Source organism: Tachysurus vachellii, chromosome 3, assembly GCF_030014155.1.
Source record: "Tachysurus vachellii isolate PV-2020 chromosome 3, HZAU_Pvac_v1, whole genome shotgun sequence".
Classification (NCBI taxonomy): Eukaryota; Metazoa; Chordata; class Actinopteri; order Siluriformes; family Bagridae; genus Tachysurus; species Tachysurus vachellii.
Genome location: NC_083462.1, coordinates 14,572,738 through 14,826,361, shown reverse-complemented (window position 1 = coordinate 14,826,361; position 253,624 = coordinate 14,572,738). Strand labels below are relative to the sequence as shown.

Here is a 253,624-nt window from a genome sequence, read left to right as displayed (position 1 = left end):
CCCGGATCCCCACACCGTGATCTCCCCGTACAGCAACAGTTAAATAAACCTCTAACTGCTTCCTTTTGTGTTGATTATAAAGCTATAAGATGTTCTGCGGTCCGCACGACGACGCCGTCTCTCCCTCTCCCACTAACACCCCTTGCATACACACAAAGAGATCAGGGGGCAGACATCCCATAATAACCCCCTACACACATATACACACAGACTCACCCCTCCCCCCACTCTGCATAGTTACCTTGCAACATACAGACCATAATAATCCACCCCCCCACACACACATATACGCTCTCTTCCCCATTCCACCATGGCCCTTAGCAACCGTTACTATAGGGACAATCACCCCTCCCATACCCTTGAACATCCCATAATAATAATGAGCACAGTCACTGACATCCCACAATAAGCATAACTCCAAAAAAGAGAGAGCTGGCAGGAGAGAGAAAAAAGCAAGTCACATGGCAACTCAACGCCACATGACTACATCCTTTCAGTCCAGATCATTGATTTGCTCTTCATGTGTCTTTAGCCACTGTAGGTACAGTAGGTACAGACATAGCAGAGGAATTTACATAAATGATATAAATAAAGTAAACAAGTCACATAACTGACCACACCATTGTTAAATCCACATAACTGTACCTCACATAGGTTCCAAAGGTCTAATACACACTGTTACACTACTGCATCTCTGCTGCATCTGGTCTTTACAACACAGAAACATATATTTCCTTGCTTATGTTCCTCACATTTACTAGTTTACCAATTTTGTGTAAATAAAAATCAACCTATTAAAATGATATATGCTTATGAAGGTAAAGAAACACTTTACGCACCTGATGCTTATAAGACTGCTGGTACTGTGAACTGAACAGGAAGCATGTTATTGTTTATGTCCATTACTCAGCTATTCCATTCAGTTAGCAGTCAACACAATGCTCAAGTGCTCGTGCCTGTGCTCATGTACAGTATAGAGAAGCCTGTGCTCATGTACAGTACAGTGAAGCCTGTGCTCATGTACAGTATAGAGAAGCCTGTGCTCATGTACAGTACAGTAAAGCCTGTGCTCATGTACAGTATAGAGAAGCGTGTGCTCATGTACAGTACAGTAAAGCCTGTGCTCATGTACAGTATAGAGAAGCCTGTGCTCATGTACAGTATAGAGAAGCCTGTGCTCATGTACAGTACAGTGAAGCCTGTGCTCATGTACAGTATAGAGAAGCCTGTGCTCATGTACAGTATAGAGAAGCCTGTGCTCATGTACAGTACAGTGAAGCCTGTGCTCATGTACAGTACAGTGAAGCCTGTGCTCATGGCAGTGCTACAGACTTTAGTAGCTTCTAATGCTTTTACTTGAGCTGCCATAAGGCAGGCACACTGTAAGGCTGATAGCATGATTTTTATGTAGTAATTTACCACAATACATATCATCTAGTATTTCCTCTTCAGGGATCTAGTTCATGGTATCATTAACTGTCACCTCTAAAGGCCACACATACCTCACTGTATGACTTTTAATGTAGATGTCGGCCATTTAGGCTTTGAGATTCTGTAGCCTTTTGTACACCCGGCAAATCTCACTGAATCTGTGATACCCAGAAAACTATCCATCTCTCTCTCTCTCTCTCTCTCTCTCTCTCTCTCTGTATCCATCTCTCTCTCTCTCTCTGTCTCTCTCTCTGTCTCTCTCTCGAATTCTTTCTTTCCTTTACCTCTTTCACACCATGTAAAATATCCTGACTCAGCAAACTCCTTCTTTGTTGGTACTATATTTTGTTCCATTTTGTATCATTTTCTTTGTACCATTTTCTATTTTTTTCTATACTTACTAGGTTTTACAGGCTCTTCCCCAAAAGAGGTAAAGCACCGGCACAAAGAGCAGCGGAAATGAGGCATTTGAAAGTTCCTTCAACCCTCTCCACCCCCGACACTCAATACCAAACATTAACACCAACATCCCATAATTCTAGATATAGAGGTGGTTGCTCAGACGCACCCATCCCCCATGCCATGCTCAACTAGCACCAAACATCCCATAATATAATTTTTGAGTCAAAATAAAGTACAGACCATAATATCCTTCCTGTCGTGCCGACAGTTGCCATGGAGATAAGCAGACGAGATGGGTGGGGGTTGGGGGGGTCAGATTACTGCATATGCCAAAATGCAGACCATAATATTCTTTATGCTAGCACCCCACCACACGCAAACACACACACACACACACACACAGACACACACATTTCTCTAATCTACAATCACTTAACGTTACTGAGTCTCTAAGCTAAAAACTACATATGGATTTCATTGTTGAGCTTTACTGATAGTCAGACAGAAAAACACAAAGGACGATGGAGAGAAATGAGGATGAGGACTCATTGATAAATGATTAGACAGATAAATGGGCCAATAGTCCACAGAACAGACAAGTATGCCACACTCAGAGCATAAAATAAAAGGAAAAACCCCAAGAGGTCAACATTTCCTGTTGCTGTCACCATTTGTAAACGCATGCAGACTCTTTCATTGCTCCTCCTATTAATTCTTAATTTAATTTGTAAGTTAACACTAGCTTTTCTCTTGGCATTTTGGCATGCACTTGACAAAAGCTGAAATGTATAAACAGTATTGATGTTACTGAGTAAATATCAGAGCTTCTGATGTTGTTCTCACTGGCGAACAGTGAAAAAAATCTTATAAGAGAGAACTTTGGACGTCAACTTCATGTCCCTCAGCACATGACTTCTGTGTCCATTTAAACACTGCACCTGAAAACAAATGCCGTAGAACATAGGAAAGCGCATAAGAACAGACGAGATTCAACATAATATTCACCCCTCCACCCTTTACTCACCAGTTTCACCCCTCCCCCAAACAACAACGCTCACATCCCATAATATGCTGGGTGACAAGCACACCCTGTCCCTCCCCCATCTCACTGCCACCCCATAATAATCAAAGAACTGGAGTACTAATTCACTGCATGGATTCTGCTGTACTCTCACAGCATGTTGAAACCAGGCTAGCTGTGGTGTCTGCAGTAGATTTTCTCTCACACTAGCACCTTTTTTTGGTAACCAGCATGTTAGCATGCTGTATAACCCCAAATAACCCGAGGCATATACGTTTACATAAATTCTAGGCAAACATTTTGAGTGTAAATAAAAAAAAACACTGTGCTAGTTTGGTGTAAATCTCCTACCTGAATTAAGCCTGTCCCTTTGTGAGTACTAGAACCTGCATTGTGAACAATGGCAGCATTATGTGAATCTTCCACCGAGTAGTGGGTTAGACTCAAGGCCATGAAAGAAATATATGTATAATTTTCAATGTTTATATCTATACTTTTTATATCTTCACCCCTCCCAAAAGAAACAAAAACAATACCTATGCACATTTTAGTGGCCGCCTCCTCCCTCTCCTATGACGAAACAAAGAACATCCCATAATATCAATATCAGCTTCACCAGTGCATGGCAACTGACTATAGTGTAGATCCTCAAACATGTCGGAAAAATGTTAATGTCGGGGACACACAAGAAACTATGAAATGAGATCTAATGTTACTATACATTAGCATACTCAACACCATTTACACATGTGATCTACTATGTCAGATAGTCATTTTTAATTCTGAGATAACATCTTGCATAATGCGAACTGTCAAAGGTTGGGAACAACTCCAATCCACAAACAAAGTGCCAACAGGGACGCTCTTGTAATGAGGTGAAATAGGCTTCCAATAATCTAGCATTCAGTGATGTGAAGCGTTTCTATCTTCAAATAATGCTTCAGGTTCTTATGCTTCGGCCCAGGCTCAGATTGACCAGATATCCAGGTGACCTGTTAATTTTTGTTTCAGCTTACAGTGCTGCCAAGTAACTAGCAAATTTTGATCTATATAGTCAAACCTGCTAGTCTTGCAATGCTATTGGTCATAGTCTCTGGAATATAACTATCTAGCAAGTAAAACTGCAGCTGGCTGAATAACTTTCATTATTATACTGTACAGCTTGTCAGCCTAGTTATTAGAAACTCCAGTCTAAAACTAGACGCTTTTCTGCTTACAGCTGCTGTACATAATGGTAATTTTGTATATCTGTAGCTAACCTTTGACCTTTCTCATTAACAGTGTATTGCCACTCACAAAACTACTGCCCGCTTGAGCAATTCAGTGTAAACTATTATTTGTTAAAATGTCAGATCAGCAGTTTCTGAAACAGTTTCTGAAATACTGAAAAACAGCCTTAGGTCCCATTGTTTCTCTATTGTAAACTAATGTTTGATTTGAAAATTAACTGAAGCTCTTGACTTTCATGTGCTTTCATGATTTTTTTCATTGAGCTGCTGAGTCCTGATAGTCTGGTTAAATATTTGAATGGATGAGCAGATAGTACCATATAGTAGGTGGCCAGCTATGTCTCCGAATGTTGTGGTGTATAGGATGGGTACAGATCCCATCAGGCAGGTCCATACAGTTGCCAGCAGAAGTCACGAAATTAGCTGAATAAATTCAATCGAAGTCTCATGTTATCTCAGTATATATCAATTCAAAACACCACTGTTGTTTGTTAGAGAACATATCAAAATAAACAACCAAAGAACTATTAAAAAGTTGTAGTATTAATCAGGGTTTGCTTTGATGAGCTATAGAGATCCACAGTTCAGCTGGAAGAAGCTGTTCAAAAACAATGAAAAGGAAAACATAGACCAGGCACTCCAGAAAGCTGAGAGGAGCAAGTTAATAGCAAAAAGAACGTTCACTTTGAAAACATGAACATGAAATCATATGCTGGAGACACAGAAAACATGCAGAAAATGGTTCTATGGTCTAATAAGACCAGAATAAAGTGCTATATTTGGCTGAATCCTACCAGCACTCATGAACCTTAGAACACAATGTCCATATAGAAACAGGGTGGTTGTAGCCTACTTGTAAGCCTTTAGGTGGCCAGCATTTTGGCAACCGTTTGTCGAACTTTTCCTGTTCCAACATGACAACACTCCTGTGCAACAACGTCCATAAAGACATGCTTTGCTTTGATAGGTACAGAATCACACACACACTCCAAAATCTTATAGAAAATTTATCCCAGGAAAATGAAGCCTGTTGTAGCCACCAGAAAGGGAGCATGGATTTTTGGAGTTGGGGCAGGTTGGTCAAGTCTGTAATGTTGCCCATGGTTTTTGTAGTGGATGCTGAACAAGCTCATATAGTTGCGTCTACATACCTTTTCCATATACATTCCTAAACAAAATCTTAAGACCAGGGAAACCAGGTTGCAAGAACTTCTTCAAAATGGAAAAAGAAGAAACAAGTGCAAAAGACAAAAAATAGAAAGTACGCAATTTATTGAAAACTGCATTTAAAAACTCAAACAGGCTGGTCATCAGCTGATCAAAAGTTTAAGACCATAGCCTTTAAAAGTTAAAATCTGTGCAAAAATATGGCTTTAATGCCATTGTCCTTCAGTCAATCACACTGATGGCAAAAGCAAAAAGGCTTTCTGTTTTTGAACGTGGCAGAATGTTAAGCTGCACAAGCAAGAGCTCTCACAACGTGTCATTGCTGCCGAGGTTGGACACAGTAAGACAGTCATTTTAAATTTCTTAAATTATCCTGAGAGATACGGGACAAAAAAAATCAAGTGATAGACCCAAAAAAATTTCACCTGCACTGAGCCGGAGGATCCGACGGGCTGTCTGTGAAGACACAGGACGATCCACGACCCAAGGCCATTACTAATGCTTTATATCCATAAAGACGGCATCTGCAAGAGAAGAGCTTAAAGAATAAATAACATCTTCAAAGCCACGTCTCCTCCCACATCACAAAGTTGTCCGTTTGGTATGTGCGAATGAGCAAAAAAAAAAAAGGGACACTGAAAGATGGAAGAACGTTTTATTCCCGGACGGAGATCGCACAAGGAGATCGCACTGGAGATGTTTTCTACCCAGCACAGTGAAGGAGGCTCCATCATGATCTGGGGTGTTTTTTTCAATGGGAAAATGGAGCTTCAGATTGTGCAGGGTGTCAAACGGTGGCTGGTTATGTGGACATGTTACAGTGGACATCCCTCTTGACCGAGGGCCCTCGTCTGTATGGTAATGACTGGGTCTTTCAACAGGACAACGCTGCAGTTCACAACGCCCATCTGATGAAGGACTTCTTCCAAGACAATAACGTTACACTTCTGGACCATCCTGCATGTTCCCCTGTTCTAAATCCCATTCTTGGTGCTCTATTGACAGTAAGATATTTTCTTTAGTTGTATCACTCTCTTTCCACACAATTTGGAAGACTATCAGTTTTGTTTAATGCCATTAACTTCTGAGTGATCTGTTTTACAGTCACAGTGAAGTCATTGTATTGGGTTTCTTCATTTCTCCATAATTATTTTATCATACTTATTTCAGTTTATTATTTTGATAATAATATGATATGATATGAATAAATAAATTCCAGAATTCCCAGAATTTAGTGCCAATACACAAAGTCTAGTATTCAGATGCCACTGAAGGTTTTAATGGACTGCTTTAGGTTTGTTACATTAGGCCTTGAAATAAACTTTGCAGGCTGCTTTTCCAGTATACAGATACAGAATGCTGAGCAGCTTGTGGTCTACCTATTAATTTTTAGACTTTACAGGAACAGTTCTCACAATGACAGAAAAGGCACATTTTATTCTCCAGCACATTTGTAAACAATTGATTTATGAGACAAAAAACAGGTGTAACAAATCTTGCTTGTAATGATTGTTATGTTTATGTATATGTAAATGAATATATATGGAAAAGTTTAGTAATCAATTATTCATTATTGATTGTATGTTTTAAATTGAGCAACAGATACCACAATGCAGGTCCAAACAAGTTCCAAAGGTTCCAGGCCTAGTCCTGCACATTTTAATGTTTTGCCAGCTCTAACAATTTATTCCACTTATTCAGATGATTAACATCCTTTCTTTATTATGCTGAAGTAGGTAGTATGAGTAGGGAAAACACTAACCTACAAAAAAATCTATACAATGGTTATTCCAGTCCAGGTAAGGCATTGTAGCTCCCCCACAGGACAGTTCAAAATAAATTACTTGTTTACTCACTCACTCACTCACTCATTCACTCATCTTCTACCGCTTATCCGAACTACCTCGGGTCACGGGGAGCCTGTGCCTATCTCAGGCGTCATTGGGCATCAAGGCAGGATACACCCTGGACGGAATGCCAACCCATCGCAGGGCACACATACACCCTCATTCACTCACGCAATCACACACTACGGACAATTTTCCAGAGATGCCAATCAACCTACCATACATGTCTTTGGACCGTGGGAGGAAACCGGAGTACCCGGAGGAAACCCCCGAGGCACGGGGAGAACATGCAAACTCCACACACACAAGGCGGAGGCGGGAATCGAACCCCCACCCTGGAGGTGTGAGGCGAACGTGCTAACCACTAAGCCACCGTGCCCCCCCTAAATTACTTGTTTATTTATTTTTAATTAGGTCATAATATCCTGTTGTACTATTATTCAAAATGTGGTCACAGTAATTTTGTCTAGATGTATTTTATCCCACCAAGACAGATTATCATGTTTCTTTCGATGATAAAGTTGCTATAAAATAACACAGAAAACTCAGACTGTCAAGAATCTTTTTTGCACTCAAACATAGGGTGCGCTCTAGATTTACACCTCATTCAAACACTGTGTTGAAACAATTACTTTGTATTATTTATTTAAAAAAAAAATCACCTGACTTCTGTCTATATACCTAACAGCTGAATGTTAGAGCAAAAAACAACATAAAATCACAGAGAAGAGTGCTGCAACAGAGATCTGGGGAAGGGTCAAAAAAAGTTCTTTTTGTAAAAATTGTTGTGAAACACGCTGACTTCCATCAGAATTTCGGAATGTCCTAAACAAACTGGAGAAGAAGGACTTTAATCAAGGAGGTAACCACAAATTTAAAGGTCACTCCGATAGAACACTCTGCAGTAGTTATGACAGTTTATGAGTAGCAGCTAATCCAGGAAGCCTTAATAAATGTAAGATTCTATATTTTACTGAAACCAAGACTAAGCTCAAGCATTATCTTGTTATCCAGATAATTTAAGCTTGTGGCTTCATCACAGCATAACATTTAAGCCTGTAATCATTGCCATGGTGCTTAAATTAATTTCTGTGTCTAAAAGCAGTTTTTTAGATTAATGAGAAAAAATGAATCTAGTATATAAAATACTTCCTGAATGCACTGTATATACATCCATAAATAAATTTTCTGTACCACTTATCCTGTACAGGAGTGCAGAGTCTATCGCAGGGGAGTCGGAGCACAAGGTGGGAGAAAGCCTTTATGCCAAACCATTGTAGGGTGTACACACACACACACAGAGATGGGAAATGGTGGGAATTGACCCCCAAACCTGCTTTTTTCAAAGACAAATTCTTTCAGAACTGGAGCAAAAATCTGAGGCCTCAGCATACACAGGATCACCAAAACCAGACAGTTTCTCTAAGTGTCCAGTTTTAATGAGCTTGTATTCACCATAAACTCAGATTCCTGTTCTTGGGGTGAACTGGGTCCTTAAGACAGTTTCTGCTCACCGCAGTTGTAGACTGCTTGAAGCTGTCTCATGATGCATTTTTGGCTGCAGAACTGATGTTCTGTTGTTAAATCACAGGAGATGAACACTGTCTACAATACTCAAACCAGCCCATTTGCCACCACCAACTATGCTTAGGACAAAGTCTCTGATCACATTTTTCCCCATTCACTATCTGTTCATTTGGATGAACCTGAAGTAACTGACCTATATCTGCATTACACTGTGTACTGTGCTTCTGCTAGATCAGTTGTTGATTATAAAAATTGCTTAATATATAATTGCATGAATAAGCAGGAGTACAGTATCATTATTCTATTAAAGTGGCCAGTGAGTGTATGTTTTTTTTTTTTTACACCACATTAATTATTATTAGTCAATTCAGCATGTTTTACAAGGTTTGAGTTTTTATATTTTAATTGAAAGAAATGCCAGACTGGATGTGATTGTTCCTCCTCAGAACTACAGGGCATTTACAGGGGTAAATAATGTGGGGGTGTATAATTAACAATAGTGGACTTAGATCTGAAAATTTGGAATAAATAGCACTTGGTTACATGTATGTGGTGGCAGGAAAATTTTGGGGAGAATTTATCTAACATAGAAACACAGTATATACGGTGATTGAGTGAATGAAATTTCGCAATTGCTAGTATATTGACTTGCACCTGTGTCCACAACGTTTTCCTGACAGAGAGCATGAACTATAATATGGATGCAGTAGACTTCTGGTATTGCATGTGGGGCCAAGAGGAGCAGATGTTGGAGAACCAGAGGTAGCTGGACTGTTTTAAGTTCATGCTGGATCAACTCAGGGCTCAGCTGGAGGCCAGATTCCCCCTGCTGGCCTTTGTGTGTAGTTGGCTAGATTAATAATCCGGTCTGGGAGCTCATCGACTCTGGCTGTCATCAGATTCCAACTTTCAGCTGGATATTTTACAGGATTACCACTCAGCACCATCACCAAACAATTTATCTATGACCTTTTCCTCTATTAAGTCTTTTACACAGTGTGGCGGGTTCTTCTTCTGATTATTATTGTGGCTGTTGTTGCGAGAACAATAATATATAGCCAGCACATAGTGGTCACTTTTAAAAAAGGAAAATAGTCAAAATTTGATCTTTTTATATATATTGAATTTATTTTAGCTGTGCTACAGCTGCCAAGGTGTAAGGCTCAAAATCTTGCTGCATAGAGAAGACAGGTTCATAGCAGCTCATTCCAGACTGTTTCAGTACATGAAGCAAATGCTCAATCACTTTCAGATTAAATCAGACGGAAAGCAATTTCACATTATGTTCCTGAAAGTGGACTTTAATTCCATGTCCATGCACAATGTCTGTCACATTCAGTCTCTCTCACAAGCTGCTATGCACAAGTCATCTTAGATGCTTAAGATTACTAACCATCTACTTACTAAGATCACATCATCTGATGATGAGACCATTTATATGTCCCGCTCTTTATTTTATCTCATCCTCAGCCCAGGTCAACATTGGTAATGTGTGAACAAATAAATAAACCTCTGATCAGTTGTACCATACAAAGAGGGACTGTTGCTTTTTGATTATTGTATTTTTCAATAGAATTATTATTGAATGAGAAGTGTTCTTGCCCTATCCATTTATACAATATACAAATTCCATTGTCTTGTTTTTCACCCTACAAATAGATACTATGCTGCCTAATTGTAGCCAAGAAGACAGAACAATGTGAATAAAATGGTTTGAATCACATCTTTAATGTAGATCACTCAATGCAAATGCCTCTCGAAGTTTTTGACACCAAATAAACATTTGCATGTTGGTGATAAATATCTGAAACTATTGAGTTTTCAGAATCAGAGACAAGCAGTGAAGAGTCACACAGTCTATGTGTGTTCATTTCTGTGACCTGTTTGTGTGATTGAGAACAAACTACTATTTCTCAAAGAAGGGCTTGAAGGCTAGTTGCAATAAACTGTAGCTTCTGAACCACATCATTTTTAACCAAATCTTCTTCATAAATTGATGATGTTTAAGTGTGTGCTGTGAGTGAAATAAGCCAAGTAAGTGACATTAAAATAAATTCCCTGAGAAATAAAGACCATTTCTATATTTGGTTTGGAAGAAAGTATGTAAATGTAAAAAATACAACAAGTTTACAGTTCATGTTATTTTTTAAATTAGTTACCCATGAGATCTACTCCCACATTAGTTAGACATCCTGTATTTTTATTACTTGTAAATATTATTGCTTTAAATACCATCGCTAACAATGTAGAGACCAGCTAATGTAATAGATTGTAATGCATTTAATATTTCTTAAAAGGCAAAAAACACCAACCAAGATGAAAAGTGGCACCTAAAATTCAGCACAAAATAAATTCAAACAATATTAAAAAAATTGCACTAAAATCTCAAAGTCCTAACAGTTAAACACCCACTCACCAAAAATTAAACAAAATAATCATACAATACTTGTCTCATTATTAATACGCCACAATCATTTTGGGAAGAAATAAATGATCAGTTTAAGTCCTGCAGAGGTGATAAGAAAAAAAAAACTGGAGTTCCAGTCACTTCAATGCAAAGGAATGAAAGAAGAAAAACAACGTATCACATTGTCTTTTTAAGACTGCTGAGAGTAAACAAAGTCAAAGTGAAGGATGTGAAAAACACATTTAAATGGTTATATGTTTAAGTAATGACAGAGTTGTAAAACCAAATAACACAAGAAAGAAAGAATTCATCCATTTCCATGTTTTGAAGGCATTTTTTTGTGTACATGTAGGTCTTGTATAGAAAGACTGATCATTAGTCTGAAAGTGAGATGTCAGCATATTAGCACACAAACCACTTAATTGTGTAAAACTAAAGGCACTGTCTGAATGCCTCACATTTTTCTCCCCATCAACTAATTCCCAAATTTCTTTTATAAGAGAATGCAGCGTTTCTTGGGTTTGGTCTCAGGAGGCTCCAAGGCAGCCAGGATGGCTTCATCAAAGACGTTCTTTAAGCCTCTCTGTAGAGAGAAACAGAAAGGATGGAACATGTATGATATTCTGAAAATGAGGAATCACGGTTACTAAAAGACCAGAATAATAAAGATCCAGAATGATCCAGTTTACAGTTCACACACTGTTATCTGTACCTGCTTTCTCACAGGACAATGCACAAACTTATTAGAATGTAAAGTGAAACAGGACGAGTATTCTTCTATTCACATATTATTAAAATATTTTCCTGCACTGGCCCATCAGTATTTTATTCCCATGTGGGTCTGGACATGGATCAAGCTACATGTTTGCTATAGACCTTTAAAAGGTTAAGTGGCAAGGAGAGGCATCATCATGTCTTAACTGATTTCTGACTAAACTGTATAAAGAACAACAGGACAAATTAGAAGGTCGTTGTTTTTCTAAATTTTTGTACCTGTGTGAGGGCAGAACATTCCACATATTTCACTGCTCTGAGGTCTCTGGCCAGTTTGTCTCCACTCTCAGGTGACAGCGGACGCTGTTTGTTCTTAGCGAGTTTCTCCACTGTGTTAGAGTCATCTCTCAGATCCACCTGAGTCCCAACCAGCAGGAATGGAGTCCGAGGACAGTGATGGGAGATCTCTGGTACCCACTGAAGGAGAGGAGAGAGAGAAATGACATGTGAGAGAGAGAGAGAAAGAGAGAGAGAAAGAGAGAGAGAAATGACATGTGAGAGGAGAGAGAAATGATGTGTGTGAGAGAGAGAGAGATAGAAAGAGAGAGAGAGAGAAATAATGTAATAAATGAGAAAGTGAGGAAATCTATATGAAAAATGAGTGTTGAAGAACATAGAGAAGTAAAAACCTTTACAATCTCTCATAACCACAACAAAACCATTTCCAGTTGCCACATGCACAAGAAAGAGCTCCAGAAATATTACACTTACTGCACAGACATTTTAAAGCAGATACATGTCATATAAATGGCCAAACTAAGGTAATAATCTAAAACCTTATTAGATATCTACAGTCTCTCTGTGGCCTTGAAAATATACATAAACTTCTAATTTGCACATCATACACTAACCTTTTCTCTGACGTTCTCGAAGGAGGACGGCGAGACAACGGAGAAGCACACAAGAAAGACGTCTGTCTGAGGGTAACTCAGGGGCCGGAGCCTGTCATAGTCCTCTTGACCTAAAAGGCAAAAAGGTGAAGGTCAAAGCAGTAGGTAATACATTCTGAAGGTCTGTAGCTGACCGTAACTACCTTAGCCATTGAGGTCTGTAATTAAACAGAGTCGAGGCTCAGGTTTAATACTAACATGAGACTTAGTGATGGTAAACAACCAGAAAAGCAGCAGTCAAGTATAAGATGGGACCAGATTACACAAACAGAAGCAGATACACTGAACCTGGATGTGAACTTTATTTAAAGCTCTTCAGCCATATCTGAGTGATTTTACACTTTGTGCTGCTGCTAAATGATTGGATGACTGGGTAACTACATGAATGATCAGGGGCAGATGTGTTGCTATTAAAGTGTAATACTTAAATTAGGGCATAATTAATAGCTGAATAATTAGGTTTAACTTAAACACAATGCTATGGCCTTGGAACAATTCCTCTGGGCAGAAAGTTTGCAGTGATTTATGATGTATTTACAGAGAGAAGGAATGACCACAGAGCTCAGTCAACTAACTCCAACTAAGTCAACTGGCTGTGGAAATTTCTGAGGAAACTAATGAGGCCTGCAGACACATCCACCTTTGCTACAACTTAGTTACATTGAAAAGGGGCAGTTATTTATAACCTGATTCATTGTACCTGCTGTGTCAAAAAGTCCAAGTGTGTACGGCTCTCCTCCAATCATCACAGTGACTGCATAGTTATCAAATACCTAGAAGAAGAAACAGAGAACACACAGACACACACACAGACAGACAGACACAAACACAGAGTTTTTAGATTTAACATAAGTGGGACATGTTATGCAGAATCTTAAATAAAGTCTGGTTACTTTTATTGTTTGGTTTGCATTCTAGACTAAACATTTTTTAAAATTAAATACTAACCAGTTCTCTCCCCAAGGTTAATCATCTAATCCCTACTTCCAGTCACTATATATTGGTGAGATTAGTTAGTTTCCCAGTAAAACACAGAAGTGAGAGGAAGAGACAGGATATCCCCCAGAAATCTTACGTGTTCCACTGTAATCCTTGTTTTAGTCCCTCAACACACAGTATTGCATGTTTAAAGCTGGATTACATGACGATTGGCAAAAACACCATAATCCCCCATCCACCAAACTAAACTTGACACAATGCATTCAGGCTGTGTCAGAGAACTACTGTTCTCTTGGCAACCACCAAATCCAGACTTGTCTATTATATTGCCAGACAGAGATCTGAACAGAGTCTCCACTGCTCTCGAGTCCAGTGGCTGTGTGCTTTGCATTGCACTTGGTGATGTAAGGCTTGGGTGCAGCTGCTTGACCATGGAAACCCATTCCATGAAGCTCCCTTAGCACTGTTCTTAAGCTAATCTGAAGGCCACACGGAGTTTGGACGTCTGTAGCTATTGACTCTGCAGAAAGTTGGTGACTTCTGCACTTACGTGGCCTACCACTTCATGGCTGAGTTGCTGTTGTTCTCAATTGCTTCCACTTTGTTATAATAACACTAATAGTTGACCCTGGAATATTTAGTAGTGAGGAAATTTCACGAATGGACTTATTGCACAGGTGGCAACCTATTACAGTAAAATGCTTGAAGGTTTGTAGAAGCAGTCTGCATGCGTAGGTGCTTGGTTTTATACACCTGTGGCCATGGAAGTGACTGGAACACCTGAGTTCATTGATTTGGAGGGGTGTCCTAAAACGTTTGGCTATATTGTATACTTGGAGCTTATGGTATAAGTGAATGAACACCAAGGCACATAACTGAGTATTACATGAGCTACTCTAGGGTTTTGTAGCCATTAATTAGCTGCAGAGGCAACGAAGGCCAACCTCTATCTATCTATCTATCTATCTATCTATCTATCTATCTATCTATCTATCTATCTATCTATCTATCTATCTATCTATCTATCTATCTATCTATCTATCTATCTATCTATCTATCTATCTATCTATCTATCACCATTTCTATCCATCTATCTGTCTGTCTATCTATCTATCTATGGCCAGCTTACAAATTAATGGTCATGAGACCTTTACATTTAAACCAACTATTTTAACTAGAAAGAATTGTTTTTAAAAGAACCATCAATTTTTCTGTGACTTTGACCTCCATGTTTGTCTTTTGTTACCAACAAGCTAACTGTTATGAGTAATGGACATTTAGCTACACAAAACAGTGGACCGTGTAATCGGTGTTATAGATAGAACACGTGAATATGTCTGTGTTGATTGATAAGAGTTAAAGTGGAGAAAGGCTGCTACTGTGTTGACTGTTCATGCTGTGAGCTTCCACTCACTGATTTCTACATCACTTGCTGAACTCTCAGAGCTGAAGAGACTATCTAGTTCCGGAGCAGGAATTATGAGCTACGAGATCTAGTCGAATGCAGCATTACTGTATCTGCCCTTATAAGAACTTAATCTGTAAAAATACAAATAATATACAATCACCATTCAGAAAGCCAGGAAATTATTTTTTACCAGGGAATTAATTCACTGTAATGAGCTTCCAGCTGCCTGAAGATATATTACAGATCTGTTACAATGATCTAAACAGTAATAGCCATTAACAAACTCATTTTAAACATATACTTATATATAGACTTTCCCAAAACTCTACATAAGCATAAATCTGCACATTTAATTAAAGATGTATATTGTATATATACTAAATATAGATGAAGCCAAAAATATTTTAGGTGCTCTATGAGCATATGTTAACAGTTGCTTAGAAAATTTAATACATATTTGAGTGACTTTTAAGTTGTAACAAGAACAATGTTTTAGTGTTTCCTGTCTTTATGAGGCATAATAAAAGGAAACAAGGTTTGTTGGTCAAAAAGGTACTGAAGGAGCTCCTAAAGTAAAAAGGAGCTTCATGAGTGAAGACCAAATGACATCACAATTAGAGCTGGGCGATAAAACGATAACGATATGTATCGCGATAAACACGTGATTGATATCAATAAAAAATGTGTTCGATAAAACGTTCGATGTTTTTTATTCTTCGTCGGAAGAAAACAGAGGGGGCAAAGCAAGTTGGGTTGCATTAACAAATGCTCTCACTCTCTGGTAACCTAGCAACGTAGGGAGCGACACGCTAAGAGCCAATCATGTAACAGTATCATGTTTGGTTGCACCATATCGTTGTCTCGTGCTGGTCTGCTGGATTCCTCTTCAGTAACCGGCGACTGATAAGCAGAAAATGAGTGCAATAAAAAAGTGAATAGTTCATCTTCAAGTATGATTAGAGTAAGAATAACTTGGAGTTACTTTTTCATATTTCTGCAGGTTTTATATTTCAAACTATGCTACTGTACTGTATCAGGTTTGTTTTTTATATTACAGATGTATCTCAGTCTACCTCAGTTTTATTTATGTTTACAAAACACTGCACATATTTTAAAACACTTTATTCACCAGAAGGTGAACAGCTAGTGAACTTCCTAGCACTAAACTTGCACTAAATTCTCAGGTTTCTCTATGTTTATATTTAACACTTTGCACTATTTTATTACACTTTATTAAGCATTTCTTACATCTTCTTTGATTTTGTACCTAAAATGTTAAGAGATAATTGTTAAGTGTTCATTGTGACTTTAGACTTATGTTTGATTATTTTAATTACTTGAGTTTTCCTGGTTGTTGACATTTCTGTCTTAAAAACTGAGTGTATTATGATCAGAGGAAGGTTAAGTTTAAAATAAAAATGTTTACATTATAAACATTATATATATGTTTACATTATATTTTTCTCCTGGTCCTTATTTTAAATGGGCCATAAAAAGTTCAATAATTATCGACCGATATGAAACATTGATATTGTGATACAGTTTCCAGCCATATCACCCAGCCCTAATCACAATAGTTTAAAATTTCTTTTCTCCCCCATTTGCTCTTTTTCTTTTTTCTACCAAAATGTTCAACTGCTCATCCCACATTTTACAGGCATTCTGAATCTTTCTCTGTATGCAGAAATGTCTACACCTTTAAATACAGGAAGAATGGGATTACAGGGAATACTGTGGATATTCGCATCCATACAGTTTGCTCTGACACAAAGTAGGTGTTGGACGTGCACACTAATACCACAATGTGCCAGGACATGACAAAAGACAGGCGAGCTCAGTCACACCATGAACATGTGGAAACCCATCTCCTTGTCATAACAGCTGGAACCTACTGTTAATAACACCACCGGTGGCTCTGCTGTTGTGTTAGGAAGAAAACTTACAGTACTCATTTCAGCTCCAGATTTTAAGGTCTGCTTCCTCTCTTCAATTCCTCTCTTCCTTTTCACATCTTAATGCTTTGCATGTTTCATTGTAGGTTTTTGTCTGCAAAGTTAAACTGATTCATTTCATACACTCACCGTAGGAACATATTCTGAAGGAAACTTGTTGGTTGTGTAGGAGATCAATAAACAGGTCTTTCCCACCGCACCATCTCCCACCACCACACATTTTATGGTCTGCATCTGAGGGAAAAGGAAAAAGTAGATCCAGGACAGAAAGTGGAGTAAAAGGAATCAGTTAATAAAACTTTTGTTCATGTGGATTGAGTATTGTGCAAGTTAATAGCTGAAGAATGTAGAATGAATTAAAGGGGTAAAGAGTGTCACAGTGTGTGTCCTGTGACCAGTGAGGACACAAGACATGAGACATGCTGAAGAACCCTGTATACAAATGGACCTACTGTTGACCTGCATCTCTGCCACAAATCCTGGGATTTAGAAATGTGAAATTCTAATATGTTAATGCAAAGTTAGTCTGAAACATTAATGTCTGTCTGACTGCACCCCATTTCTCTTTTTCAGTTGTATATGTATACAGTCACATCTTAAATAAAGCTCTCTCTCTCACATGAGGCAACAGAAATAAAGTAATGTCCCAGTTCTGTTGGTATCTGATGAGACACACAAACCCTCCTGCACTTCTGCATAGCCAGTGAAGCTCCTGCAGTCAATATGAAAGAACCAACCTAATGATTTACAGAACATTTAAAATACAAACCTCCAGAATCACAAACTAAACACCAGCAAAGGATCACAAACTAAACACCAGCACAGGATCACACACTAAACACCAGCAAAGGATCACAAACTAAACACCAGCACGGGATCACAAACTAAACACCAGCACGGGATCACAAACTAAACACCAACACGGGATCACACACTAAACACTAACACAGGATCACACACTAAACACTAACACAGGATCACACACTAAACACTAACACAGGATCACAAACTAAACACTAACACAGGATCACACACTAAACACTAACACAGGATCACAAACTAAACACTAACACAGGATCACACACTAAACACTAACACAGGATCACAAACTAAACACTAACACAGGATCACACACTAAACACTAACACAGGATCACACACTAAACACTAACACAGGATCACACACTAAACACTAACACAGGATCACACACTAAACACTAACACAGGATCACAAACTAAACACTAACACAGTTTTCCGGGAGTAAGAGCTTTAGTTTTATGAGCAGAGTTGCGACAGGAAGTGAAGAAGGCCAACACATAACTTATAATTAGCTAAGCGACAAATTCCAGCTAATCATCTTAGCAAAACTTATTTAACATTTTCCAGAGCGGCCCTATAACGTGTGTGTTGTTGTTCAACCCCATAATCAATGAGTCTCTTTAACTTATTAGACTTTACAGTCTTTCAGGTAAGTTGTCAAATTCAACAAGAGCGAGTTAGCAAGCTAGCGAGAAAAAGGAAACAAGCTAAATAAAGCAACTAATCGGACCTAATAAATGTAGTACAACGTTAGACTAAGCCAAAAGAATGACTACGAAACAACACTCTTACTTTTCCCAATACAAAGTAAGTAGGCTAGTAATAAAACAAATAAATAAACGAATCGATTTAAATCTCAGCTCACCTTTGATTCTTGGCTGCTATCGAGCGTAAGCTTACATCCGGGTCCTGAGTATGGAGCTCACTGGGCGTGTGAAAGCCCCGCCCTCTTTACTGTTGTACACTACAGCACAGGAAAGTAGTGCAGAGTGAGCAAGAATGGTGCAGAGTGAGCAGGAGTGGTGCAGAGTGAGCAAGAGTAGTACTGAGTGAGCAGGAGTGGTGCAGAGTGAGCAAGAATAGTGCAGAGTGAGCAGGAGTTGTACAGAGTGAGCAGGAGTGGTGCAGAGTGAGCAAGAATAGTGCAGAGTGAGCAAGAATGGTGCAGAGTGAGCAAGAATGGTGCAGAGTGAGCAGGAGTTGTACAGAGTGAGCAGGAGTTGTTCAGAGTGAGCAAGAATAGTGCAGAGTGAGCAAGAATAGTGCAGAGTGAGCAAGAATGGTGCAGAGTGAGCAGGAGTTGTTCAGAGTGAGCAGGAGTGGTGCAGAGTGAGCAAGAATAGTGCAGAGTGAGCAAGAATGGTGCAGAGTGAGCAAGAATGGTGCAGAGTGAGCAGGAGTTGTTCAGAGTGAGCAGGAGTGGTGCAGAGTGAGCAAGAATAGTGCAGAGTGAGCAGGAATAGTACAGAGTGAGCAGGAGTGGTGCAGAGTGAGCAAGAATAGTGCAGAGTGAGCAGGAATAGTACAGAGTGAGCAGGAGTGGTGCAGAGTGAGCAGGAGTGGTGCAGAGTAGTGTGACAGACTCACTGATGGTTTTATATTGTTGTTGTAAAAAATACATTTATGTATTCATATAAATCCTTCATACATCCTTCATATTTTAATGTTTATTTGCGACTGGATCCTATTGCTCTGTTTTGTCAAGTTTTCCTTACTTAATTATATTTTTGTCATTTATTTTTATATCAGCTAAGTTTCTTTTTATCGTATATTTTTGTTTTGTTTGTGAAATACTATATGTTTTATATCTTGACCTATCAGATGAATGAGATTTTCACAAATTTAAAAATACAACTAAAATACTCAAATAACTGCAAGCAGCTCTTACAGGGCCAACTGGAGGAGCAAAAAGCACTGGGAGCACTGGGACTCCATACCAAGAAGATAAACTATATTTAAAACAGATACGTGAATCGGTTACTGAGATATTGACACATTTCCTGTTTTCAATGCCCCTCCAAAACTGCACATACAATGGCTTGTTTGTTAACATCAGGTTATATTACTAAACATTTGTGTAAGTGAACAGTTTTACTCATCTCTAACCTCAATTACTAAGTCTGCAATTAGTTATTTATTAAGTTACTAAGTTCATACAAAGTGGTAGACCAGTGGTTACGGTGTCCAGAGGTTATGGTGGTTAAGTTGTTGGACTACTGATTGAAAGGTTGTGAATCCCAGGCCAATCACACTGACACTGCTTGGCCCTTGAACAACATTTACATTTACATTTACAGCATTTGGCAGACGCCCTTATCCAGAGCGACGTACATAAGTGCTTAAATCTCTAACATTGAATACATTAATGCTGGATCACTAAGTTACATACTTAAGATACCATGAGTTTAAAACATTTGTTCAAAGTTACAATGAAAGTGTCAAAGGTGTGTTTTTTTTTTTTTTTTTTTTTTTTTTTTTTTATTTAAATGCAAAAGATAATGAAAGAAGTGCTAGTTGAAGTGTTTCCTGAATAAGTAGGTCTTCAACCGCCGCTTGAAAATAGCCAGTGACTCAGCTGTCCGGACCTCTAGGGGAAGTTCGTTCCACCACCTTGGTGCCAGTACAGAGAAGAGTCTTGTAGTATACTTGCCTCTTACCCTGAGAGATGGTGGAACCAGTCGAGCAGTGCTGGTAGATCGGAGGGTGCGGGGTGCAGTGCGAGGAGTGATGAGGGCTTTGAGGTAAGAGGGAGCTGGTCCATTTTTGGCTTTGTAGGCCAGCATCAGTGTTTTGAATCTGATGCGTGCAGCTACCGGAAGCCAGTGGAGGGATCGCAGCAGCGGGGTGGTATGTGAGAACTTTGGCAGGTTGAAAACAAGCCGGGCAGCTGCATTTTGGATCATTTGCAGAGGACGGATTGCGTTCATAGGTAGACCTGCCAGCAGTGCATTGCAGTAATCCAGTCTAGAAATGACAAGAGACTGAACAAGTACCTGAGCAGCCTGTGTGGACAGAAATGGTCGAATCCTTCTAATGTTGTAGAGAAGAAACCGACATGAGCGAGTCACATTAGCAACATGAGAGGAAAAGGACAGTTGATTGTCCATGGTTACCCCAAGGTTGCGAGCTGTGGCTGAAGGGGAGATCAGATCGTTGTGCAAGGATATAGCAAGATCATGACCTGGGGATGAATCACCTGGGATGAAGAGCAGCTCAGTTTTGCTAGGATTAAGCTTTAACTGATGAGCAGTCATCCATGATGAAATTTCTGCCAGACATGCAGAGATCCGGTCAGAAGCTGTGGCATCTGCGGGTGGGAAAGAGAAGATAAGTTGTGTATCATCAGCATAACAGTGGTAAGAGAACCCATGTGAGGAAATAACTTCACCAAGAGAGTGAGTATACAGGGAGAAAAGAAGAGGACCAAGTACTGAGCCTTGTGGGACGCCAGTGGAGAATCTGCGTGGAGCAGATGTCACTCCCCTCCATGTTACCTGATATGAGCGTCCTTCCAGGTAGGAAGCGAACCATTCCCAAGCTGATCCGCATATCCCAAGACTCCTGAGGGTGGCTAAGAGAGTCTTAAGGTTAACCGTATCAAACGCTGCTGAAAGGTCGAACAAGGCTCCTAAATTTCACTTGCTCAGATATATAAATGAGAAAATGTCAGTTGCTCTGACATACAAACTTATGAATTATAGCAACACCTAGAGATGAATTTAGACAAACTTGGAGTCTTGGCGATTCTTATGTCATGGTCCTTCAGCGCTGCTGAAATATGACCTCTCTTCCTGTTTGGTGTCTTCATTGTCAAATTCATTTTTTCATTGATGAAAGGTTCCAAAAGAAATGTTTTTAACTGGTTACATGATGATCAGACAAAATTCCAATATCAAAGCAAAACAAAAACAACAACAACAACAACAACAACAACAATAATAATAATACTTGGTAGAAATCTTCAGTTACAGCTCCACGTGTGCTGGGTATATTTCAGTGCATACAGTTTTAGTCTGATCAAACCAGTGAATCCTGTTTCCACACAGTTGCTTGAGACTCCATTATGCCCTTTGGCTAACACCAGTGGTTTAATAGCTTTCTTCTCCATGTGCCATTGTTATCCTCTGACCAGTTTCTCCCATATGAGCTGTTGATCTCCAGCTACTCCCAAAAGACTATTGCCATCTTGGTTGTACTAATTTCAGCTCAGACCATCGGTGTACAGCCTCAGTACAGTAATGGGGTTTTACTATTGCGCCCCCTGCTGAGGTGTAATGTAGTATCATTACGTGAGTTTTTCTTGTGGATGCTGGTTAAATAAAATAAATCAATATAATAAAAACAATTAATAAAACATTAATTTGTTCTGAATTTAAATATATTATTACCATATGTAACACCTTTTTGGAATCATTTGTCCAGTATCTATTGTGCTGTAATTGGAGCATGATTCAGTGCTTTAACCCACTGAAGGAAAGATTCCCTGACAATAAGTTCTAGTTTACTTCATCAAATACATTTTCTGTATCCAGTTATATTATTGTTACATCCTTTTTTTGATATTGAGCGAGATTCATTAACTTACTAAAGTATCATTTGAAGTTATTTGAATATCTGCTTTATTATTTAATAAAACCTGTTTAATCTGGATGAATGAGAGAAGAAACAACATTTCAGTTCTGGAGGCCAAGTGCTTTCCTGATTAGTTTCATCTCTGTGCTAATTTTTGAGATGGGACAGTAGCTTGTGCATATTGTATTGTATTAACCTTTTTCTGCTTAAGCAGAACTGAGATTTAAGGTTCAAGAGGTTTATTGTCATGTGCACAGTGAAAACAATGGTTTAGACCAGGGGTCGGCAACCTTAAACACTCAAAGAGCCATTTGGGAAAAAAAAACACAGGGAGCCACAAAACCCTTTTGACATCTAAAATCAAGAGAATACTGCATATATCGTTTTTTACCTTTATGGAAAGTATAGAAAAAACTGTTTAGTGTGTTCATTTATGAAATCAATGAACTGCTACGGAGTAAACAAAATTTTATTTCTGCAAGCAAACAAAAATATTTTGAACAGTTGGAACTAACCTTAACAAAAAAGACGCTGGATTGGATAGGTTACTTTCAAATAAAATGTTCAATGTCTAATTGAGTTCTCTTCGTATTCATGACCAGGGCTCTCAAGTTTTGAAGACAGGCAAGCGTGACATCTCCAACCCCCCCGTTTTTCATTGGTTGTTGCGTTAAATCGTTCCCACATAGTGCTATTTTCTGATTGGCTATTGTGTAGCCTCTTTTTGATTGGCTGATAAGTGTCAGGCTCGACTAAGAGCTCCAGGGGAGACGCGCTTGATTCCTGCCCGGTTCCATGGAGACAGCGGTGCGGACTGATACATTTTGGGCGCTGCGGTATATTAAATATATGATAAATAATACGTTTTTCTGCGTGAGAAATACAATGTGTGGCGGGAGAGCGTGACAAAAGACCTAAATGCGTGACTGTCACTCTCAATGCGTGACACTTGACGGCCCTGCATGACATCAAAATTTTAACTTGCTGGCTGCAGCAAACCAATACTGTGTGTCGGATTTCGCAAGTCGGCAGTTATGACGCATATTTTGAGCGACAAAAAAATTAAACACGAATTTGTTACCAGAGCATCATAATCTTAGAATTTAGAATTACATTTAAAAAAAAAAACTAACTAACTAAAATAAAATACATTTAAATTAAATTTATTTTCCAAATCTACAGCAGAGGGATGAAAGAGCCACTTGCGGCTCCGGAGCCGCGGGTTACCGACCCCTGCTTTAGACCATACAATGAAATAATTACTTACAATAAGAATAAAAATAAATAATAGAATGTAAGCAGAAATAATAGAATATAAGCAGTTGATTATCTTTTTTCCTTTGCTGTATATTCGAACATTGTTTATTTTTCTGGATAAAATTCCAGGTTTATAATTTATTATCACTCTCTTTCTTTATTGTGTTTAATTTGGTTTGCCAAAGTTTTTCCTTAATTATTGTTGTGTTTAATTTGATTAAAACAGTTAAACATTAATGTAAATAAATTTGAAATTATTTCATTCGTGGTCTGTGCTGTGGGGTTTATCGTTTATTTCTGTAGGTGTTCTAGTTTTTGTTTAGTTTTTTTTGTTCACCTTACCTTCCTGCCTGACCCTACCCATTCGTGGTGGAGGTGGATGCTTCTGAACTTGCCATTGTCGCCGTCCTCTCCCTGAGTGACCTTAAAAACACTTGACTGTGCCTATGCCTCTCGTTGCCTCAGTCCTTCTGAACAGAACTACATGGTCAGGGAATATGAGCTGCTGGCCATCAAGCTCATGTTGGAGGAGTGGTACCACTGGCTGGAAGGCACCGAGCATCCCATCCTGGTATGGACCATAAGATCTTGGAGTATCTCTGGCAGGCCAAGAGACTCAATTCCAAGCAGGCCCCCTGGGAACTTTTCTTTGATCTCAGAACTTTGTCCTGTCCTATCATCTGGGAACCAAGAACAGGAAACCAGATGCCATCTCCTGGCAGTTCACTTAGTTTCACGAAAGGACCCTGCTCCTTGAGCGTATCCACCTGCCTTCCATCACTGTCTGAGCACTCTACCTGAGACTGAATGGAAGCTGTGAAACAAGCCTCTGCATTCTGTGCACTGAAGAACCCTCCTCCTGGATGTCCAAATTGGTATGGGTTCAGTATGCCAATAACTCTCTTCTGCCTGCTGCCACTGGTCTCTCCTCATTTCACGCTGCTTATGGAACTGGAGGCCATGGTTCCCTCTGCCATAGCGTTTGCCAGGTGTTGCCGGTGGGTTTGGAGGAGAGCTTTATATTTAAAGTATGTTCCTTTGAACTCTTTTCCTTTTAATTTATACTTTGTATTTATAACATTCAACTTAATGGCTGGATCTGTTTCCTTTGTGCTATAAGCTGTAGATGCAGTTAAAACATACCTCTTGATGGGACTTGATGGGAACTTCCTTGTTTGTGTTTGGGAAAAAAAAGCAAATCCATTTAAAATAAAAGATAGAATTTCTTGAAATGTGTAAAAATAAATAAACCTACAGTATAGTATGAGCTATATTTAATGGAATTATTTAAATGTGTTGGTATATTATCTCACCAGACTGTTTACATTTCTTTATACATAACTGTAAATTATCATTATTCCTAGAGTGAAAGGACAAACTCTGTTAGTTGTCTTTAATGAAAAATTTCAGATTTCACCAGACTTTGCAAAAGAAAAGTGTTTTGCAGCCAGGAAAGGAGTTAATTTGGTCAGTGGAAAGCAGAGGGATAGAAGGTCAGTTAAGCCAGTGATCTAATAAAGCAGAAAATGAATTCATTATAAAGTCATCTCTTTGTGTGTAATTATGAATGTGTGTGTGTGTTTGTGTGTGTGTGTGTGTGTGTGTAAGTGTGCATGCAGCTGCCTGTCTAGTGTCAAGGGCATTGTAGCCTCTGCTTCTTCAAATGGTAATGCCATTATTGCATACAGTTTAATCGCAGATTCTCCCACTGTCATTGTCATGTGCTGTCTTATTTCTGAGAGTGTGCACAAACAATAATCAGTTAACTTAAATGCTGGTATTTTTGTAGCATCTGGTTGTTTAATACTAAAAATAGACCTTAACAGAATTGGCAGAATAAATAAAATGTATTTGTTTCATACACATATAGTAAAGTAAAAATAATGTGATGCTTTATAAATCTATTTATAAATTTAATTTGTGATTATACAATATTGATAAAATATTAAGTCAAGTACACATTTTTAATTATTCAGTTATGTGGGCAGCAGAGTTGTGTAAAAATTTGATGCTAGAGCTCTCTGTGGCTGTGTATCATGTTTTATTAGTCTATAATGATACTCCAGTGAATTGCTAGTCACACCTGCGCACTGCATGTCCTCCATCTATTTTTACTTTTAATCCCCAGGTTATATTGCAGCATTCTATCTCCCCCCATCTTCCTTTCCTGTATCCCTTATTTCATCTCTTTATTTCCTCCTCTCCTCTGTTTTTCAACAGCTTCTTCTGACTCATCCTTTCATCCCCTCCCTACTGTATCACACGTTGTCTCCCCTTTTTGTCTCTCTCTCTCTCTCTCTCTCTCTCTCTCTCTCTCTCTCTCACTCATTGGCTCATTCTTTCTCTATCCATTTTTTCTCAGCCTATCTCTTTGCTTAGGGTTTTCCGGCTTGCCTTTGGTGAGGTTGCAAACGCACAGACGGCAGGTAATGACACGACTGATTCATTTTCTTTCTTCATTTCTGCCTGGCTTGTCATCTTTTGCTTCATTTGCTACGGTCGGTATTGCATGTGTAAAGTGAGTAAGTAAGCAGGCAGTTGTGTGGAGGCTGAATGATGCACTATGCAGTCTATGGAAACTGAAATTGTCATTTTTGATCCTGTGTGTTTAAGACTCTTGGGCTTTTGCATTGACTTGTCTGGAAGCCTGTGCATGCACATATGGAAATGAGAGAGAGAGAGTGATGCAGAACTAAGAGAATTAAGAAAAACAGGAGCGTATGTGTGCGCGCGCGCGTGAACTGGACAAGCAGTGCGTCCGTGTTGTAAAGACATGCCAATGTATGCGGACATCATGTGGGGCTTGGGGTGTGGGGTGGATGGATGTTCAGTCAAATTCTGTTCTCATTTCCTGTGAAAAATCTTTATTCTCACCAACTGGTTGTCAGATGAAATTGTCTACTCCCTGCTTTTCTCCCGCACCACCTCAACCTCTTCTTGCCCCGTATATCAGAGTTCCTGAAGCGGAATCACCCCATTGCGCACTCCGCCCTAAGCATTAGGGCTGTGCTGCAGTACACACAAATGTCGTCCATCATCTCTATTACGTAACTCACGACTCAACGCCAAATCTGCAAACAAGTCTTTCTGATTAGAGAATTGGTTCCAGTTCAGTCCGACTGGGTCTCTGTTCATATATGTTGTGTACAGCCGTCCTCATGTCGTCCCCTATGCAGTGCACGTAAACAGGGACAAGGCGCCATTTGGGGTTCAGCCACTCGGGTTGCTCAAACTAAAGCACAAGGCTGTTTGATCTGAAGCAGTGTGTTTGTGATATATAGAATGTTAAGGTCAGCCATTTTGGTTGCAGCATGAAGCTCATATAACCTCATCACATGTATTCAGCTGTTGGACATTCTGAATACTGGTGGAGATATCTGATTATCTTTATTGAACAGAGATGTATTGCACTTTCGCGGTTCATGTCATGATTCCAAAGCTGTGGAACCCCATCCCAAAGCTGTTTGTGGCTCAGTGCTGCAGTTCCTCTCTGCTCTATGAGTCAGTCACCAGCCTGTGACATATGTTCTGCATTACTGTGAGAAGATAACACATTTAACACTCAACCACTCATTATGTTACACTGATCTGAGATTATAACCATAATTATATATTCACTGTTAAAAAGCTGCTCTGTTTTAAAGTCTGAGAATCTTCTACAATTAAAACCTGCAGCGTTCTCCACATAATCTTCATGATACACCAGTCTAAAGTTTTTAAACTCCAGAGTTTCTTATGCATTATTTCAGTTTAATCACTTTTATTGCAACAGACCAAACAAAATGATACTTTATGATGTGGTGTGATAGAAATATTCTGGCCTTTTGGCCTAGATTAGATCTAAATAGTACCAATACAGTTATACTGCTACTGATGTATTCAGTAGTATCCAAAAGTCTGAGACCAGTCTAAAAATCTGGGATTTGTTAGGGATCTTTTGGGCAATACAGTGGGTTATAACAAAGAAAGTAAATAATGTTCAACATCTTAACTATTTTAAATTAAAAATACTGCACAATATCTAGATCCCTATTTAAATATGATATTGATGATATTAACTGCTTTGTCTGAAAGGTCAGATTTTTCTCATGTCTAATCTCTTCTGTTAAAGCTGTTAAAGCAGGTGATCAGACAACAATGATGGTTTTTCACAAACTTGTGGAGTTCATCTCAGCTGGAGTGAACACCGTCATTAAAGCAAAAAACCTAATGAATAATAATAAACATACTGAATAATAAGAAAATCCGAGATTCATCTAAATGTTTCAACAATTCTACTTTTCACTCAAGTTGATGCTAATAATATAATTTGTAATGAAATTTGTATTAAATTAGAAAAAAAATGCACAGTACATTTATGCACTTGGACACATTTTCTGGTGCTCATGGGGTGTTTCAGTGCTTGCTGTCCATGGGTTGTATTTAGAATTTTCCAATATTAAATGACACCCTCTTCACCTTGCCCCAGTCTCACAGTAGACATTTACTTCTGATTTTGTGATGCTTCCTCACTTTCTGTCAGGAAAATGTTTCAAACAGAAGTTAAAAGCAGTGGCACCCCCAGAAACTTTTAATAGGGGTGGCCAGAGGAGGCCACAGCAAATCTTGGGGTGGCACCAAAAAAAAAAAAAATCAGTGTAGTGTGTTATGCTTGTTTAGTTTTGTTTCTGGTTAATGTAACAATATGACATTAAAGTTGTAGTCCATAACTTTTTTGGTTAAAATTTATCCAAAATCAGTTCTTTTTCTTTCTTTCTTTCTTTCTTTCTTTCTTTCTTTCTTTCTTTCTTTCTTATGACTTACTTTCTATCTCTGACCATTTCTATCTATCTATCTATCTATCTATCTATCTATCTATCTATCTATCTATCTATCTATCTATCTCTGACCATTTCTATCTATCTATCTATCTATCTATCTATCTATCTATCTATCTATCTATCTATCTATCTATCTATCTATCTATCTATCTATCTATCTTCTTGCACTGACAAGAAGAGGGGCAGTGAAACAGCTACTCTGGTGGCGCCAATCAATCTACAATCTTTTTTGGTGGCTGCAGCATGTGCATCATTTATTTATTTATTTATTTATTTATTTTTCACTTCATGAATTATTGTGAATTTTCTTTATGCATTCAAATTCAAATTCCTACTAGGAGTGGCCACAGGGGTGGCCAGAGTTTATACAGGGGTGGCCGTGACCACCACTGGCCACCCCTTGGGGGAGCCCCTGGTTAAAAGGGTTAAAAGACAGCACTATTTGACCATGACAAAAATTCTGACTGAAAATGAAGTAACAGCGAAGTGTAACATTTTACAAATAACATTTGCAAATGATAATTGGACAGTAATTATATATGCTGTCTGTTTGTTTTTAAGCATACCAACCCTGGACTGGATGGACTCAGTATGACATGAAAATGCTGGGTATTAACCAGCCAGCGCTGAAAGCATGTGATCTTGTTCTTAAAACATTGCATGCTGCTGCCACATTTTTTTCTATCCTGCAGCATAGTCCTCCTCCAGCCCTTCTTGCACATTCTCCTGGATGAGCTTGCTCCTTTTCTTGCCTTGTGCTTTATTATAAAATAAAGGTGGTACTCAGGCAAGCTGTGACTGATGCAACTGATCCAACTAACGCCATATGTGTCTTCTGTGACTCCTGCCAACTCACTTGCGTCCCTTGTTTTCCACGTTTTTTCACTTTAATGTCCCAGAGAGATCTTCAGGTCATTGGACATCATGTAATGCATTTTTTTTTTTTTTTTTTTTTTTTTTTTTACAATGGTAGCTATGATCTTATTTGACAGAAGTAAGAGCTTGTTGTTATGACCATACGGAGCTATGCTGCTCAAGCTACATAGGAGGCCTAACCCACTGTAGCTTATCTTTTATCTCACAGCTCTCAGGATGTAGGATGCCATGTTGGTAAATCCATATGTTAAAGTTTCCTGGTAGACTCCAGCTCCTGGCGTGTTGAAAAGATGCACTGAGTTGTTCTGTCTTCCCCAGACCTGAGGTGGTAACCGAATTTCCTCCCAAATTTCCTCCCCAATGTCTTGAAACACATTTTACGCCCAGGCACTGCTCTCATGTCTCCTGGCACTGCTGTAGTTGTTTTATTCAAGTCATCCATGTAGGTTCTGATGGTGGAATTGTTGAATGCCAGACTTGGTCATGGGTCGTCTACACTCTGCACTCTCAACACATTGGCTGATGTGACTAACATGATAATGGCCAGTGTGAAAACAGCACTGAAGTGGTGCATCCAGTGATAATCCCATTCTCAGTGTTTTTTTGATCAGACCCCAATGCTCAGTGACCTTTCCCTTTCTTCAGACAGATCTTGGTTTTGAGCAACTCTTAGAGAGATTGTAGTGTTTGATTCTTGATGCTGAGGCAGAGCCAGACTATATCCTTCTCTATAAAAATAAATAAATAAATAAAACAATTGGTAACAAGTTATCTAAAGATTTGATAATAAACATTTCTGAATTTAACTTATTACCTACTTAACACCTATTCATTTGTTAGATTAATAAACTCAGTCTGTCTGTGTGTCCATATAATCTGTCTTTCTGTAGGATGTCCATTGTAAGCATCTTTGCCAGGGAGATCCTGGACTCTCGGGGAAACCCCACAGTTGAGGTGGACCTGAGGACTGAAAAAGGTGACTGTTAGTACTTCATAATATAATCTCAAATTCAAATTTCAACAAAGTGCTTTTCTCAGCATATTGGTGCTGTGGCATAAAAACTCATCATCCATTTAGTCACTAATCCTTCCCCTTTCTCTCTATGTATATTTTCCTCTTCCTTTTTATCACTTAAGGATTGTTCAGGGCTGCTGTGCCTAGTGGAGCATCTACTGGCATTTATGAAGCTCTAGAACTCAGAGATGGAGACAAGAATCGCTTCAAGGGCAAAGGTAAGTTCAAGAAAAAGACCAAGCACACCAACTAAAGTACTGGAAATGATTTCATTTATTGTATTTTTTACATCCATCATTGGTTATTTATATTTTTATTAGGTGTACTGAAAGCTGTTGGCCACATCAATGACACTCTCGGACCTGCTCTCATTGAATCTGTGAGTGCATATTCATTCTGGGTCGGGGAATTAGATGACCTTGAAGAACAGTCATCATGGACGGAGAGAGTCTGTGTTTTATAGCTGGAATAAACACAAGTGTTAAGTGTTTTAAATCTGGTTGTGCTATGAAGTGATCTAGAGCAGAGATACACAGTGTAGAAGAAGAAGCTAACAGTTACAGGGGGTATGTCAAATGGGAACTGAACCAAGACCTCCTGAGAGCAAGCTATTAAAGCTATTAATATAATAATAAGAGTTGTAATTTATATTAATGTATGTTGCAAATATATGAACCAAAACAGATATTCTGTTAAATATGATTTGGGGCTTATTGCTACACATATCTGAAAGTATAGTTATACTGAAACTTAAAGCCAATGATTTATATTTACAATGATATTTAGTTAGATTTTTGGTGCGTTTCCAGAAGTACATGAAACATAAATTGTGTTTTTAATATTCTTAAAAATACGATTCATTTTCACAAGGGAGATCATCAAAGCTACAACAGTATTGCTGCAGAATAAAGACATTACAAATGAAATTTAATTTGGAATATTACTTTTTACGGTGTGATCTTCAGGGGATCAGTGTGGCGGAACAGGAGAAACTGGACAGCATGATGATTGAGATGGATGGGACGGAGAATAAATGTGAGTCACTACCTCATGAACATGACAAGAAAAGAAAAATACAAAAGCTTTAAATGCTTTTTGGAGGGAGTCTAGTATCAGTGCTAGTTACCATACTTATTAAATCCCCTGAGGTTTTGTGACACAGGAAATTGTTGGTGCTTTTTCATAACATATTTTTTTGTCTTAATGCCTCCATCTAACTTCAAAAATAGAAAAAGAGATGACTGTTTATAGCTGCTATAATGTGATAATATGTTTAGTGGATGTGCAATGTTTAGTGCAATAAAAGGATATTGTCCTGATGAAACAGGTTTGAGCATCTTATTTACAGTGAAGCAAAATCTTAATACTACAGTAACACAGATTACAAAGATTTTAGACAAAAAGATTACAACAATTTTAGACAATTGTGTGCATCAAGCTTTGTGGCAACATTTTGGGGGGAAAACACACCTGAGTCCATATACAGTACTTTCTGCCATACAATTTATGATGTTCTTTAATAAATAATATTTTGTCATTCATGGCATAATGCTGTAGTAAAAGAGGAAAAAATACTTTGGAATATGTTGTGATTTACTGTAAAGAATCCACTTCCAAGTTGATGACCTTTACATCATGTTGGGTTATATCACACCACTCATCACTTTGTGATTTTTCTGTAAGCTCATGTTTAGAGAAAACACACTGCACACTATGACTGTGTACATAGCAAGTTGCTCAGATTTATATTACGCTATATGTTATTTATATTTACATAATTACATCATGTGGAGTCGTGGAGTCATTCATTATCTGTGTAAAATAAGAGCAGAAGTTCTGTATCTCCACAGCTCAATTTGGTGCCAATGCAATTTTGGGGGTGTCCCTGGCTATTTGTAAAGCTGGAGCAGCAGAAAAAGAAACTCCTTTGTATCGCCATATTGCCGACCTGGCTGGAAACACAGAACTAGTGCTGCCAGTTCCTGTAAGATTTTACTTTACCTCATTATTCAGTTAAATCAATTATTCATTAAATCTGTTTATTTATACGAGTAGGTAACTGTTTTCACTAAATAGATTGATGTCTGTAATCAATGTTGGACACATAGCACATTATTACACTTGTTCACACCTCTGCTACTTTTTATCAATATTTGTGTGCTTTTTTATTTAATTTCAGGCCTTTAATGTGATAAATGGTGGATCCCATGCTGGAAATAAGCTGGCCATGCAGGAGTTTATGGTGCTTCCTGTTGGAGCAGAGTCATTTCGTGATGCTCTGCGCATTGGGGCTGAGCTCTATCAGACTCTGAGGGGCGTGATCAAGGAGAAGTACGGACAAGATGCCACTAATGTGGGTGATGAAGGTGGTTTTGCTCCAAATATCCTAGAGAACAGTGAAGGTTTGTTTTTATGTTGCTTTAACAAGCTATAAGAAACATCACGTGAGTTTTAGCTGAATTTCTCTTTCGTCCTTTGTTCTCAGCTCTTGAATTGATTAAAACCGCCATAGACAAGGCAGGTTTCACAGACAAGGTTGTGATAGGGATGGATGTAGCTGCCTCAGAGTTCTACCGTGATGGGAAGTATGACCTTGACTTTAAATCACCTCCAGATCCTGAAAGAAACATCACTAGTGAGAAGCTCCTAGAGATCTATCAGAGTTTTGTCAATGACTTTCCAGGTACTGAAGAATTAACAAATGGAGTTTTAATATTTCATCATTTCTTTGCCACATACAGTAGATTATCAGTTTGAATGGCATCAACATGTTTCTATTATTTTTAAACTTCTAGTATGTTAAATATCATGCTATTTAGTAGGTTTAAACTAGTGAAAACTATTATATAACTATTTTGCACATTTTTGTTTTCTAATGAATTAATTCTCTACTACTTAAGTGTGCTACACCTGGAATTTGAATTTTTTGCATTTAGGAGCATGTTAAAACCACTCTTTTTTTTATTTTCATTTATTTTATTGTCAGTAATATTTCTTAATATAACATTATTTTTTTCCTCCAAAAGTGGTATCTATTGAGGACCCCTTTGATCAGGATGACTGGGCAGCATGGACTCGGATGACTGGTTCAGTGGGGATCCAGATTGTGGGCGACGACTTAACGGTGACAAACCCAAAGAGGATAGAGAAAGCAGCAGAGGAACGTGCTTGCAACTGCTTGCTACTGAAGGTCAACCAAATCGGCACAGTCACAGAAGCCATCCATGCGTAAGTCACAGCTTCCTGTCACATGATAGGACAGCTTCACAGCTTCACATCATAGACCAGACTGTAGGTTTGCTTAAGTGAAAATAAATTCTCACTATGGTGTGAGGTTGAGTCAGCTTTCTGTATTCTCTTCACTGAATAACCAGATAGGTTGGCTACTTACATTTATTTTAAATAGACTAAATGCCATGGGATTGACTGAGTGATTGATTGATTGATTGATTGATTCATTCATTCATTCATTCATTTATTCATTCATTCATTCTGCTTCATAAACTATTTTATTTTACATTATTTTACATTCATATGAGTTCATAGGCATCTCTAATACTCTACTTACATCATTTTGTTTCTCTGTTTTTGTTTTTCTTTCTCAGGTGTAAGCTGGCCCAGGCCAATGGCTGGGGTGTGATGGTCAGCCATCGCTCTGGAGAGACAGAGGACACATTCATTGCAGATCTGGTTGTTGGGCTCTGCACTGGACAGGTACTGTCCTTCTCTATGACAATTCTATGACTTTTTAAATCTGACACCAGACTGTGTAGAACTACAATGTGAGATTTACACAGGAAATAACAGATAACAAACAGTAGTTTTAAAACTCTATGATATATCTGTCAAAGAAATATTTGATATTGGGGCTCCTGAGTAGTGCAACAAAATAGAATTTTCCCATCTATTGCTGGAATTTATAGAAAACAATACTGGAATTAGATTTCAAGGATGTTTTAAGCTTTTTATGCTTTTTTTCCTGCAAGCTTTTTTCTGTTTGAGTTTTGCCCTGTTATGTAACACGAGAAGCAGTCTGAAAAGATGTCATCGTATGATAACATTTAAAGAATGCACTTGTTTGCCATCATCCTCATTGGTTATGTGGTATGATGGGGCAAGCTGGCTAGTGGATGGGATATGCCGGCTCATCAACCTGAAGATAAAATGGAGTAAAATGGTGCAGTCTCCTGCCTGGTTTATGGCACATGCCACTGGCTCAGTGTGCTGGTGAGCACACCTCAGCAGTACCTGGTATAAAGACATACCAGACTGTTAATTCAGTTTGGAATGTCCAGGATTGGGCATATGGTGTATATGATAATCATAGTGCAAGCTGAAGCTCTGCGACACCTAGCTGCAATAATGTACAGAAAAAGGGAGACCCAGATGGCAGTAGTTATAACGTCACCCTGACGTCATTAACAGAAGAACCAACCACCACCAACCACACGCTCTCTCAATTTAAGTAGGTGTTTAAAGGTCATAAATGGCTCATGTATTCAGTGTGATACAGTAAATATATCCCAGGAGATTAGCTGTTGAGTCAGTCGCTGTTTCATGTTGTAAGTATACAAAATTAGGAAAACATCAAATGGGTGAATGTTTCTGCAAAACACTGTATTTTGTGTTAAGATCATTTAGAACTTAACAGCTCAGCAGCATTTTCTTTATAAATCAATGGAGTATTCTTTAGTAGACACTGAAGTGTTGATAAAATAGAAGTAATAATCTCAGTTTATTGGTTTAACTCTCAGTTTAACTGGTTGATTCTGCTATTGTGTCTCATTAATTTTATTGAAATTCTTTTTTTAAAGGTTTTGGATTATTTAAATATTTTAAACAAAGACGTACATCAGTATATTAGTGGCTTGAAAATTTAATATTCATGATTCTGTTCTCTTTCTGGGTCTCTGTTTAAAAGCACAAAATACTAAGAGACTCTGAATTCAAGTAGATATATAATTTGTTTAAAATCTTTTATTACATTTGAAATTATGCCATTATTTTTATGCAGTTTGGACCCCATTTTACATACAAGCCATTTTACATACATGAAAGAAAGATTAAACTAGTGATGTTGCCTAGATGTGCAGCAGAAGACAAACTATAATCAATGGTGATGCCCCTGTTAATTACTCCTGCTTGTTGAGCACTTGAACAGCCAGCAGGATTTAACATATAATCGGGCAATTAGTGTGCAGCAGCTTTGTGACCAAGTAAGAAAACTTCTGGACATACAGGAGAAAGAGACTTTAGAAAGACGGAGACAGATAGATAGACACACAGACAGACAGGCCGGCAGGCAGGCAGGCAGGCAGGCAGGCAGGCAGACAGACAGACAGACAGACAGACAGACAGATAGATAGATAGATAGACAGATAGACAGATAGATAGATAGACAGACAGATAGATCGATAGATAGATAGATAGACTACAATGTGCCTGTGAAGAAAAAGCTCCAAGAAAACATAATGTGTTAAGAGAAATGTCTGCATTTTACTTCACCCAAGTTGTTTCATTGTGGTTGTGGTCAGAGCTCACGTTCTTCCGCTCCAACGGTAACACACCATGTCACTTTGCTTCATAGGCGTTATTTTCTGCACAGTGTTCACTTACACATGAAGGATACATGCACATTCTATACAGCTGTGTGCAACACATGGAACATGTGGAAGAACATAAGGGTGTAATGGTCAGGGGTGCACATACTTTTTGGCACATATATGTATGTTGTTCTTTTAGCTGCTCCCTGCCTGAGGTCACCACAGCAGATCATCTGTTACACAACCCTCCCATTTTTATCTGGGTTTGAGAAGAGCGGTCTGCTGTGGGTACCAGACCCACAGCAGACCACAACACACTGATGGAACAATAGTATTGTCTGCTCTTCATACCTTTGATGTCTTTCATGTATAGTGCACTGGTCTGTCTGGTCCTGTACCTGTAGGACTTCACCATGGATACTCGTCCTACAGGCACTTCAACACACTGAAAATCCTACACCTGTTCTTTTTTCTTACGGATATTTAGCTGCAGGTTATTTTCCCTTGCACCATGAGACAGAGATTCTGCAAGACAATCCTCTCCCACAATCCTCTGTTCTCTCACACTGGCCAAGGAATTGTTGTGTAGGAAACTCGATCTGTAAAGAGTGAAGAGCAACAGGACCATTCCCTGAGGTGTCTCAATGATGCTCACTATACTGACACACATTACTACAGACTCACAATCTATGTCCTGTTGGCCAGGTAGTCCATGACCCAGTTCACTGTACAGACATCAGCTTCCAGAAGTTTTTTCCCAGTCAGTGTGTGGACTATAGTCTCAGACTTGTCCAGGTGTGAGTGAGATCATCTAAGTTCTCATTTACACAATCCACAATCATATATGATTGGTGTATAAGGTTGATGTTTTGTTAGTGTCTTGTCTGGTTTGTGCAGTAAATACTGTGTATCACTGTGTGTAACAATCAAAGGTAATGACTAGCAATGCACCTAAATGAATCAATCTGATGTAATTAATAATGCTATGTAAAGCTAAGAAATAATTTAACCAATGTATAATGGTAGCATTGTCTTATATATCAACTTTATATAAAAATAAAATGAACACTTTTTCCCTCTTCTTCTCAGATCAAGACTGGAGCTCCTTGTAGATCTGAACGTCTGGCCAAATACAATCAGTTGATGAGGTGAGAGCTCTGTGATATTATTGCCAAGTCTGGTACTCAAGTACTTTTTCTTTAATAAGTATTAATAATGTGCCAATGTAGCCTCCTGGTGATCCAGAGGCAGGATCCCACGATCTCATTGCCATGGCTCAGATTCCCGGGCAGGGTGCTAACCCAGCCACCGAAGAGTTAACTCTCAGTGCCGGGCTCAAGCTCGGATAAAATGGGAGGATTGTGTCAGGGAGGGCATCAGGCATAAAACCTGTGTCAAATCTAATATGTGGACCATGTGATCCGTGCTGTCAACCCTGCACAGGGAAAAAAAGAAAGAAATGAAAATAAAAAAACAATCAAGGTAAAGCCAAATGCGGTTCTACATAAAGGTTTTACAGCAGAAGCTGCACAAAAGGAAACACAGTATGTCCATGATAAATCATACACAGCTTTCACTGACCAATCAGTGTAATCAGGAAGTACCACCTTGCTGCTTAATATATACTCTTCCTTGTTTGAGTTTAAATATTAAGCTTGTAGTGTTAAGGCTGCTTTTTAAGTGATATGTTGAAGTTCACAGAGTTTGTACCCCAGTCAAAAAATGATCACAATTGGTCAGGAAAGAGACATGAAAACATTATCTATCTCGGCTGATCACCAACAAGAGCTGCAAAGCAACAGCGTAACGACAAACACCGCTGCTGCGATCCCTCCACTGGCGTCCGGTAGCTGCACGCATCAGATTCAAAACAGCTGATGCTGGCCTACAAAGCCAAACATGGACCAGCTCCCTCTTACTTCAAAACCCTCATCACTTCTCACACTGCACACTACACCCTCCGATCTACCAGCACTGCTCGACTGGTTCCACCATCTCAAGTATACTACAAGACTCTTCTCTGTTCTGGCACCGAGGTGGTAGAATGAACATCCCCTAGAGGTCCGGACAGCTGAGTCACTGGCTATTTTCAAGCGGCAGTTGAAGACCTACTTATTCAGGAAACACTTCAACTAGCACTTCTTTCCTTATCTTTTGAATAAAACAAAACAAAAAACAAAACACAACCTTTGACACTTTTTCATTGTAACTCTGAACAAATGTTTTAAACTCATGGTATCTTAAGTATGTAACCAAGTGAGCCAGCATTAATGTATTCAATGTTAGAGATTTAAGCACTTATGTACGTCGCTTAGGATAAGGGCGTCTGCCAAATGCTGTATATGTAAATGTAAATTATTAATACTTTTTAGACTGATGTTAGGAGTATAGATTGACGTGAGAATATAGTTGTGGAGACTCTTTTGTAGTTTGTCCATAGTTTTAAATGAGATGACTATAAGTGGGTGAAGCTAAAGGATTTTCCTGTGCACTTGCACAAAATACTTTTAAATACTCACATCTGAACTGATTAAACATTAACTCATTACAGCAAAAAGACCGTTATATGAAAATATATTCAGTGGCAGCACTTGAACAGAATGCTGATGTTAACAGTATCAGAAACACTGACCAGCGACTACAGACAACTCAACAAAATTCTTTAGGAATCTAACACTAAATGGAATAAGTAAACCAAACCTTATAGTATACAAGCATTAAACTTGGTCAGTAGCCCACTACTCGCCCTGCCTGGCTGATGGTAGCTTTATGTGTAAACAATATGGCCACCACATGCTAATAAACACTTGCTGTGATTGGATGCATGAATTTGCAAGAAACCTGAAAGGTATGTTCAATATTCTGAGGACTTGTGCAAATAATGGGTGTGGTTTCCATAGGGGGAGGAGTTAAATTTAAATAACCGCTTAAGTCCTAAATCTTATATTGCATCTGGGAGCTAATGGGTGAGCGGATTTCTGTTAACTCAGCCTCTGCTAAGCATTTCACAGTGTTCAAACTTTCAGCATTATTTTAATTTATGAACTTTTTATGGTTCTGTATAATATGTAACTAAGAAATGGCCTCTTGGAGAAGCTACTGCTGAAGGGTTCTTCAATCCCAGACATTTATTTACTGAGTTTATTTTATGATTAAATAGAGGCATTATTGGCCTCATGTATTACTGCCATCTATTGTAGAATAAACTTTTTCTCAATCATAATTTCATTTTAATACATTTATCTCATATTATAATGTGGTCCAACAAACATATTGCTCATTATATTTCCCCATATTGTGTAAGCTGAGTAGGAGATCTGCTCCTACACTTTCCATTGAAAGTGAATTCAGTAATTAACAAACAGAATTCTCTACTGAGTTTCCAGCTGTGTTGTGATCGTTCAGAGAACCAATATATTATGTTGGTGTTAGGTTTTTATTAGGAAATCAGTGGTATGGATATGAAGTGTATTAGGCACAGTAATGTTTCCTGGGGTTTTTAAGAAGTGTGTACATTTACTGACTGCATTATTAGAGATGCTTTTCTCAAATGCTACTTTAAATTACAGCACTGTCATTTTAGTATGACTATTTCATTTCTTTATAAAATATTTAATAGATCTACTCTCTGTCTCACATTTTCTGCTCCACAGGATTGAGGAAGAATTGGGTGATCAAGCTCGATTTGCTGGCCACAACTTCAGAAATCCCAGCGCTCTGTAAGATGTTCTGTGGCTCTAATCTCCACACATCAACCACCACCAGACAATATGCACTGACTAAGACAGACAGAGTACAGACAGAACAACAGACAGACGAGACATCACACACTGTAAGAACACACAAGGATAATTTTGCACTTGAACACCTACTGACAACAAAAATCTTATCTCACAGAAGCCCATGCACTGAACCAAGGGGACGACATGCACTTCATTTGAACTGACCACAAACAACTGAGCTAATAATATGCATGTCTGAATGGCAGAACAATACAGACAAGTTTACACACAAGACAGGGGGACAGACACTGACAAAAATTACTAGAGACGATTTACTGCGATGGAGTAAAAGGGAACTCTGTAATATTAAGTATAGAGTAAAATATTTTAATTTATCTTGTTGCAACAGTTTAATGGTATTTAATGATCTTGTTTCTAATAACATAAATATTTACCTTGGGTATTGCTGAATGACCTTGTCTGAAGTGCAGTAAACTTAATAAATATAAAGATGGACAGAAGCTGTAGGTGCATGAAGAGAAAGAAAAAAAAGAGACGAGCAAGAAAGAGACAAGCATGAAATAAAAAAACAATTCAGACTGCACTCTCCTGTCAAAGAGGTGGGCCGATGGGCATAAATACACAAATAAACACACACACACACACACACACACACACACACACACACACACACACACACACACACACACACACACACATAATCTCTCTCTCACCCACTGCACACACACTCACACAGATACACACACACGCTCACATTTGTGGTGGTCTCTCAGCCTCTCACTCTAACACTTTACTCTTCATCTCTTTCTGTGCTGTTCCCTTTATCATCCTTCTCCTGCATTCCCTAATCCTTTACTTTGTCAATGTTTCATTGTCACCCCAGTGTCCTTTCCTTCCACCTTTGCTATTATTGCAGACTTTGTCCACTATGCTTGAATTTCTTCTCTGTTTCTTGATGTGAAATCACTGTGGTCAAAGTAAAGAAGAAAAAGAGGGAATAAATAACATGCTTGCCATTAAATACTGTTATGGATTAAAAATTATAATTTACTCCCACCGTGTGTTATTTGTGTTGAACAACAGCAGACTGGTGTGTGGGTGTGTGTGTGTAAGAGAGAGAGAGAGAGAGAGAGAGAGAGAGAGAGAGAGAGAGAGCAGGATTTTCTATTCTAGTAAAAACAAGGTTTTTTTCAAAAAATTAAAAATATTTGACAATTATCCAAAAAGAAAAATCCTTGTATCATGTTATTTAAATATTTAAATCAAACTACAAATATGCATGCAGGAACCCTAAACATACCGTGCATTTCCACTCGCTGTCCATGTCTCTGCTCACCACAGTTGCACAGAAGGATTATTTGATGTATTATATTATTCCTGGCAGTTTTTCCTCTCATTGAAGAGGCTTTTTCACCCACAGAACTGTTCTCATTTTTTACTCATCATTCTGTTAAACTTGAGACTGAAAATCCCAGGAGATCAGCAGTTTCTGAAAAACTCAAACCAGCCCACCTGACAGTCTGCGAGGCATGAGACAAATCGGTTCACAAAGATCAGACTTTTCCTTGTACTGATGTTTAATTTGAACAGTATCTATGCTCTTGACCTGGATTTACATGACTATATTCTGCTACATGATTGGATGATCCTATTAAAATGGACAGTTACTGAATATTTACTATTATACTATTTTGGATTATGGTGTCAGTAAAAAATCTTTAGGTTTTAAATTTCCAAAAATTGTTTTACTAACAAAATTGAAAGAAAAATGTTTGTATGTGAGAGTTTAGATGAAAAAAACTCTCAAATCTCCACAAGAACTGTGACAACTATGACAAGAACTGCAAGTTTGCTTCGTCCTTGTTAAATTGATGCAGTGAACCAAATGATTTTTAAATGCAAGGTAAAAGTATAAACTTTCAAAAATATCATTATTTTTGAAGACTTTTATTTAGTATCATATATCTGATCATTGCAGAGAATCCACTTTATCCAGTTTATATTATCAAAGTAAAGAAAAAATCATCTGAATAATCACTCTGTGTTTCAGATGAATTTGCCTGAAAAAGTTTTGTAATTTCTGTCCTCCTTCTCACATCTAACATTCCCTGATGGACAAACCAGCTGCATTTACATCACAGAAGAATTACTGCAATTATGTGCTTCTGTCTGCCAAACAAGCTTAAGTGTCTGCTGTAATGATCAGTTAGAAAACCCAAACTGGGAAATGGAACAAATAAATGGCAGACTTCTGAGGTTTAATCATTAGCTCACAGAGATCCATGTTGGATTTCAGACAATTCCACTTCCAATTTAGAGAAAGAAGCAATTATGTCAAAAGGTTTGGAAGTGTTTTGATCTGATGATATTTCTGTGCTGCTTTTAATCTTGTGGTAAATAATCACTTCCCCTGGTGAGTGGACTATGAAGAAAAGAGAATGGTGAGAACACACTTCTGGTGTCAGGATCAGTTTAAATACACACTTAAATACATTTAAATTCACTGTTTCCCACCCTATATTCTATGGATAAAAATGAATAAAATGGCAACTTTTTTTTGCTTAGTAGTGCAGATTTGTAGTAAATGCAGTACTCATAACCTTGCAACCCGGTTAACATGAATATTATTATGAGATACACTGTTCATGTGTTTGCTTCAGTAGACTGACACTTTCTTACTGATCTCAAAATAAACTCATATTTACACCATATTTTACAAACAAGTAGAATTAGACACCAACACTGTCGACATGAATGCCACTGCTAGGTTTCACAGACATGGGGGTGTACAGGGCACTTGTGGTGGTCAGATTTATACTGTAGCTGCATGGCTGAATGATGGACACAGTTTGGGTTGTACTCAGCCCAGGGCCGGAATTGGGACCATTTTTTTTACATTACATTGACAGCTGGGTATGTGTGTGCAATTACTGTAGGGCACAAAGATTCACTGTCTTGAGCTGGGAAAAACGAACAAACAAACAAATAATCCTTTGATCCATTTTTCAAAAAAATTTATTTTTGTTTTGAAAAAGCAGTATTTGGTGTTAATCATTATAAACCTCTAACATAAACTACAATACCAACTAATATTTCAGATTTGCCTATAGAAGGAGAAGTTATGCCTTATTCTGTACACACATTCTGTACACACTCATTTGGTTGCACTGAAGTTTTTCTGTCTTCACTGCACATCCTATAGTCATTTTGTTTTATTATTACAGAGAGGAAGAAAATCTAACTTGTTTTTTGTCCCACTGATGTAATATCAGACTAATATTATTAGCTTGAGACAGTCCACATGGGAAACCCCAACAAATATAGCCCTTTGCTATGCAGACGTGTCAGTTCAGAGCTGGAGGACGTGTCCCAATCCCTGTGTATATATAGGACACACACACACATGTTGTGATGCCACTTTCTAGTGTGCGATAGACCAGAAGAGCTCATACACTGTCTCTCACCTGTAACTGTCCATCAACAGGAGCACCAGGCTGTATAAACGACCTGATTGGCTGATTCCTTCTGACGTCACTGGACACTATGCGGCTGTATGCGGAACGGAACTCGGAATTCCCGAAGTTCCCAACTTTGGACACATAAACGCATCAAAATCATTGAAGCAAAGAGAAACTAAGAGAGAAGGATTCGGCATTTGCATTTTATAAATACGGTATGATCATTTAAGGACTGGAATGAGCTACAGTCCACAACGAGCCGCCCAGAAGCCTTCATTTTGTGTGTCGTGTCTGTATAGTGAGACAGTATAGCGTTGGGATACAGATGTATAGTGAGACAGTATAGTGTTGGGATACAGATGTATAGTGAGACAGTATAGTGTTGGGATACAGATGTATAGTGAGACAGTATAGTGTTGGGATACAGATCTATAGTGAGACAGTATAGTGTTGGGATACAGATGTATAGTGAGACAGTATAGTGTTGGGATACAGATGTATAGTGAGACAGTATAGTGTTGGGATACAGATCTATAGTGATACTGTATAGTGTTGGGATACAGATGTATAGTGAGACAGTATAGTGTTGGGATACAGATGTATAGTGAGACAGTATAGTGTTGGGATACAGATCTATAGTGATACTGTATAGTGTTGGGATACAGATGTATAGTGAGACAGTATAGTGTTGGGATACAGATCTATAGTGATACTGTATAGTGTTGGGGTACAGATGTATAGTGAGACAGTATAGTGCTGGGATACAGATCTATAGTGAGACTGTATAGTGTTGGGATACAGATGTATAGTGAGACTGTATAGTTTTGGAATACAGATTTATAGTGAGACTGTAGTGTTGGGATACAGATGTATAGTGATACAGTATAGTGTTGGTATACAGATGTATAGTGAGACAGTATAGTGTTGGGATACAGATCTATAGTGAGACAGTATAGTGTTGGGGTACAGATGTATAGTGAGACAGTATAGTGTTGGGATACAGATCTATAGTGATACAGTATAGTGTTGGGATACAGATGTATAGTGAGACAGTATAGTGTTGGGATACAGATGTATAGTGAGACCGTATAGTGTTGGGATACAGATCTATAGTGATACAGTATAGTGTTGTGATACAGATGTATAGTGTTGGGGTACAGATGTATAGTGAGACAGTATAGTGTTGGGATACAGATCTATAGTGATACAGTATAGTGTTGTGATACAGATGTATAGTGAGACAGTATAGTGTTGGGATACAGATGTATAGTGAGACAGTATAGTGTTGGGATACAGATGTATAGTGAGACAGTATAGTGTTGGGATACAGATCTATAGTGATACAGTATAGTGTTGGGGTGCAGATGTATAGTGAGACAGTATAGTGTTGGGATACAGATCTATAGTGAGACAGTATAGTGTAGGGATACAGATCTATAGTGAGACTGTATAGTGTTGGGATACAGATGTATAGTGAGACATTGGGATACAGATCTATAGTGAGACAGTATAGTGTTGGGATACAGATGTATAGTGAGACAGTATAGTGTTGGGATACAGATCTATAGTGAGACGGTATAGTGTTGGGATACAGATGTATAGTGAGACAGTACAGTGTTGGGATACAGATCTATAGTGAGACAGTATAGTGTTGGGATACAGATCTCTAGTGAGACAGTATAGTGTTGGGATACAGATCTATAGTGAGACAGTATATTGTTGGGATTCAGATCTATAGTGAGACAGTATAGTGTTGGGATACAGATGTATAGTGAGACAGTATAGTGTTGGGATACAGATCTATAGTGAGTATAGTGTTGGGATACAGATGTATAGTGAGACAGTATAGTGTTGGGATACAGATCTATAGTGAGACAGTATAGTGTTCGGATACAGATCTGTAGTGAGACTGTATAGTGTTGGGATACAGTGAGACAGTATAGTGTTGGGATACAGATGTATAGTGAGACAGTATAGTGTTGGGGTACAGATGTATAGTGAGACTGTATAGTGTTGGGACACAGATCTATAGTGAGACAGTATAGTGTTGGGATACAGATGTATAGTGAGACTGTATAGTGTTGGGATACAGTGAGACAGTATAGTGTTAGGATACAGATGTATAGTGAGACAGTATAGTGTTGGGGTACAGATGTATAGTGAGACAGTATAGTGTTGGGATACAGTGAGACAGTATAGTGTTAGGATACAGATGTATAGTGAGACAGTATAGTGTTGGGGTACAGATGTATAGTGAGACTGTATAGTGTTGGGATACAGATCTATAGTGAGACAGTATAGTGTTGGGATACAGATCTATAGTGAGACAGTATAGTGTTGGGATACAGATGTACAGTGAGACAGTATAGTGTAGGGATACAGATCTATAGTGAGACTGTATAGTGTTGGGATACAGATCTATAGTGAGACAGTATAGTGTTGGGGTACAGATGTATAGTGAGACTGTATAGTGTTGGGATACAGTGAGACAGTATAGTGTTAGGATACAGATGTATAGTGAGACAGTATAGTGTTGGGGTACAGATGTATAGTGAGACTGTATAGTGTTGGGATACAGATCTATAGTGAGACAGTATAGTGTTGGGATACAGATGTACAGTGAGACAGTATAGTGTTGGTATACAGATGTATAGTGAGACAGTATAGTTTTGGGATACAGATCTATAGTGAGACAGTATAGTGTTGGGATACAGATCTATAGTGAGACTGTATAGTGTTGGGATACAGATCTATAGTGAGACAGTATAGTGTTGGGATACAGATGTACAGTGAGACAGTATAGTGTTGGTATACAGATGTATAGTGAGACAGTATAGTTTTGGGATACAGATCTATAGTGAGACAGTATAGTGTTGGGATACAGATGTATAGTGAGACAGTATAGTGTTGGGATACAGATCTATAGTGAGACAGTAGTGTTGGGATACAGATCTATAGTGAGACAGTATAGTGTTGGGATACAGATCTATAGTGAGACAGTATAGTGTTGGGATACAGATCTATAGTGAGACAGTATAGTGTTGGTATACAGATCTATAGTGAGACTGTATAGTGTTGGGGTACAGATGTATAGTGAGACTGTATAGTGTTGGGATACAGATGTATAGTGAGACAGTATAGTGTTGGGATACAGATCTATAGTGAGACAGTATAGTGTAGGGATACAGATCTATAGTGAGACAGTATAGTGTAGGGATACAGATCTATAGTGAGACAGTATAGTGTTGGGGTACAGATCTATAGTGAGACATTGGGATACACAAGTGAAACTGTCTGAATGTTTCTTTTTTCATAACGCTGCTTTTATTATTATGCTAATCTGCGTGTCATTGTATCCCAGAATGCTAAACTCGTTTCCTCGGTAAGTGACGTCGTGTTCATGTGCAGTACTATTGCTGCATTCGACTTTTGTGGAAAGTGGGAAGTAGGAACATCCTTATAGGATTTTCTGTGCTCGTGTGTTTACATGCGTCAGCTGGTCTGACGTCACCGCTGAACTCGGAGGTTGAGGAGAAATGCTTGTTTTTTTTTTCTTTCCGAAATTTAGAATTTTTATCTGTGTGCAGCGTTTAAGTCCATGTTAATGTTGATATTTTGCAGCTGCTGAGTCAGTCACACTGAAGTGATGTCAGATAACAGCAGCAGCAGCAGTGGGTCATCCAGTAACAGCTGGACCCTCCTCTCTCCTGAGGCAAGGACACAACACACATCATTACTTTTATTAAGGAAGATATTATATAAAAGAATGGGACACATTTGGTTAAAAAATTTCTTCTTCTTACACTTTTAGACCTTTAGATGCTTGTTTTAGTTAAACATGTTCTAACTAATCACTTATTATCAAACTGCACTTTCTTCATTTGATCCTGTTTATTTGATCTAATCGCAATTAAATATTAGATAAAAACAATTAAAGGACATAATCAAATCATACAGCAACATATTTTAATCGTTATTTGTGCACAGAACATCTTATAGATGTTGATTCATGGTTGTTGTTATAGGGTGTGGAAATTATTACATTACTTTCATTCTTATGTCATCAGACCACAACAAAAATACAGTTAAATCAGTAATTGCAGTTAAATATTTGTTAATATTCAGTTAAAATCTAAAAGGCAGCCAGAACAAGACATGAATGGGGATGTTTGGTGCCCCAGGACTGAGCCTATAAATGAGTTATGAATGTTAAAGAATACCATGTTCTTAAAGAACAACATGGTTTCTTTCACTGTCAAGATTTACAATTAGTAATTCGAGCTGTTAGGAATCACAATACAACTTTAGGCTCAAAACAATGTATTTGATTAAAAATATTTTGAAGCCAGCGCTGAGCTCGAAACATCCTCAGCGGTGTCGAGGCCAAAGAGCTGGAATGTTTAATTGTAAAAAATTGGAATTATTTTTCTGTAATCTTGTAATAGACAATTTTCACTAGTTGCAAAATGGAGAAATATGAATCTATTTCCCACTCTGTGTTCCAGTTCTAAGTTGTATATTAGTTCTTTACAGCTGAATAAGTTTAGACTTGTACAGATGATTTTAGCTATGTCCATATAACACCCTCACTCATACAGTTAACTAATCAGCCAATCATGTAGCCGTACAATGAATAAAATCATGCAAATACAGGTGAAGAGCTGCAGTTAGTGTTCACAGTAATCATCTTTTTTCTTAAAGCATGGACTGGTTGTTGGTTTCAGACACTCTGGTTTGAGTATTTCAGAAACTTCTGATCTTGTGGGATTTTCACATGCAGCAGTCAGTTTACACAAAATGATACAAAAACAAATAAACAAAAAAACATCCTTAGATTACCTCCGTCTTTAACTACAATCTATAACATTTATGTCTTCATATTTTTATGTGTAGTGCATTGGTTTAGGACTAATGTAGAAACTGAGAGAGGCTAACATGCTGTATTGTGAAAATTCAGAGAAGCATTTATTTATTTCAGGAAGCTGCCATTGACACTGCTGGACCAGTAGATGATGGAACAGAGAGTATTGGTGATGTACCAAGCCTTTCAGAGGAAGTTGCAGGTTATCTTATCAATCCAGCACCTGCATGTCATCTTATTAAACACAGTTAGATTAAATGAATAGACGTATGAATATAATCTGTGTTTTACACCTCTATTTATCACAGGAAGTGCCTTTGAGGTGAAACAGAGTGATAGTGAAGCTGCACTGGAGACCATCTTGTCAGAAGAGGGCCACCAGGTTATTTCTAGCGATCATATTAAACCTTGCAATGTATCCATTATCTGTGAACCTACACTTAAAAACCTATAGTAATCATTTACATATTGTGATTTGAGTCAAATTTCGTTTCTTATCTCTGTTAATTTTCTGTTCTGTTCACATCTCTGTCCTGAATCAAAGGGAACTTGTTGTATCTACATGTAGATGTAGAGCTGAGGTCTGATTAGTGCAAAATAACATCAGATAAAATTCATATTTTACAACAAAGCACAGAACTTATACAGAAGTAAACAACACAGCAAATAACTGCTTAAGATATGAATGCTGATATTATTATAAAAGAATTAAAAAGTCTTTTATGTATTTAAACCCAAATAGTACATTTGTAAAGCAGATAACAGACATTTGAAATCATGTGAAATTTATTTGCAGGTTTGCCAAGAAACATCCCCAGAGTTATTTGAAGAGGGAGCAGAGTCTGGTCTAAGCATTGAGGCTGATTCTGAGATTTGTGCACCAGTCATCCATGCTACGATAACAACCTCTCCACCAGACAATGATCTGCTTGGAGCAGTTCCCTTTAGCTTAGCTACTGAGTCATCCCTCTTTCTTTCACAGGAACCTTTCCTTGAAACATCCTATGAAGAGTCTTTATCTGATGTGCATCCTACCTTTGATTTCTTAGCCAAACACTGTCCACTCCCTGAAGTTGGAGCTGAAGCAGTACCTGAATTTGTGGATAAAATTAGTCCTGTGTCAGAACCTACAGCTGAAATTGGTCCTGTGTCAGAACCTACAGCTGAAGTTGGTCCTGTGTCAGAACCTAATGCTGAAATTGGTCCTGTGTCAGAACCTACAGCTGAAATTAGCCCCTCCCCTGTTCTCCCCGAGTCTTCTTTCTCTGATAATACTGCAGATGTAAGCCCTTTATCTGGTGTTGGTCATGGCTCTGCAGTCCCTGTGTTAGATGTCCACACTGGGGTTAGCTCCTGCCCTGAAATTTTATCATCTAGTTTGTCTTCAAAAATGAATGTTAGCATTGCAGCTGAGAGTCCTTACCCAGAATCCCCTGCTTCCTCTGTCTTGGAAGAGAAAGAGCTTCAAACTGACAGAGAGGAACATAAATCCATACATGTTGCAAGGGAGGCAGGTACTGTGCTTTTAGTCTGACTTTCTTCTTCCTCACTACCACATTCCCATCACTGTCATTTTTAGGCTCTTATTTCATCCTGTTTTGTTAAGAATCCCTTGGTGCCGATTTGCCGATTGAGCATCGAGAAGAGGACAGAGGACTACGACAGAGACGTCTACGCTCTCTTGAGGAACTGAGACAGAGCTCAGATGAGGAAGATGTGGAGGAAACCGAATTTAAGCTTCCAGACAGGAAAGAGGAGAAACTTGGCTTTTCGCTGAGCCACCTGATCATTGGAGCTCTGGCACTGTTGTGTCTCGGCTCCTTTTTTTTCTCTTGTGAGTTCTGCAGTTATGTTATGAATATTTTCAAATACCAGTCAAGACCATGTACATCTTTTTCCAGATTCTATGATTTTAGAAATAATCTGTAAATTTCCGGGTGTTGCTTTATCTTGTGTTGCGTCTCCAGGTATCACATTTGACCGAGCCGGTGGTAGGTACAGCTAGATGGCAGTGTAAGCTTGTGCACTGTGTGCAGGTAGAGGTCTCCCTTTAGAGCTGATTTAGGACCACTTTAACACATCTAACCATTCCTATGACCTCTGCTGAAGGAAAATACAAACTTGGACCTAGTTCAGAGACAGAGGGACACTTCTACCAAAAACCTGTATGCTTAGTCTGACTGAATAACATCGGGTGCTCACATTGCGTCTCTCCTAACCGTCATTATAACCATGATGCTGTGTTTTGTGAACTGTGTAACTGATATACATGACGCTGTACACAATTGTATGGTGTCATTGCCTTGTGTGAGAGCATGTTGAACCAACTTTTGGAAAACAGTTGTATGCACTTACATAATTGTTGTTTAAACAACTGTTAGCTGTGTCAGTTAGGATTAATGATGAGTATCAGTGCTACAAACCTTTTTATTTGATGAAGCAAAGCACTGGAATTCTGTGGCACTTTACTTACATTCAACTTTTTATGCAACTTGATTCTAATTAATTTCTCTGTTCTTACCCTCTCTCTCTCTCTCTCTCTCTCTCTCTCTCTCTCTCTCTCTCTCTCTCTCTCTCTTTCTCTCTCTCCACCCAGATGACTTTGATGGGTCAGAGTTAAGTGACCAGGTTGAATTTTTTCTACGTACTACTTCATCTGTTCTACCTTCCTATGTTTGTCACATTATCAAAAAGGAGCCACATTTCTTAGATGATTTGTCTTATTGTTGGCTCTTTGTGTGGAAAATGCATCTTTTGCAGGTTTTTCTAATCAGTCTACCAATCTGTTCCACCCCAGGAAGTTCTTGAAAAACTTGTTGAAGAAAACAAGCAGATTTCCATACTGGAGGCCCAGATACAGGTTGGAATAACAGACTTGTTGTGTTAAGGTTCATTCTCATCTGGATCAGTTTTTTATGTAGCTTCAATGCGTAGGTTATTTCAACATCATTTTATATAATGATACTTTTATACGTATGTAATAATAAACTATCTGCAACTTCCCAGAAACAAAAAGAGGAATTGGACAGGGCGATGATGGCAGCTGCAGAGAGAGGAATCACAGATGAAGAACACGCTAGGATGATGGAAGAGTTGACTGCATTGCCAAGCCTGAAAGAAGAGTTAGAGGCACTTAAAGCTAGGGTTTCTGAGCTCAGCCAGCTCACAGGTACAACACAGCTGTTCTCAAATTTCATCTTTTTAACTAGTTTGTTTTAAAGATAATGACATTTCTTTAATAAGGCTTTGCATTTTGTAAACGGAAGCTAAAAGCAAGCAGCAATCACTTTAAAATTGTTTACTCAAGGTCAGGATATACAGTCAATCCTGAGCTTGAGTTTCTGATGAAGAATGAAGAATTTCTGTCTTCACATGGTTTCATTTGGGATTATACGAGCTCTTAAAAGTTAAATACATTGGCTACATTAAATTGCTCTGAGATGTGACCAGGGATTCGACTGACTGTCTGCATGGTGCCTTACAACAGTCTGGCAGCCCATGCAGTGCTGTCTCACACCCAGTGTTCCAGGAAACTCATCCCTCACCAGGATTATGTGTTTACTGAAGAAGGAATTCCTCGACCTCCACCTTGTCTTTTCCCATACATATTTGGCCAATGACCATTGTTTCGGTTTTAGATTTTAAACAGAAACTTTCTCTGGATCTGGTCCAATATTTACATCTGTTACTAGCTTCTCCACATCCACCAGGAATAAATTGGTATAAGCCAGGGAATAAACAGATCCTTTTGTTCTATATAAATTAAAATCAGTAACTAAACCTGTTACAATATTCAGCCATAACATTAAAGCCTGGTGAAGTGAATAACATTCCTTATGTTGTTACAGTGTCTTGTGTCATGGGGGATATTTTATATGTATTATATAGTCAGACCACACAGAGTATCACAGCTTGTGCAGCACGATCAGAGTGACCATGCTGACTCCTGTACACCACCAAAGACAATGACATGAGTGTCAGAACTGGACCATGGAGCAATGGAAGAGGGAGGCCTGGTTACAACAACACAATATTACATAGGTGGATTTAATGGTGTTGCTGATCCAAACACCTTTGGAAGAGGGTTGTGTAGATTTTTATATCCACTGTGCATTCAGTTAAAAATAAAAACTCAGGAAGAAAACATTCTGACAGTGTTAGGGTTGTAATGTTGGTGTATATATAATAAAAGAGCTTTTAGGTCTATTTTACACCCTGAATTACATTAACTGAATGAACAAAATAAAAATTTTATTGATTTTAAATTTGAAAAGGTAGCCATTATTTGGTTTATCTAGATTATCTAGATTTATCTATCTTTAGATAGCTCTAAAGTCCACTTCATTCAGTTAAATTTTAATTAATATCTTTAATAAATGGACTGAATATATGGATGTGTTTTAATGGATTGAGAGTTCATTTAAATAATCATTGTGTAGGAAGGAATGAAATATATATACTGATAATAATATATACTGGTGTGTGCTTGTATTATTTTATTGACTCTATGTTATGTCATAAGCATTGCATTTTTACATATTTTGACCTGTCTCTTAGGTGAGGAACCTTCTCCTGGTTTTGAAGGTCAAAGTCTAGCAGGGCCTGGTAGACAGTGGGGAAAAAAAGAAGAGCTCAAGAGACAGAAGATTCTCTTGGAACAGAGTAAAACACGGTTGGAAGGAATGAAAAAACAGGTCTGGCCCAAGACAAGGTTACGAGAAAGACTGGCTGAGATGCAGCAGAGGTTATCAGAACAGGTGGACCGCATAGGCAAGAAAGATGAGTGGAGGAGGAAGCACAAAGGAGGAGAAAATAGGAAAAATGAGTGGGGTGACGGTATCCAAAAGCACAAAGAGGTCTTAAAGAAGTACCATGACGAGTGGGCGCATAAGAAGACTGAGAGGAAGCTAGAGAGGGAAAGGAGGAAGCAAGAGAGGTCTTGGCAAGCCAAGCCTGGCCACAGGTATAAGCAGGATCATAAACTGCCCCAGAACCATGAATCTTCAAAAGACTTCTGGAAAGTTCAAGAGAAGAAGCTCAGGAGAAAACAAAATCCTCCTGAACACTGCCATGATGTGTCAGGCTGCACTGAAGAAGAAGGCCTTGTTCAGGTTAAGCTCTCTGATTTTCAGGGCCTTCTGGATATCTACCTGAACAAACTGCAAGGGCTCAGTGTGGAGAATAAGGAAGCTTTCCATCATCTTGTTGCCCAGTTTTTCCATGGTGATGTCTTCAGCCATGACAGAATGGTCTTCAGTGAGTTTGCAGAAAATGTGGCTGACATCCTGGAGGACCTGGCAGATGTTCTTGTGGATGATGATGTGCTGGAGGAGGAGATGGAAGAGTTCGAGAGGGAGGCGCTATGGCAGTTTGCTGCATAGAGCATCAAGTCCCAGACGTGCTGAGTCCCCCCCCCCCCCCCCCCAAAAAAAAAAAAAAAAAAAAAAAGCTACAAGTCCTAACTGCAGTGTGCTTGTAGTGTTAGTGTTAGTAAGAGGTTTGTTTCTGAAGTCTTTCAGGTCACACTCTACCTCTGTTCTTCAACACTTACACACCTGGTTCTTGCTTACTGTGTAAAACAGTAGTTACTTTAATGGTAACATTGCATTTTGCTGTAAAATCAAATCATCTTCAGGACACAACGATTCTGTTGCTCCTCATTAGTGACTGTGTTCATCTGCCCAGGAACATGAAGTAATGTGTGTGTGTGTGTGTGTGTGTGTGTGTGTGGGTGTGTGTGTGTTCATTTACTTTGGGCAACTTCTCTGTACCTGTTCACACTCATTCTAACTGCTCGATTGTCAGACTGGTTTCTGTCCTGTGTATATATGACCTTGTCATCAGATGCGTTGGAACTTTCTGAACGTTGTTGTTAAACTTTAATTATTACTTTGCATGCCAGCACTTTTAACTGATGCCCATTATTATGTTTAAATCTGAACAATTTTAAGAAGTCAGTTATCTGTGCTTCATCTTACTTACGTACATCACCAGCTTTGTGTATTGTAAGGTACAGAAGATTGTTGGGAGATTGTTGGGATGATTTCAATTAAACAATGGAGTTAAAGATACCTTGATAATTAGTTTTTCAATTTAATTGGAGTCTAGTTAGGTGAAGAAAATACCCACTGTATTAAATTTGTTCTCCAGTCTTTTAATAAATGATTATTTATTAAAGTTGGACTTTTTAAAGCCAGATTTGGTTAAGAATCAGACCGTGTTAGTACACTACAGTTGAGCACTCATTTCATCAGTAACCTCCTTCATGTCTGAAATTCATTTATGATCATCCAGTGGCTGGCCTCGACAATAAATTAATAAAAAATCTAATACATTATAGTTTATAGAGTGCTTTTAAATAACAATACAAAAAAAATTATATTTCAATAAATTATTAAAAATATACTTCTTTAGATTAGATTTTTTTTCATCATTGCATCTAAGCCAATATTTTATTGTATTCAATGCTTATAATCTGCTTCTGGTCTAAATGTGTTTATAATCTGCACATTAAAAGAGTGTCACCATGGAAACCAATTGTGTGTTTTTATTTGCAATGGAAAGATCTGTACAGCAGATTAAAGCAGCTTCACCGTTTGTGGAATCTGAGTTTTGTTTGGGGGAAAAAGCTTGTTTTCCGCTGAGCTGTGCTTTAGGATGAAGGGAATAAAAGTGGAGCTGAAAATGGACTTAAACAGTAATTTGCTTGCTTCTGCTACAATACACAGCTGCCCAGGTAAAAAAAAAAAACTCTTTTTACTTCTTACTTCTCTCTCACTTTTCCAACTCTTTAAGGATATTTTCTGCTGATGTTATTTAATGAAACTGAAATGAAGATTCTTTTTTATTCCTTGTTTACTAATTGATCATACTGAATCTGTGTTGTTAAGAACGTGCCTATAGCTAACTGATTTTTTTCTGCAAACCAATTCGAACATTTTTTTTAAATGAACAGCAACTGATTTATTTTTTTGCATTGGCTTTGGGTATTAATTGTGACAGTAACTCTTATTAACTCTTGTGTTTGTATTATCGTTGCTTTGTGTAGTGTAAAACCCCTATTCCAGTTAGACATGGAGTCTGCCATTAATATCCTCGTGGCCCAGTTCAAGACGTTTGCTGCTAAAGATGGCAGCTCACACACCCTGAGCAAAGAGGAATTCCAGACCCTTGTGGCATCTCAACTACCGAACCTTGTCAAGGTCAGATGTAGTTCTTCTTTTAGTACTAATCATTTATTCCACAAGCTCCAGTATATAACAGGCGGTGCTTAATAGCCAGAGGAAGCCCAACATTAGTGAGTTTTGTGTTTTAAACCGTAGCTCGGTGCATCAGCTTAGTGGAGGAAGGTAAAAAGCCTTCATGTTGACTTCAACATAGCAATTAACATCAATGCACAGGCAGGAAAATGATACAGTGTCTTTATAAATGCAGGAATCTACAGCATTGCATAATTATAACCCTCTTGTTGATTAACTTTCCAAAAATGCCTCTTTTCTTTCTGAAACTTGCAGAATGCCGGTGATCCTGCAGTTATCGACCGTCTCATGAGCTCACTGGACGAGAACAATGACGGGGAACTGACATTTCAGGAATTCTGGCAGCTGATTGGCAAACTGGCAAGCACACACGGTGGCTTCAGCCAATAACTTTACGGGAAAACAATTTGAAATATCTCATTGACGCACGCAAGCAATTCAGGACAAGTGGAACCATGAGAGCTTCCCATCTAGCTCAAAAGAGTGTAAGTTAACCATTGACACCAACAAGAGATGTGAAATATTACGCTTTTGTTGTCTGAAGATTATCTTGGTTTTATTGACCTTATGGAGCTTGTAATAAAAGATTACATACTTATGGTATATTCAGCTCTTTCTTCTGTCTCTGTCTTGAAAATACTTTATATCACGACTACAATTTTATGGACTTACAGCCAAACCACATTCTGCCATCTGTGTGAATTACTGGAGAGGATTTCTATACCTGTATATACTGAAGTTTAAACTGTAAAGTTAAAGCAAGTTTGCTTACCTAATATTCTATTCACTCCTAACATGTACATTTATTAAATTATTAAAAAAACAACACCACCACTTATACATATGTATGGTGCCATAACAACCAGCATTCTGTGAAACTCGAGCAGCTGTAAGAAAGATTGTGACAAAAACCTCCCTGTTACAGTATTATACTTAATCTGTTTTTTTTTTTTTTTACTATTATCAAAAAATCTAAGTTATTTTGAATTTTAATATCTGAGTAATCTTTGATTTTTATTATTTAATCAGATGTTATTCTCAACACAGTGGCCACAATTTTGTGTGTTTATATTTGCCACTAAAATTATTTAGTAATAGTAAAACTCATTGTTTCACAACACAGAGGCTTAGTAACAGTTTATGAACATTATGGGCTTAGACACTGCGCATGTGCTAAAGTAATACAAGGCTGTAACTAAACCTACCTTCATTGCCCAACCTGCTTAAAAATTAACTACTGATTTGACCTAATAAACATAGCCATATTTTTTCATGTGCTATGTGCAACTTCTGTGCCCTGGGGCTTGACCAGGAAGCTCTTTTGTTCACCTAACCTAACCTACTCAAACAAAATAAGAGGTAGGTCTGAACAAAGGCATGACTGTTGTTTACACACACCGACACAGACAGGTACAGCCACACCCTCAGGTATGGTAACACACACGCACACACACAGACACACACACACAAACACCAGGAACCGTGCAGATAGTGTAGTACAGTAAGTAGGATCAAGAGATGCATTTCTACCTTTGAATGAAATGCTACTGCAGTGTGAGACACTTTTCTCCAACCTGAAAGTAGGATTATTTTCAGGTAAAGTGACACTGAACACAGAGTGGTTGAGGGTCTTAACTGCTGAGCCTCAAGTTCCTCTTAAACAGCAAATACTTCTGCAGAGGGGAACCAACAAAAATGCCTGTCCTGATAATGTGTAATGATCAGATAAATCTGGCATCTAAAGAATCTGTCCTGTTCCTCAATGAGAAACTGCTGTGACTCCAGAAGAACATCTACATGTTTATTGTGCAACTGTAACACACACACACACACACACTCTCTCCCTTCTGGATTGTATATCATAGCAGCTGTAAACGGTAATGTTACTAAACCACAATAACAACAAAAGTGTCCTGTGTTGAGAATCTAAAAGCTTTTCCCTGTCAGTCTTCCAGTTTCCCCCCCCACATTAACACTCCAGTCCTTCACTCCCATGTTCACGCCCTCTGACTTGTCAGCGAGGGAGGAAAAAAGTTCAGAGAGAAGAAAAAAAAAAACCAAATCGCGGAAGAGATTGTCTCCAGTCCTTCTAGTTTGACAAGTTTTTTCTCCTAGTTGCTAAAGAGGAGACTGGAAGGAAAAAGAGGTGTAAATACACGGTAAAGTCAGTGCCCTGTGTGCCGGAGTGTTTGATGGTAAGTGCCCCTCTGTGCGTTTTTCTCTTTGCGGTACTTTGTGCCCAGATTTGTGCGGCTTTTCCAAAGCGCAGTTTGATGGCGGTTTTAAAGCGCCACGTTTTCGATCCGCCCTTTTCTCCAGTGCAGAACTGACCTGAGACCTGAGAGTCAGGATCAGCCTTAAATATCACACTTTAACTGTACTTATGCTTTATTAATGACTAAAGGGTTTACACTAAAGTGTGATCTGCTTTGTTGTGGAGTTTAATATGGCGAACAGAAGAGAAAGTGTTTGTTCAGGAATTTCCTCAACATGGAACTTTCATCAAGCAGAATGTGATCTACAGCATTAAAGGCTTCATTTACTGCCGTATTAACCTGCTGAAGACAGTTGTACTAATAGACTATTAATAAGAAATGACTATTACTTATTATTATTATTATTATTTGTATTATTATTATTATTATTATTATTATTATTATTATTATTATTATTATTATCTCATGAAAGTCTTTTCCCAGCAGAAGATGATGTTATTCTGTCTCACAAATGACACAAATCCTCTTAAATCCACTGTGTGTTCCTCCTACACACTTCTCTCCATAACAGACATGTCAGAGAAAAACACATGGATTTGAGTTTAGAAAAGAAGTCTGTTGGATGTTATATGCTGAAGACAGGACCATGCTGGCAGATCTACAGGCTGAAGAGTGTTAATCCTGAACACTTTTCTGAAACACTATTTTAGACACCACACTGTCTCCTGTCTGAAAAACACCACATGTCCGTCTTGGCCTGTGACCGGAGCGTTGAAGTGACAGCGCGCCGCCGCCGCTTATTTGTGCACCGCTTCAACTTGTTCTTGCGTAAATGTTTAATGGCGTGGCGGCTTTATTATCGTCCTTCAGCTCCTACAGTGTATCGCATTCGCCTCGGAGGAAAAGTAAATCTCCTTCAGTCCCCTTCATTGCAAAGAAACGAGAGCCCGCAAGGCTTAAAGTATATATTTAATGATGTGCCACACTGTGTGTGTGTGTGTGTGTGTGTGTGTGTCTGTGTGTGTCTGTGTGTGTGTATATGTGTGTGTTTTAATGCGATCTATAACGCTGATTAATAAGATCTGAAGCAGAAGAAAGATTAAACTGACTAAAAAAAATTGTGGTTGATTAGTGGCCTGATTGGTCATCAGGGGGAATTAGTGATAAACCGTTGGGGGTAAAAAGCAGAACTTTGGGATCATTTGCATATGATTGACCGGGTGTGTCCTTAATTATTTAACTGACCCCAGGACTGAAATAGCAGAGGTCACCAGCGGTCATTCTGAGACACCCAGAACAAACGAAGTGGGCAGAACAACTGTCGGTGACAGACCAGTCTTATGCCTTATCTCAGAAACATGAGACAGTCCCACGGCTGAGTTCAGAAAACTGTCATAAGATCACATTAAATAAAGCTATACAAATTGTCTTGTGTAAGGATCCTGGATCTCTTGTAAGGGTGTATCGCTGACTGTGAAGTCTGTTGGCTATCCAGTGAAGTTAGAACACCTAGAGAAAGAACTGGTGAAATGACTTCGTAGGATTTTAATTTCAAACAGATGAAAATCATACAGCTACAATAACATGGTTGGCTTGCTGACTGCTGTACTCAATCACAAATGGTTGGGTTTCATTGTGTAATCTTGAAGATGGTTTCCATTTCCTGTGCTATACGCCAGAGATTCACACGGTAGTGGCATGGGTCCTCTGGCAACCACTCTATGAAACCAAATACTTTAATAAGCAACTACGGTGGCATGTTCTCCCTTTGCTAATTAGTCTAATAGCTAAGTTTCCTGATTGGTTACCGTACATGTGCATATTGTTTCAGCCTGCAGGATGTACACTATTCCAAACTTTGACTCATCTATGTATACGACTTTATCTAGCAACCTCAAAGATAGCATTAAGTTTCATCTAACACGTCATGTTTGACAAACTCGGAGGAAGCCATGCGGAGAATTCCTGCTACTAACAAATGAATGATTTCTTTTCTTTTGTCCTTAACTGCCTGTATCACTTTCTGTTTCATTGTTTGTCTGAATTTCTGGCATGTGTCTTACTTGTTGAACTGACACTGAGTGGATTGAAGCATTCACATGCTCACAGCTACATAGTGGAAAGGGATGGTGTGATGAGATATGAATAATAGTATGTCAGAGAGTGACAGGAAAGAACAGCTAAATGAGCAACTGACCAAGAAGGAGAATTATATATAGGTAAACAGAGAACATGTTCAGAGCATCTGGCTTGCAAGCTAGAGAATGAGTAAAAACGGTGTGGGTTCAGGTAATCCCTCAGGTAACACAAAGCGGCTGTGCAGTCAGGCCTTCAGGAGATCAGATGACCTATCACAGATCAGGAGAGTCATTGAGGCGACTCCCTTCTCTCATCCCTTATCTGCAATCAACTGTCAGCCCTTAGATCTCCATACATACAACTCACTTCACTTTTCTATTTAAACCAGCTGAAGTATCTAATGTTCATCGCTTACCAAGCAGCTAAAGACCTTGAGGTTATACTGTACAAAATACTATACGGAAGAGCAAGCCTAAAGCGAGAAATGGTTGAAGTTCTTTGCTTAGCATTACATCAGTATATCAGTACATGTGTTAGAAATAATAATAGTTAAGTCACTTCAGCCTGTGAGCAAACATTTCTCCTCCAGGGAAGTTCGAGGGTCAGTTCCAGCCATTGGTGTAATAAACAATAAATAATCAATAAATGTTATTTTAGAGACAGAAGAACCTATTTTCAGGTTCTAGATTTTAAATCTTACAGATGTCTATTTCTAGCCTTATATAAATAACTATGTATCATTCATACAGACTAATCTTCTCTTCATGCTTGTGCCAAGGTAAGAGAAAACATGGAAGGAGCTATCAAGACAGTTGTGACAGTCTTCTTGAAGTCAGCAAAAGGCAAGGAGAACCTTGGAGGAAAAGACTTCCAAAACCTAGTGAAGAACCAGCTGAAGAACATACTGACGGTTAGAAACTGTTGGCTTCTTCTACAAATTCCAGACCTATTATTCAATCCCATTATTTACTATTCCGTCAACTCATGAAAATTGTGCAAATCTAGAGCAAGTGTAAACGTATACAAACTCATGTAGCAGCAGTTTGATGAGGTATTGTGAGGTACATATTAAGATTCTAAACCATTCCTTGTAGTGTTTTAAATGTTCTTGTCTAGTTTAACTTCAGGAGTGTAAAAACATGTCATTGTGTTACAGGATACAGATAGCTCTGAGGCTATCAAAAACATGCGCCAAGGCCTTGATTCCAACCAAGATGGAAAAGTCAGCTTCCAGGAGTACATGACGCTGATCGGATTTTTGGCACAGTCAGTCAGTCAGCAGTCTTGCACCAAGGAGACCCAGGTTGCGAGTTCAGGCCCAGAAACACAGGCAGGAGCTCCTGTAGCCTCCAAGGCTGAGCCTGAGCCTGAGATAGAAGCCAAGCCTGTGAAAGAGGAAGAGCCAGCCAAGGAGCAGGATGAGGCAGTTGAAGTGGTGGAATTGGTCGAGGAGGAAGAAAATGTAGAAGAGGTGGTAGAAATAGTGGAGCGCACATAGGCTCTTGAGACAATTGAAAACATCTCAAGACGTTATATATCCTTGTTTTTATTTCAGTGTATTTTTTATTATTTCACAGCTAACCAGATTTGACCAACACTACGATTTGTACCACTAGATTAAGTATAAACCACTTAATATTATTTGGAAGTCTACGTTGACCTTTTGTCTATGGTCTAACACAGTGCTTTTCAAACCGGTCCTCAGACATCTCCAGGTCTCCACACCATTTAGATTTCGGCCTACACCAACTCACACAACACTATGTGGAGCTTCTGAACTGTCATGTGAGGACAGTTTTGACAATCACTGGACTAAATAGACAAAGCTAACAAAATGTATATGTACATGTATTGTATTTTATCCATTTAAAGATTTACATTAACACGACATTACAACACGGATCATTAATGTGTCTTAAATGTGTTACACAGTACCTCTACCAATATGTTTACAATGCTTGTTTAATAACATGACCCTGGTGTTCTGGGATAACGGTACGCCCATAAATGACCCACTCACACAGTTTAGTTTTTATGAATATCTTTAAATTGTTTAGTCCTGGTACACTTTGCCTTGTTTAGCATGTGTGCTAACATCGTTTCACTGTTTAAGCTGACTAAATTGAGCTGAATTTTCATACCACTGCCATTTTATATGGACTCATTTGCATGACAATAAACAAAATTTTTTTGAGCATTTATCTCGTAGCCTGTGTGTTTACACTCTGCTCTTTTCTGCTCTGCCTAATCTAATTCACATCCTCATTATGTGCCATAGGCTCATTATCATGTGTATATTGTGTTCCTCTCACATTTAACTATCTTTGTTATAATGTGCTTGGTGTCTTAACAATAATGAATTCACAATTAAGAAGGTGTGCATTTCAACACTAACCACTTTACACCAAGGGATCCTGAAGTTATAGACAACTGACTTTGGGAGGTCCTTAAAGTAAATTAAGGTACTTGTTAAATGTTAACCATTGTTTAGACACCAAGCTTCTCATGTATTAGTTTTGTAGCAAACAAATGAGACAGGAATACATAATGCATGTTGGATAATGAGTTGTCTATCAGCTGGGTGTTTTTCGTGTGTCTAAAAGAACTGTCTCAACTAAGTTATTTTACATTTTTGTGAGTGTTATTTGTTAAAATAAGCTGTAGCTCACCAATCATCAATCCCCAGAGTAAAAAAGTAATAGAGACTCAATTAGACTTCAATCATATGTTAGAGGCTTTCAATCAGCTGTGTGAAATGGGAATTAATGAGACAGAATCGCTAATCCACCTGCTAGCTTATTTCACTTTCTGCTGTGTGTTTTTTTCACAGTGTCTGTGCCATGGCTGTGCTTCACACAAATGAATGCAGTCTATCTGTCTTATTCACTAACCACAGTTCCGGCTCTTCTTAACTGGGGCTTTAATTTAGTATACGAATAATAAAGAAGCATCTCAATAACCACTAAAATGTTCAATGTATCATTTGTATGTATGTATATGTATTTCTGATCAGTTACTGCAATTATCCATCTTTTACTTAACCATGTATGCTACTATACTACATATAAATATATAAAAGTCACCTTATCTGCTTTTGACAATGTCTCATAGGCTTGAAACTGGAAATATTGCTTAATTTAGAGTGATATATTGTTCATTCATTATTTTCATCTACTTTAAAGCAGTTTTTTGTAATGTCTGGAAAAATTGCTAACAGAATAGCTGTCTGCTCAAAGATCAGAGTCTTTCAGTGTATGTTAGAAAGTTTGTTTTTACAAAGACAGAAACAGTCGCTCGGTTTGAGATTTACTCTTCTTTAAAGTTAGCAACCAATAAAAACATGGTATATATAAACTCCAAAAGGCTATGTTTAATTAACACAAACAAATCCACAAATTATCACGAAACACATGTAGAACTGTTTTCTCCTTAGCTGTAATCCGTCATTTCAACTTCTAAAAAGTTTAGCTAGCACAAATAATCAGATAATGCTAAGTCAAACATATGTAAGTAGACACTATGGTGTGTTTGCTCTTGGTGTGGCTGAAGCTGTGACGTTGGGCTCCATGACGTTAGCATTATCAATGCACCACCACTCTGGAAAGCGATACGGGACACCACTGTGCCAACCTCCTCAGGTTAGCACTACAGTTGCTAACATCTTTTATTATGCAGCACTTGATGTGGATATACAGCAGGCATTGTGTAGAGCTCTTGGCTTGTATATACTCTACTTACATATATAAAATAGATTTGCTTTGTTCTCTGGGTTCTTCTAATGCCTGGTTCCTCTCACCAAACTCTGAGAAAAGATGTTTATTAAATAAAAATCTTAATAGCAAACACTCACATACCTGGCTGAGCATGCTCACTGCACGCCCCATTCCTGTTCAGATTATATTTTATCTTGATGATCAGAGTGTTATTTCGGACTTAACAGATCCTGAACTTGAGAATATTACACCAGAAATCTTCCTAGAAAGTCTACTAAAAAACTGCAGATCTTAATCAGATTATTGTTTATTTGTAATATCTCTCTAGTTAAGTTGTTTACACTTTTGCCATGCAGCTCGTTGGTTAAACATCTCTGTTGAAGCACATCTACACTGGTCATGATGTACAGCTTTAAAACTGAGATGTGCCATGTTGATTTAACAAACAATAAAGCACTCTAAAGCCATCGGTGTGTGTTGAGTTTCCTTGCATGATCAAGTAGGTGAACACAAGACAGCATGAAGGGCAGGAGGAGGGGATGATAGAGGAATGGAGAAACATAAGCTGGTGGAGATGTGCTAGAGGAGGGAGGGAATGGGGTGAAGGATATTTAAGACCTGGAGATGCTCTCTCCTCATCCGTTTCTTTGCTTCTTTCTATCAGTCTACATCTCTGGCTCTTTGTCACAGACGAAGGAGGCTCTTGAGGAACACTCAGGTAAGACAGATGACTGAAGGCTTTTTCTTTTCCAGCTCTTATCTGATGACTGCTCGTTTACATCATATGGGTAATGGGATATTACTAGCATTAATTATAATTTTGCAATTGTTAAGAACTTTGTTTTTTTTAATACCATTGTTAAAATGATCATGATTTGAGATGTTTACCATTCTGGAATCAGCTAAATACATTTCTCTTTTTAGATCAATATTCATCTCTGAGAATTACTTACTAAGTCTTCTTCACCTCATATCAGTTTGATCCCTAAAGATTTACAAACAGAAATAATAATTTAATATGATGTTTTCACTAAGAAACTATATCATTTCTATCCATGTCATGGTTGCTGTGGATTCTCATTGTGACTCTTCATCCTACAGATTTCAACCTTGCTAATTAAGATATCAGCAAAACGCCTGTATTAGTAAAAGTGCCATATTTCACGTTCTTGCTTGCTTCCTTGCCTAGTGGATGCACCAAGTTGCTTGTGCTGCTCCAACTTGAAATTGTGCCATTTATATATGTATATGTGTGTATGTGTGTGTGTGTGTGTGTGTGTGTGTATGTGTGTGTGTGTGTGAAATATTTTCATAGTCTTGGTGACATCATGAAGTACTCTAGACAGCAGCCAGCATTAAATTATAGTGGTGTGTTTTCAGTTCACACTGCCTGTAGGTGTTAGTTCCTCATCAGCATCCCAGCCTCCTGTAATGTATTAATGAGCAAAATTAGAGGGTGCAGTTTTTAACATGAGTTCTGGAGACACAGTCCTGAGCACATTGGTGTTATTTCTTAACCTTAATGAAATTCCTTCACATGCTCTACATACATGAAGAAAACAAATGTTCCAGCAGCTCGTCTTTACCCCAGCTAGTCTTTCACATTAGTTAATTGTTTATGATTAGGAGTCATTATCAGGAAACTGAATAAAATATTAAAACAGAATGAAGCACAATGGAGAAACCTTTTAACTTGAATAAATCTATTAACATTAAACCAGTCTAGCAGAACTTTGGGTTTCCTTTCATTGGAATATGTGTTAGTTTTTACTGAATGCTTCAGGTTATTTGGCCAGATTATATGAATGACATCTTCACGACTTATCTTCGACTGACAGTTATTGTTGGATCTCCTCTTGTGTAATATGGCCTCAGGTATGAAATTTCACAAGTCAGAATATTTGTCTGTCTCTGCAGTAACTCAGGTGACATGCTTGTGATTTCCAGGTGTTTCTTACTGTTTCCTTTTTCTTGTTTCTTTACTTGTTAATGAATATGTTTGTGTCTGTTATAATCCCAGTAGCTTGACAAGCCTGGAGACAGAAGAACCAAGATGCCACGCTCAAAATGTGATGTGTAAGAATGTTGTGAACCATTTTTAAATCTCTACCCAAATCTCATCTCTCTCTCTCTCTCTCTCTCTCTCTCTCTCTCTCCCTCCCTCTCTCTCTCTCTCTCTCTCTCTCTCTCTCTCTCTCTCTCTCTTTTTCTCTCAGTTTAGTTAAGAAAACTTGTAAAACTGTGAAGAATTATGGAGAAAATGTGATGCTTGGTCCATTTTAAGGGATCTATGACTGTGGTTTGTACCTTAATTTTACTAATTGGATATTGTGTTTTTGTCCCACCATCCACTTTTGTGCTTGTGCCATTTATACTGAGCTAAAGCTCCACCCATGCCAGTCATGTGACCTCACATGAGGCTGGGACAAGTGTACACCTCACTACTCTGTATTTAACCCTTGACCTTTTGAATGCCTTGCAGCATGGCTAAAGAACCGAGCACTAACCTGGAGAGCGCCATGCAGATGCTCATCAAGACCTTCCATAAGTACTCAGGGAAAGAAGGGGACAAATACACGCTTAGCCGAGGGGAGTTAAGAGAACTACTGACAGAGGAACTGGGAAACTATCTAGGGGTGAGAGGACACACGCATTATGTCTTACACATATAACAAACACAGCTGGTTTACTGGAAAATACATCAGACCAATTGTCAAAAATAAATAATTAACATATTTTTTGATATTCATTTCCTCAGAAACAATATCAGACCATCTACAGTCGAGCTATGTGTCATGTTACAACATGCCAAACATGCTCAAGGCATTTAAAGATACATACTTCAACTGCTTTATTTAACACTTCACCTAAATATCTCTCACATTAATGCTCATCCATTTTAAACCTATTTAAAATGGAGGTGCAAGGACATGGAGGTACAATAGCATGAGGTGATAAGTGTAGTCAAACTCTTCAAATTATGACAGGAATCATGTCACATCATGTCTCTTAAAAATACCAAAAATGGTGCCAGAAATCATACATCCAGTGTGTTCATAGTGGAAGCAATCAAATCGAGTCCCAATCGAACTATTTAATACTTTGCCAGTTTGTCATCCTCCTCAATGCCCTAAATAGATACAACAATGTCCCCTAAACCTGTTCCACTGGTTTATTTAATTATGGTTCCTGGTTTTTCACTTTCCTCCAGTTTTCACATCTGTAAAAAGACACGTTACATTCATTCCCATATTTCCTTTTCTCCAAACTCACACCCCCATCATCACTGAACAGAATCAACACTAACTCTGCTTCTTCCCATTCAAACATTTAACAGAATGCACAGGACAAGGATGCAGTGGAGCGAGTGATGAATGACCTGGACTCCAATAATGATGGTGAGGTGGACTTCACTGAGTTCATCATACTGATGGGGGCGCTCACTGTGGCCTGCAATGACTTCTTCCTTGACAGTCCAGCACCCAAGAACAAGCCTGAGTCAAAGGAAGGAGAGAAGAAAGAGTGATGAGGGGATGAGAATAGGAGGAGGAGGAGGAGAGAGAAATGTTTCAGGTGGTTTCTGTAACCAGGAGTGATGCTCTGAGAAGAAAACCGTCTGTTTTGAGCTATTAATTACTTGAAGTTTCTAATTATTATGCTTGTCATTACTCTGTGCTCTAAATACATGAAGACTTTCAGTAATTTTGCCCAAACCCAAATCCAATTCCCACAGAAGCAGAACAGCACCATGCAGCTGTAGAGACTTTTGTTTAAAGGAAATCCATCTGAAGGTACTAAGAAACATTTCTTCCATTTTGATGACTATTTTGGGACTTGATTTTATTGAAGTTCTGCATTAAGTCTAAATACATGAAAAAACACAGCTCTAGTACTCTGAAAACTTATTTCTTAAACATTCCTGAAATTAAACATCCCGAAATGGTTTGGGTTCAGAAAGGGGGAGGGGAGTAAACTGGAAGGACGATGAAGAGGGAGGGTGAAGGTGAGGTAATGGTGAGGATGAGGAAGGAGTGATGTGGAGGATGAGGTAAGGGTGATGGGGAGGATGAGGTGAGGGTGATGGGGAGGATGAGGGGAAGGGGAGGGTTCACTGTTTCACACCATTGATTAACAATGTCACCAGTGAACATTTCAATGTGTTTCACTTCTTTTCAAGGCCTATTTTGTAGCCTGTTTTGTTAAGTGTTGATATTTATCTTTATCATTATAATAAATGTCTAATGGATCTTCAACAGAATGAATTTATTGTGTATTTCTCATTAGGAATCAGTGACACTGTCTGACAACATAAAGACTTTTTTGTTGACTTAATCCATAAAAAATATAAAATTAACAAAATATAAAATCGTATTCTTTATATAACTATTAACTATTTATATTATATGAACTATTAATAATAATAAATAATAAAAAACATACTTTACATTTAAGTCCAGACTCCTGCTCAGCCATAAACACTGGTGCCTAATCACACACACACCCACACACACCCACACACACACACACACACACACACACACATAACCCGGTCACGGCCAAGAGTATTTTTTTAGCTGATTTTATTAATTTGGACTGCACCAAAATCCATCAGCTTGACCAGCAGAAGTTAATAAATACAACACATTGGGGTTTTATAAACACAGAGGCTCAGAGATTAAGTGAAATTTGCTGTACAGAGTTACAGAAACTAAACTGATCACAGTTCAGTCACTAATATGATACTGTGACTCATAATGAGAAAAAACTTCGATTAAAGTGTAGTATAGATGATGAGAATAATCAGAATCATTTAACGATTAAAAGAAAATGTGTGTGTGTGTAAGTGTGTGTGTGGGGGTGTGTGTGTGGGTGCCAGGAACTTTAAGCCACTTTCTAAAACACATCCTGGACTTTCCTCACTTCCTGCCTGGCCTGTTAGACCTGTTCTATTCACACACACTTCAATGTCTCTTAATATCAAAAAGGCAAAACTTCAAAAACAGTGAAACTCTTGTGTTTGGCCCCCGGATTGTCTGTCTGCTGTGGCTGTGTGACACATGTGTTATCGTTTAAATCTGAGTGCTCATTCCTAATCAGACCTTAAGAATGTGCTTAGTCATTTTTACTCACTCTTAGTCACTTGCTTTACCTTTACTTTATCCTTAGGCCAATTCCAAAGTCTTACACAAATTCCTGAAACCTGATGTAACATCTAATCAGTTTCTCTGCAAAACAAAACTAGGAAATGGAATGTCCATGTACGTGTCTATATCTGTGTAAATACAAACTACACTGAATGTCCGTAGACATTTTTAGCTTTATGTATGTACCAGATTCTAAATCTTAAGCTAATTTACAGTGCTAGCATTAGTTTTGTAACATTAATGTTATTGTACTGTTACAAATACATGTGCACATGCTAACAGAGTGAAGTCTGTGTTGTGTTGGTGCTACATGATTTGTGGTTCCACATAGAGGCTGAACATACTAGAGATTACTGTGGAGGGAACCAGTTATATACAGTACAATGGAGTAGTGAACACTTGAGAACTTCAACCAGACAGGCTTTATCTAATAACTAATCTGGATCTCCTGGTTACACATTGTACCTTTTGATCATATAGTATACAGTTATAGAGGATAAGCGGTGTATAATCACACACTCTGGTGTCTGGTGGAGGCTGAGTTCCCTTTTGAGTATTGTTCCTCTCAAGGATTCTTCCACACCACCATTATCTTTGGCTTACACATTAGAGATACATTTATAATTTAGAATGTATATATTTTTGTAAATCTCCTTGTAACAATGCCCATTGAAGAATTATTATTATTGCCACACGTACATTACAGTACATTACAGCTATGAGGCAGTGCCCCAGGAGCAGCGAGGGCTCAGGGCCTTGCTCAGGGACCTAATGGTGGCAGCTTTATGGTGATGGGGCTTGAGCCCTGACCTTCCAATTACCAACCCAGATCCTGTACCACCTGAGCCACATCTGCCCTTGTTATAAGCAATAAAGAAATAAAATCCGACTTTGTTAGTGTGATCTTGTGCACTGCTACATCATGCTGCACTGAGGTCTTTCGGTGTCTTGGCACAGGCTGGATCTGTGGCTGTGGCTCTGACGTGGTGGTCGTGTCGTCTGACTCTGATGGTAACTGTAGTGTGTCCTGTCACTCTTATCAGGACACACGGTCTCTAAAAGGCCTGACAGACAGACAGACACTCCAGCTCACATCACACACACACACGCCACTTCTCCACTACCAAACGTCTATCTTACTCCTGACATTACATCGGCTCAGATGACTTACACACACGCTCACACACACACATGCTCACACACACTTTTTGCCTCTCTCACCCAGTCACACACACACACACAACTGCAGCATGCTGGAAAATATGAACCCTTTTTATGTTCTTTGGTATGATTTTTAGTTTTATGAGATTACAAAAATTTATATTTACTGTAACTTTTTTTGGTTCAGTAAATAGTTCAGTAAAATTTAACTACAGACACATGCAGGTTGTCAGTATAAAATGGGTAGAAATTAAATATTGACACTTTATCATTTTAAGCTCTTATACTGTTGCTTTTGCTGATATTCTTTGTGTTCTACTGATTCTTTGGACCCTTTGGTAGCGTTCTGGTCAAATTGACATTGTTTGGGTTTCAAAAACATTACAGAAATAAAACAAAAACAACATTAAAATCCTTTCCATATTGTCTTTATCTCAATCCCAAACAATTTAGATAAGATTTGTGATTATTTTTGATTAATGTTTATAATTTTTAGATTAAAAGTGTCAGATTTTGGGAAAACATTATAATTTCTGATATTGTTTATACTATCATAAAGACCTTAGTGGTGTAAATCTAAAAAAATGTAAATGTTTCAATTCAGGACAGGTCTCAGAGATACATCTTTAAAGCTGATGATTTAAAATAAATGCAAAAGACTTTTTAACTTTGACCTCACAAACCTGAGATTAAAACACAATTTTCATATTGCTGTTTACCTCTGAATAAAGCTTTAATCTTTTGTGTGGTTCTTAAAGTCAAAGATCATCAGCATGAGACAGACTTCATTTTCCAATGTTTTCAGACAGCTCAAGTAAATTACAGTTTATTTGCATAGTGAATTTAACATTATCTCAAAACAGCTTTATAAATCATTACTAATGAACAAATCTCTGGTGACTGTTGTGAGGAAAAACTCCATTAGATGATATGAAGAAGAACCCTTCATAGGAACCAGACACCGAAGGGAACCTCATAATCATTTGGGTTGACGGTGAGATTATAAATCATTATAGAGAGTAAGATTATAAATTATTATAAACACTGAGAGTGGGATTATAAATCATCATAAACCCTGAGAGCGGGATTATAAATCATTATAAACACTGACGGTAAGATTATAAATCATTATAGACACTGAGTGTGGGATTATAAATCATTATAAACACTGAGTGTGGGATTATAAATCATTATAAACACTGAGTGTGGGATTATAAATCATTATCATTATCATGAATCATTATCATGAATGTCAGGGAAAGGGGTGTCTTAACAGATAAAAAGACCCAAATGCAGGTATAACGAAAAAAGAGGGTTTATTTGGGGGGTAAAAATGACAAAGGGCTAGAAACACTAGGAACAGGAACACAAACACAAATACAACAAACGAAGAGAGGAGGACAAATATCAAACAAAGAAAACCGGTATAAATCATTGAAACACAAGGAACAGGTGTGCAGAGGTGGGAAAGGATAAGGAAAGGGATGGGCAAACACACGTGATACAAAAAACAAAGGAACATGACACAGACACAAAAACAGCCAGAATGTCCCCCTAGTGTCCAGGTAGGGAATAGTACCAGCCATTCCTGACAGTAGAATTATTAATTATTATAAACACTGAGAGTGGGATTATAAATTATTATAAACACTGAGAATGGGATTATAAAATATTATAAACACAGTGGGATTATTCATTATTATAAACACTGAGACTGGGATTATAACATATAAACACTGAGACTGGGATTATAAATTATTATAAACACTGAGACTGGGATTCTAAAATATTATAAACACAGAGTGGGATTATTAATTATTATAAACACTGAGAGTGGGATTATAAATTATTTTAAACACTGAGAATGGGATTATAAATTATTATAAATTATTAGAAACTTCTATTTGAATGACTGAATTCTTAATAGAGCGGAATCCAACTGGAGCTGGTACATCTGTAGACAGTGAGAAACAACTAAACATCAGACCATGTGACCTGATCAGTGATATCACACACATCCCATATGATGCACCGCAGCTCAACTTGCCGTTCACCTAAACCACTGGTGGTGGAACTCGGCCCCTCTGTGCTAACACTCTGAAAAAGATTTTATCAGCAGAATACCTGAGATCTTACATGCTGCTTTATTAGAAACACCATGTTGATGTTAAAATTGAATTCTATTTTATTTATATAGTGCTTTTAACAAAGTAACTTAACAGAAATCTGTATAAAAAATTTACATTGAAAGTTCATTGTTTCATGCACATTGTGTATTATCCTCTGGTGCTTCATCAGTGCTCAGGTATTCATGGTCTGTGGTCATGCCAGCAATCAATTATAGCTGCCATGTCAGTGCCAGAGCTGCACTGAAAATCATCTGCAACCCAAACAGTGGTCCTAAGACGGTCCATTTCCATTGATGACAGAGGAAGAGCCGATATCTCAGATGTAAAGATGGGTTTGTTAATTACAGGTAAGTATCATCTGCAGCAGACTGAACTGTGGGTAGAAATTGTATCAAGTCAGCAGTTATTGTTCATGTACTTAATTTGTACTTTATTAGCTCATAGACTTAAACCTCTTCTACTCTTTTTGCTTCTCTCAGCTGAAGCAGGCCACAGTAATTGAGTCACTATGGACCACTCATATTACCGAGCTATGAGCACAGTGATGGAGTGTGAAAGGTAAAAAGAGATGGCACATGGAACAGCGGTGTCAGTTTCTCCTTAAATGTGTCTAATACCTGTGAAATGATCCCACGTTGGTGCGTTGTTCTAATAACGTCTTGCTCATCGTCTAGATATCACATATTGCTGCATATCTAACCTTCACTTTGACTTTGGCATCTGTAGTTTTGGTGTACATCTGATCTGACAACAGTCATTAATCTCATCATCTCCTTCATTCATTCCCCTAACCTTTAACTGTGACCTTAACCTGACCATTACAGCATCACCAGGTTCACATTTAATCTGACTCCAAGATTACCAGGAGCTACTCAACACCAGGTCTTACATTAACCCTAATGAGGGTTTAAGTGGTCAGAAACGGTTAATTATGACTAACTGAGACGGACACCAGAGTAACGTCATCAGGATTATTCATAACTAATGATTAGGGTTGACTGCAGACTCACAGGTGGACTGACAGACTGGCGTGTGTGATACATTAATGATATAAAAATCTACTAAAGTTCATTATTTTATTAGAATAGTTTCTTCAGTTCAGCATAATGGGTCTTCAGATTATATTCTCCACAATTTTAGCAAAATGTTTCTTTTTAATCCAGACGAACACCCATCCTATTCTGGCACAACATCCAGTAAACAATGTGAGTTTGATTTAAATGTATGTACAAATGACACAGTCCCAATAAAGTGGACGTAACTATTGGGAAGTGAATAGAGAAAGAGGAAACATATTGAGGAAAATAAGAAGCAGGACTGTGGTAGAGGATGATCATTATGAATAAACAAATTCCACAAACAGGTTTAGAGAAATTTCTATGCAGTTTAGACCAAAATGTTGTTGAGATTAATAGCTGCAATTCATTATTTTGCTGGAGTATACCATCATAAAATAAAAGATCAAATCAGAATCAGAATCTCTTTAATCATCTGATATACATGTACAGTACAAATGTGTCTGGTGAAGAAAGGCTCTCTGTCATAGACTGAAATGAATGACAGAACCGAATGAGAGAAACTTAAAGGTTTAAACATTAGAGGAAGTTAGGGAGGTATATGCTACACCTCCACGAGCTGATGTCTCGTAATACTTTACCTGTAATCACCTTACAATTCTGCTTCACCTCCATACACTCTTTCACGTCTTCACTACTTAATCATAAAAATATATAACTGTAAATGCATTGTGACTCTAATTTACATCCATTTATGTATATTATCTTTACATACACTATATATCATCTCAGTTACTGTTGTACATAATTCACACACATTGCACAGACATATATAATTATTTTTTAGACATATTGTGCTGTATGTTCAACTAGCACATACTATTCTTCTGCACACCATATCTATCTATCTATCTATCTATCTATCTATCTATCTATCTATCTATCTATCTATCTATCTATCTATCTATCTATCTATCCATGTAGAAGATTAGCAAATTACTTCAATGTAATTTTATTTTTTTTTTTCAGTGAGACTAATGTGTGAATGTACACAGATATGATGTTGTCGTGTTGCAGTTGAGTAAACCTGCATGGTGACAAGAGCTCCTATGAACACACTGTAACCATAGCAACCTGTCTGTCCACAGCACAAGAAAAACCAAATCAAGCATGCAGGGTCAACGTCCAAACACAACATGAAGCAGCCGTGACGAGTCGGCCAATAGATTGGGTTATTTTTAACCCAACATTATTTAGAATGTAGAAAGTCTTCTGTAGAGGCTTCTGGACTGCATCTAGTAGGTTTTATTCACAATGTCATATAATAATTTAATAATAATTTATTTGTGAAGGCTCTAAAATTTGCAAGAAATGCAATTTCTTTTCAAGAAATACTGTATATAGGAAGCAAATATGATGAAGATGGAATGAAGCACAGGTTATTTTTCTCACATGTGAAAAGGTTTAATCACTGACATCAGCAAAACCTTCTGATTGATAGAGAAAAGTCGAAACTCCTTCCTTTCTCATAGTGATATTAAAATATCAGTCTTCACCTTGCAGACCATATGTAGGGAAATTCTCTATATTCACCAGATACACAAAAACTCAAGAGTCTAGGGTCATTTTCAAGAAGAGAAAAAAACAGTTCAAAAACTTGCAAGCTCTTCATTTATCAGGCTATGATTTAAGCAGGAAACCTGTGAGATTTATATCTGCTTCTGAAGATCTTGATCTTAGAAAGAGCCTTCGAGTTTCTGGGTTGTCATGTTGCAGTAGCAGATTACAGCCACCAGGGGGAACCTGAGTGTTTCTGTTCAGCTTCACATCAAACTCCACACAGCCCCACTGATTAATATACTCTCAATAATTATATTAAAATTCTTATAATATCAAGATTATTAAATTATAATCATTTATTTCTACTTATTTAATTTCTAAATATTTCAAGCTTTGTTATCTTATTCCATTTTCAGGTAGATTTTCTACTCTTAACTATATAATAATAATAATAATGATGATGGTGATGATGATGATGATGATGATGATGATGATGATGATAATAATAATAATAATAATAATAATAATAATAGTGTTCATTCTATGCTCAACTGTTTGAATTAGATTTTAAAAGTTAGAGGACAAAATTGATCTTAGTTGTTATACTACACTGTGCTCAGTTCACAAGGACTTCAGGGAGGACTTCACAAGGACTTCATGTACAATAAATCAAATAAACACAACCTGAAAAACACCCTGCAGTTCCCCTAGCACTGGGACTGAGAAGCACTAAAGTAACAGATGACCTCAATTGCTATGAATTTTACTAACCAGCTACTTTGCATTGATGAAGCCACAGTAGTCGACCTCGCTCTCTACTCAGCTTCATGTCTCATAATTACAGCAGGGGAGCTGCCTTTTTTAATACAGAGCACCTCTAACCATGTGTCAGGAATAGTCTATATTCAATTTTGAGGACAAATGAAATGATTACACTTTATTATTTTATAATGATGTTGTTTAATAGATATTTTCTTTTGCAGTTTAGAGAAACAGAGGAGTCTGATGTTGTCTTAAACTTAAACATATTGAGCAACAGGTAAAAATAGCACATTATACAAAATGATCAGGACTGATTTGAGTGTGTTATAAATGACAAAACCATAATTTATAATCTTTTTGTAAGCACAAGAAGAGTAAAAAGAGTTAAAAGAATAAAACTATTTGTGAGCACTTTAAAGCCACTCATTATCAAGTATTTCCAACTCAAGACTTCAACTTGACTCAGTAGCAGTGGCTCAGATATTAGTGTGAGATTACCACAAAAGCCATGAGAGTAATTTGTGTGTTTCTGTGTCACAGACACTTACTCAGCACTCAGGTCTGCAGAAGAACAACTACAAAAAACAAAGAGAAAGAATGACAGAGTGTGTGAAACGTCTCATGAACAAGAAGTAATAATAGAATAATGCACAAAAAACCTCCAGGCAAGTCAACTCTGTTTGACATGCAAAACAGCTTGGCATTATTTACATGAAGAGCTGCAAGCAGTGTGCATGAGGTTGGAGAAGTGCAACAGTAATGTTGTCTACAGCCGTCAGCTTAAGTGTTAAAGAAAGTGCAGGAAATCTCAAGAGATCTCATTTTGTAGAAACAAACTAACATTTTAAATGCATACAGCTGGTACAACGTCCCAGTTTTCAGCACATATCTATCCAATAATGCAGACACAGCTCTTTAATAACCACTCCGTGTACATTTACCAAAATAGCTGAACATGTAAACCTTCGATGAATGCATGTTCATTCATAAAGTATTCAGCCCCCTTTACTTGTCACTTTATGGTGTTGTGGAGATGATTTTCAATGGGAATAATAAGCATTGAATAACCTTCACTATACACTTAATCAGCCATAACAACAAAGAGAAAAGATGTTTTTAGAGATTGAGTTATTTTATGTTGTGTTGAGTTATGTTATGTTGTTTTATGTTGAGTTGTGTTGAGTTATGTTGTGTTGTGTTAACAAGAGAAAAGCACAAATAACGTAACATTCACATCCACGTGAAACAAGAGCGCCTGAAGCCCACATGCTGCATCGTGACTCGTTCTGGACGAGTCCATGTTGTAAAATTAGGAGGGGGTGCCGTCAAACGATTAAATCACACGTCTAAGCTACGCGTTTAAACCCCATCATGTATATAGCCTTGAGTAAATAAGATAATGGATTAATGAACGGAGACTGAGATATAAACCTCGTACAGAGTTTGTGTTTAATAAAGAGAAATAAACAACAGAACCCACCCCCCTACCCTCCCGTGCTCAGTGTGCCCGTCTCCCCCGGCTGTCCCTTTGTCCGGCACCGACTGTAGGCCATAATAGTTATGGCCGAATTCGCGTTTCAGGATAAATTTTAATTGTAAGTCTATTTGACGTTGACTGTTTGCTTTATGAGGATTGATAAATATGTAATAATGTAAGTGTTTATTTTGTTTGAACGCTTAGCGTGAGCCACATACAGCTTGCAGTCAAAGCCTGAGCTATGCTAGCTACTCGGCTGCTAACAGCTAACGTAGCTAAGCTAGCTAGCAATCTGGCGCGCGCTTCCACAGAATCCGCATCAAGTTAATCATGGAGCGCGCGCGCGTGGGGCGTCGTGTCGCGTGCGTGTAGCGTGCAGCTCGTGCGCGTCGCATTACGTTGAGGACAAAGCTGAGCTGTTATTATTGTAAGTTACAGTAGCGGTGTGTAGCGCTGCAGCTAACCGCTAACGCATTAGCAGCACATCTGTAAGTGATCACCGGAGGGAGGGTCGTTCACTAACATTGTTGGTTCGGGTTTTCTTCGTGTTCACTGTTTAATCCTCAGACGTCTGTAATAGACTCCGTGTGTAACACAAACCCGGACCCGCTGTATGCTCAGGAGGGATTTTAGCTGTCAGGTTGTAGCTGTGACTCGGACCTGAGGAGCCGCTCGTCACTTCTTCTTCTTTCTGTATGTGAGCGGTGACATGGCAGCGCGCCGACAAGCGTTTTAATGGCTGCCGAATCGGGGAGACTGCAGGCGGGACAAGGTCAAGGGAAGCGAGGCAAAGGTAGGCAAACGGCCATGTCTGTGTCCGAACGGAGTCCACAACTCAAATCTGCCCTGTCCACACCTGTCCCTGTGTTACACTGGCCCTGTTTTTCCCTCATGGACTCTGTGTCTCTCTCTGTGGGGAGCTGGTTGTATGTCAGCTTGTCTGTCCACTGGACTCTACCTGCGTCCTGTGTCCACTCAAGTCTCACACGCTCTGTACTCCAGTCTTTCTCCTTCCTGCCCCAAGCTCTCTCACCCAGCTCACATGTTGGCCATGAGCACGCAGTGTGGTGCGGAAGTCGGTTTGCATTTGCTTTCCTGCATTGTAAACGTTATCTGTCATGTACACGACATGTCGCGCAGAGATGTGTGTAGTATCAGTACTGTATTGGGTTCAGCCAAGAGATACATGCTATTTCACCTGGATCCAGGCTGGATGCATATATCTATACAGCTTAATGAAAAGGACATGCCATTGTAAATTACAGTAAACAAATAAAAATAATGCACACAGGTCCATATATATATATATATATATATATATATATATATATATATATATATATATATATATGCGCTGCTGGGAGCAAAAACCTGCTTTTCAAAAAAAAAAAAAAAAACATTTAAGAATCTTCCATTAACAGTTTTTTTTTTGTTTGTTTGTTTGTTTTTTCTATTTCTCTCTCTACCTTATCTCCATGTTTGCTTGTGTTTAGGTTCCCAGATGAAAAGCCCGGAGAAAAAGAAGAGGAAGTCTAGCACTCAGGTGAAATAAGTTCCTTGAACCTTCAACTTTTTAAGATGTAAAGATAGATTTAAATTATTTGCATAATTTGCATAGCTACCGGGTCTCCGGTTTGATCCTGAGCACAGTGTCTGAGTATCTCAGTTTCCCAGTTCTTCATCCTACCTCCCAAATTCCAAAGAAATGTGAGGATTGGCTACTCTAAATTGCCCCCTGGGTGTGTGGGCATATGTGTAAACACACATGCATCTGGGGTGTATGGTGCTCACATCAAGTCTTCTCAAGGAAGGCTCCAGATTCACCAGGGCCATGACTAGAAAAAAATATTACTTCAAATGATTTAATTGTTTCAGGTTAATTCAGAGCATTTTTGTTTATATTTTAAGTCATAGTTTCCTGTCACTTGAGCATTCAGTCTCCCTGTCTTTTTCTGTTGTGCGCAGGGGGCAAGTTTCTCCCACCTCTCTGAGTTTGCACCTCCTCCAACCCCTATGGTAGACCATCTTGTGGCCTCAAATCCATTCGATGATGACTTTGGCCCACCATCACGTCCTGCTGGAGCAGGGGTTCCAGGAAGTGCACCTTTTCTGTCAAGCCCAGGGGCCGGTGGGGGAGGTGGAGGTTATGGAGCACCAGGTAGAATGGGAGGGGGTATGGCCTACATGGGTGGCCCTGGAGGTCCAGGTGGTGGACAGCCTGGACGAAGACCTCCTTTTGGACCTCCACCACCCAACACAGGACCACATCACCCAATTGGATTTGGAGGAATGCCTGGATTTGGCGGTGGGGGAGGAGGAGGGGGTGGTGGGGGAGGAGGGGGTTTTCCTCCAGGGGGACCATCACAATTTAACATGCCACCTAATTTCAGCCCTCCTATGCACCCTGGGCAAGGTTTTAACCCTATACTCTCACCTAGTGGAATGGGTGGTGGTCCTGGAAGTGGTGGTCCTCCTCACCCACGCTTTGGGATGCAGCAACCCCAGCATGGACAGGGTGGTCATCCTTTCAACAGTCCTCCAATGCCTGGGGGCCCACGTGGTCCTCCACACGGCCCATTGAATCCAATGGGTGGAATGCCAACTGGAATGAATATGATGGGTGGTATGGGGGGTGGAATGGGTGGAGGTAACATGGTGGGTGGCCACACAGGGATCCCGCCACAGGGATCATTTCCTCCATCACAAGACGGCCCCTATCCTGGGCCGGGCACTCCTGGTAGTGAAGAGGGCAAAAACTTTGTTGGTGGACCAGGCGGTGGTCCACCAGGTCCGCCTCAGCAACCGCCAAATCTCAACCCCTCTGGTCCTCCATCCAACAATGCTACTCCAGGTCCATCCCCAGCTTCTGGACCACCACAGGCTGGAGGTGGGTTTCCTGGTCACCCTGATGTTCAACAATCAACACCCAATACACCTGGGCAACCCTCATCAGTGCCTCCTCCACCCAATCCTAATTCCTCCCCTACTGGTCCACTAAACGGTCCACAATCTCAGGGCCCTCCAAATCAGCACACTCCAGTTAACTCTGCAAGTGGCCCTGCTCCCAACACTCCATCCAATCAGCAGCAACCAACACCACCCAACTCCAACCCAGGCTCTGCACCATACAATCAGCAGAACAGCGTTCCTGGTGGAGGACCTATGGCCAGTCAGCCCCCCAATTCCAATCAAAACAACTTAAACAGCACCGTTGGCAATAACCCTAACCCACCATCTAACTCAGCCTCCACACCTAACACACAGTCTCCGCTTCCCACTGGCCAAGCGCCACCTTCGGTTGGTCCAGCTTCTGGACCTCCAAAGCTGGGAAGTGGAATGGTGTTCCATTGTGGCTTCTGCATGTTAGAGGTACATGATGACCAGGAGGCCATTCTTTGTGAGGCATCATGCCAGCGCTGGTTCCACAGAGACTGCACAGGCCTTACTGAACCTGCATATGGCCTGTTAACCAGAGAGAGCGCTGCGGTATGGGCTTGTGATTTTTGCCTCAAGACTAAGGAGATTCAGGCAGTATATGTACGCCAGAGCCTGGGACAGTTGGTGGCTGCCAATGAAGGCTAAGTGATCATCAATGCGAGAGAGGAAATTAAGCATAAATGACATGGAACTGATTGCTTTATGCCATTCAGCCAACAACACAGAGGCAGGCAGGCTAAAGAAAGTTGACAGAGTAGGAATTGTAGGGAAACCAATGTATAGAGCGCAACTGGAAAATGTGGACTCTACTTCCTGTATTGAGTGCTCTTGCAAACCACAGAAGCACTTTTAGGGCTTACATTTCTTGAAGATATGAGGAAGTTTGACCAAGGTTTTTCATTAACAGCGAAGACAAGTAATGAATACGCCATTTCATATTACCGGTATGATTTGGCTCATGTTTAAGGAAAAGAAAATATTTCTGTCATTGCTTAAATTGAACACATTGTTGTAAAGTGCTGATGAATTTTCTAACATGGTCGTATTTTAAAGTAATGAACCAGTAAAGTTTCCAGTCAGAGTAATATTTCCCTCCAAAAGCAGCTTGTCTACCAGCAAAGCACTGACAACAACTCACTACCTCACAGATTTAACAGTTGTACACATGCTTTGGCACAGCTCGACTGCTATGTAAATCTAGAGTGAGGTCTCCCTACACCACCTCTTCTAGTCCATCCTTTCCATTTCAGTGTGTCCAAAGGAAATGAGTAACTTCCTTCACCTTGGAGAGGAATGGTGTATACACCTGTATATAATTAATATTACTCACATTTTCTTTCAGTTCCTAATGGCAAGAGCTGTCCTGTAAACAGAAAGATCCATGAAATTTTAATCACTCAGTTGCCAAGATTTTGTCTTAATATACATTCATTCACCACTTTTATTTAAAACTGAGAGGTCGGTGTGAACGGTTGGCTATATAGGGAGTAGTGCTACGTAACCATATCCGATGAGTATAGTCTTTGGATTGCATGTGAACCAAATGCAGTAATTTGTCTGCTGTTTGTAATGTATTGTTTTTTTAGGCCTCAGTGAGGGGTGTGAAGTAGACCAAATAACAGAATGAATGAAATCAAATATCGGCTCATGTTTCTGTTGCTGATAAAGATGTTATTTTATTTTTCTTTTCACATTTCTGTCCAGGTTGCCTTTTTTCTTAGCAAATATCCTTTTTTTTTTGTACTGATGTCTGGTGTGCTTACTTTAGTGCCCTCTGTTGTCCAGGATTGTGCAGTACTGTTTGAGGTGGGCAGAAGTAAGGTATTGTAAAAGAAGTAAAGGAAAATGTATTTGTATTTTTACTTGCCATTTTTGTAGACTATTGTTGCATTAAATTTGGGTATGACTACCCAGTAAACCACCATAAAGTATATGTAATATACTTCTTTTATTTCTAATGCATGCCTCATGTTATTTAATATCTTTCCATCTGCTATTTTACTTCATTCCACTCTTCTTGCAAATGATAGAAATCTCAAATAACAGTGCTGTTTGAATCACGATGACATAACACCACAGGTTATTTTCTTATTGCATTCGTATTTCAGAAATTTCCAACATTTTACAATGAAGTATTTTGTTAGTATGTGCTGTCTGAAAACAGTTGCCATATCTTTAGAAGTAATTTCTTAAATGTTTATTCCAACTATTAATAATGATAATTCTTTAGTATTTTCTGTTTTTTTTAAAAATTATTTTTATAAACCTTTTATATAAAGGTTGTTTATATACTATGAAACAGTCTTACTAGTGTTTTGAATAAAAACTTAGTCGTGCATTTTATCTTAAGGATATAATAAAGCTCTGATATCATGCCTAAATAACTGATATCTGAATGCAAGGCCACAACATGACCCTGTTCAAAAGCACTCTTAACATTTCAAGGCTTAGGAATATAAGAAAATGTCCATGTAATGTTCAGTTTATTGAGTGAACCTATAATGTAACTAGACTCGGCCATTTTATCAGGTAAAGAGATCATTCAGTTAGATGAATGTTGTAGGTCTACAATTGCTAACTGTAGGTTGTGAGCTCCCTTTACATTGTTCATCACTGGTAAGAGACCATCAGGAGAGCACTGATGATCCAAACCAGCACTTGGAGTGACCTTAATGCCTGAATGTAGCTCACATACAGTTCGTGGTACTGATCCAACTAAGCAGTCACATGCTGCAAGAAACAATCTAGCATTTCTGAAAAGGAAGAAAGTCCAGGCTGCTGACATGGGTGTGGGAAGTGGTAATTGAAAACCCTTTCACACAAAGGGACTACATTATCATACAATGACACCAAAATGAGATGGACATCTGAATAGTAAGTAAGAGACGCACAGGGAACTGGCCCTGCAGCTGTTATATAATTTATTCAAAGACAAGGAACATGATTCTACATATTTTATATTTAAAAAAAAAAAAAAAAAACAGCTGAAATTATTCAATGTGCAACAAAAGCCTTTATCCACATTCTTTTTTTTTTGATTACCAGTCTGACATGTTCGGTTTTGGACATTATAGATCAGATGCTGGTCAGGATAAGACTGGATACAAAGAATAAATGTGATAATTCTCCCCTACTGGTTGGTGCTGTGGGTTGGGTTATGCATGAGCAAAACGTTACTGCGTCTTTAGATGAATTGCATTCAGTTTAAGGTCTGATTAATGTGTTAATACTTTCACTGGATGGATTTAAATTAAAATTAGCTCAACTCTCTAAATATTTGCAGGTTAAAGTGTTTTGCCTTTTCAGATACACAATATCTTGAAGTATTAAGTTTGACTAAAATACAGTAATGACCAACTACTGAAAACATCTGATATTATGTGCGCATCCCAATATGTGTATTCTTATAAATATACATTACAAACTACAAGCTATTATAATTGGTACTGTGATCATGTTCATAATGCAGTGATGTACAGTGACTTAATAACCTTCATGAAATGAAACGTTCACAATATGACCACGTTATCACATGTATTACTAATTGTAAAGGAAGTGGGTGTGAGGATGTGTTGAAATTCCATCCTTGATATTACATGTTATCACAAATTATCATAATGCACATATTATCATAATGCACTAGAAGGTATAAAATTGTATAACTCATACTCATTCTTCGCCTCTCATTTAACCCTGATGTGCCTAGCACTCTGGAACAGTGTAAATCTGGACTAGTCAGACCACACAACCTTTTGCCATTGCTCCAGAGTCCAATCTTTATGTTTCCTAGCATACAAGTCTTTTTCCCCAGCCCTTTTGTGTCATTCTGGAAAAGGGCGTCTGCCAAATGCTGTAAATGTAAATGTTTCTGATTAGCCTCACTGATAAGTGGTTGTTATAAGGTTACACAGCCATTTAGTCCCATTCCCTTGAGTTCACTTTGCATTGTACATGTGGAAATGCTCTTACTTTTACTTACACTTTGCAATAATTTCTACTGTTGTTTTTTTATGATTTAATTTCACTAAATGTTTGTGATCTCAGATTAATGATCATTCAAGAATTTTTTCCAACCACATTTCTCCCTCAAAGATGATGGTTCACTATCACTATACTTCCAGGTGTTAATAATGTGTTGGACAATTTTACTAGTTTCAGCAAAACCCTTCATGAAGGCCAATCATTTGACCGGAACATCTTTGAACATGATTGTTTAAGAAATGAGAAATGGAGTACATACAAAGAATAGTTTTACAACTTTGAAAACACTAACAGGGAAATTAACTAACTACAGCTTGACTAGTTTTTGCACCATGGATGCTGAGCTGATTAGACGTTTCACCCAAGCTTCGATGATAATGTAATTTATAATTAAATTAAATTTATAATGAAATCCTGTGTGTGAAAGACAGACGTGAAATTGAAGAGTTTTCATTAGTCAATTGAAATGTACATATTGTAGTTAGACATTCAGGATGAACCAATTTTAGTCCATTTCATGCCTAAAAAGATGCCTCTGATTTTAACATTATTGTCTGTATACAAAGGTGTTTTTTATGGTTTAATAGCCATAAAACTCGTCACCTGTTTATAATGCTGTGGTCCCTGTACATTACAGCTGATCAGTAAGATATATATCTTTGCTAACATTAAGTGTTTATGGTTGTTTTTGTGTTCACACCACTGCAGATGTTCACTATAATTCAGGAGACTACTTACAACGCAAATATTACATTTGATTGACATGAGCTCCCAGCCAATAGCTTGCGTCTGAGGGCAGGCCACGAGACATTTCTGACTAATTGGAGGCGTCGAGGGGGCGGGGCCATGGTGAGGGTGAGAGAGACAGAGCAACAGGTTGTCGAAAGGGTTTTGTTTTAATTCCCGTCGGTGAGCAGCGTGAACACTCCATCATCATCATCATCATCATCATTATTATTATACAGTGCTACAATCCCATGCTTAACTCACCGTAAAACGGACCTGCTGACTGCTGAACACCAGGACTGCTGTATATTGTCTGGTAGGAACACAGGACACTAATGTTTACTTAGTGCGGCTTGGTCACTTCTACAGGGCAAATACATTCATTATTGTGTTCAGTTACAGCTGGGGTTTAATCTCGGTTTACTGTGTGACAGCTGGGGTTAAACCTCAGTTTACTGTGTGACAGCTGGGGTTTAACCTCAGTTTACTGTGTGACAGCTGGGGTTTAACCTCAGTTTACTGTGTGTCAGCTGGGGTTTAACCTCAGTTTACTGTGTGACAGCTGGGGTTTAACCTCGATTTAATGTGTGACAGCTGGGGTTTAACCTCAGTTTACTGTGTGTCAGCTGGGGTTTAACCTCGATTTAATGTGTGACAGCTGGGGTTTAACCTCAGTTTACTGTGTGACAGCTGGGGTTTAACCTCAGTTTACTGTGTGACAGCTGGGGTTTAACCTCGATTTAATGTGTGACAGCTGGGGTTTAACCTCAGTTTACTGTGTGAAATCTGGGGTTTAACCTCAGTTTACTGTGTGACAGCTGGGGTTTAACCTCAGTTTACTGTGTGTCAGCTGGGGTTTAACCTCGATTTAATGTGTGACAGCTGGGGTTTAACCTCAGTTTACTGTGTGACAGCTGGGGTTTAACCTCAGTTTACTGTGTGACAGCTGGGGTTTAACCTCGATTTACTGTGTGACAGCTGGGGTTTAACCTCAGTTTACTGTGTGAAATCTGGGGTTTAACCTCAGTTTACTGTGTGACAGCTGGGGTTTAACCTCAGTTTACTGTGTGACAGCTGGGGTTTAACCTCGATTTACTGTGTGACAGCTGGGGTTTAACCTCAGTGTAATCTCAGTGTTGGGCTTTAGTTTAACGTCAGTCTCATCTCAGTGTTGGGCTTTAGTTTAACCTCAGTTTCATCTCAGTGTTGGGCTTTAGTTTAACGTCAGTCTCATCTCAGTGTTGGGCTTTAGTTTAACCTCAGTCTCATCTCAGTGTTGGGCTTTAGTTTAAGCACAGTTTCATCTCATTGTTGGGCTTTGTTCTGTCAGTGTCTGTGTGAGATACGATGAGATGAGATGAGAGATCACCTGCTATTTCCAGGTTGCTTCTGTTTCTGTTTCTTGTTTTCTAATAGCATGGGGAATTTCTCTCTCTCTCTCTCTCTCTCTCTCTCTCTCTCTCTCACTCACTCACTCACTCACTCACTCACTCTCTCTCTCGCTCTCTCTCTCTCTCTCTCTCTCTCTCTCTCTCTTACTCTCTCACTCACTCACTCTCCCTTTGTTTCCTACATAGTCAGGAGACACAGCCTATAACCAAATCTTTTTAAACATGGATACATGACCTCAACAGGTGGCTCCTGCACTGATCTCATTTACTCCAGTGTTGTATTGAATTAACAAATAAATGAGAAAGCTGCTATTAATGAAGTGACACTGACCACCTGTCACAGGTATCAGCTGCAGAGTCCAGTCACTGAAACCTGCTTACATTCACACTGACTGCACCACATCACGTTCTGCCTGTTAATAAGAAGAAGGTTAATTACTATTACTAATTACTAAGCTACTTTCATTCAGTTATGTACATTTAAGTGTCTAATCTGATCTGGTTATTTATGCGTATGCACTGAGGTGCACACGTACAGAATGCACACTTTCTGTACATTATACAGATAAAGATCATCCACGATTACAGCAGTAATAAGGAGAAGTGTGAAGTGAAGCAGTGTGATGAACTTTCAGCAAGTGGGACGACAGACAGATTTAACTTTTACAGGTTTCAGTCTGAGTTTCCGTGTTGGTCACGGCTCATGCTCCAGCCCTAATGTTGGGTTGACTGATACTCACCAACCTGCTGGATTAGTGTAAGGCAATTAATGTTTGGAGAATGTGTGAGAGAGGGGGAGGGAGAGAGAGAGAGTGAGAGAGAGAGAGAGAGAGAGAGAGAGAGAGAGACAGAGAGAGAGAGAGAGAGAATAATAGTACTTCTGTAGTACTGTACAGAGTGTGTCACAGGTCAAATGGTTTATTAGTGGAAGTTTCTTTGGCTCAGATATTTTCACTCATTTCCTCTTCACTCTAGCGATCTACAGTACGTTCATAATACAGATGACTAAATTATGTGAATATTATCTGAACATTTCATCATTGTTGTGCTCATTCACACCCAGTGTTTTGAGGTTAAGTTACATTTTAGAAATGAAAGTTTCTTCCAATTATTTTAATGTCAGCTCAGATCAGATGAGATGACCGTGCACATGACCACCTAAGGGTGCCAATACTTTTCATTTTGGTAAAAGTTAAAACTTTCTTTAAGTTGATGTAGATGAGAGCAAGAATGCTGTGATCTGAGAGTGGTGAGTCTACAGCTGAGATCGATTCATCTGTCAGTGGTGTATATGAAATTCTAAATACAGACTGTAGTGGAGTTGGAGACATTCTGGAGAAATAAGAATTACCTGAATATCGTCCTTACAGTTCAGTTTTCGATTAATGTAAGTTGTTTAACCTTAGAAAAGAATGGTAATAAAACTAAATAATGATATCATTAGTGTGATTTATTCAGACAATATATCATTAAAGCTCTGCATTAAAATATGACCAAATGAAATACCACTGAGCTTTTACTGGGGTGACTGGTGAGGGTCTGAAGCTCTGACCATTAACTGTTCTGATGTTTGGTAAACTTTTGTTCTGTCTATCAAACATGAGCTTCACAATGTCTGAAGAGGTTTCTTTAAACTGGATACACAGAGGCTGAGTTAAAGCTGAAGTGCTCCTTTACACCAGATCTTAAAGATTTAGGGGAATGTTTCAGCTACTGTATTTAATTTAATTTAATAACAATTTATTATTTAACAATTGCCATTGTCTCAAAGGAGCTTTAAGACAATGTTTTTGTTCTGTCCTTATCATTCTGTAAAGTTTAAATTAAGTTACTATTTATCTCTAACATCTGTCTTTAATAAACAAGGTGATATGAGGAAGAAACCTTGTGAGGAACCAAATTCTGAAGGGAATCTCATCCTCAGCTACGAACCATAAGCATTTGTTTGTTTGTTTGTTTGTTTGTTTGTTTGTTTATTTCTTAATTATTTGTTGGTTTGTTTTTCTTTTACCAAAGCTACTGTAACCTGCTAGTACATTCTTTGAAAAACAGTGTGTGGGTTTAACGACGTTTTTAGGTTTATTACATGTTATGAAATTGATGTTTTATATAAAACAGAAGAACGGTCTGCTGCATCACACAGGCAGTTTGAATAAATTGTTTGATATGCAGATGGATTGAATTCAGCACCTTTTATCGAACAATATGAGTCAATGTCCCATGTCATCACAGCCATAACACATTATAATAGTTGGCCTGAAAGGCTTTGAATGTGAAAATGAAACAGTAATAAAATCAAAATACTCAAGAATAGTGAAGGGAAATAAAAGGGCAAGAGGAACATCACAAAAATGTGTGTGTGTGTGTGTGTGTGTGTGTGTGTGTGTGTGTGTGTGTGTGTGTGTGTGTGTGTGTGTGTGTGTGTGTGTGTGTGTGTGTGTGTGTGTGTGTGTGTGTGTGTGTGTGTGAATAGAGACCAGATATTCCTGTCTGGACACATTCTGTCAATGAGATGGCGGTTTCGGGGTCAGGTGAGGTCAAAGCTGATCGAAGTTGCAGTGCCAGATGATTCGTTTTAAATGTTAGTAAGGAAGTAAAACACATGGCCAAAAGTTTACAAAGCTTCATATAAATAAATGTACAGGAACTAGTGACATGTTTCTATACACCAGGAATATGAGACAGTGAGCAAATTCACAAAAGGAAATAATGATATAATGTAATTCCACATACTGTAGCAGGACTTCTGAGTAGTGAGACGTGGGAAATGATGTTTCTTGTGTTTGTTGAGGCGACTCACGTGGTGCAGAATGTGTATAGTGAGAATGTGTGGAATTTTGACTATGTGCACATGACAATGGCTGATCAGCAGTTGGGCCTCACAGAGGTGCTGTGTATTACAGTGTAACCCAGTCCTCCATAACGGTTAGTTACTTATTAATATCCAGGAGGTTACTGATTAGTGAAACACATCAGGTCTTTTAGTGAATTCTGGTAGTTTTTAAAATAAGGGAAGCCTGGGTGTCGCTTATTAAAGTGTTTAATTCCCACAACATCAGCTTGACCAAATAAGTGTCTGCCAGTAAGCTGCTAATACTCGGTCGGACATCTCACATCACACACACGTACTTCTTCACCAAACTATTTTGTGCTGTAACTTTACATTTTCTCTTCACCGGAGCTCAGAGACTCGAACCCTGTTTCATCATGACAAGGTCCCTGTACACAAAGCACAGAGCTCCATGAAGACATGTGAAGGTTGGAGTGAAGAACTCGAGTGTCCTGCACTGAGCTCTGACTCTGACTCAACACCACTGAACACTTTTGGGATGAACTGGAACCCCACTAAAAAATCCTGTGAACATTACTAGTGTTCCACATGATAAAGTAGGTCTGCTAAAATACACATCAGGAATAACTGGCCTGCTAAGATGCTCACAAAGTGTTTATGTAGGCTTTAAATCTTCCCTTTGCTGTCTGCCTGCATCATCTAATCTGTAAATGCATTTTCAGTGTCACTTGTATACTTCTTATTCATACACATCATTAGATTAATAATGAAATATAAACTACTTTTTTAATATAGTTCCTGGTTCTGGTACTTACATAGTGTAACTTTATTTAAATCTACTGGCCACTGGATTAAGAGGGAAGGAAGTTTTTATGTCTCAGTGCTCGCAGACCTGAAGTCTCTCACATGGGACAGCGGTTCTCGATGTGCTCAGGTCAATACAAGTAACCTTTATTTTTATAGGACTTTAACAATGGACCACTGTCACAAAGCAGTTTTACGGGAATATATAAATCCAGGATACAAGTATATTAATTTTAATTTATATTTAGCTTTAATGAGCAAGCCAGAGGTGACGCTACCCCAAACTCATAAGAGAACCTCACTCATATCTGGGTGACACCAAAGAGTAAGATTATAAATCTTTTTTTTTGTCTTGTTGAAGCTATCAGCTGTTCACATCATGACAAATATCTTTGTGTTGTACATTGTGCATTTTTAATACATGTTTAATGACCATGCTTATGGATACTGCTCTGTGTGCTCAGGCCCGCTGCCTTACGCCTGCTCTGTGTATACGGCTGTTTTTATATTTTCATTTTAGATTCTACTTTTAAAACCCTGAAACAAACACAGACAGAACATAAAAATATGGTTCTGATAATTCACAGATTCAATAAACACTGATATTTAGTAATAAATGTTAAGCTTAGGGGGGCACGGTGGCTTAGTGGTTAGCACGTTCGCCTCACACCTCCAGGGTCGTTGTTCGATTCGGGTACTCTGGTTTCATCCCCCGGTCCAAAGACATGCATGGTAGGTTGATTGGCATCTCTGGAAAAATTGTCCCTAGTGTGTGATTGCGTGAGTGAATGAGTGTGTGTGTGCCCTGCGATGGTTTGGCATTCCGTCCAGGGTGTATCCTGCCTTGATGCCCAATGACGCCTGAGATAGGCACAGGCTGCCCGTGACCCGAGGTAGTTCGGATAAGCGGTAGAAGATGAATGAATGAGTGAATGAATGTTAAGCTTATCAGTGTCACAGTTTTATATGTCTAATTAACTGAGTATGTCAAAAATCACAATAATTAAAATTGATCAGGGGAAAACACAGCACTTTGTTTCATCCCTAAAGTGCATCTGCACACATTTTTGCTTTGCATCAATTAACAATTCAACAAGTTCTCAAAAAAACAGCGGAGACTTCTGACTTTATAACCCTACATTAGGGGTAGCTTTGTTTTCAGTGCGCATTTACACAGAGGGGTGTGTTTTATGTAAATCCCTGCTGGTGCACTGACGTACAAAAGCTGTCACAGCCCTGCTGCATGGTGCTGCAAATACTCACCACTAAATGTAGATTCTTTATGGAGAGACCTGAAGACTTTCCTGTGCTGAGAAGCTTTACAAAGCACCATGAATATTACAAAGCGCTGACACTTGAGACTCCTTCCATTAATGTTTAATGAATGTCTTTTAAAAATCATCACATTGACAGTTTTATAAGCAATGCAATTTGTGTGTTTTTCAGCTTTTGTGTGTGGCTTTGCATACTGTAATCAGGGCTCCTTTGTTATATCTATTATGAAGGTAGTCATACTGAGCGTTTCCAAGTCAGGGCAAGATTTTGGTAATTTTAGGTTCAGGACAGAGATTATTTACTGTAAGAAGTTGCCATAGTTTAGAAGAGAAGTGAATATGTGGAAAAATAAGAATAAAAAAATATATTTTACAGCATCTGAAAAACACAAGTTGATGATTGTTAAAAATCACCTTTAAATATTTATTGCAACATACACACAAGAGGAGTCTGTTCTTTCACATTCAAAGAGACAGACCAGTTTGTCTTTCTGGCATGTTGACTCACATAAACATATAAAACACATTATCACTGCTGAATTTAAACAGAATTGTGAGTGTTGATTATTGCATGTCAGGCAAGGAGGTCTGTAGTGTGTGGTTAAGGATATAGTAGTCAGGAGCTTGAGCTGGGACAGTTATCAGGGACAAGAAGATTGAGAGGAAATGAAGATAAAGGTCTTGACCCTGAGCAAGTGTGTAACTTGCTATGCTCGAGGGGATAAGAACATGCTGTATCCACAATATTAAGGAGGTGGTAGTGCACATCAGGCACATCAGGTCACTGTCTGATACAGCTAATTCTCACATACAAGCCTGTTGTTAGGAGACAACATATAACAAAGAGAAATTAGCCTTTTGAGAGCAGGCCCTGATTTAGTGGTTCAGGAAAACTGACTTGAGGCTGTTTTCGCTGTTTTGTGTGTAACTGATTATATCAGGTTTTGTAAGGAGACTGCTGTCCCTATTAAGAAGTGTCACTGCTTCTCTAACAATCAGACTTGGATCATTTAAACCCTGCTCAACAGGAAGAAGAGAGCTTTCAATGTAGGGGATACTGAACATGCTTGGAAAGGAATACAGCAGGCGCTAAGGAGAGAGCTGAGGATGGCCAAAGACTGCTGTAAAAACAAAAAATGAAGGGAAGCTGCAACAGAACCTGGTTAAAGGATGCCATCATCTACCTTCTTCACAGAAATTACAAACATCTTTAGAGGCCACAACGCATTATAAGCATCATGTTCTCTACTCTGACTGGCTGAAAAGTTTTCTGTCATGCAGGAAGACCCGGGTTTTGTAAGGTACCAACAGGCAACAGTATGTAAGGCTGCAGGGCTGCTTGTCAGAGTTGATCACAAGCGACAGTGGTGCATACCAGGAAACTAACTATATTGTCACCATTGACAACATGACACAGACAGAAATTATTAGATGACTGTGTCTTTGTTGGCTGTATCTCAGACAATAAGTAGGAGGAGTGCAGAGATCTTGTTTGGTTGCTTCATAAAATGATGCAACAACCAATACCTTCGGCTCAACAACAGGAAACCAAGGAGTTGGTGGTGGACCACCGATGCAGCAATGAAATTAAATTGGGGCATAGAAGCCTTTATTATCACCACATATACATTCTTACATAAAAACCACAGATGCACTACTCGCTTCAAAATTAAATTTGCATGTTGGCTATATTGTTTTTACCAAAGCTATACCTCAGAAGTGCCACAGGGTCAACATTTATGGTCAGGCTATTGTAGCCAAACCTTTGGCCACTGGTGCCATTGCCAATTGTCAATTTGAATAATGCCAACCTGTAGGTGCTATGTATTGTTCTCTGTTGAGTCCATGTTCACTGTCTTTCCCACATCTGAGAGAGATACATTGTGGAGAAGCCCCAAGGAAGCTCTTAATCCCTCTGGCAAAGACAGGACAAATTAATGTTGTATTGTCCACAAAAAGAGGCCCTACACCAGAGTAATAATTTATTGTGGTCTAAAACAAGGTGTTTGTTCATTATTCAACCATGTATGTATATTACATTTACAGCATTTACATTGGTTGTGTGCAGGACACTTTTTTTTCCACTTCACACCATTTGTCTTCATGAAGCTCCCTTTATGTTGGAACAGATTTGGGCATATTAGTTCCGGTGAAGGGAAATTGTAATGCTACAGAATTCAGAGAGCTCTTGTAAAATTGTCTTCAGACTTTGAGTCAATAGTTTGTGGGAGGAACCACATATGACTGTAATGGTCAAGTCTCTGTGTACTTTTGGCCAAAATGTGTAGTTCATATTTTTACTACATGCTTTCAATACAGTAATACCCAAAATATGTTTGATGGGTTAGGGGTTTAGTTAAATTTACGACTGGGTCATAAGTATTTTGTGCAGAACAGAAAAGAAAGTGATACAATTATTAACAGTTTCTTAACTAAGAAATTCACACATGCATAAAAGGGCCCAAAACGTTTGCGCCTGCTTCAAAATTGTAGTGTTTCTAATTGTGGGCTTTCTCCAAGCCTGTAAAGCTGTGATGAAGAGAATGCTTGTAATAATTTACATGCATTATTTATTGTATTTACTTTCAGAGATCACCTGCAGCACCTGTTAATCATTGCTTCTTGCTACTAAGATCTGCCTCACAAAACAGATTACTAATTATTTTTCAACCTTGCTTTCACAGTGAGTCACAATGAATTCCCTCACAGCAGACCGAAAGACTCCAGTGGACTATGGTGTTCAGATCCGCTTTATCAAAGACCTAGAAGACATGGGTGGAGGCTATGCTGAGAGAAGTCGTGGTGTTGGAGGGGCCGGAGCTGCTGGTGGAAGTGGGACTTCTCCATCCTCTTCATATGGGGTTGCAGTAAGGGTTCAGGGCATTTCTGGACAGCCCTATGTGGTGCTAAAGGATGGAGAGAAGGGTGACTCATATGGAGTGCAGCTCAAGACCCAGCCACAGACCCCGATTCTTGGACATTCGTCCCCATTCAACAGCCTTTCTTCAAGACCACATGATATTGCACAGACTCCTAAAGTCCCATACAGTGCACTTGGGCCACCAGGTTCGCCAGAGCAAGAGACAGTCAAATTTGGGAGCCCTTTGAAGAGGCCACCAGGTGATGGGCAAGCAGGAAGTCAGGGTGATGGAGAAAGAGGGACTACAGAAAAATCTGGATCTGCTCCTTCATTCAAGGACTCTGAGAAGAAAGACCTCAAAGAGCTGAATGAAGCTGGTCTTAGACCAGTGCGGCAGAATGGAATTGGTGGAACTGTAAATGGGACAAGTACGGCTGGGGAAGAGCTGGTGGAAGCCATTGACACAAAATCTTTAGCACCCATTAATAAACTTATCAGTAAATTTAACAGCAGTGCCACCTCTACCATGCCAAGCCGATTCAGAGGTCGCTCTAAAGCTCGAGCATCTCTGCAGTTCGATGAGCGAAAGCGTTCTCACAGCTTGGATGCTCGCGATGACAAGGAAGAAGAGCCTCCTGCCTCACAAACCATAAATCCCTATGCTCCTGCAGTAAACTCCACATCAGTCTCCAGTCTTACATCACCCAAACCTACAAAATACAACAGTCTTGGCCAGAGCTCTCCTACCATAGCAAAGGTGCCAGCTGTTCCTGCCTCAAAGGCACCTACCGTAAATAAAACTCCAAGGATGTTTGTTGCAAATGAAGTGCCACCTGCTCTATTACAGAAACAGGTAAGCATTTATGAAGATATGTAGAAGGAAGTCTCATGCCATCATTATCAACAGGTGTCACATGGTCCATGGGATGACCTTTCTCTTCCTTTAGCAGACATTAAACTAGCGCTGATAAGCAAATTCTGCTAATGTGATTTAAATTCATGAAAAAAGCGACAAACCTGCATAACACCCATACAGAAAATGTTAGAAATTCATTGAACATTGTTTAAATTCTTAAGACAGTTATTATGTATATTCCACAATACCAGCGTTTACAAATCTAAACATAAACATAAATATAAAACCTCTTGAGAAATTAACATCAGCCAGTTAATAGCTGTAACCGAGTAAAGATAAAGTTCTGATATGCTGTTTATTTTCTGCCATGTCATGATGCTATTCTTCTGTGTTTAATTCTTAAATCCTACCTTTCTTTTAGGTAACTCCTGAAATTCTGAGCTGCCAAAGTCAAAGTACTGATTCCATTAATAGAGGTGAAGCTCAAGAAAAACAGGCAATCTACGAAGTGCTCAGAGAAGGGTAAACATCCTTTACATTAAAATGGTAGATTTACCAGGTAGGTCTGGGCAATCAGACCAAACCATCATAGAATTTCAATCAACATATTTTAATATAAACAAAATATGCTGGGAAACTGATTGGAGAGTTAAGTTTAAATCCAAGAACCACCAAGCTACTGTTGCTGGGCCCTTGAGCAAGGCCCTTAACATCGAACTGCTCAGTATAAATGAGATGAATAATTTGATCTGAATAAGGACATCTGCCAAATGCCTTAAAAATGTAAATATATACAGGGAGGAAAATAATGTGTTAAATTATGTTTTTCTTTAATGTCTCAAAAAATGATTTTAACTCAAAAGAGAAAAAATAGTAATTATAATTAGAAATAAAAATGAATTCTGAACAAAACACTAACGTGAAATTTCAGCCCTCTATCCTGGGTCCTGTAAAGGGCTGTAGATGTGGATACTGCACAAACAAAATGAAGAATTTACCTGCTAGTCTATATTTAACTGATACATCATTTGTTTTGTTTTTTTTGTGGGTTTGTTTTACTACATCAGGTCTGTCGAGAGCGAGACATCACTGAGACGAAAAGCGAATGTCATTCATGAGCTGTACAGAGGGATGAAGGTGAGAATGTTCACCTTCACCAGAACCATTTGCATTTCCTGGAACAGTGCTGCTGTGTGTATGTCTGTGTGTGTGTCTGTGTGTGAGTGTGTCTGTGTGTGTGTCTGTGTGTGTGTGTACTTGAGCATTGTAGTTCAGTGTTTGTGTAAATCCACCTGTATGTGAAACATCTTCCTTTGGTCTCTTGGCAACCGTTGTTTTAATGAAGACATCTGATTAGAGTCACACATGTCTGTGATGCATTAATAATTGATGAAGGCCAGAAGCTAATACTCTTGATGGGAGGTTCCCTTTCAGTGTCGGGTGTCTCACAGTTCCCTGTGTTACAGTATTCATGACTCTGAAACCAGACTCTATTTTCTAGTCACTTAATACTCAGGGTTTGTTCAGCTGGAGTAAAGCTCTGTTGTGAGCCTAGGCAGCAGATATTTAAGATATATATATACATACATACATACATATATATATATATATATATATATATATATATATATATATACATACATACATACATATATACATACATACATACATATATATATATATATATCATAAGACATCAGTGTGAGGAGACTGTGAATAAGAGAACATCTATGTGAAAACAGGACCGTCGATCTGTTAAGATGTTAATATATGTACGTATTCACGCTAATCTAGAATTAAAAAAATCTATAATTATTTTTACTTTTATTTAAAAGCAAGTGTTTTCTTAATATGGGGAAGTTTCTGAATATATGACTTCTTGTCAACTCACAATTGAATTTGAATCATTACTGTGAATAAATTAAATATCATTAATATGATATTATTTGTTAGTTAACATTACTAACAGGTGTTAGAGTGTTAATTTGAGGTATATTGTGTAAACATTATTACTGCAGCAGCATTATGATGACCTGTGGAGTGAGTAGGAAGTATTAGATTTGGTTTCTGTGTGATCCTGCATCTAACCATCAGACAGGACAGTTTTATAAATGCGACGGCTTTTATCTGTACACAAGGGCTTTATAAGATGCTGTTTCCCGTGGCAACAGCCAAAGCACGTGATGTCCACACCACAAAGCTGTGAATAAGAAATAAGCACCACTCGGTCGTCAGAGTTCACCGTTACCTGTAGTCACTTTTCTCTTGGCCCAATCTTTACTGAAGGTGTGGCTTTATTGTAGGAAGATAATCTTCATGTTCAAAACCAGGTGCATTTCTTCTCTTAGAGCAAAGGCTGGTTTTTCCATATTTACTTTGTTTTGTTTGAATATTTTATATTGCTGTTTGTTCAGCTATTTTTGGAGACAGTTTGCAGTAATATATTTGATTATACCATACATACTAATCTTTCTGGGCTACATTTGATCCCATTTTAGCTGTTAAAATGAGCTTAACATTTTATTTGAATGAAAATCAGTTTTATATATTTGATCCATTTTCCTTGACTACTCTACCGTTCTACTCTACCGTGGCCTAATGGTTAGAGAATTTGACTCCTAACCCTAAGGTTGTGGGTTTGAGTCTCGGGTGCCGACCATGACTGAGGTGCCCACCAGGTGTTGTCATTTCCACCAGCTGTCTCCCCTGAAACCCTACAGATGATGAACTTTTTACTCTCTGTGGTGTCACTCAGATGAAGATAACTGTGATGACGTTGTTGATGATGATTAGATTAGATTAGATTCTACTTTATTGTCGTTAAACACGTACAAGTACAAGGCAACGAAATGCAGTTTGGCATCTAACCAGAACTGCAATGAGCAGCAAGTGCAAGATATTTACAGTACAGTACAGTATTTACAGTATGAACAGGATAATATACAGGAGAATATACTATGGATATACAGGTATGGATATACAATATATACAGACTGGGTGCTATAGACATGAAATATACAGTGTCATATAATATATATTGCCAAATATAAAGGTGTTATTGACATAATATTGACATTATATTAATATTAATATTGAGCTGTTGACATAGCTCTTCCTCAGTCTACTGGTTTTTGTCCAGAGGCTCCTGAAGCGAATCAGGAAGAACAGGCACTGGTGAGCTTTCTTGACCAGGCTGGAGGTGTTGGTGTTCCATGACAGGTTCTCTGAGACAGATTCCCAGGAACCGACCAGCTGGAGAAACATCCAACTGGCAACTCGTTGATCTGGATGGGGGCCATCCTGAAGTCCATGATGATAATGACTCATGTGTTGTCACTCAGATGAAGATAACTGTCTGTGACGATGATGATGATGATGATGATGACTAGATAGCGAGTGTTTGGATATATTGCGTGTATATAACATCAGACCAGGATGAACAATTTGGCCAAATTTGGTGCATGTAGCTTGAAATCTCTAGGAGGAGCATTTAGAAAAAAATGTCTACGAAGAATAATGAAGCCAACATGATAAAAATGTTTGTGTGTGTTTGTGTGTGTGTGTGTCAGTGGTTTGTTTTCTGTTAAATCTGTTGATGGGTCTAATTGTTTATATGTTGTACAGGAGGAGAACGAGGCACCAAACAGCTGCTTACAAGAGCAGCTTGATCAGACCAAGAGAGAACTGCAGCATGCTCAGGACCGGTAAAGAGAGAGAGTGTCAGTGTGTATTTGTGTGAGTGTGCCAGTGCGTATTTGTGTGTGTATGTGTGTGTGTGTCTCTGTGTGTGTATTTGAGTGTGTCAGTGTGTGTATTTGAGTGTTTCAGTGTGTGGGTGTCTGTGTGTCTGTTGTCCGTGTGTGCATCTGTGTGTGTGTATCTGTGTGTCTGTGTGTGTCTGTGTGTGTATTGTCAGTGTGTGTGTGTCTGTGTGTCTTTGAGTGTGTCAGTGTGTGTATCTGTGTGTGTTAGTGTGTGTATTTGAGTGTGTCAGTGTGTGGGTGTCTGTGTGTCTGTTGTCAGTGTGTGCATCTGTGTGTGTATCTGTGTGTCAGTGTGTGTCTGTGTGTGTCTGTTGTCAGTGTGTGTGTGTTTGTCTGTTTTCAGTGTGTGTGTGTCTGTTGCTAGTGTGTGTGTCTGTGTGTATTTGAGTGTGTCAGTGTGTGGGTATCTGTGTGTCTGTGTGTCAGTGTGTGTCTGTGTGTCTGTCTGTGTGTCTGTCTGTTGTCAGTGTGTGTGTGTGTGTCTGTTGCTAGTGTGTGTGTCAGTTTGTGTGTCAATGTTTCTGTGTTTAGTGCTGTGTTGTGTTTTATTGTCTGAGGATGAACATTGTTGTGTTGTTGTTGTGTTCAGCTTTGTGGAGCTGCACTTGGAGAAGGAGCGGTTGGATTCTCGATGTCATCAACAAGAGGATCAGCTGGCTCAGCTACAGGAGGAGCTGAGGAGAGTGGCGGAGAGCGCACCTCACACACACTCGCTGCACATGGTATACACATCCTCCACACACAGGGAATATTTTTCTAAACATCTAGTATGCTAAAATTGATTCAGTATGAGTTTACGGCTTCTGGTTGGGCAGCAGCTCTTTTAGTGCCATGATGTTGATGTTGAAATCATAAACAGTTTCTGTGAATTGTCTGTGCCTGTGTGCATGCCTGTGTGCGTGCGTCTGTGTATCAGTGCCTCTGTGTGTTTGTGACTGTGTGTGCTTGTGTGTGTGTGCACATGTGTGTGTGGGCTGGGGGGTGTTTATGTGGGGCGGCGGAGTGGAACCCACATCCGGTGAGCCAGTTTGTGGCCCCGAGGTGGCAGTGTGAGCTCCGGCTCAGTTCGCATGGGCTTGTCGGTTGGTCCTGGGACGGAGTGGCTCTCCTAGCTCAAATGCCTGTTGCGGTTGGGGCTGGGGTGGCGGGGGCTAGGCCGGAAGTCCCACCAGGCATCGCAGCCAATCTCTAGGGTGGCTGTGGTGCATTCAAGGGCATTTAGGAACTTTTTAGAATTAACCGGCCCTTTCAATTTGATGGCTTTTTGCTCCTCAGTTGGCAGCACCCACAGGAACTGGTCCAGGGATGGATTGGTTAGATGGATGGTTAGATGGATGGATGGAGGGATGGATGGACAGGATGGTTGGCGGGATGGATGGTTAGATGGATGGACGGATGGGATGGATGGACGGGAGGACAGATGGATGGAGGGATGGATGGATGCATGGACGGATGGGTGGACAGATGGTTGAACGGATGGTTGTACAGATGGTTGGAGGGATGGATGGTTAGATGCATGGAAGTGCGTATGTAGCACCATGCTTTCTATGTAGCACCATGATCCTGGAGAAACGTTGTCTCATTTCACTGTGTACTGCAACAGCTATATATGGATGAAATGACAATAAAAGCTTCTTGACTTCTTGACTCTTGACTAGGATGGATGGATGGATAGATGGATGGAGGGATGGATGTATGTATGTATGTATATTGAGTCTTTTTGCAACCAGGTTGTACCCAGATTTTTATTTGTTTTCCTAGAAGCGAATTTAACACTTCCACATGATTTAATTCACTGTGTTTAATAGTTGAGTCTACATTATATATGAATATTTATATCACAGACCCCAGACACAATAAACAGTATATGTATCTAATCACATGTAGCTCAAACAGAGCTGAACAACTCAGCTATTCATTTTGCTGATGTCTCATCAGGACCTACTGACGCTTCAGACTGAGCTGGCTGAGGTGGAGATGCTGAGGCAGAAGCAGGAGGAGACGCTGCACATGAGAGAGAGGGAGCTCACTGCTCTGAAGGGGGCACTAAAGGACGAGGTGGCAGCACATGACAGGGAGATGGAGGCACTCCGAGAACATTACAGCCAAAATATGGCGGCACTTCAAAAAAGCATGGAGCATGTATCAGAGGTGTGTGTGCGTGTCTGACTGTGGGAGCATGTGTGGGAGCATGTGTGTGTGTGTGAGTGTGTGCCTGAACCTGAGGAGTATGTGTGTGTTTGACTGTGACATTATGTGTGTGTTTGACTGTGACATTGTGTGTGTGTCTGTGTGTGTCTTACTGTGAAAGTGTGTGTGTGCCTAGATATATGGATGTGTGGGTGTGTGTGTGTGTGTGTGTGTGTGTGTGTGTTGTCATTTTAACCATATACACTCCAGGACAAGTCTTGTCGCCTATCCAAGTTGTAGAAACAACAAATAATAACTTGACTTCTAGTTGATCATTTGGAATCAGAAGTGGCTTATATGAAAGGCAAAGGCCTCTAGATTAGAGGCTGATATTTTTTCGGGATTCCCGCGGGTGGGAAACAAAATCACTATTAATCAAGTGACTGGAACGGGACAGGAAAAAATGTCAGCGGGAGTGGGCGGGACCAGGAATACACAAATATACCTTTGATATGAATAAAAATATAATCTGTTTGCTTTGGTATGGCTGGTTAAATGAATAAAAAAAAGAAAAAAAAAACAAAAACACGGGAGTGGGAGGGAATGGGAAGTCATTCTTCTGGGATTGGGACGGGATGGGATTTCCCCCAGTTTTTTTTTGCGGGACTGGGATGGGACGGGAATTTTTTTTGGGAGTGGGACGGGAGAGGTTTGAAAATCCGCTCCCGTGTCACCCTCTACTCTAGATTACACTTATTTTACCCAAATAAAATCTTATCATGCCTTGGTTTTTAATTATTTAATTAGGACAGAAAGGTCAGACTTTGCTTAGACAAAAGTCTTGTCACTTAACATAAATAATGTACAGTACAGAACATAAAGTCATGGTGCAGTGGAAAAAGAATTAATATTGTGTATGACTCCCATGAGCTTGGAGGACTGCATCCATACGTCTCAGCAATGACTCAAATAACTTATTAATAAAGTCACCTGGAATGGCAAAGAAAGCATTCTTGCAGGACTCCCAGAGTTCATCAAGATTCTTTCCTTTCATCTTCAATGCCTCCTCCTTCATCTTACCCCAGACATGCTCAATAATGTTCATGTCTGGTGACTGAGCTGGCCAATCCTGGAGCACCTTGACCTTGTTTGCTTTCAGGAACTTTGATGTGGAGGCTGAAGTATGAGAAGGAGCGCCATCCTGCTGAAGAATTTTCCCTCTCCTGTGGTTTGGAATGTAATGGGCAGCAAGAATGTCTTGATACCTCAGGCTGTTGATGTTGCCATGTACTCTGCAGATCTCTTGTATGCCCCCATACTGAATGTAACCCCAAACCATGATTTTTCCTCCACCGAAATTGACTGTTTTCTGTGTGAATCTTGGGTCCATGCGGGTTCCAATAGGTCTTCTGCAGTATTTGCGACAATTGGAATGCAGTTCAATAGACGATTCATCGGAAAAATCAGCCTTCTGCCACTTTTCCATAGTCTATCCTTCCTGCAAGCTGTGGGCCTTGGCAAATGCAACACAATTTTTTAGTTGTCTTCTGTTTAATGCTGGTTTCTGAGCACTAATTCGACCATTGAGACCACTGCTTGAGAGAATTCGACAAACTGTTCTTGTAGATTCAGGGGTTTCTGGTGACCAGTTGTTATGTAGCTTTGCTGCAGGTGAAAAAGGGCTGGCCCTGGACTGTCGAACCAACAAACGGTCTTCTCGAACAGTTGTCTTACAGGGTCTATATGACCCGGGACTGTCATCAACTTCACCGATTTCTTCAAATCTTTTTCTTATTCTCTCCACTTGATGCTTAGATACATTAAAGATGTCTGCCACCTCAGCAGGAGACTTGGTCTTTAGGCTCTTGGTGATCAGCACTTTGGTCTGTGGTTGAATCTTTGACATGCTGTCAGAGGTCAGGATGCATTTCAAATGAAGTTTGGGTGTGCTGGGGTTCTTCTTACAGTATACACACCTGGGTATGTGTTAATCACAGTATTTCTCACAGGTGACTCTCTAATCTGTGATTGGTTGAATCCTTTAAAGATGTGACAAGACTTTTTTCTAAGCAAAGTCTGACCTTTCTGTCCTAATTAAATAATTAAAAATCAAGGCATGATAACATTTTATTTTGGTAAAATAAGTGCAATATAGAGGCCTTTGTCTTTCATATAAGCCACTTCTGATTCCAAATGATCAACTAGAAGTCAAGTTATTATTTGTTGTTCCTACAACTTGGATAGGCGACAAGACTTTTGTCAGGGAGTGTATAGATGATGCAGTACTCCGTGAAATAAAACCAGAAGGCAGGAGAGTAAAGAGTGTGTTTGAGGGGTGTGTGGGGTAGAGAGAGGGAGAAGAGAGACTCCAATGATCTTCTCAGCTGTTCTCACTATCTACTGTAGGGTCTTAATAACAGAGATTCACACCTTCAAAAGAGCAACCCGTAACCTCGAGCGAAAGTGTAGAAAACGTAGACTAGAGTGTGACATTTCAGAACAAGCAATTTAAAGGATTTAAATCTGGATCCTGTTCTCTGAGTAACAGTAAGAAAATTGCTAAAGATAGTGGCGACATCAACTCGTGACCAGTGAGAGGAGGCTCATGCTTAAAGATATATCCTGACAGGGTAGACTCATTTAGATGTAATCGGTCTAAAATTTTGTTTAAGCCAAGTTTCAGTAAGGCAGAGTGCAGTAAGGGTATTTTCTGAGATCATTTCATTTACAAAAAGTGCTTTGGGTGTAAGTGATCTAATGTTCAGAAGACCAAACTTTAGGAACTGTAAGACTGTGGAGTGGTCGCTCTGTGCTCTCCTAAAGTCAACGATCTCTTTGGTTTTATCAGACTGACTGAGGTTTCCCAGACAGGAAGTCCAGGATCCAGTTGCAGATGGATTCAGTGTTCAGGCCCAGCCGGCTCAACCTCTCAGTCAGGTGCTGAGGGATGATTGTGCTGAATGCTTAACTGAAGTCTGTGTACAGCATTTCGTACATAAGTGTCTTTATTGTCCAGGTGGGTGAGGGCCAGATAAAGTGTCATGGCAATGGCAAACTTGCAGGGGTTCCAGTAAAGGTGGTAGTTGAGTCTTGATGTGCCTCAGGACGAGCCTCTCGAAGCACTTCATCATGATGGGTGTGAGTGCGACGGGACGATAGACATTGTGGCAGGACACTGTAGACTTCTTTAGCACAGGCACGTAGGAACAATGGCACTACTCAGGGAAATGTTGACGGTGTCAGTGAAGACATCCGCTACCTGTTCTGCACATTCCCTGTCTGGTCCAGCAGACTTCTTGGGTTAACTCTGCGTAGGGTTCCCCTCACAAGAAAATTGTAATGACAAATGCTGTAAACATAAATGTAAACGTTGGAGGGAGGGATGTTCTTCCTTACTGCTACATTGTTCTGCACCTCAAACCGAGCATAGGCGTCTATCTGGGAGGGAGGTGAAGCTATCACATTCAGGCGAAGTTGTCACGTAGTTCGTGATCACCTTGCCACATGCATCGGGTGTCTCTACTGTCCTGGACGTGGCTGTGGATTCTCTGGGCATTAAGTTCTGTTCCTGTTCTTAAGGCCGTTCTGTCCTCTGCTCTGAAGTCTAATAATCCAGACTTCAGCAGTGCACGCAACTTTGCAGTCATCTTCTGGTTAGAGTGTGTGGTGATGGTCTTGGAGACAGTCACATCATAAATGCACTTGCCGAGGTAACTGGTCACTGGTCAGTGCACTCAAAACAGCCCTGAAGAGCAGAGGTGGGTCCTTCTGACCAGGTTTTCACCTGCTTTAGAACCAGTTTAGAGCGTCTGATGAGCGGCCTGTATGCTGGAATTAGCAAAACAGGGATGTGGTCTGAGTAGCCGATGTGGGGGCGGGTCTTTTGTTAACAAATGAGCGAGTGAGCTAACTGTAATGACCTCAAATTAGTAAAACTCATGTAAGGTAGGAATTGCTGCTGTCATTACTCTGCATGCCATGAGCCAACATGTTGACCATGTTACTTGCTGAATTCAGGCTTGATGGAAACCATCCCAAGGTCCTGTGTTTCTAAGTTTTGGGGGCTTTTGTTTTGTTTTTTCTTCATAGTCAGAGTTTAGAAACGATGAGTTACAAACACTGTGGTGCACTTTCTGTCTCATGCCCGTGTTAATAGATCCTGTGGATATTGAATTGATTTAATAAACCATGAATTGAATTTACAAATTTAAACTATAAACTACTGAATTTATTTAATTGTTCCATGGGGATTCGAGATTATGTCTGTCTGTACAGTAGAAGTGAGAGACCGTAAATTACCACTGATTATTTAATTGATCAATAGTTTCCCATTTGGGGATGACTATAGATGTTCCTACAGTTTATTATATATTAATGTGGATTATTCATTCCTCTGTTATATTTAAAGATCCTGTTTTAAAACCACACACATCTCTCATAGTCACAGCAGGAGATCGAGGAAGAGCGGCAAAAAGTCAACGCCTCGATTGTGGCTCTGGAAGAGGAGCTGGACGGTTACAGGGAGCAAAGCGAGCACTGGAAAGAGCAGATGACCTCCGTCCAACAGGAGTGAGCACAACTATTGCACTAACATTCAGACACGATTCCTTTATTTTCTTGTCCATTTTGTCAGCGAGGAAACTCTTCACTCTTTGTTCATTTTAATTTAATTTAACTTTAATATGAGAGTATTTTTAGGAAAATGTCTGTAGGTCTCATCAAAGTGTTTTTATTATTATTATTATTGTTATTATTATTAGCTTTTTTTATTAACATACTAAAGCAGAGTACATGAAATATCTAATATGTTGAGAAAAATTTGGCATCCCTAAGACTTTAAGACAACTTTTTTATAGTATAGTATTTTTATGTTTAGAGACAAATTTTTGAATTATTTTGCCTTTAAGTTCCCGAGACTTTTGCACAGGGAAAACATCAGAGTCAGTTCGCTTAATGCTTAATCTTCAGCTTAATGTTTATTATGTACTTTAGATTGCTGACATGTTTCTAAGTGGAGAATTTCCTCCTGCGTTCTACAGGAAGCACTTACACACTGGTAGTTTTTGTTCTTAGTGAATAAGGAGCTTAATGATCTAATTCTGAGAGTTTCAAGTGTCTAACAGCTGTCTAGCTGACGAATGTTTCTCTTCTTTCTCCAAACTCTCTCTCAGTAGGGCTGCATCCTCACCATTGTTAGTGTAAATGTAGAGAATTTATTTGCATCTTGTTATATTTCGTGGCTTTGTTGTTATGGTTACAGTGTTCATGTTCATACCTGGTGATTAGATCCGGCAGCCACAGTGTTCCCAAAGTTCAACCTAATATTTATCAAAGGAGTCCCAGTTTTTTACACATAAGTTATCAGATGTAAACATGCCGATGGGTTGGGCTCTGAGAACCTGAGAAAACAACGTCCCATCGTCTGAAAGGATAAAGAGTTTAAACAAAAAGAGACGAATTAATATTTATAATCAGATTCTTCTCATCAGCCTGTCAGTCATGTGTGGGAGGATATTAAAGGAAAATGTACTCCCTTTATTTTTCCCCTCATACACAAGCCAGCAGTCTTCAGTTAAAATCCCTTAAGGAATGTCGTCAGTTTATAGGTTCAATTATATTCAACCTGCTGTGATAAATTTATTCAACTCAATAGAGAAGATACAATTACTCTGAACTTTAATGCTTTAATGCTTTGTTTTTGTGTTGTTTTTTTTGTGTGTGTTCTTTTTCTTATGAATGACTTCACCTCTGGTTTCTGTTTGCCAGATGCAGGCAGCGCAGCTTGTTTCAAACGTGAGAGATTTTAAGAGTTACAGAGGGGCCTCAGACCCACTTAAAGGAGCAATATGTAACATTTCCATAATGTGTATTTTGACTTAGAAAATCAATTCTGGGCATTATTATTATTATTATTATTATTATTATTATTATTATTATTATTATTATTATTATTATTATTATTTTGTAATTATCCTGATTAAAATAATGCTTTATGTTAAGTTCCTTTTAACAAAGATTATGTACTGCATTAGTGAACATTAACAAACACTAAACTTGTTTTTTATATATATAATTAAATTAAATTAAATAAGAGACATACATGAGCAGTTTACACCATTCACAAGTAAAACATTTACAATAATAATTTTGAATAAATATCTTAATTTGTATTTGTTCAGCTTTTACAAACAAGTCCAATGAGTATCTGCATGATTTAACATGCTCTCATTTTATTTGTTTATTTTTGGTTTACATTTAGAGAAACCTCAGTGTTTATGTACTAGTAATGGTTTATAAATGGAGAAGATTACATCTGATGTTAATGTCAGCTAATGCAGTAAATAATAAAGAAACCTTAATGTAAAGCGTTACCTGAAATGTTGTGTATTGCTTCTTTAACCAAAAAGAACAACTGTAACTCATAATACATCCTTGGGCTTGAAAGTTTAAAATCTGACCCTTTAAGAAATTGCTACTTCTGTGAAAGTACTGATACATGAGCAAAAGCAAACAAATCCTAATAAGTCAGCAATAAGAATCATGTCATGGATGAAATCAAGGGATATTAAATTGAACTAACCACATCAATCAATATTTCTATCAGCTGTTTTCTAACATGATGGTCACTTACTACATATGTCGCAGATGTATGTGTGTGTGAGTGCGTGTGTGTGAGTGTGTGTGTGTGAGTGCGTGCGTATGTGTGAGTGCGTGTGTGTGAGTGCGTGTGTGTGTATGTGTGTGAGTGTGTGTGTACGTATGCATGAATATTTAATGGATGATTTTGACTTTATTTAGGCCATGTAAAGGTGAATACTTGTTCAACTGATGACTTCAACAGATCTGTAGTGATGCTACTGAAAACTTCCCTGTATTCCTTTTAAAGGAACTCCGTATTCACATTAAAACATATTCATGTATTTAAATATCTATAAAGAGGTGAATTTGTTAAACAAGTATCAGCGATTTCATGGCCTGTAATTTATCCAGTGCAGACATGATCTTTATTTGATTGATTGATTATGTGAAGGTGCAGAAAGTTCAGTTTATCAGAACTAACTTGATGTGTGTGTGTGTGTGTGTGTGTGTGTGTGTGTGTGTGTGTGTGTGTGTGTGTGTGTGTGTGTGTGATCTTAAATCGTCTGCTTGTCTTGTCTAGACTGCTGCATGCTCAGCAGGAAAAGAAGGAGCTTGAGGAGAAGCTGCTCAGTCTGAAGAAGCAGACGTGTGAAACAGACTCTCACTCCTTCACTCAGGTAACACTCTCACTGCTATTGATTTGCTAATAAAAAGACATCCCCTTTATTAGGTAGACAGTTTTCCAAAAACCTGGATCAGTTTTCCATACAAGTGTCATCTGAAGGTCTGCAGGCTTCCATCAGGGCCTTTAAGAACAGATTTACTGGACTATTTATGAGGAACATTTAGCTTCACTGTACAGCCAGATGTTTGCTGGTGTCTGTGTGGATTTGTGTTCATTCAGCTACAAGAGCATCAGTGAGATCAGACACTGATGATGTAAGAGTGAGGAGGTCTGGGGTTCAGTCTGTGTTCCAGTTCATCACAAAGGTGTTCAGTGTTGTTGAGTCAGAGTCAGGGCTCAGTGCAGGTCACTCAAGCCTTCACACACCCTGATGTCTTCATGGAGCTCTGTGCTTTGTGTACAGGGACGCGGTCGTGTTGGAACAGGGTTCCAGTGAATGAAAAATGTAACACTACAACACAGAGACTATACAATTGTGTGCTTCAGACATTGGGGTAAATGTTTGGGGCAGAAACACACATGGGTGTGATGATCAAGGGTGTACATACTTTTGTTTATATTGCATGGTTCAATATTTGTGATAAAGAGAGAGAAAGTCAGAGCGCATAACTGTAGGTTCAGTCATATTTCTGTAGCATTTAAGATGAACCACAGAAACCTTGTTATGATGTTTAAAGCTCTTTTCTTGCTGATTTTCTTGCTGAGCGCTCTAAAGTCATCCGGCTTCTGAGTCCCTGCTGCACACACAGTCATAATCAGTGCTGAAGCTGTCTGTGTTAAGATTCACTCTGCTGCACACACACACACACACACACACACCTCAGAGCAACCAAACATGCTGAGTTTGACTGAAGCTGCTAACTCATCACCTCCGACTGTTCGACCCTGAGTGACGTCAAATCACTGTGACACTTCACAGCATGAGCCCTTCTTACTGTACAGTAGTTATACTGTATAATATATATATAGTGTATATAATATACACGTATTAGCTTTAGCTCAATCAACACAATCTACAACACTGACTCTACACTTCACAAATATTCATCACTTTTCACAGTTGGTTGCTAACAAAAGATAAATATGGAGATATTTTTTCTGCACTTTGTAGCTTGAACGAGTGAAGATTGGATTCAACTGAACACTATATTTGATCAGTTTCAGGAGCTGCAGCACTGTGTGGACGATCTAACACAGGCACATCTAAAAATTGATGAGCAGAACGCTGAGTTGGTGAAGAAGGAGGAGGAGCTACGTGCCCTGAAAAGAACCAGTCGAGACAAAGAAAAGGAGCTTGAGGCTGAAGTTGAAAAACTGAAGGATCAGGCAAAAAAGGACAAAGAGGAGCTTTCCAAAGAGCTGCAGAAGACACAACAAGTTAGACTTTTTTATGTTCTTTTTTTTTGCCCCAAACACGTGTGACTGCTTCAGTTCATCTTATCTCTGATCTCCATTCTCATAAACAGAATGATGTACGTCATGTACACAGACTGGACCGATAAAACCTTAGAAAAAGCATTTAGAAAAAAATATATTTTAATTTTAGCTTGAAATCTGAATAAACAATACTGTATGTGTAACACAGTTATACAATTCTGAATATCTTCCAGCTCCACCAACCAAAATATCTGTGTTATGATTCCATTAGTAAAGACATGTTGGGTTTTTGTAGTAATAAAACACTGAATGATGTAGAAACACTAACCTGAGCTGGAAAACCTTTCCTAACACCATCAATGTAACGCAGTGCCATAATTTTTACCTTAAGAAAAGTGAACATTAGATCATTAGATAGATTTCTGTTTGTAAAAAGACCCACTGGTGTGATAGCAGAATTAAAGAGGCATCGGGTAAATAACACAAAACATATATTATTTTTATGAATTTATCAGTGGCAGAGGGGATGGATGATGATAAATGACACTTGATTAATTTGCCTGCATTTTCTCTTCATGTCTAACACTATAACTGTTCAGTTATCAGATGTCCTTACTGCTCTGCACTCTCCCCAGTCTTATCCTAATAAAGACCGTGCTCTGGACCTTCAAGAGACCAACACTCGCCTCAGAGAGAGAATCGCCCACATGCTACAGTGTTCACATTTACAGAGAAATTCAATAGAACTCTGTATAATATTTACAATCTCTCTCTTCCTTTCACAAAGTCCCTGTTGCAGTCCAGTCGGCCCGATAGTGACGCTTCAGATGCTCTGGAGGATGAGAACCGCTCTCTGAAGATGCAGCTGGAGGAAGTGAGGCATGATGCGTCTCGCCTCAGCCACGAGAAAGAGAAGCTCAGCCGCCAGCTGGAGGAAAGAGAAAGAGAGAGAGAAAGCTTGCGGCGAGGAAAACAGGAGCTGGAGGAGCAAAAGAGACTGCTGGACCGAGCACTGGAGAAGATGAACAAAGATGTGTGTGTGTTTGTGTGTGTCTATGTCTGTGTTTGTGTCTGTGTTTGCGTGTGTGTGTATCTGTGTTTGTGTCTGTGTTTGTGTGTGCGTCTGTGTTTGTGTCTGTGTTTGTGTGTGTGAGTGAATGTGTGGGTGTGTGTGTGTATGTGTGCGTGTGTGTGAGAATTATTTTTTTACTCATCACTTGGAAATTTTTAATTTGTTGGATCAGAAGATTGTGATCCACATGATCCTCCAGGTTGATAAAATAAAAGGTGATCTGAAGACCTTTTTGTATTACTGTCTCACAGGTGGACATGCTGATGGGTGACTCTCGTCAGTCTGTGCAGAGCCTGCAGCTTCAGCTGGATGAGTTCAGAGATCGCTCTCGTAAAGAGCTTCAGGAATCTCAGAGACTCAACAAGGAGCGACTGCTTGAGCTGCAGAGAACACAGACCAACCTCAAAGCAGCACAGGACGAGGTGAGGGAGACATGCACTGGCTCCTGGACTTAATTAGTGTCTGTTAATTATAACATGATCTTTAAAAGTGCTGTTGCTTTTTTTACTTTTATCACTAACCTGGAAAATTTATGAGACTTGATAGAAATGAAGGTTTAAGGAAGAGACCAGTACAACCACTTAGAGTAAATTAACTTCACTTAAAGCATCGTCCTGCATGTCTGATCCTTCCTGACATTAACTAGTCCAGAGCGTTAACTGAAACTTTCACTCCACTAATGAGATGTGGGCTAAAGAATATATCCAGGATTCAGACAGAACAACGCCAGCTGTAGATCTGCTCTTCTGTTATTGAAGTGTTTTGAGTCACCTACCTGCTGAACATCACTGCTTGGATTTTCTGATACGGAGCTGCATCTGTTGGTGTGTATCAGGTGGTGCGTCTAAAGAAGGACCTGCTGGTGTGTTCTGAGGAGAGGGACAGCGCTCAGCTAGATAAGGAGCTGCTGAGCAGCCGACTGAAACACATGGAGAGAGAACTGGACAGTGAGAGGAGCTCACAGACTGACCGCAGCAGAGAGATTCGACTTTTGGAGGTGTGTGAGAGTGCGTGAGAGTACGAGAGTGCGTGAGTGTGCTTGGGATGTAGTAGCCTAGTGGTTAAGGTGTTGGACTACTGATCAGAAGGCCACTGCTCAGTTGTGTAAATAGAAATAAAATAGTAAAATTATAATGTAAACGTGTGCTTGTGTGTGGGAGCGTGTGTGTGTGTGGGAGAGTGTGTTTGGGTGTGTGTGGGAGCGTGTGTGTGTGTGTGTGGGAGAGTGTGTTTGGGTGTGTGTGGGAGGGTGTTTGGGTATGTGTGGGAGGGTGATAGGGTGTGGGTGTTCATTTGGTTCTCTGTAGACCTTTTTCTGCTTGAACAGAGGCAGTAAATTTGACAGTCAAACACAAAACACCACATGATGATGAATCCTGCATCTAATCACACTGACCAGACCTGTGTTTCCTGTTAAACAACAATCTAAAAATCACTGCATTATAGTTAATATATAGTTTATAGTGTGTGTGTGTGTGTGTTTGTCTGTGTGTGTTTGTCTGCATGTTGTAGGATAAAGTAAAGACGTTGGAAATCGAACTGGATGAGGAAAAGACAGGAGCAGAGCTTCTGAACGAGCGAATCACACGCAACCGTGAGCAGGTACCCCCTATACCCAACACACACACACGTCTACTGTTCAAGTTTCCCAGTAACAGCCCCAACATCTTTTTGCTTTTAAGGTGGATCAGCTGCGCTCTGAACTGATGCAGGAGCGATCTGCCAGACATGACCTGGAGATGGATAAGAGTTCCCTGGAGAGACAGGTACACTGTTCCACTGAGTAACTGTTACTGTGACAGAACATCAATAACTCATCACTGAGAGTTTCAACAAAAATTAATCCTCAACTTCTTTACTTTATGTTACTGTACATGTAAATCATCCAGTTCAGGGCTTTTAAATAGTAAATAAATCCTCATTGTTCAGTAGAGCAGGAGGAAGACCAGCAGCTTCCTGTTCTACAGAAACCTTATAAAGCCCGAGCGTTTAGTGCCCTCTAGTGTTCAATAGTGTGTACAACAGAGTCAGATTCATGAAAGAGTTTCAGTGTTTTATCAGCTTGATTTTATCTCAGTAATATATTTGTGGATAAATCGTGATTTTGGTTCCTGAGTCACGCAACGCAAAACACGTTCACCTGTCCATCAGGATGTCGTGAGGTCAAAATTCCGCAGAGAGGGTGGGGCATACAGTCTCTTACCTGTCAATTAAAGAAACACTGGCTAACTGTGGCATCTGTGAGAGTAAGAGGGCGCCTGGTGTTGTTTTCTCAGCATGTTACGCTGCTCTGTGATGCACTGGTTTGGCTTTACCCTTTTTACATATAATTTACACATCATCACAATAACCTTCAGCCAAGTGTTAATTTTTTTAGCGTCCCATGTGGCTGCACAGTCAAGGTGTTATGTGAAGGATTGATAGTGTTCATTGTAAAAACTGTTCGTTTAGGCAATTTTGAATTTGATTTATTTGCACAAACTGAAGCCCTATACTGTACAAACTGAGACAAGAACAAACACAAGACCGTGAAGTAGGAGCTATGTAGCAAACAGAATATTCCACAGAGCAGATCACTTCTATCCTGTTCCTCTGTGTCTCAGCTAAAAGAGCTGAAGTCTCGGTTAGCTGATGTGGAAGTTCAGCCGAGGTCTACTGCAGGACTCACTATACTGGAGAGCAAAATACAGGAGCTGGAAGATCGGTTACGCAGCGAGGAAAGGTACACACACACACACACACACACACACACAGACACACACACAGACACACACACAGACACACACACAGACACACACACAGACACACACACACAGACACACACACAGACACACACACAGACACACACACAGACACACACACAGACACACACACAGACACACACACACACACACACACACACACACAGACACACACACAGACACACACACAGACACACACACAGACACACACACACACGCACACACAGACACACACACAGACACACACACAGACACACACACAGACACACACAGACACACACACACACAGACACACACACAGACACACACACAGACACACACACAGACACACACACAGACACACACACACACACACACACAGACACACACACAGACACACACACAGACACACACACAGACACACACACAGACACACACACACACACACACACAGACACACACACAGACACACACACAGACACACACACAGACACACACACAGACACACACACACACACACACAGACACACACACAGACACACACACAGACACACACACAGACACACACAGACACACACACACACACACACACAGACACACACACAGACACACACACAGACACACACACAGACACACACACAGACACACACACAGACACACACACACACACACACACAGAGACACACACAGACACACACACACACACACACACACACAGACACAGACACACACACAGACACACACACAGACACACACACACACACAGACACACACACACACACACACACACACACAGACACACACACAGACACACACACAGACACAGACACACACACAGACACACACACACACACACACACACACAGACACACACACAGACACACACACAGACACACACACATACACACACACACACACACACACACACACAGACACACACAGACACACACACACACACACACACAGACACACACACAGACACACACACATACACACACACACACACGCACAGACACACACACAGACACACACACAGACACACACACAGACACACACACAGACACACACACATACACACACACATACACACACACAGACACGCACAGACACACGCACAGACACACACACAGACACACACACAGACACACACACAGACACACACACAGACACACACACAGACACACACACATACACACACACAGACACACACAGACACACACACATACACACACACAGACACGCACAGACACACACGCACAGACACACACACAGACACACACAGACACACACACAGACACGCACAGACACACACACATACACACATACACACGCACAGACACACGCACAGACACACACGCACAGACACACGCACAGACACACACACACATACACACACAGACACACACACACAAACACAGCCACACACACAGACACAAACACACACATACACACACATACACACACATACACACACATACACACAGACACACACACATACACACACACCTATGTATATTCATACTTGTCATGTGTAGCATTTGTGTATTAAATGACATGTGTGTGTAATTATGGATGATCAGAGAGAAAAGCAGCATCCAAGGAGCCCAGAGGAGGATAGAGAGAAAATTTAAGGAGGTGAATGCCACACTGGACCAGGAGAGAAAACAGCACGCAGAACAGCGAGACCAGGTACACACACACACACACACACACACACACAAATCTCTCATTTTTATCTGCATTGCACTAATTTTTATTATTTGTAAGTCTGAAAGCATCTGATGCACAATAACAGTTTAAGCAGCATTTCTGGTCTTTATGATAAAAGGGCAGATGTTTAGTACAATGTTCATCTAACCATCTGAGAGCATCAAGGAGGAGGTGCAATATTATTACGCTGCATTTTACAGAAGGTCACACCTTGTAATTTACAATCTCTGAAATTTACTGTTGCACAAGTACGTATAACACTAACCTACACTGTGTGTTTTTTTCTAATGAAACTATTGAAATGTTTGTGTGCAGCTCTCTTTGCGTGTGAAGGCACTGAAGAGGCAGCTGGATGATAGCGAGGAAGAGGTGGAGAGATTAGAAGGAGTAAGGCGGAAGATTCTGAGGGATCTGGAGGAGCAGCAAGAGCTGAAGGATGTGTTGCAGGCCAAAGTCAGCACGCTGGAAAATGAACTGAGGTCTGTCTGAATCCTGCAGACTCATAAAGACCAACAAACATACATATAGATTTAACACACACAATATACAATGTATGTATATAGTTCCTTCTTGTGCCACAAAAAAAGCTCTGATTCATTGAGACACAGACTCCACAAGTCCTCTGATTGTGCTTTGAAATCTGGAACCATGATGTTAGCAGCAGAACCTTTAGTAGTGTAGGTTGTGAGGTGAAGCCACCATGGATTGAACTTGTTTGTGCAGCAAATCCTACAGACGTTTTATCTGATTGAGATTTAGAGGCGAATACAACGCTTTGAGCTCTTCATGTTCCTCAAATCATTCCTGAACAGTTTTTATGGTGCAGCAGGAAGCATCAGGACACTGAACATTAGGGAATAGTGTTGCCGTGAGGAGGTGAACTTAGTCTGCAGCATGTTTTGGTAGAATACACACATCTATCAACCCTAACAGTGCAACCATTTACGGGTGAATAACATTGATTATCTTGTCACACTGGCCAATTGAAGGACAACCGGTGAACCAGCTAACAGGGTCATGGATCCCAAGACAAGCCGATCCCACAGAAGAGCTTCTGTAGGACAGATTAGTGTAAAAGTGAATGCTGGGTCTGATAGAAAAGAGAAACACACAGAGCATCACAGCTTGCTGTTTATGGAGATGCAGATTTGTCTGAGTGACCTGGCTGACACCTGTACACCACTGACAGCTCCTACACCACACAAGTGATCAGAACATCACCATGGAGCACTGGAACATGGAGTCATGGTCTGGTGAATTACCTTTTACTCCAGGTTTGTGTGTGTCATTTACCTGGGGCAGAGAAGACACCAGGATACACTATGAGAAGAAGTTGAGCCAGTTGAGGTGGTGCGATGCTCTGGGCAATGTTCTGCTGGTGAACGTGGAGTCCTGGGGTTCATGTGGAAGTTTCTTTGATTAAACAGATTAAGTATATAACCAAGTATGATAATGTCAGTGTCAGGTTTCAGCAGGATAATGCCACACAGTTTGTTCAGGAATGATTTAAGCAACATGACAAAGATCTGATGGATCATCTGTGGGATGTGCTGTAAAAACAAATCCCATCCATGAAGGCCACAATTCACAACTTACAGGAACTGCAACTAATGTCTTTGTGCCCGACACCACAGCACACCTTCAGATGTCACATGGAGGTCTGGTGAACATCTGTTTTGATGGCACATAAAAGACCTAGACAATATTAGGCAGCTGGTTTTTATATTATAGCTGATCAGTGTACATTTGTAAAGACTGCAGGTTGTGTTGCAGAAGTGCAACATTTAAAGATCCTGTACATCCATTCAGACTCCACTGAAAAACACCAACACAATGATTGTCTAAATGCTAAACTATCTGTTCATTTCATTTTATTTGCATTTATCACATATGATTTTTGACAGTCTGGAAAAAAGAGGTTTGTGTGGCAGCTAAAGATAACCCAAGGATTTGCCCAAAGTTTTTCTGTGGATAACACTGAGTCATCTCTAATTATATAATCACATAAATACTATATACTCCTCTGTATGAACATGTCTTATTTTCCACACGGAGGGCAGAACAGAGCAGATCCAGTGTGTGAGGATTCAGACAAATGTGAAAAACTCAATCAGCAGTTTATCAGCGTCATGATGACTTCACATGGACACCGATGCTGTTTTCTACAGAATCACTGAATTTTAAAGACACAATCGCAATCACAGATGAAACGTAGATCATGGATCAACATGAAACTCACACAAAAAGTATAGATTTGATTTTGTAATATCTCTTGGTTTCTTAATAGATCCTTACATTAATTGTGTTGTGGATGTTAAAGTATAATTCAGTAAAATAGGAGTGAACATTAAAAAAAAAAAAAATCACCGCTTTAATTTTCCTCAAACTTCAGACCCATCATTAGTGTCCACATTAGTGCTTGACACTGTGACCTGTTCATCTTTACTCAGTGTGACTGCTCGCTTCTGTGCATTCAGTTAAAGCCCTGATCTCCATCTCCAAAGTTTCTGTAGGTTCACAGCTCTGGGATTGTGTTGAAAACAAAGCCAGATTAACTGCAGTTGTTGTCTGTCAGTCTAAAATGTATAAATCCCTGTTGGCAAAAAGTTGATCACATCCTGATGGATTTTAGGACAGTTACATCACAAAGAATCATCTCACTCTTCTCAAAGGCCCTCCTGTGACACACGATGTGAAGCATGACGTACTGATTAACTCACAAACTGCCAGCAATGCAGAAAAGTAGTGGTTAAGGTTTAAAAAAGGCACAAATTTGTTTATTTTTATATACATATAAACAAACATATAAAATAATTTGTTATACATTTATTTTTGCTTTTTTATATAAAAAAATATAAAAAATGTAAACATTTAAAAACATGAATCAATAATTGTAATTTTTCAAGTTAAAAATAAGTGCAAAATGAACAAATTCACATCAGCTGTTTTCAGCTGGTTTGTTATTAAAAAACTTTATCTTTATATCCATATTATATTATAGGCCTAGTGAAATATAAAAGCCATAAGCCTTCAAATGACCAGAACAGGGAAGCGCACACACACACACACACACACACACACACACACACGCACACACACACGCACACACACACGCACACATATATAAATTGGATAATTTACTTATTTTCTTTTACAAGTGGTTTGAATTAAAAACACGACATGGCTAAACAAAAAGTTTAGGATCCTACAAAGAAGATGTAGAATGATCATTTAAAACGTACTGTCTGCTGTAGAGGCCATGACACACTGATACTGATATGCCTGGAGTCAGGATGTCAACGCTTTAGATAAATCTGAAGGTTTGTTACAGCACTGTAGTGGAGTTCATCTTCTGACACTGTCAGTTTTATTTGAGGTTAAATGTGCACTTCATTTCCTTTGTTGCTTGATTTTCTGTGTATTTTGCTCTTCACTGAATGCGCTTTGATTTTTAAACTAATTCTCATAATAAAGTTTGGATTTGTGTGGAGACGACAGAGTGCCAGTGTGACTCTGGTCTTGATATCTTTCAGTCAGGTGACCGAGTGTGTGACTGTTATGTGTTTGTTAGGAGAAAGACCCAACAGACACGACGTCCCACACTGGGATCTGCTCTCAGCTCAGAGGAAGAGGATGGAAGCTTTGACTCTAAAAGCATCACGTCCATCTTGACCGAGTCACAGCTCCAGACCACCACCTGCTAGAGAGAGAGAGAGAGAGATGTACAACCTCAGACCAGTGTTTATCTCCTTCTGCTGAAAGATAATGAGTGATTCATATAAACAATGCCTTAATTCTGTAGAGAACATAAAGTGCCTGAAAGTGATGAAGAAAAAACTCTTAGAACTGAAATCCTTCTTAAATGAAGAGCTGAAATAGATTTACTTTAATTCAAACATGTCTTCTGTCCTTTTTACTGTATTATGGCTGAATGTTTATTATTGATCAGTTATATAAAGATTCTCTCTTTCCAATTCGTCTTTGTGTTTCCTTTATATTCATTTAAAACTGCTTTATTACTCTCTTTTATTCTTTAATTGCTAACATTATACACAGGTTTATCTGTAAGTTCTGTGTTTTAATCCCTGCACAGCTCAGGTATTATGTTAAGCTGGATGATCGTGGATCTGAATAGTGGAAGTGAGTTGGGGTTCCTTTTGAGGGTCGAGGAGGTTTCAGTGTTTATGTCAAAAAAGAAAAACATGTTGTCACTGTTGTGGGGGTTAGCGGTCAGCCTGGCCTTCCAGAGGGCTCTCAGAACCTCCCCAGATGGAACAAGTGGTCGGCCCACGTGGCAGAGTGGATTAGGACCCCATGTAGGCCACCCCATGTAGTGTCCCTGCCGGCTTTACTGTAGGAGGGAGGATGGTTGGCAATTCTTGAGTAACTGTGCTCCCCGAGACAGGATGCCCCACTACCTGCTTGTGGGGCCGAGGTGGCAGCATGAGTTGTGCACAGCTATCCATAGTAATATCACACCAGAGCTATAGGTAATGTGAAACCAGGCATGGATTTTATTCATGAGTGATTGATTGATTGAACGAATATTGAGTGAATATTCAACCATGTATTTTTGCATCTTGGATACCAGCAAGAAAACTTTGCCCGTCGGCGGGTCCCAGGGCAGGACAATGCTCCGTTTTCCTTCTCTCCCCAACCAGTGCTGGCTCCGGCTGTTGCTGTGGCGGGGACTGGGCAAGAACCCCTTCCTGGCTGATCTCCAGGGTGGCCATAAAGGACTCCAGCGCATTCAGGAATTCTTTGGGGTCGGCGGGCCCTCCGACTACTTCCTTCGGACCCCTGTGTGGGGTGAAGAGTGTGTTTGAGGGGTGTGTTGGGGTGAAGAGTGTGTGAGAGGGGTGTGTGTGAGGTCCACAATGCTGTTGGCTTTGCGGATGCAGCGTGTGGTGTAAATGTCCGTGACAGAGGGAAGAGAGACTCCAATGATCTTCTCAGCTGTCTTCACTATCTGCTGTAGGGTCTTTATATCAGAGATGGTGCAGTTCTCAAACCAGTCAGTGATGCAGCTGCTCAGGATGATCTCAATGGTTCCTCTGTAGAACATGATCAGGATAGATGGAGGGAGATGGACTTTCCTCAGCGTTCATAGGAAGTAGAGACACTGCTGTGCTTCCATGGTGATGGAGCTGATGTTGAGTGACCAGGTGAAGTTCTCCGCCAGATGAAATTAGATGAAATGAGACAGATTTTACTACATTCTGATTCAGCACTACACCAAACTGAATGTGTTCATGGGGAAAAAATGTCAACTGCACACACAAACACAACTGCACACACAAACACCACCACACAACACCACAACAAATTCAAACACAAACACGACTGCACAACAAACACAAACACATCTGCACAACACAACAAATTCAAACACAAACACGACTGCACAACAAACACAAACACATCTGCACAACACAACAAATTCAAACACACACGACTGCACAACAAACACAAATTCAAATGCACAACAAATACAAACACAACTGCACCACAAACACAACAAACACAAACACAACTGCACATCAAACAAAACAAACAAACAACTGCACATCAAACAGAACTGCACACACAAACAACAAACACAAATACAAACACAACCACAGATTGTTAAAGTCTTTCTGTTGCCCTCAACTTTCCTCTGTCACTCCACTGAATCATCGTGAGTCCCCTGACACACACACACACACACACACACACACACACACACACACAATTCTTAACTGCGTGTTCTTTCTGTGTTGTTATGATGTTTGTCACATGTAGCAGAAGAATTTCACTGTTCTTGTCAAACAACTAAATACCAAACAATCTGTAGTGTTTTTGTGGTTATTTTTGTAAAACTTACAAAGATAAGCAGCCAGTCGATGTACATTAAGTTACACATCAGATTTTCTGTGGTTTGTTTTCCTCATGTTCTTTAAACAGCATTAGTCACTGATCTGAGGGCTGAGGGATATTTAGGAGGGTGTTTTCAAAGACTGCCATCATTTTGTGTGCCTGTCTGACCGGATTCCTCATTCTGTAAGCATTTACTTTGTTTTAGCAGAGAACTGAGAAAATCCCTCAAAATCCCCCCCTTGTGTGTGTTTGTGTGTATGTGTGTTAACAACATGAGCATTATGTCTGTTATATTAAATGTCTTTAATGGCAGTTATGCTGTAAGACAGGAGTGTAAACAATAACACACCACATAATACTGATAAAGGAAGTTTTTAAGAGAACTTCTCCAACATTTCACTCAATAATCCTCAATAATCCTCTTTTAGATCTTATAAAGCACACTGAGAGCTGGATTATTGTGCATATTGTGCATAGAACATGACAGGACCTTTAGTTGTGTAATAGAGAACCTTCAACTTCACCATGTTTCACTGCACCACATTACAGCTACAGTATAATCCAGAATCATTTGTAAAGGGCAAAACATTAGATATTATCTTCCCAGTTTGGTTAAAACCAGCTCCCTGCTCATTAGAGCTCATTACTTCCATGTAAGCTGCAAGCTGCATAAACCACACTGCTGATTATTCCGCCTGCTCCTACAGGATGGTTAGAGAACAGATGAAGCATGTTTTTGAGCTTTTCCCCTGGGTGTGACTCAGATGATTGTATTCTTCTTCTCACTGTATTCTTTTAAGAGTTATACCACTATTATCTTGAAAGATCTTCAATCATCTCTATATATCTCATGGGAGATGTTTCAGGTTCCTTTAAGATTAAGTGACATTATGAAATAGATTTTCTTCAGTAACATCCAGTGAGGGCGGAGTGTGTTGGTGTGGAGAGCACTGCGCTCCTGCTGCTACAGCAATACAGCTTCAGCCGCAGCAATAAACACACACAGAGAGAGAGAGAGAGAGAGAGAGAGTGAGCACAGTAGCCCAAGTGAGTAGTATTTCCACTACACTGTACAGATGGAGGATTCACACAGAGCTGAACAGGAAACTGTAAGTATTGTGCCAGTATCTTGTCCTTTCAACAGGAGATTTTCAACAGAATCCTAAAGACCTAAAGACAGACTTGAACAGAAAATCTTTTATTGTGGCTGTGTGAGGAGGACAGGTCATTAAAATTAAAACTAGTTTCAGTTCATTCCCTTATTAGGAATCAGGAATACTGATACTTTATTATTATTATTATTATTATTATTATTATTATTATTATTATTATTATTATTATTATTATTATTATTTAAAGTGTGTTGTGATATGAATACAGTGTTTTGAAGACTGAATCTGTCCACAAGGCTCTTTACTCAGCCCTCTACTTATATTTCACTTAATAAGTGTAAAAGAAGCTTTTTAACACCACTCGTGAATAGCTGATAAATGAGAGCTGGCATCGCTTCAGCTTTCAGCGAAACGTGATATTCTCCTGTATGTTTCTGTATGGACTTAAAAATCCCCCTTCAGCACTTTCTCAGGGATTATTTAGATAGTTATGTGGTATTAGATTCCTAACACAGGGCTGTTAGCAGCTCTCTCTTATATTGAAACAGTTGTAAATGTTTGGGGGGGTTATTTATATATTTAGATCCTTTGAGGGTTTTCCACAAAGACACGAGGTTCATGCAGAGAAGTGTGAATGTGCTCCAAGTTCAGAGTAACACATGGATTTAGATTATAAAAGACTTTAGCTTAACTGCTGAAGTCTATCATCTGATATTACAGAAGATAATAAACCACACTATATTATATGATCAAACCTGAATCAGAAAATTAATTGTAAATAGACTGAATAATGGAAGTTATTTGACATCTCTGACTTTGGTTACATCTAGAATGAATTCAGAAATTACAGAAATATTTATAAGCTGCTCATAAGCTCCTGTTTACACAACTCCACAATTATAGAAGGAAAATTTATAATCTCACTCTCTGGTGTTTAGAATAATCTATAATCTCACTCTCTGCTGTCACCCAGAGCAGGATGAGGTTCCCTTTTGAGTCTGGTTCCTCTCAGGGTTCCTCATGTTGTCTAATGGACTTTTCCTCAGCACCTTCACCCCACACCTGCTCATTAGGGATAAATATAAATTTAGAACTTTCTTTATTTCTTTATTTATTTATTTATTTATTTATTTATTGTTTTAAAAGCAAGTCGAAATTTAAAGCAAACTAAACACAACCTAGCTAGGACACCATTTTATTGATAAATAAATTCACAATAGAAAAAGCAGCCTTCTGACACATGAAACAGCACCCCTGGATTAAGGGCCCAACACTGGCATCTTGGCAGTGCTGGGGCTGGAATCTCAATCAACAACCCAGAACCTTAACCGCTTGAGCCACGACTATGCATCCAAACTAGCAGTACATTAAAGACGGATGTATTTAGCCTGCGCTGACTTTCCCTGAATTCACACCAGGCTCACAGAAACATGTCAGCATGCGGACTGGCAATAAATTGCTTGTAGGTGTGAATGTGTGTTTTCGTGGTGACCTGCTATATAACAGCATCTCATTCTGGGTTCACAGTGAACAGAAAAGGTTTTAACAGTTTAATGGATTAGGTATCATCCTGGGGGCACGGTGGCTTAGTGGTTAGCACGTTCACCTCACACCTCCAGGGTTGGGGGTTCGATTCCTGGCTCCGCCTTGTGTGTGTGGAGTTTGCATGTTCTCCCCGTGCCTCGGGGGTTTCCTCTGGGTACTCCGGTTTCCTCCCCCGGTCCAAAGACATGCATGGTAGGTTGATTGGCATCTCTGGAAAATTGTCCGTAGTGTGTGAGTGAATGAGAGTGTGTGTCTGTGCCCTGCAATGGGTTGGCACTCCGTCCAGGGTGTATCCTGCCTTGATGCCCGATGACGTCTGAGATAGGCACAGGCTCCCCGTGACCCAAGGTAGTTCGGATAAGCGGTAGAAAATGAGTGAGGTATCATCGTACATTTAACTGTTACAAGCCTCTTGCTGCTGGCTGAAAAGAAAGGAACCTGGTGTAAGAGATCCACACTCCAGCCCACCAGAGGGAGTCATCACCTGAACACTTCCTCATTAGGGGACATTTAATCCAGCTCACCATGCTGCTATGATGTCAAGTGTTGTTAGTGTTTGTTGATAAACCAAGCCGTTTGTTGTTTTATTGTCTGTGTACCTTGTGTCTGACCCTTTGCTGTGTTTTCTGGCCTTCTCTTTTGTGTGTTGTGATTTGGATTTGTTGCATCTTGGACTGTCTTTAGCTGGTTATTGAACTGTGCCGGTTTTCTCTACCTCTGCTCTCTGTCTTGGATTGATCTTCATTAGTGTGTGTGCGTGTGTGTGTGTGTGTGTGTGCGTGTGGCAGGCAGTCTGCCAGAATGTAAAAGTGTACAGCAGCTTAAGGTGGCAGAAGTTAGTGTTTTGATGACAGCGGGCCTGCGCTGATGATCAGGTCTATCAGGTTTTTCATAAATCCCAGACTTGAAACAGCTTTTAATCAAATCAAACAGCAGAGCCTGTAAATGAGTTTTGTAACTCAACTCTGCAGTTACTACAGTACAGTAAAGAGAATAAAACATGGTCTAATTAGAGAAATCTGTGAGAAATAACATCTAACAGTTCCTCACACGGCCCTGCTTGTCTGTGTCATATGTTTTGACCACGTTTCTGCACATTAGTCCTTTACACGTGATGACATTTAGGAAAGGATTTGTTCTGCTATTTAGGGTGGAATGGTAATTCTGTCTAATTGTTAGACACATATTTTCCTCCCTGTGAGGAATGAAAGCCATTTAGTGATTACTTCTAATGACCTAATCGCATGCCGCAGTGTGATGCTGCCTGAATACATCACACATTACACCTATTACACATTTTCAATGACTGCAGTGCATCTGACCAGTGACATAACAGAAAAACTGTCAATTTGATTTATAAAATAAATAAATCAATAAACATGATATGAAATGGTGATCTGCAGTGTACATTGTTCTGGTAGCAGCAGTTTTTTGTTCCTATTTAACCGTACGGTGTGCTGAGAGATCATCTAAAAGCACGCTGTGAGATGATCAGTACGTCATGTTTCCATGTTTATCTTGGCATTAGAGAATTAATAATGTGATTATGAGGAATGAGTTTGCTTCAGGTTAAAGACACATACGAAGCATTCTGTAAATGAATGTTGATGAAAGCTGGAGGTCCAGTAGCATAGAACATTTAGTGTATTATATATTATACTCATATACTTTATTATATGCTTTAGTTTCTTAGTGATTATTTAGTTTATATAATATTATATGATGATGATGATCACATCCTGTCACTCCACAGACTGGCCTCACGCTCCTGTCACCCCGTCGCCATCCTGCTGGTTGTGTTTAATTAGTATGTTTCGTTAGCGCTGTTTAAAATCAGCTTTGTTTCACTTGATTATTAGTGAAGATCAGTTCTCTGCTCTCTGGTACTCAAGACAAATTCCTAATATTTCAAACGGTTTTCTAAATTTTTTTAAACTACTGGGACAATTCGGGTGTATTGCTACAGCTTGTTGAATGTCACATGTTTTGTTTCCTGTTTCCCATTACACCTAACGTGTCATCCTCTTTAAACCTGCTCTTTTGTGTCTGTCGTGTCATTGTTTGTTGTGTTCCTTATTTAGTCTTTTTTACGTTCGTCCCTGTTGTGCCTTTTGTTTCGTTGGCGCTTTCATGTCTTGACTTTGTGTTTTGTTCATTTTGTGTCGTGTCCATGTTATGTTGTTAAATGTTGTTTTAAGGTTTAAAACCCAAGTACACAAGGACCAATCAGTGCCTTCTCTTCGAAATCATATCAGTAAAATAATAATAAAGAACCTCTAAAGATTCTAAAGAGAACCATCTGGGTTCTTTTCAATAAACCCAAAGATCCAGGTTTTCACACTCATCCTTTCTTTTTTATCTGTCCTTTCTGTACACATCCTCTACAGTGAAACACCATAGCAGAATGTCCAGAAACCTTTCCTGAACCTCTGACACTGCGGGAAGCTCCACTGTGGCCTACAGCAGTTTATAATCATGCACTAGATGTGGGTTTCATCTCAGATTCTTTGTGTACCGTAATGTCCCTTGTGCAGGAACAGACAGAAAGAGAACGAGGTTTAAATCTGAACTGACATGGTTGTGTTTATGGAGCCGGCTCACTACGTCCGGCTCACTACATAAAAACACTCAAAACAAACCATAAAGAACAAAGTAATCTGTGTAAGTAGTTTTTAGCCCGACTTTTCATAGTACACGGACACCAGAGGAAGCGGTGATCATGTATACGACCACCAGACACTAAGACAATACAGAAATCATACAGCAGCCAATGCAAGATGATGTGCTGGAGAAGCTTCACTTAAATTTAACTCAGTTCTGCCCTTATAAAAGATGAAAAAACTGAATGAAACATGAGTTTGTAATGAAAATCTCCAGTGCGCATTAGAATACAGTTTCACAACAAGAAATGATTGAAATTGGGGTATAGAAGCCTTTATTATCACATATACATTACAGCACAGTAAATTTCTTTCTTCACATTTCCCAACTGTCAGGAGGCTGGGGTCAGAGCACAGGGGCAGATATGAGACAGGGCCCTCGGAGCAGAGGAGGTTAAGGGCCTTGGTCAAGGGCCCAACAGTAGCAGCGCAGCAGTGCTGGGGCTTGAACCCAATCCTCTGATCAACAACCCAGAGCCTTAACCATTCGAGCCACAACTGCCCCTGTAATAATGTTGTTCATCAATGTTATTGCCCCAGCTAATGGTTTCTGCTCTAACAGATAAGACAGGAGACATCTTTAAAACAAAAACGATTGTTAACAAAAACAAAAACAAAAGCGTTGATACTCTAAAGAGCTGTCATTAAATAATCATTGTTCAGTGGGTTCTGTCGTGTAACATTAACTACAAAAGCTACAAAGACAGTAAAAAAACAGATCAGATAAAAATAAGCTGTGAGAAATTTGAAGTGTCAACATCCAGAATTATTAGTTCAGTCTGTAGATATTAAATTCTCACTGGGAGCCTTTTTGTTATTGATGAGCGTTGGCAGACGAGAGTTGTCTAAAAACACAACTTCACAAGTAGGAATCACAGCGTTGTGGCATTCGTGTGTGTTTACCTTGATATTTCTGTCTGGACCTGAAAACAGCATTAGTTCTGGAAAAGTCTCCCACTAGAAAAATGCAGGAACATCAGGGTGAACTTCTCCTGCTCTTCTGTTTTATTGTTCACTGAGCATTGTCCTGAACACCAGGTGCAAATACAACATGAAACTTTTCCTTCCTAGCTAGTATACATTTGATACTGATCAGCAGAAGCAGCTCGCAGATCACGTCTAGTTTCATAAAATACATTCAAATGATCTTTCTGTCCTTCTCATGTGGTGAAGAAGAACTTTTCATTTATATTTTCAGAGACTTTATTACACCAGAATCAGTGCTGGATTATACGTGTAGATTTTGTGTAGAGCAGATCATAGTGCAGTCAGTCTGAAACGAAACAAAACCGTTAGAATATTTATTCATCTTTAACTATAAAAATAAGAATTCAAAGTCCACACACACACACACACACACACACACACACACACACACACACACACACACACAGTGAGGAGGAGAAGATGGAGATTATGAGATACAAAATACAAAAATGCAAAAGAACTAACTCAGAAATTCTGGTAAAAGTTCTGTATCAGGTGTTAAATTCACCACAGACCCTACTGTTAACTCTAAAGCAGATCATTCTGAAATAAGTTTAAACTTTAAACTTCTTTAATCTGTTGGATTTTATCGTACATTTCTTGTCAGACACTTTAAGTGACCTGCTTTGTGTCCAGAAGGAGGAGCAGTATAAAGGGTTGTGATTTGAGGCCGGGCTTCTGTTTGGCCTCGCCTCTGCTATGTAATGTGATCGGTATTCACACACACACACAAACACACACACACATAAACACACACATACACATGCTCAGACAATCAGAGGGTGATATCCAATGTCTGCTCCGAGGTAAGGGACAAAACTCTGTGTGTGTTCAGCTGTCTTTTATTTGTTATTTATTAAGACATGATATTTGTGTCTTTGATGATCATCAGACGTTATAGATTATAATGATTGTATTGTCATCAGTTGGTGTTCTGAGTGTGTTAGAACTGATTCTGAGTTTGAGCAGGAAGAGGAATAAACACCAATAAAACCATTACTGTAGTAACCTAATATTTGTATGTGTGTGTGTGTGTGTGTGTGTGTGTGTGTGTGTTTGTGATAATAATTTGATTAATTATGTAATAATGACAAATATTTATAAATTATGATTTATATATTTTGCATGTTTTATGTCTAGAAAGAAGATTAAAATCAAATCCAATAGAAGCAGAAAAATGTTATGTTTCAATTTAGTCAAATGTCGACCAATTTAATCTGCATGGATTTGGTTAAAAAGGAAACACGATTAATGCTCTCTAGTGTTAATGGTAACTTATCAACATCAGGGTGGGGAAATAATCAGACATGAAGGATAGAAGGTTTTGTGTTTGTAAGTTTCTCCGAATCAAGAAGATTTTTGTGTCATTCATCTGAAGAGTAAGTGAACAACTGCATTATTGATCCAGTTGATGGTCTTGTATGGCTTTTTCCATGTGTCTCTTGAAATTTTTAGAAGTGTGTAAATCTGAAGTCAAACACAAGAAGTAAAATAAATAGCAGAAAAATCATGTTCACATTCTTCCTCCTCGCTGTAAATTATTCTTTTAAAGAACGGTGAAATAATGATTGCATTTTTTAAGATTCTCTGTATCTCTTTTTAGCAAATAGTGTTCGGCTCAAGGATTTCATAATGAACTGTTACCATAAACCTCAACAAGTTCTAACTCATGTACCTCTGTGAAGTGTCTGATCCCCGGAGCTCTCCCTCAGGTCCAGACTCAACCAGATCCAGGGTTTTCTTCATGATTGTGTTCTCTGTATGTAAGATTTTTTGCACTGGGGAAGTTAGTAAAAATGTATCAGTGGTTCTTCGAGGTCTGAGTAAATGTACAGTGTGGATATTGTATAGGCAGGTAGAGGAATGAGGCCCAGAGGATTTTAGTTAACTGCAATTTAACTGAGTGAAAGTGCACTTACAGTGTAGAAATGTGTGTGTGTGTGTGTGTGTGTGTGTGTGTGTGTGTGTATGTGGTTGTCCATTTGTGTTTATGTGTGTGACAGAGAGAGAGAGATTTTGTGTGTGTGTGTGTGTGTGTGTGTGTGTGTGCTTGTCCATTTGTGTTTATGTGTGTGACAGAGAGAGAGAGAGAGAGAGAGAGATTTTGTGTGTGTGTGTGTGTGTGTGTGTGTGTGTGTGTGTGGTTGTCCATTTGTGTTTATGTGTGTGACAGAGAGAGAGAGAGAGAGATTTTGTGTGTGTGTGTGTGTGTGTGTGTGTGTGTGTGTGTGTGTGTGTGTGTGTGTGTGTGTGGTTGTCCATTTGTGTTTATGTGTGTGACAGAGAGAGAGAGAGAGAGAGAGAGAGAGATTTTGTGTGTGTGTGTGTGTGTGTGGTTGTCCATTTGTGTTTATGTGTGTGACAGAGACAGAGAGAGAGAGAGAGATATTGTGTGTGTGTGGTGTGTGTGTGTGTGTGTGTGTGTATTAGCATGCAGTTACAGATATTGTTTTGGATCTGCCCAATAATTCAGAGTAATTTTATAGTAATAATTATTAGACATCATCACAGTTGAAAGATACTTTAATGAGAATTAGAAACAAGCTGCAACGTGTTTTGTTCCTGTTCCTTGGGCGTGTCACACTCACACTTCACAGCTCATGTCTCCTTTCTAACTGGTGGTTTAATGGTTTGTGTAAAGTCTGTAGGTTTTCCTGAACATCTGCCAGTCTTGTTATGTGTCTATAGAATATTCTGTGTGTCTTTTTACTCTCATTTCTCTTTTACTGTTGGTGAGGACAAAAGGATCAGTGATCTTCCTTTCCCAGGAGATTACTGGATGTAAAGCCCATACACATATATGAGCTATAGTATTATTATATACCACCTGTGTGTGTATGTGTGTGTGTGTGTGTGTGTGTGTGTGTGTGTGTGTGTGTGTGTATGTGTGTGTAAACACCCCAGGCTGTTATTCTTATCTCTGATCTCAACAACTGAAAGTACATCCTTTACATTCTGCATGTCAAGACCAATTACAGCACTGATGGTTTTTTGGCAGCACATGATTTTACTAATGACCTTGCTGTGACACACACACACACACACACACACACACACACACACACACACACACACACACATGCACACACACACAAACTCACACATGAGCTCTCTCTCACACACACACACACATGCGCGCGTGCACACACACACATGAACTCACACATGAGCTCACACACACACACAGGTACTCGTTCCAGATTTCTTCCTCATCACACACACACACACACACACACACACACACACACACACACACACACACACACACACTCATTCCAGATTTATTCCTCTTTCCTGTTATAAAGCTCTTCGCCCTTCTCTTTCCACTAGTTGTTGTATTGTGTCTGTGTGGATTTGTGTTCATTCAGCTACAAGAGCATCAGTGAGATCAGACACTGATGATGTAAGAGTGAGGAGGTCTGGGGTTCAGTCTGTGTTCCAGTTCATCACAAAGGTGTTCAGTGGTGTTGAATCAGAGTCAGGGCTCAGTGCAGGACACTCAAGTTCTTCACTCCAACCTTCACACACCATGTCTTCATGGAGCTCTGTGCTTTGTGTACAGGGACATTGTCATGATGGACCAGGGTTCAAGTCTCTGAGTGAAGGGAAAATGTAATACTAAAACGAACAGATACGTCCTGTACGATTGTGTGCTTCAGACATTGTGGTAAATGTTTGGGGTTTAAACATACAAATAGTTTGAACAGTAGCGTAGCTGAGGGAGTTTATTCCACACCTTTGACTGGCTCACCCTCCTGGATGATTCAGTAAGGTCACTCTGAACTCATCTCAAACTGTCTAACCGTCACATAACAATCATCTCTAATCCTTGGAAGTGCTTGACTGGATCCTTCTTGTAGTCACTCAGTACTGAATTATACTTTGATCCTTTTTTAATATCTGACTTCCTTCATCTTTAGTGTCTTAAAAGCCCAAGAGAAATGTGAACAATCCAGCATGAGACTGTGAGTGGAAGTGAAAACACCCACGGATTAGAGGCATGTAGCAACGTTTTTTTTTTTTTCTTTCTTTTTCTCCCTGTAGCAAGAGCACAGGCCATAGAGACGAGACCTTTGTTACCTGTAATCTGTGTCTAAATTTAGGATTATTTTAAACACTATCATTGGATTGAAAGCTCAGGAAGTGTGTGTGTGTGTGTGTGTGTGTGTGTGTGTGTGTGTGTGTGTGCCTGTGTGTATGGAAGGACTCTCATATCAGATACCACAGCTTCTGATGGATGACAGCTCATCAGTTAAAGCTCAATCCTAGCAAAACTGAACTGCTGATTATCCCAGGTCATTCATCCCCATGTCAGGATCTTGCAATATCACTGCTTAACGATCTGATCTCCCCTTCAGTCACAGTTTGCAACCTTGGCGTAATCATTTACAATCAACTGTCCTTTTCCTCGCATGTTGCTAATGTGACTTGCTAATGTCAGTTCCCTCTCTACAACATTAGAAGGATTCGGCCATTTTTGTCCGAACAGGCTGCTCAGGTACTTGTTCAGTCTCAAGACTGGAATACTGCAACTCAACTGGACTACTGTACTACAAGTTCTCACACACCACCCTGCTGCTGCGATCCCTCCACTGGCATCTGGTAGCTCCATGCATCAGATTCAAAACACTGATGCTGGCCTACAAAGCCAAAAACTCCCTCTTACCTCAAAGCCCTCATCACTCCTCACACTGCTCCCCGCACTCTCAGCTCTACCAGCACTGCTCCACTGATTCCACCATCTCTCAGGGTAAGAGGTAAGTATACTACAAGACTCTTTTTTGTTTTTCCGACACCAAGGTGGTGAATGAACTTCCCCTAGAGGTCAGAACAGCTGAGTCTTCAAACGACAGATGAAGACCTACTTATTCACGAAACACTTCTACTAGCACTTCCTTCCCTGTTTGTTGTATGTGTGTTATAAAAAAAATTGAAAAATCTTTGAACAGTGATTTAGAATCATCGTATCTTAAGTATGCCACAGAGTGTTCATGCATTTAATGATAGAGACTTAAGCACTTTTGAACGTCGCTCTGGATAAGGGCAAATGCTGTAAATGTAAATGCACACACTCACACAGGCACAGATAAACACACGTTAGTATGTGTGTGTGTGTTTTTGTGCCTGTGCATGCATGTGAGTGTGCATGTGTGTGAATGTGCGTGAGTGTGCTGTTTCTTGGGAACTTTGTGAAATAATGAAACTGAAAGGTTAAATGTTTTCTTGTCGACACAGTCAGCTGATTTGACAAACATCCACGTTATCTGTTTCTCAGTAATATAAAACATATATTGTTGAGTAATAATTAGCATTTATTATACTTTTTTAGTAAAATTTACTTCATATAATTTCAAATATGTATAAATTAAATATCTGAACATTTTTATCTAAACATTTATATCTAAACATATTTCTATTCAACATTCCTACTGCATCATCTTATATCGACATGAACTGACACACACTAACACACACACACCACACACACCACACACAAATGACTGAGAAACACAAGATTTTCTGTTTGTTTTTTTCTACTTTTGCAAACTAATCTGTGGGCAATGTGATGGTGGTGCTGATGTGAACTACACTATAACTAGACTGCTGTATTGATCTGATTATTAACACACACTGGTAGAACCATGAAGTGATCATGTGTCTGTTGTGGGTTTGATTTTTATTTAGAGATTTGGAAATATGCAATCAAATTGTTGTATTGACCAGCACTAATTGTGTTAATGTGACTCAATAGTTCAGTCACGTGGAACTGATGTACATTCAGGTCATTCTAAAAAAGTTCTGATGTAAGAATCACAGATTTGATTTTGTTATTTTGACTACATGGTGTCTGACATGTAGAGAAACTGAACGTGGTGTGAGAGGATCTGTAAATGTTTTGAATGTTTGTGGCATTACAGCCACCTGACTTATTTTAAGAGATTCATAAGAACTTTCAGTTGTTCCACAGAAAGCCTTCAGACACACCTGCCTTCAAAGCTGTAAAACTCCTAAAAGCTTCCATACTGAAAAAGCCACATGAAGAAAATTACTTTGTGAAAAATTATGATTTCTAACACAGTATCATTTTATGTTCAGTTACAGCTTCTTCTTCTTCCTCTCTTCTCAGTCTCGTTCAGAAGACTTCTTCCATGCCTGGCTCTTTAGGTGTGTACTTGTCTGTGGTAAAGACAAACATCTCACAGGCTTGTTTTTTTTTTTTACTACAGACCAGGTTTGATGTGTGTGCATGGAGGCATGATGAAACTCGTCAAACAAGAGGTTTTATAGGGGTTTGATTTACTTCCTGTATTATAAACCCTTAGGAATATGATAACACAGTGATAGAATTCAACCTGGTTTCATGCCTTGAGATACAGATTTATTAGATGTACAGATGAAAATCAGTTGTCGTCAGTTTAACAGTTCAACATTTTAAAGTGGAAATCAGAGTAAATCCTAAGTGTTCTGTACTTCCTGCCGCCTCACATCTCTTCACAGCACATCTGTAAGCTCACACTGCATGACTACAACCAGAACCTCATCACTGAGTCACTACATGATGTCAGCAAGCAGATCATTTTACACCAAAAAACACATTTAGAAGCCAGAAGCACACTGGATCTCATTTATCAGAATTTTTGTAAAGGCAAAGCTCTTTCAAAAGTTATGATAACTCACATGTGCACCAATAAAAGGAAATGTTATTTAACAGTATAACAGCATCTGAAAATATAGTCTGGAGCCAAATGACAGAAAATGTGACTTAGATTACTGAAGGTGAGTTAAATGAGGTGAAAAATGAAAATGGTTTGACATGAAAATTAAAGATCTTCTGAAAGTAAGCATCCACAAACATTAACATCACACCAAGAATGCACTATTATTCATTGTATTTTTAATTCATGGTGAAGTATCTCTGCATCTCTGTATGTCCTGATCTCTCTGATGGCATATTAAAAAGGCAGGGGTTTATGTGTATGAAGTGAACGAGCCATTATGAAGTGAACAATCGGCAGCACGAGGAGTTTATGACACAATACAGCATGAAGAAGTTAAGTCTGTAATGAACTCAGATAGGCATCTCTGGAGAATTGTCCGTAGTGTGTGATTGTGTGAGTGAATGAGAGGGTGTGTGCCCTGCGATGGGTTGGCACTCCGTCCAGGGTGTATCCTGCCTTGATGCCCAATGACGCCTGAGATAGGCACAGGCTCCCCGTGACCCGAGGTAGTTCGGGATAAGCGGTAGAAAATGAGTGAGTGAGTGAACTCAGATATGACTGTGACCTGTTAGTTCCTCAGGAGCTCTTGGTTACACAATTCCACTGGACCATACACTGTTGTAGAAAGAAGATTATTTACATTATTTCCTGTCCAGTGTCACGCAAATGAGGACGATGTTCACTTCTGAGTCTGGTTCCTCTCAAGATTTCTTCCTCATATCATCTCTGGGAGTTTTTCCTCGTCACCGTCACCTCAGGCTTGTTCATTAGGGATAAATGTTAGAGATAAATAGTAACTTCATTTTAAACTTTACAATTTTGAATTTTGATTTTATTTTCAGTGTTTTAGATGTTTGTTTTTCCCTCTGTTGACAATCTTACACTGAATTTTAGTGTTGAAGATAAATCTGAGCTGCTTTTTAGATGAACAAACTCTCTGAGCCTCTCAGAGAGCAGGAATGGGTTTGATATCAACATTTACTCTGAAGATACAAACATTTGTGTGGAGAAAATGTTTTTTATTTTTATTTATTTATTTATTTATTTATTTATTTTTATGAAAACATTGTCCCTTGTATTTGAGGGGAAAAAGAAATACTGATGAATCAGTACAAATTCTTAAGTCCTAAGTATATACTTTCATATGAGCTTTATATTAACACGACTGTGTAGTGAGACATGACAAAGTCACTCAATCATCAACATGGACACAATAAAACAGGAGGAAATAACATTTATGTTCTCTGGGAAAAAGAGTTACATTTGACAGCTGGGTTTCACAAAAACTTTATTGAATTTGTATGTAATAAAAATAGCCACACTAAGTGAACCTGACAGTGTAATGACAGCTAAGGAGCAGGAGGAGGATACACATAGTTTTCAGTGGTTTTTAAGGATATTAAAGATCAGCTGGGCACACTATTCTGTCAGCTGGTGAAGTGAATCACTTGATTATATAACTTTTTTTTTACCTCTGATACACATCTATAACCCAATATGACATGACTTGTGTTTCTCTTGCTTTAATTTTATACTGAAACAAAATATTTGTGTTCAGCCTGCAGTGGTTTGTGGAGCGCAGATAAGACCAGATTCCAGCAGACTGTTAGGAGAGAAGATAGAAGTCATCAAGGTCAGTTTAAGCATGTTCCTTTATGTGTGTGTGTTTGTGTATGTGTGTATGTGTGTGTGTGTGTGTGTGTGTGTGTGTAACAGCTCTTCTGTATTGCAGGTGTATCTTGAACGAGGCACACACGAGCAAAACAAGGAACAACAAAGTGTCACAATGCTGACAGATGAGGTTTCACACATCCAGGAGGTCTGTACATCACCACAAGGCCTTATAGTGTCCTCACACTCAGTATACTGTACTCACTCAATGCCTTCACACTCAGTGTCCTCACATATGGTATACTCACACTCAGTATACTCACACTCAGTATACTCATAATCAGTATAGTGTAATAGTGTACTCTAGACAATTAACTGAGGCAGAACTTGCTCCAGTGAAAGAGCTGGTAATGGAGCTCATAGGCTCAATCACACATACATCAAATCAGTAAAAACCACTCAACAGCTTATTGATGAGGAAAGTTTGGTGAACATGTGAGAGAAAATCCCTTCTTTCTGTCTGCTAATTGCAGAACATTTGCACAGATCAGCTTGTTAACACCATTGACCATGCTTCTTGTTTCTCCCAGAGCATTATTATAGTTTAGGACTGAGTCAGAGGAAAGTCAAAGGAAAGTCAGAGGAAAGACAGAGGAAAGACAGAGAAAAGACAGAGGAGAGTCAGAGAAAAGACAGAGGAGATTCAGAGAAAAGACAGAGGAGAGTCAGAGGAAAGACAGAGGAGAGTCAGAGGAAAGACAGAGGAGAGTCAGAGGAAAGTCAGAGGAAAGTCAGAGGAAAGACAGAGGAGAGTCAGAGGAAAGTCAGAGGAAAGATAGAGGAAAGACAGAGGAGAGTCAGAGGAGAGCCCGTCAATGCTGAAGCTGTGTTTGATGAGTTTAGTGAAACCTTTAAAGTGTGTATTAGGGGTTTCATGTGCTCATCATCCAACATGTAATAACTTTATTTTATTTTTTTCTATTTTGAATTCAAATTGTCAAAGTGCTGAAAATGGTTGAAAATGAAGGATTCAGGATTAGGCATGCTTATTACTGAATTCACTGTAAGATAACCTAAGAGATTTACTGCAAATAATTAAAAGTCTAATCTACGAATGGTATGTATGCTTGAAGGTGAGGTACTGCCTGAAGACTCTGAGGGAACAGATGGCAGCCAGACATAATAATAACAAGGTATTCAATTTCATATTCGTCCCTGTTCTCTTGTCATATATGTTTATAGTGTAAATGATATACAGCATCATGCAAAAGCCTTAGGCACATGGAAAATAAATATTCTGAAGCAAAGATGTTTTCAAAATGATTATGGTTACTACAAAAAAAACATCTACAAAGAGAAACAGAAGTAAAAACTAAAACAAGTCAATTTCATTAAATAATCACAATGAAATTCATTCATAGCATTTCATTTTGGTTGGGATTTTCTATAATAATGAAGAACCAATCACATAAATATCTAACAATATTAGAAAACCAACAATGAACCTGTTGATATTTTGTTGAACAAACTTGCACTCTAGAGTCCAGTCAATGGGATTCGAGTTCACATACCGAGCACCAATTCCCCCGTCTCCAACACCAGTGTGGACTCCAGTGTGGACGCGTCTGTCCCTGAGAACCAGGTGAGATATGTCTTATCATTCAGCATTCTCTGGATCTTCAAGAGCGTTATATATAAAGGTACATTTTTATGGCTCAAGGTTTGTAGACATCTAACAATTAGAGCCACATGTGTTTAAATATCCAATTCCAAATTTATTCCTCTTCACTATTATAAAGCTCTCCACTCTTCTCTTCTGTAAGGTCTTTCCACTAGATGTTGGATTGTGTTGAGTTGATGCCACCTGCTAAATTAATTGAGACAGTTAAGATTTCATTATTAACACTAAAAAAGACCTGAAAAATATCAAAAGCACAATTTCTTTAAATACAGTAACTTATATGTTTCACAATTTGAGTTTGATGAACCTTCTGTGAACCTGAGTGTTGACTTCAGTCATGTTGTGTCTCACACACACACACATACACACACACACACAGACACACAGTAAGTGGGCACAGTGTTTCACTTTGCTCTGAGAAATCACACCTCTGACATTCTGAGAAACAACAACAGCCAAAGCTGCATTTAGCTCAGCAAAGAACAAGCTGTATACTTCAACATCACAATAACAACGATGCACACACACACACACACACACACACACACACACAAATATATTATAATATCTCACGCTGCAACAGGAGCCCAAACACTCATGACTGTGAAATGCTCATAGTCACGTTAAACAGATTTTTTGACATTAATGACATAATAAAAAGTGGATTTTTGTCAGTTTGTCAGCTCTTCTGTTACATCTGTGCCTTCAGGTGTCTCTGTTCTGTTTCTCAGGATCTCAAACCCTTTCTCCTTCACTATACAGATTTCCAGATCTTTTGTAGGAGAATAACACGTCAGTGTTATTGATTTTAGTCTGAGATTAATGATGAATATCTCACCATTTTGCAAGTTCTATCACAAAAGTGATAGTGTATGGCGTGCGTTTTTGGAACTGTCCTCTGTATGAGCGATTAATTCCTGTGAAGAGTAATAAAAGGTTGAGACTTCTGCCTGTAATGTGATATTCATTTTTGCTGCCAGCTTGTTATGTTCAGGCTATAACACAAACAAATATATAACTCAACCATACGGACATCTTTTGACTTTATTTCTAAGCATTTTTGAAAATTAAAAGTCGGAATAAAGAATATGAAAATTTCATATTTGTTTTTTGTGTACCTCGATCAGGAGCAGGAGTGTGTGAGGTTGGGAGAGATGATTAAACATCTGAATGCTCAGCTTCAGGAGGCAGAAAGGAGACACCAGGAGGACAGACAGGCATTACAGGTCAGTCACACATACACACACACACACACACATACACACACACACACACACACACACACACACACACACACACACATTAATAATTTATTTAGGTACACAGTTTATAATAATACAGATCTGCAATGTTCTGGACATATGCAAATGAATGTCTACATCAACCCAGCAATAATAAAGAATAACATAATAATGCTATAATATAATAACACACAAACACACAAATCACGTCTACACAAATACACATCACATGTAATCACGTCTAACCAACTACACATCACGTATAATCACAGCTACACAAATACACATCACGTGTAATCATGTCTACACAACTACACATCACGTGTAATCATGTCTACACAACTACACATCACATGTAATCATGTCTACACAAATACACATCACGTGTAATCATGTCTACACAACTACACATCACATGTAATCATGTCTACACAACTACACATCACATGTAATCATGTCTACACAACTACACATCACATGTAATCATGTCTACACAAATACACATCACATGTAATCATGTCTACACAACTACACATCACATGTAATCATGTCTACACAACTACACATCACATGTAATCATGTCTACACAAATACACATCACATGTAATCATGTCTACACAAATACACATCACATGTAATCATGTCTACACAAATACCACGTGTAATCACGTCTAACCAACTTCACACCACGTGTAATCACATCTACCCATCTACACAACACGTGTAATCACATCTATCCAAATACACATCATGTGTAATCACATCTACCCAAATACACATCATGTGTAATCATGTCTACCCAACTAAACTTCACGTGTAATCACGTCTACACAACTACACATCACGTGTAATCACATCTACACAACTACACACCACGTGTAATCACGTGTAACCAAATTCACAACACGTGTAATCACGTCTAACCACCTTCACATCATGTGTTATCACACAACTACACATCTTGGTAGCTTGTATGTCTTATGGATCATATGTCAGTAGCTGAGTGGATGTGTGTATAAGACTCACTGGTTTGGGCAGTTTAATTGTTACTGTACACCTTCATTACCTGGTCAAATTTAACCACACTGTCATTCTGTTGTCTGAACTATTCTTCTGATGCAGTGTCTGTTTACTCAGTCCCTACTAAAGACATGCTCATCTTACATGAATTCTAATTTAGTACACATCCAAGATCAGTCTGTGTGTCTGTTTTCCTCTTCAGGCAGAGAACAGAGAGCTCCTGCAGCGCCTGGAGGAGCAAAACGAGCTACTGCAGCAGACCCAGAAGCAGTCAGAGGGGCAGAGCCATCGCACTGAGGAGCTGCAGACACTTCTAGAAAATCTGAAGCAGGAGAATTCCAGCCTTCATTACAAAATAGCTGAAGGTGAGGCTGAACTTCAGGAACTCCAAGCACTGAAGGATGGGGAAGATGTAAAAAGGTGAGAGGAATAAAGGCGAAGTAGCCTAAAGTTCACTTGAGCTTCTGTATGTATGTGTGTGTGTGTGTGTGTGTGTGTGTGTGTGTGTGTGTGTGTGTGTGTGTGTGTGTGTGTGGTTCTTACATTATATATATTACATACATGCATCTGCATTCTGTCAGATTTAATCATTGCTAATTTAAATGATTTCTTTTGTAACTAGCATCTGTAGTGCAAGCACACACACACATACACACACACACACACACACAAACTACATAAGACGTTGCATATGTACATATATAGTGTGACCCCTACTGTTCTATCTCTGACTCTGCTTCTTCTGGTTTCAGTGTATAGACACAGAGCAGGTTAGGCTTAAAGTAAGTGTGTGTGTGTGTGTGTGTGTGTGTGTGTGTGTGTGTGTGTGTGTGTGTGTGTGTGTGTTATAGATGTAAACAACTGGAAAAAGAACAAGCAGTTCTGAAGGAGAAAATCCATCACCTAGATGACATGTTAAAGAGCCAACAGAGGAAAATGAGACACATGATAGAGCAGGTAACACACACACACACATGTTCCAGATGTATGTTAACAGTGACACAGGTGCCAATGAGCAGATAAATGAAACCTTATGATAATTAATATGAAAAACGATCCTGATATTTTATTCATCGCTATACAAATTCACACACTGCTGACTTATTCGTTTGGAAAGCTAGTTAAGATGGACAATATGGTTAATATTCCTCATAAACTTTGTCACTGTATTGTGTTCCCCAGCTTCAGAACTCTCGGGTTATGATGGAGGAGAGAGAGCGACTGATTGGTGATCTAGAGGAAAAAGTGTCTTTTCTGGAAGCAGAGGTTAGTTTCTGTCTCCTTGTGTCAATACTAGTATAGGACAGTTTATCTCCCATCCCCAAAATAGCTAAGGGCCATGACTCAAGCAGGTTTACTCAGTGGGAGTTGATCTGGTTTACTCAGTGGGAGTTGATCTGCACTAATCCCCCCAACCTACCCTGGGGTCTCTGTCTACTGGAACATATCTGTCATTCTTATATAGTGTCCAAACCCACTCATCTGGCTCTTCCCATTTCAGAATAGCAGCAGCTCCACTCAGAGTCTCTTTCACTGAGCTCTTCATGTTATCAGTAAACCCAGCAACCCTGTAGAGGAATCGCCTTTCTGCTACAAGTTTTTTTATTCTTTTGGTAACAACTCACAGCCTGTGACCACAGCTGATGACAGGGTGGTAGACTGACCAGTAACCAGAGCTCTTCATCTGTAAACTGAGCTCCAGCTTTAATACCACTGACCAGTACAGCAACCATCATCCTGCTACAGCCAACTGAAATGTTAGAGGTTAAGATAATGAAGCAAAAAGAAAAACATGATGTGTAAAATAAAAATCTGCAAAAAAAGCGATCATTGACCTTTGGCCCAAGCTACTCTGGTACCAAGTACACAAATAAGCAATCTTGTGTTTATATAAAATGTTTGTTTTGAACAACCCATTACTTGTCATGCAGTCTAATAACATTTCAGTCTACATAACTCTTTCACATCTGGGAGGAAATTTCTCCCGATCACATCCCTAAAAATTATTGTTATTGATCCCAGCATAAGGGACATGAGGAACAAGCTCTGTGTGGATTTCTGTTCATTTAGCTACAAGAGCATCAGTGAGATCAGACACTGATGTTGTAAGAGTGAGGAGGTCTGGGGTTCAGTCTGTGTTCCAGTTCATCACAAAGGTGTTCAGTGGTGTTGAGTCAGGCAAAGTTGAGTTATAAACCAAAAGTATGAGTATGAGCCTGCTGAACATCTATTTCCAAAATTAGGGACATTACCATCTATTTATTCCCCTTTTGTGGTATAATAAGCGTACTAGGTGTTCAGGGGTGTTGAGTCAGAGTCAGGGCTCAGTGCAGGACACTCGAGTTCTTCACTCCAACCTTCACACACTGTGTCTTCATCGAGCTCTGTGATTTGTGCACTGGGGCGTTGTCATGCTGGAACACTGTTTGTGTCTCTTGTGTAAAATGATGTCTGTTTGGTTTCTCATGGTGGCACCTAGAAAAAGAAATTCTCTCCTGAGATAAAATCCCCACATCTGGGCAGAGCTATAAGAGTGTATATGGTGTAAATATAAAGTAACAGTCTCTGTGAGTTTCTTTGTCTGCAAACCTGTGCATCACACATGGCAAATATAATGACGATGAAGATGATGAATTTATTAATAGAAAGCTCCAATCATATTATGGCATCAATCATTTAATCTAATACAGTATTTAAAAAGTTTATGTGCATTCAATGCTAATTAAAATGGAAGTGTATCTCATACGTGAGATGTGTTTGATACTGAAAAATGCTGCCTGCAACTTGTAATGGTGTAATGGGAGGGGACCAGTTTTGCCTGGATTTGGGACAGTGCAGCTTGTTTACACATGCAAACACACAATACCATGGTGTGTTAACACACAGAGTAATAGCTCTAATGAGGAACAGGTGTGAACAATGATCAGCAAGAGAAGCAAAGGTGGAGCAGGTGGAAAAAATTCACCTCAAAAATTCAATGAATCATATAAGAGGCTTCTAAATTGCTCCATCATTTTTCTCATTATTCTCTGGCCATAATTTTTTTTCTTTTCTTCTCTACAGAACAGAGAGATGCGGGAAAAGATGGAGTTCTGTGTGGGTGATCAAGCACACAGTTCTCATCAGTCAGAACCTCAGATTGTATACAGGTGAGCCAGCTAGTCAGCTACAAGAGCATCAGTGAGATCAGACACTGATGTTGTAAGAATGAGGAGGTCTGGGGTTCAGTCGGTGTTCCAGTTCATCACAAAGGTGTTGAGTCAGGCCTCAGTGCAGGACACTCGAGTTCTTCATTCCAAATTTCACACACCATGTCTTCATGGAGTTCTGTGCTTTGTGTACAGGGACGTTGTCATGGATTGGCTAGTGTATATTGCCCCTGTGTGTGTGTGTGTGTGTGTGTGTGTGTGTGTGTGTGTGTGTGTGTGTGTGTGAGCATGCGTGCGTGCTTCATTCTGATTCTTATTATTTGTGAGTGTATTTTGACCCGATGTGTCACGTCATAAGTAGACAGAATGTCTGTAAGGAGAAACATAAATAGTAAGTAGGATCCTTTTTATCATACAATGAGTGAAGCCCGGTTGCATGACAAGGCAGAAACTGAACTCCTGTATTCCTTCAAGTCAAGATTTTCTGCAAATAAAATGCATCTAGTGTGAAGAATCTGTCTCTACAATGCATTCTGTTTTGGTATAACAGACAACACAGACCATTGATTAGTCACATGTAGTCTCTCAGATATCTGATTAATCTCTGTGGATGAAGACTCAAAAATCTTCAGCAGTGTAATGACTGTCTGCCAAATAATCTGGCAAATTCTCTTTTCAAAAGTAATTACTTATGATGAACTGAATAATCAGTGTCCTAGTGCTATTGCTATATGAATAAAATAGCATAAAAAATCTTTGACTGTGAAAATGATTAAGATGTTTGGAATTTGAGGAACTCTTATGAAACCTTATGACACCATATTGTGTGGTAAACCCTCAGAACTCCACAGACTGTCACCACCATGTTCCTTAGAAGCTGATGCTGAACCTGGAAGTAACAAATGTGTCAATCATTCCATTTCTGTAGCAAAATCACACTGAACATATCTACAGTACATCGCATCCACCACCACAGCAGCTTCCTTACTTTTAGTGCTGTATGTTGGTCTTATCTGATCCATACAACTGACAAAACTAAATGCCTTAAAATCACACAGTAACTTCAATCCTCAGATAAGTTTGAGAAAGTTCATTTCAAGCATTAAGGTAGTAGTTATCACTTTATTTTGGGAAGTTAGTGATCTCGAAGGGGGCACGGTGGCTTAGTGGTTAGCACATTCGGCTCACACCTCCAGGGTTGGGGGTTCGATTCCCGCCTATGCCTTGTGTGTGTGGAGTTTGTATGTTCTCCCCGTGCCTCGGAGGTTTCCTCCAGGTACTCCGGTTTCCTCCCCCAGTCCAAAGACATGCATGGTAGGTCGATTGGCATCTCTGGAAAATTGTCCGTAGTGTGTGATTGCATGAGTGAATGAGAGTGTGTGTGTGTGTGCCCTGTGATGGGTTGGCACCCCGTCCAGGGTGTATCCTGCCTTGATGCCCGATGACGCCTGAGATAGGCACAGGCTCCCCGTGACCCGAGGTAGTTCGGATAAGTGGTAGAAAATGAGTGAGTGAGAGTGATCTCGAAATGCATCGAGGTGTGATTTTTAAATATATACTCCATCATCTTAGCATATCATTGCAAATGAGTTCAGTGTTAAAATGACAAGAATATTTAGAAGAAGGTTTTTTAAGAAAGACCTCCAGTGCAATTTTTCAAGACTTTTAGCGTACTGTTATAAACAGCTTCAATAGTCAGTAGACTGTATAGCATTTTGTCATGTTGTTTGTGAGTGATTACAACCTATTTTACTCCAAAAGTTACTTTTCTTAACTTTTCTTTGCAGTAAGACTTTGACACCAACAAGTTCAGGAAACAAGTCACTGCCTTTCATCAAAGTGATTGAGATCAAGTCTTGAGCAGATACAGAGAAGACCATGTGAGGCATGTGTACACACTATACATGCACTCGTTATATTTTTCATGTGTAACATGAGTTTTAGAATGTGGCTGTACAGACAGAAATCCACCTCATTTGAAGAAGTTTTTAATAGCTGAAAATAATTGCTTCTTTGATAACTAAGTACTGCTAATAATTAATAGCTGATTTTGTGTAATTTTGTTTTTGCACAAATTATAATAGTTCAGACTTAAAATGTATTTTTATCCTTATCTAGATTTTCTCTATGGTCATCAACATTAAAAACACCCTCAGAAGGCCCAGTTTTTGTTCAGAATTGTGTGTGTGTGTGTGTGTGTGTGTGTGTGTGTGTGTGTGTGTGTGTAGGTGAAATATAATAATCCTGGTAAAATGAGTGCTAGACCCAGCTATTCTGCCAGTTCCCATATTAAATGTGAAATATTAACACCTCCCGCTGTTAACATAAGCTGTATAGTTAATATTTTGATATATATTCCGTTGTAGTTCTGTATTTATATAATGAATTTTGTGGGACCAAATAAAGTTCAATGAACGTTATGTACAGATTGCTCAGTGTCTTTCATATGTGTATATTCCATACTTTACATGGCAGATTTGAATAAAACACAATAGTAGCAGAGTGATTTATTTATACTAAACTTAAAGAGCATTTGAACTTCTCACTGAATTCATGCATGTATTTTACCCTTTTTAATGTGCTATGGCAATAATTTTGGGTTATTCTTGTAAATGCATGAATAGCTCGTTTATGATTCATGAATGTATGAGAGCCACAGTTTGCACATATATTTTTGTTTCACAAATATGTTTGAAAGACAAACAAAAAGACGTCTTTATAATTAATTTGTGGATTTCTTCATTTTCATTTATGCATGTGCTTAGACTACACTTAACATAAATAGTTCTTATAGGAATAACTCCCTAAAATAATTTCCTGTTGCCCTGCGATGGGTTGGCACTCCGTCCAGGGTGTATCCTGCCTTGATGCCCAATGACGCCTGAGATAGGCACAGGCTCCCCGTGACCCGAGGTAGTTCGGATAAGCGGTAGAAGATGAATGAATGAATGAATGAATGAATAATTTCCTGTACAGCACAAACTCGTGACCATAGATTTTGGGTTTGAAAGTGGATTTAACTTTGTTTAACTGTGTTCCAGGCAGTGTTAATTTCGTCAGACGAGACGAGACGAAATATGTTCGTCAACAACCTTTTTTTTTTCATGACTAAGACGAGACCATGACAAGACTGCACCACTGTCCAAAAACGCTAAGACTAAATTAACATGCATTATTGTTGACGAAAAAAGACGAGACGAAAATGTTTTGTATAAAATAAAAACTAAGATAAAATCTCTTTTCATTTTCGTCTACAATTGTCTCTGCGTTTTCATCAGCTGTTACGCCTTTAAAATATTCAGCACGAGTTCGCGGCTTCGCTGTTGCTCAAGTTTACAGGTCCGCAAACGGATCCCGCTTATTATATTGTTACCTACCAAATAAATCAATAATTTGACACAAAATGATGATTTAAAAAGGAGTTTATTGATTTAAAAACAATTGTATTGTTTCCGCTAAAGAAAATAGTGCGCTCCGTCTCTACGGTTAGAATCCTGTGTGTCCATGGCAACGCTCTGTTTTTCATGCCAACGGTGTGTTATAGTTCGCAGCGGTCTGTTATTATTTCTTAATAAAAAATAAAATAGTGTGTGTGTAGAAAGAATTTGTCCACACGCCGCTCAAATAAATAAATAAATAAATAAATAAATAAAAACTCCTGAGCGCAAGTCCACCGTCTAGGCAGGCTTAATAAATCAGTATCAATAAAGTAAAAAATGTGATGTGCAGTCAAGTTCGAGTGTGTGCACTGTTTAAACGAGTGTTCTCAACTTCTCACTGATACTTTTGTGATTCGCGGAGTTTTGACAAGTTTTATAGCCCTTGATATTGTTTCTTATTCAAAAGTGGTGACAGAAAAACCTCAGCACCCCCAACCTGAAACCTCTACCCACGCCCCTGTCACAATCACATCATAATCAAGATTAATAATTAGGCTTAAAAACAAATGTATATGTAAGAGAATCAAGTTTAACAATTACATGTAATATTGCTCCAAATATCATCAATAATGGTGTGTGCAATACCATGTATGTATGTAGGGATTAAGTCGGTAATTTATATATATATATACTATATTATATATTTATATACACGCCTACATTATATATTTATATACACACCTACAGTTTTGATCTTAGGCTTTTCATTAAGATATTTATTTGTGTTCCTGATATTATTGCATTTAATGAGGCCTCATTGTATTTATTCTTACAATAGATTCCAGATGTGGTCAAGCTACAATTTTTTGACTAAAACTAGACTAAAATTAAAAGACTTTTAGTCGACTAAAACTTGACTAAGATACCTTGAGTTTTCTTTTGACTAAAACTAGACTAAAATGATGGGACTTTTAGTCGACTAAAACTAAGACTAACAAAAAAGATATGTGAATGACTAAATATGACTAAATCTAACAAGGACATTTGGCACAAGACTAAGACTAAGACTAAATTAAAAATAGGTGACGAAATTAACACTAGTTCCAGGTAACTATATTATATTATATTATATTATATTATATTATATTATATTATATTATATTAGATTAGATTAGATTAGATTAGATTCATCTTTATTGTCATTGTGCAAATCCAATAAAATTCAGTTAGCATCTACTGTAACCACAAGTGCATAGTGGTATATTTACAGATATGGGGTGATATATACAGGGGGAGTGGATGAGGTATGTACAGGGGTGCAGTAGGTATTATAAAAAGGATATATATGGTCTACATATGTATGAACAATGTACAGTGGTAAGACATCTTCTAAAAACATATACGTGTGTAGTAACCTATATATATAGTAAGGATTTCTTAGAAAGTAAGACAAGGAAGAACACAGAGCACAGCACAGAGAAAGGAGTTAGTGAGCAAAAATTACAATCATAGGTTTTATTTTAAGTGCTCAGTGAAAAAAGACAATATAGCAGTCTCTGAGTCTACTTACTGTAAGGTGTGGGGGAGAGTGAAGTCCCAGTGTCGACAAGGCATGCAGTCTAACCATCAGTGGTGGGGATGAGGTCAGGGTCCCAGGAGGGTGGCAAGGCTCAGCAGTGATTTTGTAGAGAGAAAAGTACAGCAGAGGGAGACAGCATGTTTATTCCATCCAAATCTTTATCAGCCTTACCTCCCTATTGGTGGAAGTCAACCACAGGTAATAGCAAAGCTCCTTGATGGCCCATTTGATTACAAGAGCTTCCCGTTCCACTGCAGCATAATTCTTCTTGGCGGGTGTCAGTTTTCTGGAGATGAAGAGGGTGCTTTTCACCCTCAAAATCATGTGAAAGCACAGCTCCCAAACCAGTCTCTGAGGCATCCGTTTGGAGGGTGAAGGGGAGATTGAGGTAGGGGTTCCTCAGTACCGGCTGGGAGATACAGTAAGGGTCTCCTTGAGGCAGAGGAATGCCCGCTCGATTTCATTCGTCCAATGCACCCAGTCCGGTTGGCCCTTCCTTGTTAGATCTGAAAGGGGGGGAGCTATAGAGGAAAAGTTAGGGATGAAGGATTGATAAAAACCCACCAAGCCCAAAAAGGTTTCTTGGTGGTGAGACAGTTGTTAGATATTGATGTGATATATTTGTGTGTCTGTGAACCGGTAGTTCACAGGTCCCATCCTCACGAGGACTGTGTACGGGCCCTGTCATTTCACCAGAAATTTTCAGGCAGCGTTGGGGACTAGCAGCATCACTTAGTCTCCAGGCTTGAACTCTCTTGGTTAGACAGGGTGGTTGTAGGTCTTTTGAGCTGCCTCCAGATGCTCTTTGATGATGGGGCCCACGTGGTCTGGTGGACCAGAATGGGGCCTGGGCCACAACCAGCAGTCCCTGAGCTGCCAACCTGCCCAATTCCTACAGGTTTTCGACCACCCTGGTTGTCATCATTTTCCAAATCATGCAGACTCATCCTGTATAAAGATAGGAAAGCAACCTTGGGGACCTCCCAGCCGAAGAACAATAGAGTTCATAGTATTGGGGATCAGTAACATCTGTGGTGGACACCCATCCTACCAATCACCAAAGGGATCCCTCTCCCAAACAATGATCCCTGTCACTTCCTCTGTGCTCATTTCCTGTTTGCCACATGTATTCCTAGCCATTCTGAATACCTATTTACTTGTGATATACATTACATTGATATACATTGTTCCTGTTTTTTTTTATTATTTCATCTTCTGGATCATGATTTTGTTTTGTTTGACTTGTTGGACTGTTCATGGGTTATGTTGTTCTGCAAAGCGATTTGGGTTTGTATGTTTGTTCCACCTCATAAACTCCTTAAATCTGGATTCTCAGCTGTCTCTGGGACTCTGTTAAAAGCTTACCAATTATATTTGCTAATTTGATAAGCTTGTTTAACTTCAGATGGGTTGGCACTCCGTCCAAGGTGTATCCTGCCTTGATGCCCGATGACGCCTGAGATAGGCACAGGCTCCCTTTGACCCGAGGTAGTTCGGATAAGCGGTAGAAGATGAATATATGAATATGAATGTTTAACTTCATCCTTCATGACACTTTTGAAATGTTATGATCAAAATATTTCAAATAACAACATGACATTATCACAAACTACACAGTATTTAGCACCATATTTTATTACTGTATAAACACACATTACACATTTAGATTTTTTTTGCAGCAATACCAAAATTATCTGGGTTTATATCATTCATAACCAAAATTTCCTAAAATTCATTATGATCTGATTGAGTACAATTCGCATTAGTGGTAGTGGAAGCATAAGGCACGATTTTTAAACAATAGACTTCAATATCAGGTAAATGAATACAGTATATATAGGCTTAAACAACATTATGTATATCCCAGTCTAATATATATCCCACTGTACAAGCTGCCTTATATAAATCACCATTTAATTTAATGCCCATAAAGTTGTTGTGTATAACACTTTTTATTACATAGTGATTGTATTTTAAGGACTGAATGCTTTTTAATGAATTTTAAGGATCATGCTTATATGCTGAAAATTATTACATTATAAGCATATTTACTTATAATAGTACATCCTAGATATGACTCATAAATTTGTGTACCCCTCATATGATGTCAAAAATGTTAGCTTGTTATTTCTATAGAGTATTTCCTTCTGCAAGTGCTGCCCTCTACTGGGGAACGACCAAACTTGACCATTTATTCAACAGGATAAAAAGCCTTACAAGGATTGTCCAATATTTGCAGTGTATCTCAGTGGAGTATTTATACTCCAAACCGTTTGCTCTTAATTTACTTACATTTTGTTTTCTCATATTCTTTATATTTTATTATCTGTCTTTTACTTGACAACAACAGGAGCAGTGCTCCAAATGAAGGTGTATGCAAAGCTATACAGTGCCAATAAAGGCAATCTATCCTACTTTATAATATTTTTATCCAAACAATCACTTCTTGTCCTGATGCATTCATATTTGTTTCTAGGTAATAGTTATGTCCATATACATACCAGCTTTTACATAAAGTATTTTCATTAATTCTTAATTTTGCAGACTTTATTTTGAGATTTTTTTCATTTCATACATTTCATTAAATTCACATTTCTTGCATTTAGCAGACACCCTTATCCAGAGTGACTTACATTTTTATTTCAATTTATACAACTGAGCAATTGAGGCTGAAAGGCCTTGCTCAGGGGCCCAGCTGTGGCAGCCACCACCATGTTTCACGATAGGTTTGGTGTGTTCAGGGTGTTGTGCAGTGTTTGTGCCACACATACTGTAGTGTTTTGAATTTAGGCCAAAGGGTTAAATTTTCGTCTCATCTGAGCAGAGCACCTTTTTCCACATATTTGCTGTGCCCTACATGTCACAAACTGCAAACAGACTACTTATAGCTTTCTTTCAACTTTGACTTTCTTTTTGCCACTCTTCCATAAAGGCCAGATTTGTGGAGTGGATGACTAATATTTGCCCTGTGGACAGATTCTCCCACCTGAGCCTCCAGAGTTTTTTTATCTTGGTTTTATTATGGATTTTTTTTTACATCACAAAAACCTGTCTGTTTAACAAGAGTATGTTGACTTTGTATATCAATTTGGTAGGCACATATCCAGACTAATGCTGTAAGACATTTATCAAGCTTATATCAAATAATAATGTAAATGGCTTATTTATTCATTCACTGATTTATCCTGGTCAGTGTTGCAGGGGATACAGATGACATCCACACATACACATTCATTCACACCTAGCAGCATGCTTTATGATGTTGGAGAAAACTGTAGAAGCCAGAGGACACACACAGACTCAGGGGGATTGTGTGTAGCTCCAAACAGACAGTTGCCCTGGATTCATGAAGGATCTGTGAGGTTTCTTCTCATCTCACTAAACATGCCAGTAGTCAGACTGGCTAAGAGAAACTGCTCGGTGTCTGTGTCTCATTCAGGGTGTATTAGCTCTAGCTCCCCAGTACAGGCTCTGGATCCACTGACACCATGATGAAGGATAAAGTGCTGACTGTGAGACAGCTGTAAGGTTTAACACAGCTTCAGCATTTTAAAATGGTTTAAAATAATTCATTCTTTATATGGTTTAACAAAAAACTTAGGATAAAAATCGATAAGTTAAGTACACTCAGATGTGTAATTTCCTGTGTGTGTGTCTGTGTGTATGTGTCTGTGATTGTGTCTATGTATGTATGTGTGTGTCTGTGCGTGTATATGTGACTGTGTGTGTACGTGTCTGTGTGTGTATGTGTGTGTCTGTGTACGTGTCTGTGTGTGTCTGTGTATATATGTGTGTGTCTCTGTGTGTGTGTGTCTGTGTATATATGTGTGTGTCTGTGTGTGTATGTATGTGTCTGTGAGTGTATGTGTGTGTCTGTGTAAGTGTATGTGTGTGTCTGTGTAAGTGTATGTGTGTGTATGTATGTTTGTGTGTCTGTGTATGTCTCTGTGTGTGTGTGTGTGTGTGTGTGTGTGTGTGTGTGTGTGTGTGTGTCAAAAAAAGTGATTACACTAAATTCTCAGCCGTTCATATAACCTGTAGAGCTGTTGTTATCTTAAGTCTTTAGTGTGTTCACATTGGTCCTCCTCACTAGTTCTGTAGCACAATCTTTAACTGTATGATGTATAAAGTGATTTATAATGTATAAAGACAGACGTTTCAGTCACGTGGTCGAGGGTCTCTTGTGTTGAAGACGCATCGCCTGGCCCGAGTCACGTGACTGAGCGAGCTGTGGCGCTGTCAGTGTGTGAACAGAAACAGGTACAAATACGCTTCATTGTCTGCGCGAGTCGGTTCGTCTTCGGCTCGAGTGCGAATCGTTGTTGGATTTAGACAAATTCTGGAGTTCATTTTTGGGTTGATTAAGAGGTCAACACAGGAGTGGCCTCTTCCTCGGTCAGCGTTAAAAATCTTCAGATACACTCGGGTTTCTGGTCAGTACATCGCCTGTTGTTTATTATCGTGATTCGCGGCCTTCGGGCCTGAGCGCAGCCTCGGCCTTGAGTTTTATAGGCGAAGCAGAAAACGTGCTTCAGTCACCGTGACGGCGCTGTGTCGGTCCTGCAAAAGCAGCTAAAGGCTAATACGAGTCCAGCGGATTTCGACCGTACACGTATTTCGACAATATTGCCCCTGTTTTTCTGTACAAACTTAGCTGAGATCCGTATTATTGGGCTGATGAAGGAAGTAATTGTCTCTGATAGCAACAGTATCTCTAAATGTGCCGGTCGGCCATTAGGGTTAAAGCCCCCTGCTGCTTAAGGTAGCTTAGCCTAGTTTAGCCTAGCTTAGCTTAGCTTCTCATGCTACCTGCTCGTTTCGGAGGATTTAAGTATTGCATAATACGCTGAAATCTTTGAGCACAAAAGAACGGATTTGTGTGTAAAACAGGACAATAATGAGCCTAATGATATTGTTATTAGAGGTTTAGTGATCTCGGGTTAGCAGCACAACTTTAGGAGAGTTAATGATACAGGAAGCTAATGTAAGAGTGTCAGTATGTCCTGGTGAGAGGGAAGCAGATAGTCATGAATAATGCTGTAATGCAGTTCGCTCGTTGTTTAACCTGAGCGTGGTGATGGTTTATGGGCCTCGGGTCTTCCTCTGAAGTCGGGTTTAAACGACAGGGAAAAGTGCAGCACACCAGGCGAGGGACAGGAGACGAGCTAACACTCAGCTTTAAGGATGTAATGGATGTAGGAAGACTAATGAATTGCATTAAACATCTCAGAAGTTGTTTGTTATCAGTAGACAGTCAGGTGTCTCCTGGTGAAATGGAGAAAAGCGGTTTAATCCGGGTTTGTCTTGTATATCAGCGTTTATTCCCGTTATTTGTATCGGTATAATATAATCCTATAGGAGTGTTGGCTCTTTTACCCTTTAACACTGCGATAAAGGCCACAGCTTGTCTTCGGTTCTGTTCAACATTTGTATTGTGCGTGTTGTAAATAAAGACTCGTTGTTTTAATGAATCACGGCGTCCATCTTTTGGCCTCTTCGCGCCTTTTAACCCGAGTGCGAGGGATACAACTGTGTATGAGTCGTGGACATGTAGTGGCCCGGACATGTAGTGGCCCGGACATGTAGTGGCCCGGACATGTAGTGGCCCGGACATGTAGTGGCCCGGACATGTAGTGCCCTGCCTAGTGTGCAGGACAGGATACCCCTACCCGGTATAACGGGAAGCCCACACTGGGCTCAGGCAGCTGGGAGGTTTGCTGTAGTCTGGACCTGTTTGTGTACATAAAATGATATAAAGCAGATATGTAGCTGGAAGTGTGTTTTATTTTGACTTGACGTGTTCCTCTATAAATGACTCAAAAGATATTTGTATGTTGTGAAATGTCATTTAGACCATTTTGTCCAACACTAATTCAAAACCTCTTTGTTTCTTCCTAGGTGTTTATTCCTTTGTAAATACTCTTATTTGTATATACTGTAAATGATGACATCAGTAGGAGGCAACCGGAACCGGGCTACCTGGGAGCAGACACAGACACAGAGCCAGTCACAGCACAAGCAGAGGCCTCAGGTGAGGAGGAACAACACACATACACAGTTTAGTGCAACATCTCGTGTCGAAAGTCAGTGCACTTTACTCATAATGCTCAAGCAACTTCTGGAGAAACCCTGTTCCATCTCCTCATGAGACCAATCTCAAGTCATTGCAGAGAGAAATGGCCTCGTACCATCAAGTGATGATTGACAGGTGTTGTGTGAATCCCAGATTCTGTTAACAGTGTTTGATAGTGTTTGATATAAACTGGTCAACTACTACGTCCCCTAGATGCTGCTGTTAGCTAAGATGGACGTTTTGAACATTATGAACTTTATGCAAAGTCTTGACCATCTGATTTACTGTACTGTTTCTGTAACGTCTCATGAATTGTTTGTGGCTGGTCAAGCAGGAAACGTTACCTTAAACGCAAATACTTCACGCCACAGTCTGGCATGATGCAGAGGAATCTGGTTTGACCATCTCTAAACCTCATGTCAGACCCAGCACATCCCTTCAGGTGTCTAGATGACAGTCAAATGTTGACTGATTTCAGGCACAGTAATGTTATTCTCACGTTGAGCTCCGTCTCTCTGTAAAACTCAACCGTCATCATGATTGTTGTCATGAGCTGCGTCTTAAAACTAAATCTAAAGTATTTCATAATCCGTAAACTCCAGAAGACCGGTGCATATATCGGAGCATTCAGTAGGTCTGAGGTCAACTTGAGAGGGTTTGAAAACTCAGCAATAGGAAACTGAGCACAGACACGGTTTGTCTTCATGGATTAAATAACTGACACAGAAGAGAAGACTGAGATTCTCACTCCAACAAGTTTATAAATCTGGTTTGATCGTGAGCTTCTGCACTGCACACCTTCAATCTTCAGAAATTTCAGCTCCTCCAGGACGTCCTCACGAGGGTTTGAGTCACTCCAGGGTTAGTATGTCATGACAGATAGTCTTTAACCAAATGTAATACCATAAACATGCTGAAGTCTCAATAAAAACATTCACGCTTTGAAAACATCCGTTGACGTCAGAGAAACGTCCTGCGTATTAATCAGAAAGAGCTTTATTTAAGGAATTTGTCATACGCTTCCAGTACACAGAGACAACAAGATGAGAATACATGTATGCAAAATGTAAAAATAAATGGTATGCTGTTATAGTACGAGTTGTGCATGCTGAATGAGATGCAGGGATGTAAAAGGATGGAGATGGTAACAATTAAATGTAAGGTTATTAAACATTAGTACATAATGGAAGGAACAGTGTTATGGATTTAACTGTACTGATTAATCTAAACCGCACCTGTTTATTCAGTAGAAAACTCTGCTGTTGTGTTCACTGTATGATCTCATTATAAACATGATTCTGTCCTCCACAGATGACTGAGAGCTGAACACAGTTCCAGGAGAAATGAATGCTAGCTCAGTCGTAGCTTGTCACTTTCCTTTTGCTCTTTTGATTACCGTTTCTGTTGAAGTTCTTCCAGTGGTGTGAGCTTTATGTAAGCAAATCGTGTGCTGGGTTTGACTTAGAAGTCGGAAATTGTGAGTTACTCGACTTTGAGTTCAACATGGCGGCTCACAGCATCACAGTGAACACAACAGGCGAGTTTTCTACTGAATAAACAGGTGCTGTTTTTAGATTAATCAGCACACAGACTTGTTAAATCTGTAACAGTGCTCCGAGACGATAAATACATATCTGTTGGTGTGTTTTCTTCTTTGCTGTTGTCTGAGCTTGGTGTTTTCTTCATCTCCTCTAAGGTTCGAGCCTGATTAACACGTTCTGGAGATTTGAGCAGAAAGAGGAAATAAAACTGAGCGGTCGTGCCGTCATTATTTTTATAATTATATGGTGTTTAGTGCTTGCGCTGTGACCTCGGGAGTCTTGAGTAAAGGTGTGTGTACATTTTTCAGTTGTTATGTTTTAGGTGTGTGTGTTCCCACACACCCCACATGAGCTCCACTTTTTCCTTTAATTTATTTAGTTGCATTCAGCGAGAAAACAAGCCAAAGAGGAAGTGACGCAAATGAACCAAACTTCTTTCTTGTTCTGTGTAAAGGGTGTGAAAGCGATGCGATTTTTGGTGCTGTGCTCTCCAATTTAGCTGGAGGTCTAATTAAAACAACCAAACAGAGAGCACTTTTGTTTTTAACATCGTACCTGAATTAAACTGTATGTAGAAACTGAAGTGAAATGTACCAAGTTAACGGGAGGCGGTGTGGTTGTGCTGACAGTCAGGCAGGAGCCGTACCCGGGCCGGGGAGCTCGTTCATAACCCCACTGACTTTGCAGTGAAGCAGGATTGCTAACTCAACACAAGGTTCAAGCTCATTAATGCTAGATATGTAGGTCATGTCCTTTACAGGAAACTTCTCAGAAAGGACAGGTTTATCTCACTAACTGCATTCAGCTTAGGGCTGAGGAGATGGAGACTGGTCAAGCAGCAGCTCCAGAGAGAGAGTGAGTGGATGGGTGGGACTGTGTATCATTTAGCCCTTGAACATATCATTGTTACTAAACTTCTGATGAATAGAAACCCAGTGTGGAAACATGGCTCTGACAGATCGATAACAGCAGCACACAGTGAAGAGGTGACTAGAATTTAATCATAAAGGAACCAAGTAAAGAATTTATATAGAATAAACCCACAGCATATAAACCCACAGCATGTCCCTGTGCAGTTGTTTACCATCATGGGTGAGAATCCTGTCCCTCATGATGTCCACAGCTCACTGCCATGTGACTTTCTCACTCACAAACGTGCTAAGCCAAAGAACCAAAAAAGGACGAGGGATGTGGCTACACGCTCGTCTCTTTCACACACGTTCAGAGAATCCCTCAAATCCTGAGCTCTGTATTAACCTTCAGCTAGTTCATTCTTTATCATGTTATTCACATGACCTCTGTGATGAACACACTCAAATCTGTACAGTCAGAGAGTCTCAGATGTTCTTTACACGCAGGAATGCCTCAGCCTGTGGTTACCTGCACCCTGTCGTGGCTGAAGGGACGAAGCACTGCGAGTACAGAAAGGACCTGTAAGAACGAACGAAATATAAACACAGGACGAACCGCTAGATAAAGAAGTGACTGCTGGTTTTAAACACTCTAAAGTGGACGTTCTCTTCCCACATCCATCCATTTGTTGGAGTGGTTTTACATCACCATCTCTTAGTAATATTTTATTTATTTGTGTTTTTTTTATTTTTTTTATTTTATATATAATGTTTTTGGCTTTTTGCAGCATTTCCACATTTGCATGTGCTTTCCGTATGAGCTACCCAGCGGATCCTGCAACTTCCATATTTGCAGTTTGTTTTTCTACACGTGAGGATGATTCAAATCACACTCTAAAGAAACTTCACTGAGACTCCTTTAACAGCAGGACAGAGATCAGTGTCAAGATTAACACTGTGTGTGTGTGTGGGGCGTTAAATGATTTAAGGAAGTTTCTGAAGCAGACACATGCACACAATGTTGAAATGGAGACTCGCATGCTTTTCTATGAAACTGTGCCTCAAAATGAACCTCAAGATCTGATCTCTGTAAAAATAGAATGACCATTAAACAACTATTAATGGACTAAAAATACCTATTTATGAGTTTTCTAAAATGTCTCACCGAAGAAAATTTGTGTTTTATTGAGTATTAAAGTTTATGTACCTTCATCCTGCCAGGAAAATAGCCACCGATGCTGGCATGACTTTAAGCAACAAAACAAACATTCAGCCTCATGAGCTCACAGAAACTGAACAACAGGTGACTGAAAACACAGCTGTACAATTTGACTGTCTCCACTGTAGCCTCAGACTGTAGCCTTCCTGGCTGAAGGGAGAGGAACCTCATCTGGAGAGAGAGGCAGACACAGGCAGAGAGAGAGAGGCAGACACAGGCAGAGAGAGAGACAGAGAGAGGCAGACACAGGCAGAGAGAGACAGGCAGAGAGAGAGAGGCAGACACAGGCAGAGAGAGAGAGAGACACACGGGGAGAGAGAGAGACACACGGGCAGAGAGAGAGAGACAGAGAGAGAGACACACACGGGCAGAGAGAGAGAGAGACACGGGCAGACACAGAGAGAGAGAGAGAGAGACACGGGCAGACACAGAGAGAGAGAGAGAGACACAGGCAGACACAGAGAGAGAGAGAGAGACACGGGCAGACACAGAGAGAGAGAGAGAGAGAGAGACACGGGCAGACACAGAGAGAGAGAGAGAGAGAGAGACACGGGCAGACACACAGAGAGAGAGAGAGAGACACGGGCAGACACACAGAGAGAGAGAGAGAGACACGGGCAGACACACAGAGAGAGAGAGAGAGACATGGGCAGACACACAGAGAGAGAGAGAGACACACGGGCAGACACACAGAGAGAGACACACGGGCAGAGAGAGAGAGGCAGACACAGGCAGAGAGAGACAGGCAGAGAGAGAGAGGCAGACACAGGCAGAGAGAGACACACGGGCAGAGAGAGAGAGAGAGACACACGGGCAGAGAGAGAGAGAGAGACACACGGGCAGAGAGAGAGAGAGAGAGACACACGGGCAGAGAGAGAGAGAGAGACACACGGGCAGAGAGAGAGAGAGACACACGGGCAGAGAGAGAGAGAGACACACGGGCAGAGAGAGAGAGAGAGACACACGGGCAGAGAGAGAGACAGCGAGAGAGAGACACACGGGCAGAGAGAGAGACACACGGGCAGAGAGAGAGAGAGAGAGAGATACGGGCAGACACAGAGAGAGAGAGAGAGAGACACGGGCAGACACAGAGAGAGAGAGAGACACGGGCAGACACAGAGAGAGAGAGAGAGAGACACGGGCAGACACAGAGAGAGAGAGAGACACGGGCAGACACAGAGAGAGAGACACGGGCAGACACAGAGAGAGAGAGAGAGACACGGGCAGACACACAGAGAGAGAGAGAGAGAGACACGGGCAGACACACAGAGAGAGAGAGAGAGACACGGGCAGACACACAGAGAGAGACACACGGGCAGAGAGAGAGAGAGACACACGGGCAGAGAGAGAGAGAGACACACGGGCAGAGAGAGAGAGAGAGACACACGGGCAGAGAGAGAGAGAGAGAGAGACACGGGCAGAGAGAGAGAGAGAGAGACACGGGCAGAGAGAGAGAGAGAGAGACACACGGGCAGAGAGAGAGAGAGAGACACACGGGCAGAGAGAGAGAGAGAGAGACACACGGGCAGAGAGAGAGAGACATGGGCGGGCAGAGAGAGAGAGACATGGGCAGAGAGAGAGAGAGACACACGGGCAGAGAGAGAGAGACACGGGCAGAGAGAGGGAGACACACAGGCAGAGAGAGAGAGAAAGAGACACACGGGCAGAGAGAGAGAGAGAGAGACACACACGGGCAGAGAGAGAGACACACACGGGCAGAGAGAGAGAGACACACACGGGCAGAGAGAGAGAGAGAGAGACACACGGCCAGAGAGAGAGAGAGAGACACACGGGCAGAGAGAGAGAGAGAGAGACACACGGGCAGAGAGAGAGAGAGAGAGACACACACGGGCAGAGAGAGAGAGAGACACACACGGGCAGAGAGAGAGAGAGACACACACGGGCAGAGAGAGAGAGAGACACACACGGGCAGAGAGAGAGAGAGAGACACACGGGCAGAGAGAGAGGGGCGCGGGCAGACCGAGAGGGGCGCGGGCACACGGGCAGACCGAGGGGGGCACGGGCAGACAGACAGAGAGAGAGCGAGAGAGAGAGACAGACAGGCAGAGCGAGACGGACAGAGACGCAGGCAGGCAGAGCGAGACGGACAGAGACGCAGGCAGGCAGAGCGAGACGGACAGAGACGCAGGCAGGCAGAGCGAGACGGACAGAGACGCAGGCAGGCAGAGCGAGACGGACAGAGACGCAGGCAGGCAGAGCGAGACGGACAGAGACGCAGGCAGGCAGAGCGAGACGGACAGAGACGCAGGCAGGCAGAGCGAGACGGACAGAGACGCAGGCAGGCAGAGCGAGACGGACAGAGACGCAGGCAGGCAGAGCGAGACGGACAGAGACGCAGGCAGGCAGAGCGAGACGGACAGAGACGCAGGCAGGCAGAGCGAGACGGACAGAGACGCAGGCAGGCAGAGCGAGACGGACAGAGACGCAGGCAGGCGGAGCGAGACGGACAGAGACGCAGGCAGGCGGAGCGAGACGGACAGAGACGCGGAGCGAGACGGACAGAGACGCAGGCAGGCAGAGCGAGACGGACAGAGACGCAGGCAGGCAGAGCGAGACGGACAAACACGCAGGCAGGCAGAGCGAGACGGACAAACACGCAGGCAGGCAGAGCGAGACGGACAAACACGCAGCCAGGCAGAGCGAGAGAGACAGAGAGAGAGAGAGACACGGACAGAGAGAGAGACACAGACTTTTTTTTTTTTTTTTGACTTTTTACCATCTTTTATTTGCACAAGTCACGTAAAATAACAACAATCAGAGTGACTCAATAACTATATAAATAAATAAACTAGATTTGTAAAGTTCGTCGAGACAAACTTTGATGTTGGCTTTGACGGTGCAAGTATTCGCAAAGGCCGGTGCTTTTTGGAGGTGAGTGGACATAAGGGTTAGTGTTACTTTTGGAGGCAAGTGGACAGAAAGATTGTGAAAGCTACTGGACCGCTAGGGTGCCAATACTTTTGGAGGCGAGCGGACATGAGCATGTGACATGATCCGAATACCCATGAGCCAGTTCCCCTCATTGTGCTGAGTGTTTTGATATGTCACATGTCCATGTTGTGCAAATTTTTTATTTTCACGTGATGACACGTGACGACACGTGACGTGACGTGACCATAACACACGTGAGGCACTTCCCTTCATTGGGCTGAGTGTTTTGATATGTCACATGTCCATGTTGTGCAAATTTTTGATTTCGCTTATTTTGGGGGCGGGGCTATACACGTGACGTCACGTGACGTGACCAAAATACACGTGGGGCAGTTCCCCTCATTGGGCTGAGTGTTTTGATATATGACATGTCCATATTGTGCTCATTTTTGATTTCACTTATTCTGGGGGCGGGGCTACACGTGACGTCACCAGTATACCCGGTGGGGTGCCAATACTTTTGGCAAAAAGTGGCTACTGAGGGTTTGGACATTTCATGTCAATACTGCAGTCATTATGGGATTCTACTTATTATTATACTGCATAGAACACAGGAGAGAAGCCGTGCCTGAGCTCTGCGCACGCTGCGTGTGTGAAAGCTTAGAGGAATTTTAGGAATTCCCCATTCAAGTCTATGGGACGTTCCATCGTCGACTACGGGAAAACCGAAAGTTCCGTCGGAACGCCGAGTCCGGAACTTTGTCCGGAGTAACGTCCTTAAGAACCTGTCCGAGTTTGGTGTAAATCGCTCGAAAACTTGCCGAGTTATAAACCTCCAAAGTTTATAATGGAAGTGGATACGAAAAAAGGCCATTTTGAGCTTCCGTACCGGGAATGCCGGAATTCCGATCGCTTAGAAAAGTAGGAGCAACAAACTTCAGACCAGGGTCTACAACATATCCGAATTTGGTGCATGTGGCTCGAAAGCCCTAGGACGAGTTACTCTTGATAAATTTGTGGCTAAGAATAATAATAATAATAATAATAATAATAATAATAATAATAATAATAATAATAAGCTTATAAAGGAAATCAGAATGTTGGCTTCTACAAAGCCAACATAATAAGAGTATTAAAATAACTCAAATAAATTAGGTAAACTGATAATCATCATTAGCTTAGCTCTGGTCAGTGGCTAAGCTCAGTTCTCCTTCAATGACAGCGCATAGAACATTCTTACAACACCACACTGACTGAAACATGTGCAGGTTATTCATGCTTTTATAGAAATTAAAATCCGTCAGTACTCTTGATTTAATAAGTCTGGAGAAGATCACTTTTGACTCAGTCTGCATTTTGAGCAATTTCATTTTTTCGGCTCAGGTATATTGCCATTTTTGCCTGACCAAAGATAAAATTGATCAGTTGGCACCTGAACCGGTCTCTCCTGACATATTTAAAACCAAGAATAAAACACTGAAAAGTAAAATCAACATCCAAAGACCCTAAGAAGCTCCATAAAAACACAAAGAAAGACTAACCTGGAGCAGTGAATAAAAGCATGAAAAACAGTTTCTCTCTGTGAACAGAAAGGACGCAGACACAGAGAGAGAGAGAGAGAGACACGGGCAGACACAGAGAGAGAGAGAGAGAGACACGGGCAGACACAGAGAGAGAGAGAGAGAGACACGGGCAGACACAGAGAGAGAGAGAGAGAGAGAGAGAGACACGGGCAGACACAGAGAGAGAGAGAGAGACACGGGCAGACACAGAGAGAGAGAGAGAGACACGGGCAGACACAGAGAGAGAGAGAGAGAGAGAGACACGGACAGACACAGAGAGAGAGAGACACGCAGAGAAATAGTGAGAGAGAGAGAGAGACGGGCAGACGCAGAGAGAGAGAGAGAGACGGGCAGACACACAGAGAGAGACAGACAGACAGAGAGACACGGGCAGACAGCGAGAGAGACACGGGCAGACACACAGAGAGAGAGAGAGACACGGGCAGACACAGAGAGAGAGACACGGGCAGACACAGAGAGAGAGACACGGGCAGACACACAGAGAGAGAGAGAGAGAGAGAGAGAGAGACGGGCAGACACACAGAGAGAGACAGACAGCGAGAGAGACACGGGCAGACAGCGAGAGAGACACGGGCAGACAGCGAGAGAGACACGGGCAGACAGAGAGAGACACGGGCAGAGAGAGAGAGAGAGAGAGAGAGAGACAGACAGACACGGGCAGACACAGAGAGAGAGAGAGAAAGAGAGAGACACGGGCAGACACACAGAGAGAGAGACACAGGCAGAGACACAGAGAGAGAGAGACACGGGCAGACACAGAGAGAGAGAGACAGACACGGGCAGACACAGAGAGAGACAGACAGACAGACACGGGCAGACACAGAGACCGAGAGAGAGACACTGGCAGACACAGAGACCGAGAGAGAGACACGGGCAGACACAGAGACCGAGAGAGAGACACGGGCAGACACAGAGACCGAGAGAGAGACACGGGCAGACACAGAGACCGAGAGAGAGACACGGGCAGACACAGAGACCGAGAGAGAGAGACACGGGCAGACACAGAGACCGAGAGAGAGAGACACGGGCAGACACAGAGACCGAGAGAGAGACACGGGCAGACACAGAGACCGAGAGAGAGACACGGGCAGACACAGAGACCGAGAGAGAGACACGGGCAGACACAGAGACCGAGAGAGAGACACGGGCAGACACAGAGACCGAGAGAGAGACACGGGCAGACACAGAGACCGAGAGAGAGACACGGGCAGACACAGAGACCGAGAGAGAGACACGGGCAGACACAGAGACCGAGAGAGAGACACGGGCAGACACAGAGACCGAGAGAGAGACACGGGCAGACACAGAGACCGAGAGAGAGACACGGGCAGACACAGAGACCGAGAGAGAGACACGGGCAGACACAGAGACCGAGAGAGAGACACGGGCAGACACAGAGACCGAGAGAGAGACACGGGCAGACACAGAGACCGAGAGAGAGACACGGGCAGACACAGAGACCGAGAGAGAGACACGGGCAGACACAGACCGAGAGAGAGACACGGGCAGGCACAGAGACCGAGAGAGAGACACGGGCAGGCACAGAGACCGAGAGAGAGACACGGGCAGGCACAGAGACCGAGAGAGAGACACGGGCAGGCACAGAGACCGAGAGAGAGACACGGGCAGACACAGAGACCGAGAGAGAGAGAGAGACACGGGCAGACAGAGAGAGAGAGACACGGGCAGACAGAGAGAGAGAGAGAGAGACGGGGAGACACGGGCAGACACAGAGAGAGAGAGAGAGACACGGGCAGACACAGAGAGAGAGAGAGAGAGAGACGGGCAGACCGACAGAGAGAGAGAGAGACACGGGCAGACCGACAGAGAGAGAGAGAGACACGGGCAGACCGACAGAGAGAGAGAGACACGGGCAGACCGACAGACAGACAGACAGAGAGAGAGAGAGACAGACACGGGCAGACTGACAGAGAGAGAGAGAGAGAGACACGGGCAGACCGACAGAGAGAGAGAGAGACACGGGCAGACACAGAGAGAGAGAGAGACACGGGCAGACACAGAGAGAGAGAGAGAGAGAGACACGGGCAGACCGACAGAGAGAGAGAGAGACACGGGCAGACCGACAGAGAGAGAGAGACACGGGCAGACCGACAGACAGACAGACAGAGAGAGAGAGAGAGACACGGGCAGACCGACAGAGAGAGAGAGAGACACGGGCAGACCAACAGAGAGAGAGAGACACGGGCAGACCGACAGACAGACAGACAGAGAGAGAGAGAGACAGACACGGGCAGACTGACAGAGAGAGAGAGAGACACGGGCAGACACAGAGAGAGAGAGAGACACGGGCAGACCGACAGACAGACAGACAGAGAGAGAGAGAGAGAGAGACAGACACGGGCAGACTGACAGAGAGAGAGAGAGAGACACGGGCAGACACAGAGAGAGAGAGAGACACGGGCAGACCGACAGACAGACAGACAGACAGAGAGAGAGAGAGACAGACACGGGTAGACTGACAGAGAGAGAGAGAGAGAGACACGGGCAGACCGACAGAGAGAGAGAGACAAAGGCAGACAGAGAGAGAGACACCCAGGCAGACCAACCGAAAGAGAGAGACACCCAGGCAGACAAACATTGCTGACGTTTTGTTTGAGCACTACACAAACTGACAATTGATTCTAATCTGTGTTTATTTCCCAGGCCACAGCTGAGCAGATCCGACTCGCGCAGATGATCTCGGACCACAACGATGCTGACTTTGAGGAAAAGGTCAAGCAGGTCAGGAGCACTCTGAATACCAGCACACTGTAACACTAATCTCAGCTCCCAACACTAACAACTGACACACACACACCTACACCTTCTGTATTAACTGTATAAAGTCTCTCTGAAGGAACTGGTCTGATGAGAATCTGTAATCCTGCTCCACTGGCAGTCATCAGTGCACATTATAGAATTATTATTATTATTATTATTATTATTATTACTATGTCTCTCAGCTTTATCAGGCTGTATGTGTGTGCGCGCGACTCTGTGCACGCGCGACTCTGTCTGAGTCTGTGCGCGCAATCAGCTGTGGAGCTGCGACCAGATGCGCTTTGTGTCAGTCTGAATCCCAGAGCAACGTAAAGCTCCGACATTCACATCAACAGCTCAGGAGATCATCAGAGCCAATCGAACCTTAATGTTTACCGTTTAAAGGCCAGTCGCTGATGATCAGATTACAGGCTTTTATATCAGGAACATTATCAAAAAAGTGTGGAAATTCAGAAAGCTATAAAATGTTATTCAATAAATTCAACAATGTGGGTTGTCATTTTATTTATTTGTTGTAGTTTTGTTTTTCCTATTTGCCACTCTAACAAAATAAAAATAAAAAATAAAAAGAATTGTGCGCCTCAGATATCTGTAAGAACCTCTGGCTCGAGCTGTGGCCTCAGAGACTTCGTGTCAGGCATTTTATAGACACTAAAATCGCTGTATTTAAACATCAACCCCTCAAACATAACTAATATCACTGTTACGTTCCATTCTGTGGACGAGCAGTACAGAGCTTGTGTCTCCTGATCAGTAAACAGATTTGATGAATTAATTGATTTTTTTAATTTGTAGTGGTTTTCTAAAGACAGTTCTAGCCTTGTAGAAGCTCATTAATGTCTACACTGTTGTATAGTTGTGTTGCTTGTGTGTGTACATCTCCAGTTTACTGTAAGCTGTTTATCTCTGTTTCTCCTCACATGTTCAGCTAGTTGACATCACTGGGAAGGACCAAGATGAGTCTATGATAGCGCTACACGACTGCAATGGAGATGTGAACAGAGCCATCAATGTGCTGCTGGAGGGCAGCCCTGACATCGTGAGTGGCCCCTGCCTCCAGCCTGCAGAGCTCCGTACACATACAAATAAATACACTGACATCCAGAGTTATTTTAATCATGTGTACAGTGACTCCACACACATGCGTGTACACACACATTCACACAAAGTGACATTGCACTTCCCATGATTCTTTGCACAGCTGTAATTCTGTGGGTGTTAATTATGAAGTCGTTTAAAAGCTTGCTTGTGTTCTCTAAGCCGTGTATGAGAGTGAATGAGTGGTGGGTAAGTTAGTGCTTCAGTTAGGGTTTATTTTTTAATTGTAGCCTGTAATAAAAGATTGTTTATTACAATAGAGGTATCGTGTATAAAGAGCACACAGGAAACCCATCCATATGCTTCATCTGTAGCGATGAAGGGGACAGAATGCGTGCCAGAGTAACACTGCAGCTGCTTCCGGAGTCCCAGAGCAACGTAATTCTCCTAAATTCAACCTAGATCTGTAGGTTAAAATATTTTGATAAATAATCCCAAGACCGAACACATATTCACAGACTTACATTTACAAAGGGCCACGTTTATCTAACCGAGGTTTAAAGGTTTCTCTTCTGCTCACAGGATTCATGGGAAATGGTGGGGAAGAAGAAGAGCGTGTCAGGCCAGAAGGAAATTGCACAGACGGACGGAGTAGAAGAAATGAAGGAAAATCGAGAGCGAGGAGGAGAGCGAGATGTAGCACGTCGTAGAGGAGGCGCTCCGAGGAGGGGGCGCGGAACCAGCCGCGGACGAGAGTGTGAGTGGAGACAAGTCTCCAGACAAACTTAACCCCTGAGTGTAGTGTGATGTCATGCTCTAACAGAACCTCAGAGTTCACAAAGCTGCTTGGACGATGTTTAAAATTCATCCTGATAAGAACACAAGTTACTCAGGTTGAAATATTAACCTGCTTTGTTGCGTCAGAGATCATTATCTTTCTCTGAATCTAATCTTTTCATCTTCCACCATGAACGTCTTCACCACATATATATAGTCTTCACTATACCGGAAGCGGGGATTAAAATAAGGCTTCCGTGTCCCAGTATTCCCAAACTTCAGTTTTACACACAATCTGCACAAAAATTTCTGCTGTTTAAGGAGGAATTAATTTTTTATTTGTTGCTGGTTTTTCAGTTTGTTTAAGATTTTAAAATTTTTAACTGGTGGATGAAACGCCGTCCACTGTTGGTGCTCTGCTGGAGGAACCGCAGCAAAACCGTGGTGCACACGTGAAACAAAGATGTCTTAATGCATCATGATGACTGTGCTGAATGTAAAACCTAGACCTGGTTTCAGTGCTCTTAATCTGGGGATTACACAGCGTCAGTCAGATTAATTTATTTCTATGTGGACTGACACCTGTCATTCCTGACAAGACTTCTATCACCCTCCTTCCTTCTCTCTCTCTCTCTCTCTCTCCCTCCCTCCCTCAAGGCTCTCTCCACTCTGTAGTAACTTTCGATCTGAAGGATGTGTTGGATTTTTGTGCCCTTAGTTTGTCATTTTTCTGTGTGCTGTAATTAAACACTGGCTATGTAGCAGTGAATGAATGTGGATTCTTATTTCATTTGGAATTTTTTCTCTCAGCTAAATTATGGACGATCCTTCATTAATTCTCTCATCATTTTCTCTCTCTCTCTCTAGTTCGGGGTCAGGAGAACGGCTTGGACGGCGCTAAAGTGAGTGGAGTAGTGGGCAGAGGGATGGAGCGTGGCCGTCGAGGACGAGGCAGAGGGAGAGGTAGCTGTTGTACATCAGACACTTGTCTGAGCATGACTGTGAACAAAATGATAATCACTGTTCTTACATATGATGTAGATGTATCTCAACATGCAATTGAAGATGAGGTGTACAAATGAGGAGAGAGAATTAAAGTGCTGCCGCATCGCTGCTTTTAGATGGAGATGAATTCTCACATTAACCAAACTCAGTACAGACTGTGTACTCGGTCATAAAGCGGCGTCTTACTGACGTGTCTGAATCCTTTAGGTGGTGCTGGTAGGAGAGGTGGAAGGTTCTCAGCTCAGGGTATGGGGTAAGTCACTTCATGTCCCCTGCTCATTATGGCAGATTTTTTATCTCTCCCCACAATGAGCTTTGTAGCAGAAATTGAGCTCCAATCATGGCTAAATTAATTAAAGGTGGGGTCTCCGTTGTTTGAAAGCCAATGTTGACATTTGAAATCACCAAAACAAACACGCCCCTAATCCAAATGGGTCCCACCCCTGTATTGATACCTCCGCCCACACATACAAACGTAACCCAGGCAACTAATGGAAAGAAATGTGTCTTTATCATAGCTGAAGGAAAGAACAATACGATTGCAGATAAACAAACAAGCAAAAATGACACACAAGCATAATCATGCAAAGGACGGCATATATTAGTTCTGTGAAACAAAGCAAAACCAACGTTACTCACCTATCGAGAAGGAAAAACCTCGGCATCTTAAGTAAAGTTGGCCGCATATTCACAGATTTGAGATTCCCGAGTCAATAACTCCTGAGCTAAACGCTGTTACTAGCAAAATGCGGTTGTAGCTGCCTCTCTACATTACTACGATAGAAAAGAGGAGTTATTTGTGTAGTAACAGTGTTTAGCTCAGGAGTTATTGATTCTGAAAACTCGAATCTGTGAATATGCGGCCAACTTCCTGCTCCTTCAGTTCTCTCCAGCGCTGGAAAGCTGATCCTATATTAACACGTCCTACTTCTTACCTTACCGTAAGCCTTTCTTTGCTTTCTTTCTTTGTTTTTAGCCTCCATGTCAATGTTAAAACCGCTTTCTGCTAATTCACACATGCGCACTGAACACTCTCTTCGCTCATATTGACAAGACCCGCCCCTTTCTGCTCATTGGCTACACATTAGTTTTGTTTTTGTTTTTGTCGTCCCAACTCGGTTTTCTGAAGCCTTTCTCAAACAACGGAGACCCCACCTTTATTTCAGTGGCCTTTGGTGCTTAAAAGCTACTAATGAGCTGTTTCTAACTGTTCCAACATAGTAGTGTAACTTCTGTATGTATGTCAGTGTCACTGCATCCTCCAGTATTCACTGAACTCTCTGTAACTTTAGTGTTTTTTCTATAGATGTTTCTTTGTCTTGTTGCAGTACGTTTAACCCAGCAGACTACGCTGAGCCAGCACAGACAGAGGACAGCTATGCCATGGGAAGCACTTGGAGTAACACGGGCAGCTTGGAACCTGAAGATGGTGCCAGTGTGTATCCCTTCCTTTACCATCACCATTTTATTATTCACCCTTCTCTTGGATTGAATTTATCTTCTTAAAGCAAAATAAATATCTGTGCTTGAATAAATCTGGAAACTTCTCCAGTTAGTAACAGGTTAAAATGATCTGTTAAGTATTACAGCTCATTATACAGATGAGTTTATTCTCTACTGTCTTGATTCCTCGGTCACAAGCTCAAGGTACTATTCTTCCTAAGCACTCTGTTGGTACATGCCAGTGCTCAGCTTTCCCACAGGTGTACACGTGCCTACAGCATGTGTGTGTGATTGTGGTGTCTACTTTTTTTTGTAGGACTCGAATTTACTGGAGGAGAAGGAACAAATTACGCACGGAAATTTGACTCTGCTCCTGGTGCGTATGGTCGCCATCTTTTATTCATTTTCTCTGTCGTGTAACAATCAGACTTTCTGTATGCCCTGTCCTGTGGATCAGTAACGCTGCTTCTTTTACTCAGGTGCATGGAGAACTCCTACAGAAGAGTGGGGCACTGAGGACTGGACTGAGGATGTAAGAAATGCTCATGAATGTCAGACTTCATTTCATTGGGAAGCGAAGAAACCCAATGACTCTTCTTTCTTCATGTGTTCTCAGTTATCAGAGACAAAGATCTTCACTGCCTCCAGCGTAGTGTCCATGCCCATGCCTCAGGAGAATGTTACCATAACAGCTGGACAGAGGTATGCTATGACTGAAGAATTGTAGCATCCTTTCATTTCTGCCAACACTTCACACTGCTGATTTCACGTGACCAAAGATTCAAACTATCACTTCACAAAAGTCCGTTTGTTTAGTTAAAGTGAATCAGACCCAAACATGACTGCAGTCATTACTCAAATAAACTGAAATTTCATCTAATCCAGATGTTTCTATTTATCCAGGCAGGTTTTAAAGGTTCAGCAGAGTGATTGGATTAACGATGAGTGATATGATGATATAGTAATAATTGATATGATGATAAATTGTCACAATACACTTTTCTTAGATTTCAGATAATGTATTTGTGTGTGTGTATAAACTGTGTTTCATATCAAACAGATTGAATGAAATAAATCTGCAGCTGATCAAATGTATTTAATTTGGTAAAATGTTTGTTTTGCAGTTTGTCTTATTTTTTTATTTTCATTAATATATAAATTCTTTAGAGAGAATTAAGTAACTAAGTAAATCACTGAACAGTTTGAGCTGCTGTTCCAGCTGCCTGTGAGCTTCTAGATGAACCTGTTGATCCTCTCAAGCTGTTTTGTTGGTCAGTGGTGTTGTTGAGTCTAATACATCATGGTGCACTTGTAATAAAAAAGACAAGTGCTTTTGTTTCGATCACGACAGAATTGACTCGAGTCCAGCTGTTACAGTCCTGTAGAAACAGTTTCAGAGAGAATTACAGTATTAAGTCCATGTCCTATTCAATAAGGCCAGTTAGTAGAGTTTAATTAAATCATGGGTTACATGTAAGACTGTAGCTGTAGGAGTTTAAAAATGCACAGGATAGAAAGTAAACGTACAGGAATAAATTTTTGTCTTTTATTTGTGGAAATTTTAAGAATGCAGCTCATAATTATTACTTGTCTGTTTCTGCCTGTCTGTGCCTGTGTGCGTCTGACTGTCTGTCTATGTGTGCCTGCGTGTGTCTGTCTGTGCCTGTGTGCATGCATCTGTCTGTCTGTCTGTGACTGGGTGCATGCGTCTGTCTGTCTGCCTGCGTGCGTGCGCCTGTCTGTCTGTCTGTGCCTGCGTGCGTGCGTCTGTCTGGCTGTCTGTGCCTGCGTGTCTGTGTGTGTGTCCGACACAGGATTGATTTAGCAGTGCTTTTGGGGAAAACTCCACCCACCTCCTCTTCTGAGACGGAATCTGCTCCACTAGATGCCCCTCAGCCCCCATCTCTATCCCAGTCTCTGGTTTTTAGCAACTCTAAGCAATCTGTCTCACTCTCCCAGCCCTCCTCCAACACCACGTATAATCAGCACAACATGGTGAGAGACTGCTCAAAAATGATTTCCTTATTTTTTTAAGAACTGAATGGTTTGTGTTCTACATTCTTCATCATGCTCTTAGCCTCTGACTCGATTAACTGCTCGGTCATAAACACATCCTTGTGCTAAAGTCTCTCTGGATAAGGATGTCTACTAAATGCTGGAAAAGTCATAAAAATAATAAATAGCATGCCGCATACCAGATATAAAACACTGTGAAACAAATGTGAATGATCCTATTTATTCAGTCTTCATTAGAATAGATGTACACACACTCTGGAGCACAAATGGGATATGAAATCTTTTACAGAGTTTTCATGAATAAATATTTCGTGTCTAAACCTCCTCACGAACGAATCCCGTTTCCTGCTTGAAAAATGCGTTAGTGTGTACAGGCAGGTTTGTTGCTTATATACCAGAAAAGTCTGGACTCGTGTATTTTAAACTCTAGGTGAGCATGCTCGGTAAGGGTTTCGGTGAAGTGGGAGACTCTAAGGGCAGCAGTGGAAGCTCCACCAGTGGCTCCCAGTTCCTGGAGCAGTTCAAGACAGCGCAGGCTCTGGCCCAGCTTGCAGCGCAGCATTCCCAGAGTGGCCCATCCAGCACAGGCCCCTCTAGCTGGGAGTCCAGTCCTGCTCCCCTGGCACAGTATGGTAGGACAGCTTCCTTTTCAGAGGTCTACTGGTGTTTTTCTGGTCTGCTGTTAAACTAACAGCAGTGCAATTGATTGATTATCTGTTGCTGGTGTGAATGTAGATATTAGTGTGTATGAGATGGTATGTTCCATGTAGTGCTGTTACTGTGTCCAGTAATCCCACCTGCTTTACACCAAAACTTTAGTGATGCTAATATAACCATGGACATTTGCTGTGTGACTGAACCTGATGATGGTTCAATGAAGTTCTCTTCGCAGGCTGTAAAGATTTTTGTCTCCTTTTAATAACCGTTTGTGTGACTCTTGGTCTTCTCTTTGATTTAGACATGAAGTCTCAGACGGACACGGCAGGTCCCTTCACCAAGCGGCAGCCGTACCAGCCCACCTCCTCCGCCGCATCCTCCATAATGGACGCCTTCCTGCAGGAGAAAGGTCCTACCCCCTCCACTGCCTCTTCCCAGCCACCCCCTTCCACCACTCTGGCCCAAACCGTCTCGGCTCTGAAGCCTTCAGGGCCCACAGTTGGCCAGCAGCAGATCCCTTTGGGTCCTTCTGAGCCTCAGGCCTCCAGTCCTCTGCCTCTACAGCAGCATAAGCTTAAACATCAAAAGAAGAGAACCTCCATCAGCACCAAGGCAAGTGTTTCCGCTGGTTCCCAACAAACCTACAGCTTATTTGCATGTTGCCATGGTAACAGGCGGCTACAGATCGCCTTTTAACCCGAAAAGATTTTTACAATCCAGGTCATTAATGTGTAATACTTTCAGTTTTTTATTTCAGCTGGAAGATAATTCTCTTCCTGGTTGCAGTTTCATGATAAACCGTAGTGGTTTTGGTTGTAACAGACTAAAAATAAAAGAAAAGCAAATAAAAAAAAGAATCTCGATTGGTGAGAAACGTAGACTTGCACTCGGCTGATGGGGTAATTGTTGAGAGTGGTATACAATTACAAAGTATAAACCTTATATAAAGCAGAAGTCTGTTTCATCCACAGGACTGCATTTTGACCCATAGTAACGTTATTTCACATGGCCTGTTTTAATCCTTAAGTGCTGCTGTTTGTTGTTGTTGAACAGATCCCTGCTTTAGCAGTGGAGATGCCAGGTTCAGCAGACATCCCCGGACTCAACCTGCAGTTTGGTGCGTTACAGTTTGGCTCTGAGCCTGTCCTGCCTGAGTACGACACCACAGCAGCCGCCACCACCACACCAGGCAATGCCACTCAGAACAGCCTGTACACCAGCGCCAACAGGTTTCACTCATCTCCAGTTTTTACACTTGCTTATTTGTTTTGCTTCCCAGCAGTGTGAACATTACAGTACAGTGAGAGAACCATGCTGAAACCATTCAAAAACAAACTTATTCTCATACTTACTCTTTCACACACTCGTTTATAAACCACAGGGAACCTGGCAAAAAAAATCCTAGGCACCAAATTTCTAAAAGTCTCCTGACTTTTTGCATGTTTATCCCATTAAAAATCCAACGGATGCCCGAGCGTGTAACGTGTAGCTTAGTAATGATCTCTTTACTCATTAGTAGTTCCTGATAATAACGTGGTCTTAAACTGACATTTTGTTTCCACAATTACAACCCCTGGCAAAAAGTATGGAATCACCCCTCTCAGAAGATGTTCATTCAAATGTTTAATTGTGTAGAAAAAAAACAAGCACATATATGCCACAAAACAGTTTTCACTCAACAATCCAAACTTGTGGCTGTATAAAACACTTAAAACAAAAAAAACTAAGAAAGATAACTATAGCCAATTACAACTGTTTCTACAGTTCAAACGGAGGAAAAAAATATGGAATCACACAAATCTGAGGAACATTATATGGAATCACCATGCACTTTGCATTTGTAAAACAAACACCTGTATCTGATTACAACTGCTAATTAGTCTGCAGTTAAAAAAGAGTGCTTGCACACATTAGTGATGTGTTGAACCAAGATGATTGACATAACTCATGGCTCCAACACGAGTGATGTCAGTTGAAACAAAGGAGAGGATTATCAAACTTCTCGAAGAAGGTAAATCTTCACGGAATGTTGCAAAAGATGTTGGTTGTTCCCAGTCAGCTGTGTCTAAAATCTGGACCAAGTACAAATCAAATGGAAAGGTTGTAAAAGGGAAGCGTACTGGTAGACCAAGAAAGACATCAAAGCGCCAAGACAGAAAACTTAAAGCAATATGCCTTGAAAACAGAAAATGCACAATAAAACAAACGAGGAACAAATGGGCAGAAAGTGGAGTCAATGTCTGTGACCGGACTGTAAGAAATCGCCTAAAAGAAATGGGATTTACATAAAGAAAAGCCAAACGAAAACCATCATTAACATCTAAACAGAAAAAAAAACAAGGTTTCAGTGGGCTAAAGAAAGACAATCTTGGACTGTGGATAACTGGATGAGAGTTATATTCAGTGATGAATCACGAATCTGCATTGGGCAGGGTGATGATGCTGGAACTTTTGTTCGGTGCCGTTCCAATGAAATTTATAAAGACAACTGCCTGAAGAAAACATGCAAATTTCCACAATCATTAATGATATGGGGTTGTATGTAGGGCTGGGCAATTAATCGAAAAGTAATCAAAATCGACATTTAGAACCTATAATCGATCAAATTTTTCCAGGTCGATTATTTAGATTACTTTCCCATTAAAAACAGTACCGCGTGTGGAGTCACCAAAGAAAAACGCAGTCTCTGTCGTTTGGACACATTTTGGCTTCAGTAAGGATGACCTCGAACAAAATGAAGTCAGATGTAGACACTGTAGAAAAACAGTTTCGACGCCCAAAGTTAACACCACCAATTTGTTTCAACACTTGGAGCGCAATCACGTTACTGAGTATGAACAGTGCATGGCTCAAAAAAAAAACAAAAAGATACTGACAAGCGCTCAGTAACAAGTGCCTCCGCAAAGCAGATGTTGATAATAAATGCATTCACAAATGCCACACAGTATGAGAAGAGTTCAAGAAGATGGAAAGAAATAACTGACAATATTTGTTATTACATCGCAAAGGATATGACTCCCTTGGCTACAGTGGAGCGAAGCTATACAAGTTTTTATTTAGAAGAGATACTGCTTATTTTCTACTTTTAATATGAAAAACATTTTTGTTTCCAAAAGTGCAAGTTATTTATTTTTACTTTTTTTATAAGAACAAAGTGACTGTTCGTTTTAGGCAATGTGTGGTGTTTCCTTCAATTATTTTAAAATCAAGTAATGCACCCTTCATTCAAAAATCTCTCACTTGTAATATGTGAGCATATTTACTAAACAAAACTTGTCAGTGAACTATGAGAGCAAAAAAAATAAAAATAAAATAATCGTTCATTAATCATAAACAAGTTAAAATGTTCAATTAATCGAGATTTTGATTTTAGGTCAAATCGCCCATTCCATCAATTGAAAGGATGTTTGGTGATTGTAGCATCATTTTTCAGGATTGATGATGCATCGTGCCATATCACAAAATCTGTGAAAACATTCCTACAGGAAAGACATATAATGTCAATGGCATGGCCTGCAAATAGTCCGGACCTCAATCCAATTGAAAATCTTTGGTGGAAATTAAAGAAAATGGTCCACGACAAGGCTCCAACCTGCAAAGCTGATCTGGCAACTGCAATAAGACAAAGCTGGAGACAGATTGATGAAGTATGCTGTTTGTCATTAGTTAAATCCATGCCTCAGAGAATTCAAGCTGTTATAAAAGCCAGAGGTGGTGCAACAAAGTACTAGTAGTGTTTTTATTTGGTGATTCCATATAATGTTCCTCAGATTTGTGTGATTCCATATTTTTTTCCTCTGTTTGATCTGTAAAAACAGTTGTAATTGACTATAGTTATCTTTCTTTGTTTTTTTTGTTTGTTTGTTTTTTTAAAGTGTTTTATACAGCCAGAAGTTTGGATTGTTGAGTGATAATTGTTTTGTGGCATACATGTGCTTGTGTTTTTTTCTACACAATTAAACATTTGAATGAACATCTTCTGAGAGGGGTGATTCCATACTTTTTGCCAGGGGTTGTATCAGGCTGCTAAAATAATGTGTACATGCTTCAGCCTTCACTGCTACATCTAGATGTGAATCAGCTGGAACTAATTAGAACTCTTGCAGCATACGATCCGCTTCGTTTAGGTGAAGCTTGTTCATGATGCATTCATAACCATGAACAGTCCAGAATATAGAATGATGATGATGTGCTTGTTGCTGGGAAAATTAAAGGCAGAGGTGTATAAACTTGCTTAGATGAAGCTGATGAACCTGAAGTAATAATCCTGTTTGTGTGTTAGTGAGCAGGCTCCTGCTCTTTCCAACACCACTCAGATGGAGCTATACGAGCAGCGAGCGAGCCAGACCCGGCGCTACCCTCCCTCCGTTTCCTCGTCTCCACAGAAAGACTTGCAGCCCAAGGTGAGCGCACACAGACTGAATAATCTAGTCTTGATTAATCATGTACACACACCTGCTTGGCCTTTTTGTTTTTAAAGAAATCCTATGTTTGTTTATTTATTTTTGTCAAGATGTATATACTGAAAACGCAGTTAGAACCAGACTGGAACAGTGGAACGGTTATTTTAGTGTAGATGGAGACGAGCATCAGTTTTAATGAGTTGTTAACCTGCTTGTGCTTTTGTGTTGTTGCATGCAGAACGGATTCAGTTCAATACAGACAACACAGTCTCTGGAAGGTAAGACTCTGTGCTCTGACATAGTTGATGATGCTCCATTTTATTTAACACTGGATTCAAAACAAATGGGTTTTTTCTTTTTTTTGAACATTAACTGCTGTATTATTCTATAACCAGCATGGACAGAACGAGCAAAGTATTAGCAGCAGTGATGAATAGATGTCAGGTTAAAGTGGTGTTCTGATTTAAAACAAATAATTAGGATATAACAGCAGACAAAATATATCACTTTTTTCCAAGGGTGCCAATAATTCTGCTACTTAAAATGTCCCTCTTCTTCGGTATGTAGTGTATATTTGAAACCCTTGTGTTTTCTGTCCAGCAGCAGGCGGCTCTGCCGTGTCTGTGAAACCAGCCTCTGACTCCACCGCTCCATCCTCTGTGTCGAACATGTCGTCACTGTCAGAGCCGCCCTCGGGCCCCGTCTCTCACCTGACCACAGCCAGTCAGACACCTCTCACACCTCTTGGACATGAAGACCCCTCCTCCAATACCATTGTTCCTCCACAACACAAGTGAGAGTGAAAAGTCTTCTAGTGTAAAGTGTTAAATGTCCAGAGAAGCAGAAGGAAGCTGATGTTTTTCTCTTTCTCTCAGTTCCCTTTCCACACCACAGAGCAGTTTGGCTCCTTCCACAGTCCGAACCTCTAACACTGGCTTACTGGTAAGTAGTTTTTACATATGATATAAAAATGATGTATGTAATTTTAAATACTAGAATGAGTTTTATTTAAAAAGATATATATATTTTTTTCAAGCCATTTACAGTGTCATTTTATTATAACCTTCACTGAATGCTTTTGGAAAATTTATGAATATTCTGTTGAATGGTGCAAAATCTGTAGTTTTAGATGCTCACTGCAGTCATTGAAAGTTTTGACACGCTGTACAGGGTTGTTTTTTTTTGTCGTATTGGCAAACAGTTAGTCAAGTTGTGCTGAGATTATGATTTCATTTCATTTATATGATTTGAAACCACTTTATAAGAAACACCTGCTGATTTGTTTACATTTACAGCATTTGGCAGACACCGTTATCCAGAGCAACGTACAAAAGTCTCTCGTTGGATACATTAACTCTGGTTCACTAGGTTACATACTTAAGATACTATGAGTCTAAAACAGTTTATTTATTTATTTTATATACATAACAAACAGGGAGGAAGTGCTAGTTGAAGTGTTTCATGAATGAGTAGGTCTTCAACCGTCGTTTGAAGATAGCCAGTGACTCAGCTGTCTGGACCTCTAGGGGAAGTTCATTCACCACCTTGGTGTCGGAATAAAAAAGTCTTGTAGTATACTTACCTCTTACCCTGAGAGATGGTGGGACCAGTCGAGCAGTGCTGGTAGCTCTGAGGGTGTGAGGTGCAGTGTGAGGAGTGATGAGGTTTGAGGTAAGAGGGAGCTGGTCTGTTTTTGGCTTTGTAGTCAAGCATCAGTGTTTTGAATCTGATGCGTGCAGCTACCGGAAGCCAGTGGAGGGATCGCAGCAGTGGGGAGGTGTGCGAGAACTTAGGCAGGTTGAAAACAAGCAGTGCAGTTGCATTTTAGATCATTTGCAGAGGACGAATCGTGGTCATAGGTAGACCTGCCAGCAGTGAGGGAGCCGATTGTGTAGCCGATTGTGTAGCAATGTAGAAAATCAGCAACATCAAGAACCGAGATCACGTTTAACCCCCCACCCCCCGCCATTCTGATGGATGATGTGAACATTAACCGAAGCTTGTCGTGTGTGTTTTATGCGCTGCAATGTTGATTTTAGATAGCACACACACCTAACAGTATCTCACTGTCCTAGTTTATATAACCTCACTAAATTTTACTACAGTTAGATACATGGCTATTCCAGTTAAAGTTAAAGGTTCTCTTCTAAGCAATGATCTATTTTTTAGTTTGCACTCACATTATTTTTCTTTTTTGTGCCCCAAATTATCTCCCCATTTTTATTTCAGCACCCGAATGTGGATGGAGACTCAAGCTTGCACTCGTCTTCCTTCTCCTCGGTCTCTGCAGTGGCCTCCACCATTCCCCCTTCATCCACAGTCTCCTCCTCTTCATCCTCGGTACCCATCTCCCATAATCCTGTTCCTCCTTCCTCTTCCACGGTCAGTGCTGCCTCTGCACAGATAAGTCTGGGGCCAGTCAGTAGTCTGGCTATGGGCTTGAACAGTGCAGGTGGAGTTGCCTCTATTGTCCCTCTGACTGCTGCAGCTGCTGCATCTTCGTCAGTGGCCTCCGCTTCAGCCATACCATCATCTGCTTCATCACGCAGCACGGCTGCCTCAGGTATGACACAAATCTAAAATCTACTTACAGATTGTCATTTAAATCTTATCATTTAAAACATTATATACTTGTCTGTCTTTAGAACAATCTAATGTTTATTTAAAATAGCCCTTTTGCTCAGTAGTTACATTACCTGGAAGTCTGCTGGGTTAAAATCAGCTGCTTTTGGCACAAAGTACAGGTGGCTCTTGTACTAGTACACACTGGTTAATCAGCAACCTGTATTTTTCCAATGCCGTAAAGGTTTTTCCCCTCCTGTTAAGAGACAGTTTTACCCGCCATCTCCCTGCAGTCTCCTTTCACTCACACATTGTAGCATTGTAACGCTTGTGCGCTTATTGTTGTGCAGGGAAAGCGCCTCCAAACCTGCCTCCTGGAGTGCCTCCTCTCCTGCCCAACCCCTACATCATGGCTCCTGGTCTGCTTCATGCCTACCCGGTGAGAATTTTCTACTGTACACACGTTTCATTATTTTTCCATACATTTTTTTCTTAATTGCTCATCTTAGCTTTAACCTGTGAATTGAGTATAACCCATGTTCTAATGTCTGGTCTGAATCCAAGCCCCAGGTGTATGGCTATGACGATCTGCAGATGCTCCAGACAAGAATACCACTGGTAAGCTCAACAGCAATTCATCTTACCTCAGTGTCAGGAACGTGTAGTGGTGTCAGCAGTGTGAACCATAACGGCACCCAGTGTTTTTTCACTTTGGTCATAGAGGCTTTTACTACTTCCTCACAGCAGGCACCTGAGCACAGGTTCACCGACAAGGCCTGCAGCTAAACAACAAACCCCACAGCTATGTCCTCATCTCAGCAATAAGGGCATGAGCCTAAAGTCCTTGTTCACACCTGGTATTAATGTGTCCCATCGTACCTGTACCCCTCATGAACAGAACAGGGCATGAAGGTGTCTTAAAGATGCCATGTGATCCAGTCACAGGTGTTAGTACTCATATAGCCCGTATAGCATTTGTCGTGTGAACACAGAAGTGCCTCAGCAGTGAAGTACCACTTAATCAGCTGTTTGGAAATTATGCTGTTAATTATTAGGCTGTTGTATAAGCAGTGTGCTCTTACAGCTCTTATAACATCATGTGAAACCCTGCATGGCTACGTGGCTTCTAAAGCAGGTCATTACACTACAATAGGATTGTTTCTGTGAGTATGATCGTTTCTAAGCTGCTGCTTCTTCCTTTCTGTGTAGGATTACTATAGCATTCCATTTGCGACCCCAACAACAGCACTGACGGGCAGAGACGGCGGTTTGACCAGCAACCCTTATTCTGGTGAGACTCGTTCACTGTAATGGCACTGATTCACTCAGTGACAAATAATCTGACACAAGGCAATAAACATCACGTGTTTGTAGCAACTCAAACATACACCACAGTATTAGTGCGCTAATCACGGTTCCTATGGTAACTGAACGTGGATGGTTCAAACAAATTCAATATTGAAACTTAAATGTTGCCTAGAAATTCTTAAAAATGTAAAATAAACCCACTGAAAGTGTGAAGACACAAGTAGAGTGTTACAGCAGAGGATTGTCCAAATGACCCCAAATAATGGATTTTGTGCAACTCAGACATTTCATCGCAGTAACATGTGGCCCATAAGTGACTCAAAGTCTCCACACTTTGTATTTGTGGAGGACAAAGCATCCAGAACATTCCTGTGTGATTTGATGCAGTGACGTTAAACACATTGCCTTTCTCCACCTTCATGGTTCCCCATAACTGGGTCTCAAATTTCATCTTTCTCAGCCTTTTCAGGTTTTTTTTTAAACTAACTAATATAAAAACCAGTTAGTGTTTAGTCCAGAATACACACACGTGATTAGATACACAATACTAGTTTAACAGAGATGGATACACAGTGGAATGGCTTTTTGTTGTTGAGCTGCTGCACTAGTGCAGTGTGTCAGGATGGAGAAAAGACGAAAATATTGTGTACTATTCAGTTAAATGTGGCTTGTTTAAAGGCAACTATCAGTAATTTGTAAAACAACTTAATTTAGCAAAAGAGGAAACCTTTCACAACCTTCAATACATTGAGGGGAAACATCTGAAGTGTCAGATCAAGAAAAAAAAGCTCATTGTGTCTAGAATCTCTTCTTTGTCTAAAGAACTATAATATCTTATTAACGCAGGGTTGCTCTACATTTGTTTAATTTTTTCCTCATTTTGGTCTGTAGCTGGTGATCTAACAAAGTTTGGTCGTGGGGACACTTCATCTCCTTCTCCGGCCACCACGCTGGCTCAGGCCCAGCAGAGTCAGACCCAAACTCACCACACCACGCAGCAGCCCTTCCTGAACCCCGCTCTGCCCCCCGGCTACAGCTACACCAGTCTGCCGTACTACACGGGCGTGCCCGGCCTGCCCAACACTTTCCAGTACGGCCCTGCTATGTTCCCGGTGAGAGTCACTCATCTCTTTCTTGATGACATACAAAACACTTTAAAAGCATCCAGATAAACCCAACATTTAGATTCATTAACTTCTAACATAATCCCTTATATTGTTATTAAGTACTGATGAATAGGAGGTGGCAGCGAGCCATCAAGATGCAGAAAGTCAGGCATTATCGAGTATGGAAGGATTGTAATCAGGATCAGAATGTGGCTAGTGAACAACAGGAGTTGGTAGTGTTGTTGAAAATGATGGACTTTGTGTTTTTACTCAGGTAGCAGCTACGTCCTCCAAACAGCACGGGGTGAATGTCGGCGTCAACGCTTCAGCCACAGCCTTCCAGCAGGCTAGTGGATACGGATCCCATGGATACAGCACTGGTGAGATATTCACTTGCGTGTCACGTTGTATATTCACATTGTGTCCTCACCCACATGATCCAAATGCATGGAGGACTTTGACACGTTGCCTTTAACAGGGTTGTGATCGAGAACAAGTCACTGTGTCTTTCAGGAGTTGTGTAGTTATGGGATTGTCACAGATTGCACCAGTCCTTCCTCACCCACAGGACGTGTGTCGAGTGTCCAGTAAACTCACCTTCTTCCACATTTTAAATGTGACTCTCCTGCCGGTTTTCTCAAATAAGCTTTTTTTTTTTTTTTTTTTCCCCCCCTTTCTTTTTCCATAGCATCTGTAATTCACCATTGTGGTTTCTCAGACGCTGTCTGTCCGTGTGTGTGTATGTCCTGTCTGTCTGTCTGTGTAAAGGACAAAGAAGATAAAGTCTGTGATGCTACATTAGACTTGTCTAGGTCAGGTGTTTGGCTCCAGGTTTATGAGGTTCAGTGAGCTGTTTGCTAGCAGTGACGTTGGGGTGATCGGGTCAGGCATGGGCTCGCGTTCAGGTGGTGGGATGTCACATGCTTATTCATTCGCTTTCTGCGTATTCACCAGTCCACAGGCTTTCACTTGTCTTTCTAACTTGCTGTTGACGCTTCATAACTACTCACTCTGATCTGCTGTATTTGTTTTTTTTTTTTTTGTCCCTTTTACGTCCACATCTTGCTCACTTTTTTGCTCTTTACGTTCAATTTTCTGCTCCCCCCACAGCTCAACACTCTCTGATTATAACCCCTTTGCTTCTCTAACACAGCATTTCTGCTTGCTGCTTTCTTTTACTGTCTGTTCTTCCTCCTCCTCCTCCTCCTCCTCCTTCCTTTTTCTGTGCCCTTGCCTGGTGTGTGTTTCTAATGCTATGGGGCTGTGGCTGTGTGTGTGCCCGTTTGCAGGCTATGAGGATTTGGGCCAGGCTTCAGCAGGGAGCGGGGATTTCTGTAAGGGCGGCTACGGCAATGCTGTGGCTGCTGCTGCTGCTGCCGCTGCTGCCGCTGCTTCTGCTCAAAACAAACCAGCCAGCTCAGTCACCGCGCCCGGAGTGGGTGAGTGCACATGCACGCCAAGCGCCTCACTCTCTCTCCCTCCCTCCCTCCCTCCCTCTGTCTTTCTCCCGTGTCAATTTGTCTATCTCTCTCTCTCTCTTCTTTCTCCCCCGTCTTCCTCTTGTCTGTCTCTCTCTCTGTCCTTTTCTCTGAGTTTTTCCCCTGTATTTTTCTGTCACTAACCTCTGACTAAACTCTGAGCGATGACATGCCCACCCCAGCGTTAGTTTCTCCTTTTATAGCATTTGCTAACACGAAAATCAGAGTGATGTTTGCCTTTATCTACACGTGCTCCTGATTGGAACATCAGCGGTCTTCATAAGGCTTTAAATTGTGTTTAAGTGGAGCTGGATCAGTGATGGAGATGAGGAGCAGGTGTCGCTGCTCCAGCTCACTTTAAATCATGGTGATATGCCCAGTCTCATCTCCTGAGAAATGATGCTTACATCAGAATTCTCTCCTAGCTGTACTCTGCTTATTGTCTTTGTGTAGTGTAATGATTTGATTTATTTCTGCAAACAGGTAATATGCTGATGTTTATGATTTGAGCTCTGAATGTAAGCCAAGAGCTATTTTAGTTTCTCAGATATTTCTCAGTTTGTGTGAGTGTCTGAGGTGTCCCTGAACATCACCTACAGATTTATACATGCATATGTTCTTTAAACACTTCATGACAGCAGGCTCGGTTGCTTGACTCTACTGTGCGTCACACCAGGTTGGTGCTGATGTTTTTTTAGCCTGTGACTCAAACATATCCGCTGTCCTGACTGTGGGATCAGCTTGTTCAAGACCACAGGAATTCCTGTCACAAATGGAGCTGTAATTACACTGTATGGATAAAAAGTATGTGCACCCCGACCATCAACCCCATATGTGGTTCTTCCCGATGATGTTCCTACAAAGTCTGAAACACACAATTTTACAGAATGTCTGTGTGCTGTTACATTATAATTCCCATTCACTGGAGCTCAGAGACTCAGAAACCCGATTCCATCATGACAATGTCCCTGTACACAAAGCACAGAGCTCCATGAAGACATGGTGTGTGAAGGTTGGAGTGAAGAACTTGAGTGTCCTGCACTGAGCCATGACTCTGACTCAACACCACTGAACACCTTTGTGATGAACTGGAACAGCTAAGGGAGGATAAATGATGCACAACAAGCACGTATAGGTGTGATGGTCAGGTGTACACATGCTTTATAATGTGTCTTATACAGGCCAAATAAGCAGCTGCTGTGAAGATTATTTCCTTCATGTCTTTTTTTTTTTTCTTTAAACAGTTGTCTGTTGCACGTTCTCTCCTGACCTGAAGATTTTTATAAACTCTTTTGTTGGTTGGTTTTGTTCCTGTATGAAGAGTAACGGTTGTGTTGTCTGCCTTTCCATCAGGAGTCTCTGTGACATCCAGCAACACGGGTGTCCCTGACATTTCAGGGTCTGTTTACACAAAGACACAGGTGAGCACTGATCCTAAAATCCTTTATATGATATGACTGTTTATATGAGAGAATTGTTTATTTTCTGTGCTCTGTGTGTGTTTGTAGTCCTTTGAGAAGCAGGGTTACCATGCAGCAGCAGCAGCACCAGGAGCTTCGTTCAGTGTGCCATCAGCACTGGGCAGCGGCGGCCCCATCAACCCCCCGGCTGCAGCACCGTATGCCCCGGCGCCTTTCATGCACATCCTCACTCCTCATCAGCAGGCCCACTCACAGATGCTGCACCACCACCTACAGCAGGACACCCAGGTGAGCAGCAGCCAATCAGCACACGTCATCTGCTTCATTCTTAGTATATAAATAAGTGAGAAAAATGCTTGCATGATTTTGCAGGTTTTATATAAACTGTGTTTTGCAGATTAGCAGCTTTACCTTTCTGAGCTAGCTACATTTCTCTATTACTGTAGATGTTTATCTGATCGTTTGGATTTGTCACTTACACAGATCATCTTTAACTTTAAAGTTAAAATTTTACTAAAATTATAAATTTTACTTGACATTACAACGGCACCTGTCAAGGCATTGGAAATATTTGGCAGCAAGCGAAGAGTCAGTTCTCAGAGAAATGAGCAAGCTTAAGATCTGGATAACTTTGACAAGAGCCAGATTGTGATGGTCAGAGTATCTCCAAAACAGCAGGTATTATGGGGTGTTCACAGTATGCAGTGATTAGTACCAAACAAAACAGTTCCAAGGAAAAACAACCAGTAAACCAGTGACACAAGACATGAAGGCTAGACTGTGGTCTGAAGAGCTGCACTGAAAAATGATATTACTCCTGACTTTCTTATTTATTGATCTGTTAGACACTCAGATGTGATCACTGGTGAATCCTAACACAAAACGCTTGCACAGATGTGACTTTTTTCATCTCATGCGAGATCTTGTACTAAAGCTTCCCAGCCTTACACACTGCAGAGATTTCCCTGTGTGTGTTAGGGTCAGGAAACACTATACAGTATACATTTTAAACATCTACCCCTGCTGTATTGCTAAAAACCTCATTGACCTGTCTGTCTATCCCCTTTTTCCTCAGGCCGGCTCCGGACAGCGAAGTCAGAACGCTTCCATTCAACAGAAGTCCCAGATCAACAAGTCTACTTACAACAGCTACAACTGGGGAGGCAATTAACTTTCACGGTTTCCAATCTGGTGTCCAAAAAAAAAAAAAGAGGCTGAAATTAGGGGACCCTTCTCTTCCACTTTAAATCATCTGCGGCGCTGTTCTTTCGCTTCTCCCTGTCCGTTTGCCCTACAGTACTCCTCCATAGCCGTGGTGGTACTCCACTAAAGCGGTAGTTGTGTATGTGTGTGTCGGTGGAATGGAGGGGTGACGACTGGAGAGGGAGAAAGGGGAAACTCACAGCCAGGCATAGTGTTTGCAGTTTGTATTGAGTTTCATCTCTCCTTTCATTCTGTCATTATGTATGTAACATAGAGCTATTTTCTAAACGAGTTTTTTGTAACTGGTGGAAGAGAAGTTGGGATCATGGCTTGGCAGGTAGTCTCCTGCCCCTACTTGCACCCTGCTTGATTTAAACCCAAAAAATATATATCAAAGTTATACACGAGGGCACAAAGATATGAGAGATGTTCCAGGTGTGTGGGAATGTGAGTTTTCTAGAAACCCCTTTGTTTCTCATGCTTAATTTGAGAGTCTGTGTTGTGTGTAAATGGACTCCATTTTGTTTGAACCCTTTCAATCATCCTAAGATTATTGTACAGGCTTTGCAAATGAAGAGGACGCTGTTCACATTCACGCATATCCATCTTCTTTATATTATGCATAAGGTTTTTTTTTTTCCCCTTTCTCTCTCTTTCCCCATGGAAGAGGGGGGTGTTTATGCTTAACTTGGCACGACCTTTGAGGTATCACCGTCTGTCTGCTCTTACTGGAGAGCTTGCCGTATACGTACATCACCTCGTAAGTGTGTCCTCCTCAGACATTATATGTGGCAATGTTCTGCTCCCTTTCCCATATTTTATTGATTTTCTGTTAATTAGAAAAGTATGAATGGATAGATTTGTATTATCAGTTTCCTTATATTTTTTTTTGTCAGTGGCTCTTTCTTTTTGTACTGTGCGTTTTAAAAGGAAAAAAATAAATGGATAAATTTGTCCTGTACATACATATACATATATATAAAAACACAAGTACTGTAGTCCACATTTGTTCGATGGCTTTCCCTTCCTCAATTCTTTACACATAGACCTAACGTTTGTTTCATATTTTTTTTTATTTTGTAATATATATAAATATTAAGTAAATAAACAAGAAAAAGACATTTTCATCATTTTGGATGTGAATGTCTTTTTTAAGAAAATAATTGTGGATGTCCTGTGCCTTCTGTGTGTTTGTCTAAACTGCAAAGATGAGGGATGATGGAACATCAGCTGAAATGTGTGGAGGTCTTGGAAAAAACAGTCATGTGTCTGTGGCTGGAATATTTTGATAAAACCCATTTACTTTAAGGAACCGTATATAAATATATTAACTAGATGTGTTAATTGTATACAAAAATATTTCACAATTTCAGAATGATGTGTAAATCTTATTTTTAAGCCCTTTGGCGTTGGATGCTAGCCTGTAAAGCCATGTTGGTTAGGAGTTAGTTTAATGCCAGTTAATTCTGTGGTGAAAAGTCTGTCTAAAATCCTTGTGTTTAAGTGGTGTTTCCTTAGTGAACCGATCCCACTTTGATCATCACTTTGTGCTTTAACAAAACTTTAAAGATTCCCATTTCCCATTGTAAACTCACAACTAGAAGACTTATTTTGTGTCACTAATGTGTCAACTGGTTGTTGGAGACCTAATTACTTCTAATCTATAATTGTTGGTTCATTTTATAATAAATAAAATACATTAAACATATAATACCTGTTGGGTGAGATGGACCCTGAGTGGGTGATTTCACCATGTGAAACAAAAGTATGTGCACCCCATGACCACCAAACCCATATGTCGTTCTTCCCCAAATTGTTGCTACAAAGTTGGATCACATTTGTATTCATGCAGTCCAAAAAGTCATGGACCAGTGAGAACATGTTGAGCAAAATCTGCAAAAATATGTGCAATATTACACTCACCGTTTCCTGCCTTTTCTGCCACCCTGTAGTAAGGGCCTGCACTGGAAACTGCACTCGCATCAAGCAGAAAAGTTTGTGCATCCTTGAAAATCACATCCTTATTTGGTTCTTCTCCACTCTGTTACTACAAAGTAGGAAACAATTGTCTTGACCTGTGATGTTATAATTTCCCTTTACTGGAGCTCAGAGACTCGAACCCTGTTCCATCATGACAATGTCCCTGTACACAAAGCACAGAGCTCCATGAAGACATTGGAAGGTTGGAGTGAAGAACTCGAGTGTCCTGCATTGAGCCCTGACTCCGACTCAACACCACTGAACACCTAGTGGAAAACCTTCCCAGAAGAGTGGAGCTGCTTATGCCAGGAACGGGGGAATAAATCCATGGTAATAATGGTGTGTTCTGATTCGGATGTCCAACAGTGATGTGACGCTTAAGTGTTTACTATTTTCGGTCTTCAAATTGAGTTGCAATTCAAAAACCAGTATTCTGTTGTCCGTAAGTGTCATCATATGTGGTTTTGTTAACAGCTTGATATTTGGTCTACTTTATTAAAAGTAACACAGTATGATGTTTTTTTTTTCATTATGTGAAGACACTGATATTAAATGACAATAGCTTGCTGTAGGCAGTAAATAAGAGGTTATGTTTCTAGCCTCATCCCTGAATGTAGGAGTGAGATGTTTGTGTTGTGGAGGTGCATCAGGTCTCCACAGACACAGTGTTTATATGTAGAGTTTTATAATAAGACATTAGTTAAAGCTGCATGATGGACCTGTGTGTTTGTGTTCTTTTGGTTTGCTGGTAAAGGGGAAGCATTAAAAGTCATTTAATAATGGTACTTTTATTCAGTGAACAGAGCTTTATTATGTGTATTAAATTGAAATTATTACGGCTGTTTTGCCAACAACACAGAACCACTTTCTGTGGCGCTGAATTCAATAAATTCGTTATTGTCGAACTCGGAATGACGTCGTGTTCGAGGACGCCTCCATGTTTGTGTTGGTGTTGGCATGAAGCTAACTGACGAGTCGGACCGGTCCACTTCCTGACGTGGGCAGGCTGTACCGTGTGCATTCTGCGTACGGATGTATACTTATGTGGATGGAAAGTTTAGTGTTTCTAACTGTTTATTAAAACTATTGAACTGTTTTTAGCTTTCAGACTAACTGCCTTAAAGTTTTAATTTATAGTCTAATAGAGAAATCCCAGCCGACTTCCCCCCATACATACGCAGGATTGTCGGTTCCGCGGTGACGTCATCACGCTGGTCTCGTGCGTCGGCGTGTCACTGTGCACCTTATGGCTGTTCGGTGACGGTTCACTTGTGTTTAACAATAAATGAGTGTATTTGATCTGTTTCGTGGATTTTTTGGGGTTCCAGGGGGCCGCAGCCGTGGCGGTGACCAGAGGTGAGTCACATTAGATATTACAGCAATATTTTAGTGTTTATAAATCAACTGCTTCAGTCTGCGGATTGGATTTAAAGAGGAAATTGTTTGTTACTTAGAAAGTTAACGAACTATTAATTAATAAGCTAAAGAATGATTTCTTTCTGGAGTCATTTTACTTTTTACATTTTATTTTATTTGTATAAAAGTCTTCAACCTCTGAGTTCAGTGACATCAAATCAACATGGTAGATTACAGCAGTACAGTCAACACAGTAATACAGTCAACACAGTAATACAGTCAACACAGTCAACACAGTAATACAGTCAACACAGTAATACAGTAAATACAGTCAACACAGTAATACAGTAAACACAGTAATACAGTCAACACAGTAATACAGTCAACACAGTAATACAGTAAATACAGTCAACACAGTAATACAGTAAATACAGTCAACACAGTAATACAGTCAACACAGTAATACAGTCAACACAGTAATACAGTAATACAGTCAACACAGTAATACAGTCAACACAGTAATACAGTAAATACAGTCAACACAGTAATACAGTCAACACAGTAATACAGTAAAAACAGTCAACACAGTAATACAGTCAACACAGTAATACAGTAAATACAGTCAACACAGTAATACAGTCAACACAGTAATACAGTCAACACAGTAATACAGTAAATACAGTCAACACAGTAATACAGTCAACACAGTAATACAGTAAATACAGTCAACACAGTAATACAGTCAACACAGTAATACAGTAAACAGTAATACAGTAAATACAGTCAACACAGTAATACAGTCAACACAGTAATACAGTCAACACAGTAATACAGTAAATACAGTCAACACAGTAATACAGTCAACACAGTAATACAGTAAATACAGTCAACACAGTAATACAGTCAACACAGTAATACAGTAAATACAGTCAACACAGTAATACAGTCAACACAGTCAACACAGTAATACAGTCAACACAGTAATACAGTCAACACAGTAATACAGTCAACACAGTAATACAGTCAACACAGTCAACACAGTAATACAGTCAACACAGTAATACAGTCAACACAGTAATACAGTAAATACAGTCAACACAGTAATACAGTCAACACAGTAATACAGTAAATACAGTCAACACAGTAATACAGTCAACACAGTCAACACAGTAATACAGTCAACACAGTAATACAGTCAACACAGTAATACAGTAAATACAGTCAACACAGTAATACAGTCAACACAGTAAATACAGTCAACACAGTAATACAGTCAACACAGTAAATACAGTCAACACAGTAATACAGTCAACACAGTAATACAGTAAACAGTAATACAGTCAACACAGTAATACAGTAAATACAGTCAACACAGTAATACAGTAAATACAGTCAACACAGTAATACAGTCAACACAGTAATACAGTAAATACAGTAAATACAGTCAACACAGTAATACAGTCAACACAGTAATACAGTAAATACAGTCAACACAGTAATACAGTAAATACAGTCAACACAGTAATACAGTCAACACAGTCAACACAGTAATACAGTAAATACAGTCAACACAGTAATACAGTCAACACAGTCAACACAGTAATACAGTAAACACAGTAATACAGTCAACACAGTAATACAGTAAATACAGTCAACACAGTAATACAGTCAACACAGTAATACAGTAAATACAGTCAACACAGTAATACAGTCAACACAGTAATACAGTAAATACAGTCAACACAGTAATACAGTAAATACAGTCAACACAGTAATACAGTAAATACAGTCAACACAGTAATACAGTCAACACAGTAATACAGTAAACAGTCAATACAGTAAATACAGTAAACACAGTCAATACAGTAAACACAGTAATACAGTCAATACAGTAATACAGTAAACACAGTCAACACAGTAATACAGTAAACAAAGGCAACACAGTAATACAGTCAACACAGTAATACAGTAAACACAGTAATACAGTCAACACAGTAATACAGTAAATACAGTCAACACAGTAATACAGTCAACACAGTAATACAGTAATACAGTCAACACAGTAAACACAGTCAACACAGTAATACAGTAATACAGTAAATACAGTCAACACAGTAATACAGTCAACACAGTAATACAGTCAACACAGTAAATACAGTCAACACAGTAATACAGTCAACACAGTAATACAGTAAATACAGTCAACACAGTAATACAGTCAACACAGTAATACAGTAAATACAGTCAACACAGTAATACAGTCAACACAGTAATACAGTAAACACAGTAATACAGTCAACACAGTAATACAGTAAATACAGTCAACACAGTAATACAGTCAACACAGTAATACAGTAATACAGTCAACACAGTAATACAGTAAACACAGTCAACACAGTAATACAGTAAATACAGTCAACACAGTAATACAGTAAATACAGTCAACACAGTAATACAGTAAATACAGTCAACACAGTAATACAGTAAATACAGTCAACACAGTAATACAGTCAACACAGTAATACAGTAAACAGTAAATACAGTAAATACAGTAAACACAGTCAATACAGTAAACACAGTAATACAGTCAATACAGTAATACAGTAAACACAGTCAACACAGTAATACAGTAAACAAAGGCAACACAGTAATACAGTCAACACAGTAATACAGTAAACACAGTAATACAGTCAACACAGTAATACAGTAAATACAGTCAACACAGTAATACAGTCAACACAGTAATACAGTAATACAGTCAACACAGTAATACAGTAAACACAGTCAACACAGTAATACAGTAAATACAGTCAACACAGTAATACAGTAAATACAGTCAACACAGTAATACAGTAAATACAGTCAACACAGTAATACAGTAAATACAGTCAACACAGTAATACAGTCAACACAGTAATACAGTAAACAGTAAATACAGTAAACACAGTCAATACAGTAAACACAGTAATACAGTCAATACAGTAATACAGTAAACACAGTCAACACAGTAATACAGTCAACACAGTAATACAGTAAACAAAGGCAACACAGTAATACAGTCAACACAGTAATGCAGTAAACAGTCAACACAGTAAATACAGTAATACAGTCAACACAGTAATACAGTAAACAAAGGCAACACAGTAATACAGTCAACACAGTAATACAGTCAACACAGTAATGCAGTAAACAGTCAACACAGTAAATACAGTCAATACAGTAATACAGTAATACAGTCAATACAGTAATATAGTCAACACAGTAATTCAGTCAACACAGTCAACACAGTAATACAGTAAACACAGTCAACACAGCAGCGCAGTAAACACTGCAGCACAGAAATACAGTCAACACAGCAGCACAGTAAACACAGTAATGCAGTTAACACAGAAGCACAGGAAACACAGTAATACAGTAAACACACACGTTACCTCTGCCTCAGGTTCTAGGTGTTGAAAGTCGTCTTTCACGTGAAACGGAGCTAAACCTTTCATGGTACAACACAATACTACAAAAACACATTTGACCTGTATTACCATAGTATTACTCATTGAGTTCATTTATTGATAAATATACCCTCGGACAGCTGCCCCAGCAGGTTCCATCATAATAGTTCCCTGGGTTGCGTATGTATGTGTGGGGTGGAGCTATCAAAACAGGGGTGAGACCCATTTGGGTTAGGGGCATATTTGTTTAGGTGATTTCAAATGTCAACATTGGCTTTCAGAGATTGTGCATAGCACCTTTAAGGATAACTTTATTCTTCTTTTGTCAGGGAGCCCTTCTTTGAGTGGTTGACTCATGAAGACGATGATGATGACGATGAAGTGGAGGATGGATTTCATCACGATTACTTTGACGATGGGCTCAGGTTCGATTTCAGCTTTGGGCCAAACAGAATGCGCATCCAGGAGCCACAGATATTTGAGCAAATATTCCAGGAAATGGAGGACATGTTTGCCAGTTTAGGCTCCTTCAGACATGGTATGCTTCATCTTTTCAGCTGTTACATTCTTTTCAGCTCTTACATTAGGTTTTGTTTTATCTATCTCAGGTAGTTTTTTTTGACAGTTTCTCCATACTACGTAATGTAGTAAACATACTAAGTGTTAAGAGTGTTTTTCCCTCATCATAGCACACTGTTCTTGCTTTAGCTTCTCTGAAATCTGTAGTTTTACAGTTTCCTTTCACTGGAGCTCAGAGACACAAACCCTGTTCCATCATGACAACGTCCCTGTACACAAAGCACAGAGCTCCATGAAGACATGGTGTGTGAAGGTTGGAGTGAAGAACTCGAGTGTCCTGCACTGAGCCCTGACTCTGACTCAACACCACTGAACACCTTTGTGATGAACTGGAACACAGACTGAACCCTAGACCTCCTCACTCTTACATCATCAGTGTCTGATCTCACTGATGTTGTATATAACTGGACAAAATGAAAAGGTAAGGGGAAAACCTAGGAGCAGAGATGAGAGAGAAAACAAGCTTACTTAACTCCAGATGGATCCTTATGGCCAGAAACAATTAAGCACATGAGATATGCTGCTCTGAGTCATACTGATGTAATTTAGTGAGCATTCCTTTGATTGGAAGCACGTTCAAGAACCATGTCCAGTGTTACACATCAACCAATGACAGACCAGCAGTTTAACAAAGAGTGGTGTCTCAACAGATATCCTCATGGGAGACTTCACTCCCATGGTTATTAGTGACAGCACTGTTATGAAGAGGTGATGGGAGGACTTGGCCACACAGGCAAGAATGATGAGACACTCATGCTGGGAAATGCTCAAAATCATGGAATTCCTGTTTCTAAATTCCCCCTTGCTCTGAATTAAGAAATACAACTCATCTGGCTAGTGTGAAGCTTCAGCAATTTTGTTGTTTATCCTCTTAGATACAGTTTTACTCCCTAATTCTGTTCTGTCTTTCTCTATCTTTTAAGTTTCTTCACAGTTCAGCTAAGAAGGGTTTTGTTCAGTTTTCCACAGTTGAAGGTCAATTACATGTCAACTACATGCTCATTAAGGCAGGATCTTTTATCTGGGACATCCAGGAACATCCAGGAACTAACTACTTGTACAAACAGCATTTTTAAGTTTGTACCAATGATTTATAAATATTTATTTCAACACATTATTCTGACTGATACAGTCCAGGAGGGTGAATACTTTCGCAAACCACTGCAATGTGAATGCAGCATTACATTCAACACAGCTCCAGATCTTCATAAACACCTTTCTAAGGACTACAGATCTGCAGATCTGATGCCCACAGAAATGAATATCCTGAATTGAGCAGATGTGGTATTAACATTTGTCCTGGTCAGTGGGCGTGGCTATTTAAATTTATGTTTCAGTCCCTGGTGTTTCTTTTGAGAATGGAATTTAAATATAAATAGTTTATGACTTTTTATTTAATTTTTAATAACAAAAGAAGCCTGAGAAATGTTAAATGGTGCAACATTAACATCCCGAAGAAACCCCAGCCCGCCTGCCTCAACGACTCCCGCCCTGTAGCTCTGACCTCAGTAGTGATGAAGTGCTTCGAGAGACTGGTTAGAGACTTCATCACTGCATCACTACCAGACACACTGGATCTACTACAGTTCGCATACCGCCAGAACCGCTCTACTGAGGACGCCATTGCTCATCTTCTCCACACCACAATGAGCCACCTGGACTGCAGGAAAGGGAATTATGCAAAAATGCTGTTTGTGGACAACGGCTCAGTGTTTAACACCATAATTCCCTCCACGCTCACCTCTAAGTTGGAGGTCCTAGGACTCAGCCTGCCGCTGTGTCAATGGATCTCCAACTTCCTGACAGACAGACCACAAGCCGTACGGGTGGGCAAACACACCTCATCCACATTCACCCCCAGCACTGGAGCTCCCCAGAGTTGTGTTCTGAGCCCCCTGCTGTATTCACTGTACATGTATGACTGTGTGGCCACTTCCAACTCCACCACCATTATCAAGTTTGCTGACGACACTATTGTGGTGGGCCTGATCTCCAACAACGACGAGACGGCCTACCTACAGGAGACTAAAAACCTGGAGAGATGGTGGCAGGAGAACAATCTTCTCCTGAACTTCAGCAAGACTAAGGAGTTGATAGTGGACTTCAGCACAAAGCAGGAGCGGTCATACCAACCGCTAAATATCATCGGGACCCCAGTGGAGAGAGTGAACAGTTTCCGGTACCTAGGTTTTCACATCACACAGGACCTGTCTTGGTCCTGTCACATCAACACCCTGGTGAAGGAGGCCCAGCAGCATCTGTACCACCTGAGACGCTTAAGGGACTTCAAACTACCTTCTCAGGTGCTAGAGACTTTCTACACCTGCACCATTGACAGCGTCCTGACGGGTAGCATCACTTCCTGGTTCAGAAACAGCACCATGCAGGACAGGCGAGCCCTCCAGAGGGTGGTGCGGTCAGCTGAATGTACCATCTACACCGAGCTCCCTGACCTGCAGGACATCTACAGCACGCGGTGCCGTACCAGGTCCAGGAAGATTGTAAAGGATCTCAGCCATCCCAGCAATGGACTCTTTTCTTTGTTGCGTTCAGGGAAACGCTTCCACTCCTTGAAAGCAAACACAGAGAGAATGAGGAGATGCTTCTTCCCGCAGGCCATTCGCAGTCTAAATCAGGAAACATCCAGGATCTAGGATCTAGTACTGGACCTCTCCCTCCATCTTCACAGTTTTTCTGCACACCTTTTTTGCACTGACACTTTAACTCTGGACTGTGACTTTAACTCTGGACTGTCCACTTTATACACACCATACTGCACATGGACACTTTAAGGACAATCATTAAAAACCATACACATTTATGTATATTTATATACATTATTTTTCCACATATATTTTCACATTTTATATAATTTTTATATAGTTTATACTTTTTTATTAATCTATCTCATTTTGGTTTTGGTTTATTTTTTATCCTAAATTGCATTCCTTTTTATGCTTATATACCAGACAGATGCAAAGAGCATTTCACTGCATGTTGTACCCTGTATGTATGTGACAATGTATAATGTTTGATTTGAACATTAGAGGGAAAAACTTGTTTTTTTCCCACAGATTTGCCCAGTATAGAGGCTCCACCTCAGAGGAGACCAGCAGATGAAGGCAGCAGGAGAGCAGGAAGACGTGAGAACTCTCTCAGAGACTTTATGTTGAAGCACCCAGACGATTCTGCCCATAATTCTCATTCTGTAGCACCAAGAGATGTGTATCCTTCATCCCCTGGTGGCCCAAGTGTACCTAGGGGCCCGTTCCATCACTGGACGCCATTTTCCAGGGTGAGACTTGTACAATCTTATCTAAGATGACAAAAGCACTTTTTTCCAGAGAGTCAGGAAGAGAAGGAAGGGCTGTTGGTCATATGATTTCTATTACAATAAAAGAAATAAGGATGTTAATGTTTATTCAAATTAAAGTTGTGGGTTATTTCAGTATAGGGACGTTTGGAGTGATGGAACAAGACCAAAGGAGGAAGAAAAGAAAGTGGACGGAGGTGAGACTTTTTCCCACAGGGATCATCATTTGATTAAATAATTAACTCTTTAAGACATTTATGACAGTAAAACTCCTTAAAAGGTAAGAGATGAAAAATCACACACATCACTCATCACCCTCCCCCCCACCAGCACCACCACTCATCTCACACAAACACACACACCTTGCCCCACACACATCACACACACACACACACACACCTCTCACACCACAAACACACTCACCACAGATGTTACATATCTGAACAAAACATCAAAACACTCACATTGAGGTTAAATTAATTAAATTATTGTTCAGCTCATTTTTATAATGAAAAAAACAAAGCTGTGTCTGTGATTTTTGTTTACGTGTGAGTTGTGAGTGCCTCAGATGATGTTTACAGATGGTTTAGTTTTGTTTCTTGTATATTTAATCTCTCTAACCTTCTCTCTATTATAAACTTTGAGTTGATACGTGAGAATTAAAATGACCGTATTAAAGAGAGAAAGATCAGAATCAGGTTTATTGGCCAAGTGACACTCAAAAGTACAGACATAAATAACACTATACATTTAGGTTGGACTATACAAGACAAAAACAGACAAGACAGACGATTTGATACAATATAGAGTACGAGTATTAAATATGAATACAGAATATATGACAGATCAGTTATGTACATAAAGTGTGAGAAGTGCACGGTAGTGCAAATAACACTATTGTGCATTATTGTGCTTTTTGTACAGTATACAGCAGCAGTAGTGTGTGTAACGTATACGGATGATGTGATGACTGACAGTTCTGATAATGCAGTACTTATAGATATGAAGCAGGGAATATAATTATGGTGAGTTGATTGTCTGGGGAAAGATACTGTTCCTGTGTCTGAGCTGAAAGAGGTTGTGTCCAGGGTGTGAGGGGTCAGTAGTGATTTTTCCTGCCCAGTTTCTGGTTCTTGTATCGTACAAGTCCTGGGGAGTGGGCAGGACCAATTATTATAAAACCAATTATTTTTTCTGCTGTTTTTATTGTGCATTGCAGTTTGTTTCTGTCCTGTTTTGTTGCTGCTCCAAACCAGATGGTGATGGATGTGAACAGGACAGATTCAATGACTGCAGTGTAGAACAGAATCAACAGCTCTTGTGGCAGACCATACTTCCTTAATTGATGTAGAAAGTAAATCCTCTGCTGGGCCTTATTAAGAAAGCAGTTTATGTTGGACTCCCATTTCAGGTCTTGGGAAATGGTAGTGCTCAGAAACCTGAAGGACTTCACAGATAACACCGGGCTGTTTATGTTGATATTTTTCAGTTTGCACATTTTTCCACTGTACATACAACTGTCTATATTATATATGTGTTCGTGTCTTGTCAGTGTCATTCTGTTACACTGTGGAGCTTCTGTACTAAAACAAATTCCTCGTATGTGGAAACATACCTGGTAATAAAGATCTTTCTGATTCTGATATTTGGAGCTTCTCTTTTCTCTGCTTACATTTTTTCCTGCCTCCTTTTTCCCCCTCAGATCTAGACTCTCAGGTGTCTTCAGGGGGACTGGACCACATCTTAACCCCAGCTCCCTCCCAGCCAAACACACGATCCTCCTTTAAGTCTGTAACAGTTACCAAAGTAGTTAAACCTGATGGGGTGAGTGATCCTGATCTCTTTTCTCATGTGAGCTCAGTCACCACATTGTGTTTTCACCACACACAGTTTAATCCTCGATTCTGATTGGTCAGTAGGTGTGTGTCTGTAACATGAATGCTAGGTTTACATTAATTCAGTAATTCACCCATAATAAGTTGTTGATTGTCTAGACAGGAAGGCTTCACATAATCTAAGACTAATAAATGGATTTGGAAAGCAAAGAAAAAACATTAAATTGTATGACGTTTTTTATTAATAAATTAAACATTTTATTTGTTGTAAAATTGCTGTTGTATGAGCAGAAGAACGCAATGTGGACTGAGCTGAGATATGAAAATAAACCACTTCAGAGATATTTTTATATAACTGTCTGGAGTGTGTTATTGCTCACGTAATTGTCAATGAACGTTGAGAATTTCTCTTAGATGTACCATAAATGTGTGTCTGTCTGTCTCTGTGTGTGTCTGTGTGTCTGTCTGTGTGTATGTGTCTGTCTGTCTGTGTGTGTGTCTGTGTGTGTGTGTCTGTCTGTGTGTGTCTGTGTGTGTGTCTGTGTGTGTCTGTGTTTGTCTGTCTGTCTGTCTGTGTGTGTCTGTGTGTTTCTGTGTTTGTGTGTCTTTCTGTGTTTGTATGTCTGTCTGTGGGTGTCTGTCTGTGTTTGTGTGTCTGTCTGTGTGTCTGTGTCTGTTTGTGTGTGTGTTTGTGTGTGTGTGTGTGTACAGACAGTAGAAGAGAGACGTACAGTGAGGGATGGCCTGGGTAATGAGGAGACCACAGTGATCCGCTCAGGAGGCCCTGGTGCTCAAGAAGCTCCACATGATGCTGCTTCTCCTTCAGCAGGTCTGCTGCTCAAAACACTGCTCTCAAAACGGCTGCAGACACTTCACAAGCTGCATGAGCCGGGAATAATATTCAATAATATTTCATTATATCTTTAATCAACAGTCTCATTAGAGTTTATTCTTTAAGATGATTATTATATATATTATATTTAAACTAGGAATAATCTCCAATATTTTATATGCTTTTTTTTTTTTCAGATTTTAAATTGTGCTTCATGTTTCAGGTGCTCCAGAGCCTTTCTCTGACATGCAAGATGACTTCTCCATCTTCTCCAAGTTCTTTGGTGGCTTCAGAAGATGAACAGAGATACAACAGAGAATTCCGAAGATGAGACACAGAAATAAAAGCAGTGACATTGAGATACATGTGGCTTTTTTTCTTAAGAACAGCTGACAGAATAAATGAATTAACACATAAAGTAATGGGCACACCTGTGTGTGTGGGTGTGTCTCCATTGTATTATTTTATCATTTAAATATATTTTATATAGAGTATTCAGTGTTTGTGTGGAAAGTATTTAAGCTTAATTTTCAGGATCCAAATAAAGGTTATTATGTGATTATACACTGTATGGGGTCATGTGGCCTCACTCACTGTACTGCAGCATAGATGAAGGGAATAAATTCCATCCACCAGACAGCACTTCACACCCATGTTTGTTTCTTTCCCAAACTGTTACTATGCTATTTTACATATTTATCATTTCTTGTGTGAATTTGTATTCTATCAAATCATCAAATTCAAAACAAGATGATTAAAGTTAAAATAACAGAATCAGCATAAATATCTGAAGTGCAAGTGATTATTGAACTTCAGCTATATATTGATACTTAATGAACTGGATAATCTCAAATGTATGATGTTCAAAAAGTTTAGGAAGTTCACAAACTCATCAAACCCATCACGTGTTTATATTTTTAAAAAGATGTGCTGCACCACCATTCTGTTATAAGGTTGTACACTTCCTGAGGGTTTCGGAAATGATGAGAGCAAATCATGAGAAGGCTTGCAAAGAAAAAAGTGGGCTTAGAATTGGCTGTTAGGAAAAGGTATAAAACAGCGCATATTGACTGTTATTTCTTGCTTCCATGGAATTAAATGGAATCAGTTTCAGAATAAAGTCTTATTTTGGCATCACAACCCTAGAATTTCAGAATCTTCTTCATTGAATTTATTACTTTTGCTGGTAATTGGCCAGAACACAACCCCTGTTCCATCGTGACAACGTCCCTGTACATAAAGCACAGATGAAGACATGGTGTGTGAAGGTTGGAATGAAGAACTCGAATGTCCTGCAGTGAGGCTTGTCTCTGACTCAACCTCACTGCTTCATTCATGGTCACAATTAACCCAAGTGCAATGTTTATAAGGCTGTATGTCACCTACAAAACCCCTTAACAGTCAAACACATGCATAAGGATTTATAAAGCAGTTTAATCACCGCTGATGTCACCTTTACATACTGACTGCAGCTTTAGTTACTCAGTCACATGATGGTGAGAATGTAAAGAAACATCTCAAACATTAAAAACCAAACACACATCTAATTTAGAGCTCACAGAAAATGTATGAGAGTGAAAAATATGTACAAATATAAAGAACTGTCAAAGTATCATCATAATACAACACAATCCTGTTAAAACTAGTGTAAAACATTTCAGACAGAATCGAATGTAAAGCTACGACATTGGAAGGTGTTTGCTGTCAGTCTCTCAACAACAGGGAGCTGCGAGAAGTGTTAGAAAAGAGAGAGATGTAAAGAGATCCTCATTTCATGAATCCAGAAGAAATACATTTAACTGGTTCAGTCAATCATCACCAGTGACACACACACCCCACTCAACACTCACCCCACACACACCACTTAAAAGTAAAGTTTTAATGTTAACCATTGTTAGCACGCTCTCTATATTTCCAACATTTCCTCATACTTTACTTTACTGAAATCCGAACGGACGTTTATCAGGTGACATTTATCATGAACAGCCTACATTTATTTCTACTTACATAGTACTGAAGAAAATGACAGAATATTTACTAAATATTGAAATACTAATTCAAATCCGGGGGGCACGGTGGCTTAGTGGTTAGCACGTTCGCCTCACACCTCCAGGGTCGGGGTTTGATTCCCGCCTCCACCTTGTGTGTGTGGAGTTTGCATGTTCTCCCCGTGCCTCGGGGGTTTCCTCTGGGTACTCCGGTTTCCTCCCCCGGTCCAAAGACATGCATGGTAGGTTGATTGGCATCTCTGGAAAATTGTCCGTAGTGTGTGATTGCGTGAGTGAATGAGAGTGTGTGTGCCCTGCAATGGGTTGGCACTCTGTCCAGGGTGTATCCTGCCTTGGTGCCCGATGACGCCTGAGATAGGCACAGGCTTCCCGAGGTAGTTCGGATAAGCGGTATAAGATGAATGAATGAATGAATAATTCAAATCCAGAATGAACATGAGCTGAGCCTAAAGTTTCTAGCATTAACACGTGTAAAGGGTAAAGAGAGTAAAGTGTCTGTATTCCGGGAAGATTTTCTTGTATTTGTCAGAAGTTTTGTGATGTAATGTTAGTGACTTTAAAAGCACAAAGCTTCTTAAAAGCGAGTGATTTAAGATCAAATTTGTTGAAATTAATCACCAAAATAACAGTTGTAATGACTGAGGCTCACTGATGCTTTGTGTTTTGTCATAATGACACTAATAATATTTCAGTCTTATCACTATGCTCCCTCTTCTTGCTTCTTTTCCCCCCAGCAGCACAGGCAGCTTCTCTGCATTACTCCAGCTCTGAAACCCAGTGATGATGTCTCCTAATGACTGGAAGTAAAGTTGCTGTATTTCTGTATATTTGTTGCAGTGGGTTAGAAGATGCAGCTCTGTCTCTGTAGCTCTGAGGTCACATTGTGAGCGCAGTCAGTCCTCTCTACAGCTCCAGGTTTGTTTGTATCGGCCCTGTTCTACAGCCAGCCTGTGCTCTCTCTTAGCCTGCGTTTACTCAGGGTCTTCCTCAGTGTCGGGGTGCTTAGGTAGGTTGCCACAGCAAATTGTTGATTTAGGGCCAGATAGGTTTTGAGTTTTGTTTGAGATTTAGTCAGTTCTGTCCAATAATTGATGTATTTTAGTTTCTTTTTTTGTTATAACCCACATTGGTCCAGAGACTGTAGTGTTTTGGTGAGGTCAGAGTAGGATGGGTTAGTAAGCCTCAGGATAAGGAGACAGAGGAGGTCTTTTGGTGGTTGACTGTCAGGGCACAGGTCTGACAGAACTTTTCATGCAGAGATAGATGCTGTTGTAGTCCATCTCTGGTGAGGGACAACAGAACCATATCATCTGCATGTAGAAAACACTTGATCTCCGTGTCCAGAGTGAGGCCGGGGGCTGGGGATGTTTCTGTGCATTTGGTAATGTAAATGTTAAACAGTGTGGGACTTGAGATGCATCCCTGTCTCACTCCATCTTCCTGGATGAATCTTTCTGTTTGTTTTGTGACAATTTTGATGGAGCATTTGCTATTTGTGTACATTGATGTGATCAGGTCATAGCATGTCCCCCAAAGGCACTTTCATTTAAGAATAGTCTCTTGTACCAGATCGAATCAAAGGCTTATTGGAAGTAAAAAAAACGTGTAAATTTGATATTACTTTTGTGTACATATTTGTCAATAAGGGTCTGTAGCGTAAAAATAGGGTCAGATGTGTGGAATTTAGGTAGGAATCTTTTGCTTAAGATACTGTGCTATGTAAAGAAGTCTATAATTCTGGAATTTATGATGCTGCAGAAAACTTTCCCCAGCCTACTGTTCTGAGGGTCTAATTTATCTCCATTTAAAAAACTGGGGCTTATGAGTCCTTGGTTCCAGATCTCAGGGAAGTGACCTACACTGAGAATTATGTTGAATAGTTTTAGTGTGGCCCATGTGAATTTATAATTTGTGTGTTTGAGTGTTTCCTTAAAAATTCCGTCAGGTCCACCGACTTTCTTGGGTTTTAATTCTCTTTGGGTAATAATTCTGTTTAGGATTGATGGTTCTTTTTCTTTTGTGTTTTTTGTTAAAGGCTCCTAATATGTTTTACTCAAACATCTCCATCTTGAAAGGTTAAATTCTGTTATTTTTTTTTTATTATTTAATACATTCAAATTTTCCCAAAACTTGTTTTAGTTAATTGATTCTTTAATGAAGTGGATTTGGTTTTGGATATGCTGCTTCTTTTTCTTTTGGAGTATTTGTTTATACTCTTTTAATGTCTCACAATATAGAAGGCATATGTCCTGGTTTTCTGGTGCTTTGTGTTTTTGACTGGATATGTGTCTTAGTGTTTTCCTTTTATTTCTGCAGTCCAGATCGAACCATTTTTCTTGTTTATTATATTTGTGTTCAGTTTTGAGTGGGCAAGTTGGACAGTTGGGCCACATTATAAGAAATAGAAGTGAGATGTTTTGTAGCCAGATTTACTTCTTTATTGTGTATATGAATAATCAAGAAAAGTTTAGGCAGAGCTAAATTTCTTTTTATTGATGTATTTTTTTTGTATTCATTTAGTCTGCTTTGGTCCCATCTGTAAAATGTTTCAAGTTATACAGCTCATTGGGTTTGGGAATGGCTGATGTTTTGCTCTATGTTAGATAAAGTTTGCTCAATACATTTAGGGGATTCGTCTGGGGGATGTAAACTGCACATAGGAAAATATTTTTGGAGTTGTTAATTATAGCTTTTTTATTTTTATCCAAATGTACTTTTCTTCTTATCAAGCCATTTCTATTACATATGCATATTCTGAGTTAAGACTGTCTCTCTCAAATTCGTCTCTCTCAAATTCGAATTCAATTTCAAATTCATATGAGCTTTACTGGCATGACTGTGTTATAGGACAATTTTTGTTACTTTATAGGACAAACCTATTATTATAGGTATAGACATTTATACATTTGTGTAATCCTTAAATCTCATTTAAAGCAAAATTAAAGGAAAAGAAAGAAATTAATACATATACACATGCATACATACACAGAGTCAAACAATCCAAATAATATATATATATATTGGTACATAAAAGTATATATAGGTACACAAAAAAAGAAGTCATTAGAATCAGATGGAATAAAGAGAGCAGTGGGACAGGAGTGTTAAAGGTGAATGAAGGTACAGTTTCAGTAAGACTCTACTGTATGGTAATGAATTCTCAATGACTCTCCCTCATGTAGTGGCAGGAGTGTCTGAGCTGCAGCTCAACATAGTCCTCCTTTTCCCCCAAACATACAAGAGCTTGTCCAGATTATTAGCCTAAAGGAGTTCAGGTAGAATTTGCCCTATGTGAGAAAATCCTGTGTGTCTAATGGTTGTGTATTTGCTGCACTGAGTGAGGAAACGCAGCCCGTCCTCTGTCACTGGCTGTATGCAGTGTGAATGCAGTCTGTCCTGTCTGGGCCTCCGTCGCTATCGGTATTGGCCCGTCTCCACGGCTAGACGGTGCAACTTTGACAGGAATTTTCTTTCTTGAGTTTTTTTATGTTAATAAGGTATGGTGCCAATTTATAGTCTGATTTAATTCTATTGAAGTACATTAGTCTCTCCATTTGTTTGATTTTGTTTTACCGAACATGAACATATTCATCTGCCTGCAACCTCCACTTTGTCTCCCCTTCTTCTGTAGCTTCTGGCACTCTTTCATCTCTTCCTGATCTTGACTCCTTTCCCTCAATACCCTTGGACTCAGCAACAGACACTTTCCTCTCCTCTCTTTCCTCAACCGTGGACTTTCTCTGCACTCTGTCCACTAAACCCAATAAGACATCTTGTTCTGCTACTAGCACATTCAGATGTGTTGCGCAGCAATCGAGGTGAGCTAAGATCATCAGAGAGAAAGTGGAAGAAATCACAAACTGATGCATATCTTGACTCTTGCCATACACTCCTGGTCTAGTTCTCTTCACAAGTGATGTCTGCCAAGACTTCCTTCTACAAGGAAAAGCTTGAAGCTTTGGCACATGACCCTTGAAAGCACCACAACATCTTCTTTTCTCTTCTCTCCATCAGACATCAGTAACTACAGACCAGTATTATTGTCAGGGATCAGCGCGGACCTTTGGACACGTGCGAATGTTTTTATTATTGTCACGTGTCTGCCACGCCTTCGTCCGCTCCTCCCTGTCTCCTCACCTGTTTCCCATCCTGTGATTGACTGTGTGTGTATTTATGTGAGCCGCGTTGCCAATGGCAGCGCGGATTCATTAGTGTATTTATGTTAAATAACGTTAGTTCCCCGTGTCGTGTGGATGTCTGTTTGTTTCCCCTTGTGTATTAAACCCCTTTCATTTGAAGCTATCCTGCCCACGGGTCTGTCTCCTTCCCACCGTATCCGGGGGGCCTGACAATTATGTCTCTCTTTTCTTTCAAAAATTCTTGAACGCATTGTCTGTAATCAACTGATTCGACTGGGGGATGTAAACTGCACATAGGAAAATATTTTTGGAGTTGTTAATTATAGCTTTTTTATTTTTATCCAAATGTACTTTTCTTCTTATCAAGCCATTTCTATTACATATGCATATTCTGAGTTAAGACTGTCTCTCTCAAATTCGTCTCTCTCAAATTCGAATTCAATTTCAAATTCATATGAGCTTTACTGGCATGACTGTGTTATAGGACAATTTTTGTTACTTTATAGGACAAACCTATTATTATAGGTATAGACATTTATACATTTGTGTAATCTTTAAATCATATTTAAAGCGAAATTAAAGGAAAAGAAAGAAATTAATACATATACAATCAAAAACTTAGTACTTGGTCCTCTTCTTTTCTCCCTGTATACTCACTCTCTTGGTGAAGTTATTTCCTCACACGGGTTCTTTTACAACTGCTATGCTGATGATACTCAACTTACCTTCTCCTTCCTCACCCTCAGATATCACAGCTTCTGTTTGGATCTCAGCATGTCTGGCAGACATATCATGGTGGATGACGGCTCATCAGGTGAAGCTCAATCCTAGCAAAGCTGAACTGCTGATCATCCCAGGTGATTCATCCCTGCTGTACAACTTGTTTTTAACCTGCCTAAGTTCTCTCATACCATCCAGCTGCTGCACTCCCTCCACTGGCCTGATGCTGGTCTACAAAGCCAAAAATTTACCAGCGCCTTCTTACCTCAAAGCCCTTATCACTCCTCGCACTGCACCTCACACCCTCAGAGCTACTAGCACTGCTCGAGTGGTCTCACCATCACTCAGGGTGCATCCAGTTTGTGAACCAGAAAAGTCAATCTAGTGAAGATGATTGCGTTTAGTGTGAGTTAGAACTGCTAATCGCTGGTACGTATTATTTTGGTCCCTGTTTGCGGCGGTTTATTTATTTATTTGTAATAACATACTGTTACATGCTCAGCAGGTTGATCTGGTTGTCCGACCACTTTCTGAGGGATGAGAGGGTTAAGTCCATGGGTATGACTGCGCTGCTGTTTTGCCTCTGAGAATACTGTCGCGGGTTACTCTGACTCCAACTCGGCACAACAAGGCTTCACCGGTAGTGTGTACCGGTAGTTTAGTCGGCAGCTCTGTTTGTTTTATGTCCATTCTCCCCTCTGCTGAGGCGTTTAACGGCGAGTCACTTAGTCGATGTCTTAGTTTTGTTACTTTATTTATTTAATGTAGTTACTTGTCTTAATACTCCTCTCTTTGTATTTTGTTTGTTTATTTGATGTATGTGATTTTAGTTTGCCCTTGGTCCTGGCCGAATGGAAGTATGCATTATTAAATCTACATGTACAAAATTTGTATTAGTGATAGTAAATCTAGTCAATCTGCATGTACTAACTATCGTTAATTGATACCATCTCATACTGTCAACAAGTATGTCTTTCGTTCTCTCTGAATCTGGGCTATTTGGGTTTCATTATTGATTAGTTTTGTTATTTTGTTGATTTATATTGTATATTTAATTTAAATTGAGAGGAATTTCTGTTTTGTTTTGGTTTTGCAATGTTGATTTTGTCTTTGCATTTAATTCTTTTGTTGTTTAAATTTACTTTTGATATACTTGTGCTGGGCGGGTTGTCTTTGAGGGGAAGGAAGTAATTGCTGTACCTATCAAGGGTGACTTTTACATTGGGTGCTGTGTTTGATGTGTACCTTCCACACGTGTGAGTGGTGTGGCTTGACACTGTGCTGTAGCTGGGTCAGGTATTATCTCCTCTTTCTCCCTGAGAGGCCTAGTCATTTAAAGTATGTTTTCTGTTTTGTGTTTGATTTTGTTATAAGTGACTGAAGATTTTATATTCTTTTTGGAAATCTTAATCCTGCACAAACTGTAATAATAAAGGTTTACTGTGTTATTCTCTTGCCCTCGTCTCTTGCTCATCATCATTAGGTAACGAACCTGTGTCCTTTTGGGACTTGTTCCCCTTATAAGGGGTGGCGTAGTCGAATTTGGTGCCCTTATGGGCCTTTTTGTGGCGTTGTATAAATTTTTATATAACCTAGTATTGTTACACCCCTGAAGGAACACTAAGGGCGATCTGACAGTGATTGGTTATTTTTTCTATGCCCTGTGTATTTGTTTATGTTTTGTACTCATGTGTGTTTGTCCTGCCAGATCCTTAGTCCATTCCCACCTCTGCACACCTGTTCCCTAATTTAATTACCTTTCCTATTTATATCTGTTGTGGTGTGTTTTGTTTTTGCTGAGTCCATGTTGTTGTTCTGTGTATCTTGTCACTATGGATTTTTTTCTCTGTTTTGTTTTTACATTTTATTTATATTTGCATTTCCAGTATTTAGCAGATTCAATTCAATTCAAGTTTATTCGTATAGCGCTTTTTACAATTGACATTGTCTCAAAGCAGTGTATGTATTTATCCCCAATGAGCAAGTCTGAGGTGACTCAGGCAGCAGTGGCAAGGAAAAACTCCCTTAGATGGTAAGGAAGTGTAAGGACTCTGTCCGGACTCTGGCCACGTGCATCTGTTTATGTTTCTCGTCACGTGTCTGCCCCGCCTTCGTCTGCTCCTCCCCGTCATCACACCTGATCCTTATTGTGTCATTGTCTTCTTGTATTTAACTGTGCCGCGTTGCTTCGTGCAGCGCGGCATCTACTGTGATTTGTCCTGTCTAGTCTGCGTCCTGTTTCATGTTTTCAGTTATTAAACCCTATTTTTGATTTATGCTATCCTGCGTTTGGGTCCGCTCTGTTTCCCGGCGTTACAGGAAGAAACCTTGAGAGGAACCAGACTCAAAGGGGGGCCCATCCTCGTATGGGTGACACTGGAGGGTGTGATTATAAATATACAGTCTAACAAATGTTGTATTGATTCAAAAGATCACATGGAGTTCACATCTCCTCTATAGTATTTCAGAGTCCAACTGGAGCTGATAGATCTCTAGATGCCTCAGGATTCTCAGAGTCGGCCTCATCTCAGTGGAAGTCCAAAATCTTAATCGCAAGGAAGACAATCAGAGCTGGTATTTTCTGGATGCCTCGGGATGGGTAGAAAGAGAGAAGCATTGGAGAGGGATTAACATATCTGCTGTTCATAATATTTGCAAGTCTGATGTAATAGTGCACAATATTATGGGATGTATTATGTGTACGCCTGACTAAAGAGATGAGTTTTTAATCTACATTTAAACTTTGAAAGTGTGTCTGAGCCACGAACAGGAAGACTATTCCAAAGTTTGGGAGCTAAATAAGAAAATGCTCTACCACCTTTAGTAGACTTATATTCTGGGAACTACCAGAAGTCCTGAGTTTTGTGATCTCAGAGAGCATGAAGGATTGTAACGTGCTAGAAGACTAGTTAGATACATGGGAGCTAAACCATTAAGAGCCTTGTACGTAAGTAGCAGCAGCTTGTAATCAATTCTAAACTTAACAGGTAGCCAGAGATGATAAAATTGGGGTTATATGGTCATACTTTCTTGTCCTAGTGAGAACTCTGGCAGCTGCAGTTTGTACTAACTGTAGCCTATTTATTAAAGATGCAGGACAACCACCTAGTAATGCATTACAATAGTCCAGTCTAGAGGTTCTCAGCATCAGATACAGACAGGATGTTTCTTGGCAATATTTCTAAGGTGGAAGAAGGCTGTTTTTGTAGTATGGGCGATATGATTTTTAAAAGACAAGTTGCTGTCTAATATAACACCCAGGTCTTTCACTGTCGAGCTACTAGTAACAGTATAGTAATAGGTATAGAAAGTACATGCACAGTATCCCTCTAAATGGAAGTTTAATTGTGAGAGTTTCTGTGTACTGGTTTTTGGACCAATAATAGTATTTCTGTCTTATCAGCAGAGGTGGGTAGTAACGAGTTACATTTACTCCGTTACATTTACTTGAGTAAGTTTTTGAAAAAAATATACTTCTAGGAGTAGTTTTAAATCACTATACTTTTTACTTTTACTTGAGTAGATTTGTGAAGAAGAAACTGTACTCTTACTCCGCTACATTAGACTACATTGATCTCGTTACTTTTCTTTTTACCTCTTTGGTATTCTACGCAGCAATTTTAATCTTTAATTTTGACAGATAGAGAAACTTCCGCTAAGGCTCTACCACGTGACTGTGTCTCACCAATCAAACGTAGTTGTGCAGTCTCGTAACGTTACCATACTCAATCTCAGCGGCGGGACGGGTTAGTTAGCAACACAAACATGTCAGAATCAACCGTCGGCAATGCAGACACAAACGAGGAGGAAAACCCGCACCCCTGGCCTCATATTGACAGCATGTTTACCTTAGAAAAAGTGCGAGAGAGCAGCTACATTATGAGGTGTCTTCTGTGTCTGCCAAAGCAGATAGGCGCATGTTTGTCTTTTAGGTTACATATGACAGAGCTCTCAAGTCTTCACTGTGAGACACGCATTTCAGTCATTTCACACCTTGTATTTCTTACGCTGAGAAGTAAGGGGGAACTTTTTCTGCTATATACTGAATTAATGGACGAGGCGCAGGCATACAGTACACAGAGCTGTTTTGTCGAGTTAGCTGTTTCGAGTTTTTTTATGTGCTCAACTTTACTCAGCGCCGTAAGAGCCGACAAACTGATGCAGGGTTCCCGCGGGGTCTTAAAAAGTCTTAAAAGCATTGAATTTATTAATTTGGAAATAATACCTTAAAAAGTCTTGAATTTTGAAGTCTGGGTCTTAAAAATTGTGCTGTATGTAACTTCTCCATATTGTAATTTTCCTCAAAAGTTTACTTATTTTGATTAAATGACGTAGTATAAAAGAGTGGCGGAACCAGTAATTGAGAACGCAACGCAGCCCCGGGTCACCGTACAAAATACTGCGAACACGCGATGCCTTCAGTAAAGGAAGATCACGCACTACGACACCACAGCCATAGACTACAACACAATAAGCAAAGGAGAACCGCGAGAAATCAATGAAAATCTCAGCATTTCACAGGAAAGGTTGACTGACACACGCAGTTATATTTTTAAAGTTTGTTTTTACGTTAGCTAGCTACCAATTTCATTCTGAGGTTATGGGGAAATGTAAATTTAATGAAGCGTGGCTGGATAAAAACTCTTTTCATCATTGGTTAAAACCAGTGGACAACAACGTTTTTGAGGCCTTTTGCACCATATGCAAAAAAAGGATTCAGCTAGGTACAATGGGAATGAAGGCATTAGAGTCTCATGCCAAGTCGTCCAAGCACATAAACGCTCTCAATGGACAAAAACAAACTCCTTCCATCGCCTGCGTGTTTCAACCAACTAATGTTAGCCAGCTATCTGCTAATGTGCCTGAAGTGGCAACAGGAGCTAATGTTAGCCAGCTTGCTGCAAGCGCTGCAGACCCTCCAGCTATGGCCGCAACTAGAGTGGATCTGCACACAGCTTTTGGGTCCACACCAACTGTGTTTCTTAATTTAATTTAATTTAATTTATTGTTGAGTTCTGATTTTCGATGTTTATTGTTCGGTGGCTTAGTGGTTAGCACATTCGCCTCACACCTCCAGGCTCGGGGTTCGATTCCCGCCTCCACCTTGTGTGTGTGGAGTTTGCATGTTCTCCCCGTGCCTCGGGGGTTTCCTCCGGGTACTCCGGTTTCCTCCCCCGGTTCAAAGACATGCATGGTAGGTTGATTGGCATCTCTGGAAAATTGTCCCTAGTGTGTGATTGCGTGCATGAATGAGTGTGTGTGTGCCCTGCGATGGGTTGGCACTCCGTCCAGGGTGTATCCTGCCTTGATGCCCGATGACGCCTGAGATAGGCACAGGCTCCCCGTGACCCCTAGGTAGTTCGGATAAGCGGTAGAAGATGAATGAATGAATGAATGGTCTTAAAAAGGCCTTAAAAAGACCTTTCCTTGAAGAAACCTGTAGGAACCTGTAATTTTCCAAGACGAATTTAACTTGAAGAAACCTGAAGGAACCCTGAGATGACATCAGACGTGTCGTTTCTTGCAGCACCGAACACACATATTTAAAGGGATAGTTCACTCGTAATGAAAATTCTGTCATCATTTACTCACTCTCATGTTGTTACAAACCTGTATAAATTTCTTTGTTTACATGAAGGAAGATATTTTGAGAAACAAAAACAGCTTTGCAACCAGAAGCTTTAGCTTACCTGAAACTAAGGAAAGTACTAGAGGCTTCCTGAAATTAGTTAAAGGAGTAGAGATGTATTTCATTATTATTGTCCTTTCATCAAGGCATCAAATGTGCAACAATCACAACACAAAAGAACTGAAATGTGTGTGTGTGTGTGTGTGTGTGTGTGTGTGTGTGTTTCCTGCTGTTGTTCTGGAGACACACACACAGTTTATGAGAATTTATGGGCTGCCTCGTTCTAGTTCTGCCTGGTAAAAAAGTATAAAGGTTTGGAAATTTGTGTTACTTGTGCGTATTTATTTTTTATTTATTATTATTTTATTTATTAAGTACTTGAATTTACCTGAATTATTTTAATTTAAGCTAGTTTGTAATTAATTAATTTTAATTTATTTTATTGATTGGATGAGCCATAATTTGCCTAAAGATTATTTTGTATTTTTGTCTGTCTGATTGTTGTCATGTTAAAAAATAAATCAGAGGTTACTCAACAGTTACTCAGTACTTAAGTAGTTTTTTACTCTTATTCAAGTAATTATTTGGATGTCTACTTTTTACTTTTACTTGAGTCATATTATTCTGAAGTAACAGTACTTTTACTTGAGTACAATTTTTGGCTACTCTACCCACCTCTGCTTATCAGAGTTTAACAACAGAAAATTACAGCTCATCTAATCTTTATCTCTATAACGCACTCAGTTAATTTGGACAATTTAGCTATTTCATCTGGATGAGATATATAACTGTGTCTTCTAATACTGTTCCCTAATGGAAGCATGTATATCGAGAAAAGCAGACGTCCTAGGACTGATCCTTGAGGGACCCCATAATGAACTGGCAATAAACTGGAGGATTTTTAATTCTACAAAATGGTATCGATCAGACAGGTAGGATCTAAACCAACTTAAAGCCTGTCCATGAATACCTGTAATTTTGTAAGCGATCTAGGAGAATGTTGTGATCTATAGTGTCGAATGCAGCACTAAGGTCAAGTAAAACTAATAGGGACATACAGTCTTTGTCCGAAGCTAAGAACAAGTCATTTGTAACTTTCACAAGTGCAGTTTCTGTGCTATGATGAGGCCTGAAACGTGACTGAAACTTTTCAAAGATATTGTTGTCCTGTAAGAAGGAGCACAGTTGAACAGACACAACTTTTTCTAGTATTTTAGACATAAACGGAAGATGTGAAATAGGTCTGTAATTTGATAGTTCATTAGGATCTAAATTCTGTTTCTTAATGAGTGGCCTAATAACTACCAACTTGAAAGATTTAGGGACGTGACCTATAGATAGCGAGGAGTTAATAGTATTAAGAAGAGGATCACCAACTTTATGTAACATTTCTTTCAGTAATTTAGTTGGAATGGGGATTAGAGAACAAGTTGTTGGTTTAGCTGTAGTAATAAGCTTATCTAACTCTTCCTGTCCTGTACTTGTAAAGCACTGTAGTTTTGAGTGTAGAGCTTTAGGTGAGTGTAGAGCCTTATCCAGAGTGACTTACATTTCAATCTCATTTTATACAACTGGGCCATACGTTTTTAGAAATCTGGGCCAACTAAAAAGTATGAACATGAAAAGTATGAGCATGTACAGCACTCAATACTTAGTTGGGGCTCCTTTTGCCCGAATTACTGCAGCAATGCGGTGTGGCATGGAGTCGATCAGTCTGTGGCACTGCTCAGGTGTTATGAGAGCCCAGGTGGCTCTGATAGTGGCCTTCAGCTCTTCTGCATTGTTGGGTCTGGCATATCGCATCTTCCTCTTCACAATACCCCATAGATTTTCTATGGGGTAAAGGTCAGGCAAGTTTGCCCCATAGAAAATCTTGTATTGGTCTTAAGTAATATTCTAATTTTCTGAGATACTGAATTTGGGATTCATTTTGGGATTTATAATAATTAAAATGAAAAGAAATAAAGATTTCAAATATATCAGTCTGTGTGTAATGAATGAATATAATATACGTTTCACTTTTTGAATGGAATTAGTGAAATAAATCAAATTTTTGATGATACAGTATTCTAATTATATGACCAGCACCTGTATATGTATGTGTGTGTGTGTGTGTCAACTCACCATAATTATATTCCCTGCTTCATATCTATAAGTACTGCATTAACAGAACTGTCAGTCATCACATCATCGGTATAGGTTACACACACTACTGCTGCTGTATATTGTACAAAAGTTCTAAAGTAAACTCTTGTAGTGGAAATTTTAAATATCATGAGTGTTTTTATATAATTGTTATCTGTTTTTCTATAATTGTTATGTGCTTTTACAGTATTCTGTGTGTCAGACTAGGGAGAAAGGACAAGAGGCCCTTGTTCCAACTGTTAACATTGTACATGTGAGAAAGATGGAAACTTTAGGGGTGTTTGTGTGCAGGTGCTCAATAAGAACTGAAAATGGAATGTGGCCTTGTTGAGGTGATAATTCAAAGGGGATACACCTTTGGTAACCAGGGATGGTGCACACTCACACCTGGGGTACAACACGGAGAGCTATGTACAGACGTTACAATGTATAGAAGATGCCTTTTGCTGCAGCCAAAATTCATTCTTTACTTCTTTGCTTTTATCACCACCTCTGAGTCTGAGTGTGTTTTATACATCAAAACTGCCACCACACTGTGTATTGGACCTGAAGCACAATACTGTTATTTGCACTACGATGCGCTCTCACACTTTATGTACATAACTGATCTGTAATCTACTCTGTATTCCTATTTAATACTTTAATTCTCACATTGTCCGTATTGTCTTGTATAGTCCGTTTTGTCTTGTCTTGTCTGTTTTTGTCTTGTATAGTCCCAGCTAAATGTATAGTGTTATTTATGTCTGTACTTTTGAGAGTCACCAACAGCTGGAACCAAATGTATGTGTCAACAAACCTGACTCTGATTCTGATTCTGAGCTGGGCTTTATCTGCTGTGCTCTTTAAACGGAATTAAAGTACAACTCATCATTTTATGGCATGAAATTGTTATTGCACACACTTTAGTTTGTTATACTACACACACACACACACACACACACACACACACACACACACACACACACACACACACACAGAGATCATACGTGGTTTCAGATTTACACTGTTCATTAGACAGGGTTTTTTTTTTGGTAATAAGTTAGTAAGTGCTGATCGAGCTGGTTTCTGGTGAATATCTACTCCAAAAAACCATGAAACTAAATATCACCTGAAACATGGATCGAGTGCTGAAGAAATGTCACATCAGAAATCGCCTGGTTAGAGAATGTTTTGCAGAGTTTCTTGGAGTCTACATTTTAATAGTAAGTCTCTTTTTTCATTTCTACATTGTTTATATAATTTAGTTTTTCCTTGCACTCAAAGTTTTATGCAGAACCATCTGTCATTCTGAGTCTTCTTATTTGTGTGATTCAATTTCTTGTGTAACTGAGAAAACTTTCCTGATCTCTTACTGAACTACTGATTCTCAGCTCATTGCACTAACGCTGTCTGTTTTGGAATTTATTTGTATTGTGAGACAGTGGTTACTAGAGGACTTTGAACTTTAAAGTGTAGTGAGGGTGAAGAGGGAAACAGAAAAGGTGGTCGACCTGTAAATCTGTAATTAACTCTTCTAGTTTAATGATTAACCTTCAGAATGAAGCATTAGAGTATTAAATAAATCTTAATGTGCTTATCTTAATAATGTGGAATATTAGTTATTCAGTCATTCCAAACTTTGTATAATAAAAAAATATTAAGGTGGAAAATTCATTCTTCATCACATTTATCAAACACTTGCTAGCAATAAAAAAAAAACATTTAATTTGTAAGACTTTGAGGAATACAAGTACATAAGAAAAATGTGTTGTTTTTTTTTTCAAAGACGAGATGGCACTTTTAGTTTTAGTGGCATCCAGACCTCTGAGGGATGTCTTTAAAAACACTCATCTTACAGACAAACGAAAGGAGAAGTGTTCAGTTATGTGCTGGACCACCACCACCAACCATCAGATGAGTCACCAGACGAATCACTGTGTTTTCATGCTTAAAATATTAGTTAGTGTTTTTTCATGTGGCTGGAGGCAGAGTCACCCTGGAAGAGACCATGCCCACCAGAACAGAAACCTTTCATCATTGGATAATCATTCAGAAGAACTTTATATTAATTTTTCATGACCTGAACCATGGCAACAAAATATCCTTAAAAATAAACCAGAGTCAGTTTTTTTTTCTTTTAATTTGTCACCTGTCTGTATATGATCATTTCTCTCAGTTATCTCAGTATTATACACATTCTTCATGGAAACAGACACAAATACCCTCTTCATGCTTCTCCTGATGGTTTAGAATTAGATTTTTATTTCAGTTTGTCAATATCGTTATTATCAATTGAAATCATTATTTTATAAAACATGTTCCTAATCAGGTATTTCTGTATTTTAGTACATATTTTTATACTCATAGTGAAATTTCAGTGTTCTTCATTATCACTAAATCACCTGGTGTCTTCTCCTGTGTAGCTCTTTGGCTGTGGTTCAGTCGCGCAGGTCACAACTTCAAAAAACAGCAAAGGAGAATATTTATCAATCAATCTTGCATTTGCTCTGGGCACAACATTCGGAATCTATGTTTCGAAAGGAATATCAGGTAAGTCACAATTCTGCATGGAAGAGTAATCATGTAGGTTATTGTACTTATGTTCTAAGTTATGTTCTATCACAAAATAACACCAACATGTTTATGCTAAACTCTCCTTGAACAGTTTTTCTGTCTTTCTCCCAAACTTCCTTACTTCTTTCTAAACTTACTGTCTTCCTTTCTTCTTTCCTTCCTTCCCTCCTTCTTTCCTTCCTTCCTTCCTTCCTTAATTATTTCTTTCCTTCCTTCCTTTCTTCACACCTACCTCCCTTCTTTTTTCTTATTATTGTTTTTCGCTGCCAGCCGAGGAACCTGAGTTGGTTTATAAATCCCAAAATCCCATGAGATGAGTGTTTTCTGGAATTCTGTGTGGAAGTACAACTTTGATGAATCATTATTTTATTTTTATTTTTTTATGTACAAAAGAACAATACACAAAATATCTAAACATGTTGCCCATTTAGTAAAAGATTCATGTTTGATGCACAGGGTCAGATTCTCTGTCATCAAGGTTCAGACGTGAGCAGATGGAATACACAAGAAAAACACTTTTTTGTCAGATTGTGGGATCTGAGAGATCTTCAATTATAACCTATCAGAACAGAACATTTTAAACCTACTCAGATATGTAAATATCCTTGATATATTAACAGAAATAAACGTAAATGTAAACGGTGTGCAAAACGGCATGTAAAACAGTTTGATATGGTGGGGCTGTAGACATGGATGTATATTGGAAGAGTGTGTATTTTGTTTAGATCAGTGCAGTCCATGCAGTTGATTGTGCATGTGTGTGTGTGCGTGTGTGTGTGTGTTGTGCTGAGTACACTTCAGTTCAGTTGTTGAGGAGTCTGATGACTTGTGGAAAGAAACTGTTACACAGTCTGGTCGTGAGGCCCCGAATGCTTTGGTACCTTTTTCCAGATGGCAGGAGGGTGAAGAGTGTGTGTTAGGGGTGTGTGGGGTCATCCACAATGTTGTTGGCTTTGCGGATGCAGCGTGTGGTGTAAATGTCCGTGACAGAGGGAAGAGAGACTCCAAAGATCTTCTCATTCTTCTCTGGCTCTCAACGAAGGCGGTCGCATTTTCTCTCCCTCTCCTCCCCTCTACTTTCCCTGCTTTGCTTCTTTAGTCTCGTCTACTGTCTTATACTTTGAGAGACTCTCTCCGCACTGCTCTCCAAACTAAAATATCACAGATTTGATAAACTGGTCTCTCAACGCAATTGACACCATCTTCTCAACGAGAAGCTTGGGTTCGGGGGAACCTGACTGCCCTGCCGGAACGTTCGCAGCTGGCTATACGATGGACGCGTGGGAGAGGTGGCGGGTCGTGTGTCTGGCGCCTCTTTCCGTGGAGGACATTGAAGATATCTACCTATTCGGAACTATGATAACAGGAGTTCTGCTGATTGGATTAGGGATTGCCCTGGGTTATCGAGAGAATCAGAAAACGGTAACAGCTGTTCAAAATCTCCCAAAGCTGCCCGTCATGATCGATGCAGTGGGCAGAGCGGTCAGCAATGAGGCTGGGACTAATAACCGCAATATGGATAACATCACGATGAAGCTCACTGCTTTGGATGCTGTTTTGGTTAACATCATGGAGAAGCTCACTGCTTTGGATACTGTTTTGGTTAACATCATGGAGAAGCTCACTGCTTTGGAAAGAAAAATGGATCGATATGGAGACCAGAATGGACTAAGAGAGTAGTCGTGTAAATTGGAATGCGTCTACTCGCCCCAAGACCAAACAATCCCAATCTTATCTGCTTTTGGCTCCCCTCAACCAGCACTGGCCTCGGCCAAGGCCGCTGTTGGAACAACAATTCCCCTGGAAGAGCACTGCAGTGTGACGCTCTTGCGTTCCTTCCCCCACTTCTACAGACACCTGCTGATTGTTGACTCTCTTTGGGACCTAATCAAGGTTGTCTCCATGGCAATTTGCTGTGTATCGCTATGACAATCTTGCGGACTGAGGCACACCAAGATTTGATGCCGGGAGCAACGACTCTCCAGGCCTACACTTACATACATACACACAGACACACACACACATATATAAAGATATGCACTCACCCCCCACCCCCCATCCCACGCCTTGTACCGCCAGTCTGACAAGCGGGTCTGTGACCAGTGCCGAAGATAAAGGCCGCAGGACCTGATGGCTGCTTGCCTGTGCTGGATTACCTCCACCCCCCCACTCCCCTCCCTTGTTGCAAGTCATGTGTTTATGGTGTACTGTTTATGTGCTTATGTTGCTGAGGTGTTTTTTTCCTGTTCCCACACTGTACACAGCCCTGAAGGGCTCCAGTACTCAGTCCACTCCCGATCCGGACTGACTGAATTCTCCCAGTCAGTAAGTCCAGGATCCAGTTGCAGAGGGAGGTGTTCAGACCCAGCAGGCTCAGCCCCTCAATCAGGTGCTGAGGGATGATTGTGTTGAATGCTGAACTAAAGTCTATGAACAGCATTCGTACTTAAGTGTCTTTATTGTTCAGGTGGGTGAGGGCTAAATGAAGGGCTGTGACAATGGCATCGTCTGTGGACCGGTTTGGACAATACGCGAACTGTAGGGGGTCCAGTGAAGGTGGTAACTGGGTCTTGATGTGCCTCATGATGAGCTTCTTATCACAATAGGTGTGAGTGCGATGGGTTGCCTTGAGCATTTAGAAACAACAGCGCTGCTCAGGGAAATGTTGAAGATGTCAGTGAAGTCATCCTGCCAGGAATGTTGTCTGGTACAGCAGCATTCCTTGGGTTAACTCTGCATAGAGTTCTCCTCACGTCACTCGTGGATAGACAGAATACCTGATCGTTGGGGGAGGGATGGTCTTCCTTGCTGCTATGTTGTTCTGCACCTCAAACCGAGCAAAGTTGTTCAGTGCATCTGGGAGGGAGGCATCATCATTTACAGGCAGGTGAAGCTGTCTTGTAGTTCGTGACGCCTGTGTGCCCTGACACATGTACAGGGTGTCGCCGCTGTATTGGAAGTGGCTGTGGATTGTCTGGGCATGTGCCCGCTTTGCTTCTCTGCTGGCCCTGGACAATTTGGCCCTTATTGTTCTTAGGGCCACCCTGTCCCTTGCTCTGAAGACTAGGTATAGTGTACTAAGTACACTTACAAGCGCACGCACTTGAGCAGTCATCCACGGATTCTGGTTGGAGCGTGTGGTGATGGTATTGTAGAGGAGAAACCTAGGATTCAAGACAAGAGGAGACAATATTTTAAACAGTTATTCTAACAGGACACTTCCAGTCAATTTAACAGAAGACACCATATGCTTGTTTACCACCTCTAGAGATAAACATCAGAAAATAACAGATAAGATTCTAATCTATTGTCATTCATTTTTTTTATCTCAATTTTTTTGGTCTTCATTCTACGGCAAAAATAACAGAATGATGTTCTAATACTTTTGGAGGGGTGTGTATTTGGCCATAATGGGTTAGTTTTGTCATATTAATTATTGTTGTAACAATATATTATTATTATATATTATTATTGTTATAACATTATCTGGAAATAAAACTAAAAGTATTATACAAAAATCAACCTATTTTACCTAAAAAAGGAATAAAAGTTACTAGAGGAACAGGATTGATGATCATCCTATCTGCTCTTCTCTGCCTTAGGAGCTCACCTGAACCCAGCCGTGTCTCTCAGCCTATGTTTCCTAGGCAGGTTTCCCTGGACTCGGCTGCCATTCTACATTATTTCACAGGTGTTCGGTGCCTTTCTGGCTGCAGCTACTGTTGCGTTGCAGTATTTTGGTGAGAGAAAAAGGCTTGTTGCTTTTACATATATCAGGTGTGTTGGTGGGGGTGTGCCATATGTCTTTGTCTCCGTGTCTAGATGCCATAATCTATTACAGTGGTGACCATCTAACAGTGAGTGGTCCCACTGGCACAGCAGGAATATTCTCCACTTACCCTGCAGAATACCTGAGCGTTTGGGGAGGAGTGGTAGACCAGGTGAAAAAAATCTTTCAAGTAACATTCCTGATTCTGTGGGGTTGTGTAACAATTGTCAATATGATCATTTATATTATACTTTCTAGCCATGTTCTTGAATTTGATCATCATTTCATATGGTTGGTGTTATTACTGACATTATAATCAACATAAATGTAAATTCCTTAAATATACCCTCGAACCACTGTATAAATGACCCATCAATCAGAATTTCCAAAAATACAGATTTTTTACGACATTGAGTATACTTCTCAGGTGATCGGCACAGCGGCCCTGATGGTCTGTGTGCTGGCTCTGGGTGACAATCGTAACTTTCCTGCCCCCCCCGGGCTAGAACCTGTGCTAGTGGGAGCAGTGGTTATGGTCATCGGCCTCTCCATGGGTTCAAACAGCGGATATGCCCTCAACCCGGCACGAGACCTCGGCCCTCGGATCTTCACCTGTATTGCCGGATGGGGAACTGAGGTGTTCAGGTAAGCCTGACAAACACACACACAGACACACACATTACATCAAAAAAGGTTCATGTCTTCACAACTCCTCCACCATCTAGAATGTGGTACTTCTCTCGAAGAAGCAAGCCTGCATTTGAATAAAATGTTGGACTACTTGATTGCACCAGACTACTTGATTGAGCCATAGAATAGATCAGGGTCAGGAAAGCTGCTATTAGATGACTCTATGGCTTCAGGAGCTTCACAACACACATACTAACCTGTGAATGACTGCAGAGATGCTGCATTTAGATCAGACTACAAGGCAGCGATTGGTTGAGGGAGACAGCACCCAGAAAGCTGCTGGTCCTGAAATAATACCAGGCTCCATATCAGGTTCTTAGCTGCTTAAAGGAAATGCTGATCATCTGACAGATGGCTTAACATGGCAATAATCGTCAAGTTGTTGTGGAGTGATTATCCCCAACGTTGCCGCAGTAGGTCTGTCATAGCCTGTTTCTAATACCTGTCACTGACTCACTAAGATCAAAAAGACAATTTTGTGAAAATGCTGTTTATAGATCTATACAACAAAAACCTGCCTTTTCTGACTGGATAAACAGCTGTCCATTGCTGTTCACACTGCAGACTCATGACTGCATGCAAGCCACAGCTCAATCGCATCACCAAGTTTACCTGATGATACTACACTCGTGTGCCACATCAGAAATAGTGACGTCAGCATATATGAGGAGGAGGTGGAGCAGGTCACAGACGAGTGCAGAGACAACCATCTCTTAATGATCTGATTGGATAGCTTGTGGCCCATGGGATTACTGATTATAAACACGTGGACAAAATTGTTGGTACCCTTCGGTCAATGAAAGAAAAACTCACAACGGTCACAGAAAAAACTTTAATCTGACAAAAGTAATAATAAATAAAAATTCTATGAATGTTAACCAATGAAGGTCAGACACTGCTTTTCAACCATGCTTCAATGGAATTATTTAAAAAAATAAACTCATGGAACAGACCTGGACAAAAATGATGGTACCCCTAACTTAATATTTTGTTGCACAACCTTTTGAGGCAATCACTGCAATCAGACGATTCCTGTAACTGTCAATGTGACTTCTCACCTCTCAGCAGGTATTTTGGGCCACTCCTCATGAGCAAACTGCTCCAGTTGTTTCTGGTTTGAAGGGTGTCTTTTCCAGACGGCATGTTTCAGCTCCTTCCAAAGATGCTCAATAGGATTGAGGTCAGGGCTCATAGAAGGCCACTTTAGAATAGTCCAATGCTTTCCTCTTAGCCATTCTTGGGTGTTTTTAGCTGTGTGTTTTGGGTCACTGTCCTGTTGCAAGACCCATGACCTGCGACTGAGACCAAGCTCTGACACTGGCCAGCACATTTCTCTCTAGAATCCCTTGATAATCTTCAGATTTCATCATACCCTGCACAGATTCAAGACACCCTGTGCCAGATGCAGCAAAGCAGCCCCAGAACATGTTTCACAGTAGGGACAGTGTTCTTTTCTTGATATGCTTCATTTTCCCCCATCTGTGAACATAGAGCTGATGTGCCTTGGCAAAAAGTTCCATTTTTGTCTCATCTGTCCATAGGACATTCTCCCAGAAGCTTTGTGGCTTGTCAACATGTAGTTTGGCATATTCTAGTCTAGCTTTTTTATAATTTGTTTTCAACAATGGTGTCCTCCTTGGTCGTCTCCCATGTAGTCCACTTTGGCTCAAACAATGACGGATGGTGCGATCTGACACTGATGTTCCTTGAGCATGAAGTTCACCTTGGATCTCTTTAGAAGTCTTTCTGGGCTCTTTTGTTACCATTCAGATTATCCATCTCTTTGATTTGTCATCAATTATTTTCCTGCGGCCACATCCAGGGAGGTTGGCTACAGTCCCATGGATCTGTAGTCACAGGAACATCTAGCTGCTTGGAGATGGTCTTATAGCCTTTACATTTATCATGCTTGTCTATAATTTTCTTTCTAATCTCCTGAGACAACTCTTTCCTTCGCTTCCTCTGGTCCATGTTGAGTGTGGTACACACCATGTCACCAGACAACACAGTGACTATTTTTTTTTTATTATTACTTGTCAGATTAAAGTTTTTTCTGTGACCATTGTGAGTTTTTCTTTCATTGACAGAAGGGTACCAACAATTTTATCCACGTGTGTAGTTCTTCAGGAGCTCTTGGTTACATAATTCCACTGGATTACAAACTAGAAAGAACATTATTTACATTGACATTATTTCCTGTCCAGTGTCACACAAATGAGGACGGGGTCCCTTCTGTGTCTGGTTCCTCTCAAGGTTTCTTCCTTATATCATCTCAGGGAGTTTTTCCTTGTCACCATCACCTCAGGCTTGATCATTATGGATAGATTTTAGAGATAAATAGTAACTTCATTTTAAACGTTCAATTTTTTGAAGAGCATTATCACTTCTCACTGCATAACAACCTGTGAAGAAAATCAGAACTCCAACTCCATCTATCCTCTACCAAACTTCTCCTACTGGGTAACGGGGAACCTAAAATCTATGCCAGGAGACTCAGGGCACAAGGCAGTGTTCAGCCCAGACAGAATGCCAGTCTATGGCAGGAAACCATCACAATTACACACACACACACACATACATTCACAAACTACAGGTGAGTTAGAGATGCCAATCAACCTACAGCACATGTCTTTATTCTGGGGGAGAAAACCTGGTACCCAGAGGAAACCCCTGAGGCACAAGGAGAATATGCAAACACCACACACACACACACACACACACACACACACACACACACACACACACACACACACATGGCGGAGACAGGAATCGAACCCTGATATGCATTATATATATTTACAGTGCAGTGAAAAATTTTGTTAAGTAATTATTTTTCATGTTCACTATAAAAATGTGGCTTGTTTGAGTGAATTTTTACATTCAACTTCAGGTGATCAGGTGAAAAGTTTCCATCTGTGTGTAGAATTCCACATGAGCCATATGAAGCATGAATTGAACATAACAATGACATTAGGTCTTTTCTCTGGGACAGAGCCGGAGCTGGCTGGTGGTGGATCCCTGTGGTGGCCACGTGTGTCGGCGGCCTTGTCGGCTCTTTGATTTATGAGCTGCTGATTGCTGTTCATCATCCTGAACAGAAACTGACCAAAACAAACAATAACCAGCACAACCTGGAACTGGAAGTGTCCCAAAAAGAGTCTGACAAACCTGATCAGATTAAAGTGATTCCAGAGCAGACCAAGTGAGCTTCCCTTCAACCTGATATACCGGGAAAAGCTGCTAATAAATCTTTTACATGATTCCACACTGATTATTTTATGATGATTCTAATTGTCATAATAAACTTTTTTTTCTTCTAAACTTTTTCAGATTTATTCTATTCTTTAAACAATAATGTGATTTAAGGTTATGATTAACCAAAAATAACATCGAACATTGTAAAGTTCAGTTACTCAGTGCTGGATCAGATCAGGGGTTTATTTGTGATGGATTTGTTTGTGATGGATGTGTCTGGTTGCTCTGTACACTGATCTCTCTAATCAAGTCTACTAATAACACAACACTTTTAAATGTTTCCTTCTGACAGGACAGCAGCTCTGACTGCAAGGCAAATCTCAGGTTTATAATAATGCACTGACGTTATTGTTTCTGTAATAAAAGCTCATTCACTCGGACAGCAGACGTCACGTAACAAAGAGAGCATTCGTTGGCATGATGAAGCTTTCTGTAAGATTTCTGAAAGGAAGACCTTTTATTTGGCCAAATAAAAGTCTTAAGATTTTCATAATCTTTTACTGTAAATGAATGAATAGAATATTTTAGAAAATAAACAAATAAATAATAATTGCACCTCAATTATTTAGCCAAGATACATGTAAATGTTTTCGGAAACATTACCAAACCAAACCTTTCTGCTGGATTTACAAATGTTTCAGTAACATTTATGTTCATACTGTGTGTGTGTGTGTTTGTGCGCTCGTGCACACTGATCATCCATAACAACTAAGCAACATGGATTCTAAAGCCAGGAATTTGCTGAGCTCCAGCACCTGAGGCAACCTGTATTAGAACAAATCCACAAAATAACACAAACCAATTCCAGCCATGCAGCTTCTCAGGAGGTAGTGATGTGGCAGAAACAAACCTCAACCTAAAACAAAAGAAATTGCCAAATAATCCAGTCCTGTCCAACACTTACCTTTAGTATGATGGAATTTTTTTTTACCTCAGGAAGTGATCAGAAAACGTGTGTAAAAAAATTTTTTTTGGACGTTTAAGATTTTCTGTTCCAAATTTACGTTTACATTTTTGTCATTTAGTAGACGCCCTTATCCATCCAGAGTGACTTATAATTTATAAAACTGAGCAACTGAGGGTTAAGGGCCTTGCTCAGGGGCCCAACAGTGGCAGCTTGGTGGACCTGGGATTTGAACTCATGACCTTCAATCATTAGTCTAACACCTTAATCTTAACTCAAATGATACCTGAGCAAAAAAAGATTTTTCTTTACTGTTTTCCACACAGTATGGGACAAGATGTGACCCACGAGTGAGAATATTCATCTGTTATAAATCACCATGATGGCGTTAACTGTGTCTCACTGTGTTAACACCCAGTGTTTATTAGTAACTATCCATTTGTGAAGTAGCTCTTATTAAACAAGGACAAGAGCTATACTGTGACAATTTACCACTTTATTCAGAAACAATAAAGTAGAACTGACGCACACAGTATGGCAGTGAAGCAGGCAGATGCAAGTTCACCAGATGATGGATATTAAACCTTATGAAAAGGACATGTGACGAAACTGAGAAACTCACATTCAGATGTCTCACAAGATCACACTATAAACCATAATGCATTTTTAAGAAACATGGCATTTAACAAGCATAGACACTTTTGATAGAAAAAGACTACAGTTAAAGACAAAAAGCAACATTTGTATTGGTGTGTAACGTTTATGCAATCCATTACACTCAATGTCTGCTTTTAATTACAATAAATTCATAAAAAATACAACCAGATCCTCAGGCATAAATGAAATTTTATACATTATGGGCATCTGAAATCAGCTAAGGAAAAAAAAAATACACATACAAAAGACTGAACTTGTTCATGTTTTCTAAAGAACACCAGAGCAAACTTTAAACACGCTCCGTTTCTACACGTCTTGGTTACGTGGTTGTGGTGAAACTACTGACCATGTGACTATTAAACCATTTGCACTTTACAAATCTTACCTTAGGAGCTCTTTTCTCCACATATGCACAGGATCCTCTGGGTTTAGACATCAACAACCATAAAGCCATTTTTACTTTCACAATTTGTCTCTCACACACACAAAAAAAAAATCAATCGATCTGAAGACTCACAATCAGTACAACAATTCATATAAATAAATATCAATAATACAAGGCTGATACAATATCATTACTACAGCTCAGTGTTTTTATACAAACAGGAGAAAGGCTTCATTAGCACCTTTATGTAACTTTTTAATGCTCTGTTTGGGAATCTGAGATCCAGGTCTGGTTCTGGAGGAGAAACCGTGCTGAACAATGAGCAGCTACGACTGTAACGACTCGTCTCAAAGCGGTGAACACCTCTGTGACCCTGCGCCAACTGTTACTCCGTTACTCTCAGGAGTAATAATAATAATAATAATAATAAAGATATAATCACCAGTTATGATTTCTCAGAATTATGTTATTGATGAGTTCAACTCTTGCTCTTTTATTAGACTGACTGGTTACAACAGAATGGACTTTACAGTATTAGTGTCTTGATAGTGTGTTAGTTTTTATTTTTCAGCAGCTGTTAATTGTGGTTAATTGTGTTGGGCAATAAAATATAATGCTGTGAAGCTGGGCGTTGGTGCATCTGCTTAGTCTTTAGTCAAAAGCGCTGCCCATGGGACAAAGAGCTGTTCACCTCTTCCTTTTGTGCTGCAGTTCTCTGTACCTCTCCTCACACAACCTTATCTGTCTTGTGTGCACTGATGAAGGCCATGCCGTGTGTGCGAAAGTGTGTGTTTAGGTCCGAGGCCTTGTCAAAGTGGCGTCCGCACACTCTGCAGCTCATGTTCCCCTCACCATCGTCTTCACCCTTCTCGTCCTCTCCAGGTTTGGGTGTGTGTGATGTATGGCTGCTGTCCTGCTGATCCTGCCTTAATTTGTGTGTAATGAAACGGTGACGGCTCAGTGAGGCAGCCGAGGCAAAGCAGGCCCCACACTGCACACACTGCTGTGATGCTGACTCACTGTCGCGGTGCTTCAGAATGTGCTGCTGGAACTCACTAGCGTCTAGCGTGTTGAAGCCGCACGGTGCACAGCGAAAACCTCCTTCCTCGTCTTCTGCTTCCTCTTCTTTATCACATGAGCGTGCTCTTTTGGCCTGGCTCGTCGTCTCGTCCCCTCCGGTATCCGGCACATCGGCCCCTGGTCCAACTGAGGAAGCGCCACCCTCGTAGTCAACCTCAGAGGAGCTTCCTGCTCCGTCTCCTGGTGCTGAGCGCTTTCTTGTGTTTGTGGTGTTCTGACAATACACAATATTCTAGATATTATCTGCAATATGTTGTAGTACACTAAGATAAATCAAGACAAATGACCTAAAACATGTCAGGAAGAACAAATGTAGTACAAACAACTGAGACTGTGCTGGGATGACCGACAATCTGACTGATGAATGAACCTAAGCTCAATGATAAAATGTGAATCAAATCAGCTGTCATGCATTACTGCAACACTGTCCTGAAAACTTTCCTAGAGAAGGCTGTAATCTAGCTTTTGGTAGATTACAGCAAAAGACCTGAACTGTAGAAGCTGAGAGAACAAGAAACATTTTTCCTTACCCGCTTCTCTGTCGTCTGTCTAGTTCGGATGCCGTGTCTGACTCGGATGTGTTTCTCTAGTATCAGGCGACTGCTGAAGGTTCGCTTGCCCTCGGAACAGTATCTGAAAAACAAACCAGACTCTTAGACCATCAAAAGGTTCCTTTTTGATTTTGACATGACAATCTAGTTATTTGATAGTTAGTTATATTAATAATTAAATAATTATCTGAAATGTAAAGTAAAAGATGGCTGAACTCACTGGCATTGGAAGACTCTCTTGACACCCTCATGGATGACCCGGACATGGCGACGCAGGCTGTTGGCCGAGCTGAAGGAGCGCTCACACATCCGACATGGAAACTTCTTTATCGACTGCAGTAACAAAGAAACATACTACATATATAATATACTGCTTTGTTTCACTTCTATTATATGTACTTTCATGGTTACATTAATTATGATTATATTAATCTACTCTGAATAAATGATGAATTGGTGTGTGTTTACCGTGCCATGCTCATTCTTCATGTGGTCAATGTAATCATCTCTCTCGGTGTATCGTGTCTTGCACTCCCTGCATCTCCACATGCTGCTCCCACTGTCTGGGGAACTGGGATGGTCTTCCTCGTCATTGTCTTCTTCCTCCTCCTCTTCATTTTCTCTTTCATCTCCTTCCTCTTCTTTCTCTTCTTCCTCCCCCTCACCTTGTCCTTGCTTTCTCGATGTGGGGTTTGCGCTCGAGGCCGAGACAGGAGACGAGGCACTGGGTGGAGTCTCTGTTTTGCCTGCCAGGCCTCTATGAGCGGTCTGTATGGAGAAGAGTCAATCAAAGTCAAAGGCGAGTTTGACAAGTGTGACACCAGCTCACATGATTCAGTACATGTTCCTGGTACAGAGCTTTGCATAAGGTAACACTGCAGCTACCCAGTAAAGGCCGAACCAAGACTTTACTGTATGCCTTTATTGACACCACATTCTTTTGAGGACGAGGCAAAGAACGGGCAACACAAAAAGGCAAGAGAAAATAAAAGAGAACTGTGTTTATTACTACTGTAAAAGTTCAATAAACACTTAATCTAGTTTCACTGCAGGAACTCACCTTGATGTGTTCCATCATAGATCCCTTCTGAGCATATAACTTGGTGCAGTCTGGACACTTGAACACATGCACTTTCTGCTTGGCCAGGTGAGTGTCAAAATGCATATAGAGCAAAGGCTTCTGGGTAAAGACTGTGTCGCACATCACACACTTGTAAATCATCCTACATGGAGGTACAGAATGATTAAGCACAAACATTACACAGTTATAACCGACTTAAAATAAGTAATAGTTAGAATACACAATAATACTATTTATTAAAGTATAATAAATAGTACAGTTTATAAACATTAGGACTTTTCCAGACCATTTTTATATAAACAGCCCAAATTACACTGGCAACAAATACTTGCTCAGAGTTTTGATAAATACCTCAATAAATATGTGCCACGAATACTAACACACACGTTAATAATATATTAAGAGGTGAAATGTGTTTGCATTGTGAAGACAGATGAAGATCATGACTTTTCTGGGTTTAGAGAACATACTTGGCCTGAGCAGCACTGAGGGTCGGGTGCTGGGTGCTGATGTGACCCTGGGCACTGGGCGCTGATTTGAAGGCCATTGGGCAATGTGGACACTTGTGGAAAACTTCGCAGTGAGCAGTCTGAATGTGAGATTTGATGGAGTTCAGACCACCAAACACCACCTGACAGCTGGAGCATCTACAGAAACAAATCTCGAGTGATTGTATGCAAAGCATTTTACAAAGTTTTCAACTCTTATTGTATCCCTGTAACACAAAAATCTGTAAAAAAAAATTTTTTACATACATACAAAAAAAAAAAAAAAAAGACCAATGCGTAAAAAAGACCTGTAGCCAATGCGTCTGGCAAAGTGAAGACAGGCCTCCTCTAAATGAGTCTTAAAACTGGCCTGCCGGGCAGTCCCACCACATTCTGGACACACGTGTGGAGCCCGGTGCTTATGGATTCGCTGGTGAGCTGAAACACTGCACCCATTAGGAAGCATCATTGGTGGAGAGCAAAGCATACAGGTCTGAGAAAAGAAGAGAGAGCATTAACAAACATGTATAGCAGTGAAGAGGCACATACACTGTTTAGACGCAAAATTATTCATCTCAGCTACCATGTACAGCAATTCACTGGGGCATGCGTTCCGTGTGTCAGTTACAAGAACATATAAACCCAGAGAAGGTGCTACTCACTGAATTAGGGGTAGGTCTGATTTGCTGGAAGTGGGCGACTAGCTCAGCCTTGCCTACAAACTGGGTCTGGCATTCAGGGCATTTGAAGTTGTTGTACTGAAGAACCTCACCCTTTTTGCAAGGAAGAGGCATTAGGACATGAGGACTCTGAGGCCCGCGGCGAGCTGGACTAGTTTGGGAAGCAACTGGACCTTGTGAGGGTGACTCTTTTAGTGGACTTGGGGTGGAAGAGATCGAGGGTGTCCCTGATTGGTTAGGAGGAGCTGACAAAGCAGGAGAAGAGAGTGGAGGCGAGAGCATGCCTAGAAATAGAAGTTTTTGATGTTATTAACTGTAAAATTAATAATGTTTATTCCACAGGATGTCATGTGTACAGGGAAATCAGATTACATACCAATTGGGGTGGTATCCTGCTGACCGATCATTTGCTCTACAGTAACTGGTCTCATGACCAGGTGTGAGCACTGCATAACCAGTCCTCTCTCTTTATGCTCCCGAGCATGCAGCAGCAGGCTGCACTTATTAAAGAAGGCCAGGCGCTTTGCGCAGTGGTTACAGGTCACCTCGATTCTTAGGGAGCGCCTATCGTAGTGACGTGCCAAACTGCGCTCCAGAGCAAAAGCATCCCCACACTCCAGGCAGCGGTAGCCTGTTGCAGGCATGGGGAGACCCCACTCAGGTGGTGGAGGTGTAGAGAGATCAGGGCGGTAGCTTGGTAGCAGGTTCTTGCTGTTCAGGATCTTGTTGAAGGCTTCAACTAAGCTTGACTGGCTCCGAGATATAACGGCCCCTGTGCTGTTGACAATAGAGGCTGGCTTGCAAGGTATGTGAACATTAGGCGTACCTCCGTTAGTCGCCCTCCCAGAGGCGGCACGCACACTAATGCCACTAACTGTAGGTGTCACTGGCAGGTTGGCAGCTTTCGTAATGCTGACGGCTGTGGCAGAGACCTTGGTTTTGTCAGATGACATAGAGCTTTTGTTTTGAGCTTTGCTTGCTGCAGCTAGCATGGCACTGCTCGCTCCTAAAGTGGACACAGGCAGGGTGGAACCTTTAACCATTCGACCAGTGGGTTGGGTTTTGTTAGTATTGACAGCCTGTCCTTCTGGTTGCACTTTTGCACCATCTGTGCCTTTTCCTGCAGCTCCTTTACCTGCCACATGGGTAACTGTTCGAGTGATGCTGCCTGTGGAGGTTTTAATGGTCTTTATTCGGACTTTAAGTGGTCTGGAAGTTCCATTAGCGTCGGTTACAGCACCTCCACTGCTATTAGGGGCAGCGAGGCACTGGGCAGAATTGTTCTCATCTTCCACCTCCATTTTTTCTTCATCTTTTTGTCCATTGTCCTGAACTGAATTAGTGGTATCTCCATTCTCCTCGTTTACTGGTTTGGCCACCTCCATCTCCTCTTCCTCCTCCTTAGGTTCTCGAAGACTTGTAGGTGGAGAAGAAGCAATCAGTGCTGGGCTGGAAGACTTCTTGGAAGCTGCAGGCATTGTTACAGAAATTTTGGGCATCTCGCTCTCTGGACTTTCTGGTGAGTCACGTTCCTCAATGACATGTCCTGGATTTCGCTCTTCTGGTGGGGGGCTCTTAACATTCCCTGTCTGAACAGGTGAAGAGAGCCAGTTCTGCACCTGAGGGGATGCAGGTGAAGCCAAGGGGATGTCCCCTGGTTTGGGGTAAGCAGCTGAAGACATGGGTGCAGAGCAGGGAAGTGATGGGGACTCTGAACTCTCTGCAGGAGACTTAAGTCTACGTGAACGTTTTGGAGAGGTGGGAGAGCCTGGACTTTCTTGAATGACCAGTGACCCCCCGGAATCCGGGTCTGAATCTTCCTCCTCTGAGTCCATACGCCTAAATTCTGATGAACTGTGGCGCGGAGTGCCATTAAATGGTTCTGTCAAACTCGTAGCAAGTGGTGAAGAAGCGACAGCCCCTGAGACACGAGACCCAACCGAAGGAGAGGCAGATGAAGGTGATGAAGAAACATTGGAAGAATTTGGCAGGTATGGCTTGGGAGCAGGAAAAAAAGGAGAAGCCCCTCCGCCCGTGCCCCCAGGAACAGCAGCGCTCTTCGTCTTGTCGGCTCCCTCTAATCCTATTTCCTGCTGTGCATGCTGTAGCATCTGCATCCTTCTGGCCCTACCAACAGGATCCCCAGTCCCCTGAGCCATCAGAGGCTTTAGCTTGTTGAAGATGTTGCTACTCTGTTTGGAGGTGTTAGCACATCCGAGCACTGACCCTGTGGAGTCCGGAGTCACTTTGGAGCCACACAGAGGCCACTGCTCCCCGTTTGGCTGGTTTCGGGACTGAGACAGATGACCTGCCCCACCTGAGGACACAAATCCATTATGGTTGAGTGGTTCCGACACTGCTACATCACCACCTTCAAAGGCTTCACTACGCACCCGATTCTTTACAATAACACTAACAATTGAGGGGTCACTCTGTGAATCGTTGGCCGGGCTGGGGGCTCTGAGGGTGGAACTGCTGCCTACTCCGCTCTCGCCTGATTTTGTGATGGACCCACTGCTTGATCCCTGGTGTCCCTCCACCTCTTCTGGTGCTGACTGTATGGCCTCTTTGGCATCGATATCAGGAATATCAAATGCTGCCAACAAGTCATCAAAATCGGGGGTCTTCATGTCCCCCATGCCAGGACAGTGGACTCGAATCTAAAAAGCATTGACACAAAAACGTTACAGGTGACGATACGGCAAAGCGACAATGAGCTTTCAGTACTACTGATAAAACCATGATATCTATCTATTGTATACATACATACATATATATATATACGAGGCTAGTAAAGTGTGTGTGTGTGTGTGTATAATATATATATATATATATATATATATATATATATATATATATATATATATATATATGTGAAGTTTATGTTTAAATAATAATTACACTGTTATAATTGTGAAACCAAGCTGACTTATTATTAAACTGAGTTTGTTTTTCCTTCCATAAAGAAGAGAAAAGATTTTATTCGTGTCATTAAACTGATAAAGTAAATATTAAAGGGTTTTGCAGTGATGTAGACTGTCGTTAATGTCTTTACAGGCTGTTCACCGGATCATTTCATAACCACACGTCCTTTAAACGCAACATCTTATACTTCTCCATCGCATCCTGGGTCCCAAAGTGAGGCCAGTAAAGCAGGAGCGTTGTGTTTTCACCGTGAACTAAAGTCTGTGGCGTCAAACTGCTGCAACACAAAGCAGCTAAGCAGAGAAACACAAGCTGGCTGTTTGTGTTGGTTTTATTTACTAACAACACGGACTCCTGTCGCTCATAAACATCCTGCTGAGTGTCGGAGTAAATAAGAATAGAGAAATAACAGTGATTGGTGATTAGTACGTACACGGAAGCGCTTTAATTGTGCATGAGAGCAGCAGAACTGGATGCTATCGGGTCTTAATGCTAGCGGATCTTTATGCTAACTGCGTGTGTGATGCAGCACAAACACAAGCTTTTTATTCACCACCAGCAAAATATTGTGTTTAAAGCCTGAATAAAAAAGATCCTCTTTATATTATGTGTTTCAACTAGTCGGCTATTTCAATCATCTTAAGCAAGCACTGGCCTGGTGCTGCGTAGCTATGCTAAGCTAAGCTATGCTAAGCTAAGCTAGGCTAAACTAAGCTAGCTCGGTGCTACAGTTTATTTTAGGCTCGCGCTCCTCCATGACGGCGCGTGCGGCTCGACTGGCCGCGCGAGCCACAGAAGGGTCATTTAAACGAAGGCCACTGCGGTGTAAAATGCACCACTTTCACGCGTGGATTTAAAAACGAACATCTCGGCTGACGTTACTGAAATCTGTGATTTGTAAATAAAAAGGCTGCTCGTGTACGATTTAGTGCCGACAAGCGAGCACTTGTTTACCTGATTATCTGAGATTCCCGACTCACTCCAGTGGAAGCGCCTTCACGTCCCCGTCACCAGGCCGCTACGGACAGGTCCGGGCAGCGCCGTGTTTACGTATTAAACAACAACACGCAAACGGACAAATATACTAGTGTACATCACATTTCACAACTGGGATTAGACGTACAATATAAAAACCTCACATCGCGTATTACACCACTGATAATAGGTTTCCACCTACAGGTGATACATTTGTGGTTTTTGTTCCCTTCCAGGATCTTTCACCCGGCCTTCCCTTATAATGTACATGTCAGCTCAGAGAATAAAGAGTTTCTCTTCTCAATAAATTAGAAAATAAAAAATAAACAAAAATAAACTTCTGCTTCATTCGTTCGTACTATAATAATATTAATAAAATAATAATAATAATAATAATTGAATAATAATAATGATAATATAATACAATAATAATAGTATAATAATATATTATAATAACAATAATAATGCTAATAATAATAATATAATAATTAATAAAAATAATAATTCTGATAATAATAATAATAATAATAATAATAATAATATAATTAATAAAAAATAATAATTCTGATAATAATGATAATAATAATATAATATAATATTAATATAACAAAATTGGATATTTTGTCCAGACCAGATCTTTTGTGCTGTTGTTATTATACATGTTAACACGTTAACATATTCACACAGCTCACTTTACACTGAATCATTTGGCTCTTTATATTTGGTTTTTATTTAAAGTGTCTAAAATGCAACCCAAGAGCAAAGCAGAGCAATTAAAATCTGATCAATACTGTTTACATGTATTAAGGTTTTTCCTGGAGTTTAGTCACATCGGGGTACATTCAACACACACACACACACACACACACACACACACAAACACACACACAGAGACACACACAGAGACAGACACACACAGACACACACATTTATTAATAAAATATAATATGAAAAAATAACAATGGTAACAACAGCATCACCAACAATAACAACATTACCACTAATAATAATGACTATTATTATTATTATTATTATTATTATTATTATTATTATTATTATTATTACAGTTAGCTGCAGTTGTGATCTGTGGTGTTGTCTCATCAGACTGGGCCTTTTCTCCCACTATGTGTATCTGTATCTGCACCATGTGTCAGGCTTATATTGTGTTTGTTTATGCTCAATGATGGTATTTTATATTAACCCGGTCAGTCATGTGTTGTCTGTATAATAACAGAATGGACGTATACATTGGCAGTAGTGAAAATTTGGTGAAGATTTTGCCTACTTTGGAGGAGTAGTAACAAAAATACAACTTAGATGGAAGCATCGTTAGCATGTTATTGTAACTTTGGACCAGTAAGTGGTGCTGTAATTAAAGTTGCTGCATTCCATGGCGGGGTCCTGAAGATACATACCAAGATTTGTGTCAGCGTTGCAAGGTCATTGCTGAGATACAGTATTACTTTCCATTTTGATGGCTTTCCTATTGGATTTGTTGGCACAACACAGGCAAAGAATTTTGGAGTATTCAAAATTCTTTTGACACATTTTTTGTCCCGGTTGGTCTGAAGATAATTTGTGCCAAATTTGGTTTGATTGTACATAATTTATAGGAGAAGCTGTAAAAAAAACTGATTAGGTAAAAATTGAGTGACGAACACATCTTAGCCCAGTTAAATCAATGGTTTTTAGTGGCTTTTACATTTTGGATACATGGTTCAAAAACATACTTAAAACATACATTTATATTGTCAATACTTCAATGACAATACAAAGAGCATCTGAAAAATGGATGCATTACAGTAAAATGTCAGTAGTACAAACCAAAATTCTTGCTCATGCAATATTGCATAATTCTAAACACATTTTATACAAAATGCAGTTTAAAGTGAATATCCTTCACTCTTATAATAGTTAGCTTATATCCTTCACCTTTATAATACAGTTAGCTAATATCCTCCACTGTTTAATACAGTTAGCTAATATCCTTCATCAAATCCTGTTTAAATCATTCATCTGTCTTATTTTGTTCTTTTTAAATATTAAATTGGTCCATGTGAAGATCACACCTTTTTATCTGGAGTTTCTGCTCTACCATAACCTGAGAAGTGCACGCTGATGCTAGAGAGAGCATCAACACAGATGCTACATGAGAGCATCAACACAGTGCTATATTCATAGTATAAACATGTCAAAAACAGATTTCTAATAGAACTTGTATAATATTCATCCTAGTGGTTGTAAAATGTGTTTTTGTTCATGGACATTATATCGACAACAAAAGTAAACAAACAAACAAACAAATCCGTTAAAAACAAAAACAAAACGAGCGGATTGGCCTGGTCTCGTTGCTAAGGTAACCGCCCAGTTTCACTCTCGGGTTCTGGAGCGGAAAACACCGAGTTTTCCCGAAGTCTTCCAGGAAGTGATAAACCTTCGTCCTGTAACTCTCCGATATTTGTTTAAATATCGTTTACAGAGACCCATTTTTAAGTAAACATTTTTATATATTTGTTTTTAAAAATATAATTAATTACACCCCGTTTTTATAAACATTTACGAGGCACCGGAAGACTCATAGAAAGCGTCTTAGCCAATGAGAATAGATTTTGGAAGCGTGTGGTAGCAATGACTGTGCTTTGACCAATAAGGAGGCGGTTTGAATATTTGAACGCTTGCCGGCGGGGTTGTGTGTTCTGAGAGGGAAATTTGTCAGCAGGACAGATGAACGTTAGAGGAACAGCTACAAGTGAATATTAACGTCTGCTGTGTATATTTGTCAGGAATAAACAAGGTATGTGTTTGTAGGTTTATTTACACACGTTTGGTGTAACAGAGAGTTGAAACGTCTCAGTGACTCTGAATGTAAACATTAACAGCACATTTGTTGTTGTTTAGGTCAATAACTTCATCGCCATGTCACACAAACAGATCTATTACTCCGATAAATACGACGACGGGAACTTTGAGTACAGGTTGGTTGTTTATTATACACGACTTGTGTGACTTTCACAAAGAGTCAGTTCTGTGTAGTGATTGTTTTTGTTTTGTTGTTTCTTAGACACGTCATGTTACCTAAAGACATAGCTAAACGTGTACCTAAAACACACCTGATGTCGGAGACGGAGTGGCGCAACCTGGGGGTGCAACAGAGCCCTGGATGGGTACATTACATGATCCATCAACCAGGTGTGTACATTACATGATCCATCAACCAGGTGTGTACATTTCATGATCTGTCAGCCAGGTGTGTACATTATGTGATCTGTCAGCCAGGTGTGTACATTACAGCCAGGTGTGTACATTATGTGATCTGTCAGCCAGGTGTGTACATTACAGCCAGGTGTGTACATTACATGATCCTTCAGCCAGGTGTGTACATTACATGATCCATGAGCCAGGTGTGTACATTACATGATCCATGAGCCAGGTGTGTACATTACATGATCCTTCAGCCAGGTGTGTACATTACAGCCCGGTGTGTACATTTCAGCCCGGTGTGTACATTACATGATCCGTCAGCCAGGTGTGTACATTACAGCCAGGTGTGTACATTACATGATCCGTCAGCCAGGTGTGTACATTACATGATCTGTCAGCCAGGTGTGTACATTACATGATCTGTCAGCCAGGTGTGTACATTACATGATCTGTCAGCCAGGTGTGTACATTATGTGATCTGTCAGCCAGGTGTGTACATTACATGATCTGTCAGCCAGGTGTGTACATTACATGATCCTTCAGCCAGGTGTGTACATTACATGATCATTCAGCCAGGTGTGTACATTACATGATCATTCAGCCAGGTGTGTACATTACATGATCATTCAGCCAGGTGTGTACATTACATGATCCATGAGCCAGGTGTGTACATTACATGATCCTTCAGCCAGGTGTGTACATTGCAGCCCGGTGTGTACATTTCAGCCCGGTGTGTACATTACATGATCCGTCAGCCAGGTGTGTACATTACAGCCAGGTGTGTACATTACATGATCCGTCAGCCAGGTGTGTACATTACATGATCCTTCAGCCAGGTGTGTACATTGCAGCCCGGTGTGTACATTACATGATCCGTCAGCCAGGTGTGTACATTACAGCCAGGTGTGTACATTACAGCCAGGTGTGTACATTACATGATCCATCAGTCAGGTGTGTACATTACGTGATCTGTCAGCCAGGTGTGTACATTGCAGCCCGGTGTGTACATTACATGATCCTTTAGCCAGGTGTGTACATTACATGATCCATCAACCAGGTGCGTACATTACATGATCTGTCAGCCAGGTGTGTACATTACAGCCAGGTGTGTACATTACAGCCAGGTGTGTACATTACATGATCCATCAGTCAGGTGTGTACATTACGTGATCTGTCAGCCAGGTGTGTACATTACATGATCTGTCAGCCAGGTGTGTACATTACAGCCAGGTGTGTACATTGCAGCCCGGTGTGTACATTACATGATCCTTTAGCCAGGTGTGTACATTACATGATCCTTTAGCCAGGTGTGTACATTACAGCCAGGTGTGTACATTACATGATCCATCAGCCAGGTGTGTACATTACAGCCAGATGTGTACATTACATGATCCATCAGCCAGGTGTGTACATTACATGATCCATCAGCCAGGTGTGTACATTACATGATCTGTCAGCCAGGTGTGTACATTACAGCCAGGTGTGTACATTACATGATCCATCAGTAAGGTGTGTACATTACATGTTCCATCAGCCAGGTGTGTACATTGCAGCCCGGTGTGTACATTACATGATCCATTAGCCAGGTGTGTACATTACAGCCAATTGTGTACATTACATGATCCATCACTAAGGTGTGTACATTACATGATCCATCACTAAGGTGTGTACATTACATGATCCATTAGCCAGGTGTGTACATTACAGCCAGATGTGTATATTACATGATCCGTCAGCCAGGTGTGTACATTACATGATCCGTCAGCCAGGTGTGTACATTACGTGATCTGTCAGCCAGGTGTGTACATTACATGATCTGTCAGCCAGGTGTGTACATTACGTGATCTGTCACCCAGGGGTGTACATTTCATGATCCATCAGACAGGTGTGTACATTACATGATCCTTTAGCCAGGTGTGTACATTACATGATCCATCAACCAGGTGTGTACATTACATGATCTGTCAGCCAGGTGTGTACATTACATCCAGGTGTGTACATTACAGCCAGGTGTGTACATTACATGATCTGTCAGCCAGGTGTGTACATTACATCCAGGTGTGTACATTACAGCCAGGTGTGTACATTACATGATCTGTCAGCCAGGTGTGTACATTACAGCCAGGTGTGTACATTCCATGATCCTTTAGCCAGGTGTGTACATTACATGATCCATCAACCAGGTGTGTACATTACATGATCTGTCAGCCAGGTGTGTACATTACAGCCAGGTGTGTGCATTACATGATCTGTCAGCCAGGTGTGTACATTATGTGATCTGTCAGCCAGGTGTGTACATTACATGATCTGTCAGCCAGGTGTGTACATTATGTGATCTGTCAGCCAGATGTGTACATTACATGATCTGTCAGCCAGGTGTGTACATTACAGCCAGGTGTGTACATTACATGATCATTCAGCCAGGTGTGTACATTACATGATCATTCAGCCAGGTGTGTACATTACATGATCCGTCAGCCAGGTGTGTACATTACATAATACATCAGCCAGGTGTGTACATTACAGCCAGGCGTGTACATTACATTATCCATCAGCCAGTTGTGTACATTACAGACCGGTGTGTACGTTGCAGCCAGGTGTGTACATTGCAGCCAGGTGTGTTCATTACATGATCCATCAGCCAGGTGTGTACATTACAGCCAGGTGTGTACATTGCATGTTCCGCCAGCCAGGTGTGTTGGACTAGGAGACACTGACGTTTGCTTGTGTCTCCTTTTGACCTAAAAGCCTGCAGACAAGTGTTATGAATAAATTAGTATGCTCGCCCTGGAAGTCCCTGAATGATGTCATGTCCTAATTAGCATATTTGTATTACTTGTATATGAATAAGAATAATACTTGTCTACTGCTTCAGCTTGGTCTGGAAGTCTAGAGCAGTCTACAGCTTCACCTACTTAGCATATTCATTTATGCATAATACTTGTCTACTGCTTCAGCTTGCTCTGGAAGTCCCTGAAAGACATCACGTCCTAATTAGCATATTCATTTATTCATAATACTTGTATATGAATAAGAATAAACAGTCTAGAGCTTTAGCATAAGCATGTTCATTTATTCATAATACTTGTCTACTGCTTCAGCTCGCTCTGGAAGTCTAGAGCAGTCTAGAGCTTCACCTAATTAGCATATTCATTTATTCATAATACTTATCTACTGCTTCAGCTCGCCCTGAAAGTCCCTGAACCTGGTCAAGTTCTAATTAGCATGTTCATTTATATTATATTTATAATACTTGTCTACTGCTTCAGCTCAAACAATCTAGAAAAACAGTCTAGAGCTTCAGCTCGCTCTGGAAGTCCCTGAACAAAGTCACGTCCTAATTAGCATATTCAGCATTAGCATATTCATGGCCTATTAGCATACTTATCTGCATATCAAACAAAAAACAATAGTATATGAATAAGAAGTTTGGGTAGTGTGTATGAAGAATCTAGTTTTTTCATAACAGTTTATTTTGTGTGAAAGAAATCATTGGTCATAATATTTAGAGAATATTATACTTTCCATTATGAACACAGACAAAAGGAAGCTGTGGTTGTGAGGAGATAAGAAATAGGACATAAAGGAAATGATTACTGATGGAGTAAAACTGCTTATTAGTTGTAAAGTGCGAGAGTGATGGACACAGTGATACATGTGATTGGCGATTAATGGCTGATGTGGTTGGTTATCAGGAGCAATGGAAAGAGATATAATCAGGAAACACTTCAACTAGCACTTCTTTCATTATCTTTTGCATTTTTAAAAAAAAAAAAAAAAAAAAAAAAAAAAAAAACACACCTTTGACACTTTCATTGTAACTTTGAACAAATGTTTTAAACTCATGGTATCTTAAGTATGTAACTTAGTGAGCCAGCATTAATGTATTCAATGTTAGAGATTTAAGCACTTATGTACGTCGCTCTGGATAAGGGCGTCTGCCAAATGCTGTAAATGTAAATGTAAATATAATCGAAATGCTTATTGATTAAATAGCTTTCTTTGATTAATTGAAAGATATCTTGAATAAGTAGTTTACAAACAAAGAAGCAATAAGTGGGATGATGAAACAAGAGCATTATCAGTGACCAGTAATCGAATACAATGGGACGAAGATCACTCGAGATTTCTTCAGGTTTTTGTGTGTGATGTATATTTTAGTTTTGGGTCAGTGAAATAGATTTAATATGTAAGTGTCTGTATGTTAATTCATCTCAAGTTATGTACATATACAGTATACAGGAGACAATCCTGAGTTGGAATTTACTTCTTAGGTTTTTCAGAAGTAAAACAGAGATTGGAAAGTTAGTTAGAAAGTACTTAGTATTAAATTAAGTTGGACCGGTTCTGTTCAGTTAAGATTTTTTAACTTAAAAAAAAATATAGTTTAGACTATAGTCACTGCTTACAGTGACATTGTGAACTAACTGTGAGCCTCAGTGCTAGTGAAGCTCCTAATTGCCATAAATTCACCAAAGACATATTGCATCAGAAATTCTCATCTGGACGTGTATTGAAATTGGATGGTTATTTTTTTGTATTGAAATTGGAAGGTTAACAGACATTACTCAAAACATTTTGTTCATTTGTGTCCTTTACATAGACATGTGATGCTAGCATGTGGATCTGAGTCTTGCTAAAATCTGTGTATTCTTTCCCTTGTGTACCTTCTGCCAGAACCTCACATCCTGCTCTTCCGCCGTCCTCTGCCCACGACCAAAGCCCAGTGATGGAAAGAAGTTGAGGAAAAAGACTCAATACACACTGCAGAAGATGGAAGACAATGTGCCATAGAAATTGGTGTAGGTTCCTTTTGATTTTAAGAGGAATATGTTCTGCTTAGGAGTTTTCCAAAATGTTCTTACTGTTCCACACGTCTTTGCATACGAAGAAAATATAGACTGTTCTCTTTTTTACTGCATAATTCTGGTAAGAGAGAAAGTATCTTTAGAAAATGCGAGCTGAGGAAGGAGCAGTCATAGTGTGCTCTACATTTAAACAGTGATTTAATCTTCTTTTTCTTTGCATCATTACAAAACACTTTGCATGTTGTACTGTGAATGTTGTACTTATTATTTATGATCTTTTATTTTAATATCTACTTTAAAAATAAAACTTTCTGAAGAATATCTTGTGTAGTTATTATTAGATTAGAATGTGAGGGTAATAAAATGTCTGCATTTATTAAACAGAAAATTGTCACTGCCAAATACTCAAACCAGCTCATCTGGTACCACTAACACTGCCACTGTTAAAATCTGTGTATTGTGTATCTGCTGATTGTATAACTGTATAAATACTTAGTCATCTACATTTTCCTACCCACAAATAAGGACTTGAAACCATCATACAAAATTTCACGCATGGTTCAAACTTGAAAACTTCCCAGTCCTTACTTTCAAAAACTGACAGCATTTTAAAGTCACATCACCTCTGCAAGATTGTTTAAAAGATTTTACCACCTGAGGTGATGGTCTAAGCTGACCTGCTCACACAGAAATACCAGACTCAAATTCAGCAATTTCATATCATTTAATTCACATAATTCTTATCAATCTGCTCCATTCAACTGTCTCATGGAGGACAAGACCAATTTTTACAGCCTGTTGTTTGTTTATGCTGTAAAGACCTATTCGTATACTGTTTCCAACATGATTATCTTTCGAAAACTCCTTGGGAATAAATTCTAAATCAAATTAAGGCATGAATAGAGAATGATCATCTGATCGTTCCTTTGTAGCATGTCCTTTGTCTAGATTTATCATAGTCTCTCATATAAATCCAGTAACACAGTAACTTTAACTGCTATGATATGGGGGTGTGGTAGCCTATTACCAATTATAAGGTTGTGTGCTAGTGAATTACCCCAATGAAAAGGTTGTGAGTTCGATTCCCACGTCCACTGCTGGGCCCCTGAGCAAGGCACTACACTTGTATAAAAATGAGATTAAACAATTTATCTGCCAAATGCTGTAAATATGCTATGGAGATGCAAACATAACTAATTGCAAAAATCAGGTCATTTACTCTTCCTTCCTGTCTGGCATCATGCCGTGTACTAAAGAAATGTCAGAGGTTCAGAGGAAAGAAATAAGAATTCGCTATCAAACTGTACATAAAATCTATAAAACCTCTTTAAATAGCTCTTGACTCAGACAGTGTATCTGATTACAGATGGCTGATGTGAACTTTAAATGGAGCTCTTGTCCTGAATCCGCATGATTTAATACGTGCTGAGACATGGATGTGACACGTATTCCTAATAAAATGGGATTATAATCATATAAAACATATTATAATGAATGCTAAACATATAATAAATCTAAACTTATCAGCGGGGTCGGTGATCGTCTCTGTGATGTTTAACTATGACGTTCAACCCAAACGAATTGACGTCACCGGATCTTTGACGTCACAAAGGTTACAAAGGTGGGTTCCAGCGTCCGAATGTTTTTCCACACAACAAAAGGAAGCGGCTATTTGAGAGAAGGCAGGAGAGCTTTTGCGCAGAATGGCTTTACTGGGGAAGCTGAAAAGCAGTGAGCTTCGCTGTGAGAGAATGGGGAAAAGGGCTCAAAGGAACGGCCTGTGTCACACCGTCCGGAAGCTTAACGGAGACCTGTACACCGGGGAGTGGAAGGATGACCTGAGACACGGGAGAGGAACTCAGGTGTGGAAGAAAGCCAAAGCCATGTACGAGGGCGAGTGGGCGCAGGACGCGCGCCACGGACACGGCACGCTGTACAAACTGCAGCCCTCAGGTGAATATTTAATCGTGTACACAGGATCCTGGGTGAACGGGAAAAGGGACGGCTTTGGGAAGTGTTTCTACAGCTCGTCCGCGCAGTATGAGGGAGAATGGGTGCAGAACATAAGGAGCGGATGGGGATGGATGCAGCTGGAAAACGGAGACGTGTATGAAGGAGAGTGGCTCAGGGACAAACCCCACGGACACGGAGCACTGCTGCTCAGCAACGGAAACAGGTACGAGGGCGGCATAAAGGACGGGAAGAAGCACGGACACGGACGCTTCTTCTACAAGGACAGGTGTCAGGTGTACGAGGGTTTCTGGGTACACGATGCGCCCAGGTGTGGGATGGTGCGCGAGGACACCAAGAAACCACACCCACTAAGCAGCAGCACCTTCCCACAGGTGATGCTGAAGGATGCTCATGCTGTGCTGCAGGAGGGACTCGACCGATTCTACTCCAATACAAAACACCTCTGAGCCTAACCGACACCTACTGAGAGAGAGAAAAACAAACAAATCAACAAACAATCACGTGACTAATGTTGTTCCTGCCTGTTGTCATGGTTACGGAAGCCGGATTTTGTATTAGGTTTGGAGAACAGGACTGGATCTGTTTACATTATCAACACGTTTTACCCAATAGAATTATTATTACTGTTTTTGTTTTTTTTTTAAAATCTCTTTGTCTTATTTATAAGTACAAAGTTAAACAAAGTGTGCAAAATGTAAAGCTGCACTAGATGTATATTAAATAACAAAAACAAAAGTGTCTGAATAATTTGTCTAATACACAGTAAAACTCCTAACAGCTGAGTTTTGGTTTGTATTTCTCATTAACGGTACATTAATAAGTTCTTCTTATTATTATTACATATTTATTTCTTTTTTCTCTCTCTTCTGTGTCCATACTTCTGTAAAGCTGCTTTGAGACAATGGGAAATTGTTAAATGCGCTATACAAATAAATGGAATTGAATTGAATAAGAACTCCTTGTTAGTACGTAGTATAATTAAGACAAGTGCAGGAGGTTGGAGCAGTTACTGTACTATTGAGAACACACTCTCAGACTTTATTTCCAGGTTGAAAACTTGTTTGTTTATTGTTTTGCTAGAAGTTTTTTAGATATGTTTATGTGAGTTGAGTGTTAAGAGAACTTACCATTTGGACTCTTCTTAAGAGTACGTTAGCTAGCATTAGGCTACATGGAAATAAAGTTATGTGCAACATGATGGCTAGCATTCACTAAATCAAAACAACACAACCTTACAAGGCGAACTAACAGTCCCAAGCTTAACATGACAATGACAATTAATCATGTAAGGAAATTATAGATATCATAAGCCTACTGTAAGAGATTCTGACTTCTTACTGCATGCAGGAGGTCAAAATTTGGTCTCTCAGGGTCAAGTCAAGAAGCTTTTATTGTCATTTCAACCTTATATAGCTGACACAGTACATAGTGAAATGAGACGACGTTCCACCAGGACCAGGACCATGGTGCTACATAGAACAACACAAAGCTACATAACAACACGGAGATAAGGACTTAAAGTAAGTTGTCCTGGCAATGTCAAGTGTATCGTGTACAACCTAATACAAACAGTGTGAGACAAAACACAGTGCAAATAGACAATACAAAACAATACAGGACAAATACACAAAATAGAACTGACCAGTGTGTATACTGTATATTATACAGTACAATGTGCACGAGTGGAGGATTATAAACAGAGAGGGTTCAAGTAAACATATACATACTTTTGTAATAGCATCAGTTTGATGATGTACTGAAATGTGGTCAGCAACTGAGTGAGAGATTGATTTGTACAGTCCAGTGTGTGTGTGTGTGTGTGTGTGTGTGTATATGTATGTATGTATATGTATGTATATGTATGTATGTATGTGTATATGTATATGTGTGTGTGTATGTATGTATGTATGTATGTGCGTGTATATGTATGTATATGTATGTGTGTGTGTGTGTGTGTGTGTGTGTGTGTGTATGTACAGTCAAGCCCAAAATTATTCATACCCCTGGCAAATTCTGACTTAAAGTTACTTTTATTCAACCAGCAAGTTTTTTCTTGATTAGAAATGACACAGGCGTTTCCCAGAAGATAATAAGACAATGTACAAGAGGCTGTCACAGTCTATGGGAAAATCCAAAATCTATACCTTTCCAAACAGTCCAAGCTGTTCTAAAGCATCCTAATTACACTGATTCATTGGGAACAGCTGTTGTAATCAACTCAACAGGTGAAAAACAGAAGCTCTCTGCTGTTGGTTTGTGGACGGTCATGGCTAAGACAAATGAGCTCACTGAGGACCTGTGGCTGCACACAAGTCAGGAAAGGTCTATAAGACCTTATCTAAATGTTTTGAAGTTCCAGTGGCTACAGTGCAAAGTATTATTAAAAAATTCAAGATGTTCTGCACTGTGAAAAATCTCAGGGGACGTGGGCGGAAGCCAAAAGTGACACCTGTGCTGGCCAGGAGGATAGTGAGGAGGTAAAAAAGAATCCAAGGATCACCACCAAGGCCATCCTGATGAATCTGGGCTCTGCTGGTGACATCTCAAGGCAGACAGTCCAACGGACACTGCACACCGCTGGGTTCAACGGACGCAGACCAAGGAGGACACCACTTCTCAAGATAAGGCACACAAAAGCCCGCTTGGCCTTTGCAAATGCTCATCTGGACAAAGAAGAAGACTTCTGGTCTTCTGTTTTATGGTTAGATGAAACAAAAATTGAATTGTTTGGCCACAATGATGTAGCTTTCATTTGGCGTAAAAAAGGAGAAGCCTTCAACCCTAAGAACACCATCCCCACTGTCAAACATGGTGGTGGAAACCTAATGTTTTCGGGGTGTTTTTCAGCTGGTGGACCAGGTGGACCAGGACCAGGACCTAATCACAGTAAACGGCACCATGAAAAAGGAGCAATACATCAAAATTCTCAAGAACAACATCAGGCAATCTGCAGAGAAACTTGGGCTTGGGCACCAGTGGACATTTCAGCACGACAATGACCCAAAGCACACAGCAAAAGTGGTGAAGAAATGGTAGGCAGACAAAAACATTAACATTTTTCAGTGGCCCAGCCAGAGTCCTGACTTAAATCCAATTGAGAATCTGTGGAGGTGATGGCAAGGAGACCCTCCAACCTGAAAGAGTTGTAGCTCATCGCTAAAGATGAATGGGCAAAAATACCAGTGGAGACATGCAAAAAGCTGGTCATCAATTATAACAAGCGTTTGATTGCTGTAATAGCCAATAAAGGCTTTTCTATTGACTATTGAAAAGGGTATGAGTAATTTTGGACATGCCACTTTTTGTTCAAATGTAAATAAAAGATGAGTAGTAATTTTTTCCACAATGATGCCTCTTGTACATTGTCTTACTATCTTCTGAGAGACGCCTGTGTCATTTCTAATCAAGAAAAAACTTGCTGGTTGAATAAAAGTAACTTTTAAGTCAGAATTTGCCAGGGGTATGAATAATTTCGGGCTTGACTCGTGTGTGTGTGTGTGTGTGTGTGTACAGTGTATCTGTATGCATCAATTTGACCTTACTAACATGTCCTCGCTTCAAGTCCTCCAAATTCCTACTTCCGTGTTCGTCACGTGCTCAGTGAATAATACCGCCGCGCTTCCGCTGTGTACTTCCTTTCCGGCAGCGGCTTTATCTTCGCCAACATGCCAGTGAGTATTTGTACCCGGTCACATCAGAATATCTGTTATTTTCGCCTTAATTAGGCCCCTAATGACAAACCCGCTCCCCGGAACACGGAATCAGACACATATCAGTGTTATCACGGTGTGTTTGACCTCCTTCTGTGTTAAAAACACATGATGTGTGTCGGGTTTGAGCGCGTGCAGAAACGCTGCTGCTGACAAGATGGCGGCGCGCATGGGACAAAACATGGAGGGCGTCTTCGGGCTGTTTGTTTTGTGTGACGCAGGTTTACTCTGACACACAGCTGTAGTCATGTTAACTAATGCACTGTTTCAGGATGCTGGTGTCTTTTGAGTCATGACTTCTGTAGAGACTGTATACTAATCTGGGGTCAATATAATACTTTGTCATGACACCGTGGGCTTTGTGCTGCTGAGCCTTTACACGGTTAGACATTTACATCTATCATGTGCTAATTAAACTCCTCGGACATCCACAGCTCGCTAAAGACTTGTTGCACCCCACCCCTGAGGAGGAGAGAAGGAGGCACAAGAAGAAGCGTCTCGTACAGAGCCCTAATTCCTACTTCATGGATGTCAAGTGTCCAGGTACATCATCACTGATCACTGGTCTGACCTGTCACTATACACTCTAGCGTTGTATCTGAAGTTTTGGAGAGATGTCACTAAGCACACAGTATGTAGAGAGACTACAAGTCGATATTATACACGTTTATGACGGTGGACCTCTGTTGTTGATATGCTTTCGTTTGTATTACAGGATGCTATAAGATCACCACAGTCTTCAGCCATGCTCAGACTGTAGTGCTGTGTGTTGGCTGCTCCACTGTGCTGTGTCAACCCACTGGAGGCAAAGCACGTCTCACAGAAGGTATGTTTTGTGCCTCAGAAACAGCAATTATTTTGGCATCTCTTACAATCGACATACTTCACTGAACAGCACCGGTGCACAGCAGATTCTGTTAATAGAGAACATGTGGATGATGCAGAAAAAAGTCCCTAAACTCAGTTTTGCTAGTAATGGAAGACTTGCGTCTGATAAGGGACAAAAGACTGGATATTTGTTACTTCTACAAATTTGAATGGAGTTTATATGATGCCTTTGACAGATCCATTCAGTGGCCTTATCGATTAGTTAAAATGTTCCTTGTGCTGTCTCCAGACATTTTGTGTTTATAAAATACAGGGCATTTTATCAGTAAGATGAAATAAAGATTTTTGCATTTCTCAGCAAACTGGCGCAAGCTTTAAATTGAATGCACTGGAACATCTGCACTGGGAGACAAAATTGTGGACTTTATCTAATTTAATCACTGGTGTGACTTATTTGAATACCTTGAATGGTCATATGGTTGGAAGTAGGGATGCACCGATCTGATATTTTGGATTGGTATCGACACCGATCCAAGTATTTTGAGTGGATCGGGTATCGGCAGTGCGTGACCAATCCAAATCCAATACCCGTGGTGGTTGATTAACGAACAGCAAACATCATGGACTATTGCTGGAAATTATAAGAAAAATACACATATATATTAAATTGCATTAATGAAAATAAATATAATAAATTTTATAGGAAATAGCAAGTTTAGCAGAAACCCTTGCCATTTACCTCAGCGCATTAAACACGTCGCTCATTTGGAAGTATTTTACGTTTAATTCGGAGAGTAGCACTGCAAATTCTAATATTTGTTACAGCCAAAGTTTCGAGAGGTGGATGTAGTATTCTGAATTACAATATGACAAATTTAATCAAGCATCTTCAGAAGCATCATGCAAAAGAACACGTGGAGTTCGTGCAAGTTAAGTGGACAAAGGATGATCCGTCAAAGCAGATGACCTTGATGGATGCTCTTCGGAGTCAAAAACAAATGGCACAACAGGGCGCAAAAGCTGTAAAAATAACAGAAAAGCTCTTGGAATTCATTGTTCTCGATGATCAGCCCCTCTCTGTTGTGGAAAACATCGGTTTTCATCGCCTCATGGAACATCTGGAACCATGATATAGTTTGCCATCTAGGAAGTACATTTCTGAGACGGCTTTGCTTGAGCTGTGTTCCAAAGTTTCCTCTCACATTGCAGACAAATTAAAAGGTGCAGTCCTTGATCTTCACTACAGATATTTGGAGCTCTGACGTGTGCCCCGTGTCTCTTATGTTTAACTGCACATCGGATGGATGCGAGTTAGATTTGCAAAGCGCTGTGCTACACGTTATGGAATTACGATGGTCACACACCAGCAGCGTGATTTCAGCATCCATCAAAGAAATGTTGGATGGCTGGAAAATCGCTATTTTGATGAGTGCAAGGTTTACTGTACAATACCAACTGTATAATATGAGCAACCAAAAAGCTTTTGCTCCGTTATCCAGATATCTCAAGTTCAAACACAGATGATGCCACAGATATCCATCACTTGGAGTAAACACTGCTCTATTAATCTGACCCACAATCACTGGTGTCTGTGAGCTTATGGAGGCCAGTTTTCTAGTGTGTGTTCTGCTGTCTCCTTGATGTTGAATGAGCAGATTGATCGATCATCAAACTGGTTCTACTAGAGTGAAATGTTTGCTGGATATTTCACATCGTTTTTTTGTTAGTTTTTGTAAACAAATTTGTTAGATCTCCACAGTGAGACAGCATTAGGGGACAGGAACATGCTGCTTTCAGGCACTAGAGCTAAAAAAATCTTTTTTTTAATTTTTTTTTTTTATTAAACAGTATTTGAATGGATTTTGAAAGTTCTCTCTGTTTGATCCTCAGGTTGTTCCTTCAGGAGGAAGCAGCATTAAGCTACACTAGAAGCTCCACTATGGAGGAAGGGAGAGGGGGGTTGGACTCGCCCTTCATGGACCTCTTGATGTCGATCGCCGATCTTTTCATCTGGAGTGAAAGGAACAGAAGCAAACACTTCCATCAGTCGCTTGCAAACATGTAAAGAAGGCTCTTCAACCCAGTCTCTCTCTTTCAATAAAATGGTTTGGCTAAAACAGCGCTCAGATGTTTGCTCTCTCAAAAAACATGAAGCAAATCAGGTCATGAAGTCATCTGCTGATTTCTTCTTCTGTCATTAAACATTCATCATCTCTGAACAGTCTTCTCCTTCTCCTTCTTCTTCTCCTTCTCCTTCTCATCTCATGTTCCACTTCCAAGGTTCTACAGCCAGGTTTCCCAAAGCTCATGGGGTTTAAAAACCTCTATAGATTGAACATTTAGTGCTTTCATAACCTAAACATTCATGTCATAGGGATTGGTTAGAGTATTGGGCCCATTCAGCAGAGTTTTATGCATTTTTTACATCCATATTTTTTAAATTATTCCTCAAACATTAAGCATTCATTTGATTCCAACCGGTTATATTACATGGCAAAGCAAGCATGTGTTCTTTAACACACAATGACTCAGGTTCTCTGACCTGGCCACTGGATAAAGTGTTTATTGAACATAATTTTGACATGTTAATAATTTGTATCTGCATGATTGCTTTGTGCTGCTGCCACATTATTGGCTGATTAGATAACTGCATAAATGAGCAGGTTGTTCCTATTAAAGTGGCCAGTGAGTGTATATACTATTATAGTATATATCAGCAGTTATCAGTAACTGATCATAAAATTATGAGATTACGATGGATAAATAACTGGGTTTTGTTCATATTCCTGATCAGACTCATTAACACATGATCAGTAAAGTTTTTGTGTAATCAGTGTCACACTGGGCAAATCACACAGTCACACAACATACATTAAAACGTATATTTTGTACCTAAAGATGGTTCTTTGTTGAAAAATAGCTTAATTACTTGCAAAACCTCAGTGTACAATCTGATCCATGTACATTAACATTTATGGAATATTACGGATAAAATATACAAAAAACAAGTTAAAACACAATACAAGAGTGAATATCATACAAGGGGTTGAAAGACTGCCTTAAATGTCTCTTCCGCCCTCTAGCGGCTGGCTGCAGTGCTGCTATTATACATTTCATTTTAAACTAAATCACAAAACACGGAAATATTTTTCTGCCTTTTTCACAGGTTCAGTTGATGTTGGCATCTCAAACATTTTCCTTACAATGTATTTCATAGGACTGGTGTAATGATAAATAAATGATAAATGGTCCCCATGCCAACACACACACACACACACAAACAAACAAACACACACATACACACACACACACACTCACACAGACACCCACTCTTACTCACTCAAGCACACACACACACACACATACTCACTCAATCACACATACACATAACTAGTTTTCTCCCTCAAAATAAAGACGTGCTGTAGGTTGATTGGCATCTCTAACTCATCTGGAGTTGTGTGAATGGGTGTGTCTGATTGTGCCCTGTGATAGACTGGCATCCTGTCCGCTGCCTTGTACCCAAGTCTCCTGGGATTGACTCCAGTTTCCCCCTTACCCAGTAGGATAAGTGGTGTAGAGGATGGATATATGGATGGATGGATAGATGTTTTACATGTTATGTAATAGCACTTCTCATATGCACGCAACATGGTCGTGATGAGAGGTGGTGCACTTTTGTACTTGATCTATGATCTGGCTCCAGCTTTTACCAACTGAGCAAACTGACCCAAAAAGGCTGCATATGTAGAGTAAATGTCACCATCTTGTCCTCTCCTCTGTTGTGTGATGCTCAGTGCTGTGTGTCTGAGACCACAGAAACATGGACTGAAAGCTGTTGGGTAGATGAATCACATTATATACAGTAATAAGTAGCTTCTACTATTCTACAGAAGATTATAAAGAGGATTATGCAGGTGCAGCTGTTCGGCTTTTGCCCTTCAATGTCTATATATCATCCTGGATATTATTTGTCCATCTGCTTGCATAAATCTGTTAGAAGAGCAATAGCTTAGTTGTTTTGCTGTTTAAGTGTTTTTTTTTTCTTGCTTAGCAGTGTGGATTCTGTGACTAGCTTGTCTCAGTAAGTAGAGTTGATGCTATTGAAGTCTTAGAAAATGTGAAAAAAAGGGCAAAGTGTTGGGGTGCAATCATCCAGAGCTCATCGCTATAGATTTTGTTATTGCAGGATTAATAATGATAAAATCTCAAACAAAATGAAGACAAAAGTAGTTTTATATTTCTCAGTGTTTTTATGGGACACAAAGTCACAGTGGTTTCTGTTGTACACTCTCTGTAATCCCTCATTCCCTCCATCCATCAATATGTCTCTGACTCACTGTCGGCACTTCACTTCTGTTTCATGAAAAATATATTTGATTTAATTCTGCTTACTTGTCATAAAAAATTGTAGCAATCACAGCACACTAGTCTAATCTGGAAGCCCTGAGAGTTCTGAGTTGTGCCCCAAGGAGCCTTTATTAGTGGTTCCATTTTTGAACATCCGTTTATCTTTTTCAGGTTTTCTGGGTGAAACATGGCAGAGACGATCAGTGGGGTTGTGAGGGGTCTGTCAATAGACTGAAAACATTTAGTCGTCATTAATTTATTCATTCATTCATTTATTGGAAGAGTTGCTGACGTAATAATAATTCTGTCAGTGAGTCATAATCTCAGGGGTCTAAACCCCTCATCCCTTCCTACCCTAACAACACCGCTGGTGTCGAAGTTGCCCCATGATTACAGAACATCCAGCAAAGTGAGTGAATTGGTGGAACTTCGGCTCTTAAATCTGACTAATAGTAACATAAAGAAATTTCAACAACAAACAAACAACTTTATTCTCACAACCATTTTTTTTACTCTAGATGCTTCAGTTCTCCAGATGCTACAGCAGATCTGTCAGACTTTAGTCCTGAACAGACAAACACATCAGAGTTCAGCTTTCTGCCTTATTTACCAAATAATGAAGAAAGCTCCATGGTCTGAATGTGTTGAGTGAGAAAAGCACAAAAACACTAATCCCTGTTTATTTGTTATTAATTTATAACAAATAAATTTGTTATTTATGTACAGGTGCATCTCAATAAAGTAGAATGTCGTGGAAAAGTTCATTGGTGACGCAGGAAACCTTTGCAGGTGATTTGAGTTGAGTAGCTGATTGACATGTCACTATATTCTCATTTTTAAGATAGAGAATTAGTGGGTTTTTGTTAAATGTGAGCCAAAATCATCACAATTAAAAGAACCAAAGACTTAAACTACTTCAGTCTGTGTGTACTGAATTTATATAATACACAAGTTTCACTATTTGAGTTGAATTACTGAAATTTGTAGCTCTACAACTTTCTTATTTCGTAATATCCTGTTATTGCCTACAAGATTATTGGTTTATTTAATTCCTTAAATAAATTCCTTAATTCCTTAATTCCTGCTGAGTGTTGAACAATGATTGATTGAGAAATATGTGTATAAATATGTATTATATATATATAAACTTTATCCTCTTTTTATGATGACAGTTAACCTTTAAGGTCTATTAGAGGTGCAGTGCAATCAATTAGTGTTATATGACATTATATACATTTACATTATTTCCTGTCCAGTGTCACTAAATGAGGATATAGGGATATGTATTATTTTTCTTCTTCTTCTTCTTCTTCTTCTTCTTCTTCTTCTTCTTCTATATATCTTTCTTTCCTTTTTCTCTCTTCTGTGTCCATACTTCTGTAAAGCTGCATTGAGACAATGGGAATTGTTAAATGCACTATACAAATAAATGGAATTGAAAAAACATTGAATTTAATTATATATAAGGACCTCATGAAGCGTAAAACAAGAAAGCGACAAAAAAGAGACGCATTGTTATATAAATTGTGCAATTAACATTCAACAACAATTCTATTGTGTATTCTATTTCTATAGATTTTTTTTATTTATTTATGTATTAATTAATTAATTCATATATTTTTTTATTTTTAATAATTCAGTTGTTGATGAATATCCACAAATGTGCAATGTTTTATTTAATAATATTTTAAGCTTTTATTGTAGAGGAGAGCTGGCAAAACTGTAACACACTATGATTTCGTCACATCTACTGACGAATACTTCTCCAAGTCTGTTTAAGGGAAAAACAGCAGGGTTTTGAAAGGTAAGAATTGTCCAAAGTGTATTTTTTCAGCTCGAAGCTCATGTCTGTTTGTGAGATTGTGAGACATCATGGTTGCAATCTGCAGTCCAGACGCAACACCTTTTATAATTAAACAGAATATCTTTGTTCTGAGTGTCTCAAAACTGATAAGAGGTTCAGAAGGTGGCAGCACAGAGACAGACAATTTCCATGCTCATAAGAATGAATTACAGCTGATACAGGGTTCATAAACACAACATTAGGATTAAACCACATGGCTATTATTCGTTTTCTGAACCATTTATCCTACACACGGTCACAGAGAACCTGGAGTCCATGCCATGGGATTTGGAGCACAAGGTGAGGTACACCCTGGATGGATAGGCTCCATCACACACACTCACACACTATGGATAATTTAGAGATGCTGATCAGCACACACACATCTGTGGACTGAGGAAACTGGAGTATGTTCAGGAGACCCTGAATCATGGTGATAAGATTTAATAATTTAGTCAGGAATCAAACCAGGCAGGTGTAAGGCAGAAACCGTGCCCCGTGTAATAACACACTCAATAATAAATAAATAATGTCAAACATAATAAAGATCTCAGCTACATCAATCAATTCAAAACATCTAGAAATGAGTTACACACTTCTCTGCATCTGCATAATGGACATCCTGTGGTTTCAGGATGAATATTGCCCTCAAAGACACATCACACACAGTAATGAATGTATGACAGATTAACATTGACGTTTTTTCCTGATGTACATGAAGGCTCACGGCCATTAGTAAGTGGTGATGCAATTGATCCACTCGTACAGAACTTACTTAGAACACAGGACTCAGTGAACAGATTTATTACTGGCTGGTTCTATTATGGCTAAACTTAAATAATGATGCTATGTGGGAAGCATGAAGTCTATCATTTAAAGCTTTGTCTTGCAAATTAAAATGAGGCATAA

The 253,624-nt window shown here is 40.0% G+C and overlaps 17 protein-coding genes and 1 non-coding gene across 35 annotated transcripts in view; 14 read left to right on the top strand and 4 right to left on the bottom strand.

The window, feature by feature from the left end:
- Positions 1–178, bottom strand: part of chd4a (chromodomain helicase DNA binding protein 4a) — a 21,529-nt gene extending 21,351 nt beyond the window's left edge. For 2 of the 3 annotated variants that reach the window (XM_060865914.1, XM_060865915.1), the window contains exon 1: positions 1–177. This exon is cut by the window's left edge and continues 47 nt beyond it. The gene's annotated coding sequence lies outside the window, so the exon portion shown is untranslated. The other variant, XM_060865916.1, reaches the window with a different exon arrangement.
- Positions 179–10,333: 10,155 nt separating this feature from the next.
- Positions 10,334–18,809, bottom strand: LOC132842925 (cell division control protein 42 homolog). The gene is made up of 6 exons (XM_060865913.1): positions 18,679–18,809; positions 17,124–17,228; positions 13,396–13,468; positions 12,657–12,766; positions 12,025–12,222; positions 10,334–11,614 (listed from the first exon to the last, which is right to left on the bottom strand). Exons 2-6 carry the CDS (start codon positions 17,226–17,228, stop codon positions 11,525–11,527), a joined length of 576 nt encoding a protein of 191 aa, XP_060721896.1. The 5' UTR covers positions 18,679–18,809; the 3' UTR covers positions 10,334–11,524.
- Positions 18,810–25,966: 7,157 nt separating this feature from the next.
- Positions 25,967–40,689, top strand: LOC132842249 (gamma-enolase). The gene is made up of 12 exons (XM_060864924.1): positions 25,967–26,068; positions 30,229–30,314; positions 30,476–30,571; positions 30,674–30,732; positions 31,319–31,388; positions 32,204–32,337; positions 32,533–32,755; positions 32,839–33,036; positions 33,380–33,581; positions 33,959–34,067; positions 36,986–37,044; positions 39,550–40,689. Exons 2-12 carry the CDS (start codon positions 30,230–30,232, stop codon positions 39,617–39,619), a joined length of 1,305 nt encoding a protein of 434 aa, XP_060720907.1. The 5' UTR covers positions 25,967–26,068; position 30,229; the 3' UTR covers positions 39,620–40,689.
- A 2,410-nt stretch (positions 40,690–43,099) lies between these two features.
- Positions 43,100–53,377, top strand: pbxip1a (pre-B-cell leukemia homeobox interacting protein 1a). Of its 2 annotated transcripts, XM_060865909.1 has the most exons (11): positions 43,100–43,312; positions 46,719–46,809; positions 48,076–48,160; positions 48,267–48,340; positions 48,755–49,472; positions 49,565–49,792; positions 49,926–49,949; positions 50,555–50,586; positions 50,756–50,818; positions 50,965–51,127; positions 52,516–53,377. In XM_060865909.1, the coding sequence occupies exons 2-11, from the start codon at positions 46,744–46,746 to the stop codon at positions 53,337–53,339; spliced, it is 2,277 nt and encodes a 758-aa protein (XP_060721892.1). In that variant the 5' UTR covers positions 43,100–43,312; positions 46,719–46,743; the 3' UTR covers positions 53,340–53,377. The 2 variants fall into 2 exon arrangements, with proteins under 2 accessions (XP_060721892.1, XP_060721894.1); XM_060865911.1 differs by lacking the exon at positions 49,926–49,949.
- A 1,172-nt stretch (positions 53,378–54,549) lies between these two features.
- s100a11 (S100 calcium binding protein A11) lies at positions 54,550–55,820 on the top strand. Its single transcript, XM_060865912.1, has 3 exons — positions 54,550–54,694; positions 55,007–55,160; positions 55,473–55,820. Exons 2-3 carry the CDS (start codon positions 55,032–55,034, stop codon positions 55,605–55,607), a joined length of 264 nt encoding a protein of 87 aa, XP_060721895.1. The 5' UTR covers positions 54,550–54,694; positions 55,007–55,031; the 3' UTR covers positions 55,608–55,820.
- A 1,436-nt stretch (positions 55,821–57,256) lies between these two features.
- Positions 57,257–61,713, top strand: s100u (S100 calcium binding protein U). The gene is made up of 3 exons (XM_060865906.1): positions 57,257–57,412; positions 60,291–60,422; positions 60,669–61,713. The coding sequence occupies exons 1-3, from the start codon at positions 57,410–57,412 to the stop codon at positions 61,008–61,010; spliced, it is 477 nt and encodes a 158-aa protein (XP_060721889.1). The 5' UTR covers positions 57,257–57,409; the 3' UTR covers positions 61,011–61,713.
- Positions 61,714–61,862: 149 nt separating this feature from the next.
- Positions 61,863–67,227, top strand: s100s (S100 calcium binding protein S). 2 transcript variants are annotated; one of them, XM_060865908.1, is made up of 4 exons: positions 61,863–63,943; positions 65,442–65,524; positions 65,708–65,861; positions 66,563–67,227. In XM_060865908.1, exons 3-4 carry the CDS (start codon positions 65,709–65,711, stop codon positions 66,749–66,751), a joined length of 342 nt encoding a protein of 113 aa, XP_060721891.1. In that variant the 5' UTR covers positions 61,863–63,943; positions 65,442–65,524; position 65,708; the 3' UTR covers positions 66,752–67,227. The 2 variants fall into 2 exon arrangements, with proteins under 2 accessions (XP_060721891.1, XP_060721890.1); XM_060865907.1 differs by lacking the exon at positions 65,442–65,524 and adding an exon at positions 65,246–65,301 and having other exon boundaries at positions 66,563–67,226.
- A 9,260-nt stretch (positions 67,228–76,487) lies between these two features.
- pygo2 (pygopus homolog 2 (Drosophila)) lies at positions 76,488–81,339 on the top strand. Of its 2 annotated transcripts, none has more exons than XM_060865905.1 (3): positions 76,488–76,592; positions 77,968–78,017; positions 78,440–81,339. In XM_060865905.1, exons 2-3 carry the CDS (start codon positions 77,976–77,978, stop codon positions 80,054–80,056), a joined length of 1,659 nt encoding a protein of 552 aa, XP_060721888.1. In that variant the 5' UTR covers positions 76,488–76,592; positions 77,968–77,975; the 3' UTR covers positions 80,057–81,339. The 2 variants fall into 2 exon arrangements, with proteins under 2 accessions (XP_060721888.1, XP_060721887.1); XM_060865904.1 differs by having other exon boundaries at positions 76,496–77,267.
- A 2,927-nt stretch (positions 81,340–84,266) lies between these two features.
- On the top strand, positions 84,267–118,105 carry cgnb (cingulin b). 4 transcript variants are annotated; one of them, XM_060865901.1, is made up of 20 exons: positions 84,267–84,434; positions 93,063–94,091; positions 94,516–94,616; positions 95,162–95,231; positions 97,719–97,798; positions 98,448–98,580; positions 99,797–100,009; positions 104,430–104,557; positions 105,755–105,781; positions 107,148–107,244; positions 108,417–108,629; positions 109,417–109,662; positions 109,953–110,123; positions 110,537–110,698; positions 111,214–111,303; positions 111,384–111,467; positions 112,305–112,423; positions 114,002–114,110; positions 114,447–114,610; positions 117,703–118,105. In XM_060865901.1, exons 2-20 carry the CDS (start codon positions 93,072–93,074, stop codon positions 117,833–117,835), a joined length of 3,360 nt encoding a protein of 1,119 aa, XP_060721884.1. In that variant the 5' UTR covers positions 84,267–84,434; positions 93,063–93,071; the 3' UTR covers positions 117,836–118,105. The 4 variants fall into 4 exon arrangements, with proteins under 4 accessions (XP_060721884.1, XP_060721886.1, XP_060721885.1 ...); XM_060865900.1 differs by having other exon boundaries at positions 84,268–84,434; positions 108,411–108,629; XM_060865903.1 differs by lacking the exon at positions 105,755–105,781.
- A 2,943-nt stretch (positions 118,106–121,048) lies between these two features.
- tuft1b (tuftelin 1b) lies at positions 121,049–144,132 on the top strand. Of its 3 annotated transcripts, none has more exons than XM_060865896.1 (11): positions 121,049–121,096; positions 134,569–134,643; positions 134,743–134,829; positions 135,755–135,814; positions 136,162–136,263; positions 137,430–137,528; positions 138,766–138,983; positions 139,415–139,520; positions 139,746–139,829; positions 141,627–141,712; positions 143,500–144,132. In XM_060865896.1, exons 1-11 carry the CDS (start codon positions 121,064–121,066, stop codon positions 143,570–143,572), a joined length of 1,023 nt encoding a protein of 340 aa, XP_060721879.1. In that variant the 5' UTR covers positions 121,049–121,063; the 3' UTR covers positions 143,573–144,132. The 3 variants fall into 3 exon arrangements, with proteins under 3 accessions (XP_060721879.1, XP_060721882.1, XP_060721881.1); XM_060865899.1 differs by lacking the exon at positions 121,049–121,096 and adding an exon at positions 127,014–127,097; XM_060865898.1 differs by lacking the exon at positions 121,049–121,096 and adding an exon at positions 132,406–132,456.
- A 6,698-nt stretch (positions 144,133–150,830) lies between these two features.
- Positions 150,831–185,149, top strand: ubap2l (ubiquitin associated protein 2-like). 5 transcript variants are annotated; one of them, XM_060865892.1, is made up of 29 exons: positions 150,831–150,931; positions 152,570–152,702; positions 163,495–163,572; positions 164,540–164,650; positions 165,232–165,406; positions 166,294–166,389; positions 166,639–166,684; positions 167,760–167,866; positions 168,191–168,250; positions 168,354–168,406; positions 168,491–168,576; positions 169,689–169,869; positions 170,321–170,522; positions 170,849–171,159; positions 171,601–171,776; positions 174,830–174,950; positions 175,189–175,228; positions 175,551–175,743; positions 175,826–175,892; positions 177,180–177,513; positions 177,863–177,951; positions 178,077–178,130; positions 178,722–178,803; positions 179,712–179,932; positions 180,201–180,306; positions 181,216–181,365; positions 182,758–182,825; positions 182,913–183,113; positions 183,901–185,149. In XM_060865892.1, exons 2-29 carry the CDS (start codon positions 152,613–152,615, stop codon positions 183,994–183,996), a joined length of 3,594 nt encoding a protein of 1,197 aa, XP_060721875.1. In that variant the 5' UTR covers positions 150,831–150,931; positions 152,570–152,612; the 3' UTR covers positions 183,997–185,149. The 5 variants fall into 5 exon arrangements, with proteins under 5 accessions (XP_060721875.1, XP_060721877.1, XP_060721873.1 ...); XM_060865894.1 differs by lacking the exon at positions 150,831–150,931 and adding an exon at positions 150,939–151,104 and having other exon boundaries at positions 178,083–178,130; XM_060865890.1 differs by lacking the exon at positions 150,831–150,931 and adding an exon at positions 150,939–151,104.
- A 2,066-nt stretch (positions 185,150–187,215) lies between these two features.
- On the top strand, positions 187,216–198,011 carry hax1 (HCLS1 associated protein X-1). 3 transcript variants are annotated; one of them, XM_060865889.1, is made up of 7 exons: positions 187,216–187,364; positions 191,140–191,348; positions 194,464–194,684; positions 194,839–194,899; positions 196,405–196,526; positions 197,249–197,366; positions 197,593–198,011. In XM_060865889.1, the coding sequence occupies exons 1-7, from the start codon at positions 187,294–187,296 to the stop codon at positions 197,667–197,669; spliced, it is 879 nt and encodes a 292-aa protein (XP_060721872.1). In that variant the 5' UTR covers positions 187,216–187,293; the 3' UTR covers positions 197,670–198,011. The 3 variants fall into 3 exon arrangements, with proteins under 3 accessions (XP_060721872.1, XP_060721870.1, XP_060721871.1); XM_060865887.1 differs by lacking the exons at positions 187,216–187,364; positions 194,464–194,684; positions 194,839–194,899; ... (1 more) ...; positions 197,249–197,366; positions 197,593–198,011 and adding an exon at positions 192,040–194,250 and having other exon boundaries at positions 191,208–191,348; XM_060865888.1 differs by lacking the exons at positions 187,216–187,364; positions 191,140–191,348; positions 194,464–194,684; ... (2 more) ...; positions 197,249–197,366; positions 197,593–198,011 and adding exons at positions 191,366–191,810; positions 192,040–194,250.
- A 14,947-nt stretch (positions 198,012–212,958) lies between these two features.
- aqp10b (aquaporin 10b) lies at positions 212,959–223,517 on the top strand. The gene is made up of 6 exons (XM_060865886.1): positions 212,959–213,213; positions 214,414–214,540; positions 218,167–218,304; positions 218,387–218,505; positions 218,761–218,978; positions 222,016–223,517. The coding sequence occupies exons 1-6, from the start codon at positions 213,127–213,129 to the stop codon at positions 222,227–222,229; spliced, it is 903 nt and encodes a 300-aa protein (XP_060721869.1). The 5' UTR covers positions 212,959–213,126; the 3' UTR covers positions 222,230–223,517.
- Positions 223,518–223,658: 141 nt separating this feature from the next.
- On the bottom strand, positions 223,659–232,136 carry znf687b (zinc finger protein 687b). Of its 2 annotated transcripts, none has more exons than XM_060865884.1 (10): positions 231,984–232,136; positions 228,481–230,764; positions 228,087–228,388; positions 227,733–227,917; positions 227,407–227,583; positions 226,916–227,078; positions 226,324–226,623; positions 226,076–226,188; positions 225,835–225,937; positions 223,659–225,518 (listed from the first exon to the last, which is right to left on the bottom strand). In XM_060865884.1, the coding sequence occupies exons 2-10, from the start codon at positions 230,741–230,743 to the stop codon at positions 224,952–224,954; spliced, it is 4,173 nt and encodes a 1,390-aa protein (XP_060721867.1). In that variant the 5' UTR covers positions 230,744–230,764; positions 231,984–232,136; the 3' UTR covers positions 223,659–224,951. The 2 variants fall into 2 exon arrangements, with proteins under 2 accessions (XP_060721867.1, XP_060721868.1); XM_060865885.1 differs by lacking the exon at positions 231,984–232,136 and having other exon boundaries at positions 228,481–230,421; positions 230,498–230,633.
- LOC132843744 (small nucleolar RNA SNORA13) lies at positions 226,695–226,833 on the bottom strand. Its single transcript, XR_009648272.1, has one exon. It is a non-coding gene; the product is annotated as a small nucleolar RNA SNORA13 (small nucleolar RNA).
- Positions 232,137–234,659: 2,523 nt separating the features above from the next.
- cks1b (CDC28 protein kinase regulatory subunit 1B) lies at positions 234,660–240,332 on the top strand. The gene is made up of 4 exons (XM_060864923.1): positions 234,660–234,798; positions 234,903–234,979; positions 235,066–235,193; positions 239,883–240,332. The coding sequence occupies exons 2-4, from the start codon at positions 234,921–234,923 to the stop codon at positions 239,933–239,935; spliced, it is 240 nt and encodes a 79-aa protein (XP_060720906.1). The 5' UTR covers positions 234,660–234,798; positions 234,903–234,920; the 3' UTR covers positions 239,936–240,332.
- A 1,371-nt stretch (positions 240,333–241,703) lies between these two features.
- On the top strand, positions 241,704–242,616 carry LOC132842247 (MORN repeat-containing protein 3-like). The gene has a single exon (XM_060864922.1). The coding sequence runs from the start codon at positions 241,717–241,719 to the stop codon at positions 242,431–242,433; it is 717 nt and encodes a 238-aa protein (XP_060720905.1). The 5' UTR covers positions 241,704–241,716; the 3' UTR covers positions 242,434–242,616.
- A 2,901-nt stretch (positions 242,617–245,517) lies between these two features.
- On the top strand, positions 245,518–248,744 carry rps27.1 (ribosomal protein S27, isoform 1). Its single transcript, XM_060865883.1, has 4 exons — positions 245,518–245,658; positions 246,132–246,240; positions 246,413–246,523; positions 248,416–248,744. Exons 1-4 carry the CDS (start codon positions 245,653–245,655, stop codon positions 248,442–248,444), a joined length of 255 nt encoding a protein of 84 aa, XP_060721866.1. The 5' UTR covers positions 245,518–245,652; the 3' UTR covers positions 248,445–248,744.
- Positions 248,745–253,624: the final 4,880 nt, after the last annotated feature.

Bases quoted from the DNA above. Each gene is read 5' to 3' on its own strand.
- LOC132842925 (XM_060865913.1), bottom strand. From the start codon at position 17,228: ATGCAGACCATAAAATGTGTGGTGGTGGGAGATGGTGCGGTGGGAAAG. The intron at 12,767-13,395 runs GTACAATGAATC...TTTGCCTTTTAG, and splicing joins TGGACTTTTTGACACAGCAG to GTCAAGAGGACTATGACAGG. The intron at 12,223-12,656 runs GTTAGTGTATGA...CCTCTCCTTCAG, and splicing joins TCGAGAACGTCAGAGAAAAG to TGGGTACCAGAGATCTCCCA.
- LOC132842249 (XM_060864924.1), top strand. From the start codon at position 30,230: ATGTCCATTGTAAGCATCTTTGCCAGGGAGATCCTGGACTCTCGGGGA. The intron at 32,756-32,838 runs GTTTGTTTTTAT...CTTTGTTCTCAG, and splicing joins TATCCTAGAGAACAGTGAAG to CTCTTGAATTGATTAAAACC. The intron at 33,582-33,958 runs GTAAGTCACAGC...TTTCTTTCTCAG, and splicing joins GTCACAGAAGCCATCCATGC to GTGTAAGCTGGCCCAGGCCA.
- pbxip1a (XM_060865909.1), top strand. From the start codon at position 46,744: ATGTCAGATAACAGCAGCAGCAGCAGTGGGTCATCCAGTAACAGCTGG. The intron at 50,587-50,755 runs GTTGAATTTTTT...GTTCCACCCCAG, and splicing joins GGTCAGAGTTAAGTGACCAG to GAAGTTCTTGAAAAACTTGT. The intron at 51,128-52,515 runs GTACAACACAGC...CCTGTCTCTTAG, and splicing joins TGAGCTCAGCCAGCTCACAG to GTGAGGAACCTTCTCCTGGT.
- s100a11 (XM_060865912.1), top strand. From the start codon at position 55,032: ATGGAGTCTGCCATTAATATCCTCGTGGCCCAGTTCAAGACGTTTGCT. The intron at 55,161-55,472 runs GTCAGATGTAGT...TGAAACTTGCAG, and splicing joins AACTACCGAACCTTGTCAAG to AATGCCGGTGATCCTGCAGT.
- s100u (XM_060865906.1), top strand. The intron at 60,423-60,668 runs GTTAGAAACTGT...ATTGTGTTACAG, and splicing joins AGCTGAAGAACATACTGACG to GATACAGATAGCTCTGAGGC.
- s100s (XM_060865907.1), top strand. From the start codon at position 65,279: ATGCCACGCTCAAAATGTGATGT. The intron at 65,302-65,707 runs GTAAGAATGTTG...AATGCCTTGCAG, and splicing joins CCACGCTCAAAATGTGATGT to CATGGCTAAAGAACCGAGCA. The intron at 65,862-66,562 runs GTGAGAGGACAC...AACATTTAACAG, and splicing joins AACTGGGAAACTATCTAGGG to AATGCACAGGACAAGGATGC.
- pygo2 (XM_060865904.1), top strand. From the start codon at position 77,210: ATGGCTGCCGAATCGGGGAGACTGCAGGCGGGACAAGGTCAAGGGAAG. The intron at 77,268-77,967 runs GTAGGCAAACGG...GCTTGTGTTTAG, and splicing joins TCAAGGGAAGCGAGGCAAAG to GTTCCCAGATGAAAAGCCCG. The intron at 78,018-78,439 runs GTGAAATAAGTT...TGTTGTGCGCAG, and splicing joins AGAGGAAGTCTAGCACTCAG to GGGGCAAGTTTCTCCCACCT.
- cgnb (XM_060865900.1), top strand. From the start codon at position 93,072: ATGAATTCCCTCACAGCAGACCGAAAGACTCCAGTGGACTATGGTGTT. The intron at 105,782-107,147 runs GTGAGAGATTTT...TGTCTTGTCTAG, and splicing joins CAGCGCAGCTTGTTTCAAAC to ACTGCTGCATGCTCAGCAGG. The intron at 114,611-117,702 runs GTCTGTCTGAAT...TGTGTTTGTTAG, and splicing joins ACGCTGGAAAATGAACTGAG to GAGAAAGACCCAACAGACAC.
- tuft1b (XM_060865896.1), top strand. From the start codon at position 121,064: ATGGAGGATTCACACAGAGCTGAACAGGAAACT. The intron at 134,644-134,742 runs GTCAGTTTAAGC...TCTGTATTGCAG, and splicing joins AGAAGATAGAAGTCATCAAG to GTGTATCTTGAACGAGGCAC. The intron at 136,264-137,429 runs GTGAGATATGTC...TACCTCGATCAG, and splicing joins CGTCTGTCCCTGAGAACCAG to GAGCAGGAGTGTGTGAGGTT.
- ubap2l (XM_060865892.1), top strand. From the start codon at position 152,613: ATGATGACATCAGTAGGAGGCAACCGGAACCGGGCTACCTGGGAGCAG. The intron at 175,229-175,550 runs GTAAGACTCTGT...TTTTCTGTCCAG, and splicing joins GACAACACAGTCTCTGGAAG to CAGCAGGCGGCTCTGCCGTG. The intron at 180,307-181,215 runs GTGAGATATTCA...GCCCGTTTGCAG, and splicing joins ATCCCATGGATACAGCACTG to GCTATGAGGATTTGGGCCAG.
- hax1 (XM_060865887.1), top strand. From the start codon at position 192,772: ATGACTTTTTATTTAATTTTTAATAACAAAAGAAGCCTGAGAAATGTT.
- aqp10b (XM_060865886.1), top strand. From the start codon at position 213,127: ATGGATCGAGTGCTGAAGAAATGTCACATCAGAAATCGCCTGGTTAGA. The intron at 213,214-214,413 runs GTAAGTCTCTTT...TCTCCTGTGTAG, and splicing joins TTGGAGTCTACATTTTAATA to CTCTTTGGCTGTGGTTCAGT. The intron at 218,979-222,015 runs GTAAGCCTGACA...TCTCTGGGACAG, and splicing joins TGGGGAACTGAGGTGTTCAG to AGCCGGAGCTGGCTGGTGGT.
- znf687b (XM_060865884.1), bottom strand. From the start codon at position 230,743: ATGGGGGACATGAAGACCCCCGATTTTGATGACTTGTTGGCAGCATTT. The intron at 228,389-228,480 runs GTATGTAATCTG...TTCTATTTCTAG, and splicing joins GCAGGATACCACCCCAATTG to GCATGCTCTCGCCTCCACTC. The intron at 227,918-228,086 runs GTGAGTAGCACC...TTCTTTTCTCAG, and splicing joins TCAGACCTACCCCTAATTCA to ACCTGTATGCTTTGCTCTCC.
- cks1b (XM_060864923.1), top strand. From the start codon at position 234,921: ATGTCACACAAACAGATCTATTACTCCGATAAATACGACGACGGGAAC. The intron at 234,980-235,065 runs GTTGGTTGTTTA...GTTGTTTCTTAG, and splicing joins GACGGGAACTTTGAGTACAG to ACACGTCATGTTACCTAAAG. The intron at 235,194-239,882 runs GTGTGTACATTA...ACCTTCTGCCAG, and splicing joins TTACATGATCCATCAACCAG to AACCTCACATCCTGCTCTTC.
- LOC132842247 (XM_060864922.1), top strand. From the start codon at position 241,717: ATGGCTTTACTGGGGAAGCTGAAAAGCAGTGAGCTTCGCTGTGAGAGA.
- rps27.1 (XM_060865883.1), top strand. The intron at 246,241-246,412 runs GTACATCATCAC...TTTGTATTACAG, and splicing joins CATGGATGTCAAGTGTCCAG to GATGCTATAAGATCACCACA. The intron at 246,524-248,415 runs GTATGTTTTGTG...TTTGATCCTCAG, and splicing joins CAAAGCACGTCTCACAGAAG to GTTGTTCCTTCAGGAGGAAG.